This window comes from Schistocerca cancellata, chromosome 9, assembly GCF_023864275.1.
Source record: "Schistocerca cancellata isolate TAMUIC-IGC-003103 chromosome 9, iqSchCanc2.1, whole genome shotgun sequence".
Classification (NCBI taxonomy): domain Eukaryota; kingdom Metazoa; phylum Arthropoda; class Insecta; order Orthoptera; family Acrididae; genus Schistocerca; species Schistocerca cancellata.
The window spans coordinates 249383471-249627263 of record NC_064634.1 but is presented as its reverse complement, the minus strand read 5'-3'; the positions used below and the strand labels follow the sequence as shown (position 1 = coordinate 249627263).

The window sequence follows — 243793 nt, the reverse complement described above, 5'->3', positions numbered from 1 at the left end:
ACAGACAGCTTTTTAGTAATCATGTCCATATATAATGCAGCACAGTGGTTGCAGCAAGTTGGTAGATCACACGGCTGCTTCTACAGGTGATCCTGCCTTTGGTAAGGTAAGAAATGCCTCTGACAGGACTGGAGTTCATGGTTGTGGGAGAATGTATGGGACAGGGCTGTAATGTATGGGACCAGCACTGTAACAGAGAAATGATGATATTGCATAGGGTGAGTGGACAGCAAAATATTACTTTCGTGCAGGGCGGGAAAAATATTTCACATTTCAGGGCACAATGGGATGTAGTGGAAAGCATGGCAGAGAACATGATTCATTTGCTTCAGTTCTACATAGTAATGAGTCAAAAGAGAAGCACTCCTTTCTGGCTGGCCAGACGATATGTGGAGAAAGGTAGGAGATTGGAGACACAAGGTGCAGAAGATCATTTCTGGACAAAGTAGTATGGGTACTTTTGGTCTGTGATGACCTCAAGTCTATAGAAAAAACAACAGTCTGCCACCTAAAAACTGATCCTGATGTTATAATCCTATTTGTCAACAAAGACCCCATGACTGTGGTTATGAACCGCAGGATTACCTGGTTGAGTGATCCATCAGCTCTCTATTACATCCTCCTATAAGCCCTGCCACAGTGACACCATACCAAAAATTTAGCATGATCTAAAGTCTGTCCTCAAATCTCTAGGCCCATCCTAGTACCTCTCACCAGAATCAATCTTCCTCCCGACCTCCACCAATCCCCGAACTCCCATCTTCCACATACTTCCTAAAATACATAAACCCAACAACCCAGAATATGCAATTGTGGTTCGATATGACACCCCACACGAACAATCTCTGCTCTATCTTCAGCCCATTACTTAGAAACTAACATTCTATGTAAAAGACAGCAACCAACTCCACTAACAACTTTCGGAAGTTGCTGTTCCTTTACCCCGCATCTGGCATGTCACTGTTGATGCCACCTCTGTCAACACCAGCAACTCAAATCTCCATGGCCTTGCTGCCATGGAACACTACCCTTATCAACATCCAACTGACTCCAAACCTACAACTCACTTCCTCAGTGTCATGCCCAATTATATCCTCATCCACAATTTAAAGGCATCACCTACAAATAAATCTGCAGTAGTGCCATGGGCACCTGCATGGCAGCACCTTATGTCAACTTATTTGTGTGATGCCTCAAAAAATCTCCCTAGCCACCCAGAGTACCTTATCGCTCACCTGGTTCAGATTCACTGATGACGTCTTCAAGATCTGGATCATGGGTGAAGACTCTGTATCTATATTCCTTCAGAACCTTTTTCCCCATTCACTTCATCAGTAGTCCGCAGCCCAACAAGCTAATTTCCTTGATGTCGACCTCCATCTAGCGGATGGCTCCATTAGCATCTCAATCCATCACACCTACAAACCATCAACAATAACCGTATTTCAACAGCTGCCACCCATGGCCATCACATATGTAATGATGAGAAGTCCTTTTCTAAAGATGACGAGAGGTCACTGGGATTTTTGCCGACTGAAAGTATCTTCCCCATCCTGCCCAAAAACACATCTGTTGCCTTGTCTCCCCAGTCACTTACCATCCCCTACATAGCTACTTTTTGGCCATAAAGGAGCACTTCTCTCATGACTCTAAAGGGGAAGGCCTCAAATACAGCCAACCTCTTTGGTTCATATTTTGCACGTCACTTGTGCACAACCTAAAAAGAAAGACTCTTAAGATATTTTGGTTCAACCATCCACCTCTGTTTTTGGAGGGGAAGAAAAAAAGGGAAAAAAAAGAAAAGAAAAAAAAGACACTGCTGAGGTTTGTGAAACACAGCTGACTCAATATTGACAAGATCAATAGGTAACTGGAAACTAAGCAATTTCCATAGTCATAGTCCACAGGTACATATTTTTTTGAGAAGTCGATGAAAGAAACTTTGATAGCTTCTTATGTATCCAGATATATGAAGATGCCACTGGCTTAGTGATCAGGGCATTTGCCTGGGAAACAGAGAAGATTTGTTTGATTCCCAAGTGCATTCTTTTTCTTTTTTAATTTCTATTTTTTTCTGTTTCTCAATCAGTAGACTTAAGAGGGTTAATAAGGTGAGTAAAACAATAAGGAATAATAAGAAGGTAGATAAATAAATTTCTTGAATGACTTGGATTAGTAAGCCTTGTTGTATACCGTATTTACCAAATTGTAAGACCACCCTCATCCCTCATTTTTAAAACAGGCTCCTTGAGAAAAATTTTTGTTTTACATATTCTGACTAATCAAAACTACAAACTTTCTCTGCCTAAACAGTTAGTATACCACTATTCTAATCTTATGCAATTTACTGATTGTCTGTTGCAAAGAAATGGAGGAGAAATAAAACAGACAAAAAGAAACTGTTCATACTAATTTTTATCTTCACGGCGTTTTTTGCTTACTGAGACTGTCGTCTGAGGTATCACTATCTTTCATCATTGTCATCATCATCATCCTAACAGGACAGGTGCCATTAGCATTTGTCCATCTCTTCCGAAAATGTTGTTATTTCTGATGAAGTGATTCCAGTGGCACTTGAGAACACAGCCTCTTTTCCCCTGAAAACATAGCGAATTTCACTTCTATACTGATGAATGATGTTAGAATGCCTCACTTCTAAACATATTGTCTGCCCGCCACTCTCTCATTGGCTGTGTAGAACCAGCAGCTAACACATCCTCAATTGTTCCGCCATACCTCACCATGAGCATTGATAACATTGCTGCGCAAAACACGGAAGTACGCCACTGGCCCCAATCTAAACTTTTTAGTATCTCCTGCAGAAGTGTGTGCTATTGTTGAGTATTTGTTCAATTTTAAAGTTAATTAGATTCAGAGTGCAGAAGCATTCAGGCAAACCACGCGTTAAACGTGACAGATGTTCATAAAAAGCCAAAGCCTGCAGTATACATTCCCTTGGCTACCTACGGGACATTATTTCATTTCTGCGCACTCACCACACTCCTCCTCACACTCATGCTAGTTGACTGCAAAGCAGATGTAATAGTGCCCCATTCAATGTTCTGTAGTGCTGTTCTTGAGCAACAGTGAAACGTAGATGGCAATATCATCTGTGATGCAGGTCAGATGTAACAATAGCAGTTAATACATAAATAAAAATTCACAATCATGATTCAGTCCAATTCTCAAACTATTGCTCGTCCCGCGATCTAGTGACGTCTGTTCAAACTATCTCCAAAACGGGTCTTTCCGCTATAATGTGTTCTTGAGATAACAACTGCAGTCAGTTGAATGTGATTAACTTCGTTTTTTAGGCATTTAGTTCTGTATTAAGTTTCTTTCTTGTTTCATCTGAATGTTATCAGCTCATTTCAAAGCTGATTAAAAACTGCTAACATTTTTCCCCAGTATTCTAATACTTGAAAAGTGGCAGAAAGTTTCATTTGCAACACACTTGGCAAATCATTACAGTTTCTCATAAACAAAGAAAATATTGACTTGGGTTCAGAATCAAGAAATGGTTTTTGAAGGAGGCCTTTGAATGTTAGCTTTGCTTGAAAAGCAGCATAAATGTACTGTATGTAGTATACAGTATCGATATGTATGAGAACATCTATTACAAACCTGTTTAAATACAACAAAAGTTTTTAAGTTAATAGAATGTAAAGTTATTTCCTCAGACATTTCACAAAATCATCAACTTTTAATCAGAGCATTAGATTGTTGTAGTTACTAGTACGTAGTTTCACACTTCGCAAATCAAATGTCACGTGATTGGTCGAGCAAGGTTGATACTGTTTAAACAAGAGCACTGTTTGCTGATTGTAAGCCTTACTGTTCAGGAATGTCAAAAATAAATTCGTATGAAACCTCAATAGCCTAAGCTTCATCTGTAAATTAAGACTTCACTGTGTTCATGCATTAAATAATGTAAAAATGTCGACTTCAGCAGCAATTGCTTAATCCACAAATATAAGATGACCCCGCGGTTTTCGAATGATGAATTTGTGAAAAACCACCTCTTTTAGACTAATAGATATGGTAAAAACAATTCCCACTAAGACTGCTACAAAGACAAGCATTTGACGCACATTTTCGCATAAGGGAGAAAAACAAACCCTTGTCGCAGTTGGTAGTATACTTAAATACCGCATTCATACATGGCACAATCACAGTGTCAGGAGAATTGGTACCTAAAGTTTTCATGTCCTTGTAAGGAGCTAATGATTAATTTGGTCCTCAGGGTACAGAAGTCATCAATCGTTTAACTGGCCCATTGCCTTTTTTGTAGATCACATTTTCTGATGAATGTTTTGCCTGATACTGGATTTCCGGGATGAGCAAACTGTCATGTTTGATAGCATATTTATAGATGGTAACGGTCAACCGACTTGCATGGTAGAAGTAATACCACCAAACTGCATAAGCGTGTACCAGCCATGTGATTTTTCAGGCCATGTGTGCATCAAAATAAGTTCCAGAAAAAGAAACATTTTTAAATGTAAAATAAGACCATTTTCCACAAAATCTTCGAAAGGAATGATGTGATAGCATAAGACTGCATTCATCATACATTGTTGGTGCCATGAATGTTTATGTGACAAGCACCAGCCACCTAGTTGTTGCAAAGAAATGGAGAACATGCGAGTGAAAGAGTCACTGTAAAGCAAACTGGATTAAATTTTTAATTCTTTACTAATCCAAGCCATTTGAGAAATTTATTTGCCTACCTTGTTGTTATTCCTTATTGATTTACGTCTCTTATTAATCCTCCTGTTCCTACCAATTTCAAAATGGGGAGAAAAAAATTGAATGCACTTGAGAATTGAATACAAGTTCTCTGCTCCCTAGCCTAATGCTTTGGTCGCTATTACAGTGGCCCTTTTGTTGCACAATGTTTAGCATAATGCTACATAAGCAGCAATAAAGAAAGTTTCTTTCCTAAGTTTCTAGAAAAATGTGTATCTGGACACTACCTATGATGATGACAAATGCTCAGTTTTCAGTTATCTATGAGTTGTGTCAATTTTAAGTCCACAGTGAGTCATGAACTTTCAAGGTAGTTTTCTTTAAAACAATATGGTGCAGTGTTTAGCCAAAATATCAACGTCTTTCATTTTAGGTTGTACACAAGCAACCTCCCAGATTTGAGCTAAATTGGGTGACTCAGTCAGAAGCCTTTCTCTTGTCAGTACCACCCAGGACTGGAGCAACAGAATTACTTTCTCCGTCAGGGTTTTGACTGCCTCTCGTCCATGCCTTAAATGAGAATATCCTCCCCACCCCTCCCACAATGGTAATCCAGCAGCCACCTAACCTAAGCATTATCCTTGTCCACCACTGCTCCCAGACCATGACTTCACTAATAGAAAATCCAGGATGGAATATAACAATAGTGTTAAAAGGAAAGTTTCTACTCGCGAAATAGCAGAGATGGTCGGTTGGGTTAAAAGAGGGAGGGAAGGGACCAATATGTGAGTTCATTGGTCCCTTGTTCCCTGTAAAATAATTACACAAAGGAAGTACCAGAAGAATGACAGGAGGACAAGCAACACTACTATGGACAAAAACAGGAAAAGAAAACCATAAAGAGAAGCAAGAAACAGATAGAGGGGTAAAAACAAGACAGCAAATCACTATGACTGGCCAACCATGACAATAAAAAGGAAAAACCAGCTACTCTGCGACACATTAAAACATCCATCCTAAAAGCATTAGAGTGGAATACATGAAGGGACAAAGGACACATGCTAAAACGTACATAGAATGATAAAACCCACTGTCGTGTGTAACATGTAAAACTAAATTAGCCAATGAAGTGTTGTCAGCTAAAATTAACGGCAACAAGTCCAGTAACTGAAGAGTCCATCGCAGGGCAGTCAAAGGAGGACAGCTCATCAAGATATGGGAAATTGTCAGCCTGGCATCGCACCGACACTGAAGTGGGTTATCACGGCGCAGGAGGTAGCCGTATGTCACCCAAGTGTGGCCAATGCGGAGCCTGCAGAGAACCACAGAGTCTCTGTGAGAGGCCCGCATGGAGGACTGCCACACATTTGTAGATTCCTTAATGGCATGCAGTTTGTTGTGAGTGCTGAGGTTATGCCATTTTGTCTCTCAAAGTCGTAAAACCTTGCGGCGTAGTACTGAATGCATATGCTTGTGCCAGCCATGTGATTTTTCAGGCCACGTGTGCATCAAAATAAGTTCCAGAAAAAGAAACATTTTTAAATGTAAAATAATAATGTATTGCCTGTTTGGCCAGCCTGACAGCAAGTTCATTGACTGGGATTCCAATGTGACCTGGGGTCAAGAGAAACGCCACTGAATGACCAGACTGTTCCAGGGCATAGGTGGACACCTGGATGGCTGCTATCAAAGGATGACGATGGTAGCACTGGTCGAGAGCTTGTAGACTGCTCAAGGAGTCAGTACACAGAAGAAACGCCTCCCCAGGGCATGAATGGATGTGCTCAAGAGCACGAGACATAGCCACCAGCTTGGCAGTGAAAATACTGCAGCCTTCAGGCAAGGAATGCTGTTCAATATGTCCTCCATGGACATACGCAAAGCCGACGTGAGCATCAGCCATCGACCCGTCTGTGTAAACCACTTTGTGGCCTCGGTACTTGTCAAGAATTGAGAGGAAGTGGCAGCGGAGAGCCACTGGGTTAACTTAGTCCTTAGGGCCATGTGAAAGGTCCAGGCAAAGCTGCGGCCTAGGTGTACACCATGGAGGTGTACATGAATGGATCTCAAGTATAGGCGGTAAAGGAAAGGACTCCAGTTCAGAAAGAAGGGATCAGACACGAACTGCAATTGGAAGCCCTGACCTAGGCCGCCTATGTGGGATATGGAGCGCCATGGATGGGAAGAGGAGTCAGTGATTTGGGTGTGCAGGAGTACTACGAACATGAGCTACATAACTGGAAAGCAGTTGTGCATATGGAGCCAGTAGGCCACATGGTTCCAGGACCCAACCCAACTGCCGACACAACATACATTCCAGCAGCTTACAAACAATGTTGGTGAGGCTGATGGGCCGATAGCTATCCACATCAAGTGGGATTTTACTGGGTTTGAGCACTGGAATGATGATGCTTTCCACCATTGCGATGGAAAGACAACATCGCACCAGATCCGGTTGAAGATGACAAGGAGATGCCACTTGTAGTCAGATGAGAGATGTTTTAATCATCTGACTGTGGTCCAGGAGTTGTGTCGGGGCAATGCGCAAGGGCACTGAGGAGCTGCCACTCTGTAAATGGGGGATTATAGGAGTCACTGTGGCGTGTAGTAAACGAGAGAACTTTCACTTCCAGCCGCCATTTGAGAGTGCGAAAGGCTGGGGGATAATTCTCTGATGCAGAGGCTCCAACACAGTGCTCAGCAGTCACGTTTGCATCTGTAGATAACATGCCATTTAGGTTAACACCAGGAACACCCGTTGGGGGTCTGGTACCCGAAAACACATTTGATCTTTGCCCAGACCAACACTCCTGCTTCCGTCGTTTGATAAGTTGGCGAACGCGAACACGGAGCCGTTTAAAGCCTATAAGGTGCTCCAGGGAAGGGTGTCACTTATGCCGCTGTAGAGCTCACAAATGCTCCTTAATTGCTTCAGCGACTTCCAGCAACCGCCAAGGGACTGTCTTTCACTGGGTGCACCCTAAAGAGAGGGAGATGTTCCCGTGTGGGGGAGATTCAATTGTGACTGGAGGATGATGTCATCGTGAGACTGGAAAGCCATGGAACATTCAATGAGGCAGTTGACGCCTCAGGGTCACCTGCTGTCACCGACATTTTGCCTGAGCAGTTTATATCCAGTTTGTCTGAGGGTCCGGCAAGACCTAGGTCCTCAATGGATGCCAGAATCTCCACCTCATCCACAGATGCGGAACTTGGATGTAGTTGTGGTGTGGGCGCCACCACAATTCCCTTGGTCTTGGGGACCTTCTTTTTGGATTTCTCTCGCTGTTCCTTGGGTTTCCCTGGCTGGGAGGACTACACTGAATCAGTCTCCGGAACTGAGGATGAGTGTGAAGCCCTGTGACCAGCTGCTTTTGGGCTCTTCAGTCACTGACGGGTGTCATATTTCCCGCTGGGGAGGGCATGGCCCAAGGGACCCCTTCCTAGCGAGAACAGCTGAAGAAGTTGTACACTTCTCCAGCTTAGAAGTGGTGATGGGTGTCCCCGATAGTTGGGGGGGGGGGGGGGGGGGGGGAGGGGGCGTTGCTCCTGAAGAAGGTGGTGCAAGAACAACAGGGAGGGAAGTGCCCCCCCCCCCCCATCATCAAGGGGGCAGGTGTACTCTGGCTCTGAGAGGGGACTGGGATTGGCGGAGCTGATGGGACTAGAACTGTAGTAGCGGCAGTGTAAGATGATGTCATGCGTACAGGATGTAGGCGTTCCTCTTAGCCTCAGTGTAGGTCAGTCGGTCCAGGGTCTTGTACTCCATGATATTCCTTTATTTCTGGAGAATCCTGCAGTCTGGCGAGCAAGGCAAATGGTGCTCTCCACAGTTGACACAGATGGGAGGTGGGGCACATGGAGTATTGGGATGTGATGGACATCCGCAATTGCGACATGTGACACTGGAAAGACATATGACCGAACTTCCAACATTTAAAGCACCACATCACCTTGACCTTCTTGGGTCACCCTCAAGGCCAAGATTAAGGCACCGGTGGCAACCTGATTATCCCTTGGATCCCGATGGACACGCCAAACAAACCGTACACCTCGCTGTTCTTAATTGGCGTGCAGCTCATCGTCAGACTGCAAAAGAAGGTCCCTGTGAAATATGATACCCTGGACCACATTTAAGCTCTTATGGGGCGTGATGGTTACAGAAACATCCCCCAGCTTGTCACAAGCGAGTGACGCCTGCGACTGGGCAGAGGATGCTGTTTTGATCAAGAATGACCCAGCTCTCATTTTGGACAAGCCCTCCATCTCCCCAAACTTGTCCTCTAAATGCGCAACAAAAAACTGAGGCTTCATCGGCATGAAAGATTCCCTATCAGCTCTCGAACATACATGGTACCGGGGCAAATAAGAACTGCTGCCATCCTTAGCCTGATGTTCCTTCCAAGGTGTGGCCTGGGAGGGGAACGATTTGGGGTCGTACTTCTGTGCATTGAATTAAGCCCGTGAACATTTAAGAGTCTGCTGGTGTTTCACCACCAGCAAGAGATCATGTACTTTGCTTCATCGTGTGTCATCCACCCTGATGCCACCCACTCCAACCAGGGGCCCTTCCCACGGGCACCACCCCGCCGCAGCAAAGGCCACCTGGCAGGATGGCCATTACCGGGAGAGTCCTGATGCCCCAGGGGGATGGGCATCTACTCCTTGGCATACATGGGGAGTTAACAGCACAGGCATCAGCAGAGCGATCTCTGTGTGGTCAGGGGGCTACAGCCAACAGGGTACATGGTGGCTCCACCACAATGGACTGGCTACCGCACTGGATATGAGGTGCAACCAAGTAAACAAGTCTATTATCATCGTCAGTGTAGAAAACGATACTGCACAGTTGATGGAAAAATGTGCACCAAGGAGGGTGACCTCTCCCAACAGTTGGACAATGAGCAGAAGTGCAGATCTACGTCAATGAAGGATGCAATAGGTCTCAGCGCATGATGGACACGATGCACCATGTAAGGCACCTTTCCCCAATTGGCTCGCTCTTCAGGAAAAGTTTGAAAAATGGATATCAAACCCTACAGGGGACCATCATAAATGCCAAAACGTGTGTGACTCCTTTTAGTCCCCTCTTACGACAGGCAGGAATACCTCGGTCCTATTCTAACCCCCGGACCCACAGGGGAGTAGCAGAGATGCTGATTCACAGATAGGCACAATAGAAGGACTGTCACAAATAATAGCTTTCAGCCAGTGAGGCCTTCGTCAAGGTTAGACAACACACACACACACACACACACACACACACACACACACACACACACCCCTCACCCAAAAGCAACTTGCACCGACAACTGCAGTCTCAAGCAATTGAGGCCTTACTGGCTGAAAGCTATTATTTGTGACAGTTGTTTTGTTGTGCTTATCTGCGACTCAGCATCCCCACTATATGGTGAGTAGCAACTTTCCCTTTCAAAATATTATCACTATAATAGAGCTAGATGCAACACAAGTCCCACACGGCTTCCAACTGACACCTAGTACAGTACTGTCATGGGCATCTCCTACTCTATCAAAGGCAGGACCACCTACAAAAGCAGCCATGTGGTTGATGAGCTTAGCTGTAAACATTGTGTGGCATTCTACATGTCAAGGACTACTAAAGAGATTCCTGTCCACTTCAATGTTCACCACCAAAATGTGGTCAAAAGAAAGCTGGACCAACTTCTTATCAATACTACCACCCCACATGATGCACTCGACAACTCCAACTACTTCACAGCCATGCGATCTGGATTCTTCCACAAAAATTAAAGTGCTTGTCTGCTGCTCAAATCACATCTATATGGTCAGCAGCAATAATACTGTTCATATCTATAATATTAGGAAAAGGGTAGATTGTTTACTCACTGTAAAGGTGACCTTTTTAGTCGCAGACAAGCAAAACAAAAAGACTGTTACACACTAAAGCTATTGGCAAAAGCCTTCTGCAGCAAAGAAAACATGCAGAAACAAACAATGGCAACTCCAGGCAGGAATATCAACAATGTACGAAAAGATAGATTGCCACTTACCATAATGAAGACACATTAAGTTGCAGACAGCCACAATTAAAAGACACTTGCATAAATCTTTTGGCCACAGCATTCATCAGCAAAATAAGAACAAACACCATTCATACACATAAGCAAACACACCTCATGCACACATAAACACCATCTCTGGCATCCCAAGTGGTGTGCGTATTTCTCTTTCACTAACAAAGGCTGTGTCAGAAAGTTTTATGTAAGTGTCTTAATTGTGCCTCTCTGCGAGTAAGTATAACAAGCCAGATAATGACGTGTCACCACTGAAAGCTGCAGGAAAATCAGTAAAACAATAGACAGTTGCAGTAAACAAAGGGGCAGAGGAAGGCTAAATATCTATTATGTAAACATTCAAACAAAAAAAATTGTTACTCATTTGAAACAGAATTTATTTTTTATCATACAAATATTTATGTAGACTTCAACATTTTAGTGGATAGTGTGTAATGAAATATCATCAAATTAAAAAAAAATATATTCATTTCCACAGGTAGCAAATAACAATATCGTGGATTTTTTCTGATGTTATTTTGCAGTTCGAGGTGATTCTGGACCCAGAGGTTCCATCAAACTTTTCAAGAAACTGTTTCCATTTATAAGTTTTGTGGTTGCTACAACAAACTCCACCATAGCTAAAATAAATAAATAAATACATAAATAATACAGTACAATTAAACATCACTGCAATCATAGGAATTATAAAAAGGATAAGTAATCACTTACAATCTTCTTGCTGTGAAAGAAACCGTAGTGCTGATATCTCAGCAAAAGTGCAGCCGCCAATGAAGAATACGAGAACTACTTTTGGATAACCCTCATGAGGCCCACCTGTAAACAGAATGCTTGCACTTGATGTGTCAATTTAATATTGTTTAATGCACAATGAGTTACACAAAATCAAGTTAAATGCGCAGTACAAAAACAAAGCCCCTCCCCCTCCTCAAAAGGTGTAAATAATTAATGTTTTTTCAGACTAAAGCTTACCCCAGTTAAAGAGTGTTTTTCACCAGTTGGGTTTCTCTTTTGTTTATAAAGCATCTTCTGTAGTCATTCTGGAAATATGGATTTATAGTATGTGTCTACTATTGGTATTTACAGATTACAAACAGTATTTTCTTATAACATTGATGTACAATTTACTTACAGTGTCTTTGCCTCTTGTTTCATATTCTAAAAACCCTTGCTTTTTCCTTTGTTGTTAGTTTAAGGTGAGGCAAAAGGAACTTAGTTGCACAATCACTTTTGGCAATTTTTTGCTTTTTTGGACCCCCGTTTTCTTATGCTCCATTAGTGTTTTTTTTCCATTTCACCTTGTTTTTGTAAAAATTCTCCTCAGAGGAAGTAGTACTGTAGTTCCACATATGTCACACTCAGTACAGTTTTTTTGTTTATTCTAACCATGGACCTTGCCATTGGTGGGGAGGCTTGCGTGCCTCAGCGATAAAGATAGCCGTACCGTAGGTACAACCACAACGGAGGGGTATCTGTTGAGAGGCCAGACAAACATGTGGTTCCTGAAGAGGGGCAGCAGCCTTTTCAGTAGTTTCAAGGGCAACAGTCTGGATGATTGACTGATCTGGCCTTGCAACAATAACCAAAACGGCCTTGCTGTGCTGGTACTGCGAACGGCTGAAAGCAAGGGGAAACTACGGCCGTAATTTTTCCCGAGGGCATGCAGCATTACTGTATGATTAAATGATGATGGCGTCCTCTTGGGTAAAATATTCCGGAGGTAAAATAGTCCCCCATTCGGATCTCCGGGCGGGGACTACTCAAGAGGATGTCGTTATCAGGAGAAAGAAAACTGGCGTTCTACGGATCGGAGCGTGGAATGTCACATCCCTTAATCGGGCAGGTAGGTTAGAAAATTTAAAAAGGGAAATGGATAGGTTAAAGTTAGATATAGTGGGAATTAGTGAAGTTCAGTGGCAGGAGGAACAAGACTTCTGGTCAGGTGACTACAGGGTTATAAACACAAAGTCAAATAGGGGTAATGCAGGAGTAGGTTTAATAATGAATAGGAAAATAGGAATGCGGGTAAGCTACTACAAACAGCATAGTGAACACATTATTGTGGCCAAGATAGATACGAAGCCCACACCTACTACAGTAGTACAAGTTTATATGCCAACTAGCTCTGCAGATGACGAAGAAATTGAAGAAATGTATGATGATATAAAAGAAATTATTCAGATAGTGAAGGGAGACGAAAATTTAATAGTCATGGGTGACTGGAATTCGAGTGTAGGAAAAGGGAGAGAAGGAAACATAGTAGGTGAATATGGATTGGGGCTAAGAAATGAAAGAGGAAGCCGCCTGGTAGAATTTTGCACAGAGCACAACTTAATCATAGCTAACACTTGGTTTAAGAGTCATGATAGAAGGTTGTATACATGGAAGAACCCTGGAGATACTAAAAGGTATCAGATAGATTATATAATGGTAAGACAGAGATTTAGGAACCAGGTTTTAAATTGTAAGACATTTCCAGGGGCAGATGTGGACTCTGACCACAATCTATTGGTTATGACCTGTAGATTAAAACTGAAGAAACTGCAAAAAGGTGGGAATTTAAGGAGATGGGACCTGGATAAACTGAAAGAACCAGAGGTTGTAGAGAGTTTCAGGGAGAGCATAAGGGAACAATTGACAGGAATGGGGGAAAGAAATACAGTAGAAGAAGAATGGTTAGCTCTGAGGGATGAAGTAGTGAAGGCAGCAGAGGATCAAGTAGGTAAAAAGACGAGGGCTAGTAGAAATCCTTGGGTAACAGAAGAAATATTGAATTTAATTGATGAAAGGAGAAAATATAAAAATGCAGTAAATGAAGCAGACAAAAAGGAATACAAACGTCTCAAAAATGAGATCGACAGGAAGTGTAGAATGGCTACGCAGGGATGGCTAGAGGACAAATGTAAGGATGTAGAGGCTTATTTCACTAGGGGTAAGATAGATACTGCCTACAGGAAAATTAAAGAGACCTTTGGAGATAAGAGAACCACTTGTATGAACATCAAGAGCTCAGATGGAAATCCAGTTCTAAGCAAAGAAGGGAAAGCAGAAAGGTGGAAGGAGTATATAGAGGGTCTATACAAGGGCGATGTACTTGAGGACAATATTATGGAAATGGAAGAGGATGTAGATGAAGATGAAATGGGAGATAAGATACTGCGTGAAGAGTTTGACAGAGCACTGAAAGACCTGAGTCGAAACAAGGCCCCCGGAGTAGACAACATTCCAGTAGAACTACTGACGGCCTTGGGAGAGCCAGTCCCGACAAAACTCTACCATCTGGTGAGCAAGATGTATGAAACAGGCGAAATACCATCAGACTTCAAGAAGAATATAATCATTCCAGTCCCAAAGAAAGCAGGTGTTGACAGATGTGAAAATTACCGAACTATCAGTTTAATAAGCCACAGCTGCAAAATACCAACATGAATTCTTTACAGACGAATGGAAAAACTGGTAGAAGCTGACCTCGGGGAAGATCAGTTTGGATTCCGTAGAAATACTGGAACACGTGAGGCAATACTGACCTTACGACTTATCTTAGAAGAAAGATTAAGGAAAGGCAAACCTACGTTTCTAGCATTTGTAGACTTAGAGAAAGCTTTTGACAATGTTGACTGGAATACTCTCTTTCAAATTCTAAAGGTGGCAGGGGTAAAATACAGGGAGCGAAAGGCTATTTACAATTTGTACAGAAACCAGATGGCAGTTATAAGAGTCGAGGGGCATGAGAGGGAAGCAGCGGTTGGGAAGGGAGTGAGACAGGGTTGTAGCCTCTCCCCAATGTTATTCAATCTGTATATTGAGCAAGCAGTAAAGGAAACAAAAGAAAAATTTGGAGTAGGTATTAAAATCCATGGAGAAGAAATAAAAACTTTGAGGTTCACCGATGACATTGTAATTCTGTCAGAGACAGCAAAGGACTTGGAAGAGCAGTTGAACGGAATGGATGGTGTCTTGAAGGGAGGATATAAGATGAACATCAACAAAAGCAAAACGAGGATAATGGAATGTAGTCGAATTAAGTCGGGTGATGCTGAGGGTATTAGATTAGGAAATGAGACACTTAAAGTAGTAAAGGAGTTTTGCTATTTGGGGAGCAAAATAACTGATGATGGTCGAAGTAGAGAGGATATAAAATGTAGACTGGGAATGGCAAGGAAAGCGTTTCTCAAGAAGAGAAATTTGTTAACATCGAGTATAGATTTAAGTGTCAAGAAGTCATTTCTGAAAGTATTTGTATGGAGTGTAGCCATGTATGGAAGTGAAACCTGGACGGTAAATAGTTTGGACAAGAAGAGAATAGAAGCTTTTGAAATGTGGTGCTACAGAAGAATGCTGAAGATTATATGGGTAGATCACATAACTAATGAGGAAGTATTGAATAGGATTGGGGAGAAGAGAAGTTTGTGGCACTACTTGACCAGAAGAAGGGATCAGTTGGTAGGACATGTTCTGAGGCATCAAGGGATCACCAATTTAGTTTTGGAAGGCAGCGTGGAGGGTAAAAATTGTAGGGGGAGACCAAGAGATGAATACACTAAGCAGATTCAGAAGGATGTAGGTTGCAGTTGGTACTGGGAGATGAAGAAGCTTGCACAGGATAGAGTAGCATGGAGAGCTGCATCAAACCGGTCTCAGGACTGAAGACAACAACAACATCAACGGTCTTAAGAAAGTGATATTTTTCTAGCAGATTGAGAAGGTGTTTTATGTTGCTTACCCTTACGATTTCCATGTGTGTGTCTGGTGGTTAGTTTGTGTTGGTGTGGAAAAATCTGAATGATTTGTATCTGGTGTCAAATGTTTTCCTGGATTGACTCATATCTTCCATCACACCCCTACATACGCATCCCACTCTCTATCCCCCACCCCCAGCCCCTCTCACAGTTCCCATTCACCATTACCATCTCCTCCCAGTTAACTTTCCCTATAACCACCATCCCCATGTGTCCCCCCTCCCCTCTCCTGCTCCCACTTTTTCTCTGCCTGTCCTCAGTCTAATACTCAGACCCCCCCCCCCCCCCAAATTCCATTCACAGGTTGCAAACACACACAACCTACTCAGAAAGCTAATGGATAGACATAAACACTGTGCTGAGTGTGAAACATGTCAGAATGGTAAACTGTGTAGGAAGGGATTCAGATCAAATTTGCCAACTTGTACTTGTACCTTGTATAATTTGTTTATGCTGCTGTACATGAAAAGATATAACACACATCATTATGGAATCAAGTATTTGTGTTTTATAAATATAATTGTACTACATATAGTTTATTTTGTTAAGTCAAAAGTGTTGTTACTTCTGTATCCTTAAAATTTCAACAGTTGGTGGAAAGACAGACAGGGAATAGACTTAAAGTTAAGAGACATGACAATGGGCCACAGTTTGTTAATGATTTCAAGAAGACTGGCAGCATCCATGAAACCAGTTCACCATATACAGCAGAGCAGAGTGGTAAAGCTGACTGTGATGTCAAATTGTTCACTGTATACTTCCACTTGTAAAAAGATACCTTATAGGAAATGGTTTGAGAAGAAAACATCATTGAAGTGTATGAGGAAGTTTTGGTATAGAGGGGGGCCGAGTGGGGGGTGGGATGAGAGGGGGGCCGAGTGGGGGGTGGGATGAGAGGGGGGCCGAGTGGGGGGTGGGATGAGAGGGGGTCCGAGTGGGGGGTGGGATGAGAGGGGGGCCGAGTGGGGGGTGGGATGAGAGGGGGGCCGAGTGGGGGGTGGGATGAGAGGGGGGCCGAGTGGGGGGTGGGATGAGAGGGGGGCCGAGTGGGGGGTGGGATGAGAAGGGGCCGATTGGGGGGTGGGAAGAGAGGGGGGCCGAGTCGGGGGTGGGCTGAGGGGGGGCCGAGTCGGGGGTGGGCTGAGGGGGGGCCGAGTCGGGGGTGGGCTGAGAGGGGGCCGAGTCGGGGGTGGGCTGAGAAGGGGGCCGATGAAGGGTGGGCTGGGGGGGGCGAGTGAGGGGTGGGCTGAGGGGGGGGCCGAGTGGAGGGGGGCCGAGTGGAGGGGGGGCCGAGTCAAGGGGGGGCCGAGTGGAGGGGGGCCGAGTGGAGGGGGGGCCGAGTCAAGGGGGGGCCGAGTGGAGGGGGGCCGAGTGGAGGGGGGCCGAGTGGGCGGGGCCGAGTGAGGGGTGGGCTGAGGGGGGGCCGAGTGGAGGGGGGGCCGAGTGGAGGGGGGGCCGAGTGGAGGGGGGGCGAGTGGGGGGGCCGAGTGGGGGGGCCGAGTGGGGGGGCCGAGTGGGGGGGCCGAGTGGGGGGGCCGAGTGGGGGGGCCGAGTGGGGGGGCCGAGTGGGGGGGCCGAGTGGGGGGGCCGAGTGGGGGGGCCGAGTGGGGGTGCCGAGTGGGCGTGCCGAGTGGGGGTGCCGAGGGGGGGGCCGAGGGGGGGGCCGAGTGGGCGGTGGGATGAGAGGGGGGCCGAGTGGGGGGTGGGAAGAGAGGGGGGCCGAGTGGGGGGTGGGATGAGAGGGGGGCCGAGTGGGGGGTGGGATGAGAGGGGGGCGAGTGGGGTTGGGCAGAGAGGGGGGTGGGCTGAGAGAGGTGGGCGGATTGTGTGGGGGGTGGGCTGAGAGAGGTGGGCGGATTGTGTGGGGGGTGGGCTGAGAGAGGTGGGCGGATTGTGTGGGGGGTGGGCTGAGAGAGGTGGGCGGATTGTGTGGGGGGTGGGCTGAGAGAGGCGGGCGGATTGTGTGGGGGGTGGGCTGAGAGAGGCGGGCGGTTTGTGTGGGGGGTGGGCTGAGAGAGGCGGGCAGATTGTGTGGGGGGTGGGCTGAGAGAGGTGGGCGGATTGTGTGGGGGGTGGGCTGAGAGAGGTGGGCGGATTGTGTGGGGGGTGCTGAGAGAGGTGGGCGGAGTGTGGGGGGGCTGAGAGAGGTGGGCGGTTTGTGTGGGGGGTGGGCTGAGAGAGGTGGGCGGATTGTGTGGGGGGTGGGCTGAGAGAGGTGGGCGGATTGTCTGGGGGGTGGGCTGAGAGAGGTGGGCGGATTGTGTGGGGGGGGTGGGCTGAGAGAGGTGGGCGGATTGTGTGGGGGGTGCTGAGAGAGGTGGGCGGAGTGTGGGGGGGCTGAGAGAGGTGGGCGGAGTGTGGGGGGGCTGAGAGAGACGGGCGGTGTGGGGGGGCTGAGAGAGACGGGCGGTGTGGGGGTGGGGCTGAGAGAGACGGGCGGTGTGGGGGGGTGCTGAGAAAGACAGGCAGTGGGGGGGGGAGAGAGACAGGCGTTGTCGGGGGAAGAGACAGGCGTTGTCTGGGGGAGAGAGACAGGCGGTGGGGGGGGGGCGAGAGACAGGCGGTGGGGGGGGCGAGGGACAGGCGGTGGGGGGGGCGAGGGACAGGCGGTGGGGGGGGGCGAGGGACAGGCGGTGGGGGGGGCGAGGGACAGGCGGTGGGGGGGCGAGGGACAGGCGGTGGGGGGGGAGAGGGACAGGCGGTGGGGGGGGAGAGGGACAGGCGGTGGGGGAGAGGGACAGGCGGTGGGGGAGAGGGACAGGCGGTGGGGGAGAGGGACAGGCGGTGGGGGAGAGGGACAGGCGGTGGGGGAGAGGGACAGGCGGTGGGGGAGAGGGACAGGCGGTGGGGGAGAGGGACAGGCGGTGGGGGAGAGGGACAGGCGGTGGGGGAGAGGGACAGGCGGTGGGGGAGAGGGACAGGCGGTGGGGAATTGGGACAGGCGGTGGGGGAGAGGGACAGGCGGTGGGGGAGAGGGACAGGCGGTGGGGGAGAGGGACAGGCGGTGGGGGAGAGGGACAGGCGGTGGGGGAGAGAGACAGGCGGTGGGGGAGAGAGAAAGGTGGTGGGGGAGAGAGACGGGTGGTGGGGGAGATGGGGGGAGGAGGAGGAGGAGGAGGAGCTGGAGAGAGAGGGGGAGGAGCTGGAGAGAGACGTGGGCAATGGACAAAGAATGGAGTAGGAGGCGGAGGAGGAGGAGGAGGAGGAGGAGGAGCTGGACAGGGGAGGGGGCCAAAAAGTTCAGTAGGTACATCCCATACCAATACATATTAACCATTTCTGAATTATCGCTGGTTTTGCTAGCGAGGTATAAATCTAGATTATATTATGGAGAAACATTATAACCTGCTGATAAGTAGGAATCAATTCTTACGCATTTATCTTTGGCTGGAGTTTATGATATGGACATGAAACAATTTGATGTGAAACTGCCTTTTTGAATGGCAATTTACAAGAAGATATTTTAATGAAATAGCCTACCTCACATGTATTCAGATTCTTATTTTGCTGGAGATACAGGCAGTCATCATTCAACAGTGGGTTACGTCAGCACAGGAACTAGTGGATTTGTTAACCTGGATTTCTTGCAGGGACAAATGTGTTGCCAGATCTACAAAAGGAAGTGGACTATGTTGCAGCGTCCAACACAATTGCTGAAATTTGTGACTTCCAACATTCTTGCAGGAGCTCAGCTTCAACATGGAACAACCAACCCCACTCTTTGTGGACAATCATAGTGCATTTGAATTGTTTAAAAAAAAAATGAGCATTACAAAAGTAACAAACACATAGACAAAGTTTCATTACATTTGTGAAAAGATAAATTATTGTTCTATTCTTGTATCCTATATCAAGTCACAATATCAGTTGTTTACAAAAGATCTTTCCAAAGATAGTTATACACTAATTGTAGATCATTATCAAATGTGTCTTCAACAAGATTAAGAGCATAACTTAAGGGGGCTTCTTGTGCTTATTATCTTGTGATGTCTGTTTGCAGATGGACAATATATTATTAGTGCACCTGATATTTTAATACCTTTGTCATTTCCAACTGAAACAATCTTTTATTCCTTTGCATACTTTTTTTGTCCTGTTGCCATCGTTAATGGAACTTATTCTGTGTCGTGTTTGAAGTGCCTTTTGCTTTTTATTCAACTAATAAAACGTATTCATCATCAACTGTCCAACGTCTTACAGATCCAGCAAAATGTGTTCATTAACTGGGATATCATCACTTTCCCTTTTTTTCCCCCTTTTTTTTTTTTCTTTTCATGTCACTCAAGTCTTTGAAGAGAGCTGTAACATTTGGAAAAAATCATTTTTTGTGCCAACAGGAATACAATTTATAAATAAAATTGGACAGATATTGACACAAAAAAAATGATTTTTTCCAAATATTTACAGTTATGGATAACCACTTGAGGAAAGCTTTATTAGAGTTCAATTCACCGAAGAAGGTAAAACATGGACTGAACAAATCCCACCATCTGATGACCAGTACCTAAAAATTATGGCTCTTAGAAAACTGAGAAACATGCAAAAGAATTGAACACTGCATTTTTGGAGGCAACACGAAGGGCTGTGTCGGCCCAGACAAGAAGCAAGCATCTGCACACAAACTATTTGGCCTCTAGGCATCCAGTACAACAACAGTACAAATCCCAAAGTAATGTGGAGCACAAAGAAGGTGGGCAACAAAACACCTGGAATGGAACCTAGATTAATGGGGTATTTTTCTATCCTACACCCTGTAGGTAGAAACGCAGTTCATGATTACTCGCTCTGATGGTAATGAGGAGACTGGCGGAATGCAACAGGTGGGTCTGGTGATGACTGACATCAGAGATCACGAGGTGTATTAATGCCCAACAAGTCCAGTTTAGGTGAGTGTCTAAGCATAGACAGCCCATGCGGGTACACAGCTGTTGCCTGGAGCTCACATTATCTCTGACATGGTCTCTCTATCGATCCCCACACCAGGTAGGGAATCTGAATCACCCACAGATACTAAACATATGGTTCTCTTCAACAATGAGTGCACCATCTGTATGATTCCTGATATTATCATAGAAGGGGATGCAACAGCCAGCTACCAGTTTATGTCTCAAGCATGCTTCAGTAGTGAGGAGAGTCAGTCATGTTTTAGGTGTATCACGTACAGGTGTCAGATGACTCTCATGGCCATTGATGGTAATTTGAGAGCTATGCAGCACCAAGACAAAATTCTCCATGCTGTTCTCCATTCCTACAGTCAACATTTTGACAATGTGTTAATCTTTCAAGGTGACACTGCTCCAGCACACAATGTCCATATTGTAAAAACTGTCCTCCAGGAAGCAGGAATGAATCAAATGGAATGACCTGTCGAATCTGAAAATATGAACTCTAATAGACCTGCTTGGTCCAGTTGAAATTGCAGTGCAATGTTGCAGGAAACATTTTCACTCAAAGGATCATGCAAGGATGGCAGTCACTGAAGAGCAGGACAGGCATGAAAAGTATGTCTCAATTAACTTGTAGACAGTATGCCGAGGAGCTACAACTGGATACAGTGCAGAGCAACGCAGTATTGAATGTTAACCGGCAGCAGACAAGGTTTCACAGAGTTTCCATTCTCAACAGACTTGTTTTACATTAATTATTACTTTTTTCCATAGTAACATATTTTTCTTCTTTTTTAGTTTCATGAAGTTTATTGTTTGGTTTCCTGAACCTGAAGCAAGTCCTCACATTTTTGCAGATTTGCTGGTGGCATAAAAAAAACTTTGTGCAATTTGTTTTGTTTATGTTTTTTTAGTTCCTTTTCCTATATTTAATTTTACTTTGTTTTGGAATCAACTGTCCTTTCATCTCCATAAGCTTCTACTTTACCCCCGTCTCAATTTCTCTCTCTCACTATGATGTTACAGCTATTCAGACAATCTTCCACAGGCTATCATGACTCTCACAGTAAAAGCCTTCTCAAGGTCAATAAAGGCCATATGGCTTTCTGTGTTGTTCTATGATGTTTTTAATCACAAACCCTTGTCAGTGGAAGAACAAACTAATCTAAATCCATTTTTTTCTTCAGAAGTAATGGCTTCTGTGATAGTCTTCATGTGGTTATTGATTGTCTTCAAGTAAAGTTTTTAGCCAGTGTTTAGAAGACTAAAACCACAATAGTTTTTACAGTCATTAAGTATCCCTTTTTGGGAAAAGGGGATTACTTTTGCTGTATACCGATGGTCTGAGATCTTGCCATTTATCAACATTCATACACTCTATATTACATTAGTTCAGTATTCTCTCTTCTACATTAGTTTTAATTTATTCATGTCATTTTTACAGACTCAGAGATGGGGTTGAAACCCCACAATTGTGTTCCTGTCAAACAATTGACTGTTAACCAAGACTCTAGTAAAAAGAACTGCTTCTACACCATGCTAACTGTACCACATGCCTCATAAAATCATTGGAAACTGTACTTGTAAGGTTGCTAAAAAAAAGAATGGAATAGGAAACCTCAAATCAACTGTAAACAAACCTTTGCCTTCCTCTAACGTAGGTCCTGGAAGTAGGGCCAACACATCTTGAATGCCTCGCCAACCTGATGGTCTCACAAGATGTTGTGCAAGACGAACACTCAGAGGTGCATAAACGCTATGCACATAGCTCACATCAGTCGGTGATGTTTCACTGCCATTATCTACTGTTAATTGGAGTGTCTTGCGCAACACAGCATATTGCCTTGGACCTTGCTGTCATTAAACAGAAAATAACAATACATAAAAATCTTGTTAAAAATTATACATGTTGCTATATGTGTGACATTCACTGACTCTTAGTTCCATGACACAAAGAACACAGTTCTTAATACTTTTGACCATACATATTTTGATGTCTTACCGAACTGAAATCTTATCACTAATTAGACCCAATAATACATGAGAACTGTTGAATATATAAGGTCACAGACCACTAAAAAGAGATATAGCAAAAACCTATTAATTAAATGGTAGCAGACAGAGCCATAAACGAAGTGTCACTCAGACTCAGTTTCACAACTAGGTGCCACCTCAAATGATAAAAGTGAGTATAGTGTTCAAGGAAATGACACTCTTTGGGAATTAAGTACTCCACTGACCAGACAAACAGATCTAGAGGAAAATAAACAATAAAAATTTTACAAGCTATATCAGAAAAGCTCTGAAGATCATCTTCATGTAAAGGGAAGAAAATTGAGGTGAGCACATGACAAAAATTGACACCAATAGTAAGAGAAAATAAGCACATGATAGAAAATAGAGTTAAGAATTTCGAAAGGCGCGCTTAAGATTGTTGCGTCAGTGGGCGCGTGGGGCACTCAGTGCCGCATACATTTAAATACATAAAAAAGCAGTTTTTTTAAAAATTTTTGGTGGAATTATTTATTGTTTATAACATCATTCTTAACAGCAACTTTTAATATGATATGTATACATATATCCAAGGTGCATGGGAAAATTAAAATTGTTACAGAATATCTGACATATGTTTCAAGGATATTTCCTAAGCACTACTTTAATAACAAATTCTAAATAAATTATAACCACAGATAAGATTCTATTGTTTACCATTGTTAAAGCAAGTTTTACAAAAATGTGCAATATGTATAAAAACTTTGTAGTAATAATAAAGAATAAGGCAGTCAGTAAATACATATCAAGAATCATACACTTTCTTCCTCTGGAGAAGTTCTGCAATCATTACATGTGACAGCATTGTGGCAATGTTGCTTGCAAATGAATCTTTTGCAGCTATTGCAAGTGACAGTAGTTTTATTATTTTGTTTACCACCACAAAGATGGCACCTCCCACACCTTATTACAGTCTCATCGTGACTGGTGGGAACTGATTTATGAGGTCACAGAAATCCTTTAATATCTCATGGTAGAGTAGAGAGCTGAGCCCTTTCTTTCAAATGGCAGTCCATCAGAGCCAAGGCCAGGTTAGTTAGGTAGGTTCTTCTTCTGAATCTTTTCTTTGGATTGTTTGCAAAAAAACAAGACCTGGGAATTTATCCCAGCGATATCAAGATAACAAAAAAACAATGCTAAGGGCCATCTTCTTGTGGTCCTTTGTGTAGAGTAGGATGTACACGTATAATCCACAGTATTGACTCCACTTTTTGTTGCATTGTAGTCCAAATTTACAACAGACTTGCCTGTAGCAGTGTCGATTTCAGCAGTTTTATGCATTGATGACAGGAAAAGCACAGCCTTGTTCCTTTTTGTTTGGCACGAAACAAGACAGAAGTCGTCTTGAAATCCGAAAAGACAGTTTCCAATTTCTCGCGATCTGTTGGGCAAAAGTTCCAGAGGAATTTCCTTCTTGTTCTTTTTCAATGTTCCAATGAACATTAGCCCATTTTCTAAAAGATGCTGGGCTACAGGGTAACTACTGTAGTTGTTGTCTGTAGTTACATTCCTGTGAGTTCCCCTGATTGGGTCAACCAATCTCTTCACAATATCCTTTGGCTGGTTAGATGCAACATATGGTCCAGGATTCTGTCTGCCGCAGTATACTTCAAAATTAAAAGTATAAAAGTCTTGCTATTGCACAATGCATACAACTTCAATCCATACTCAGTGGGCTTATTGGGCATGTAGTGAACTAAACCACAACATCCGCGAAATGGGACAAGCATTTTGTCTATGGATGTGAACTCCCCTGGACTGCCGCCACGCGCCCGCCACAGGTTTAAAAAAAATAGTACTTTATGCAGGACCAGGACTCAAATGCAATCTGGTTCATAGTTTCAATCTGCCACATCGATTCACAATAGTGCCCTCACCACTGCAGAGTGAAAGGTACGCAATGGTAAATGATAGCAAAAATCAAGGTCTGTGGGAGTTCAAGGTGAAGATAGGCAATAAAATAAACAATTGAACAATTTGAGTAAGATGAGACCATCTGGGTGATTGGACTCAAGCACAGGCAGAACATCACAGTTACTGCTTGCTAAGTCTTGTCGCAATGCTTTTCATAAGAATAACATATCATACCGTAAACTAAACATTATGAACATGACTTCCATTGCAGAGCAATGTAGATATTGTCAGTCTGCATTTTATATCCTCTTTACTTCTGCCACCATCAATTATTTTGCTGCCCAAAGAGCAAAACTGGTGTACTTCTCTTAATGTCTCACTTTGTAATCAAAGTCTCTCACCCACAGCTGATTTAATTTGAGTACACCCTATTACCTCGGTTTCACTTTTGTTGTAAATCATCTTCCACCCTCTCTTCAAGGTGTTACCCATTATATTCAATTGATCTGCTCCTTTTGCAAGTTAGACAGAATTACACTGCCATCGTCAAACCTCCAATTATTGCTTCTTCTTCTCCTTGGACTTCAATTCCTTTTCAAAATTTGCCCACAGTTTCCTTTACTGTTTGATATATGTCTAGACTGAATAACAGGGAGGATAAGGTTCAACTTTGTCTTACTCCATTCTTAATTATAACCTCTTTTTCTGATCATCTGACTGTGTAACTGCAATCAGGTTTCTGTATAACCTATACATAACCTTTCACACTATGTATTTTATCCGTTATGACTTCGGAACCCAGGTCCCACACGGAAAAGGGTCAGTTGTAAACTGCATTATTGGTAATACAAAAGTCACAAGAGCCTCTCTCCAAACTCACACACTAGTGGGAGGAATCTGGGTCCTGGCTGATGGCAGCTGCGAATCAAGTGGATCTGGGCAAAATTTCCTTAGTTGGACAGGAGTTTTGTTCTTTACAGCATTACAAGAGCACTTCTCATCTTTCTTTCAAATCCTCATGATGCTCTCTGATGCATATGCTGATTTTGCAAAAAAATGACTGAGTTCAGTAACTGTTGCTACAATCTCTTCTTGCTTCTCTTAACTATACAATGCCATTTTGTTGTGGGGTTCTGAGCTACACTAGAATCACTGCTGATGTGTTTCTGCAGATGTGTGTGCATACTTCTGATTTTGTAATGGCTTTTGTCATTCCAACATGGAAAAGGCTATTTTCTAAGGAATCCTGAAAATATTGGCATGGATCCATCAGCTGTTGCTTCTGATAAAACCCTTTCTGTGGTGGCTGTAAATCCTTAGCACAAGTATGTCAGGTTGGTTAAATATGTCTCTTGAAGACACATTCATAAGAACTTCTTTTATGAAATTTCAGGAGAACTGTCAGATGTAACTACCTTGCTATCATAACATAAGGCACAGAGCCTTCAGGCCATCATCATGTGTATACTGCATACATATGAAGATGGCCAGCTGACCGAGACAAAATACCGTGGTATAAAGTTACTGACATCCAGAAAATTTACCCAAGCATATCTGAGCAAACACTGGCTTCCATTCTCATTATAAGAATAATCAAAATCCAAAAGACAGGCATTGCGTTAAACACTGCATTACCAGAACATGCTTCCAGACAGACACTATTACAACAGCCAATTTTGGCACAATTCCATAGCCAAAGACACACATACAAAATAACTGAATTACAAATTGCTTCTAAAGAACTACTAAACTGAACAGTTCTCTATGTAAACAAAGAGTGAACTTATTATTTGCATGATAAATGACTGGAGACATTTCTTTAATACCTCACCCTGAAAAGTGTATTGTGTGCAATCAATGTATGAAACGAACTCTGGCACGCATTTGGCAATGTATGTGACCTACATATGCCCACCAGAATTTCTGGAAGCCTCCATTGTCATATTAATTATTTATTATGTCAACATACAGTTTTCCTATCAGTGAAAATTTAGACAAAATTATTTGTTTTATAAACAGAAAAAATCTAAGAGCAAAAATGGTTACATTAAGTATTTTAAATAATCAAGAATTAAAAATAGAAGCTTCCAGAATACAACATGTCTGAGAGATTAAATTTTTAAGTGGTTTTAAGTGGTTTTTCATTACATAAAAAAGTGTTTGTCGAACCAATGACATTCTCATAAATAAAAAATATTGTTTAGACAATGAATAATAAACTCTTCTTAGAAACAGCCTAAACAAAATTTCATGATTTGTGCGACTTGTGTTACATTTCAAACAAATAAACTGATCGAAAATGACATTATTTTATGAAAGGATTTATCTTCAAAACTATTTTTCCAATCATTCCCTTTCATTACAAGGTGAAATTGATGGGATGGCAGTCTTTCTACGATTTTACGTTTGTGAGTTGCAACTTCCGAAAAGGTTTCCATCAATTTCAAACCAAACAAATAAGAAAAACATAATGGTTGAAAGTGCTTAAATGTATCAAGTGCTTCCACAAAAAACCATGTATCATGTATTTTACAACTAAAAAGGTATCCCAACCTCAAATTTAGAAGTGGTATCGAACAATTCATTTTGTCTAACTGGTTCAAATGTTGGTTCTTTACAGTGTTATATGGGAACATAAAAGATATTCTTGTCCTACCACCTAATGTACATAGGTCACACTATCAGTGTCTGCTGTTGCCACTGTACATCAGGGAATTAAAGAACAAAATGTACCTGGGATAGATTTTGCATTTCATTTTGGCTTAAGCATCCAGGGCAGCAGAAATGCTTCTCACTCTTTTTAATCATCATCATCATCATCATATTACCAGCTGCTACCTGACATTAACAGCTGTTATATTCCACATTTTTCCATGTGTTATGTTCTTCAGCTAAACACACTCACTTCACTCCTACACATTTTCTGTCATATTATCATTTAGGTCTTTTTTGTAACTCCTGAAAGACGAGTGCCCACAGAAATTTATCCAAAGGAGGACAAAATTCTAAAACTGTCATTTTGATATAACTGGCATGCCTCAAGCAATTCAATAATTTTAGGCTGACATAAATTAAAAATCTGAAATTTAAAATGATACTTTGTTAAAACCTGGCATTCAGAGCCTGTGGCTGGGTACAAAACGTAAACTGACTCTTACAGATAAGATAACAGCAACAAGTACTTTTAACAATGTTATTTATTTACTTAAATAGTGCCACTACTGGTTTCGAACTGACAGGTTCATCTTCAGGTAGCTAGTTATCATTAATCTTCAGGTACATCTTCAGATACATTTTACATTAGCTTTCACTTTTTGTTTTCCCAAATGATGAAAGTTCCGTGGGGGTGGGGGAGCTGTTGAAAAATCTGCACCATTACATTCCAGTGATGACTGCTTGTGGTCATGCAGCAGCAAAGACTGTATGATGCACTTTTTTATGTATATGTACACATATATTCTAAAGCACCACTGACACACAAAGAAGTTTCACACATGGAAGTATGTATACAAAGATAGCGATACTGCAAGCATAACAATTTCAGAACAATTGAGGAAATTCTGTTTAATATTTAAAAAAAAAAAAAAGAAAGAAAGAAAAGAAGCAACTTTCATAACAATGAAACAAAGAAACAGGGGAAAAGACACTTATTGTATTTTGATGATATCTTTAACACTTTGTTTGCATACAGCGACATTTTTAGGTTGGTTGGAAAAAGCATATCCCAGGGCTAGCATTTGGCTGGGTGATTGGGAGAAATATCCGAAAACCACCATCAAATCGGTCAACAGAATAGGCTTTTAGAAATTAGTATTTAACCTGGGCAGCCCTCGTCTCTTCAGTTTGTCATATTATCATGTAGTCAGGCCAAACGGACTGCCAAATAGGCAGCTCTATGGCTGCATTTAGCACTATGTTGTACCCCAAAGAGCTTGAGAAAGCCCCCAAATCCCTGGAGGGGACATATTTTTACCTTGAAATTTCACATTTCTTTTCTTCTCTTCTCTTTTACAGCAGAAAGTGCTGCATCTTTTTCTGACTGACATATTTAGTTACCAAAATATAGTATAAATGTAACATAAGTATACACACCTACAGTAGACCATGGCCATCTTCTTCAGAAAGCACTATAGTAACTGTGTCACGTAAATATGAGGAGGAGGAGGAGGAGGAGGAGATTGGTGTTTTAACATCCTGTCGACAACAAGGTCATTAGAGATGGAGCACAAGCGCAAATTAGGGAAAGATGTGGAAGGCAATCAGCTGTGCCCTTTCACAGGAACCATCCCAGCATTCACCTGAAGCGATTTAGGGAAATCACAGAAAACCTAAATCAGGAAGGCCAGATGCGGGTTTGAACCGTTGTTGTCCATAATGTGAGTCCAGTGTGCTAACCACAGCACCACCTCACTTGGTCACATAAATCTGAATGTACGTTCAGCAATCCATCACAGCTTTTCTTTGTCCACAGAAAACAGTAAATTAGTGTTATGATTCTGATATTAAGCAAATGAGAAGGCCTCCCTGTGGGACTTGAGGGATGGATGAGGGGGTACATAAACTGCTGCCAAGCTTATGTTATTTGAGATTGGTGTTGAAATTTGCACGCCAGATAATCTGCAGTTTGATAAGCACTGTATGAAGAAGTGACAAAACCTATTGACAACATTATTTCAGGTCAGCACTAAGTTTTGCAGCCATCTTGACTGTACAACAGCACCAAAATCACTGCCGCATCTAGAAATTGGTATAATTTCCCGTAAAAAATGTCACAACCAAAAACATCCAAGCTCTATAGTGACTGCTAAAGTCATAGTATTTTCTGTTGGGTTCAGCAATGTTAAACATACAGCTTAGCAGATTCACTGATAATCATTACAAGAAATGTGCGCGTTTTCTGTGGTAAATAAAAAAGGTTTTTGGAGGGAACATCTCCCCCCCCCCCCCCTCTCTCTCTCTCTCTCTCTCTCTCTCTGTGTGTGTGTGTGTGTGTGTGTGTGTGTGTGTGTGTGTGTGTGTGTGTGTTGGGGGGGGGGGGTTGCACATTATACAGCCAGATTCTTTTCTAACACAAATCTAAATTTCATCTGCAGTCTTACGGTAATTCCATCCATCACTTTTTTACATACTGAATAATGGCCTGTGTTCTTTAGAGTTTGTAGTTGAATTTTTTGCACATATTGCATATGATGTGGAAATCATGCTGTAGCACTATTTATCAATCCATCCTGCGTAACTTATGCTAGGGAAGAATTTCTCTCATTTCCACAAATTTCTGTATCTTAATTTGTATATTCAACTTAATTTTAAATTAAAAAAGGTCTATTGCTCCCCAACACTTTGATGTCTCATAAAAAAGCAGGAAATATTATAATACAAGACATGTAGGAAAGCTAAGTACTGTTTTGGAAAAACTCTCATAAAAACATTTTTCAGACCAAAATTTATTTTTACAAGAAAGGGCATTTCTTAAACTATTTTTCTACATAGCCGCCACCACTGTTCAGACATTTTCCATAGCAGGAAACCAACTTTTCTGTGCCCTATTAATACAAAGATTCTGCCAATGAAGATAGCCACTGCTACAGACAGTTGTTTTGCATTCTGCTTTTTGAGTTCCTTCCCAAAAGTGAAAACAAACAAAGTTTAAAACAAACGGGCAGAAATGCTCAGTCACGGCACTGTGTCACTTCATGACAAACACACATCCTCTCATTCTCCTGGAGTCGCTCAAAATTTTATTTAACAATTTGGTTGGGAGCAGTTTGATCGCACACCTTATAAGCACAATCTCATACCTTCTGACTAATTTCTGTTCCTAAAATTGAAGCACGATTTTGGAGGAAAGCGCTTTGACAGGATGACTACACACACACACACACACACACACACACACACACACACACACACAAAATGGTATTTAGCAATGGCTGTCTTCACTGGTGTCATCTTTCTATGAACAGTGCACAGAAAAGTTGGTTTCTCACCATGACAATTGTCTAAACAATGGAGGTAACTATGTAAAAAAATGTTTAAGAAATGGTCTTTCTTGTAAAAATAAATTTTGATTTGGATAAAATGTTCTTATGAGTTTGTTTCCAAAGCAGTACTTACTTTCTGGACATGTCTCCTAATTCTATTATGGACTCTACTGAGATGAATATTAGGCTATTATCTTACCTGCACACGTAACAGTCCTGCTTGTTCAAGGTTGCTAAGTGTCAGAATGTGCTGGAAACCATAGGTTTGAAGAATGTCTCTTTTGTAATGTTCCAAGACTTTCTGGCGTAAACCACTGTTGGTGACAGACTGCATGCATAGTAGCCTGAGTACCTGTGTTAACAGATATTAAAATATATTTATTTCATGAATATATACTGCTACACAAATTTATTAACTGGATACTACAGAAAAATCGATTTCCTTTGGGAGCAAGTGCATTATCTGATGAAAACATACATAGGCATTAACTATCATCACAAAACTAACTAATGCTATTACGTTTAGCGAATGTCCCAGAGGTGGTCTGCTATTACTGCACCTTAGTGTAACCTATGGTAGTGGCTAGGATGAATGTTATGCCTCACCCTTTGCATCGATGTATTTCAAAAAGTGTAGATGGGTGGGTGATTTCGTAGATCCACACAATACTTCAATTGACCTAGTTCTATCTGTCAGATACTGTGAGCAATCATGTTGGATGTGTTGACTGTATGAATGCCAACACAAATGAGAAATACTGTAGATGATTCATCACAATTTATACACCTGATTTTATATGGGTGTATGTTTCCTAGTGCCAGTGTTGTGTAAAATGACCATCCCCTCAACATTTTTGTGTGACTGATCAGATTGCCACCGAGCTGTTTCATAACATGAGTGCCAGAGTGCAAGCCTTCCTTACAATGAAGTTGGTTTAACAGACCACAACTTATTTTCCAACACTTGCAGCTCAACAGTGGGGAAGCCGCTGGCAGGGGGCAGCTTTTCTTTCTTTTTTATAGAGTACAGCCGACAAGCTTTCTTGGCTACAATGTCAGCTTCCTTATTTCCATGGATTCTGGCATACTCTGATAACAGCAGAATACCATTTCCTTTCTCTTGTCATGTAGATGCATAAGAGAGTCTTCAATCACCTGAAGTATTTTCTACGCGTGAAAACAGTTTAAGGCATCAAGAGAACTGGAGAAGACATCAAAACTTGTCCTCCATCACATCTCATATGATCCTGAACATTAATGATTGCATCCAATTCTGCACTGTAGATTCTAAATTTGTTTGGCATGTGGATTCTAATGATACAGTCAAGGAAAATAACTGAGCAACCAAATGGGTCCACTTCTTAAACCTATCACTGTACACTTCCACATATTTTGACACATGTGTAACACATTGCCCAAAGGATATTTTCAAACAATATTGGGCATGCAACCTTTTCTAAAAGCTATCATACCTAAAATAGCTCTGGGCCCCTTGGTGCAGAATATTAGTATTTGCCACACCACTTTCCAAAAGACAGCTCTTTGTACTATCAATCAAAATTGAAAGCACAAGCCATATTCTCCACTGATCTTGTAGTAGTAAAGCTTCTGGCCATCTTGGGAACCTGCTGATCATGGTCTGGTAATAGCGGAAGTTATTAGAAACAGTTAGTGGCCTGATGAGATCCAGAAATATGTCCGCTAAACGTTTGTTTAGAGTAACGAGTTTTTAAGCAGTGCCTGCACAAGTTGTATCACTGTTTACATATGGAAGGTGACAAATTCCTGGATTTATGAGTGGCAGTCTTCCTGCACAGCAGGTCATGCTAAGTGATGTGTCAGCAGCGGCTTGATACCATGTGTGCTTTCTGGATGACAGTCCATCCAAGGACTTGAATACACAGAAGTAGTGCTTGATTTATGAAAAAGGAGGCGCCAGTACTTTTACAACATTATTTGTTTCATCAGAGGTAATGGTACCATCACAAATCAAGCACAGCATGGGAGCCTAGTGACGGAGGTCTGCTCAGCTGTGACCAGCATTTGGCTTCATCACAGTACACTGCTACGTAGGTGCCGCAATTGAAGGGTCAGCATTCCTTGTAGCAAGTCTTTCAATTCTGTATTGTAGTTCAGTGTCATTGCTAGATCATTGAAATCTTTTGGCTGAGACATGATGCGATGCTGAACAGAGCATCAGCAACCACATTTTTGGTGGCACTGATGTGATCAATATGAGTTGTGAACTGGGCAATGAAATTCCAGTGGTTCAGGTGGACTGGTGGATAGTTGTTCCGGAGCTGCAAAATGTGATCAGTGGTCAATGGCTGATGTATATAGTGAAGATGTGACTATCAACAATAAACAAAAAAACATTTTTTGCTTTTATAGGCACGCAGGAAGAACATATAGTATGAAGGCAAAAAGCACCATTATTCTAACAGCTTTTTGGAGGGAAAAAAAAATCTTCCTTTTTTCAGGCTCTTGATGTACTGGTGCAGAACTGTATCCACAGAATAAGCTGAAGTGTCTGAAAGATAACCAAAGATCAGCAAGATGTGCACGTGGTGAAACCTGCTTGAGGCTTGCCTGGCATGCTTCAAAACTTCCTGTGGATCACTTTTTATGTGAGAGATTTGGAACCACACACTGTACGGACTGCAAGCTGTGGTGCCTGGACTTCAACAGCACAAGAATAAAGCAGTGACAGAAGTTTATCATGCCTAGATATCAGCCCAGTTCTTGTTGTGCTGTTGTTGGGACTGGATACTCTCTCAGGTTGGTGACCATTCGATAGTTGGTGTATGCCATGGCAGATTTATTTATTCTTTTTTTTTTTTTTTTTTTTTGGGGGGGGGGGGGGGGGGGATCTAGCTGTATGCCATGGTCATCAAAGCAGAAGAAAACTTCTTAAGGTGACATTCATGATTTTCTGAAAGTGAAACCAACACATCATCAGCATAACCATGACAGAAGTCTAGGGTGTTACATCCACTTCCCTTGTCTTATGGTTCACACATTTTAAAACAGAAAGTGCTCTGAGAGTGTGTTTTCACATCCCTACGATTTGGCAACTAGTTAAGTTGTTCATCAAACCTTGAAAATTTAAAATTTTATACCTCATTTTAACTAGCGTAAGATTACAAATATGACACAAACACACACACGCACGCACGCACGCACGCACGCACGCACGCACGCACACACACACACACACACACACACACACACACACACACACACACACAGAGAGAGAGAGAGAGAGAGAGAGAGAGAGAGAGAGAGAGAGAGAGAGAGAGATTTTTCAGTTGAAAATTATAGTCTGCTGTGTGTCTGCTGTGTAGTTTGCCTGTTTCCCCAGTCACTACGATTGCCAGTCTCTGTGACTGTAATGTGATGGCTGGTAGGCAGGAAGAAGGTCGGAAAACTACAAAGTCCTGCACAAGGAATACAGTATGGGGTTTCTTTTCAATGAAGTAGTTGGGACTTGCTCATGGCAAACTTTTTTAGTGTATTCAAACCACACAATATCACCCACAAGACACTAAATATCCTTTAACAAACTGTTGAATGCAAAGTACCCCAGTACTTTATGCAGACACTGTTATTATTATTATTATTATACCACCATCACTTTCCGTATCATGTGTTCCTCTATTTTTATTGATTTATTTATTTTTGTTTTTAAGAAGAGAGAAACAATTATAATTGACATTAGTAAGCACATATACGATTAAATGGAGTTTACTAAGTTTTTTTACAGAGGTCTCTGCAAGATGTTCTATGAACAACATAGGCTGTATCTCTCACAATACAGTTGTGTATTCTGAAAATGTGATAAAATTACAAAAAAATCTTTATTAATGGAAGAATATATGTAAAATGAACAAGTATCTTCATTTTATCAGTTACAATCATAATCACGTACACTACAAGCATAGTGGAATTAAAGTGAGGTAAATATTTTACAATTCAAATGCTGATCAATTTAGTTCCTCAAAAATGGACCAGTATCTGCCTACTTTATTTCAATGCTGCAATAAATAATATTTATAGATTCTTGTGTTCTATAATAAATAAAATCTATCTATCTATGTAGAACACATATTTACTTTGTCTGGCACTACACCTGATATAGAATCTGAATTCACAGAAGACATAGAGCTGAAAATTGCACATTATTTTCCTTAACCTCTACAATTTTAGTACTTTCTGCTGCAATGAAACTCTGCATATTAACTTCTTTTCCTTGACCGCTTTCATTCAAGTACTATCTTTACTTGATTTCTCCTCTTCTTAAGCTTGCAGTAATTTACCCCTTGATCAATACTCTGCTCTGCACATCTAGCTGCCCTCTCTTCATTTCTTTTCTGTCTTCTGTTTATAAAACTGGCAACCGGATTAACTAGACCGATGGAAGTTTGACCCAGTGCAGGAGCAGGTAAACCGGACAAAGTCCTGTCACCTCTTCTAACCTTCAATTGCTTATGTGCATTTGCTCTCAACTGAGATAATTGAACTGCTACAGCTCACAAAGTTCCCTCTAAAGTAATCCCATGTTTCCAACACAAACACTGTGAAATCTTTATCTAATACACAACAAACAAATAAACAACAGGAAAACAAAATAGGATGGCAAGGATACTTCAATGTAAGACTATCATAACTCTTTTTGCTGTAACCAAATTTCTCCACAAGAGTGTCTACTCATAGCTAACACTTTAAATGCTTCCAAACAATGGGTAATACCCCTTGCTCACAATAAGTTACATGCCAACACTAATTAGGCACACACTAGCATATGATCCTTTCATAATTCACTGGACATAACCTCAAATCATTGTCCAATCCTAATGACACAATCTGCAGACAAACACACAATTGAATATCAGGTAGAAGACCAACTGATTCACCAAGATACTTGGCTTGGAGGGGTGAGGGTGGGGGGTGGGGGGGTGGGGGGGGGGGGGTGGGGGGTGAGAACAGTCTGTTCACTCTACTGTGGTGATGACAATGTACACTGTGTGTTGACATTGTCCTCAGTCCATATGGCCACTTCTGGCACCAAATGTAGACAGAAGCATCTACCATTTCTCCATCCACTGACAGTGGTTGTCAATGTTGCAGTGGCAACTTCTTATATCGAATGTGGGCATCTATGGTGGGTGGTGGGGCCTTCTTTCTAGAGATCATGACCTTTACTTCTCCGTACAATGTCTGCTTGAAGCGAGGCAGTGGGTAAGGACCAGGAGGATGTGCAATATCCAGTCATAAAATCAGTAATTACATAAATACAATTATTTCACAAGAAAGATAGAACAGTCAGTGTTGTCAAGTGACGTTCAGCACACCCAAGACACATGCTACTCTTGGTTGGTGGAGGGTGCTTAGATCAGCAAGTGGCCTCGTCAGGGCCAGCATGCAGCACTGCCTCAGCCAGAGTAGGGCGTCTCCTCGCCCAGTAGGCAGTGAAGTTACATGGTCAGCACTCCAGTGGTGTAGCGTCACACCAGCTCCAAGGCAGCTGGTCAGCACTCCGTTATGACAGGTTCTGCAAAGTCAGCCATGTTAGTTGGACAGCTATGTGCCTCAGTGCAGGATGGACAAAAGAATGCAGAGTACAAAGCACAGTCCAATACTGTTTCTGAATGGCAGCATTTTTCTTCCCTAAACCACACCACAACCGAAGCGCAAGGCATGGTTGTTGGACAATCATGACATGTCTGCCTACTGTTCCAACCCTTCCGCTACACCAGTTGTATCACAGCCACGGCTGTGCTGTGATGGTGTCGCAACTTCGCTATTCAGAAGACATGGTTGATGACTTCTACAATGTCAGCATAGTCTCATCATGACTTCTTGTGCAAGAGTGCATACGGGCCCCCACAGCTACAGTTTTTTGTGTCACCCTGCCATGACGATTTTCTGCTAAGTCAGTCATGGGACACTTTTGCTAGGCTAAGAAAAGCAGTGGCACAACACTGGTAATCAAGTAATGACTCGAGGCATATTTTCTTACCGTATTTAATATGCAGACTGAGAACAATCCATAAAAATAGTCACAAACAAATTACCACTAAATACAGACCCACTTAATTTCCGACAACATTTTCAAAAACTTTTGATTAAACAGCTTACAACACAACACTGATTTACTTTTCATAGTATAACTTTTTACGTGCTTCTTAGTTTAGCTTTTGTAAATTACTATCTGTAGAGAAAGCAATTTGTGATCTCTGAAATGAAGTCCTGCCTGAGCTAAGAAACAGAAGCAATCCTATAGGTATTTCTACAATCTTGACAAGGCCTTTGTGTGGAGCATAGACGTCTAGTTAGTAAGACACAATGATATAACATTAAACACACCCTTTTTGCATAAAGTGAGTCTCACCTACCTATACTGTGTATGTTTCCTAAGAGTCATCAGGCACATTTTTCTCCAGTGCTTCCACAAACGCTTGCAATTTTGTTTTTGCAATGCATGCTGGAATCAGGCCCAGCAATTACTGCTCGTCACATCTTTCATGCGACAGTGTCGGTTTCCCATTACAGACAAGATTATTTTTCAAACGAAATTTCACATTCTGATTAGCCTAGTCTGATTTTCATTTTATCAATATGTATTAACAGGGACATTAAAACATGAACAAGAAATATTACAGGGTATTTTGTGTAGTGAGAATACCCCAAAAATGGACATGGGCATTAATTCACCACTTCATAAGAAAGAGTACAAATCACATATAAACAATTACAGAGGACTTTACTCATGTTCAGTCAGCTGTAACTCTGTTCTCAAGCCCTACTAAATAACTTGGAAAAATAAACAGACCATTTAGTCAAAATTAAATAATGGAAAGTCTAGGATGGAACAATAACTAAATGGAATATATAGTTGTAATTCCAAACAGCTCATTTAAAGAGTACCAGGTGGGTTTAAAAATGGATATCATTTGCAAAAACAAATTCTATAATTTAATATCAGTATCCACATTCACAAAAGTAAAAAAAAATGTAATAATTTTTGTTGATTTCATAAAGACATATTATTCTGTAGACAGGCATGTGCAGTTCTGTTTATTAGAGGAATTCCACACCGAAAAAAAAGGAACTTTTCAAACAAACTCTGAACAACACACCAAAAGTTAATTTTCTGGGAGGACTTTTTGAACTATTCAGAATCAAAACAGGAGGAGGGGATGTATTATTGCCAGAGAGAGAGAGGGACAGGAATAAGGAGAGGGAGGGGGGAGGGAGGGGGGAGGAGGAGGGAGGGAGGGGGGAGGGGAAAGGGAGGGGGAGTGGGAGAGGGAGAGGGAGTGGGAGTGGGAGTGGGAGTGGGAGAGGGAGAGGGAGAGGGAGAGGGAGAGGGAGAATGTGCCCGCTCATGGGGGGAGAGGACGGTAGAAGACAGTGCATGATCAGGATGGAGATGAAGCGATATAGACAGAAGAGTGAAGGGAATAGATATAGTGAGGTGGTGGGAACAGGACAGCAGAGGTAAATGTCAGGTGGATTCTGAGAGTGCTTGGTATGTTGGAGACAGAATTTCCATTCACATAGTTTAGAGAAACTTGTACTGGAAGGGAATACACAAATGGCCCACATAGTGAAGCAGCTGTTGAAGTCATTTGTGTAGTGGTCTACAGCATGTTTGGCAACTGGATATGAAGTCTGTGGTTTGCCACAGTTTGGCAGTGGCCATTCATGTGAATACACAGTTGGCCATTTGTCAGGCCCAAATAGAATGCTGTACAGTAATTGCACATAGTTGATATACACTATGTGATCAAAAATATCTGGACACCTGACTGAAAATTACTTTCAATTTCATGGTGCCCTCCATCGGTAATGCTGGAATTCAATATGGTGTTAGCCCACCCTTAGTCTTGATGACAGCTTCCACTCTCCCAGGCATTTGTCCAATCAGGTGCTGGAAGGTTTCTTGGGGAATGTCAGCCCATTCTTCACGGAGTGCTGCACTGAGGAGAGGTATCGATGTCAGTCAGTGAGGCCTGGCACAAAGTTGGCATTCCAAAACATCCTGAAGGTGTTCTATAAGATTCAGGTCAGGACTCTGTGCATGCCAGTCCATTACAGGGATGTTACTGTCGTGTAACCACTCCGCCACTGGCCACGCATTATGAACAGGTGCTCGATTGTGTTGAAAGATGCAGTCACCATCCCCGAATTGCTCTTCAACAGTAGGAAGCAAGAAGTTGCTCAAAACATCAATGTAGGCCTGTACCGTAATAGTGCAATGCAAACCAACAAGAGGTACAAGCTCCCTCCATGAAAAACGAGACCACACCATAACACCACCACCTCCTAACTTTCCTGTTGGCACTCTACACATGCTGGCAGATGATGTTCACCGGGCATTTGCCATACCCAAACCCTGCCATCAGATCGCCACATTGTGTACCATGATTCATCACTCTACACAACGTTTTTCCACTGTTCAGTCGTCCAATGTTTATGCTCCTTACACCAAGCGAGGCGTCATTTGACATTTAGCGATATGATGTGTGGCTTATGAGCAGCCACTCGAGCATGAAACACAAGTTTTCTCACCTCCCACCTAACTGCCATAGTACTTGCAGTGAAACCTAATGTAGTTTGGAATTCCTGTGTGATGGTCTGGATAGATGTCTGCCTATTACACATTACGGCCCTCTTCAACTATCGACAGTCTCTGTCAGTCAACAGACGAGGTCGGCCTGTATGCTTTTGTGCTGTACGTGTCCCTTCACATTTCCACTTCACTAGCACATCGGAAACAGTGGACCTAGGGATGTTTAGGAGTGTGGAAATCTCACATACAGATGTATGATACAAATGACACCCAATCACCTGACCATGTTCGAAGACCATGAATTCTGCCAAGTGTCCCATTCTGCTCTCTTCACGATGTCTAATGACTACTGAGGTCATTGATATGGAGTACCTGACAGTAGGTGGCAGCACAATGCACCTAATATGAAAAATGTATGTTTTGGGGGGTGTCTGGATACTATTGATCACATAGTGTATATCATGACTGCTTTCATACACTGTCCTACATTTTACTGGATAGGAGATGCCTGGAACTGAACTGTGTTCGGAGGTTGTGGGTAGATGTATGGGACAGGTCTTGCAACTGTGCTGACCATAAGGGAATGAACCATAACCCATGACCAACCGCCAACAGTACCTCTGCTTTGACGGCTGTCTTCCATTCCATGTCAAAAAGTCTCATCCTTACAATGTCACCACCTGTGGATGCTGCATCTGTCATGAAAAGCAGAACCTTCACTGTCAGACAAGATCCTACCCAGGTCATCCATAAACAGATCACCCCTGCCATCAATTCCTCTGACGCCACTATACATTTTAACTAGCACCAATCTAATCACCCATATAACACTGACCTTAAAAAGCTCAATCTCAAGCTCCTTCAGGGCTTCTGACTACCTACTGTCATGTCTTGAAATGAAGGATATCCTACTCACATCTGCCCAATTTAATGTTCTGCCATTTACATTACCTACAGAATGTCCTAGGCCATTTCTATTCCAATCCTGCACCCAACCCTGCAACCCAGGCGTCATTCCTTTGGCATCAGCCCAGATGCAGAAACTGCCTGTACAACCATCCACCATCTTCTACTGCAGTCCAGTCGTAGGTATATCCTATCCAATAGAAGATATGGCCATGTGTGAAAGTGGTCATGTTATACATCAGCTATACTGCAAATACTACACAGCATTCTACATAGGCATGACAGGGGTAACCAACTGTAACTCTTATGAACAGCCACTGTGAAACTGTGACAAACTGCAATGCGGAACATAATGCAAACCACAACACAAATGACAAGTGCTTCAGTGCACAGGCCATCTGCATACTCACTTCCAGCACAATTTTCTCTGAACTACACAGATCATAATTGTGTCTCAAACATCTCTTGCACTCACACAATCCCCTTGGCTCGAAACTCTGCTGCCCTTTTTCCACTGCCTCATCTTACCTTTTCCCTCCTCTCTTCTTCAAGATCATTCTTCTCCATCCAGATATTGCACTGTCTTCTCCCATCACTCTTCAACCTCCCATCACTCTTCAACCTCCCCCAGCCCCCCCCCCCCACTCTACTCTCCCTTTTCTCTGTCATCTTTAACTTTCTCTCTTTTTGTCCCCCTCCCACCCTTTTCCGGCTATCAACTCCTTGCGCCCTTACCAACCCTTTCTCAGCTCGATCAGTCCAGGCAATGGCTTTCAATAATAAGGTATCAATCATCAATCTTGTCATGGCCATGGGAGTGTGCATTTCGGTGTATGTGTATTCGTGCGTCTAAGTGTGTGCACTTCTGCTAGAAAAAGAACCAGTGCTCAAAAACTAGTGCTGTTTTCAGTTGTGTGTTTCTGTGCTCCACACATCAATCCACTACAGGTGAGTGGTTGCTTTTCTCTTATTTCACATACTGGTCCATCCCCGAATTTCCATTATTGTTACATATTCAGGGGTGTATCTTCCACAAAACCTGTCGACTATATGTTGGTCTGGCTGATGAGGACTGCCATGTCACCCAGAACCAATCAACGCTACTGCTTTACACATAAATGTCACCTTGCAGCTTACCCACCATTTCAGATGTCTTATAGTCAACAACTTGGCAGTGGAGGTTGTATTGCAATGGTTTACTCCTATAATTTAAATTTATTACAGTCTGCCCCACCCCTTCCCTGACCTCCAGAGGAAGACATACAAAGGATAAAGGAACAGAGGTTATCTCAAGTAGTCCCAAAATGCATCTTTGACCTTCCAAGCATACCATTCCCTTTGCAGACTATACAACAGCGGAAGGGGAATTTGTTCAAATTATTTTTGAAATAATGATGATTCCATTACCTTTCATGAAATGTGATCCAGAAAAATAAATATTGCCTTAGTTCCTAAGCTCTTTTTCACATTTTCATCACATGAAGTTGACAGGCAAAGATTTCTCCAAACATATTTATTGGAAAACTGACAACAAAATTCTGTAGCTCACATCCAGAATTGCTTTTTATATAAGATTACACGTATGCATGTAAAAAGTACTGTAGTCAGAACTACATCTTTTGAGTACTTGAACAAACACACAAAGAAAAAAAGGGGTCTGTAACACTGGGGATTTTGCTTGCACACACCACTCTAGCACACTGTGCTCAGGTATGGCACACCTGAGCAGGAATGCTTGGAGCTGGCAGGCTGCAGTCAAATGAGGCAACATGGGGAAGGGAGTACAGACACTGCCCAGTCTGGGTGTGCACTTCACTCTGCTGTTGTGACTGTTGTAGTTTGGTTGGTTGGGTTAAAAGAGGGGGAAAGGGCCCAAACTGCTAGGTCATCGGTCCCTCGTTCTGATTAAAATAACTCCACAAGGGTGGGAGTAAAACAAATGAGACACAAAAAACAATGCTGTAAGAAAGGAAAAACGACAAGAATGACATAAGGGCAAACACTAAAATGGACAAAACTGGACAAGAAAACCAGAGAGACACGCAAGAAACAGGTAGAAGGGATAAAAACAAGAGAGCAGATGACCGTGGCTGGTCACCCACAAGAATAAAAAGGATAAACCAGCCACTATGCGACACATTAAAACATCAAGCCTAAAAGCACTAGGGTGGAGAACAAAGAGAGACAAAGCACATCCGCTAAAAATGAGATAGAATGATAAAACCTACCCTCATGTATAGAACATAAAACTAAATTAGCTCATGAAGTGTTGTCGGCTAAAATTAATGATAACGAGACCGGTAGCTGAAGATTGCATTGCAGGGCAGCCAAAGGACAGCTCAACAATATATGGGCCACTGTCAGCCGGGCACTGCACTGACACTGAGGGGGGGTCTTTACGGTGCAGGAGGTATCTGTGGGTTGGCCAATGTGGAGCTGGCAGACAACCAGAGTCCCTTTAGAGGGTCGCATGGAGGACTTTCACACATTTGTAGTCTCCTTAATGACACGCAGATTGTTGTGCATACTGAGACTATGCCATTCCACCTCCCAAAGCCGAAAAACTTTGGGGCTTAAAAATAATGCAGGTAAGTTATGGGAATGCTGATCTCCGTAAGTGGGCTCCATGTAGCCTGTTTGGCCAGCCTGTCGGCAAGTTCACTGACTGGGATTCCAATGTGTCCTGGGGTCTAGACAAACACCACTGAACGACTGGACCATTCCAGTGTATAGATGGACTCCTGGATGGTCACTACCAAAGGGTGGTGGGAGTAGCACTGGTCGATAGCTTGTAGGCTACACAGAAGAAACGACTCCCCAGGGCATGAATGGATGTGCTCAAGAGCACAAGATAATAGCCACCAGCTCTGCAGTGAAAACACTGCAGCCATCAGGCAAGGAATGCTGTTCAATATGTCCTCCATGGACATACGCGAAGCTGACATGACCAACAGCCATCAAGCTGTCGGTGTAAACAATTTCGTTGCCTCGGTACATGTGAAGAATTGAGAGGAAGTGACAGCAGAGAGCTATGGGGTTAACTTAGTCCTTAGAGCCATGCAAAAGGTCCAGACGAAGCTGCGGCTGAGGCGTACACCATGGAGGCATACGTGAACGGACCGCAAGTAGAGGTGGGGAAGGGAAGGGAAGGGAAGGCCTCCAGTTCTGAGAAAATGGATCGCACGTGAAGTCCGATTGTTAGCCCCGATCTGGGCCGCCGATGCGGGTGATGGACTGCCACGGGTGGGAAAAGGAGATGGTAATTCAGATGCTCAGGGGAACTATGAATGTGTGCTGCATAACTGGCGAGCAGTTGTGCCTGTCTGATCTGCAGTGGAAGGACACCAGCCTCCACCAGCACACTGGTCACTGGACTCATTCTGAAAGCTCCTGTCACTAATCTAAGCCCACAGTAGTGCACAAAGCCAAGTAAATGCAATGCTGAGTGCCGTCGAACGATAAATCACACTCCCATAGCCAAGGCAGAATTGAACAAGAGCTCTGTAGAGCTGCAGCAGCGTAGAGCGATCTGCACTCCAGCTGGTGTTGCTCAGACAGCGGAGGGCATTGAGGTGCTGCCAGCACTTCCACTTAAGCTGACAAAGGTGAGGAAGCCAAATCAATCTGGTGTCAAAAACCAGTCCTAAGAATCAACATGTCGCCACTACAGTAAGTGGATCACCATTAGGGTAAAGTTCTGGTTCTGGATAAATGGTACGATGCCGACAGAAGTGCATAACACATGACTTTGTGGCCAAAAACTGGAAGCCATGGGCTAGTGCCCATGACTGCGCCTTGTGGATGGCTCCTTGTAGGCACCACTCAGCAACACCAGCACTGGTGGAGCAGTACGAAATGCAGAAGTCACCTGCATACAGAAAAGGTGAGATGGACGGCCCGACAGCTGCTGCTAGACCGTTAAAGTCCACTAAAAATAGAGATACACTCAATACAGTGCCCCGTGGGATCCCATTTCCTTGGATATAGGGGCAACTATGGGAGGTACCAACTTGGACAGGAGAGGAGGAGGAGATTAGTGTTTAACGTCCCGTCGACAACGAGGTCATTAGAGACGGAGCGCAAGCTCGGGGTAGGGAAGGATTGGGAAGGAAATCGGCCGTGCCCTTTCACAGGAACCATCCCGGCATTTGCCTGAAACGATTTAGGGAAATCACGGAAAACCTAAATCAGGATGGCCGGAGACGGGATTGAACCGTCGTCCTCCCGAATGCGAGTCCAGTGTGCTAACCACTGCGCCACCTCGCTCGGTCAACTTGGACACAGAAAGTATGAAGCAACATGAAATTTTGGATAAAAATCGGGAGTGGGTCTCAGAGAACTCACTCGTATAATGTGGCAAAGATATGATTTCGCCAAGTGGTGTCTTACGCTTTTCATAAATCAAAAAAAGTCAGCAACAAGGTGTTGGTGGCTGGAAAAGGCTAATCAGATGGCAGACTCGAGGGACACAAGATTATCAGTGGTAGAGCAACCCTGGTGGAAACCGCCCTGGCACGGAGCCAGTAGGCCACGTGACTCCAGGACCCAACACAACCACTGACACACCACACATTCCAGCAGCTTCCAAAGAACATTGGTGAGGCTGATGGGCCAATATGTGGTATGCACATCAAGTGGGCTTTTAATGGGTTAGAGCACTGGAATGATGGTGCTCTCCCGCCATTGTGATGGAAAGATGCCATGGCACCAGATCCGGTGAAGATGATGAGGAGATGTCGAGGAGATGTCGCTTGTAGTCAGACGAGAGATGTTTAATCATCTGACTGTGGATCCAGTCTGGCCCAGGAGCTGTATCCAAGCAATGTGCAAGGCTGCTGAGGAGATCCCACTCTGTAAATGGGGCATTATAGGGTTCACTGTGAATGAGAGGGCTTTCCTTTCTATCTGCCATCTGAGGGTGCGAAAGACTGGGGAGTAATTCTCCGACACCAAGGCTCAAGCATAGTGCTCAGCAAAGTGATCGGCAATCACGTTTGTGACGGTAGATAAGACGCCAGTGATGTTACTGTCAGGGTCACCTGTTGGGGTCTGGTACCCAAAAGCACGTTTGATCTCCGATCAGACTTGAGAAGGTGACATATTCCACCCAATGTTCGAGACGCATCTCTCCCCACACTCTTGTTTCCGTCTCTTTATAAGCTGTCAAATGCGGGCACGGAGCCATTTAAAAGCTATCAGTTAACCTTAGCTCCACCCCACAAAGGGTTATGGGCATTAAAATCACCCAGAAGGAGAAAAGATGGGGGAAGTTGTGAAATGACTGCAGCCAAAACATACGGTGGAGCTTCACCACCTGGAGGAAGGTAGACATTACAGATGGTAATTTCCTGTGTTGTCCTCACCCTGGCAGCCACAGCTTCTAAAGTTGTTCGAAGGGGCACAGGTTTACTACAGACAGAGGTAAGGATGAAAATACATACTCCACCTGACAGTCTGTCATACGCAGGGTGGTTTTTATAGTACCCCTGATGACCACGAAGGGTGGGGGTCCACGTTGCAGGAAACGAGGTCTCTTGAAGGACAATGCAAAAAGCTGGGATACTGCTTAAAAGTTGATGTAACTCAGCCAGGAGGGAGGAAAACCCACCGCAATTCCAGTGGCGAATGACACTTTCTGTCGTCCGGGGTGGCAGGGAGTGACCAAGGAGGCAAATTACGCCTCAGCATCACCTGTCATCACTGGGTGAGTGTTGGGATTCAGTACCATGGCATCCGAGGCATCGGCGAGGTCCAGGTCCTCAGGGGATGCCGGAATCTACACCTCATTCTCATACGCAGAGCTGTGGGGGAGTGCTGGCGTAAGGGCCACTGGAGGCTCCTGTTTCTTCGACAACTACTTCTTTTTAAATTTTGCCCTCTCGCTGCTCCTTAGGGGCTTGCTGGGAGGGCTTCTCAGAAGTCGCTTCAGGCACAGGGGAAGACCTTGAAGCCCCTTTGACCAGTAGCCAGTGGCTCTTTCAACCACTGGTTGGTATCCACCGGGGTGGGGGGTGGGGGGTGGGGGGGAGGTAGAGTCCCAAGGGCCTACTTCTGCATAAGATGAGCCGGAGAGGGCCTTTTCTTCTTCAGCTGGGGGGAGGGGACCAATGTCACCAGCACATTGGGGGTTGATGCTCCCAAAGTAGAAGTTTTGAGAGCAACAGAAGAAGACATGCCACCAGCCAACTGGAGGGGGTAGGAAGATGGGCGGCCCTGACGGCCTACTGGAGTAACCTCAGATGGTGGCCGTAACGGCATCATCAATGGCGACACCGTCATGGCGGCAGGATAAGAAGATTGCATGGGAACAGGGTTAAGTCTTTCATATTTGAGTTTAGCCTTGCGGTAAGACAACCTGTCCAGGGTCTTGTACTTTATAATTTTTTGTTCCTTTTGGAGCACTGGTCAGTCCAGCGAGCATGGGGAGTGATGCTGTCCACAGTTCACACAGATGGGAGGAGGCGTACATGGAGTATTCGGATGTAGCGAACGTCTGCAATCTCTACATGTGGAGTTAGAAGGACACAGAGAGGACATATGCCTGAATTTCCAACATTTTAAGCACCGTATAGGGGGAGGGACATAGGGTTTGATGTCACATCATTAAGCCATCACCTTGACCCTTTCAGGCAATGAATCACCCTCAAAGACCAAGATGAAGGCACCGGTGGCAACCGCATTGTCTTTGGGTTCCCTGTAAATGTGCCAGACGAAATAAACACCCCACCATTCTAAATTGGCATGAAGCTTGTCATCCGATTGTCACAGGAGGTCACGATGAAAAATAATTCCTTGGTCCATACTGAGGCTTTTGTGGGGAGTGATCAAAACATAATTATTACCCAGCTTGTCACAGGCGAGTAACGCTAGGGACTGGGTTGGTGATGCCATCTGAATGAAAACCGACATATTGTGCATTTTGGACAGCGCTGTTACTTCCCCAAACTTATCCTCTGAGTGCTCAACAAAAAACAGAGGCTTCGTTTCCAGAAAGGAGTACCCATGGGTTCTGCTGCACACTAAGTAACGTGGTGAATATGGATCTTGTCTCCCTGAAGCCCAACGTTCCTTCCAAGGTGTTGGTAGGGAGGAAAACAATTTAAGGTCATACTTGGTAGCATGGAAATCAACCTTTCCTTTCTTAGAGACTGCAGGGGCCATTTGATCCCCAGCAAAAGATGCCTTAGTCCACTTAATTGCAGGTCATCCGCCCTGACGCCACCCACTCCGATCAGGGGCTCTCACCACACGCGCCACGCAGCCACAGCAAAGGCCACCTGGCGTGATGGCCGTTGCAGGGAGTCTTGATGCCCCAGAAAGACAGGCATCTACTCTCTGGCATATGTGGGGAGTTTACAGCTCAGGCAACAGCAGTCTGATTCCTGTGTTGTCAGGGGGCTACCACCAAATGGGTACACGATGTCCCCACCACAATGGACTGGCTACAATGCTAGATATTGGGCGCAGAGAAATCCAATACTGTGATGGGGGGGGGGGGGGGGGCGCAAAGAGGACAGAAGACAACAGAAGAAGATGACATACCCGAGAAAGTGTCCTTGCCCAAACAGTTGAACTGCAGGTAGAGATGCAAACCCATGACGAGAAGAGGTTCAGGAGATCTAATCTAAGAGCACTATGGATAACTGGTGCACCACGTAAGGCATCCTTCCCCATATAGCCTGCACTTAGGTAGAATTTGGCAGGTCAAACCAGAAAATGGGACCTGAACTTATAGGGCCGAAAAGTGAGAGACTCCTTTTAGTTGCCTCTTATGACAGGCAGGAATACCTCAGGCTTATTCTAACCCCTGGACCCACAGGGGGAGACTGTTGTAAAAGCTTTGTGTGGACCTGTAGGCTAGTATTGATTCTGATGTGCTTCCACCGACTGATGGAACCAAACTCAGATCAATTTAATAACGCTATAGATTTATATTGCTGCATTGTAGCATTTGAACACAATATCATTATCACCCACATGCGAAAAAAGCTCGCTTTAAGCAACAACGAAAATTTGAAAATAGTTAGAAGTTTCTCAGGAAAACTAAGTAACTGCCAACTTTGTAATAATAACTGGTCTCAGAATGAAACATTGTATTGCTGTTTTTCTAACACCATCTGATTGATTGATTCAAACGTCTTACATGGATGTTACTACTAACAAATTACAAATCTAATGGAAATAAAACTCTCCCCTAATTATTCTCTGTTAGCTCTGTAATTACACTGAATTTGCCGTCTATCATCAACTCGTTTCAGATCCGGCCTACTTCGTCTGTCTGAGATATGGTTCCATGCTACACTAAAATTTCTTTTACGAGCCAAATTCCAGGGTGGAACACAAAATACTCTTTACACTAAAATAGCTGGCTTTGGAAAGAGACTACTGTTACACTTACAACGCTCAAACGAATCGTCGTCCTCACTGCCATCCCATTTGGGTTAAATACAGGTTAATCTCATAGGTGAACTGAGTATCCTGTAGCCCACAGCAATTACAGTGCACACGCACTGGGAGTAACTCACAGGGCTTCCAGTTGCCTGAATTCACGCAGCTTCATGTCAACAATCCAAACAAACTAATCCCACAGAGATTTATATCAGAATCATAGGACCTGCTTGTTGTATGCAATGGGCAATGAAAAATTCATAACTGTAATTTATAAACAAAGGTCATTATGGGAACAAATTGATGGAAAGAGTCACTGTCATAACCATCTTTGCACGGGTGGAGGTTTTCACAAAAATGAACCTAACTAGTAATTGTGTTTGATTACATTACCCTTTCCAGGGTGGTCATTAACAGGACTATGTTGAAAGTGATTTTAATTACACAGCAGCACATTGAAGACTCTGTATACCGTGCAGTGCTATCATACATTATCTGCAGAATGTGGAAGGTTGATACCATAAAGCGTTTATCGCAACACTTAAACCTAATCCCACACTTATCTTGATTATTACTTAGTTGTTCTGTTCTTTTGTACATCACATTTACTTATTTCTTCCTCATTTCCTGCCCTCTACACCTTTGCCTAATTGTCATAAAGATAGAAGTCCATTCTGTCAGCTACTAAACGTACAGTACAGCAGTCTGATGATTATGTCTGAAATGTTTCAGCTCAAGTTGTATGCCTCATGTTGTATAAAGTCATGTGACAGTTTGGTAGAATAACTTGCTTAAAATGTGCATGCAGGCTTAGATGGGAAGGTTGGGCCACTTGATCATGGGGCGTTTGAACAGAGGGTGAAACTACGTCGGATGCAGTTGATTTCCTTGTCCAAGGTGACTACATTGAGATCTTATGAACTGCATGCACCAAGCATGCACAAACATAAATGTCAGATGAAAAGAACCCCCCCCCCCCCCCACACACACACACACAAACACACACACACACACACACACACACACACACACACACACACACACACACACACACACACACAGAGAGAGAGAGAGAGAGAGAGAGAGAGAGAGAGAGAGAGAGAGAGAGATATTCGCTCATCTTATGGTTTGTCTGCTGAATTTACCTTAATAAGAGGCTCCTGTTGAGCAATACAATCCTCTATATATGGATGAACTTTATCTGTATCAATGCCATTCATGAATTCCTGTTCTGTTTGCAAGCATTCCAGGAAACTATCTGAATCTGTTACTTCTTTTATGAGCTCTGCTATAGTTGTATCTGGAATAACCACATTTTTTTTAGATATAACATAGCTGAACTAATAATGACACTTACTTATAATTCAATACTGTCAGTAAGCAATGTTTAAGAAACTGATGATAAAATTATAGTAGCTTTTTTCTATTTTGCATCATGTTTGCAGTACTCTTTCATGATTTGCTTTTAAAGAGTACTCACGATTAGCAAGTGAAGTCTTGGAAGCCAACATATGTGGAAGTCTGGCAACAAAGCGCTTCATTTCTTGCACAGAACGGTCACTTTGGCACTCTTCCAATTGAGATGAGATTTGTTTGGCTCTACGACTCAGTGCTGGGCCCACAGCATTGAAATTTTTATCCCTGGAAAACATATACAAAATTGTGATTCTTCAATTTCTCCACACGTATTTTATAATGAAATAAATCTCGGGTGAACAGCCTGGTATGAGTGTGCATAGGACACAATATTTCGGCAATTGACCATATTGCCATCATCAGGTGAACTGATATACTGACTGGCAGTGGGCCGGCGCCATGTATATATAGGACAATACCACTCCCGCTCCACCATCAGGCGCTTCCTATGAGTCAGTGTGGTTTGCACCCAGCACGCGGTCCAGGTACAGCATCCCTTCTCCCACCGTCTGGGCGCTGCATCCTAGGTTTTCTCGTTCAGGAGGGTCTGCTGGCACTGCTCTCGTTATTCTTCCCTCCTCCCCCGAAGTCGGTACACTCTGGGAAATATCCTTTTTCTTCTTAATCTGGGTGATCACGGGTTCCCATGCCTTGCTAAGGATGTAACCGCTGTCATGATTTAGTTGTGGCTCCCTTACTCTGATCTCTATGGCTTCTTTGATTACACAGTCCCAGTATTTGGAAGTCTGTGTCAGGACTTCGGTTTGGTCATAATCCATGCTGTGGAGTTCCGACAGGCAACGCTCAGCGAATGCCGACTTACTGGCTTGTTGCAGTCTAGTGTGCTGTTGATGTTCTCGGCATCGGTACTCAATGGTACGAATGGTCTGCCCTATGTATACACTACTGCATTGGCAAGGCATCTGATAAACCCCTGATTTACATAGACCAAGGTTGTCCTTGACACTACCAAGAATGCTCTTGGTTTTGCTTGGAGGACGAAAGATGGTTATCACTTGGTGTTTACATAAAATGCATCCAATTTTTCTGGATAAGGCCCCAAAAAATGGAATAATAGCCAAGGCCACCTCCTCCTGAGGTTCATCCTCAGTTTCCGCCGGTGCTGCAGGTATGGGATGTAGAGCCTTCCGAATCCACCCTTCCTTGTAACCGTTCCTCCGAAACACGGTCTTCAGATGATCCAATTCTTGTTGGAGATTGTCCCTGTCGAAGATGGTGTGAGCTCTGTGTACAAGAGTTTTGAGCATGCCATTCTTTAGTGCCGGGTGGTGGCAGCTATCCACATGTAGGTACAAATCGATGTGCGTCTTCTTCCTATACACACTGTGGCCCAAAGTGCCATCAGCTCGTCTTCTAATCAAAACATCTAGGAAAGGGAGCATCCCATTCGTTTCAATCTCCATGGTCAACTTAATATTCTCGGTTTTGGAGTTGAGATGTGTGAGGAAATCTGCCAGTTTATCTCTTCCATGTGGCCAGATAACAAAGGTATCATCCACATATCTAAAGAAACAGGTGGGCTTTAGATGTGCTGATTCAAGAGCTTCCTCCTCAAAATGTTCCATGTACATATTTGCGACAATGGGTGAGAGTGAACTCCCCATGGCTACTCCTTCTGTCTGCTCATAGTATTCACCATCAAATAAGAAGTAAGTTGATGTCAGAACATGTCTAAAAAGTTTGGTGGTGTCTTCGTCAAATTTCTGGCTGATGAATTCCAAGGATTCTTGTAACGGAACTTTAGTGAATAGAGATACCACGTCGAAGCTCACCAGTATGTCAGATTCCTTAAGTGCAAGGTTGTTGATGCATCCCAGGAAATCCACAGAGTCACGGATATGGTGTGTACATCCCCCAATGTAAGGACTACTCAGTTGTTTTAGGTGCTTGGCGAGAAGGTATGCTGGGGCACCAATATTGCTGATAACGGGACGTAACGGAATTGATTCCTTGTGCACCTTCGGCAGTCCATAAAGTATAGGAGGAACAGCAGCCCTCGGGCATAGCTTCTTAGCAATCTCGTCAGGGAAGCTGGAATCCTTGAGAAGTGCCAGAGTCTTCCTCTCGACCCTTTTGGTAGGATCGGTGTCCATCTTGCGGTAGGCGCTGTCACCAAGTAGGTCCCGCATCTTCTCAGCATAATCCTGTCGGAATAGGATCACTGTTGTGATACCCTTGTCTGCAGATAATATTACTATGTCTGGATCTTCTCTTTGCTCCTGTATGGTGGCCCTCTCCCTGTAGTAGATGTTTGCTTTCATCAGCTTTGTTTTGGTTAGAGCTCTGCAGGTTTCGCGACGAACTTCTTCAGCAGCTTCAGGTAGCAGTCGAGCAGCTGTTTGTTCCACTGTGCTAATGATGTCAGCAATGGGTACATCTTTAGGAGTTGGAGCGAAATTGTATTTTTTGTTAAAAACAGAAATAGCGTCATCATCCAGTTCCTTGTTAGTGAGATTGATGATGGTCTTTCCGCTGCCATCAGAAGGTTGTTTCTCCGATATACGTTCAAACTTTGTAGTCTGTCGTTCAGCTGACTTCCTCTGGGTTGAGACCGCCGACGCCCATGTGACACCATCAACCCAATCCCACGTCCAGGGGTTGAACCGGTGGGCCAGTTGTAGATGTAACTGTAGGAGTTCTTTGTTGGTAGTGTCCAAGCGCCACCGCGTGAAGCGAACTCACTCTCGTACCAAAGCTAGGCTGGCATGTTTCTTGATTCTTCTGGCCACCGCTAAGTTGATGTGATGCTTGACCTTAGCAAAATTCGGTACTACACGTTCTTCTTGGCACTTCATAAAAAAACAAAAGAACTCAGCAGACGACATCATCGATGACACAGCTTGTCGAACCCTTTCATGCTGCGATACATCTCCTCCCCGTAGAGGTATGTGATGTGATTCTTCAATTTCTCCAGGCATATTTTATGATGAAATAAATCTCGGGTGAACAGCCTGGTATGAGTGTGCATATGCCACAATATTTTGGCAATTGACCACGATGCCATCATCAGGTGCGCTGATGAACTGACCGGTGGTGGGCCGGCGCCATGTATATATAGGACAAACAGCTGCTCGACTTCCACCTGAAGCTGCTGAAGAAGTTCGACGCGAAACCTGCAGAGCTCTAACCAAAACAAAGCTGATGAAACCGAACATCTCCTACAGGGAAAGGGCCGCCATACGGGAGCTAAGAGAAGACCCAGACGTAGTAATATTACTTGTAGACAAGGGCAACACAACAGTGATCCTATCCTGACAGGATTATGCTGAGAAGATGCGGGACCTAAATGGTGACAGCGCATACAGCAAGATGGACACCGATTCTACCAAAAGGGTCGAGAGGAAGACTCTGGCACTTCTCAAGGATTCCAGTTTCCCTGACAAGATTGCTAAGAAGCTACACCCAAGGGCTGCTGTTCCTCCTATACTTTACGGACTGCCGAAGGTGCACAAGGAATCAATTCTGTTATGTCCCATTATCAGCAATAGTGGTGCCCCAACGTATCTTCTCACCAACCACCTCAAACAACTGCTTAGACCTTCGTTGGGAGATATACACACTATATCCGTAACTCTGTGGATTTCCTGGGATGCATCAACAACCTTGCACTTAAGGAATCTGACATACTGGTGAGCTTCAATGTGGTATCTCTATTCACTAAAGTTCTGTTACAAGAATCCTTGGAACTCATTAGCCAGAAATTTGACGAAGAGACCACCAACCTTTTCAGACATGTTCTGACATCAACTTACTTCTTATTTGACGGTGAATACTACGAGCAGATAGAAGGAGTAGCCATGGGGAGTTCACTCTCACCCATTGTCGCAAATATGTACATGGAACATTTTGAGGAGGAAGCTCTTGAATCAGCACATCTAAAGCCCACCTGTTTCTTTAGATATGTGGATGATACCTTCGTTATCTGGCCACATGGAAGAGATAAACTGACAGACTTCCTCACACATCTCAACTCCAAAACCGAGAATATTAAGTTGACCATGGAGATTGAAACGAATGGGATGCTCCCTTTCCTAGATGTTTTGATTAGAAGACGAGCTGATGGCACTTTGGGCCACAGCGTGTATAGGAAGAAGACGCACACTGATTTGTACCTACATGCGGATAGCTGCTACCACCCGGCACTAAAGAATGGCATGCTCAAAACTTTTTTACACAGAGCTCACACCATCTCCGACAGGGACAATCTCCAACAAGAATTGGACCATCTGAAGACCGTGTTTCGGAGGAACGGTTACAAGGAAGGGTGGATTCGGAAGGCTCTACATCCCATACCTGCAGCACCGGCGGAAACTGAGGATGAACCTCAGGAGGCGGCGGCCTTAGCTATTATTCCGTTTTGTGGGGCCTTATCCAGAAAAATTGGATGCATTTTACGTAAACCCCAAGTGAATACCATCTTCTGTCCTCCAAGCAAAACCAAGAGCCTTCTTGGTAGTGTCAAGGACAACCTTGTTCTATGTAAATCAGGGGTTTATCAGATGCCTTGCCAATGCGGTAGTGTATACATAGGGCAGACCATTCGTAACATTGAGTACCGATGCCGAGAACATCAACGGCACACTAGACTGCAACAGCCCAGTAAGTCTGCAACCACTGAGCATTGCCTGTTGGAACTCCACAGCATTGATTATGACCAAACCAAAGTCCTGACACAGACTTCCAAATACTGGGACTGTGTAATCAAAGAAGCCATAGAGATCAGAGTAAGGGAGCCACAACTAAATCATGACAGTGGTTACACCCTTAGCAAGGCGTGGGAACCCGCGATCACCCGAATTAAGAAGAAAAAGGATATTTCCCAGAGTGTACCGACTTCGGGGGAGGAGGGAAAAATAATAAGAGCAGTGCCGGTAGACCCACCTGAACGAAAAGAACTAGGACGCAGCGCCCAGACAGTGGAAGAACAGATGCTGTATCTGGACCACGCGCGGGGCGCGGACCGCACCGACTCATAGGAATTGCCTGACAGAGGAGCGGGAGGGGGATTGTCCTTTATATACATGGCACTCGCCCACCGCCGGTCAGTACATCAGCGCATCTGATGATAGCAACGTGGTGGATTGCCGAAATATTGTGTCCTATGCACATTCATACCAGGCCGTTCACCCGAGATTTATTTCGTCATATACAGTATTATCATACAGTTGATGGCACTAGGTCATACTTATTTTAATATTTCAGTTGTGATGGACAGCATGGTCTAGAGATTAATACCTTTGATTACTAACCCAAAGGCGATACCAGCCACTGCTTATTAGATTCTGCTCTGGTGATTATAGACTACTGGTATAAAGAACTATCCTCATCCTGCCAATGGCCTTGCCAAAAAAGGGATCATGGACAAAGTCATTGCACCCCCTAGACCTTGGGTTGAGAAACTACTACTGAACACATAACACTCAGCAATTATCAAAAACATCAGGATGCAAAAATCAATGGGAACTACAGCATTAAAGACAAAAATACACCCACCGGACATGCAGTATTCCAAAATAAGATCATGGTGACCACTTATTTGCAGATGTTTCCAAGGCAAACCCTATCCCCCACTCAGATCTATGGGTAGGGACTGTGAGGGGTTATCAGGAGAACAAAAAAGAATAAATTTAGTAATGAAGCAAGGAATATTCCCAAAATGTTTAAAGATGAGTAAAGTTGTGCCAGTATTCAAAGGAGGGGATAAAGGAGACCCCAGAAACTATAGGTCCATAATGATCACACCTGTTCTGTCTAAGATAGTAGATGCAGTGATTAAAGATAGATTTATAAACTTATAGAGAAGCATAACATCTTAAATGCGGCACAACATTGATTTAGAAAGGGAACATCCACCAAGACTGCTGTGACAAAATTCATAACACACATCAGTGAGGCATTGGATCAGTAAAAGAAAGTATCTAATGCTAAAGGCTATTTAGACTTTTCAAAAGATTTTGACTGTGTCTGCCATAACACTCTTCTACAGAAACTGGACTGCTATGACATAAGAGTAAAAGCTGCTGATATAAAAACCTTAGTTGAAAACAGACAACAGTGTGTTGAAATAAAACATAAATCTGGGAATACAGAGAGAAATGTCTACCCTGATTATCTGCAGGTAAAATATGGAGTAGCTCATGTTTCAGTACTAGGACCTCTGCTCTTTACCTTATATATAAATGATATGCCCACTGCTGGAAATGAAAAAGTGATCATGTATGCCAATGACAACTTTCTTAGTATGTAGTGACTCAGTGAAGGAGTTGGGGAAAAGAGCCAGTGAAACTTGCAAATGGCAGAAAGGTATTTTACAGAAAATAACTTATTGACTAACAGGAAGAAAACTATGTGTACAAATTTTGAAACAAACAGAACCAACAGAGCAGAGGAATTTAGATGAACTAAAAAAATTAGTCTTCAGTTCTTCCAAATATGTTATTTATTATTATTAGCAAAAAAATGGTTCAAATGGCTCTGAGCACTATGCGACTTAACTTCTGAGGTCATCAGTTGCCTAGAACTTAGAACTAATTAAACCTAACTAACCTAAGGACATCACAACATCCATGCCGGAGGCAGGATTTGAACCTGCGACCGTAGCGGTCGCGCGGTTCCAAACTGCAGCGCCTAGAACCGCATGGCCACTCCATCCGGCTATTATTAGCAGTATGAAAAAAATAGATCGTAGACTATCATATATCAATGAGTAAAAATATTGAAACTTCCTGGCAGATTTCTGCAAGGCTCGCAGGAGAGCTTCTGTAAAGTTTGGAAGGTAGGAGACGAGGTACTGGCAGAAGTAAAGCTGTGAGTACCGGGCGAGAGTCGTGCTTCGGTAGCTCAGTTGGTAGAGCACTTGCCCGCGAAAGGCAAAGGTCCCGAGTTCGAGTCTCGGTCGGGCACACAGTTTTAATCTGCCAGGAAGTTTCATAACAGCGCACACTCCGCTGCAGAGTGAAAATCTCATTTCAGTAAAAATATTATCAGTAAACATTACTAAAGATTTCATGCATCAAATGACACATTTCCAAGAAATTTGTTTATTTCTGTATAAATTTGCAACATAACATGTCAAAAATCATTGCAAAACTGATCAATGGACAAAATATAATTACAACTGTGCTAACATTCTACAAATAGGAGCATGTAATATTCAAAGCCTGAAAGTTCTAGTGAATGAGATGATGAAAAGAGGGATATGAGCAGGCCAATATAAATTTTGTTGGGATTAGTGAAGGTTGGGTTGGGTTCTTTGGGGAAGGAGACCAGACAGCGAGGTCATCGGTCTCATTGGATTAGGGAAGGATGGGGAAGGAAGTCGGCCGTGCCCTTTTAGAGGAACCATCCCGGCATTTGCCTGGAGTGATTTAGGGAAATCACGGAAAACCTAAATCAGAATGGCCGGACGCAGTCTACCGTATCTTCCTTCGCCGTCGGCGTTGTCGTTGTTACCGTGAGACACCGTTATACCAAGAGGAAAGGCGCGTCAATCTTAGAGCATGAGATATGATGACCTTAAGCCATTGACAACACACAACGGTCACGGTAGCTCCTGATTCCAGAATAGCTCCAGTAGCTAAGATCTACGAACTATCCCCTGTTGACCAGGTCCCCAAAACTTAACTCGTAACAAGATCCCTTCAAAGCAAATTGTCATAACGATCGTCTATAAAGGCTTCGCACAACGAGAAGAAATGTTACGGTTGATGGAATAATAACAGATACGACCAAACTGTCTTGTCTCTTCTGCTTTATTTAACATAACTTTGTTCACAGTTTCATTTCGCATTCACCACTCATTCACCGAAACCCTTTGATGAAGAGTTTTGGTTGCTTAACACCAACAGTCAATGATAATGATACAGCTTTTCTCCTTTTTATAAATTGAAGCCCGCCCTGCCGGCCGGAGTGGCCGAGCGGTTAAAGGCGCTACAGTCTGGAACCGCACGACCGCTACGGTCGCAGGTTCGAATCCTGCCTCGGGCATGGATGTGTGTGATGTCCTTAGGTTAGTTAGGTTTAATTAGTTCTAAGTTCTAGGGGACTTATGACCACAGCAGTTGAGTCCCATAGTGCTCAGAGCCATTTTGAAGCCCGCTCTCCGTGATATAATAAAAAAAAACGGTCTCAATACCGCGTCCCTCGTGAGATGCGAATAGACTTATCCCGGAATTGACCGCCCTGTAGGTGTACTCAATTTAATGACCACACTTCGCTGTCCGCTATTTCGCGTAACTGAATGTCCATTTGTTAGTCTGATTATATACTGTAGCTATTTAAAATTCACCCCTATATTTTTCACAACACACAATTAGCACTTCGTTACTTATTTTTTTTGTTTTCTAAGAGTAAACGGAAAAAAAAGACGCCGTATCATGGGCTTAGTCGACATAAAGCAAAACACCTTAATATGCCCAATTTCACCTCTTCTTATAGGATCATTAATTTACTACATATCATTAATTTACTACATATTGTTTCCAATAACACTAAACAGGTATTGCCGTTATATTTTAATTGTATTCAAAAGCATGTTACTACTATTATGACCAACCAAATCGTCACAAATCGCGCGGCGTGCGTTTTTAATGATAACTTTACGCTATTCAATTTCCATTACAGCTATCTTGACTCGTAATGTTACACGGCCCCCCAGACTGTGATGTCTTGAAGAGGGTTCCAGACAGAACAGGCTTATTTTTTTTGTGAACTGTGACAGGAGAGGGTATTTGTTTCGGCGAATACACTCACTCTCAGATTCACTCAACAAGTCAGTACATACATTCTACAATATTTAAGTTGAGTTAATGGGCCTAGACAAAATGCCCTTAACTAAATTCCACATTTGTTTATAGGTTGTCTTAGAAACACTTCGCACTAATCACTTCATATTCACACCACATTTTTTTTTTCTTGGATGAAGCCCTCAGTTCTTCAACCGACTGTGCAAGGCAGGGATCACAGCCGGGTTCGACGATTGGCATCCTAGGCCAAAACCCTTATTAGGCCACTTGTTTAACCAGAGAGGATTTGGTCCTTTTCTGTTCCTCTTAATTCCACTTTTAAATCATCCATCCTCAGCGTCGACATTGTTGCTGATACCAAGAAGGTATCTCATGGAAATCGTCGGTACATTCTTTAATTTTCTTTGTAAGTTAGTATAAGTACGTATTTATCCACTGGTGCTTTTATTTAGTCCACTGAGTGTAGTCTTGGTATCATTCAGTGTTTCTTGAATCTATATTTTGCTCCTTATTGATAACACTTCTTCAGGTCTATGTGAGGGAACAAGCCTTTAATTACATCAGTATCACAATCTGCCAGGAGGTAGCTCCCTTCATGAGGTATTTTATTATTTTGTATGGACCTGTATATAAATATTGCCATTTCTTATTCAGTCTTTTCCTGTTTGATGCTTTTGGGTGATTTCTCAATAAAATTTCTTCCCCTACATCATATGTGACTACTTTCTTCACATTTTTATCAAAACGGGTTTTTCTCAATTGTGCTTGATGCTTCAGGTTTTCGTAGACCTTCTTCACCATATCTTCTTTCTTGGTAATCTTTTGTTCTATCGCAGGTAATTTCTTCATCCATTCTGGCACAATACTTTCACCAAATACTATTTGGTTAGGTGAATAACCAGTCGATAAGTGTGGTAAGTCATTATACACTTTCTCAAATTCATAAATCCAATCGATCCATTTATAATGTTGTTTGGGTATGTATGTCCGTAAAAATCGGTTCAACTCTCGGAAGATTCTCTCAACCGGATTTCCACAAGGGTAAAATCTTGAGATGTAAATGTGCTGGATTCCTTGTTCTTTCATAGTGCCTCTCCATACTTTGCTTGTATAATACGCAGCGTTGTCTGTCAAGACCATTATAGGTTTGCCAAGCTCAGTTATATAGTTGTTGATAAATTTGCGTAACATGGGTTGAACATGGAGATTTTTCAAAGGATATAATTTCACATATTTTGAAAAGAGATCATAGAAAGCCAATATATATTTGAACCGTCCACATGTCATGGGACATGGTCCACAGACATCACATGACACCAACATTAAAGGTTGTTGTGGGATGATAGGATGTAATTCTATCTTCCGACAATAGTTTATGGGTTTCGCATTCTGACATATTTTGCACTTCTTAAGAATATTTGTACCTATACGTCCCAAATTTGGATGATAGCAGTACTGTGCTATTTTGGCTGTACATTTAGCGGCACCAAAATGACCCCAATTCAAGTGAGTGTACCATACTAGTGATTCTAAATATTTATTTGGAACACAAACTTTCCAAACATCTTCTTCATCCTTCTTTCGATACAGTATTCCGGATTTTAATTCATACTGTTCTTGAGAGTGACTTAGCATTTTGCTTTCAACAGCATGCCTAATGGCTTTCCACAACTTATCATCTTCTTGCAGTTGTGAAAGACTTCGACATAGCTGTGAAATCTGCCTCTCACAATATTGCCTTGATAAATTCATGACTTTAAAGTCAATAGTCCGTTCTTCACACTCGTCGTCATTCTTTCTTTTCGGTAGTCTTGAAAGAGCATCGGCTATGATGTTGTCTTTCCCTCTGATGTATTTGAGCGTAATATCATATTCTTGCAGTAGCAAGGCCCACCGGGTTAAACGTGAATGGAACATCCTTCCTGTTAAAATAAAAGATAAAGCTTTGTGGTCACAGAATACAATGATCTTCTTTCCATATACAAAATAGTGAAACTTTCTAAGGGACCAGACCACGGCCAGTACTTCCAATTCAGTAGTACAATATGCACGTTCACAGCTAGAGAGTGTCCTGCTGGCAAACCCAATTATTTTGATGGTACTGATATCTTCTGGATTGTCCATCTGGAAAAGAGTGGCACCCAATCCTGTTTCAGAAGCATCCGCAGCAATATAAAAATCTTGATCAAGTCTCGGATGATGTAACAGTGGAGCATTAGTCAAAGCATATCGGATGTTATCAAAAGCTTGCGTGCATTCAGAGTTCCACTCCCACATGACTTTTTTTTTAACAGCTGTAACAAACAGTGTTGGCTTCCTAATTGATTGGGTAAAAATCGTCGAAAAAATGAAACTAAGCCGATAAATGACTTTAATTCCGTCCTATTTTTTGGATAAGCACATCTGTTAATCGCATCCATCTTTTTAGGATTTGGTTTTATCCCTTCAGGAGTGATTATATGTCCAAGAAATTTCAATTGGTTATGAGCAAACTTGGATTTGCTCAAATTTACAGTAACTCCGTATTCCAAAAATTTTGCAAAAACTCTTCTTAATAAGTCCAAATGTTCCTCCCAAGTTTCAGAAGCAATTAGCAAATCATCCACATATAACGTAACTTCATTCAAAAGGTCTCTGCCCAGTACGGTATCTAATGCCGATATGAAAACACCACCGCTTATTTTCAACCCAAATGGCATGACGGTAAACTGGTAACTTCGGCCCAGAAAAATGAATGCAGTATATTTTCTAGATTCTTTTGATATTCTAGTTTGCCAATATGAACTACGCATATCCAAAGAAGTTAAGAAGCGGGCACCATAAAACTTTTGTACTAACTCTTCTAGGTTCTCCGGTCGCGTTTGTACAGGTATAATGATCTTATTGATCTCTCTGGCATCCAACACCAATCTCATGTCACCATTTGGTTTAATTACCGCCACAAGAGGGTTACAATATTCGGAATCTGAGGGCTCAATAATACCCCACATTCTAACATTTTATTGATTTCCTTTCTGACTACTTCTTTCTTTGTCCATGGGATAGAATAGGAAGTATGACAAAAGGGTTTATTTGCACACGTCTTTATATGGAATTCAAAGTCTTTTATTATACCCGGACGTTTACTAAAAATCAACTGATATGCTTCCAACAAGCAGTACAGTTCGTCCCTTTGGATAACAGATAAATATTCTGATTCTAGCACCTTTTCCTGCAATGACATTTTATCAATCATTTCTTCAGAACATTCAATAAGGCATATATCATACATATTTTCATCATCAATACTGACATATTTTACCATTAGATTCATACACAACTGATTTGGAATTACTCGGCCCGTTCTCAGGGTGGCTGTCAAAACATTACCATTGGAATTAAACATACATTCACCTTTCTCTAAATTAATGATTGCACCGGTCTCACATAAAAAATCCAAACCCCAGATACATGGTACTGTCATTTTAGGAACAACCAGGAATGTACTTTCTATTTGAGCCCCCCATATTGTAACGTCGACACGTACCTGTTTCACAACTTTTTGCATTTTTGCGCTGAACGCGCCAGACACGGTACATCCTGTGATAGGAAAAGTGGGTATTTTTACCCCTCGGCTTATCTGTTTTAAACAGTCCAGCGTCATGACACTAATAGTTGCTCCAGTATCAATTAATATTTCAACATCAACATTATTTATACTTGTTGGAATTATTGCCTGTAAAATTTGTCCACATTTATTAGAAACTTCAGGTTTTTCTTCAATTAATTCATTCCTTATATCCTGATCATTATTGTACCTTAATACTCTCAGTTCAAATTGATGCCTGCCTTCCTTCTCCTTTCCAGTCATCCTAGGAAGGCATTCGGTGACTGGTATTAGTTTAATCTATCTCGTTGAGTCATCGGTGGGGGTTCATGAACTTCCACAATCCGATCCGTACAGTATGATCTGTGTTATGGTATTCACCCCGTCGCACATTGGAGGCTCCTTCCCCCATTGGTATAACTCCTTGTGCTGGATGAGGACTCGAGGCATTTGTTCCATCCTGCCGATGAACAATATGCTTCGAATTATCTTCCCAAGGTCGAATACAATCGGGACCATCACTTGGGTACCTGTTACTCTTATTAATATCACTACTATGCACATTCGCGTCACCATATCGAGGTTTACCTCTAGCACAGTAAGTATCTCTTCTATATTTATTATAATCATTGTTTTCATTGCAACCATAGGATGAAGATTGTCCACACTCCTGTGATGCGGGTTTGACCTGGTTTTCGGTATTATTATTATCATACGTTAAATTATTATTATTATTATAATTATTCGTATTACTATGAGTGTGAGTCAACATTTGATTACCACTCATTTGTCTTGCGTCTTCCATAATCATATCTATAGAGTCAATCACCGACAAGAACTGTTCTACATTGTGGTCAGGAACATTTATTAACTTTTCACGTACATTTTTGGGCAACCTTCCCTTCAAAATTCTGATCACTTCCTTGTGAGAAATTGGATCACTCCAATAACGTGTCTTATTTACGTACTTTTCAAAATATTGCCTTAAAGTACTCCTTTTACTGTTAAAATACTCAGGTTGGTAAACCACTTTTCTTAATTTCTCTTGTTTACTCGGCGACCAGTATTTAGCCAAAAAAAGTTGTTCAAACTCAGCGCAAGTATGGCAACTTTCACTTACTTCGGCGGCCCATAATGCGGCTTCTCCGGTAATTTTGGATACTATAAATTGAAGTCGGCCGTGTTCTGACCAGCTACATGGAAATATTCTTTTGAAATTATTGATAAAGATTTTCGGATGCAAGTTGTTCTTTTCAGTGGAGAATGTTGGGAATTGTCTACTTTTAAAAATGCTGTTCTCCACCTTTAAAGAAGACAAATATCCTTGCTGACCAAAAGAATCATCATCTTTACCAACCGAATCTTCAACTTCCCAATGCAAATTTTCACCACAATTGTACTTCGTATTTTCACATGTTCGGTTGTTTTTCGACCTATTCTCCGAACATTCGTCCTCTGTCAACAAATTTTGTGATGACTTTCGTTCTAACTCCGCCAATTTATGATTGGTTTCCTTTTGCCATTTAAGTAACTCATCAACTATTTTCTCTTTTATTTTCTGAATTTCGCTAGTGAAGAGCTTAATTAATTCATCATTTCTACTTAGGTGCTCATTGATATTTTCATTTGGCTGGGATCCAATAGCAGTTTTAACCTTGTCTACAATTTCATTTCCTTTCATTTCTATCCATTCAGATAGATCTTCGTCAAGTCTTTTAGTTTGATCTACTAAATACTTGTCAATCCCCTTATGAGCATCGGACTCAAACTCGACTATTTGTTTCGAAAGCTCTTCTATCTGTGCGCTAGCATTGAAACAGCTGCTTTCACACTTAACCATCCTATTGGACAGGCCATCATAACTCTTCGAAACTACCTCATATTTCTTTTCTACGTCATGAAGTTTTCCCATTAAATTATTATATTGCCTTTCTAAGGTGTTAGAAAACTCTACATCTAGTTCTCCAAATTTCGCATTTAATTGAGTCTCCCAGTCTGCCTTTAATTCTTTCTTAGTATTTTCCAGTTTATAATCAAAGGTGTTCAGTTTGCTTTCCAAAGAATCCATTTTAACTTCTAATGAACCAAATTTGGCCTCAAATTTTTCGTTTAACTTTTGATTGTCCTCTTTTAATTGCTTATTATCTTTTTCTAGTGAACCAGGTCTTCCATTCATTACACCCATTTGAGTATTTATTGATACCAGCATATCAAACATTTTTTGATTAATATTTCCATTTTGAGGATCAACTTGCTGATCTACTTCCGAAACCTCAAGATCTTTATGTTCTCCCATGCTGCTTACCTTACTTATCATTGTATTTGAATCTCCTAACGGCTCTAAATCAATAACTGTATTATTATCTGTACATGTCTCCTGTCCCAGATTGAGCTCATGGGATGCATCATCCATATCCTCTTCACTTTCCTCTCTCTCTCTATCATTACTCTATCATTACTCTACTCAACTGCACATTATCATGTATTCTTTTCGTTTGTTTTGACATGATTATTCACTACCAAGACACACACTTATTTTCACTATGTATTTATATATATTTATCTACCGAAATCACAAGTCTCAACTTCTTTTTTTTTTTTTTTTTATATAATTATACAGTTATTTTAATCATACCTGGTAGTATCGTTCACTTTTAGCGATTATTGAAGAATACCTCTTTCATTGGACAGACTCACTGGCTGCTACTATATTTTCCAACTCTAGGGTTCGTGAATCCGGATGACACTCGACTCGATGCAGCAATCCTCCTCGATCGAGCTGCACGTTGTGGCGCCACTTCTACCGTATCTTCCTTCGCCGTCGGCGTTGTCGTTGTTACCGTGAGACACCGTTATACCAAGAGGAAAGGCGCGTCGATCTTAGAGCATGAGATATGATGACCTTAAGCCATTGACAACACACAACGGTCACGGTAGCTCCTGATTCCAGAATAGCTCCAGTAGCTAAGATCTACGAACTATCCCCTGTTGACCAGGTCCCCAAAACTTAACTCGTAACAAGATCCCTTCAAAGCAAATTGTCATAACGATTGTCTATAAAGGCTTCGCACAACGAGAAGAAATGTTACGGTTGATGGAATAATAACAGATACGACCAAACTGTCTTGTCTCTTCTGCTTTATTTAACATAACTTTGTTCACAGTTTCATTTCGCATTCACCACTCATTCACCGAAACCCTTTGATGAAGAGTTTTGGTTGCTTAACACCAACAGTCAATGATAATGATACAGCTTTTCTCCTTTTTATAAATTGAAGCCCGCTCTCCGTGATATAATAAAAAAACCGGTCTCAATACCGCGTCCCTCGTGAGATGCGAATAGACTTATCCCGGAATTGACCGCCCTGTAGGTGTACTCAATTTAATGACCACACTTCGCTGTCCGCTATTTCGCGTAACTGAATGTCCATTTGTTAGTCTGATTATACACTGTAGCTATTTAAAATTCGCCCCTATATTTTTCACAACACACAATTAGCACTTCGTTACTTATTTTTTTTGTTTTCTAAGAGTAAACGGAAAAAAAAGACGCCGTATCATGGGCTTAGTCGACATAAAGCAAAACACCTTAATATGCCCAATTTCACCTCTTCTTATAGGATCATTAATTTACTACATATCATTAATTTACTACATATTGTTTCCAATAACACTAAACAGGTATCGCCGTTATATTTTAATTGTATTCAAAAGCATGTTACTACTATTATGACCAACCAAATCGTCACAAATCGCGCGGCGTGCGTTTTTAATGATAACTTTACGCTATTCAATTTCCGTTACAGCTATCTTGACTCGTAATGTTACAGCGGGATTGAACCGTCGTCCTCCCGAATACAAGTCCAGTGTCTAATCACTGCACCACCTCGCTCGGTATTAGTGAAGGTGAACTGGAAAGGAGACAGAGATATCTGGGTAGATGATTACAGGGTAATAACATCAGCATTAATGAATTAATAATATAATCAGTGTTGATACTGTCCTGAATTGGAAAGTAGGAAACTGTCAGCAATGCAGTGACAAAATTGTACTGATGGTTTAAACTAATCGAACACCAAACACCATTGTACAGGTTTATACACCACATAACATGGTGATTAGGAGGAAATAGAGATAATATATGACAAAATAGAAGAATTGATAAAATATGTGAAATGGAGATGAAAGTTTAAAGTCCTACGCAAAGGGGGGAGAATGGCAGGTACAGTTTTTCAGAGAGCACTCTTCAGCATTAGCCCTTTACTTAGCTTGCTTTTATCGTGAAACTTGCCAAGCACAAAATCTCAAGTGACTGGGAGGGAGGGGGGGGGGGGGGGGGGGTGCAGCAATGGATGATAGGTGACTCCAGCATATAAGATGCGTGAAAGAACGGATCCATTAACTTACATACCAATATCCTGAACATTGGTTTGCAGCAGAATTCTTGAGTATATCCTAAGTTTGAATACAACAAATTGCCTTGCGTCAGAAAAGCATCTGGCCAAAAATTAGCAAGGATTCAGAAACCATCACTCATGCAAAAATCAAGTTGCCCTCTTCTCATGCAATATCCTGGGAACCATGGACAAAAAGTAACAAGTGGATTCAATATTCCTAGTGACAGGACCATTCTTGCTTTGTATATACATAAATGATCTGATGGATCTGTGACTGCTGATGAAGCTGTAGTGTATGGGAAAGTATTGTATTTGAATGACTATAGAAGAATACACGGTGACTCAGAATTTCTGTTTGGTGTGATGTTAGTTCTAAATTCAGAGAAATGTAAGTTAATGTAGGTGAGTGCAAAAAACAAACCTCTAATGTTCAAATACAATATTGGTGGTACGCTGTTTGACACAGTCACAACGATTAAATATCTAGGCGTTATGTTGTTAAGAGATATGAAACTGAACAAGCATGTATAGTCGATAGTAGAGAAGGCAAACAGTAAACTTTGGTTTATTGAGAGAATTTGAGGAAAGTGTAGCTCATCTATAAAGAAAATTGTATGTACAACACTATTGTGGCCAATTCTTGAGTACTGCTTGAGTGTTTGGGATCCCAACCAGGTAGGATTAAATGAAGACATTGAAGCAATTCAGAGATGTGCTGCTTGATTTGTTACCAGCAAATTCAATCAACATGTGAATATTACAGAAAGACTTCATGAACTCACATGGGAATCCCTGGATGGAAAATTACATTATTCTCGAAACACTATCGAGAAAATGTAGAGACTCAGCATTTGCAGGTGACTGCTGAATGATTCTACTACCACCAATGTACATTTCATGTAAGTATTGCAAAGAAAGATAGGAGAAATTCGATCTCATACGGAGGCATATAGAAAGTCATTTCTGCTTCACTCTATTTGCAAGTGGAAACAGGAAAGGGGATGACCAGCAGTTGTAGCGAAGTACCCTCCATTATTCACTGTACAGTGGCTTGTAGAACATGTATGTATATTTAGATATAGATGTAAAACAACGAAAATAATCAATTATTTACAATATAACATAAACAGATAGATAAAAAAAACTATCCATCAAGTGGTGACGGGGGAAAACACACACACACACACACACACACACACACACACACACACACGAGGATTACACTATTACAAGCTTTTGGAGTCAGTGGCTCCTTCTTCTGGCAGAAGAGTTGAAGGGGAAAGAAGAGTTGAAGGGGAAGGAAGAGGGGCGAAGGAAAACAACTAGAGAGGTTTAGGGAAAGGGGTACAGTTCAGAAAGTCACCCAGAATCCTGGGTCAGGGGAGACATACAGGACAGGATGAGAAGGAAAGACTGATTGTTCAAATCTCATATGATGCAGTCCCCCAACAATCAGTCTTTTCTTCTCATACCGTCCAGTGTGTCTCCCCTGACCTGAGGTTCTGGGTGACTTTTCTGAACTGTGCTCCTTTTCCTAAACCTCTCCACTCTTTTTCCTTCACCCCTCTTTCTTCCCCTTCAACTCTTCCTCCAGAAGAAGGAGCCACTGGCTCCAATAGCTTGTTGGAGAGTATTGCTTAGGGAAAAGAGAGGTAGAACAGAGATGTTTCTAGACTATAGCCATAAGTTTCAACTAGATGTAGTGAATGCCCTCTTCCAGAATTACAACGAAAAAGGTGTACATTGGGGGAGGGGGGGGGGGGGGGAAGCATATGCAGGGAGATATCAACTGAATTACATCATGGTTAGACAAGGATTCAGAAATCAATCATGAACTACAAAGCACACCCAAATGGAAACAAACTAGTAATTATGAACAGCAAATTGAAATAAAAGCACAGAGAATGGACTAGTAGAGGAGGAGTAGAATATAATAAAGAAGGACGTAACTAAACACAAATGAAGAAGCCATCCTCGACTGTAAATAATCAAGCTTATTGATACAAGAAGAAAAGATATGAATCTTAAGAATAAGGTACAAAGGAAGCAGCATATGTTGCTTAAAAATTAAATTAAGTATTCTCCATGATAAATAAGAATGGATGAGAGGAACATTGTAAAGATACTGTGGAAGAAGATTTGACTATAGGAAAAATTCACACATGTAAAGGAAGATTAAAGTAACTTCAAAGAAGTAAACTCTAAAGGTGTTAACCCACTAAGTGCACATGGAAAACATTTATGTAGAAGAGATGGCTGACAAATGGTAGGAGCACATATCAAAGGCCTTTACGGTTGAGAGGGAGTACCACAAAGTATGACAAATGAGCTGGAAGTTATGTGGCAGAAATAGGTGAGATAATAATGTGGTCAGAGATTGACAGAACACTGAATGATTTGAGCATAAACAAGTCTGCAAGAACTTTTTATACCCATACCTCAGAAGTTACTGAGATCTGCAAGAGATGTAGCAACTACAGTTATTTGAATTAGAATGGTGGCTTACCATGATATTTCCATTAAGGCATTATCACCACATTAGTATCAACAGTATCTAAACACGCGGGGTTGGACAAAAACACGGGTATACCATGAGAAATGAATACTCGAATTATAAATGCAGATGTTTGTTAAGCTTGCTGTTTGCACTCTCGTATCTGACTACAAACAGTGTCCATGCAATGTCTCATTAAGTTGCAAGTGTCAGTTGTGGTCACAACAGTGTTCTGTGTAGTTGTGGGTGCATTATGTCAGAGATAAGAGAATTTGAATATGGGCAAATTTTTGGTGCTCATATGTTGGGTGTGCTTCCGCCCAAGCTAACCGAAGTGGTTGGTGCTTTAAAAGGCACCATATTGAAGATTTTACTGCATACAGGGAAAGCATAAAAACATAATCTGCTAAATCACAATGCAGACAAAAGAGTGTGTGTGTCTTCGTGCACGCGTGCGCGATCGTGAACATTGCTCACTGAAGAGGACTGTGATGAAAAATACAATAACAACAGCTGCAGAAGTCACTGCAGAACGGAATGTCACACTCATGAACCCCGTCAGCACCAAAACAAAAAGGGAGCTCCATAAGCAGAGAATTGCAGGCCACAATAAAATTCCAAAATCGCTCATCAGTGATGCAAAAATCCAGATAGGAAAATAAGATTCTGGAGTCATAAAACCTGGACTATGGAGCAACGAAAGGAATTGGTTTGTTAAGTCTTGTTACTCATTGTTTTCAAGTTGCATCCAAGTTTGTGTTCCAAAGGAAAGCATGGAAAGGGATCAGCAATGATTTGGGAAGCCTTATTGTAGGATTCCAGAGGCCCGTGGTTAATCTGAAAGGTCGCACTACTGCCAAGGATTATGTGACCATTTTAGCTGATTAAGTCCATAGTACAATGTTCGTTCCCAAATGGTGGTGCTGTATTCCAAAATGATAGGGCCCCTATACATCAAAATAGAAATTGAAGCTGCATGAGAAAGTGTTACAGCAAGACTCAGCTTCAGGAGTTGGCATGAAATGGTAATTGGATCCTTCTGTCAGCACCACACTCATCTACGGATGTAACTGAAAACTTCAGAGAAAACCACAGTTCAGTTGTATGTAAGTTCCCTAATTGTACTGCAATCATTGGTGGAAACTTTAATCATCCAACTACCAATTGGTAAAATTACAGTTTCGTTAGTGGTAGGTGTGACAAGCCATCCAGTGAAACATTACTAAATGCCTTCTCTGAAAACTAACTAGAACAGATAGTTCACAACCCCATTCATGATGGAAATATATTAGATCTAATGACAAAAAATATACCTTACCTCTTTGAGGATGTCCTGCTGAAACTGGTATCAGTGACCATGAGGCAGTTGTGGCAACAATGATTAACAAAGGACATACAAGTAGAAAAATATATATGTTCATTAAACCAGATAAATAAGCAGAAGAGTCATATATCAATGAGGAACTTGAAACTTTCAGCACAGGACAGGAGCATGTAGAATAACAATGGCTCAAGTTTAACAGAATAGTTGACCTTGCACTGGATAGATACATACCCATTAGAACAGTTCATAATGGGAGGGACACTCCATAGTACACAGTTATTGTAAGGAAATTTCTAAAGAAACGACTACTGCAAAACAGATGTGAAACAAAGAAGGGGGCTAGAGATACAGAGATGCTTGGCTGTCAAGAGTGCAATGTGTGAAGCTTTCAATGACTGCTGTAACAGAATACTGTCAAATGACCTTTCACAAAACCCAAAGAAATACTGGTCGTATGTAAAGGCTATTAGTGACACCAAAGTTAGTGTCCAGTCACTCGCAAATGAGATAGGGACTGAAATTGAGGTTAACAAATCAAAAGATGAAATGCTTGAGTCTGTTTTCAAATGTTCCTTAAAAAAAAAATCCAGGAGAACTGCCCCAATTAAATCCTTGTACCACTGAAAAGATGATTGCAAATTCAATCCTCCTACCACTTAAAAGACGAGTGAAATAAGTGTTAGCATCACTGGTGTTGAGAAACAACTGAAATCATTAAAACTGGACAAAGCTCCAGGGCCTGATTGAATCCCTATCAGATTCTATACTGAATTTGTGGCTGATTTAGCCCCTCTTTTAATTATAGTCTACTGTAGATTCCTCAAACAAACAAAAAAGTGCCTAGTAGTTGGAAAAAACACGTCACAGCCATCAATAAGAAGAGTAATAGAAGTGATCCACAAAACTACTGGCCAATATCCTTCATGTCAATTTGTTGTTGAATCTGTGAACATGTTTTGGGCTCAAACATAATCCAGTATCTTGAACAGAATGACCTCCTGCATACCATCCATAATGGATTCTGGAAACATCGTCCATGCTAAACCCAACTCACACTTTTCTCATAGGACATACTGAAAGCTTCGTATCAAAGACAGTCACGTACATGTAGTATTTCTCGATTTCCAAAAAACATTTGATTTAGTACCACACCTACGTTTATTGTCATAAGTGTGATCAAGTGAAATTTGTGACTGGATCGAAGCCTTTTAGGTAGGAAGGATGCATAAATTATCTTGAATGGAGAGTCATCAACAGGTATACAAATAACTTTGGATGTACCCCAGGGAAGTGTATTGGGATCCTTGCTGTTCAGGTTGTATATTAATGACCTAACAGATAATATTAATAGTAACATCAGGCATTCTGCAGATGATGCAGTTGTCTGCAATGAAGTACTATCTGAAAGAAGATGCATAAATATTCAGTCAGATCTTGATAAGATTTGAAACTGGCGAAAAGATTGACAACTTGTTTTAAATGTTCAGAAATGTAAAACTGGGCACTTCATGAAACAAAAAAAAATTGACTATAATATCAGTGAGTCACAGCTATAATTGACCAACTCATAGAAATACTCGGGTGTAACACTTGGTATGTACAAGGGCTGGATGCAAAGTAGTGGTAACACTGCTGTAACATCAGACTGGAGTCGACAAGCTGCAATTTGTGTTGACACAATGAAGGCCTGTGAGAAGAGATTGTACAGTGAGTTGGGGCAGTACTGTGTCAATCTATTGCAGCGAATAGACGATTTAACATCACAACAAGTCAAAAACCCTAATATAACATTTACAAAGATATAGCAATGTTCTAGGCTCAAAATTGAAGTGGCATGAGAGAGCATGCAAATATGTTTCCAGGGACTCCCAGCACTGCCATACATCACACTCACACCATGGGTTAAAGCATTCAGATTAGGCACAGATAATGTGAAGGATCCCCACATGTAGAGGACAACCCCACATGGTGGAGAATGCAGTTCAAATTACTGCTTCTTTGTAGGACATTGATCGCCACTGGATTGTGTGCGAGGCAGCGGCAGCAGCAGCAGCAGTTAGAGTATGCCACAAAACAGTGCTCCACATTCTGCATGAAGTTCTGGGGTACAGCAAAATTGTAATACACTGGATATCTCATGAAATGTCTGAGGTGCAACAACAGCACTGCTATGTCATCACACAGGATTTGTTGGGCCACTACCAAAGGGAAGGTACAGATTTTCTTCGACACTCCATCACTATCGGCAAAAACTGGGCACGCTCGTCCAAACCAAACTTGAAATGCCAATCTGATGAATGGAGGCATCCCGGTTCTCCTCATCCAATAAAAGTGTGCGCCACATCAAGCACTTTGAACGTGATGTTCACTGTGGCATATGGTGTGATGGGGCAAAATTGTATCATGCTGTGCCACCAAGGAAGATGGTAGTTGCTGCACACTACTGCATGTTCCTGCGCCACCACCTTCATCCAGCATTCAGGCGAAAGCAACGACATTTTGAGGAATAGTACCCCATCATTTTGTATGACAATGTATGATGCCACGCCACTGCTGGTATCCAGGACGTCTTGAACAGCTGGCAATGGGAGAGTCTGGAACATCTACTGCACTCAACCTACATGGGTTCTTGTGATTAGATCTCTTTGCCAAAGTACAAGAACCACTTTGAGGTATCCAATACAACACCAGAGATGATGATATCCATGCTATAGGGCAATCAATATGGGACATCAATAGGAAGAGACATGCAGATGGTATATGACACCTTCTGCACATTTGGTTCAAAATGGCTCTGAGCACTATGGGACTTAACATCTATGGTCATCAGTCCCCTAGAACTTAGAACTACTTAAACCTAACTAACTTAAGGACAGCACACAACATCCAGCCATCACGAGGCAGAGAAAATGCCTGACCCCGCCGGGAATCGAACCCGGGAACCCGGGCGTGGGAAGCGAGAACGCTACCGCACGACCACGAGATGCGGGCCAACTCTGCACATTTGGCAAAAGGTCATAAGTAATAGGGGCAATTATACTGAAGGTGTGTAACTAACTACTTCTTTCGATAAAGTCATTTCAGGGAAAAAATAATAGTTCTCTTTACTTTTTATCCAGCCCCTGAATATGCAATGGAATGATCATATAGGCTCAGTTGTGAGTAAAGCAGGTGGCAGACTTCGGTTTATTGGTTGAATACTGGTGAAATGCAATCAGTCTACAAAGGAGATTGCTTACAAACCGCTCATGTGACACACTATAATATAGCTCTTGTGTGTGGGGTCTGTATCATACAGAACTAACAAGGATATTTAAGTATACAGAGAAGGGCAGCATTAATCGTTGTTGAGCTTTGGGAGAGAGTCACAGAGATGGTGACGAAACTTGAACTGGCAGACCCTTGAAGATAAATATAAACTATCCCAAGAAAGCCTTTAAATATTACTGTATCTCATTGCTACCTATCAGAACCCCTCGGAGAGCATTAAAGATGAACACCAGACCAAATTGTCCATTAGATACAAAAATAACCACTATTTCAGTATACATAAAATTCGAAAACGATGCTTTGCTGAAACCATGTGTGTAAAAGCCACCATGTGCATTCTGAATGTGCCAAAAGCATTTAACATTGTTCTTATGTGAGAAACACAATATAAATGTAAAATTAATATTGTAACTAATCAAAAGAAATACACTCCTGGAAATTGAAATAAGAACACCGTGAATTCATTGTCCCAGGAAGGGGAAACTTTATTGACACATTCCTGGGGTCAGATACATCACATGATCACACTGACAGAACCACAGGCACATAGACACAGGCAACAGAGCATGCACAATGTCGGCACTAGTACAGTGTATATCCACCTTTCGCAGCAATGCAGGCTGCTATTCTCCCATGGAGACGATCGTAGAGATGCTGGATGTAGTCCTGTGGAACGGCTTGCCATGCCATTTCCACCTCGCGCCTCAGTTGGACCAGCGTTCGTGCTGGACGTGCAGACCGCGTGAGACGACGCTTCATCCAGTCCCAAACATGCTCAATGGGGGACAGATCCGGAGATCTTGCTGGCCAGGGTAGTTGACTTACACCTTCTAGAGCACGTTGGGTGGCACGGGATACATGCGGACGTGCATTGTCCTGTTGGAACAGCAAGTTCCCTTGCCGGTCTAGGAATGGTAGAACGATGGGTTCGATGACGGTTTGGATGTACCGTGCACTATTCAGTGTCCCCTCGACGATCACCAGTGGTGTACGGCCAGTGTAGGAGATCGCTCCCCACACCATGATGCCGGGTGTTGGCCCTGTGTGCCTCGGTCGTATGCAGTCCTGATTGTGGCGCTCACCTGCACGGCGCCAAACACGCATACGACCATCATTGGCACCAAGGCAGAAGCGACTCTCATTGCTGAAGACGACACGTCTCCATTTGTCCCTCCATTCATGCCTGTCGCGACACCACTGGAGGCGGGCTGCACGATGTTGGGGCGTGAGCGGAAGACGGCTTAACGGTGTGCAGGACCGTAGCCCAGCTTCATGGAGACGGTTGCGAATGGTCCTCGCCGATACCCCAGGAGCAACAGTGTCCCTAATTTGCTGGGAAGTGGCGGTGCAGTCCCCTACGGCACTGCGTAAGATCCTACGGTCTTGGCGTGCATCCGTGCGTCGCTGCGGTCCGGTCCCAGGTCGACGGGCACGTGCACCTTCCGCTGACCACTGGCGACAACATCGATGTACTGTGGAGACCTCACGCCCCACGTGTTGAGCAATTCGGCAGTACGTCCACCCGGCCTCTCGCATGCCCACTATACGCCCTCGCTCAAAGTCCGTCAACTGCACATACGGTTCACGTCCACGCTGTCGCGGCATGCTACCAGTGTTAAAGACTGCGATGGAGCTCCGTATGCCACGGCAAACTGGCTGACACTGACGGCGGTGGTGCACAAATGCTGCGCAGCTAGCGCCATTCGACGGCCAACACCGCAGTTCCTGGTGTGTCCGCTGTGCCGTGCGTGTGATCATTGCTTGTACAGCCCTCTCGCAGTGTCCGGAGCAAGTATGGTGGGTCTGACACACTGGTGTCAATGTGTTCTTTTTTCCATTTCCAGGAGTGTAGAGCACATGGTTAGGATGTACCAGTAAACCTATCATTATAAAATTACTACAGCAAATTAAATAGAACATATAAATAAAGCACGTTAATTGAATCTCCGATATATGTTAGCACTAAAATTCAGGCACTAGTTGATTTGTTATAAACAAATTTAGAAATGTAATTGTTACCTGTAACATAATTAGTAAGAAAATGTTATATTAACTCGTAACTAAGTTGGAAATACGTTCACCTTGTTCAGCACTGAGATTGTAAATTTTTAGCAATGTGTAGCTCATATTTGGTTTAACCTTTACTTGTAATTTTACATAAAATTGTAATTTGTAATGTAGGAAAGTTAACAAAAGTATAAATAGAGGTCACGCAGGCGACTTGGGGCACTCGTTTTTTGGCTATGGTTGCGAGCATAAGTATTGTAGGCTCACTCGTTTGTTGATTGTTGGGAACTCTGTGTCGTCTGATGTCAACTTTGGGTACATGTGATGTAACCGGTACAGTTCACCAGGCTCGGACACCAGAGTCCTGGAAATATATTGGTATTAAAACTGCACTGTACTTTGGAATTTATTTGGGAGTCTTCCGCAATCCTTTTCATAGGCTGCACAGCGACGAGACATGAATCCAGGAATTTTACAAAACCCCGAGAACTAAACAATTCTCAAAGTTGGTAGAATTGACGGGAAAACAACAGCGCATCAACTGGGCATTTCACTCAAAACATTTGCAACGTGGAGGTGGGAAAATATAAACATCTCAGCCTACTTACAAAGTTTAAAGGACTGGCCTTAAGTGATGACTCTAGGAATATAATATAACCCTCTACATATTGCCAGCATATGAACACTCATTCTTCCCACACACTGTATGTGAATGTAACGACGAGAAAACCTAATAACTGGTACAGTGGGATATAAACTCTGTCATGCACTTCAGAAAACTTTGCAAAGAATAGAGGAAGATGTAGATAATCACGTCATTCAAGAGTGGTTCTGTGTGCATGAAGATTAATTGTCACATCTGCCTTGGCCATGATGGTCATCAGATATCAATATTATTGAGGTTTCGTGGTCTAAGTTGGAGAGAAGGAAGCATGATCGCTATTCATCTCTATCATTGTTACCTGAACTCACTGTTACCTTGCAGGAAGTACAGCATAAGATTCCTTTGAAAACCATACAGGACCTGTATTAACCCATTCCACGATGGCTGGAAGCTGTTCTGGAATCCAACAGTTTTCGTACAATGTATAAGGCATGGTAATGCATTCTGTTTTAGGTGTTTCCACAATTTTGTCCACCACCTCTACATAAATACCATCTGACAACAAGTGTGCCAATTCGCATAAGAACTGAAAGTAATTCTGAGGATGTATTGCACAAAGATTAGTTTAATTTCAAGAAAGGAAAAGGCAGGAGAGAGTTCTCTCATTTCATTTAATTTTGAATGACTGGATACCTTCCAAGAATTAGCGGTCACAGAGGAAGCTTTTATAATGTAAGGTGGAATAAGGTATTCACAATCTTTATAAGAATGGGGCTAAAATGTAAAGATGGGTGAATAGTCCGCAATATCTACTGTAACAAAATCAGCAGCATTTTGTACTGTCAACCCCGACAGAGAGCAGAGGAGCAGAAGTGGGTTCACTAAAGGGGAGCAGGAACAAATTCAGCAATGCTCATGTTGTAGTCAGATATATTTACTTGTCTCAAACAGAATACAGGGATGCGATAGGCCCACACTGTAGGCAGGATAGATGTCAAACACATGGACATTGAAAGTGATACATTGTCAATTTCGGCCACAGCACAGTGTGGATTGGGGCAGAATGTTCTTTTTGGGCAGACAGCTCAGCAGAAGCTGACTTATGAATCAGTGCTGGCAATGCAGTCAAACCTCAAGGCCACTTAATGGATGGTTGCATTAAGACCCTGCTTGGCAGTGGTTTGAAGCGAAATTAATGTCACCCAGGAACTGGCCCTCGACATCTGGCTGGCAGCTTCAGTCGATGTCAGTATGGAATAGTAGGGTCCTAGTTGGACACTTGAGCCAGTTGGTGCCAGATGCAGGACCGTATGGCAAGCAGTCCCATTGAATGACACTGACCGATGTCTGTTTGCACCAGCAGACAGTGACTGAGCAAAGACGCCTCTATGAACCACACAATGGTAGTCTGCTCTACAGTAGTTGCCACCGCAATGTGTGTTGTCTTCTGGGCAGGCTGTATTTATACCACCTTACCCCAGCTTTTTGTAGTGTAGATGCCACAGGTGTCATGTAGTCACCACATCAGAATGCTAAACTGACATCTCGGATTTCTGTAACACCACTGGTTTCTGAATGTGGGTTGTACCAATGTACTGGGGCCTGATGGGAGAGGTAATGCTGAAACAGCTACTCGCAGCAATTTGCGGTGGATATGTGGTCATCCGACAGTGAGTTGGAAGATCTACAGAGTGGTGTTACAACACAAAATCTACAAGGGAGTAAGACAAGGCTGATTTAAAAGAACCAATATTAGGAATAAAGATGCTATTTTTCTCCCAAACAAATTTATTTGTTAATATATTGCTCTTTTAAGGGTACAAACTTTTACCAACATCACAGCCACGTTTTTAACACCTTCTAGCAATAGGAATTGTTAAGATCTCTAAAATACCTATCAGTCTCAATCATGACCTCCCCATTTGAGTGGTAATTTTTATCAGACTATGATTTTGTCATGTTTAGACATAAGAGACTGAAGTCATGTGAATATGATGGCTGAAGTAGCAATTCTAAAGGCACTAACATAATTCTGTGGTGAAAACTATAGATGAATGTTCTGGTACACTGTGGTGAAATAGGACCTTTTTTCTTTGCCAAATGAGCTATGTTCTATCCTAAAACACATTAAGTGTCCAATATCTTTTTGTAGTCTTCTCCAGTGATTGCTTTTTCTTCTTTCTTTCTTTCCTCCTTTTTCTGTTTATGGGTATCACATTCTTCATACACCGATAAACAACTTCATAACTTTTCCAGCTGATGGGACCATCTTTGCTTTCTTTGAAGCAGAAACCTATCAATTTTATTGTTGTCTGGTTCTAGGTTAAAACAACAAATCAGCACAAAAGATCTCTGGATCTCCCCAAAACAGGTTCAATGTGGAAAGCAACCTGCCTCAATGTTCACCATCAAGAATGGCAACATTTATTGGACCAACCATGTTTTCGTCATTTTTGCCCATCTAGCTGTCATCATTGATGGCTAAGTGTCACCAAGAAAAGCATCCAGTTTTGTATTAACTTATCACCAAATTTCCTTTGTTAAAGTGAAAATCAAATCATTGGATGATACTGCACTTTTTCCATTTCAGAGAAAACCATCAAAAACTTACTGAAAAAAAAGAAAAAAAAAGACCTGTTCAAAGGACTGGACTGCTTATTTAAAAAACAAAATGGTTTAAGGTTTAACAAAGCAAAGATGGAAGAAATGCAGAATACTGGCCTGATTAACATCAAAATTAGGAGCAATATAATAGTGAGAAGTAGATAGGCACAAGTGAAGAAAGTTTAATTCAATAAAAGAGCTCTGTTGTTGCATACACATATACACTGATATGGAAATGAGAATTAAGTTCCTGAAAGTCTACGCTTGAATCAGGGCATTGCAGGGAAGTGAATTGGGGGCCATCAGAAATCAGGAGGTGATGAAACAAGGAAACTAAAATCATTTGAAATGTGGTGCTATTGGAAATCCATTACTAGAAGAAGGGCATGTTAGCAGCACATCTGCCACAGTAATCAGGGATAATTATTCTGATAATGGAAGTAGTAGCAGTAGTAGTAGTATTAGTAGATAGACAAAACAGCAAAGGAAGACAAGGACTACAATATGCTAAAGAGCTTGTTAGATATAGCAGTTACACAGATATTATGACCAAAAGATAGGAAGAGATCAAGGACAGCATTAAACTAGTCAAGTGACTTTAAAAAATAAAAAGTTGTAGCTTTTCACTACATCCTTGGTAATATCACGCTACCTGATTTCTGCAAACAATTCTTCAGCAGAATTAAGAATAATATTTTTCTTTTCTCCAACAAGTCCGGGACCATCATCAGGCTTAGCAAATTTTTCAGCTGGCAGCTGCACAGTGCCTGCAACAAAATATAGCTTAAAGAAGTAGAAGATAACAAGTAACAAATTAGGAAGTGAGTTTCTTTCCTCAGAATGTGCGTATGCTGAGTTGGCTGAATATGCATCTGCAAATAAACTTGCAACTTACGCATGAATCTCATTCTATAAAATAAGGACAACACACACACACACACACACACACACACACACACACACACACACACTCACTTAAGATTATTTTCTCTTTTGAAATACACATCAAAGAAAATTTACTATTGTTTTTTTCCTCATAGTCAAGTGTATTAATTTACTGGGCAGTTTTTTAGCACTTTTGAAAACAAAACATTCACATTTTGGGCTGCAACACATTTAAATTAATTCCACTTTGACAGCCAAATGGTGGGGAAAATATGGTTCATTTAAGGATGAATGATGACCTTTTACATCAAGTGTCAAATCTAATGGCTGTAAATTTAAGCCGAGTATGGGATCCATTCATTATCTCAGTAATATATTCCAGTCCTGTCTGACCAGTAGTTTCCCAACTTTTTGCAGGTACCTTTGCCAGTTTGTAATGGAGCCAACCCCCCCCCCCCTTTTCTTCACAGTTTCACTGCAGTTGAATTTGGCCACGTATACAAACACTCTTATCACACATTTTATAATAATGAAGCTACTTTTTTGCAAATTTGATATTTTTAACAGATTAGCACCTCTTGTGAAAATTACCAAAATGGAATTTCAGCCAGTCAATAACTAAAAATAGATTTTGTGTGTGTGTGTGTGGGGGGGGGGGGGGGGGGGGGAGGAGGGGGAGGGGGAGGAGGGGGAGGAGGAAGTTTGTAAGCGGAAGCCAATTTTGGAAAGAAAGAATAATTTATGCTTAAATTACAACTGATTAAAATCGAAAAGGAAAATAGAAGATACATATTAATATTTAATGGTCATAATATTAATGTAAAATCCAAATACAATAAAATTGAAGTAAATGAAATAATAATAATGTTTATTACAATAATAATAGGAATCTGTTACTAGTAGCTCTCTTTTCCTGATAAGCAGATGCTGATATCCTGACACTGGACTCCATCTTCATTAACTGAAGTCTCAGGCTGCTCATCCCATATTCCTAATTTTACTATTTATAGAGACATGCCATCACTTCTGATGTCTGCAGGTCTCAAAATGCCTTTATCTTGGTTTCACTGACTACTCTAAGCTGGACAGCACAAGGAGATAAAGATTAGCACATCCTACCCACAGTACTCAATCTGTGGACCAATATTAGCAGACCTGGCATCTAAGACACTGCTGGAATTGTAGGAAGTGACTGATGAAACAGACGGAGTTGTGGCTTATGTTGATATAATGGTGATATAATGGGGACTCCAGACAGAATATCAGAAAAAGGAAACTATGTGCTCTCAAAGATGCAGAAGTGGAGCAGGAGTGACTAACAAAAGCCACAAACATACCTACATTTATGTGGTTTAAAAGCAGTATCATAGAAAGGGAAGAGGAAGAAGGTAAAGATGAGACGAGAGATCTGACACTGCGAGAAGAATCTGACAGAACACTGAAAGACCTAAGCTGACACAAAGTCCCCGGAGTAGAAGATACAACTGATGTATTTGGGCAAGCCTGTGTGCAGCTGGTGTACAAGATTTATGAGACAGGGAAAATATTCTCAGACTCCAAAAACAATATAACAATTACGATCCCAAGGACAAGAACTGCAGACAGGTGTGAATATTACTGAACAATTAGTTCAGAAAGTCATTGTTGCAAACTACTGACACAAATTATTTACAAAGCAAAACTGGTAGAAGCTGACTTAGGGGAAGATCAGTTTGGGTTCCCAAGAAATGTGGGAACACTCAAGGCAATACCAACCCTGCAACTTCTCTTAGAAGGTAGGTTAAGAAAAGGCAAAGCCATGTCTACAGCATTTGTAGATTTAGAGACAGCTTTGGGCAAGAGAGCTTTTGGCAATGTTGTCTGGAATGCACTCTTGGGAAATTTTGAGGACAGCAGGGGCAAAATACAGGGAGCTAAAGATTATTTACAATTTGTGTGCAAACTAGTTAGCACTTGTAAGAGTCAAAGAGCATGAAAGGGAAACAGTGGTTAAGAAGTGAGGCAGGATTGTAGCCCATCTCCAAAATTATTCAATCTGCGCACTGAACAAGCAGTAAAGGAAACCACAGAAAAATTTGGAGAAGAAATTAAAAGTTCAAAGAGAAGAAATAGAAACTTAGGAGGTTTGCTGATGACACTGTAATTCTGTCAGAGAGAGCAGTAGAATGGAATGGACAGTGTCTTGAAAGGAGGATATAAATGAACATTTACAAAAACAGAAAATGGATTATGGTATGTAATCAAACTAACGCTGAAGGAATTAGATTAGAAAATAAGGCACTAAAAGTAGCAGATGAGATTTCCTATTTGGACAACAAAATAACTGTCTATGGCCCAAATAGAGAGGATATAAAATGCAGACTGGCAATGGCAAGAAAAGCATTTCTGAAGAAGAGAAACTAGTTAATACTGAAATAAATTTAAGTGTTAGGATGTCTTTTTGAAAGTATTTGTCTGGAGTTAAGCCTTGTACAGAAATGAAAACTGGACAATAAACAGTTCAGACAAGAAGAGAACAGAACCTTTTGAAATATAGTGCAAGTAGTTACCAATGAATTAAGTTGCAGTAGATATCTGAGAGATGAAGAGGCTTGCACAAGATAGAATAATGTGCAGAGCTGTATTAAAATGGTCTTCAGACTGAAGACGATGATGATGTCACTGTGTTCAATAACCAGATAAAACCTCAATGACACATAGCACTGTATTTAAGAGTTTTCCTCAACAACAGAAAAGATCCTTCAGCACATGTAGAAACCACATGCCAAAAGGCAGTTACACAGCAAGGGCTGGCACTGCCAACCGCAACTTACCCCTGGGGGCTATAAAACACATAATGCAAGTGCTGGTATAAAACACAGCCACCCAAAAACATACAGACTGAAGGGTCGTTCTTTTAAGGACGATGGGAGAGTTCAGTATTATACCAGCATAGACACTCTAGATCATTGTGGAAATATGATTTGCTGACCCCACAACAAAATATTTTGCTGCAACATAAAAACTCCGATAAAGTACAAGAAATTACAAGTTCAAGAATAAACAATACATTACATATTTTTAACTGGCATCTTGACAAATGGCAGATGGACTGGGATAGTGCAGATACAGGATGCTGAGTACACAGTCTCCTCCCGAACATCAGAGAAAATACTTCAAACAAATCGCACCATTCCCAACAGAGGTGTGGGTCATTTTATACTAGGAACTCTCCACAGCCCCAGACCTTCTACATAATGGGAAACAGACCATCAACACTGTGTAACTGTGGTGCTTTTGGATCCTCTTAGCATGTGGTTATCAATATGCTCTCTCCAAGAGGAAGCTAGGAGAGATGAACAATCTCAGGGCAAAATATAACTGTTAATTAGGAATACTGATACATTTAACTTAATGAATATTGTTACAAATATATCTAGGAATGAACTAAACAAGTTCAAAATAGTTATTCAAAATAGAAACACAGGTCTGAGTAATGTTAAAAATTGGTTAAGGAGTAAGGAGATGTTTAAGATGCCAATGATGGAGACGGTGTGAATAATTGGCAGTAGTGCCACTGGTTAGTGAATGAACACTGTCAGATCAATTAAGTATTGTGTCTGTTGTATAATAAGATATGTAATTGCAATTTCATTTAGTATAACTACATTAGTAACTAGTTGTAGGATAGTATTTCATCTGAAAGGGTTAGCATTATGCTGGGTTATCAACAACTACACAATTAATTATAATTACAATATTAAATGGTATTTAAAGTAAAACTATCAAACAGATTGTGTACGAAATCCATATGGAGCTGTGCTGGCTCGACAAATATGAAGGCAAACAGTCAACAGAGGGCCACTGATACTACAGAATACAAACAGTGTATGTAACAACAATATTTACAGAAAATGCAGAGGTAACTATAAGTTACTAAATAAGCAGCAACCAGTCGCAAAATCATGTTTTCTTTATTTACTTTTGCAAATTGATTTCAACTGATTAACAGCCATCATCGCTGCTACAAATACAACAATAAAAATAAAAATAATTAATAACAGTGACCAAATGAATAAATGTACATAAAGCATATCTAAAAACAAAGATGATGTAACCAAACAAAATTGTTGGTATGTTGATAGAAACACTAACAAACACAAACACAAAATTCAAGCTTTCGCAACCCACGGTTGCTTCATCAGGAAAGAGGGAAGGAGAGGGAAAGACGAAAGGATGTGGATTTTAAGGGAGAGGGCAAGGAGTCATTCCAATCCCGGGAGCAGAAAGACTTACCTTAGGGGAAAAAAGGGACAGGTATACACTCGCGCGCGCGCGCACACGCGCATATCCATCCGCACATATATGGACACAAGCAGACATATGTAAAGGCGAAGAGTTTGGGCAGAGATATCAGTCGAGGCGGATGTACAGAGGCAAAGATGTTGTTGAATGACAGATGAGGTATGAGAGGCGGCAACTTGAAATTAGCGGAGGTTGAGGCCTGGTGGGTAACGGGAAGAGAGGATATATTGAAGGGCAAGTTCCCACCTTCAGAGTTCTGGTAGGTTGGTGTTAGTGGGAAGTATCTAGATAACCCGGATGGTTTAACACTGTGCCAAGATGTGCTGGCCATCACCAAGGCACGTTTAGCCACAGGGTGATCCTCATTACCAGCAAACACTGTCTGCCTGTGTCCATTCATGCGAATGGACAGTTTGTTGCTGGTCATTCCCACATAGAAAGCTTCACAGTGTAGGCAGGTCAGTTGGTAAATCACGTGGGTGCTATCACACGTGGCTCTGCCTTTGATCGTGTACACCTTCCGGGTTACAGGACTGGAGTAGGTGGTGGTAGGAGGGTGCATGGGACAGGTTTTACACCAGGGGCGGTTACAAGGGTAGGAGCCAGAGGGTAGGGAAGGTGGTTTGGGGATTTCCTAGGGATGAACTAAGAGGTTACGAAGGTTAGGTGGATGGCTGAAAGACACTCTTGGTGGAGTGGGGAGGATTTCATGAAGGATGGATCTCATTTCAGGGCAGGATTTGAGGAAGTCGTATCCCTGCTGGGGAGCCACATTCAGAGTCTGATCCAGTTCCGGAAAGTATCCCGTCACAAGCGGGGCACTTTTGGGGTTCTTCTGTGGGAGGTTCTGGGTTTGAGGGGATGAGGAAGTGGCTCTGATTATTTGCTTCTGTACCGGGTCGGGGGGTAGTTGCGGGATGCGAAAGCTGTTTTCAGGTTGCTGGTGTAATGGTTCAGGGATTCAGGACTGGAGCAGATTCGTTTGCCACAAAGACCTAGGCTGTAGGGAAGGGACCGTTTGATATGGAATGGGTGGCAGCTGTCATAATGGAGGTACTGTTGCTTGTTGGTTGGTTTGATGTGGGTGAATGTGTGAAGCTGGCCATTGGACAGATGGAGGTCTACGTCAAGGAAAGTGGAATGGGATTTGGAGTAGGACCAAGTGAATCTGATGGAACCAAAGGAGTTGAGGTAGAACCTCCCACCGAAGGACCCCAAAAGTGCCCCACTTGTGACAGGATACTTTCCGGCACTGGATCAGACTCTGAATGTGGCTCCCCAGCAGGGATACGACTTCCTCAAATCCTGCCCTGAAATGAGATCCATCCTTCATGAAATCCTCCCCACTCCACCAAGAGTGTCTTTCCGCCGTCCACCTAACCTTCGTAACCTCTTGGTTCATCCCTAGGAAATCCCCAAACCACCTTCCCTACCCTCTGGCTCCTACCCTTGTAACTGCCCCTGGTGTAAAACCTGTCCCATGCATCCTCATACCACCACCTACTCCAGTCCTGTAACCCGGAAGGTGTGCACGATCAAAGGCAGAGCCACGTGTGATAGCACCCACGTGATTTACCAACTGACCTGCCTACACTGTGAAGCTTTCTATGTGGGAATGACCAGCAACAAACTGTCCATTCGCATGAATGGACACAGGCAGACAGTGTTTGCTGGTAATGAGGATCACCCTGTGGCTAAACGTGCCTTGGTGATGGCCAGCACATCTTGGCACAGTGTTACACCATCCAGGTTATCTGGATACTTCCCACTAACACCAACCTATCAGAACTATGAAGGTGGGAACTTGCCCTTCAATATATCCTCTCTTCCCGTTACCCACCAGGCCTCAACCTCCGCTAATTTCAAGTTGCCGCCTCTCATACCTCATCTGTCATTCAACAACATCTTTGCCTCTGTACTTCGCCTCGACTGATATCTCTGCCCAAACTCTTTGCCTTTACATATGTCTGCTTATATGTGCGGATGGATGTGTGTGTGTGTGTGTGTGTGTGTGTGTGTGTGTGTGTGTGTGTGTGTGTGCGTGCGTGCGCGTTGCGTGTGCGTGTGTGTGTGTGTGTGTGTGTGTGTGTGTGTGCGGGTGCGAGCGAGTGTATACCTGTCCCTTTTTCCCCCCCTAAGGTAAGTCTTTCCGCTCTCGGGATTGGAATGACTCCTTGCCCTCTCCCTTAAAATCCACATCCTTTCATCTTTCCCTCTCCTTCCCTCTTTCCTGATGAAGCAACTGTGGGTTGCGAAAGCTTGAATTTTATGTTTGTGTTTGTTAGTGTCTCTATCAACATTCCAACGCTTTCGTTTGGTAAGTTACATCATCTTTGTTTTTAGACATATTTTTCCCACGTAGAATGTTTCCCTCTATTATATTCAAGGTACATAAAGCAACGTATAACCAATTAAATGTATACAGACGCATTAAACCGTTTAAAATACACATATAAATTTACCTTTCAACGAATATGAGTAGTAACACTGTCTTAGGCAGAGGTTAAACATAAAGTGATACATCGAGAATTGACTATGACAACGAGAAACTAAAAGGGGGTGCTGCAAAGCAAACCCGCCTTCTATGGAAAAAGGTACAGCTAAAATAAAAATGAGAAGAAGATACTACATACAAAGTGAGGTAAAATATAATGATAAAATACTGAAATATTTACAAAAAATGGATATATTGACAAAGATTTTGTCAACCACATAGTACAGTTCTATACGCCAAAAAGCGATTGTACAAACTGGTAAAAAAAGAACAAACATAGGTGAGAAGCATACCACAGAAAAAATTTTTAAAAACTTTTGAAAAACTTAAAATTATTATCGAAGACATAAAACGGTGTTGGCATCCATCTAGCGTACAGTTAATGATATTCAGGAAGATTCGTTGAAAGGTAAATTTGTATGTGCATTTTAAATGGTCTAATGTGTCTATATACATTTAATTTGTTTTATGTTGCTTTATGTACATTCATTCATTTGGTCACTGTTATTAATTATTTTTATTCTTGTTCTTGTATTTGTAGCACCGATGATGCTGTTAATTAGTTGAAATCGATTTGCAAAAGTAAATAAAGAAAACATGATTTTGTGACTGGTTGCTGCTTATTTGGTAATTTTATGGTTTACAGTCACTGCACAACTTGAGAACCACATGGAGCCCACCATTTGTAACTATAAGTGTACATTGTTCTCCTACTATATGTAGATAAAACGTCAAGATATAGCAAAGTACTTGCAAACTGAAAGATATCAAACTGAATTCATGAACACCACAATGATAAAATCCGCTACAGTTGTAAAAATTATTTATTTCTAAAAAAAAAAAAGGACACAGCCCAGATTCAGGACCTGTGTCCCATCTTAAGGTGCATCTGCATCAATAATTCTTAGGAAAAAAACATACATACATTAAAATGTGAATCCACAAAGGATGCATAACTGAGGTTAAAATACTTGTCTTTCTTCATGCGGATCCATGTGTGGCACACCCCTAAGCCTGGACTGATAAATTTGGTAACGGGGGATTTGGATTGTTGGCCCATTAACACTTCACATATTTAATTCCATTTAACAGTAGTTTCCACTCCTCTAATCAGGGACCTTTGTCCTTTTATGTAGGTCCTCCCCTGCAAGAGGCTTTCCGGCAGACCTAGGATTGAAGAGGATATTCTGCTGCATGCCATATATCAGGGATGCACTATTTTTAACAAATTTTGGCCTATTTTAAACTAAGTTATGTATTCTTTGTGGACTCACATTTTAATGTACATATAAGGGTTTTTTCTAAGAGTTTCTGTTTGTTCTGTTCAGCTTTGACTACTTTAACCATGTGAATAGATATTATTATTATCATACATAATTTTGCATATGCACCTGAAGATAGGACACATGTCCTGAAATTAGGTTGTGTATCCCTTTTTGAAATAACTAATTTTTACAACTGTAACAGATTTTATCATTGATGATGAACAACAGTTGTGGAGAGTCGGTCAAAGAGAAAAATTTGTCAAAACCCATGAAGTTGTTTTGTGTTGTGTCTGGCAGCTGAAGAGCCAGGCTGACTTCAGCTGGCCGAGACTGAGGTCACGCACGCTTGTGTGTGTGTGTGTGTGTGTGTGTGTGTGTGTGTGTGTGTTGTTTTGTGTTGTGTCTGGCAGCTGAAGAGCCAGGCTGACTTCAGCTGGCCGAGACTGAGGTCACGCACGCTTGTGTGTGTGTGTGTGTGTGTGTGTGTGTGTGTGTGTGTGTGTGGGCGCGCGGGCTCGCACGTGCGTGCGTTTGCTTGACAAAGGCTTTTTTGGCCGAAAGTTTATTTTGTAACAGTCTTTTTGTTATACTTATCTGCAACTCAGCATTTACGGTGAGTAGCAACTATACTTTTCATAATATTGTTACATACCATCCTGGATTTTCCATTGTTTAATTTTATCAAATAAATCTTTAAGATGGACAGTGCCAAAACAACACAGTTTGGCTATACCACAAATGCTTACATTATCAGATTGTAAAAACTCGCCTATTGTATCAAAACATCCATAGGAACCTCACACACACTTTCCACTACATAGGCACTTGACCTCAGTGTACAGGAGAATACATTCAAATTCTTCAACAATTTCTTGACAGAGATTGTGAAACAACACATGTTCAAAGAATGCACTTTTATCTTGTTCACTGCATTAATGATAAAGTGCAGAGATTCATTACCTCTTTCACTCACACTTTTGCAATGAGTGGCTGCAGATTTTAAATGTGTTATAAAACAGTGATAACAATCAGCCATGTATGCACCTCCATCTGTTGCTAATGGATTTTTTTGTTTCTTCCAAAGGTTTCTCGAATACATGTGCTATTAATGTAGGTTTGGCGTTTTTAACCTATTTACTAAGTCATAGAGTCAGTACTGCCAAGTTTGTTCCTACGTTTCTCAGGAGTCCTAACTGGTATTCACCAATGTCAGTCTCTAAAAGTTTTTCCATTCTTCTGCCAATAGCAACAGTCAATATTTTGCAGCCACAACTTATTAACTGACAGTTTGGTAGTATTCACTCCTGTTACAACTTGCTTTTTTTTTGGAACTGGGATTATTACAGATTTACTGAAGCCTGAGGGTATTTGTCCTATCTCATATCTTGTACACCAGATGGAATAGTTATTCCAAGGCTAACACACCCAAGGATCTCAATAATTCTGAGGGATCTGTTTCAGCTTAGCCTACCAATGTCCTGTCAAGTTCTTTTTATAGTGTCAAATCTCCCACCTTACCTTCATTTATTTCCTATTCCGTTTCTATAATACTGTCTTCATGTTCCTATCCCTTGTATAGCCCTTCTATATATTCCTTCCACCTTCCAGTTTTCCCATCTTTGTTCAGTACTTTGCTTGCCATCTGAGTTTTTGATATTCATACAGTTGCTTTCTCTTTTCTCCAAATGTGTCTTTAATTTTGCTATATTCATCATATATCTTTGCCGTAGTCATATGTGCTTCTAATGCTGTACAGTTATCCTCTAGCCATACCTAATTTACATTTCTACACTTCTTGTCAACATCATTTTCTAGATGTCTGTATTCCCTTTTGCTTTCTGAATTTTTATGTTTTCTCATTTTGACAATTACATTCAATATTTCATGTGTTGCCCAAGGATATCTACTGAGTTTTGTCTTTCTGCCTATTTGATACTCTGCTGCCCTTACAATTTAACCTCCAAAGCTACCCATTTATCTTTTATTCTATCCCTTTTCTGTTTTCACTCAACTGTTGCCCAACAGTCCCTTCGAAAGTCTCGGTAACCTTTGGTTCTTTCAGTTTATCCAGGTCCCATCTCCGTAATCTTGTACTTTCTGCAATTTCTTCAGTTTTAATTTGCTGTTCATAACAAACAAATTATGGTCAGAGCCCCATCTGCCTCTGGAATTGTTTTGCAGTTTAGAATCTGGTTTCAAAAACTCTGTTTTATGTGAGGTGTCTCATATTGGTGGCACATTATAGGAGTTTCAATTACCTAAACTTATTATGCATGAGCAACTGATCCGTGTCAATGTGGACTGAGGAGTGTAACTTTTTTATGTGTTTTTAAGTTATTATCGCTGTAATATGTATGAGGATATGGCTGTCTGATGACTGATGTTTACATTTCAAACAAAGCAGTGTGATGCATGCCAAAGAGAACACAGCTGGCAGCTATCACATTTCACAAAGGCGCATATGAAGAACACAAATATTGTTAACTCAGTTTAATGGTTCTGAATAAATTTATCGTGACTAAAGACAGAGCACCATTTTTAATGGGTCACAAATAAGATCACATAACTTCTTGTTAACTCGACAGGAGAGTTATTTGCTTTTTGGAGAAGTCGGTGTGTTAGTTCATGTTGGTTGACATTTGGCGCTATCACAGGAAGGATTTAAGCAGGGCCTAGTTCTTGTTAAATTAATGCCAAGGTTCCTACAGACAATACTGTTGGTTTTGTAAATGTTCGCAACTGACAGTATCATAACACGTAGTATATCTTGTTCAGTTTGGTTTCACGTCAGTGTTTATCTCAGGCTGTATGATCAGTGACCATGAATATTTCATATTTGTCATCATCATCATGAGGATGTTGTTTTGAGGAGGATTTTGATAGTCAGCAGACTTCCGGTACATTGCCGTAAGGAAATAATGACATAGTTGTGCAGAACCCTCTAATGAATTGAATGGTTTATTTTTTCTTGCTTATGTGGTTGAAAGTAGTGAGTCGACTCAACGGACTTTCTGTTGATTAGCAACCTACTTCCTTAATAATTTTGAAATATTATGGTTAGATAATTGGATACTAACTTAATAGTGAACAAGACACAAACCTCTGTGGGAAAAGGACGAAATAGTGAGTCCATGGTTGGAACCATTAACTGAAAAATGATAGTGTCATCATTTTCTCCAAAAAAAATGTGTCGAGAGGTCAAATTTTCCTATAATCTTAGTGGAGTTCAGTTAAATTGGAGCAAATGCCTGAAGTGATGAAGTTCTGTTGAAATATCTTCAGATACAAAGAAAGTAGCTGTGGCAATCTATGTATATTTGAATAGGAGAGATTGTTGGCAGTACTTTGTGGGGAATTCTGGCTCTTGCACACCATCAACATATGCAGGTTTTACCCCCAGTTACCTTAAGTAAAGAAAGAAAAATAAAAGCACATACAAAGAAACATTCTTACTTTAAAGAAAAAGAAATGTAAGAAAAATGATCTGTTATGGAGAAAAAGTAAAGTTTTATTAGTGATAAGTTTACAGTTAAATATTATTTAGATACGCTGGTGTTCAGAGATTCAAATTGACTTTGATAAAAAAAAAGACTTGACAGATTTATGGCAAGATACCTGCAACTATTTAGCTTTATGTTAAGGTAAGCAATGTTTGATACATAAAAGACCCTAAAAATAAAAGTTGATAACAGAAAGCAAATGGAAGAAAAATCATAAATAAAGAAATATTTTAATGCCATAAGTCACTGCTGTTAACAGTTATGTCACTCGTGCTACAGAATCTTTGTTAGATTAAACTGCTTAATAATTTCGCATGTGATCAACACAGGCTGAGAAATAATATTTTACTTGGATATAAATATGTCAAATTCTTACACGAAATAGGCAATATAGTAATTTATTTATCTGATCACGATATATAATTACATGGTGAGAGTATAACTGTGAGTTATTTTTCTTAATCCAGGCAGTGATATCAGCATTATCTGTGTCTTGAAGGCAGTATAATACTAAGGCAGTACATCCCCCAGGCTATAGCTAAGCCATGTCTCCCCAATATCCTTTCTTCCAGGAGTTGTAGTTCTGCAAGGTTCACAGAAGAGCTTCTGTGAAGTTTGGAAGGTAGGAGATGAGGTACTGGCAGAATTGAAGCTGTGAGGACAGGTCGCTGAGTCGTGCTTGGGCAGCTCAGATGGTAGAACACTAGCCCGCGAAAGGCAAAGGGCCCGAGTTCGAGTTTCGGTCCAGCACACAGTTTTAATCTGCCAGGAAGTTTCATATCAGCACACAGCCCCCAGGCTGTGGCTAAGCCATGTCTCTGCAATATCCTTTCTTCCAGGAGTGCTACTTCTCCCAGGTATGCAAAGTCCAGGCACCTCAGCTTGCATTTCTAGCTGTCCACATAGTGTGTGGTTCCAAATCTCTAACATAAAAAGTGATCCACAGGAGGTTTTGAAGTATGCCGGGCAAGCCTCAAGCAGGTTTCACCATGTGCACATCTTGTTGATCTTTGGTGATCTTTCAGACACTTCAACTTATTCTGTGCATACAATTCTGCACCAGTACATCAACAGAGCTACTTGTGTGCTTACAGAACAGTTAGCTGGATCTACATTATTGAATTACTTGTGCATTTCTCCATATATAGAGGGTATTTGACATCTTGCCCGTATTAAAAGCACAACTATCGGCTAGTCTCCCAGTCACTCACACTTACCATTATAAAATCTATCTAAAACCTTCCAATATCTTCAGATCTCTTCCTCATATACCACCCTCTCTCATTATTCTTAAACTAAAACAAGTGTTTGTCATGATTAAATTATGCTCTGTGCAAAACTGTACTTGGCAGCTTACCCTTTTATTCATCCCCCCCCCCATCCTTTCCTTAGTCTTCCTACCGCTGAATTCTAGTCACCCATCACAATTAAGTTTTCCTCTCCATTAAATGTTTGAATAATTTCTTTCATCTCATCATACATTCTTTCAATCTCATCACCATCTGCAGAGTAGAAGACATGTAAAGTTAAACTACTGTTGTGGGTGTTGGCTTTGTGTGTCTGTCTTTGCTATGATAATGCATTCACAATCCTGCTCATAGAAGCTTATGTTCATCCCCATTTCCTTATTGATTACATCTAATCCTGCATTACCCTAGACTGATTTTGTATTTGTAATCCCGTACTCACCTGACCATAAGTCCTGATCTACCAGCCACCACACTTCACTTATTCCCACTATAACTCCATCCTATCAATTTACCCTTATAAATTATGTAACCTATCTACCTCATTAAGGGAATCTAGGATTCCACACTCCCACCCAAAGACTGCCGGTTTTGTTTCTTCTAATGACGACATATTCCTGATTAGTGCTGAAGAGTGGGACTGCACGTGATAGGGTGAGTACTAGTAACAAAGGGCTGGGAGATCCAATGGATGCACTGCTTACTGGAAGAAATGCTTTTGTTCAAATAGTTCTCCTTGTGGGGCAGCTGCACCCGTAAAAGTGCCTGTAGTGATTCAGTTGCGGATGTGTTTACCACGGCAGTGCGTCGAGTCTGCTGTGTCTGGGATGCAACCTGCTGTCCTCTGGCAGGAGTCATAAGGAAGCTAGCTCGGATGTCAGCACTAGGTACCAGAAGGAATTCAGTGCTGCTGGCAGCTGACACAACCTGGACTCAAATCCCACTGCTGCTATTGGCAATGCCCAGTTGTCAAATGGTCTGGCATACCCCCGTGTCATGATGATGCTGCTGGACCCTGAAGTGACCACTTCAGAATTCAAACCAGTTTATATGACTCTGGCATGCATTCGTTACACCAAGACCTGGCACCAACCACATAGCCCATAAAAAAGAGTCTTGCCATGGTACAGTGACATTGACCCACTTGCTAAGGATGCAGTTTTCTACTGGTTGCAGCTAGCCTTAACCAACTTTGATTCCATAAGGAACTGTTGTGCTCAGTGACCGTAGACCATAAGGAAGGAGGCACCCAGCAATCTGTCGCAACCCCACTCATTTTCACTGTCCTTGCAAATCTTTTATTTGAGTTACAATCCAACAGACTCGCAGCAGTACATGTCACCACATGTTATGCTGCCTAGACACCTGTAAGAACATACGACATGTACTGCCACGAGTGTGTTGAATTTTAACACAATTGCACTGAAGACAGCTATTTATAGCCAAAATCTTGATTTGCAAGAATATTAAAAATGAATAGGTTTGAGACCGATTGCTTTGTGCCTCTCCTTCCTTGTGGCTAGCCTGTCCCTCAGCCCTTTTGTATACTTGTTATTCTAACCCCGATGTCGTACACTGTGGCTACTATGCCACAGCTGCTATCGTAATACATCCTGACAGCTTTCTTACCATTTCTTATTAATTTCACTAAAAACTAGGTAGTGACACTACACTGTCCACCCTCCACAAAGAAGATAAAGACCCGCATGTCTTGCTAAGACCAGGTTCTCCACCGTTATAGGATAAGTACATGCTACTCGACTGGCTATTCATAAATGCAACACAGTTGCTACATTAATCTTTAAAACTCCACAAACTTATTTCTCGTCTCTTGCTCATCTCGCTTAATTTCACAGCATTGCTCAAGAGTCCGTTTCCCTACTCATTAAATCAAATTCCACGAAACGTGTCTCACTGCTATGCCTCATGTCAAGCTTGCACACAAATAACTTTTAACCCTCCACTCCGCACCTACAAACTAAAAATGAAATTCTTTCTTAATAAATTTTATGTAACATATCAGCTTCAACAAAAAGTAGTCTGACTCCAATAAAGTCTTACACTTGGCACCCGCCTATTTGGTGGTTTTTTAACCCTTTGATTTTGAACAACTTTTGGAACTTTGTCCTTGCAACAACAGTTTACTCTACATTTTCCCAGCAAGTATACTCCACAAACTGTTCTCATGAGTAAATAACACACCCCATTACCGTTCACAACACTTCGGCAGGTAGTCCCACTTATTCCTTCAGCTGTAGCACTCATTAGAGACAGACTTCTCTTCAAAATGTTTGGTTTTCTGGTACTCCTGCTCACCCAAAACAACTTTCTGGTGCTTGGTGGCACTATATATCATGCAAATTACTCCTTAATGCATTTGTACATGGTTTAACTAGTTTTCTTGTACAACATGCACACCTCATGACATCTCTAGAATGACAACAACTTTCGTCTACTACAGTTAACTTTGTAATGTACATAAAAAATCTACTCCCCAAATGGCAGCAGTAGAATACACATATAAAAAAAGCTTTAAAGTATGCATGTTTCTGGAGCCAGTGTCTCTTTCTCCTGGCAAGAGTGTTGAAGGGGAAGAGAGATGGAGGAAAAGTACTGAAGATGTTTAGTAAAATTGATTGTGTTTGGAAAGGTCACACAGAACCCTGGATCAGTGGAGACTTACTGGACAGGAAGAGGAGGAAAGAGTTCTGTGTGACTTTTCCAAACTCTACCCATTTTCCTAAACCCGGGGTTCTGGGGACATTTCCAAACTCTACTCCTTTTCCTAAACCTTTCCAATCCTTTTTCTTCACTCCTCTTCTTTCCTCTTCAGTCCTCTTCAGTCCTATTGCCAGGGGCCACTGGCTCCAAAAGCTTGCATACATAAAACCTTTTTTTAAACGAGTTCTCCTGCAGCCACTTGCTGAGTAGATTTTTTTATACATCCAATTAAATTATATTGTCAAAAATTGATTATTTTCAATGTTATAGAAAGTTAACTTTGGCTTGATATTAAAGCAGGACGTATACTTCCACCCTCGCATTGCACCCTTCACCCTTCACCCTCTTCATACTTGTTGCATATGTCAGACTGTGGCTGTGCTGCAAACAGCATGCTGTCATGTCAGCTGCATGCCCTGCAAGGCTGTGACACAGTACCCACACTCGCACCATAGTATTCTGAACCTCTCGACAGATTCAGCCCTGTTGACTTGATCATACCCTCTACGAATTCATCTTCTCCTCCTTTTCCTCTGTTCACCCTGCTCTTGAGGAAACATATGTGCCTGTACCGTTTCCACCACAACATCTGTAACACAACTATTAACCACTTCTCGTGCACTCACTGCAATACCTAAAACAACCACTCCATCTGCAGTTTACCCTGCACTATGCAAACATCACTAGCACATGCACTTCCCTGTGCATCTGGCCCAGGCCCACCAGCCTCAATACAACATTCACTATCACCCAATTGGGCAGAACCTACTGCACTTAAGTTACCTATGTTGCTATCTGCACACTTCATCATTTTGGTACAGCCCACACTCACTCCTGCTACCTCAGCTTCCACAACTCTACTAGATATTGGAGTTGGTACTCCACATTCATCTCCCTAACTTCAATAATGCCATTACCCTGTACACTGCTTTAAGCCCCAGGAATTTGTATTACAGCACCATCGAAAACTAATTTATTCTTCCGAGGACTGACAGTTTCCACTACATTAACGGTACTCGGCCGTCCTGCAAGAACAGGTAAACTATCCACATGCATGCTCCTCCTCCTTCCTCCTCTCTGCTTCCCCATTCCCTCCTTCCAATAATCCACATATTTCTCACCTCCAGACCATTTTGGAACCTCCATTCATCATACTCTCTACGCATCACCTGTATTTACTCTGGAGATCTGAAATAAGCCCTTTCCTTCACCTCAGCAATGAGTCGTCCTAATCTCATAGACTGCTTTGCACTGTCCACTCACACCTAATCTACTTCATCTCTTAAAATTATCAATACCTCATCTGTGGTAATCCTTTGTGGTAAGAAAACCCTGCTCCCTGTGGTACTGATCATGACATGATTACTATAATGGATCATATTATTTTTTCTTTGTTCATTCTTTTCCTTTTACCCATATAAGCTATATACACACAAAGCCAAAGGTTAATTAACAAGTTGCTTTGTGGCAGAGATAATGTTTTGTTACAAAAAAGAAGAGATACGCTCTTCAACTGATTAATTTCTTTATCTTCAACTGTTTGTTTCTATAAGCGGTAGCGGGTAGACGTATGACGAGATCCGTCATACCAGTATTGTTTAAAAATGTGTATTTCAAGAGTACATTAAAATGGTTAGAAAAAGTTATTAGGAAAGTAAAGTATTATTCATAGATTCACATCGACCACACCTGTCTGTTCATCATTTCACCCATGCCAAGAATTCTGCATCAGCAGGTCCAGAGCAGACAAGAGCAATTTGCGTGAGCAGTGGAGGAGCAATCCTGCATCGGCATTGTTATAATCAGGACTATGCACAATGGAATTAATGTGAAGAAGCACGTAACTTAAATGATGAATGTTGACCTTAAATGTATTGACATTTAAGGTCTGTTGATATTAGTATCAGTTAAAGTTCACCCAGGATGTGTGTGCCTTCCAATTAATTTTTTTAATTATTCAAGCAACAAGTATTAATCAGTTTCCATTACTTATCCGCCCACTTATATGCCACTATTCATTACCTTTTATCAATTACACACAAATGTGAACGAAAAAATCCACTCCAACGTACCGCTGTCCTGACGCTTCTCACTAACCTAGATGCTCAAATACTGAGTCATATTCCTTGCCCTACAAAAACCAAAATCAGATTACACTACTTGAGCATAACACTATCATATTACTCCTTACCATAACTTAACTATGCTCGCCTGAATGGCTGCTCATATTATTATAAACCAAAACAATGACCCAAACTTAGCTTCACCTTCTGTATCACTACTCATGTTTAACAGCTCATAAACCACTACAAATTGAGCCACACTTCTAGTTTGTGACACTCATATTGCCCTTACTAACCAAGTGAAAACCAACACATATTTATGCCTCCTACAATTACTGTCTGTTTTCACCTGTCATCTACTGTACTTACACACACAACTCAAGCTGTGGCAAAATCCACATTTTACCCTGAGTCTGCAGTCACACAATAATGAGACAAAAAGACTGCACCCATCCCATCATGTGTCAACAAAACCGCACCCCTCCAGTAGTCGAATCACATCTTCAGCCACAGATGGCAATTGTAGGCATTGCTGATCTCTTTGCTGTTGCCAAATGGCACAGTGATGTGCTCGTATATCCACTGCTGACACCATTCTGAAGAATGCCACTGCACTCAACAGCATGAGTGGTGGTGATAATGGCCCAGGAGACCTAGTACATAAACTGCTGATCAAAAGAAATGCTTTTATTAAACTTTAATTACATAGTGCGTAGTTTGCTTGGTGAGGCAAACAGGCCTTACTCTGCTGACTCTAGCTGAAGCTTCGCTCATGGTCGGCTGCATCATTTTGGGCGAGGAAATGTCAATAAGCCATCGTCATGACATCAGCAATGCTGCATGTCCTGATGCAATGGTGTTCCTCAGAATAATGGCCTCTCCTTGGAACTCAGCCCCACATGCACTTACCACAGCAGAGCATTGTGGCTCCTGTGCATGGGAAATGACCCATTGCCCTCCAGCAAAAGTCAGACAGCAGGTCAGTGGTACTGAGGCACCAAGTCCTCCTAGGAACTCAGTGCTGGCTGCAACTGGCACAGCATGGCTGCTGCTGGTGAAACCCAGTTGTCTCATCATGGCTTTTTTTTTTTTTAGGGCCCAAAACTGCTATGGTCATTAGCGCCCGGTCTGTGACTTAGGAAAAGCTAAAAAACAAAACTGGAAACCAGCAGCAATGGGAGCAAGTGTGGAAACCAAAAACAGAAGGAAAGCTTAAAAAAACCACTATAGAAGGGGGGGTTGTTTGTCCCCAAAAAGAGCTTCAAATTGCTGACGTCATCTCACTGGCACTAATGAACTCGAGAACGCTACCAGCTGATCCCGTGTCATCTGCTAAAATGGAAGATATATCAGGCGACAGCTGTAGACGGGCACGTAACGGAGTAAAATAGGGGCACTCAAGTAAAAGGTGTCTCACCATCCACAGTTGAGAGCAGTGGGGACAGAGTGGGGGAGGATCGCCGCTTAAAAGATGTCGATGGCTAAAAAGACAGTGCCCTATCCGGAGTCTAGTTAAAATTACCTCCTCCCGACGACGAGTTCGGGAGGAAGAAGTCCAAGCACAGGGAAGAGCTTTCACGTCCCACAATTTATTATTGGGAAGTGTCGACCAATGTGCGTGCTATAGAAGAGCAACACGACGACATAAAACACTCCGCAGATCGGCGAAGGGAATCATGCGAATAGCTGGCCGAAGAAGAGAGATTGCAGCCTTGGCCGCTATATCGGCCGCCTCATTTCCACAGATACCAACATGTCCTGGGATCCAGAGGAACGCCACAGAGACACCCCCCAAAAGGAGCAAGTGGAGGCAGTCCTGAATCCGGTGGACCAGAGGGTGGACAGGGTAGAGAGCTTGGAGACTGAGGAGAGAGCTGAGAGAGTCTGAGCAGATAACATACTGTATCCACTGATGGCGGCAGATGTATTGGACAGCCTGGAGAACAGCGTAAAGCTACGCAGTATAAACCGAACACTGGTTGGGAAGCCGAAATCGATTTGGGGTGTCGCCAACAATATAGGCACTCCCAACACCTAACGATGTTTTTGAGCCATCAATGTAAATAAGTGTGGCATCCTTCATTTGTGTGCATAGAGCAGCAAATGCCCGACGATAAACAAGAGAAGGGGTACCATCCTTGGGAAACTGACAAAGGCCACGGAGTAGGCAGGTCCACGGACGGAGCCAAGGTGGTGCTGTACCCCAAGTTGTCAAGAAAGTTTTAGGAAAGTGGAAGGAAAGAGAATGGAGTAGTTGACGGAAGCGGACTCCCGGTGGTAGTAGGGAGGAAGGGCGGCCAGCATACCCTAAATCCAAGGAGGCATCGAAAAAAATTTTATGGTCCGGATTTGCAGGCATGGAAGACAGATGGCTAGCATAACGACTCAGGAGGACAGCTCGCCGATTGGACAGTGGAGATTCAGCAGTCTCAGCTTAAAGGCTTTCCACAGGGCTGGTGTAAAAAGCTCCAGACACTAAACGTAATCCACGGTGGTGGGTAGAGTCGAGACGCCGAAGAATAGACGGCCGAGCAGAGGAGTAAACTAGGCTTCCATAGTCCAATTTCAAGCGCACTAAGGTGCGATAGAGGAGGAGAAGGACCACTCGGTCCACTCCCCAGGAGGTGCAATTCAGGACACAGAGGGTGTTGAGGGATCGCAGACAGCGAGCCGAAAGATAGGAAACGTGGGAGGACCAGCACAGCTTTCTGTCAACCATAAGACCCAAGAATTAAGCGACTTCCGCGAACGGAAGGTTGACAGGGCCTAGATGTAAGGAAGACGGAAGAAACTCCGTTTGACGCCAAAAATTAACACAAACGGTCTTACTGGGAGAAAAGCGGAAGCCAGTTTCGATGATACAAGAGTGGCGGCGATCGAGAGATCCTTGAAGACGTTGTTCAAGAAGGCTGGACCGTTGAGAGCTGTAGTAGATCGCAAAAATCATCTACAAAGAGGGAGCCCGAGGCATCAGGAAGGAGACAATCCATAAGTGGATTTATGGCAATGGCAAACAGTACAACACTTAGCACAGAGCCCTGGGGTACCCCGTTTTCTTGGGAGAAGGTACGGGAGAGAGTAGTGTTCACCCGCACTTTAAATGTGTGCTCTGCCATAAATTCATGAAGAAAGAGGGGCAGCCGACCTCGAAAGCCCCAAGAGAACAGTGTGCGGACAACGTCTCTCCTCCAACAGGTATCGTATGCTCTCTCCAGATCAAAAAATATCGCTACTGTTTGGCGTTTCCGGAGAAAATTGTTCATGATGTACGTGGAGAGAGCAACAAGATGGTCAACTGCAGAACGATGCTTTGGAAAACCGCATTGCGCAGGTATTAAAAGACTTTGGGACTCCAGCCACCAGGCTAAACGGCAATTCACCATACGCTCCAAAACCTTACATACACTACTCATGAGAGAAATGGGGTGATAGCTAGAAGGGAGATGTTTGTCCTTTCCAGGTTTCGGAATAGGAACAACGATAGCCTGCCGCCATCGTCTGGGAAAAGTACTGTCGGTCCAAATTCGATTATAAAGGTGAAGTAGGTAACACAGACTATGGTATGATAAATGCAGCAACATTTGTATGTGGATACCATCCGGTCCTGGGGCGGAAGAGTGAGGAGAAGAGAGTGCATGTTGGAGTTCCTGCATGGAAAAAACAGTATTGTAGCTTTCGCGATTTTGAGAGGAGAAGGCAAGAGGTTGCACTTCCGCTGCACGTTTCTTCAGAAGAAACGCTGGGGGGTAATTTGAAGAGCTTGAAATCTCAGCAAAGTGTTGACCCAATGAGTTAGAAATTGCGACGGGGTCCACTAAGTTATCATGCACGACAGTGAGCCCAGAGCCCGGGTAGAAACTATCCGCGCTCCAGATAACCGCCGAATCCGACTCTAAACTTCCGAAGAGGGAGTGAAGGTGTTAAATGAGCTAGTGAAGAAGTCCCAGCTTGCCTTCTTGCTATCGCGGATGACGCGACGGTATCACGCACGGAACTGCTTATAGCGGATACAGTTGGCCAAAGTAGGATGGTGTCGGCAAACGAGAAGAGCACGAGCCGCTCACATATTGCGTCACGGCATGCCTCTTTCCACCAAGGAATTGGGGGGCGCCGGGGCAATTCGGAGGTGTGAGGTATTGAACGTTCCGCAGATGTAAGAATAGCTTCTGTAATATGAGCAACCTCATCGTCGACGCTAGGAAAGTGACAGTCATCGAATGTCACTAGGGACGAAAAAAGTGTCCAATCAGCTTGAGCAAACTTCCAGCGTCTCAAGTGCATATATGGCAGTTGTGGCTGCAATTTAAGGACACATGGAAAGTGGTCACTCGAGTGTGTATCAGCAAGAGAGAACCATTCAAAGTGCCAAGCTAGTGGAACAGTACCGACCGAAAGGTCCAAATGAGAGAAATTTGTCGTGGAGGCAGACAAAAACATAGGGTCCCCAGTGTTGAGGCAAACAAGATCTGCTTGGTGGAAGACATCTATCAATAGTGAGCCACGCGGACAAGGATGCGGAGATCCCCAAAGCGGGTGGTGGGCATTGAAGTCCCCAACCAGCAAATAGGGGGGAGGAAGCTGACCAAGAAGATGAAGGAGATCAGCTCTTGCCATTGGTGTGGATGATGGAACATAGACAGTACAAAGAGAGAAGGTGTCTCCAGAAAGGGAAAGATGGACAGCGACAGCTTGGAAGGAAGTGTTTAAGGGGATTGGGTGATAATGGAGAGTATCATGGAGAAGAATCATGAGTCCTTCATGTGCTGGAGTGCCTTCAACAGAGGGGAGATCAAATTGGACTGACTGAAAATGGGGGAAAACAAAGCAGTCGTGGGGACGCAGCTTTGTTTCCTGAAGACAGAAGATGACCGGCGAGAAGGATCGTAAGAGGATCGACAATTCATCCCGATTGGCTCGAATGCCGCAGATATTCCAATGGATAATGGACATAGGGTGGACAGAAAATGGAAGAATGTGACCAAAATTGCCCTCAACTCAACGACTGCTCAGAGCTCGCGACCGACAGCGTGCAACGGCATTCAGCCGATGGCAGAAGATCCTGATCCATAGGTTGTTCGGGAGCAGCTCCTGCCACCAGCGATTGGCCGGTTGATCGGCCGCCAGCAGTTCGCCTCGGTGACACAGAAGACAGCCGAGGGCCGTTACCGCCAGGCGGTGCTGTAGAGGAGAAACACCGTGGCGGAGAAGGAGAGGAACTGGGTTTCTTATTAGCCTTTTTGGAAACAGAACATTGAGATGAAGGAGGAACCGATGGTTGAGAAGTTGGGGTACGTTAAAAATCTTCACGAGTAGGCTCTTTTTTGGAAGTCCGGGTGTCTGATTTTGGGGCTCGAGATTTAGCAGAACCCAATGAAGGGTGAGCCATAGAGTGAGCAGGTGAGAGTGGGGAGGTTGAATGGGCGCTCTTTGCGCTGGCCGATCTGACGACCGTGGCACTAAAGGTGAGATCACAAGTCTGTGTGGCTGCCTCCTTTGTTGGCCGAGCAGAGGCAAGGACAGTGCTGTATTTACCTGTGTGAGGCACAGTGGGCTTTCGACTGGCGAATAACTTTCGAGCAGCAAAGGTCGACACCTTTTCCTTCACTCTGATTTCCTGAATGTGCCATTCATCTTTAAAAATGGGGCCATTTCTAGAGGAAGCAGCATGGTCACCCATACAGTTGATGCAACGAGGGGATGGAGGTAAACAAGCACCCTCATGGGCATCCTTGCCACACGTAACGCATTTGGCCGGATTGGAACAGGACTGGCTGGTGTGATTGAACCGCTTTGATGAATTAGCAACGTGTAGGGTTTGGGATGTAAGGGCGAACGGAAATTATCTCATAGCCCACTTTTATGTTCGATGGGAGTTGAACTCTGTCAAAAGTCAAGAAGACAGTACGGGTTGGAATGATGTTCATGTCAACCGTTTTCATGACTCTATGAACAGTCGTGACGCCCTGGTCAGACAGGTAGTTTCTAATTTCCTCGTCGGACAATCCGTCGAGGGAGCGTGTATAAACGACCCCATGTGATGAATTTAAAGTGCGGTGCGCTTCCACCCGGACAGGGAAGGTGTGTAGCAGTGAAATACACAGCAATTTTTGTGCCTGGAGGTCACTGACTGTTTCTAACAACAAGGTGCCATTTCGTAATCTGGAACAAGACTTTAAAGGACCTGCAATTGTGTCGACACCTTTCTGAATAATGAAAGGGTTGACTGTGGAGAAGTCGTGACCTTCGTCAGACTGAGAAACAACAAGGAACTGTGGCAACGATGGAAGAACTGTCTGTGGCTGAGACTCATTGAACTTACGCTTTTGAGCAGACAAAGTAGATGATGAGGAAACCATTGCGGAAGTATCCCCCATGATTACCGGCATCTCCGATGGTGCGCTCCTCCCTTGTGGGGGCCCTGTCTGAGGGCACTCCCGCCTTAGGTGATTGTTCACACCTCACGTCACACCTCCCAAGAAATGGACGGAGGGACCAATCGGCACTTTCGGAAGGTATCAGCTCGGGTAATCACCCCTCCTTGGGCCTGGCCGTTAACAGGGAGTACGTACATGTCCTACCTGTCTACCCGGGGCAGGGAATTACGCGTTACCCCGTCACCGGCTATGCATCGGAATGCATGGATTGGTCATCAGACACGCACAGGGAGGAAAAAAGAGAAAGACACTGTTTTACAGTTTCGAGCATCTGTCTCTGGACGTAGGCACAAAACATACTCCCAGAGGGGGAGAAAGGGAAGGAAAGAGGTAAAGGTGAGGGGGAGGGGGGGGGGGGAATGGGGGATGGGTAAGGATGCGGAAAAGGAAGGTATGCAGCCCGGAAAGGAAGGAGGGCCACATTAGCTCGGGGTCCCGTGCTCGCTACGCACGTATCCACAAAAGCGTTGTGGACCCCTTGGGGGGACGGGATGGCCTTGGTGTCATGGTGGTGGCCCCAGACCCCAAAGTGTGTGTGCCTCCAAATTCAAACCCATTTGTGTGCATTTGTAGGATCAAAACCTGGAACCCAGCCATGTGGCCCATAACAAGAGCATTTCCCTGGTGTGGTGACACAGCCCAACCGCTACAGCTATTACCACTGTGTGGTGCAGTTTTGCACTGTGGTTAGGCCATCTCACAGTCCTGTATGTTATCCCAACTCATATGTCGCCACAGCTGTGGTTACCAGCCCACGACTTTATAGTGCTTTCTTAACACTAAAAACTGGGTAGTGATACTACAGTCCCAGCTCAGAGATCAAAATAGGGGGCCACTTTACCTCTGGAATATTTTACTCAAAAGGATGCCATCATCATTAAGCCATACAGTACAGCTGCAGTCCTTTGGGTAAGACAGCAGATGTAGCTTGCATAGCAGGAGCATGTTGGCTGATGTCACAAGCCCAGATCAGTTAATCTTCCAGACTGTTGCGACTGCCACTACTGGAAAGGCTGCTGCCCCTGTACAGAAACCAAGTGGTAGCCTGACCTCTCCACATGTAAACCTCCATTGTGGTTGTACGGGTATCTGTATCACCGATGCACTCAAGCCACTCCACCTCGGCAAAGTCCATGGTTCATGGGGGAGGGATTTTCATGAACATTATTATCACATCAAGAAGAATGAAGTTACGTAATTAGTATCTGTTTGTTTGCAAGTACAGGGTCTGCAGCAATCTTCCACACTGAAATCCCTGCATCACAGTACAGCAGCACACTGCTAGAGGAGCCAAAGCAAAACGGTGCACCACACTGCAAAAGTGGTGTACTGTGCAGTAATTCATTTTCGGTAGCAATGAAAATGTTGCAGCTATGTCACGGCAACCAACATGAGTCCTTTAGCCAACCGTACCAATGTGACATAGTTTAAACATTTCTGCTGCTGCTGCTGCTAATACTGGAAACTAATCATCACATGATAGTCCACTTTATCAAAGGGCTATGCTTTTTTATTTGGCTCATTTAACAGTGTACTACAGTACTGTGGAGCAAGGATTTTAATGTTTGGTTGGTTGGTATGGGGTATAAAGGGCCCAAACTACAAAGTCATCAGTCCCTTCCTTTTTCCTGATGCAAGCAAGGCTCAAGGTACACAAACACCCAAAGTATGTTTGAGAAAGTAAAAGGGGGAATAAGAATTGGAAACCACACCTAGAAAGAGAGAGAATGGAACGAACAAAAAATAGGGAAAACATACACCACAAGGAAAAGTAGAAAAAGGTATTAAAATCATAGATCAGATGGTCTGGGGTGGCTGATCACAAAAATAAAAGAGGACGAACAGGCACTCTTCAACACATTAAAATGTCCACCCCAAAAAGACAAGGCGAGATGAACACATGTAGAGGAAAGACGACCACCAAGACAAACAAATGCAAAGAAAGGGCGACAAAGTTAAAATGGAGGGAGGGTGGCAGACTCCGAGAGAAGGCTAAACGCCCAGCCTTAGATGGTATGATTAAAAAAAAACCTCACGAATAAAACGTAAAACAAAATCTGCTGTTGAGGCATTGTAGCCAACACCAAACATAGGGTGTTAGGAAGGTTTAAAGTCCGCCACATGAGGCTAAATGTGGGCAGTCCAGCAAGATGTGGACGACAATCATATGTGAGCCACAGTGACACCGAGGTGAGTCCCCGCAATGGAGGAGGTGACAATCTGTTAGCCACATATGGCCAATGCAGAGCCGCCAGAGAACCACAGAGACCCTGCAAGACGCCCATATGGAGGACTTCCACACATTCGTAGTGTTCTTAATGGCATGCAGTTTGTTGCGCAGATTATGCCATTCCGTCTCCCAAAGGTGAAAAACCTTGTGGCATAATAATGATCGCAGGTCAATTACAGAGATGCCGATCTCCAGAAGCGGTTTCTGTGTAGCCTGTTTGGCCAGCCTGTCGGCAAGTTCATTTCCTGGGATTCTGACGTGGCCTGGGGTCCACACAAACACCTCGGAACAACTGGACTGTTCCAGGGCGTGGCACCGGTCGATAGCTCAAGGAGTCAGTTCAGAGAAGAAACGACTCACCAGGGCATGAACGGATGTGCTCAAGAGCACAAGATAATAGCCACCAGCTCTGCAGTAAAAACACTGCAGTCATCTGGCAAGGAGTGCTGTTCTATATGGCCTCCATGAACATACATGAAGCCAGTGTGACCATCAGCCATCGAGCAGCTGGTGTAAACCACTTCATGATGCCGGTACATATCAAGAACTGAGAGGAGGTGACAGTGGAGTGCCGCAGGGTTAACTGACTCCTTAGGGCCACGTGAAAGGTGGAGGCGAAGCTTCGGTCAGGTATACAGCTCTTCACACCATGGACATGCGCATGAATGGACCTCAAGTAAAGATAGGTGGTAAAGGCATGGACTCCACATCAGCCCTGACCTGGTCCGCCGAAACAGGAAATGAACCACTGTGGGTGGGAAAAGGAGACAGTAATTCGGATGCTCAGGAGAACTATGAACGCATGCAACGTAACACGTGAGCAGTTGTGCATGCCTAACATTCAATGGAGGGACTCCGGCCTCCACCAGGACACTGGTCACCAGACTCATCCTAAAAGCTCCTGTTGCCAGTCAAACGCCACAGTGGTGCAGTGTGTCAAGTTAATGCAACGCTGAGGGCGCCGCTGAACCATAAAACAGAGTCCCATAGTCAAGGCGGGATTGAACAAGGGCTCTGTAGAGCTGCAGCAGCGTAGAGTGATCTGCACCCCAGTTGATGATGTTCAGGCAGCCGACAGCATTGAAGTGCTGCCAGCACTTCCACTTCAGCTGACCAATATGAGGAAGCCACATCAATTGGGTGTCAAAAACCAGTCCTAAGAATTGATATGTCTCTACTACAGTGAGTGGATTGTTATTAAGCTAAAGTTCTGGTTCCAGATGAATGGTACGGCACTGACAGAAGTGCATGACACATGACTTCAGGGCTGAAAATTGGGAGCCGTGGGCTGGAGCCCATGACTGCACCTTGCAGATGGATCCCTGGAGGTGCCACTCAGCAACACCAGCACTGGAGGATCAGTATGAAATGCAGAAGTTGTCTGCATATAAAGAAGGTGAGACGGACGGCCCTACAGTGGATTTCAATGGATGCAATGACTGTAGATACGTACATTAAATATTACATAACTTAATTATTTTTTAGGTAACCAACCTGGACAATGTAAGCATGCAGATGCACAAGGGTATGTTTTTGTATCCTGCTAGCTCTGAAGAAGTATTTGTCGGAAATCTCAATTTTCTCAGTCTTGTTAATGTTCCTATTGATGAATCAACACCTCAACTATAGGATGACTTGTTAACTTTATTCCTTTCAACATTCATATTCCACTAAGGACTTTCTATTGGATATAGTAATTGCTATCTCATAACTTGATATCCTCCCAACAAAGACATTCACAATGCATGAAGAAAGATATCCTTACCGACCACACAACAGTAGTGTCACCAAGAGACAATTGGATTATATTTCAATTGCAACATTCACAACTGTAACTAAGAAGTGTTTGAGGGAGGTGCTTTATTACATTTGCTGACTGTTACCAAGGGACACTTCATTTTATACAAAATAAGAAAGTGAGATTAATCACAGAGACACATTGTTTTGAGCATTAACTTTGCTATGATTTACGAGCACGCAAACCACTCTCTTTAGGGTTGATAACCACACCTTGCTAAATAAATATCCCATTCCCCTTTTTTTAAAATCACATGGTTGTATTATAATACAGAACTCTGAGTTTTTCTAAACTAGTTTAGAATTGATATTGAGTCACTCAGATCACAAACATTTATTTTGTCGTTCATGAAAAAAATATGACCTGGGAATGTGATTTCCAGTTGATTCAGTTGTCATTTACATAGTGTATACAAGAGGTGGTAATGGCCACGTGACAAATTGCAAGTGTGGGTTTTATAGATAAACCAGCAAACCCCCAATTTTTTAAAATAATATAATTCCCAAGTACAAAACAGCTTCAAATGTTCGATTACTTTAAAAATGAGTTAAACATATGATAATACAGACCATTTTACTGTCAAATGCAACAATGATGTCCTTCAAAAAATATTCAGCATTACATTTCAAATTAAGCCTGAACTACAGTCTTTGTAGTCTCAATTTATAATTGTGGCATATTTATTCATTTACTAATGCTTCAACGCATACAATGTGAAATAAGAAAAATATCCTGTTACTTACAATTGGTTATCCCAAATATCTCATCAATCAATCCCTCATACGTAAGTTGTGTCGCAAGTGGAGAAAGCAGATCTATTGAACGGTCGATGAGCAGCAAATGATCAATCTGTGAAGATGCATGTTGCTGTTGCCGCCTCAGTCGTGAAGCAGATGGCATCTGTTCTCGACGTAACCTTAGAAGAGTGTCCCACACCTGGCAAGCTGCTGTACCCTTGGCTGAAACACGTGGTATAGGGCCAAAGAGTTGCTGCAGTGTCATCAGTGCCCTCGCACAACGGTACAGTACTGTAGGGTCATGTTCAACTTGGTACTCCTAGAAATAAAAATAAGCAGTACAAACAGTTAAAAATAATTGAAGGTGACCATCATGTTTATAGCTCTACATCTATATTATGACAAGGAGATTGCAGAATGGTATATACAAATTTTTTCCTTGGGACTGATCGTACAACCAACCAACGAATGTCACATTTAATCAGAAGAATGTAGAAAGTTGTACTCAGTAACTCAACCAACATAAGAAGGGTAGATTCTTCTGATGGGAGAAATCACTTATTTGGTTCCACAAGGCTCTATCTTGAAGTCCACTAGCGTTTCTCATAAATGTAAATGACCTTCCATCTAGTACACAACAAGAAAAATTGTTCTATTATTTTAATGATGGCTGTAATTTTCAGCAACCACAATGCTATTTTTTCAAGACAAAATTCAGTTCACAGTTGGAAATAGTTTTTGTTATGCATAATAAAAATTTATTTGCAAATGATGACTGAATTTTATCTTGGAAAAAGAATTAGTTTTTTTGCTGATGATCCAACCTATTGTAATCAATCCAAATCCTTGCATTGTAATCAATCCAAACATACAGCAACAGAAGAGATGGTAAATAATGTTCTTAAAACTTACTGAGTGGTTTTCTGTGAATGGTATCATTCCCAATTCCAAAAAGACAGAACATATTCAGTTTCGCAAATCTAGAGATACTACAGTAATGACTAAGTCTAACATATGGTGACAAAGTAATAACCAATGTGGAAACTCCAAAAAATTTAGGTGTCTTCATTGATGAGAATTTAAACTGGTAAAAACATATTTTGCAACTCCTAAAACAACTTCACCCATCTTTGCAGTGCGAATCATTGCAAATCTTGGAGAGAGAATAATCGGTAAGTTGGTTTATTTACTTACGTTCATTCAATAATGTCTATGGAATAATATTCTGCAGTAATTTATCTTTAAGAAAGAAAGTCTTCATTGCTCAGAAATGTGGTCTCAGAATAAGTGGTGCTCACCCAAATTCATCTTGCAGACATCTATTTGGGGACTCGACATGCTGACTACTGCTTCACAGCATATTTATACCCTCATGGAATTTGTTGTAAAGAATCCACAGCATTTCAAAAATAACAATATGTAAATAACTATAATACCAGAAGAAGAAATGGCATTCATTGCTCCACATGAAGGTTGTGGCATAAAGACTCTGTGGATATGGTGTGGAACATTACATGTACAATGGTCTGGCTACTACTGACAGAACTGCGGAGAGTAGGATTGCAGTGGAATTGTGATTAGTGGCATTGTTGCAGGCTGCCATCTTGAATAGGGAATGAAATTTGATTAATTGTGGTAAAATTTCATCTCATACAAGACGACAATGTATCCTGAAATGTAGGTATGAAGATCATTTATGAAAAAATACAATTTCATGATTGGAAAAGGAATGTTCAATTCTTTGGTTATTTTAACTTCTCACTTGCCTGTGGCTCAGAACAATATTTGGTGTGTCGTAACTTGTAGGTAACTTTGTATCCTGGGAAATCAGTAGAGCCTGCACCACAGTCTTTTATGCTCTTTTTTGAGAGATTAAATTTTAGACTTTATCGAAATTCATACAGAATGTGGAACTGATTTCCATGCTGCAGAATGAATACATCATAGCACTTGCCACAGTGATCACTGTAGAATGTAAGTACTAATACCAGTATTGCTGGCCCATGTTTAGATCACAACCAAGGCAGATTCTTCCTACATGTCGGTCAGGGGCCTGAAGATGGTGTAGTATAATGCTGAAACTGGTTGCCAAACAAAATAAGGTTGGAAATTTGACACCTGAAAGGTGTTTAATTTGATATAATATTTTTAAATATGGTCCTACAGAGGAATGCTGAAGATTAGATGGGTAGATAACGTAATTAATGAGGTGGTACTGAATAGAACTGGAGTGAAGAGAAATTTGTGGTACAACCTGAATAAAAGAAGGGATCAGTTGGTAAGACACATTCTGAGGCATCAAGGGATTTAGTACTGGAGTGAAGTGGGGTGGGGGGGGGGGGGGGGGTAAACTGTGGAGAAAGACCGAGAGATGAATACAGTAAACAAATTCAGAGCAATGTATGTTGAAGTGGTTGCTCTGAAATGAAGAGGCTTGCACAGGATCGAGTAGCATGGAGAGCTGCACCAAACCAGTCTTTGGACTGAACACCACAGTATCTGCAGTTGGTGCTCAATGTTGCACTGGACTGTTTTAATAGATTTTGGCTAACTGAGCTGAAGAAAAGCACAAGCGGCAATCAGTCACCCTCCCTTTGTGTAGTATATGCTCAGTTATGAGGGGGATAAATGGCAAGCTATTCTAACTTAGACTGGCTTAATCTTGAATAAATGCTGTAGCTCTGGACAGTATCTTGGCCCAGTCGATCTGCAGACGATGAGTTTATAAACATGCAGGTGTATGTGTGTGTGTGTGTGTGTGTGTGTGTGTGTGTGTGTGTGTGATTTTTTTTCCTATTAGCTCTGAAAAAGGATTTGTCGTAAAGCTCAGCAACATTCAGTCTTGTTTACATCCTTTAGTAAATTTCTTTAAAATAAAATGATAAGTAATATATCCCAGAACAGTGAAAATTTGAGCACTAATTTCACCTTGAATGCAGACTCCAACTCCATAGACATCAAATCGTTGTCAAAAGGGAAGAGGTCGCATGGAAATTCTTCAATCCAAGTGAAATTGCCAAAAACACCACGATTCTGCAAGTACAAGACTACATATAAGAGACGTAATTGTTATTAAAAATGTAGGTATAAATGTTTCACACAACTTACTTTTAACCATTTCTCACATAGTAAGCTTTTCTGAGGAACAAAAAACAAGTGGAATTCCTTTCTGTCGCCACCGCTATGTTCTTCACTGGAAATTAATGAAGAGGCCAGTATTAGTAGCTCATTCCTCCAAGGATCATTTTATAATGATATAGCATTCGTTAGTTTAATGCAATTGAAAACAATAAGCCATTTATGCAGACATAAGAATACATATACATGTGTTCAATGAGGAGATAGCAATTGGTTAGCAGCTGCCTTGCTGAAGAAGTCATATTGCGGCCACAGAAGTAACATATCCAGTAGCTTTACAATAAAAATTCAGATCAAATGCTTATGTGCATAATGTGCTTTTAGTCCTTACAGGATATTTTGTTCTTTTTTCTCATGAGTCAACAAAGTTTCTTCTTCCAAAACAAAACATGGACTATACTTTGTAAAGTCACAGTGTTCACACTCAGTAGTCGCTTCTTTAAGAGCTACATAGTATTTACTTTCACAATCCAGTAGCTTTATTCTTAAATAGATTGTACTGCTAATACTACAGGCCACTTTGAGGTTCACTGTGATAACTTGAGCATAATGCAAGATACAAAACTCAGAATGAAGTCCATATGGTATTAGATTATGGACAATGGGAAAGGAATGAAAGAGGAAGCCATCTGATAGCATTTTGCACAGAGTATCATTTAATCACTGCTAACACTTTCTTTAAAAATCTTGGAAGAAAGTTGTATATGAGAAAGAGAGCTGCAGACACTGAAAGGTTTCAGATTTATTATTTGATTATAAGACAGAGATTTTGGAACTAGATTTTAAACTGTAAGATATTTCCAGCATCTGAAGTGGATTCTGACCATAATTTATTGAGTATGAATTGTAGAATAAAATTGAAGAATTTCCAAAAAGGTATGAAATTAAGCATATGCCAGGTGGATAAGTTGAAAGCACAGGTTGTTGAGTGTTTCAAAGGGGGCATTAGATTGATTGATTGGTTGGTTGGTTTTGGGGAGGGGACCAAACAGTGAGGTCACCAGCCTCATCAGATTAGGGAAGGAAATTGGCCTTGCCCTTTCACAGGAAATATCCCTGCATTTGCCTGAAGTGATTTAAGGAGATCACAGAAATCCTAAATCAGGGTGGCCAGATACAGGTCTTAACCCTTGTCCTCCCAAGTGCACCACCTCACTCCGTGGACCATTAGGCAATGACTGATTGAAACGGGGAAAAGGAATAAAGTAGAAGATGAATGGGTAGCTTTGAATTGGTTTGCAGAAAGGACTGGGGTCATATGCGCCCAAGTCAAAACTATAGAAAACGAAGACGGAGAGGAGTTAAAAAATGACTATACATCAGTCCCAACTGACATAATACAAGACAGCTGAAAACAAGCAGGTCTAAAAAAGACAACATACAGAAACGGAGAACAATTGACAGGAATGGGGGAAAGAAATACAGTAGAAGAAGAATGGGTAGCTCTGAGGGATGAAATAGTGAAGGCAGCAGAGGATCAAATAGGTAAAAAGACGAGGGCTAGTAGAAACCCTTGGGTAACAGAAGAAATATTGAATTTAATTGATGAAAGGAGAAAATATCAAAATGCAGTACATGAAGCAGGCAAAAAGGAATACAAACGTCTCAAAAATGATATTGACAGGAAGTGCAAAATGGCTAAGCAGGGATGGCTAGAGGACAAATGTAAGGATGTAGAGAATTATCTCACTAGGGGTAAGATAGATACTGCCTACAGGAAAATTAAAGAGACCTTTGGAGAAAGGAGAACCACTTGCATGAATATCAAGAGCTTTGATGGAAACCCAGTTCTAAGCAAAGAAGGGAAAGCAGAAAGGTGGAAGGAGTATATAGAGGGCCTATACAAGGGCGATGTACTTGAGGACAATATTATGGAAATGGAAGAGGATGTAGATGAAGATGAAATGGGAGATATGATATTGCGTGAAGAGTTTGACAGAGCACTGAAAGACCTGAGTCGAAACAAGGCCCCCGGAGTAGACAACATTGCATTTGAACTACTGACAACCTTGGGAGAGCCAGTGCTCACAAAACTCTACCATCTGGTGAGCAAGATGTATGAGACAGGCAAAATACCCTCAGACTTCAAGAAGAATATAATAATCCCAACCCCAAAGAAAGCAGGTGTTGACAGATGTGAAAATTACCGAACTATCAGTTTAATAAGTCACAGCTGCAAAATACTAACGTGAATTCTTTACAGATGAATGGAAAAACTGATAGAAGCCGACCTCAGAGAAGATCAGTTTGGATTCCGTAGAAATGTTGGAACACGTGAGGCAATACTGACCCTACGACTTATCTTAGAAGAAAGATTAAGGAAAGGCAAACCTACGTTTCTAGTATTTGTAGACTTAGAGAAAGCTTTTGACAATGTTGATTGGAATACTCTCTTTCAAATTCTGAAGGTGGCAGGGGTAAAATACAGAGAGCGAAAGGCTATTTATAATTTCTACAGAAACCAGATGGCATTTATAAGAGTCGAGGGACATGAAAGGGAAGCAGTAGTTGGGAAGGGAGTGAGACAGGGTTGTAGCCTGTCCCCGATGTTATTCAATCTGTATATTGAGCAAGCAATAAAGAAAACAAAAGAAAAGTTCGGAGTAGGTATTAAAATCCATGGAGAAGAAATAAAAACTTTGAGGTTCGCCAATGACATTGTAATTCTGTCAGAGACAGCAAAGGACTTGGAAGAGCAGTTGAACGGAATGGACAGTGTCTTGAAAGGAGGGTATAAGATGAACATCAACAAAAGCAAAACGAGGATAATGGAATGTAGTTGAATTAAGTCAGGTGATGCTGAGGGAATTAGATTAGGAAATGAGACACTTAAAGTAGTAAAGGAGTTTTGCTATTTGGGGAGCAAAATAACTGATGATGGTCGAAGTAGAGAGGATATAAAATGTAGACTGGCAATGGCAAGGAAAGCATTTCTTAAGAAGAGAAATTAGTTAACATCGAGTATAGATTTAAGTGTCAGGAAGTCGTTTCTCAAAGTATTTGTATGGAGTGTAGCCATGTATGGAAGTGAAACGTGGACGATAAATAGCTTAGACAAGAAGAGAATAGAAGCTTTCAAAATGTGATGCTACAGAAGAATGCTGAAGATTAGATGGGTTGATCACATAACTAATGAGGAGGTATTGAATAGAATTGGGGAGAAGAGGAGCTTGTGGCACAACTTGACTAGAAGAAGGGATCGGTTGGTAGGACATGTTCTGAAACATCGAGGGATCACCAATTTAGTATTGGAGGGCAGCATGGAGGGTAAAAATCGTAGAAGAAGACCAAGAGATGAATACACTAAACAGATTCAGAAGGATGTAGGTTGCAGTAGGTACTGGGAGATGAAGAGGCTTGCACAGGATAGAGTAGCATGGAGAGCTGCATCAAACCAGTCTCAGGACTGAAGACCACCACCACCACAACTACAACAACAACAACAACAACAACAACAAAAACAGAGGTCCAAAATTAAAAATTAAATGGCCTTTGCCATATTGCTTTGGAGGATAAAAAACAAGACGCAGTAGACAGCCCGCGCGTCATTTGCTAAAATTGCCGAACACTCGGACAGCAAACCCAAACAGGTCCGTAAAAGGTTAAAAAATGGACATTCCATCAGGAAGTGGTGGACAATTAAAACTTGAGTACAATGTGTACAAAGTGGTAGGGTAGCGCCGCTTATCAAATGACGATAACTAAAAGGGCAGTGCCCAATAGGCAGCCAAAATAAAATAATCTCCTCCCGGCGGGAGGGCCGAGAGGAGGTCGAGGTCGACCAAGCCTATGGGAGAGGCTTAATAAGCCGGAGCTTATTCCCGTGACGGGAGGACCACTGGCAATGCTAAAGGGACACCACCTCCTGACAGACGGCAACACAGAGATCATCGGAGGGAATATAGGTACTCACAGGCTGAGGTACGAGGACTACAGTTTTGAAGGCAGCATCCGCAGCCTAATTTCCTGCCAGACTGACATGACCAAGAGCCCACAGAAACATCACACTGGCTCCACCAAATGTGAGCAGTTGACAGTTTTCCTGGACTCGCTGCACTGAGGGATGGGTGGTGTTCAGTGCACAAAGACTTTTCAGGGCACTGAGTGAGTGAGCAGAGGACACAATTGAAAAGGTTGTGTTGCCGGATGTACTCTGTGGCCTGACAAAAGGTGAAGAGCTTGGCTGTAAATACTGAGGAATGTGCCGGAAACCGATATCGAAAGACATTGGTGCCAATGATGAAGGCACACCCAACGCCATGGTCAGTCCTAAAGCCATCAGTGTATACGAAGGTACTAACGCGAGTTCCATGTGCATGTCGTGAAACTGAAGGTGATAGAACAAGGCTGGAGTAGTGTCCTTAGGAAGCAAATGAAGGCGAAGGTTAACATGGGCCACTTCACGAAGCCAAGGTGGTGAAGGGAGCAGTAAGTCCCAGGTTCGAGTCCCGGCCGAGGTACACATTTTTCAACTGTCTCCATGGATATTTATCAAAGCCTGTAAGCAGCTAAAGGTCTGGATTTTATTATAATTTCATCCACCGGTAAAGGTGCAGGTAGTGTGAAGTTAAGGTAACAGAGAGGAAGGACGAGCCCCATATTCACAATCAAAGCAATCATCTAAGAAAGAGGCATAGGATGGGTAGCCACACATGGTAGACAAACAGCACGCATACCTGCTGAGGAGAAAGTCACGCCGGTAGGACAGGGGTAGTTCATCAGCTTCAGCATACAGACTCGCAACTGGGCTGGTGCAAAAGGCGCCCATGGTCAAACGGATGTTACAATGGTGGATAGTGTTGAGACGGCGTAAGAGGGATGGATGGGAGTGCAGACACATGAACAAAGCACCCACAGTCAAGTTTCGAACAGACAAGGGACCAGTACAAACTGGGGAGGGTGGTCTGATTGGCACCCCAGGAAGTACCAATGAGGACACGTAGGACATTGAGGAACTGTGTACAGTGGGCTACCAGCTAAAATACAAGGGAAGATCCAAAAGAGTTTCCTATCAGCATGAGAATCAGGAATTTCGTAGTTGCAAAGAACTGAAGGGCAACAGGCCCAAGATGTAAAGATGGTGGGAGAAACAACTTGCATCGCGAGAAATTCATACAGATAGTTTTGTCAGTGGAAAAGTGAAAGCCACTGTCAATGCTCCAGGAGTAAAGACGATCAAGACACCACTGAAGATGCCGCTCAGTGAGACAGGTCCATGGAGAACTGCAATAGATGGCAAAATCATCAACAAAAAGGCAGGAGATGCCTGGTGGGAGACAGGCCATTGTACGGTTAATGGCAATAGCAAAGAGGATGACACTCAGGATGGAACCCTAAGGCACACCATTTTCATGGATAAAGGTGTCTGACAAGGCAGAAGCCACACGCATCTTGAAAACTCAATCTTGCAAAATGCCTTACAGATAACAGGAGAGGTGGCCATGGAAGACCCAAGTGTAAAGAGTATGGAGGATACCAGTTCTCCAGCACGTGTCATAGGCCTTCTCCAAATCGAAAAACATTGGCACAGTCTGGGATTTCAGCACAAAACCATTCATGACATGGGTGGACAAGGTAACAAGATGGTCAACTGCAGAACACCGTGCTCGAAATCCACAATGTGCATTCGTTAGTAAATGTCAAGACTTGAGCCGCCACAGCAGCCGGGCATTGATAATATGTTCCATCACCTTGCAAACGCAGCTCGTAATAGAGATGGGGCAGTAACTAGAAGGAAGGTTTTTGTCCTTACTGGGTTTAGGTATGGGTATGATGGGGGCTTCATGCCAGCTTCCAGGAAATGTGCCCTCTGCCCAGATGCAGTTGTACATGTTAAGCAGAAAGTGCTTGCCCAAAAGAGAAAGGTGCTGCAACGTCTGAATGTGGATGGCGTCCAGAACTGAGGCGGAGGATTGGGATGAACTGAGAGCATAGTAGAGTTCCCTCATAGTTAAAGCAGCAATGCAGCACTCACGATTCGGAGAAGAGAAGGGTATCGCCAGAGCCTCCTCCACTCATTTCCGATGGAGGAAGGCAGGGTGATAGTGCGATGAGCTTGAAACTTCCGCAAAATGGTGGCCCAAGGTGTTGGAGATAGCAATAGGGTCCATGATAACATCGTCTGCTATTGTGAGGCCGGAAACGGGGGAATGGATCTTGGTACAAGAGAGCCGTCGGAGGTTAGTCCACGTGACAGAGGAAGGTGTGGAACTGCTAAAAGGACTAGTGAATGAAATCCAGCTACCTTGTTTGCTATCCCAAAGAACACAATGACACTTTGCACACATCTGTTTATAATGAATGCAGTTTGCCATTGTAGGATGACAGTTAAAAACACGGAGAGCACGCCTCCATAGCCGAATTGCATCACAGCATGCCTCAGTCCATCAAGGGACTGGGACACGACGTGGTAAAGAAGAAGTGCGAGGAACGGAACGTTCTGCAGCCGTAAGGATGACATTGGTGAGATAGTCCACTAGGTCATCAGAACTGGGGAAATCCTGTTCTTCGAAGGTCGCCAGGGAGGAGAAATCTGTTAGTTAGCCTTAGTAAGCTGCTATTTGGGCATGCACACAGATGGGATAGGAGTCAGCAAATGGAAAGCACATGAAAAATGGTCATTCAAGACGCATTCAAGTAGGTGTCAGAAAGAACAGACCACTCAAGACGGGCAAGCTGGGCAGTGCAAAAGGATAGGTCCAAATGGGAATAGGTGTGCAAGGAGTCAGAAAGGAAAGTGGGTGCTCTAGTGTTAAGGCAGAAGAGGTTAAGTTGGTTAACAAGGTCAGCCAAGGGGTCACCTCTCTGACAGGTTCTCGGAGAACCCGAAAGAGGATGATGTGCATTAAAGTCAACGAATAGCAACAATCGGGGAATGATGGAGGGACATAAATAGTATAGAGGGAAAAAGTCAGGTGGGGAAGGAAAAGGCGAACTGCCACAGCTTGAAGACGGGTAGTCAGGGAGATGGGTTGACTATGGATGTCATCCCGTATGAGCAGCATGACGCTCCCATGAGAAGGAACGCCGACCTCAGGGGGAAGGTCAAAACGAATCGGTAAGAAATGTGAAAGCTCAAAGCAGTCGTGAGGGCACAATTTCGTTTCCTGAAGGCAGAGTACATGGGGATGCTACAATGCTAAAAGCAGCCGTAAATCCTCTTTGCAGGATCGAAGGCTGCGAACGTTCCATTGGGAGACAGTAATGAAGAGGAAGAGATGTAGAGGTGTCAACTCTGCAGCCGCCGAGTGACAGCCAGTGTAGTCATTACTATAGGGCACAGAAGCAGGAGGATCCTGCTCCATGGGGTCAACAGAAGCATCGGCTTGCTTGTGTGGTCGGTCCATTGAGTCCAAAACTGAAAAACAGTTGGTGTTGCACACCGGTGAGACAGAGGCTGGTGAACTAAGGTACCATGTGGTGACACCATCGAACAGGATCTTTGGTGGACTCCTTCGAGCCTTTCCAGTTAGAGGAAGACACTTGTGTTGCTTGGCTGGAGGGATGGAGGAAGTCTTCACGGAGTACTCCTTCTGTCCCTTACTGTCTACTGGTTGAGTAGCTGGTGGCTTCGCCCCTTGAGGCGAGAGTTTGACAATTTGTTGCACAGCGATTTTACAACCTCAGAGCTGAATTTGAGGTCACATGTCTGTGTGGCCACATCCTTCATGGAGCGAGGGGTAACAAGAACAAAACTATAGGTGACAGACGGGAGAACATAGAGTTTGCGGCGGTAGCTTTGAGAGATGAAATAATTAAGGCACCAGATGATCAACTAAGTAAAACAGCAAGGCCTAGCAGAAATTCTTGAATAATACAGGAGATGTTGAATTTAACTGAGCATGTAAATGGAAATACAAATTTCTACAAATTTTGACTGATGTTGTTGTTGTTGTAGTGGTCTTCAGTCCTGAGACTGGTTTGATGCAGCTCTCCATGCTACTCTATCCTGTGCAAGCTTCTTCATCTCCCAGTATCTACTGCAACCTACATCCTTCTGAATCTGCTTCGTGTATTCATCTCTTGGTCTCCCTCTACGATTTTTACCCTCCACACTGCCCTCCAATGCTAAATTTGTGATCCCTTGATGCCTCAAAACATGTCCTACCAACCGATCCCTTCTTCTAGTCAAGTTGTGCCACAAACTTCTCTTCTCCCCAATCCTATTCAATACCTCCTCATTAGTTACGTGATCTACCCACCTTATCTTCAGCATTCTTCTGTAGCACCACATTTCGAAAGCTTCTATTCTCTTCTTGTCCAAACTAGTTATCGTCCATGTTTCACTTCCATACATGGCTACACTCCATACAAATACTTTCAGAAACGACTTCCTGACGCTTAAATCTATACCCGATGTTAACAAATTCCTCTCCTTGAGAAACGCTTTCCTTGCCATTGCCAGTCTACATTTTATATCCTCTCTACTTCGACCATCATCGGTTATTTTACTCCCTAAATAGCAAAACTCCTTTACTACTTTAAGTGTATCATTTCCTAATCTAATTCCCTCAGCATCACCCGACTTAATTTGACTACATTCCATTATCCTCGTTTTGCTTTTGTTGATGTTCATCTTATATCCTCCTTTCAAGACACTGTCCATTCCGTTCAACTGTTCTTCCAAGTCCTTTGCTGTCTCTGACAGAATTACAATGTCATCGGCGAACCTCAAAGTTTTTCCTTCTTCTCCATGAATTTTAATACCTACTCTGAATTTTTCTTTTGTTTCCTTTACTGCTTGCTCAATATACAGATTGAATAGCATCGGGGAGAGGCTACAACCCTGTCTTACACCTTTCCCAACCACTGCTTCCCTTTCATGCCCCTCGACTCTTATAACTGCCATCTGGTTTCTGTACAAACTGTAAATAGCCTTTCGCTCCCTGTATTTTACCCCTACCACCTTCAGAATTTGAAAGAGAGTATTCCAGTTAACATTGTCAAAAGCTTTCTCTAAGTCTACAAATGCTAGAAACGTAGGTTTACCTTTTCTTAATCTTTCTTCTAAGATAAGTCGTAAGGTCAGTATTGCCTCACGTGTTCCAACATTTCTACGGAATCCAAACTGATCTTCCCCGAGGTCGGCTTCTACCAATTTTTCCATTCGTCTGTAAAGAATTTGCGTTAGTATTTTGCAGCTGTGACTTATTAAACTGATAGTTCGGTAATTTTCACATCTGTCAACACCTGCTTTCTTTGGGATTGGAATTATTATATTCTTCTTGAAGTCTGAGGGTATTTCGCCTGTCTCATACATCGTGCTCACCAGATGGTAGAGTTTTGTCATGACTGGCTCTCCCGAGGCCATCAGTAGTTCAAATGGAATGTTGTCTACTCCCGGGGCCTTGTTTCGACTCAGGTCTTTCAGTGCTCTGTCAAACTCTTTTCGCAGTATCTTATCTCCCATTTCGTCTTCATCTACATCCTCTTCCATTTCCATAATATTGTCCTCAAGTACATCGCCCTTGTATAAACCCTCTATATACTCCTTCCACCTTTCTGTCTTCCCTTCTTTGCTTAGAACTGGGTTGCCATCTGAGCTCTTGATATTCATACAAGTGGTTCTCTTCTCTCCAAAGGTCTCTTTAATTTTCCTGTAGGCAGTATCTATCTTACCCCTAGTGAGACAAACCTCTACATCCTTACATTTGTCCTCTAGCCATCCCTGCTTAGCCATTTTGCACTTCCTGTCAATATCATTTTTGAGACGTTTGTATTCCTTTTTGCCTGCTTCATTTACTGCATTTTTATATTTTCTCCTCTCATCAATTAAATTCAATATTTCTTCTGTTACCCAAGGATTTCTATTAGCCCTCGTCTTTTTACCTACTTGATCCTCTGCTGCCTTCACTACTTCATCCCTCAGAGCTACCCATTCTTCTTCTACTGTATTTCTTGCCCCCATTCCTGTCAATTGTTCCCTTATGCTCTCCCTGAAACTCTCTACAACCTCTGGTTCTTTCAGTTTATCCAGGTCCCATCTCCTTAAATTCCCACCTTTTTGCAGTTTCTTCAGTTTCAATCTGCAGTTCATAACCAATAGATTGTGGTCAGAATCCACATCTGCCCCAGGAAATGTCTTACAATTTAAAACCTGGTTCCTAAATCTCTGTCTTACCATTATATAATCTATCTGATACCTTTTAGTATCTCCAGGAGTCTTCCAGGTATACAACCTTCTTTTATGATTCTTGAACCAAGTGTTGGCTATGATTAAGTTATGCTCTGTGCAAAATTCTACAAGGCGGCTTCCTCTTTCATTCCTTCCCCCCAATCCATATTCACCTACTATGTTTCCTTCTCTCCCTTTTCCTACTGACGAATTCCAGTCACCCATGACTATTAAATTTACGTCTCCCTTCCCTACCTGAATAATTTCTTTTATCTCGTCATACATTTCATCTATTTCTTCATCATCTGCAGAGCTAGTTGGCATATAAACTTGTACTACTGTAGTAGGCATGGGCTTTGTGTCTATCTTGGCCACAATAATGCGTTCACTATGCTGTTTGTAGTAGCTAACCCGCACTCCTATTTTTTTATTCATTATTAAACCTACTCCTGCATTACCCCTATTTGATTTTGTATTTATAACCCTGTAATCACCTGACCAAAAGTCTTGTTCCTCCTGCCAACGAACTTCACTAATTCCCACTATATCTAACTTTAACCTATCCATTTCCCTTTTTAAATTTTCTAACCTACCTGCCCGATTAAGGGATCTGACATTCCACGCTCCGATCCGTAGAACGCCAGTTTTCTTTCTCCTGATAACGACGTCCTCCTGAGTAGTCCCCGCCCGGAGATCCGAATGGGGGACTATTTTACCTCCGGAATATTTTACCCAAGAGGACGCCATCATCATTTAATCATACAGTAGAGCTGCATGTCCTCGGGAAAAATTACGGCTGTAGTTTCCCCTTGCTTTCAGCCGTTCGCAGTACCAGCACAGCAAGGCCGTTTTGGTTAATGTTACAAGGCCAGATCAGTCAATCATCCAGACTGTTGCCCCTGCAACTACTGAAAAGGCTGCTGCCCCTCTTCAGGAACCACATGTTTGTCTGGCCTCTCAACAGATACCCCTCCGTTGTGGTTGCACCTACGGTACGGCCATCTGTATCGCTGAGGCACGCAAGCCTCCCCACCAACGGCAAGGTCCATGGTTCATGGGGGGAGGCTCGATAGGATGCACAAAATGGCTAAACACGAGAGAGTGAATGTAAGTCTATATAAGCACTTATGACAAGAGGAAAGATAGATACTGCCTACAGGAAAAATTAGAGGAGACTGGAGATATGATGCTGCAAGAAGAATTTGATGGAGCACTGAAGGACCTAAGCCAAAACAAGTACCTTGGAGTAGACGATACTTCCTTGAAACTACTGATAACCTTTGGTGAGCCAGTCATAACTAAACTATTCCATCTGGTATGGAAGATATACGAGACAGGAAAAATAGCCTCAGACTTCAAGAAGAATGTAATAATTCCAATTCCAAAGATGGCAGCTGCTAACAGATGTGAATATTACTGAATTATTAGTTTAGTAAGTCATCTTTCCAAACTACTGACATGAATTATTCACAGAAGAATGGAAAAACTGGTAGAATATGACCTCAGGGAAGATCAGTTTGCATTATGCTGAAATGTGGGAACATGCGAGGCAATACTGACCCTATGACTTCTCCTGGATATGTTAAGGAATGGAAAATCTATGTTTACAGCATTTGCAGACTAAGAGAAAGTTTGTAGCAGTGCTGAGTTTTTCTAAAAACTCTACAGTTCACATAAACTGCATTTTAAAATAAAAACTATTTTCAATATCGCCTGAATTAAAAGAGGTGTACGTGATGTACATGGCAAACTTTAGTTCTTCTGTAACTAAAACACTGGCCACCAAAAGTAAGTGGACTAGGAAGACAAAATGTTTTTATAGCACAACTAAAAATCCAAAAATACCACAACTTACCCATAAACATTGTCTGCAACTTTGTCCATCAAATGTAGATGTGGTCTTGTTATAAAGATGATATTCTTAATGTCCTTTTGTGTAGTTGAAGGCAGCTTACCAGCTCGTAATGGGAACATTTCAGGAACATCGTGTTCTTTTAGTAAACTGTATGTCGCTATAAGTCCTACAGGACCTGCTAAGGATTCATCCCATACTATTACCTGCAAACAATCATGTACAGTGACAAAAATTTACAATGAATTAAATCCCATCAAAATAGTATTGGCATTTTTGTCAGAACAGATAGAACTGAATATTCAGCACCTGTTAAGATGCAAAAACAGCTTTCTGGTTATGTAAAAACAGTACTGAAAAGACTCACAGGATTCATAACAAATGGCATGATATAATCTAATACACCCAGGACACCTTCAAGCTATTACGCTCATTTTTGGATTACATATGGTCTTAATGAACATTAATGCAACTTTAAGAATTTGTGATCCAACATACATTTTTGTGTTTCAAAGCTTCTGTGAATTCTGTAGACAGCATTAAGTTTTACTAGTGTCAATGGCCAATGATACCCTAGATCAATGAGCTGTTCAGTAGTTTGATAATATATGACAATGACTATAGTTACTGAACAGTCTTTCGCATGTTAGCCATTGCTGCTGGCTGAAAACTCAGTACAAAAAATAAATACATAAAATAAAATTGGCACTTTTTTCCTATCTGTCTCTTAATAAGATCCTCATCATTTGAAGGCAGGTTACAGTTTTGTATCCAATTAATGATGAATAACCTCTTTTTTACTGATTTAGTATCATATTTTACACATTCCTATTGTTATTACTATGTGACTATCCCAGAACCCAGTACCAACTGACTACTTACAGCTTCCAGAGGCAACAAAAATTTGATTTTTAATATTCTGCACAATTATTGACAGAATTTAAAATGATGTCATAGTCTACTCCTACTTTAAAAATTTAACACAATAAGACAAGTATTACAGTTTGAAAACAGTGGCAGCTCATGCACAATTTTAGAACTGTGCTACAATGTGGTGGCCTATAGGCTTCTGAATTATAAGGGTAGTAATCTTAACTAAACTGAATATGTTGATTTACATAGGCCCTATATAAATTGAGCTGTTTAAATATATTTTAAATTTTGTACTTGGTGTTTAACATTGCACATAAATAAATAAATAAACTAAAAAGGCAGAAGATCAACTGGGTAGTCAGCTGGAAGAATATCAGGGAGGCTTCAGGAAGTCCTGATCCTGTGCTGAACAGATCCTCAGCCTTAAAACTGTACTGGCATACTCCAGGATGAGAAACCATAATGTGATCGTCACCGTTGTTGATTTCAGGAAGGCCTGTGACTCCATTGATACAGAAACACTTAAAATATTACAGGAACCAGGACTAGACAACAAAACCCACAGACTCATTCTAGAAACCTTGACCAACACCCATTCCAAGGTCAAATTTAGAGGTGAGATCTCAGAAAGATTCGAGATAAAAACTGGAGTGAGACAATGGGACTGACTCTCCCACACTTCTCTTCAACTGTGTCCTTGAAAAGATTGTGAAAGAATGGCACAAGGAACTGACCAATTTAGGTGTTCAGAGTTGTCTCTACCTGGGCCGTAAGAACGAAGGATGGATTGTAGATTGCCTGGCTTTTGCAGATGACATGGCACTGATTGCTGATTCTCTTGAAACGGCAACAATGCAGGTAAACTGCCTCAGAAAACAGGCAGCCAAAGTGGGTCTTCAAGAATTGCTTGAGAAAACAGAGTTCTTCACTGACATCAAAGAAGCTAACCGAGAGATGTAACTAGACAAGGAAAACATCAAAAGGACTGAGAAGTTTAAGTATCTCAGTGAATGGATTGAACCCAACTTATCACAAAAAACATCATTATCCATGAGAGTCAACAAGTTGGAGCAAGCCTATCGACTGACACTATGAACGCCTACAACAAAAAATGCCTGTCACACAACCTGAAACTTAAGCACTACACATCAGTGTACGACCAGAAGCCCTGTATGCTATGGAATGTCTTTGCATGAACTGGAGAAGTCTGATGGAGAAATTGGAAGTCAGAGAGAAGAGATTCCTCAGGAAGATCCTAGGCCCACTAGAAGAGGATGGAAAATACAGAAGGCGACATAACCCTGAGTTCTATGAATGTATAAAGAGGCCCTCTGACTGCGGATGAAAAAGAGGGGTAGCTTTCTATAGCCATGTTGCGAGATTGCCCCCAAACAGATTGACCAACAACCTGTTCACCTTCTGGCAAAACAAGAAGGTTCACACCATTTGGCTGACAAAAACTGAAAAGGACATTAAAGAACTGGGAATACTGATCTCCTGAAGAGAGAGTCTGTGAAACTACACTGAAGGAAGTCCGGGGATTTCAGGAAAAGCCCCGAAGAAAGGGTACCCCCTGGACAGAAGAAAGGAAGGAGTTACATCAGCAGAGGACGCAACAGTACTGGGCAAATATCAAAGCCCACCAGTTGAACAAGTGTGGTCCAAAGTAGGCCCATTCAAAACAAGAAGAAGAAAAGAAATAAATAAATGCTAACAGCAGGAATCGAACCTGAGCCAACGAATTGACCACTGGGCTACTACACCAATATGTGAACTGCTGCTCAAAATTATCTCATGTTCTATGCATGAATCTTTGAGCGTGTGTTTTAACTTTTCCTATGCCCCACTCAGGCGAAACAGTTTAGGAACCTGAAAGGGTCATCTACTGGCCCCTACCCACACAGTTTGGACCCAATAGGTGAGACTCATCCCACGCCCTCCTGTTGGATTTACATTTAGTGCAAATGAATATAACTCTTTAAACCTCACTTTCTCCTCCAAAGATCTACTGGAAAAGGGCATATACTTGCTTCTTTTATCACCATCTACAGCCTTTTGACTTAAAAGGGTAGTAATCATAATTATACTTAATACATTAGTTTTATACATGTAAACTGAACTATTGAATATGTGTAAATTTTATAATTAGCTGTTTAACACTGTGAGGGAAAATAATTTTTTTGGCTACTCAGCCACGGTGTCATTAGGTCAACTTATTCTCAAAAATACCTCATGCTCCACACTTGCACAATAAGTTACACGCACTTTGAAAGAAAAACACTGACCTGGCTCTACTAGCAACACAGCACTCAGTGTCGGAAGGGATTATGCCACATCAGACCACGCACAGTCGAAAAAAAGTCAGCTGCATTCCCTCTCTGAGTTGATCATGAAGTGGCTGACCATCACTTCAGCACTTAACAATATTATGAATTGCTATTCATCATATAGTGGAGATGCGGAGTCGCAGATAGGCTCACAAATAGACTCAACAAAAACTCTCACAATTAAAGCTTTCGGCCATTAAGGCCTTCGTCAACAGTAAACAAACATACACGCCCACACGCACACATGCAAACGCAACTCTCACACACGACTGCAGTTTCAGGCAGCAGAGGCCACACTGTGAGAAGCAGCATCAGTGCATGATGGGAGTGGCAACTGGATTTGGGGGTGGGGGGAGGGGGGGTAAGGGGAAGGCTGGGGTGGGGAGGGATAGTACGGTGGGGGTGGCAGACAGTGAAGTGCTGCAGGTTAGATGGAGGGCAGGGTAGATGTGAGGAGGGGGATGGAGAGGGGGGGGGGGGGCGGGTGTAGCTGAAAAGAAGAGAAATAAAATGACTGGATGTGGTGGTGGAATGATGGCTGTGTAGTGCTAGAATGGGAACAGGGAAGGGACTGAATGGGCGAGGCCAGTGACTAATGAAGGTTGAGGCCAGAAGGCTTAGGGGAATGTAGGAAGTATTGCAGGGTAAGTCCCCACTTACACAATTCAGAAAAGCTGGTGTTAGTGGGATGGATCCTTCCCACCTCTGGACCTGAGTTGGTAACTCCCTGTCAGATTGTTTGAGCAGGAGAATGGTGTCCCTCAGGGCAGTGTTTTAAGTGTTACCCTTTCTGCCACAGCCATAAACAGTATCATGCCTACAGTAAGGAGTTCTGTACAGTGCTATTTATTTGTGGACAATTTTGTTGTTTTCTGTTCCTCCTCCTCCAGTGTTGCAACAGCAAGCCATCAGTTGCAACTTAAAGTGCAGAGTGCGGAGGAGGTTAGAGGAGTGGGCTGCAAAGGCGGGTTTTCAGATTCATTTTAATTGTTCTCATTGTATATGTAATTTGCCTGCCTTGCATATGGGGGACACCATCCTACATTCTAAAGACACAGTGCGGTTTCTGGACCTCATTTTTTACTCGAAATTGTTGTGGTTGGCACACCTCACCAGAGACCTGAAACCCAGAACGCTGAAGGTACTGAATCTCTAAAAATGCCTTAGCCACAGATCTTGGGGAGTGAACAGGATGTCTCTCCTCCAGTTTTATTGGGCTTAAGTGCAATCGTGGCTGGATTATCGGTGCATGGTGTATGAATCAGTTAAGGCCTTCTTATTTGCAGATCATTGATGCTATCCACCACGAGGGGATTCGGTTGGCCAAGAGTGCTTATAGGACCAATCCCATACCCAGCCTCTGTGCCGAGGCTGGGGAGCCGCCATATACCATCCGGCAGCAGCTCCTCATGGTGATTCAGGCATGTAAGATCTTTGCAGCTCTGATTACACCCGCACACCATACTGTTGCTCGTCTGCCTCTGGAACGCCTTTTCTCCAACCATCGATGGGACACAATGCCACTTGGGATCTGCGTGCAGCATGTACTGGAGTCATTTGGTGTGGAGCAAGTACAATCCCAAATCCAGGGTTTTAACCACCTGCCACCCTGGTTGCTGCAGAGGCCAAGCATCATTTTAGATTAAGTGCAGTACAGGAGAGATTACACTCCTCCTCCTGTTTTTAATTTGATGTTTTCAGACATTTTATATGAGCACCACAACTATGCAGGTGTCTTTACAAACGGGTCTAGGCAGGGGGACTGTTGGTTGCTCTGCTGTATTCCATTTTCCCTGATCATGTCCTCAAGGCCCGACTGCCTCGAGACTATACTGTCTTTGATGCAGAATTAATTACGTGTTCCATTCATCAATCTCACAGTAACTTACGATGTGGAACGTGTCAAGTGCATAAGAAATGCTCACATGAATAAAGGTTCCCTTATTCTTTTTGGTCAAAATTTTTATTACCCACCCCATTCCCTTCAATGGCACAAAATGTATATATTATACCTATAGATATATTTATTCCTATTCAAGAATTCATCTATGGTATAGAAGGAGTCGTCAAAGAAGTATGATTTAAATTTATTTTTGAAACTATTACGGCTGTCTGTCCGACATTTTATTTCATCTGATAATTTATCAAAAAGTTTTACAGCAGCATATTTTACCACTTGCTGTGCCAAAGAGAGCTTCAGTAGAGGATGGTGTAAGTTTGTCTTTCTTCTGATATTATAATCATGAATGTCACTGTTGCTTTTAAACTGGTCCATGTTGCTGAGAACAAATTTCATTGCTGATAAATGTACTGTGAGGTGGTTGTAAGAATTCATAACCTTTTAAACAGATGCCTACAAGATGTGTGACTATCAGCCCCACATATTATTCTAACCACCTTCTTTTGAGCAGTGAATACTTTTTGCTTAACTGTTGTGTTGCCCCAAAATATGATTCGTATGACATCAAAGAGTGAAGGTATGCAAAGTATGTTAGCTCATTAATTTTTACATCCTCAAAATTGGCAAGTATTCTAATTGCAAAAATTGCTGAACCTAGTCATTGTAGGAGATCCAAAATATGAATTTTCCAACTAAGATTCTCATCTACATGTACAACCAAAAACTTAGTACGCTGTACCTGTTGATATTGTGTTATATTTATTGAAGCAACTGCACTCCTTACAGCAGAAAATTGGACGTACTGTGTTTTTTCAAAGTTCAAAGCAAGCCTATTCGCAGAAAACCAATTAATAACTTTCCACAGAAATTATTTGTATCATTTTCTTTTGGAGTTTCTTTTACTGGATTAGTAAAGATGTTTGTACCATCAGCAAACAGCATCAGTTTAGCTTCTTGTTTCAGATAAGAAGGGATGTCATCTACATATATCAGGAACAGAAGGGGACCCATGATTGAACCCTGCGGAACACCTAATGTAATTTCACCGCAGTTCGATGAAGTGGGAAACTTCTTTAAAGCACTTAAGCCATATAAAGAAACTTTTTTGCTTTCTGTTCTGTAGATATGACAAACCACTCATATGCTGTTCCATTTATACCACCGAATTGTAGTTTCTGTAACAAAATGTCCTGGTTCACACAGTCAGATGCCTTGGATAAGTCACAGAAAATTCCTATTGGTGACATTTTACTATTTAAAGACTATTATGTGGGCAGTGAAATTGTATATTGCTTTTCAGTAGAACAGCACTTTTGAAATTTACTAAGTATCCCATTACTGGTGAGATGGTTAAGCACTCTTGAGTACATTACTTTCTCGACAATTTCTGAAAATGCTGTAAGCAGGTTTCACAAGAGTTCATCAGCCTCATGTGTGAATTATGTAATACAATGTAACAAATACTAGGACCAGCAAGAGTGCATAAAGCTGTGATTAGTAAAGGTGATTTTTAACATAAGCTTTATACTTGTCTGATGGATGAAATATCTGGGAAATATGGAAGCATCCGATCCCACCCGCTTTGACCCATGATGTCAGATATATGGTGAAACGACAAACCACGATTCCTATATGGCTCATATAAAGTCTGTACGTACACATTATGAGAATGAAATTACATCGAAAAACAAACACAATTTCCACAAAAAGTGTAATGATGCTAATGGGACAAGCGCGGGAAATGGGGTGTTTTGGGGTGGGGGGCAAACTAAATATAAACAAATTTAGACACCCACCCCCATACAAAACCACACAAAACGACGAAAAAACTGACATCACAAAACTCCCCAAATACCACTAAACACAGTATCATCTGGAATCGAACACTTCCCTTGACCTACATAGCTCAACAGCAGCTCCCGATCCCATAAATTAGGATCAAACACTTCCCTTGACCTACATAGGTCAACAGCAGCTCCCGATCCCATAAATTAGGATCAAACACTTCCCTTGGCCTATATAGCCCAAAAACATCTCCCGATACCAATATCAACATACACAGCCACACATTGGGATTGAACACTTCCCTTGACCTGCGCACCGTTAATTTTATCCGTCATATACATTCCTGAACAAAAACAATTGATTAATTTTACTAAAATTACCACACGATGTACAGTGAACAACACTAAATTAACCTTCACACAAAATCGTTAACTCACTGAAATGAATTCCACTAGAAACAGTCGACACTAACACAATTCTGGATAATGAGCAAAAGCAAACTGAGCCCATTACACCACACAAACGAAAACCCTAAACATACCACCAGAGAGCACAACAAACCGCAATACAATGTCATCTACAAACACACCACACTTACAAACCAAACTCCGCGCCGTCATGACGTCACACACGACAAAACCCTTACGTCACGGGTCAAAGCCAACACGTGGGATCGGACGCTTCTGTCGACCCAATATCTGTGCTTTTGAGGACAATGGCAAACAGTGAGAAGTGACACTGTCTGGCTTTTTCACTTTCCATGCCAATCACACATAACTGCTCTACAGGTTCCACCATGCTAGATGACAGACTCTTGAACTCACATTTGAGTGGTCAATGCTCCTGGTATGGCTGTCAAATATGTACTTATGAGTTGAAATAGTATGCCCACCCACTTAATTGTGTGTTGGTTCACCTTTGGAATACAATAGAGCAGAGACTGTGTGTGGTATGAATTCATGAAGTCCTAGGTGGGTACCCAATGGTATGTCCATATACTACGCTCATGACTACGCTCAGTTTCCACAAACTGTAGGCTCTTGGTTCATGAGTGCAGGGCTGATGGCAAATAGTGTCCTTGAATGTGTACCAAGCAAATGAATTTCTTACTTAAGACATAAACAAGAGTTCTCCATCATTCTCTTCAAGCAACTGTGGCAATCCAACCTTGTTGTACAAGCTTTTATCCTGCTGGAAGATGCCACTGCCAATAGGGGAGACAGTTACTGCCACAGGTCCCATGGAAGCCCAGTTGAATGTCCCCATAACATAACACTAAATCCCACCAGCCTATCTGTGGCATGGTGCATGTTTCGAGCAGCTGTTCACGTTGGTGATGCTCTATTTGTACACGACCATTAATGTGGTGTAACATGAAACTTTATCATCAGGCCAGGCATGTATTTACTGCAGGTCAAACATGTAAAAAAAGGAGATTAACTGCTTACATTAAGAGGCGTACATATACAAAAACATAGATACTCAAAGACTATCCAGTGATTGTGAAGCTGATTTCCATGAGACGTAAATAATACACACAATATTCAGGATGAAATCTAATAATTTTGAATTATTTATGGAACAACTTGATACTCAGTGTCCTTGACTTCAAGCAGAAGTGGAGATTTAAATTTAATTTTCTAGAGCATACCTTATATGGCTAAAGTGCATTTATGGCGTACCATGGCTCTTCCATTTCAAGTAGCTGTGGGCAAATCTTTGTTGTTTGTAGCCAATTGGTTTATAGTACGTAATAGCCTGTGAGAGTGCTGAATCTAATGGCTTGTTTCAGCAGAAGATAAAAATAGATTACTTTTGTTTTTGAACTGGACAGTGCAAGATTAATTATTATTGTTCTGTCTACTACGGATTATAAGATAAGTTAAATATTTTGCATATTTACCTCTTGTGCTTTGTTTCTTGGGATATAACATGATTTGTTGCGATATTGTTTTCCATTCGAGTGATATAGATCGGGTATGAGTTGGCGAAGTCAATCAATGTGACTGGATTTGGTGATGGATTGATCTGTAGCATAGCCTGAGGTTTAGGTTAGGTTGGAATGTTAAAATGTGTTTGAGAGTTGGCAAAGCCTACAAATGTGAGTAAGAAAACTGATTATGATGAACTGTTCTGTAGCATAACCTGAGGTGTGGGTTAGGTTGAAATATTAGTTTGGTATGGGGTGGCGAAGCCAACCACTGAGAGTGAGGGAAAACTGGTCATGGTGATGGACTGATCAGCAGCATAACCCAATGATTGTTTCAAAAACCTCGTGGGATATATTCTGTCCCAATTTCCACGGTGATGGTAAGGGTAACGTTTAAATTGTACAGAATATTCTGCTTTCTGCAACACTCTGTAGAATATAGTCCATTATGCTGCCTCTCAGTTTCATACACGAAATCATTATGACAAATTTAAAAGAGGCCAGCTGTTTCTGCCATTTAAAGGCTAGTGTTGTTTGACAAGTTGGTACCCTGACATGTTAGTACCTGAGTAATTCTTCTAGTAATGCTCCGATGATGAGTATGTTGTTGTCAAAATTAGATCTGCAATAAAATATGGGTTTTTGCAGCTGATTGCTGTCCTTTAAACCTGAATATTGAATACTTGCTGCTGAACATGATGCCCAACACGATGTGCTTCATTTCCATTGCTGCTGGGAAGTTTTCGGCCTCTGGATCCTTCCTACCAACATCATCTTTTTTGGATCCTTCCTGCCAACATCAGCTTTTTTTAGTTGTGCAGGTGGGAATTTTACCTATAACATACCCTTCATTGCCGCTACGTGTGAGAGAGGTGTGCCTGTGCCTCCGTGTGTGTGTGGGGGGGGGGGGGGGTTCTATTTCCCTTTAAAGCTTAAATGTTTAGTAGTCCTTTCATTGTGTCTGTCTACGACTCAACGCCTCCTCTATGAGGTGAGTAGCAATCTACCCTCTTCATAACATTGTTATTTTCATTATACTCATAATTAAGTCTTCTACTGCATTCTGTTCTGTATATCATTTGTTTGTTCTCATCTCGCTCTTACCGATTCCCAATATGCATCCTGTTATTGCTCATGAAGTGACCAAACTACAAAAACTCATCGACTATTTCTAAGGCTTCATTTCCAATTTGTACTATTTTATTTTTGATGTGGTGATTATATTTAATTTTACCCTTATCATAAGTGATTAACAGGTTTACTCTCCAATTTTCTCTATTAATATTATGCTAACGATATGAGATTCACTAGTTTGATTTTATAAACAACTGAAGGTTGACAGATCAACAACATTAATCATGTTTCCCTATGAAGTGCCTCCATTTGTCATTAAAATTTTATCTGCTCTAGAGGTAAGCTTTCCTGCTGACTTCATTATTCAAAGGAATGGGTGTGTATTGGTGTTCTACAGTGTGTACAGTCAGTAATGCATGCATTGCGAGAAAGTGGCACTTGATTAGAAAAAAGGAATTAATTGTGCAACATCTCCTGTTTGTGAAGTAGGAGGTGAGGAAAATAAGTATACTCCCTGCACAGACACTATGTTATTAACTAAAGTTGTTTTGAAATTGTATTCTGAATTTATAAGACCCTCCTTGAGCTGAAAAAAGATGCAGTCTTTGTAGGTAGCTGAAGGTCTTTCTCATGTGCTCAAATAATTTGGAGTTTGAGAATTTTTATTTATTTACAACAACATGGTGAGGTATCATCCTGATCATTTGAGATACAGAAACCGAATGAGGTGGCAATGGTTAGCACACTGGACTTGCATTCAGGAGAATGGTGGTTCAAACCCCCATACTCTCATCCAGACTTAGGTTTTCTGCAATCTCCGTAAATCATTCCAGGCAAATGCTGGGATGGTTCCTTTGAAAGGCCATGGCTGATTTCCTTCCCCATCCTTGACATCATCTGAGCTTGTGCTCCATCTCTATAACCTACATGTCAATCAGATGTTAAAGGCAATCTTCCTTCCTTCCCTGGGAGACAGAAATATTTATTTGCCAAGGTGACCCAGGTTGCATAGTCTGCTATGCATTTTTTAAATTTGTTCTTAACAGTAGAACCAGTTTAAAAATAACAGCGACATTCACAATCATATCATCATGGCAAGTTTAAAACCAACAGTGACAGGCATGATAATATCAGAAAAAGCGAAAGACTTACACTATCCTCTACTTAACCATGTTTGACAAATAAAGGGGTAAAATAGGCTGCTGTGAAACTATCTGATAAATTACAAGACAAAATAAAATGTCTGACAGACAGCACTCATAGGATCAAAAATTAATTGATATCTTATCTCCTTACCTACTCCTATATCATAGATGAATTCTTGAATAGGGATCAATATATTATATATATAATACATGCATTTTGTGCCATTTAAGGGATGGGATAGATAAATATTTTAAGCTTAAAAAACTTGACACATTCTGCATCATAATGGTTACCATGAGATTGATCGATCAAAGACATAATTAACTAACCTGAACAACTATTTCATCACAGCAAAGTTTTAAACACTAAAATCGCTCATGTTAAAAGGCATTTAAGAAATGGTTACCTCCATGTGAATGTGTGATCTAATGGGAAGAAGACACTGAAATACACTTCACATTGGATACCAGAAAAATGATGTAGGACTACATATAGAAGTCTACGTGAAAGACATTAAACATATATGACTATAATTATGGGTTTACAGAGACTAAAAATCTATAGACATCAGCCTTATATTCAACCCGTCCAACAACACGAAAACCGTGTACTGTAAACCATCCGTCTGCGCTTAGCGTCACACAACGTTTCACGCTGTATGAAAAGCAGTTAGGAGGAATCCACGCATTCCCAACAATGTGGAGGTTAATCGAAATATCAGAAACTAGGAAAGTGAATATGGTATTTAACTACTTCACTCACTGCTATTACAGGTGACGAAATATGGCACAATCGTCGTTAATAGATGAACTTCGGGCATATTTACAAAAATAGTTCTCTACAATAGCTAATAATTACAATGTAAATATAAATGCCGCAAAACACTTCCAGCAACTAAATACAAATAGGCTAAACGATAAAACTCTTCACGTAAACTTATTTTTTTAATTAAATACCTTTCGTCCCTGACACTTTTCCAATAACTGTACCAACTGTTTTCGGGCTAATTCTTGAACCTGAGCAACATTCACCCTACCCCCGGCCAAATGTGAAGCCATGGTAGACATTAAGCTTTGAGTTGCTACGCAAACCAAATTCTCTCTCCTAACACACGTAAGGTCTAAGCGTGTAACCTTTCATGAGGATAACGTGATATACCATTTTTTTTCACATTGTTTACAATCACATGACAGTTCACCATACGCTCCAACGCTTTCACCTCTACGCCGATCAAAGATGTTGCGGAAGTAAGCACAGGCAGACGTCACCTCCACACGATCATGTTAAAGGGCCCATGGAAGTGATCCTAGTCACCCCGTTTATATGGGCTCCCAGAACTGGATTTCGTAAACCGATTTCTCAGTACTGCTTCTGGGTGCTCATGTAAGCACTTCAAAATCTTTCCAATTCAGCTATAGATGTTCGCTCCCATGTAATGACACATCCGATTTTGAAACGTGCTTGGGCTGTCAGGTTTCGTCTTGTTTTTAAAAGTTTTCGGCTAATATTGGCGGAGTGGCTTTTTGTACGTTGAAAGATAAGTAGAAATACTAGACTGAATCTGTTTACGCCTCGTCTACGAGAGTAGAAAAGACTGTGCTGACTAAACCATAAACTGTAATAGCTTGTCGGGTACAGCTAAACTGGTGGCTGTCCGACCTTTGCTTAACGTGATTCGGAAGAATGAAGACCTTCAGTTGAGTAACAATAACTTTATTGCGAACGCGTATCTTGCGACGCCCGGCATGTATGGACAGATCGGAGCTATAAAATTTGCTTCCGGCCTAAGCAGAGTATCCTTAATCCTCGGAAAACTTCCGTAATTAGGAGAGGAAACAGTACTCGTCCACACAAGTCAGGAGGCAAGGAACTACTCATAACTCAATAAAACAAGGAATAATAACAATAAACCGAACGTATATAAAAGATAGAAAACACAGCGCCTCTAGAGGCTGGGCGCGGAACTACACCAACGTCGCGTAGAGTAATTGCTACAGCACCACTGCACTGACACACGCGCACAGCACACACACACACGGCGAGCTTGAATTAGCGCGCTGCAGCGTCGCTACATCAGCCCCCCGGGCGGAAGCGGAGCGTCGGCGTCGAGATACCGCGCCGGAAAGTGCACCCGACGTCCAGAACGGGTCGTCCTCGTCGGAGGAGGAGGAGGAACAACGTCAGGAGGTGGATGTTGTGCTGCGTTGGGCGGCGGATGTTGAAGAGCCGGCGCCGGAGATGTGGCGTCAGTGTCTGGAACAGCGGTAGGTGAATGCCTGCGACGAGGTGCCGCTAGTGGGGTGTCAGGAAAAACATACGCAGGTTTAACCCGATTCAACGCGACATTCGTAGCTTTGCCGTTCACTAGGATATCCATGGTGTGGGCACCGCGCCGTAGCACTTCATATGGACCAGAATAAGGAGCTTGTAGAGGCGGTTTGACGCCCTCAGTGCGGAGCATGACGTGACGACATTGTTCCAGGTCCTGGTGCACGAAAGTGGGCGGCTTGCCATGACGTGTGGCTTTCGGAGGGCGAATCTTTGATACATGGTCCCTCAATCGTCGCAAGAAATCCGGCTGGCCAGTAGACACTGTCTCTGTGGCATCAGCGTCTACAAAGTCACCAGGAAGGCGCAGTGTTTCTCCATAAACCAGTTCTGCCGCTGACGACCCCAGGTCTGGTTTGAAAGTCGTCCGTAAGCCTAACAAGACCACCGGTAGTGCGGTTGTCCAGGTTTCTTCGTGGCACATCAGCGCGGCCTTCAAACAACGGTGCCCGCGTTCGATCATTCCGTTGCTTGCTGGGTGATAACTTGTGGTCTTATGGTGGGTGTAACCACAAAACTTGGCCAGCTGTGAGAACAGGTCTGATTCAAATTGCCGTCCGCGGTCAGTGGTAATATGTAGTGGGCATCCAAATCTTGCCAACCAAGTCATTGCAAAAGCGGAAGCTAATGTGTCTGCTGTGATATTATCCACCGGCACTGCTTCCGGCCAACGTGTAAAACGGTCGATCATTGTAAACAGATATCTTTGCCCGTTCGAAGGTGGAAGTGGTCCGACTACATCTAAATGAACGTGGGCAAAGCGGGCGGTGGTATCCGGAAAATCGCCGATCGGTGCGTGTACATGGCGGTTAATCTTGCAGCGTTGGCACTGAAGACAAGATTGGACCCACTCGCGGCAGTCTTTTTGCATGCCTGGCCACACAAAACGTTGCGATACTAGGCGGAATGTCGGGCGTACCCCGGGATGGCACAATCCATGTACTATATCAAAGGCTTGTCTTCTAAAAGCCGGCGTCAGAAAGGGACGAGGTCGGCCGCGAGAAACGTCGCAGTATAGCTGTGTATCTTCCCCCGGAACATCAACGAGTTTCAGTTGCACTGCGGAAGCCGTGTCTTTGACATAGGCAAGGAGTTCTTCGTCGTCTCTCTGTGCCTGTGCCAGTGCAGGAAAGTCTATGGTACTGGAAACACTGCTGATCCGTGAAAGGCAATCCGCAGCAATGTTGTCGATCCCAGAAATATGTCTAATGTCGGTAGTAAACTGGGCCACGAACTCAAGGTGACGAAATTGACGGGGAGAGCAGTTGACACTATTCCGACGGAAGGCGAACGTGAGTGGCTTGTGGTCTGTATATATCGTGAAAGTTCGCGCTTCCACCTGGGGGCGAAAATATTTCACTGCCTGGTATACTGCCAGGAGCTCACGGTCATATGTGCTCCATTTTGTCTGTGCAGGCGAAAGCTTGTGGGAATAATACGCCAGTGGCTGCCATGCGTTGTCGGACCATTGTTGTAACGCGGCACCGATCGCCGTCTGGCTCGCATCTACAACAATTGCTAATGGCGCGTCGAGCCGTGGGTGTGCGAGAAGCGCCGCGTCGGCCATGCTCCTCTTTGTTGCCTCAAACGCAGAACACATGTCCTCTGTCCACTGTATCAGAGACTTGCTATTTACTTTAGGGCCCGATAATGCCGCCGTCAAAGGTTCCTGCAGCTCCGCAGCGTGAGGAAGGTGTCGTCGATAAAAATTGAGCATCCCCAAAAAACGACGTAATTCTTTGATCGTAGTTGGTCGGGGTAGCTGCAAGATAGCGTCCACCTTCTCGGACAGAGGAAGAGAGCCTTCAGCAGAAATCTTATGGCCAAGAAATGTCACCTCTGACTGCCCAAAAACACACTTGTCCACGTTCAAGACGACACCGTAACGCTCCAACCGCTCGAAAATCTCTCGCAGATGTTGTCGGTGTCGATCGTGGTCAGCAGAGAACACTAACACATCGTCCAGGTAGGCGAAACAGAACGGCAGCCCCTGGAGAACCGAGTCTATAAACCTTTGCCAGGTCTGAGCGGCATTGCGTAAACCGAAAGTCATAAATTTGCTTTCAAACAAACCGAAAGGCGTTATTATTGCAGTCTTTGGAATGTCGTCATTGGCCACCGGAATCTGTGTATACGCTTTAGCGCAGTCCAGAACTGTGAACACCGTGGCACCATGTAGAGCGTGATTATAATCCCTCAGTAACGGAACGGGATATCTGTCCGGCACTGTTCGCGCGTTAAGCGCACGGTAGTCACCGCATGGGCGCCAAGCTCCACCCTTCTTCGGAACAAGATGTAATGCGGAGGACCACGGGCTCTTAGATGGCCGCATTATGCCCTCGCGAATCATGGCGTCAAATTCTGCCTTCGCTATCTTCAATCGGTCCGGAGCGAGACGCCTAGGTCGGCATGCTACTGGGGGACCGTCCGTCGTTTGAATGTGATGCACCGTGTCATGTGGTATGAACCTGGGAGCGCCGGGCGGCCTGGTCAAGTTCGGATAGTTAAGCAGTAATTCAGTGTACTCACCCTCCGTAGCATGGACCAACTTGGCACTGTGCGTTGCGGTGTCGCGACGGAAACCCGTGACTGCTAAGCCAGTGACGCTGTCCACCAAGCGTGCGTTCGCGACGTCCGGCAGCAGGTGGTAGTGTGCGAGAAGATCAGCCCCGACGATCGCCTCCGTGACGTCAGCCACTGTAAAATTCCACCCGTACGCGTGACGTAGGCCGAGATTAAGCTCCATCCTCTGTGTGCCATATGTTGCGATGGAAGAATTGTTGGCAGCCGTCAGACGGAAGGCAGTTGGCGGCCGGCAACGATGTATGGCTGTTCGTGGTATGATACTCAGGTCCGACCCCGTGTCTATTAAAAACTTAACGCCGGAACTCCTATCGGTAACGAACAGGCGCTTGGAGGATAACTGGCAGCCGGTTGCGCCTATTGTCGACCGCCGGTGGCGTTTGGGTGCGAGCATGGCGATGTGCACTTCCTTGCCTGATCGCCGAATCGTCGGTGGTACCAGCACAACGGTACCTCGCCTTGCGGAGTGGTAGTACCGCCGGAAGATCTGCTTCTCGAACGCCGCCGTCTGTATCGGCTTCTTCTATTATTGTCGTCGTCACGTGCCAGCAGCGCACTGACCTGGGTGCACAAAAGCTCAACCTTGGCAGCGAGAGAATCATGGTCGGCTCGTGCTACAGACGCGGTACTGTTTGCACTGTTGTCCAACGCCGCGACTGCGCTGACCGGAGCCGGTGTGATCGCATCCTGTATCCGGTCTGCTAGCTGCGCCACGTCATCCAGCGGCATGTCCGTTTGTGAGGCGATTATGACTTTTATTTGCGGCGGCAACCTACTGCTCCACAGTGTTCTGAGCAGACTGTCTGGCACAGTAACGGTGTCAACTTTGCTGCGTAGATGTCGCAGGTATTGAGAAGGCTTCCTGTCGCCAATTTCTTCCTGTGTCAGAACCTGACGTATCCGGTCCTCTTGTGACGCGGCCACCCGTCGAATCATCTCTGATTTTAGCCTGGCATAAGCTCCAGCCTCGGGCGGTGCTGTGATTATGTCCTGCACCTCGGCTGCATAACGTTGGTCGAGTTGGCTCACAATCAGCGCAAATTTAGTTGCTTCGACCGTTATTCCAGCGCAGCTAAAACTTGCCTCTGCCTGCGCGAACCAGAGTACCGGATTGTCGGGCCAGAACGGCGGCAAACGGACTGCAATCCGGGAGACGGCCTGCTGTTCGGTCATTATGTGCTCGTTACTTACGTAGCTCACGGCTGCTTCTCCTTAATCACGTCGGTCTCTGCTTGAATCACGTCGGGGTCACCACTTGTCGGGTACAGCTAAACTGGTGGCTGTCCGACCTTTGCTTAACGTGATTCGGAAGAATGAAGACCTTCAGTTGAGTAACAATAACTTTATTGCGAACGCGTATCTTGCGACGCCCGGCATGTATGGACAGATCGGAGCTATAAAATTTGCTTCCGGCCTAAGCAGAGTATTCTTAATCCTCGGAAAACTTCCGTAATTAGGAGAGGAAACAGTACTCGTCCACACAAGTCAGGAGGCAAGGAACTACTCATAACTCAATAAAACAAGGAATAATAACAATAAACCGAACGTATATAAAAGATAGAAAACACAGCGCCTCTAGAGGCTGGGCGCGGAACTACACCAACGTCGCGTAGAGTAATTGCTACAGCACCACTGCACTGACACACGCGCACAGCACACACACACACGGCGAGCTTGAATTAGCGCGCTGCAGCGTCGCTACAAGCTGTTTTCCAGGCGCCATAGTTAACTGGGCTAGCAAATCCGCTTCAGACCTTAACTTGTAAACATGAGAGCGAGAAACTGTTTCCGAAATTCGGTTTTCGTCTTTAGAAAGATGAGTAGCATGTAAACGTGATGACTGGTTCGCTGTATGAACGAGGAAAGTTAAATAGCGTTAACATAATGACTTGAAGCCACCATTTTACATAGACAACGAAAACTTACACAAGCAACCAACCACTATTGCACTCGGAGACCGTTTATTTCTGTATTTACATTTTTTGCGTGTAGGCCATCAAGCTGATGACTTTTGCAAACTTCATTCATAGGTTGAGTAGATTAGTATTGATAAAATGTTCAGTAGTGGTGTATACATTCGTCTTCATGTTCTAACTATATTACATGTTACAGCAGAGGGCAAGAAGATTAGATTTCACTGAGTGAATATAAACATATATTTACTAAGACGTCTTTTAACTCCCAGTGGAGCAGCTTTGGTTCACAAGATTTCAGACTTTTGGCAGCTTGTAGGACCAAATCTGTCCATTGATATAAGGACTATTGGCAGTTAATTTTAATTTTGTCCTCTGCCTGAAGTAGCTACACTTACTTCTAGTATCATAACTACGTGTATCATTGAACTTATTCACTTTATTTTTAGTATTCAGAAAAAATATAATAAGTTTATACAAATACAAGGAATATACTGTTTCTCCTGGGCAAAGTTTTCACACCAGGATTCTCTGGATTTAGACCATGCATTAACGAAATGGTTTTTTCTGTAATACTAATATTCAATTCAGGTGCATATCTGCTGCACAACCACATAGTTCACTACAACACTTAAGAAATGGATAAACTGTTCTATTGTAAACAATTTTTAGTGTTTGACTTGGAACTATTTTTGCCAGCTGACTTATCAGGTACAAGCTACTGATTTTCTCACATACAGAAGTAATGTGGTTTACCCAATGGGGACTTTTGTCCAAGTGAATACCAAGAAATTTAATGTTATCTGCTTCTGCTGATGTAATACCACAAATATTGTGTATTTCAACATCATGAGAATTAATTGTTTTAAATGTTAGTAGCCGAGATTTACTGATGTTAGTGTTTACACCCTGATGTAGAAAATATGTGGTTACTTCCGTCATGCGCTTAGTTGCAGCTGAGTGTAATGTTTCCAAGTATTTTTCACAAAATAAAAGGGAGGTGTCACCAACATAGGTTACTAGGTGTGAGTTGAAGAGTTGCGTCACATCATTGACATAAACCACAGTACACCCTGGATTGCTGTATCTTTAGAAGACTGGAAATCTATTATCTTATTATCTGTTTTACATGAAAGTTTAGTACACTGTTTGCTGTTTGTCAAGTATATGGTCAATAATTGCGTAGGTGAGTCCTTGATGTTATAAGTCTTCAACTTCTTAATGAGCAGTCCATGGTTGACTGAGTCGCAGTATTTGGAAACATCAAAGAATATGCCTGTTGTCTTCATACCTGGGCCTATGATGATGTACACTTCATGGAGAAATTCAGCAACTGCAGTAGTTGTGCACTGATCTTTCCTACAACAGAGAGCTGAGAAAAGTTAAACATTTCAAAAACGTTATTAAAGGTCGGGATCAATAATATTGGGCGATAGTCTGAGACCTCTTTTGTACTCCTCGTCTTATGCACTGGTTTAGAAATGATTATTTTTATACTACTAGGACAAGTGCATTTTCTAATACTACAGTTAGTGGTTTAACAATTTCGTTTATGCAATTCGTAACTACTGCACTACTACAGCCGAGTAATGTTCTTTAATGTGAGGATTATCTTTCTTATATATCACCAACCAAATTGATCATGTAATTATTGATGCCAGGCATACCTCACACTTACTAGACACTTATCAAGGAGTTAACGTAGATTCAGACCACTACCTTGTAATTGCGAAATTAAGAGCTCAAATATCCAGTGCAAGAAAAGTCAAAGGATCACCTCAAAGTAAGTATATGGCATCGAAGCTAAAAAATGAAGAAATCTCTAAATTGTACTCTGAGGAGGTTGCTGAGAATCTTGCATTACACTCCCCTGGTTTAAGTGATAATCTGGATCGGGAATGGAACACTTGCAGGGATGCAGCCATTAAGGTAGCAGAAGAAGTCTTAGGGAAAGAAGGAAAACAACTGAGGAATTCCTGGGTTGGTGATGAATGTAAGAGAATAAGACAGGAGAAAAATCTGGCATGCAGGAAAATGCTTGAGAAGTCATATACTCGTCTAGTGGCGAGAAATTATCAAGATAAAAGGAAACAAGAGAAGAAACTGCATCAGAGAAAGAAAAGGGAATGGGGAAGAAAGCAGGTTGAAGAACTGGAGACAATTGGAAAAACAAATAATGTCAGAAAATATTATCAGAAAATAAATAGCGAAAGAAGAGCATTTAAGCCACACATCTACCTGTGTAAAAGTAAAAATGGGACACTACTAACCGATGATCGAGAGGTATTGGAGCATTGGGTAGAGTATTTCAGTGAATCCCCTATTGAAGATATCGCAGTCCCTCTAGAAAGTTATGCCATAGTACTCCCCCCTTCCAAGGAGAAGTGAACAAAGCAATTGCCCAATTGAAGAACAATAAAGCTCCAGGGACTGACAATGTAACATCTGAACTATTCAAAGCTGGAGGTGTGGAGCTAAGTCTTAGAATCTACAAGATTATGTGGCTGGAAAAGGAAGAGTTGCCAGAAGAACAGAATGTAGGGATAGTGCATCTGGTGTATAAGAAAGGAGATCTATTTGAATGCAGCAACTACAGAAGCATAACACTCTTAAATATTATATATAAAGTACTACCAAATATCCTGTTTAATAGACTTCCACCTATAGCAGAAGACATTATTGGATGCTATCAATGCAGGTTCAGACCAGGAAAGTCAACTGTAAACCAGGTATCTAGTCTCTGACAAATAGTAGAAAAGACCAAAGAATTCAATGAAGATGTGCACCATCATTTCATTGCCTTTAAATTTGCATATGACACAATAAACTGGGCCAAACTTTATGAGGCAACGCGGGAATTTTGTGTGCCTGGAAAACTGATGCGTTTAATAGAGGCCACCCTAAAGTACCCCCAGTGTACCAGTCCAGCCTATCACTTCAGTTTCCCACTTGAAATGGGCTAAGGCAAGGAGATAAGCTTTCCTGCCTACTTTTCAACATGGCACTTGAAAAAGTGGTATGCGAATTGGGCATTCAGACAAGAGGTACTATCTACTATAAGTCTGTACAGCTCTAAAACTGAGTGCAGAAAATATGGGTCTGAGAATTAATGAAGGAAAGACGAATTAAATGTATAATGGCACTAATCAACATTTACAACCCACAATAACCCTTGATGGAATGACATTTGAGTGAGTGGAATGTTTGACCTATCTGGACTCAAAGATAGATGAAAATGGCACCACCTTTACTGAAATTATGGCTCACATAAGTGCTCCTAAATGATGCTACTTTGGAATGCTGCTGCGACATATTAAATCCTAGCTTCTATCACGAGGGACTAAGTACCGACTTTACAAAACGCTGATACGCCCAGTACTTATTTATGGCTCAGCAACATGGACAATTACAACCCAGGATGAAAACAAACTGAGGTCACATGAAAGAAGTATATTGAGGAGTATTTTTGGACCTGTATATGAAAATGGGACCTGGAGAAGGCGAAGGGATGACCAACTTTATGATTGCTATAATGAAGATGATGTGGTCAAGTTCATAAAACTCTGTAGACTGAGATGGGTTGGACCCAAAAACAAACTTAAAGAACATAATAATAATAACTGTTCTTACAATTATTCGTATAAGTCTTGGTCGATTTAATGAGCGCTGGGACAGGCCTAAGCCTTGTGACACCAGAACAGGTAATGCAATTTGATGAGACAGATCCCGCAATGAAAGCCTGCTGCAGTGAACCTGGAGGAAGAAGAGCAAGAGGACGACCTAGGTTGAGATGCAGGCATGAAATTGGAAAGGATACTGCCTGAGTCTGTTGCCATAACTGGAAATCCACGGCGAAATCCAGAGAGGCATGGTAGAAAATTATTAAGAAGGCTAAGTCCCACCCCGGGAGGTAGTACCAACGGAAGAAAAAGAAGATAGCATTTTATTTACTCTCATTAAATTCTAAAGTCACTGCTTGAGGTATGTGATTCGGAATGTCTTGGTACATTTCTAAAGCGTGTGGTGGATTTTCTGTTGGTGATATGAAATGCTTATGAAAAAGGTTACATAATGCTTTGGGATCTTTTTCTATTATTACCATCTCATATAATACATAAGGGTTTGCTGTCCAAAGCTGTGGAGGTTTTGCGATACTTATTGATCAGTTTCCAAGACAACTTGCGTCAGTTTGTAGATTGTGAGATTTCATTACTTGTTTTCCAAGGTTGGGAGATTAAGTTTTAAAGGTTTTCTTAGCTGTGTTATATTTTTATTTGAAAATGCAGTCTTGTTGATTTGTACAGGATATCCAGGTCATAAATGTTTTGCCTGACTTTAATAAGGCTGGCTGGAAGTCTGAGTTTGTTATTTCCTCCACTCTGACTGTGTAATGGCACTGTCTGCATTTCTCTAATGGGACAATAGGAATCAAAGTGTCTCAATAGGATGTTATGAAACTCATCCCATTGATTATCTAATCCTTCCACATGGTATATTCTGTCTCACATATACTCAGCTAATTTAATTTTCAGAGAGTTGACGTTACTATTGCTCATGACTTGTTTCTTGTGAAAAGTTTTTGGTATTATTGTAGGAGCTGTGTTTCTATATTCTATCTGTTGTCCAAGGTGGTGTGTGTAATGAAAGTCCGTGTAACTATATTTAACAGCGTCTTTAGCAGTTTTGATGATTATTGTATGATCTGTCCTTGTAGGACTGTAATCTGAGATGTGGTATCCATGGTAACGATATTTCGAAGATTAAATTAAATTAACACATTTACAACTTTCATGATAGCGATGTTGTTGGAGTTTGCATTAATGTTAAGGTTTCCAAGAAAAGTAAAGTGATGAGGACCAGTTTGCCTAATTGTGGTATTGAAGCTGTTGAGAAAATGGATTGCATCTACACAAGGTGTTCTGTATATTCCTATTACTTTATATTTTACTACACTGACGCCATACTCTTCTAGTTGAATTACAATACCACTTACTTTTAATATCCTCTCTTCGCTATATTGCTTTTTTAGACTGAATATGTTGTCTCACAAAGATTACCACACCTCCAGCCATATGCTGTTTCCTACAATAACTGTTTACCAACTCATAACCATGTTTATAACAGTTTACATTTTAGGACATGTTCGGTTAATACTAACACTTTTACATTTGCCTCAGATGCGATTAGAATTTCTACTACAGTTCAATTTAAACTAGTTGTCATATGACAGATTCTATGCTCGATTGTTCCTATGAACTGTTCACCAATGAGGCCATGGTCTTGCCATATACCACATTGGTGCCACTTTCGCTGCGCTGTGGTACATAAAGCGCTAAACCAGCCAGTCCTCAGTGAGCCACTATAGGAAAAATTCAGGCAACATCTAGTTTTGTGAGCACTACAATGGGTGATGAAAATTGTTGAAAGAGGGGCAGACCAAGGCTACATACTCCTAGGCCATATTGAAAAAGAAGAGTCAGACACAGTGAAATTATACATACTGTAAACTGGGACTACTTTGGAAAGTTTTTATCTGTTCTTTTATATATGGCAAGAAAACAAAAGAACAGTGGCAGGGAGAAAATTTCAATGATTTTTCTAGTACTGTCAAAGACTTCAACCACAAATTAAGAAAAAGATTAAACATCTTGCCTCTCGGAAACAAATCAAATGCAGTGTGGTCTGTCACATAATCAGAACTGGGATTATACAGGGTGAGTCACCTAACGTTACCGCTGGATATATTTCGTAAACCACATCAAATACTGACGAATCGATTCCACAGACTGAACATGAAGAGAGGGGCTAGTGTAATTGGTTAATACAAACCATAAAAAAATGCACGGAAGTATGTTTTTTAACACAAACATACGTATTTTTAAATGGAACCCCGTTAGTTTTGTTAGCACAACTGAACATATAAACAAATACGTAATCAGTGCCGTTTGTTGCATTGTAAAATGTTAATTACATCCGGAGATATTGTAACCTAAAGTTGACGCTTGAGTACCACTCCTCCGCTGTTCGATCGTGTGTATCGGAGAACACCGAGTTACGTAGGGATCCAAAGGGAACGGTGATGGACCTTAGGCACAGAAGAGACTGGAACAGCACATTACGTCCACATGCTAACACCTTTTTATTGGTCTTTTTCACTGACGCACATGTACATTACCATGAGGGGTGAGGTACACGTACACACGTGGTTTCCATTTTCAATTACGGAGTGGAATAGAGTGTGTCCCGACATGTCAGGCCAATAGATGTTCAATGTGGTGGCCATCATTTGCTGCACACAATTGCAATCTCTGGCGTAATGAATGTTGTACACACCGCAGTACATCTGGTGTAGTGTCGCCGCAGGCTGCCACAATACGTTGTTTCGTATCCTCTGGGGTTGTAGGCACATCACGGTACACATTTTCCTTTAACGCACCCCACAGAAAGAAGTCCAGATGTGTAAGATCAGGAGAACGGGCTGGCCAATTTATGCGTCCTCCACGTCCTATGAAACGCCCGTCGAACATCCTGTCAAGGGTAAGCCTAGTTTTAATTGCGGAATGTGCAGGTGCACCATCATGTTCATACCACATACGTCGATGCGTTTCCAGTGGGACATTTTCGAGCAACGTTGGCAGATCATTCTGTAGAAACGCGATGTATGTTGCAGTGCTCTCCGATACACACGCTCGAACAGCGGAGGAGTGGTACTCAAGCATCAACTTTAGGTTACAATATCACTGGATCTAATTAACATTTTACAATGCAACAAACGGCACTCATTACGCATTTGTTTATATGCTCAGTTGTGCTAACAAAACTAACGGGGTTCCATTTAAGAAAACTTAGGTTTGTGTTAAAAAACCTTTTTCCGTGCATTTTTGTATGGTTTGTATTAACCAATTACACTAGCCCCTCTCCTCATGTTCGGTCTGTGAAATCGATTCGTCAGTATTTGATGTGGTTTACGAAATATATCCAGCGGTAATGTTAGGTGACTCACCCTGTATATTTCCAAAATTAAGGTGGAAAGTATAATTATAACCAATGCTGCTCAGAATCATTCAACTTCTTTTTATAAATGTAACAAAACTAGATGTACATGTAGATGCTTATACAAAAAATGTACATTTAAGTAAGAAGGCAGATGAAAATTTTACAAATTTAAGAAAATTACAGCCTGAAATGTAGAGCAAACTATATTAAAATAAGAGCCCACTGTAACAGTTACATCACCCTGGACAAAGAGATAAATTACAGCCCCTTAGTGTATATATATATATATATATATATATATATATATATATATATATATACACTCCTGGAAATGGAAAAAAGAACACATTGACACCGGTGTGTCAGACCCAGACCCACCATACTTGCTCCGGACACTGCGAGAGGGCTGTACAAGCAATGATCACACGCACGGCACAGCGGACACACCAGGAACCGCGGTGTTGGCCGTCGAATGGCGCTAGCTGCGCAGCATTTGTGCACCGCCGCCGTCAGTGTCAGCCAGTTTGCCGTGGCATACGGAGCTCCATCGCAGTCTTTAACACTGGTAGCATGCCGTGACAGTGTGGATGTGAACCGTATGTGCAGTTGACGGACTTTGAGCGAGGGCGTATAGTGGGCATGCGGGAGGCCGGGTGGACGTACCGCCAAATTGCTCAACACGTGGGGCGTGAGGTCTCCACAGTACATCGATGTTGTCGCCAGTGGTCGGCGGAAGGTGCACGTGCCCGTCGACCTGGGACCGGACCGCAGCGATGTACGGATGCACGCCAAGACCGTAGGATCCTACGCAGTGCCGTAGGGGACCGCACCGCCACTTCTCAGCAAATTAGGGACACTGTTGCTCCTGGGGTATCGGCGAGGACCATTCGCAACCGTCTCCATGAAGCTGGGCTATGGTCCCGCACACCGTTAGGCCGTCTTCCGCTCACGCCCCAACATCGTGCAACCCGCCTCCAGTGGTGTCGCCACAGGCGTGAATGGAGGGACGAATGGAGACGTGTCGTCTTCAGCGATGAGAGTCGCTTCTGCCTTGGTGCCAATGATGGTCGTATGCGTGTTTGGCGCCGTGCAGGTGAGCGCCACAATCAGGACTGCATACGACCGAGGCACACAGGGCCAACACCCGGCATCATGGTGTGGGGAGCGACCTCCTACACTGGCCGTACACCACTGGTGATCGTCGAGGGGACACTGAATAGTGCACGGTACATCCAAACCGTCATCGAACCCATCGTTCTACCATTCCTAGACTGGCAAGGGAACTTGCTGTTCCAACAGGACAATGCACGTCCGCATGTATCCCGTGCCACCCAACGTGCTCTAGAAGGTGTAAGTCAACTACCCTGGCCAGCAAGATCTCCGGATCTGTCCCCCATTGAGCATGTTTGGGACTGGATGAAGCGTCGTCTCACGCGGTCTGCACGTCCAGCACGAACGCTGGTCCAACTGAGGCGCCAGGTGGAAATGGCATGGCAAGCCATTCCACAGGACTACATCCAGCATCTCTACGATCGTCTCCATGGGAGAATAGCAGCCTGCATTGCTGCGAAAGGTGGATATACACTGTACTAGTGCCGACATTGTGCATGCTCTGTTGCCTCTGTCTATGTGCCTGTGGTTCTGTCAGTGTGATCATGTGATGTATCTGACCCCAGGAATGTGTCAATAAAGTTTCCCCTTCCTGGGACAATGAATTCACGGTGTTCGTATTTCAATTTCCAGGAGTGAATATATATATATATATATATATATATATATATATATATATATATACATATAATAGAAATAAAATAATTTTATTTAAATTTTAATAACAGTATATTTTTAGAAATAAACTAACAACATAAAAGAATATAAATAATCAAGCAGTACAAAATAGTAGAAATTAATTAAGAAATATCCGTAAGTAGCCACAAACTGTTAACCATATAATTTTTAAATTTTTATATGTCGTTATTTTGAAAATAAAACAAGCAGCATCAACTAATCCCAAAACATGCTTTTTCTTACTATCAGTTCTGCAACTTTCTTATTATATCTTTTAAATTTACTTGATCAGCAAATTTTATGTTCAACTGCCAAACCATTAAGATGAATTTCTTTAGTAGAAGTAAATGGTTTTTAATTGATGTTAACTTAGAGAAACACCTTTTGGCACTTGCTACAGTTATTGGCGTCGTTAACAATATTCTTAAAGGTCTAGTAAGATTTGGGGCAAATGTCAACTTTGTAACTAAACTCACTACATCGCTAACACTTTCATTTTTGCCCAGCAGCTGAGAAACTGCTCAAATTCCATCTGCTAGTTCCTCATCATTTATATGAACACACTCATCATCAGTTAAATTACATTCTAAATGCTTACAGTGTTTTAGAAGAATTTCTTTGGGCATGGTATTTAAATTGTGCAATTTTATATGAATTGAAAATAGTTACTTTGATTACTAAGTTGTTCAAATTGATCATCTAGTGCATTTACTGTTGATCAATTGTAAAATTTTAAAAGTATATTTTATTTGTTCTTTTGGGTCACCTTGCGCTTCATATGAGAAATTCCTTTTTGTTCTTATTGTTAATTCTGATGCGAATACGATATTGCAAAGTGTATATTGTTAAGAAGAATGATGCAGTGTTCATTGAAGCACAGTTGTGATGCTGGAACGACGACTTATGGAATCTTGGATGTGGCTGGTCAAAGCAGTTACACAACCACTCATGTAAAGTGAGAAATCCGTTTTCGCGTGCCAGTATGGGACAAATTTTCATTGCCGTCATTCCCTTATACAGGTGATGGATATTTGCATTCGCAATTATAAAGGCATTTAATGTATCTAATGCAAATGATGCATGGCTTCGGTTCGCCTTACTGCAAGCCACATAACAATAGGACACACAACTATGACCATGGTGTCTCAGAAAGAGTTCAGCAAGAGACATCATCATAAAAATGAAAATTTAGGTGACTGATGCAACAGAAACCACTTTCATTTACATTTTTCTTATACTGAATATTTTACACATAAATATTTTTGTCATACAGACAACCAAAATGGCACCCTTAAATTTTCGTGCCCTGGACAAATGACTGGTTTGCTCCCCCATAGAGGGGGCTCTGATTAGAACTAAAAACCAAAAAATCTCTGGGGTAGGATGGCATACCTATGGAAACAGTTAAATCAGTTGCCAGAATATATCCCACTATCTTTGCTCAATAATTAATAAATACTTGGAGAAGGCCATGTATCCAGATGCCCTAAGGAGTGCAGAGGTAAAATCTCTGTCTAAAAAAGGTTCAAGAGGAGATATGGGGAACTATCGTCAGTCTCCATTCTTCCAATATTTTTAAAAATATTTCAAAAAAGTAGTGGTAATGCATATTTCGAGATCTATCCAGAAGGTAACAGAGGTTTTGGATTGTAACAGTGGTGGGTGGGGCCACAGCCGCCGTCTTGGTGCCATAATGTTGCTAACAAAGACCATAAACTTCTATGGTCTATCTTTGCTACACTGAGTATGCATCCAGTGGTTGTTTGGTCCCCTCCCCCAAATCAACCAACCAACCATCCAGCGGCGGTAGCGTTTCATCTGTGACTCTGTTACTTTGCTTTTAGTGATTTGTTAAAATAAGTGCTGTAGCCGAAAGTTTCAGCCTTATGAGGTGCGTTCTGTGGTTAAGTTTTTGTTGGAAGGAATAAAAGCTGGGTGAGGGAATGATTCGCCCATTTGAAATCATACCGGTGTTTACAATGAGGAACGCAATGGGAGGCCTAGTCTTGTTACTGACGAACTGCTTATTAAAATCAACTACTAAATTCTTGAAAATCGTCATTACATGGTTATGGAACTTTCGCAATATTTTCTTCAAATTACACGGTGTTTGGTGCATGAAACTTTGACAGAGAAGCTTGGGTGCCACAAATTTTGTGTCAGATGGGTTCCCAAAATCATAATGGAAGACCACAAAAAAAGAGACTTGACCATAGCACTGATCTTCCTCGAAGATTACGAAAGGAATGGTAACAAAAATTACCGATGGTATCGTAACTGGGGAAGAGACTTGGCTGAATCATGTCAACTGTGAAACAAAACGGCAGTCGGTGGAATGGTGACACACAAATTCTCCCAGGAAACAACAAAGTGTTTGCAAACACAGTCAGTAAGAAAGATCGTGACTATTGTGTTTAGTGACTCTTACGGAGGGATTATGGTTGATATCTTGGAACGTGGCACAAATATTAACTCAGATAGATATTACCAAACGCTGAAAAACTTAAGGTGAACGATACAAAACAAGCGTCACCGAAAACTTAGCGCAATTTTTCTTCACAACAATTCATTGCCACACACCGCCAATCATGCCTGAGAGGTCCTGTGGGGTTTTGGTTGGTGAATTTTTGACCATCCACCACATAGCCTAGATTTGGCGTTGAGCGACTACCCCCTCTTGTCAACAATGAAGGTATGGCTCGCTACACAACACTTTGATACCGAACTGCATACCGGTATGAACCAGTGGTTGCAATTGCAGGTGGCAGATCTCTACAGAGACAGTACTGAAAAAACTGTGCCACAGTATAGGAAGTACCTCAATTTTAATGTCGGTTATTTAGAAAATAGCGGAATAGTATACTTTTAAAGTGTACATAATAAAATAAAGTGTCTGCATATTGTTAATTTTTTATTTCAAAAAGTCTGTTAGTTTCTGGACAGCCCTTGTAAAAAAAATCTAACATAATATAGTTTTCGAAAAGGCAAAAGCACAATAAAGGATATGAATTAGTTTGTGAAAAAATCAGTTCCGCCTTAGAAAACACAAGAAAAGTTGCAAGATTATTCTTTGATCTCTATATAACATGGAAAGATACAGAATTTGGGCTTGTGCTTTAGAATGTTTTAGGTCATATTTCATAAACAGAAAACAAACAGTAGATATGTTGTAAAGCAATGTAAATTCCTTAGCTGAATGAATGATTATTTATTTCATGTTCATATAAATAACTTGCCCCTAAACATAAATTCACACTGTTTTATTCACTGATGATACTTCTGCCATTGTCGAAAGTAATAACTTGGGACAAATACCCTCAAGCAAGTTCCAAGTTAGTGGATTGAAACCGAATATTGGAAAAAACACTTATACTGCAGTTTAAAACTAATAACTCTAACGTAAATGAGACCCACATCAATTAAAGAAATTAAGAACAGAAAGAAGAGAGCTATGATATATTTTTAGGAATGCATCTGGACCAAAATTTATCCAGATCTTCACATATAAAGCACTTAGCATATAAATAAACAGTCTGACCTTTGCAATGAAGATTCTGCCATATTCAAATAATCTGGATACAAGAAAACTAGTTTACCACTGCTATTTTGAGTCAGTTATAAGGTATGGCATTTTTTGTGGTAACACAAGGAAAATGATTAGAATGCGGAAAGTACAAAGACCACTTGTTAGAAATATGTGTAATGCAAAAGCCCACAGCTAAGAAATTTGAAAATATTAAATGCCCCCTGTTTGTACCTTTATGAAGTCATAATTTATGTACACAATAACCCACAGTTATTTATAGATGTTTTTTAAATATCAACACAGCTCTAAAGGAGGAGAGGAGATTACTGTTTAACGTCCCGTCGACAACGAGGTCATGAGAGACGGAGCACAAGCTCGGAGTAGGGAAGGAAATCGGCCGTGCCCTTTCTAAGGAACCATCCCGGCATTTGCCTAAAGCGATTTAGGGAAATCACGGAAAACCTAAATCAGGATAGCCGGACTCGGGATTGTACCATCGTCCTCCCGAATGCGAGTCCAGTGTTCTAACCACTGCGCCACCTCGCTAGGTTACAGCTCTAAAGACAAGGGGAAATTTCGAGATTACAGCTGGATAACATCGACTTCCTGTCACGATATTTCGGCTGTCAACCATTCAGCAATTTTTAGGTGAATGTTTTACACTGAAGAATTGCTAGCTGACATCGCTACCTTTATACCAAAAATTGGCGCAAAGACACATGCGCAAAGGCAATCGCTACATGTGCGACCTCGAGTTCTGTGTCCTCTTCGAGTGTTGCTCCATCTATGGTGGACAGACGCATGCGTAGCATGGGTAAATGTGCACCCAAGGAGTTAGAATTCGCATGTCAGGATTAACAAAATTAAATTTCTCTAGACATATCACTGGTCATAAAAAGTTTTCCTTCTGAAAAATTAAAGAAATCACTGGGTCTCCAGCCTCATCCAGCTGAACACTTCCATCAAGATTAATAAGATCTTATGCTAAACTTATTTCTACCAGTTCCTTAATAACTGAATCTCAGAAGAATCTCGTCGAGGCCAAGATTTCCATGGAAGAATAGTTAACAAATGTTATGTGAAAATACAATTTTCGACTATGGCTGATTTACTGAGCTGTGAAAGGCAAGTGTGGCGATCATGTTCATTTCATCTTTCATGCATTGTGTGCTTTGTATGATCAATGTAGGCTTTGCAACACTGGCAAGTATTCTGTAGATTCCAGCCTTCTGCAATCCCTGATCATCCTTTACCGAACCAAGAAGAGCATACCTTTTTTGTATGTGGGCAGAGGTTTACTTTGACATGAAGTTTCCTTAAGATTCTCCCTAATTTCGAGGAAATATTGCCGACTTATAGGAGAAATGCCCCGGACTTGAACTGCCCCTTCTCCTCTTCTTATTTCTGAAAGATGTGCTGATCTGATGTGGAGAGTATCCATTATCTTTGAATACTGATTGTAGCAAGGCTGTTTCCATTCACACATCGTGTGCCCAATGCATCCATGCGTGAAGGATGCCAGTAGTTTGTGATGGGTCGTGACAGGTAGTCGCTTGCAAATACAAGTATGTATGTGTGGGCTTACAGTAAATGTTCTATCCCAATTTACATCCACTTTTCGGCTGACCAAAAATAGTAAATTTAATATTCTCGTGGATAAATTTCAGATTCTGCGAAAAGCGTGACACTTCTTCACTGTGAGACCAAAAAGTATCATCCACAAATCGCCAGAAAAATTTTGATTTAATTTCTGTCGAATGAAGTGCCCTCTCTTCAAAGTCTTCCATAAAAAAAGTTTGCTACCAGAAGGGAGAGAGGACAACCAATTGGAAAAACAATGTCAATTTGCTCAAAACATTAACTGTTGAATAAAATGTAGATGAGGAAAGAGGACGGTGAAATAGCGCTGATATATCAAATTCGAACTCACTACTGAAGAGCAACAATGAATCCATGTGAGGACTCCAGTGACGAGAGAGACGACATCAAAGCTTACTAATAGATCCAACTCGCTGAGTTGAAGTGATTTTAGTCTTTTAATAAAGTCACCAGAGTTGCGAAAATGATGTGAACACTTTGCCACAAAATGCCTCAGTAAAGACACAAGATGTGTAGAAGAGTCATATGTTGGAGCGTAATGGCAGATCATATAAGCTTTGCAGAACAGAGGTGTAAGATCTTAATCTTTTCCCAGATGTGAATAAAAACTTAGTAACGCTATTGTTTTGTTTTTCTTCTCTCACTGTGGGGTCTTTATCAGTCTTCCGGTATGCTGGTTCACTCAACAAGTTGTAAGTCTTCTGATCGTAGGTCTCATGTGGCAACAGCACACTGGCATTGCCCTAATACGCTGGAAGCACCACTATGTGAGGAACATTTTGTAGTTTGAATAGTGTGGCCCTTTCCATGCAGGAAACATTAGTCTTTTGAGGTGGAGCCTTTGTACGTGCATGGCACATTTCATGTCTCCTTTCATCTGCAGCGTACTGGGAAGAGGTCTAACAGTTTCTTCAACAGAACTAATAAAATCAGTTAAAGTCTCCCCTCCAGAAGCAAACCTTTTAATGGAAGACTTTGAGGAGAGGGCACTTGATTCAACAGAACTGAAACCAAAAGTCTTCTGGAAATTTGTGAATGATACTTTGTGGCGTCACAGTGCAGAAGAACTGTCACACTTTTTGTAGAGTCTGAATTCTATCCACGAGAATATCAAATTTACGATGGAAGTAGATAAGGGTAGCTGTCTGCCATTTCTGGACGCCTTGGTGAGTCAGAAAGCCAATGGATCATTGGGACATTATGTTTACCGTCAACTCACACATAGGGACCTGTAATTGCAGGCGTCCAGTGTACAACCCATCACAAAATATGGGCATCCTTGAAACGTTGGCGCAATGGGCACATGTCATGTCTGATGGATACAGCTTTACAGAGAAGCTGGGTGACCTACAATCAATGGTATTCCCCACATCATATCGGCACAGCTTTAAGTGAGTAGAAACATGACTACCCACAAGACCAAGAAGAATAAATAATAATGGCGTGTGACGAGGGCCTCCTGTCGGGTAGACCGTTCACCTGGTGCAAGTCTTTCGGTTTGACGCCACTTCGGCGACTTGTGTGTCGATGGGGATGAAATGATGATGATTAGGACAACACAACACCCAACCCCTGAGCGAAGAAAATCTCCGACCCAGCCGGGAATCGAACCAGGGCGCTGACCACTCAGCTACTGGGAGTGGAGGACCAAGAAGAGAAGGAGCATTTCAAATCCAGGGCGTTCCTCCCGTATGTCAACAATATTTCCTCGAAATTAAGCAGAATCTTAAGGAAACATCATGTCAAAGTAATCCTCCGCCCACCTAAAAGAGGTATGCTCTTGTTGGTCCAGCAAAGGACGATCTGGGATTGCTGAAGGCTGGAATCTACAGAATACCTTGCCAGTGTGGCAAAGCCTACATTCGTCAGACAACACGTACAGTGCAGGAAAAATGCATTGAAAATGATCGCCACACTTGCCTCTCATAGCCCTGTAAGTCAGCCATAGCTGAGCAGTGTAGCTCCACAGAACATTCCATGGATTATTGTCTCATGTAAATCTTGATCTCGACGAGATTGTTCTCGGATTCAGTTATTAAGGTGGAAATACGTTTAGCGAAACATGGTATTATCATGATGGCAGCTTTCAACTGGATTCAAATAATACAAATAAATAATACAAAAGTTTTATTTCACCTTTGAGCATATTTGCATGCAATTATCATTGTAAAAGTTAACATGATAATAACAATAATAAAAATATAAACTTTAACAAATGTCATTAACTATAAGAAAATCCAAGGTAGATTTTTAAATAAACGCCAATAACAGCAAAAGTTTTCCACCAGAGCTATTACAAGATAAATGAGCTGCATAGTTTAATGAAAGACAAGGATACTAAGGAATCATGCTGATAATTAACAATAAGTATATGAAAGAGTAGTAAAATAGTTACACAGTGTAGCACATGAGAGGTCAGAAGTTAATTTATTTTCATTCTCATAAGAAATGTGGTTCATTTGACACACATTCAAGGAATTATTGAGCAGAGTAAATTACTTTACTTTTCACCCATCTCGAAAGACTAGTTTTATTCACTGGCACTATGTAGGCATTTTCAGGTAAGTTGTTGAAGTAGACAGCATCAAGATATTTGTAACTGTTATGAATCTCTGCAAGCCTAGCATATGACTCATTACTTGTTCGTCTACTTCTTGTGTTATGGTCATTTACTGCCATACTTACGTCAAATTTACTTAGATTCTCTTTAACAAAGCCAAGGTAGTTGTAAATATACAGGCTAGGCACTGTCATTACATTTAATTTCTTAAAATTATCTTGACATTATTCATTTGGGCTAAGCTCTACAATGCACCTTACTGTTTGCTTTTGCCATTTAAACAGTAATTCTGAGTCTACAGAATTACCCCTTAATAGTATCCCATAACTCAGGTGGGAATGGAAGAATGTAAAACATGCATCTAATAGTTCCTTACTGACTCTGCTCCTCAGCTTGTCCAACAGGTAGATGACACATGGTAGTCTGCCACATAATTTCCCCATTTGGATATCCCAGCTGAGATTTTGATCTATGTGAAATCCTAATAATTTCACTCTTTTGTTATCATGATTGGAAACGTTAAGACTGTATACAAGTCTTCAGTTTTATTATGATTCTCGTGCAGAACATTCACCTTAAACTAAGTAGTAGAACCCCCCATTGCCACTGCCATGCTTTGTTGCACATTTTCAAGGCAGGTACAATATGTGATAAGTGTTGTATCATCTGCATATAGCACTGCATCACATGGTACAACTGTGGGTAAATCATTTATGTAAATAATGAAAAGGAAAGGTCCAAGAACAGATCCCTGAGTACACCTTTTACTACTTCATGAGTGTCATGTAATATTTTGTCTAATGTAATATCTTGTATAGACGCCTTTTATTAACCTGACATGTTCCACATCATTACAAAGTGTCATATTCATGATCTATGGAACAAGTACTAATCTAATCTAATCTAATCTAATCTAAACTGACTGTTTGATTATTTACCTTAACTGTTTTGCATTGTCCAAGTAAGACCGCATTAGGCATTGAGCATAATCTCTCACTCTGTAGAGTTTTTTATGGGAATATTATGGGAAGCCATATCAAAAGATTTCCCAAGGTCCAACAGTGTTGCACAGATAAAATCTTTATTTTCAAAACAATAAAAGAGGTTCAAATGGCTCTGAGCACTAGGTCGATAGTTATCTGGAGGTGCTGTATCTCCTTTCTTATGTATTGATTTAATTGTAGATATTTTTAAACATTGAAACTTGATTCACTATTGTTGTCAATAACATTACAATTTCATTTCTGATGTAGCAAACAGGCCATAGTAATCCTCTGTTCTAGAATTGTGGAGCTTATCTATTGATCCATTGACCATCTTCTCAGTTACTCAAATCTAGTGAAAGATGTTTGCCTGCTAACTGTTCATTTCTGACAGCAGTGCCCATGCTTTACTCACATTCTCCATGATACTATTATATGACTGGGAACTGACAAAATGTACAATTAGAATATCAGATGAAATTGGTATCTAGTATACTTTGTCATCACAAATTATTTCTGTTTTAATTATTTCTCATGCAGCTATGCATTTGTTCATTTTTACATACATTCCCTTCACAGAATTACTGTGCTTGGACCTGTCACGATAGAGTAGTAACGTAATTCTGATTCTACTTGGATTCTATGGTTTGGTGCAGCGATTCTGCTTCAATATTTTCTTGTAGCGTCTATGACAAAATGCTTGAATATGTTCAATTAACAGTTCTACAGATTTGTTGGTAGATTCATTTGCATCTGCAGTGGTTATTGTTTTATCCCATTGTATTAAATCCAATTTACTTATCAAATTATTTAGCTTTGATTCATTAATTTTTCTATGCCTGGTGGATGTTTCAATTATTTTACTGTTAAGAGTTCGTCTGAGCCATAGTCCCACATGATCAGAAATGCATAGTTTGATTGTGCCAAATTCTGTTTTGTTTATATGATAATTACATATTCTGTTATCTAGAGACGCTTCTTGCCTTGTGGGTTTGTCATTTATATGCAACAGAAATTAAGGGATCTTAACATATTTAGCAAGTGATTAACTTTTCTTTTTGTAAGCCTAATGTCTATACTGAAATCTTTGTCTTTTAGTAGCAAGAGTATTAATTTCTCCAGAATCTCCACAAAGAAGTCTTCATAGAGCTTTGGTGGGTGGGGGGGGGGGCAGCATTATGGCTGCAGCTTCAAATTTTGCTTCTATGGATAGTCTACTTACATCAATAACTACATGGACTAGGTGTACACTATTTTGATCATATACAGATACACTACCATATTTAATGCTTGTTCGACTCTAGCTAATTTCCAGTTCGTATCCAAATGGGACACTTAATTTTAGTTCTTCTTTGCTAAGCCAGTGTTACTTTATTGAAATCACAGTGCAGTTAAAGTTTTCCGACCAGTACTGAAGTTCATAAAGTTTACTCGATATGTGAATTTTTAGGTATGAAAAAATAGTAAATGTGAAAGGAATTATATTGTCTAATGGAAACTTATGTTAAACTGACACATTCAACATCATTACAGAATGTATGTTCATGGTCTATGGAACATGTGTAATGTAATGTAAAATTCTTAAGAGACTGCACATCAATATGTAAAAATATTACACTTTTACTTATCTTACTGTGGTTTTCCTGTAGGCCACCAGTAAAAAATGATTGAAGTGGGGTGGAGCTGCTGCTTTCGTCTTCCTAAGCAGACGACCATTTGATGAGTTTTCAAATGATGACAGCTCCACTTTTCGCAAGACATCCACATTGCGCAACTTTTGGTGGGGCATCGACTTCTTCTGCAGCATTTTGTGAAGCATGGACTTGTTCTGCAGCTTTTAGTGAGGCATCCATTTGACATGCAGCTTCTCAAAAGACATTCACTTGTTCAGCAGCTTCTCCACCTGAAGTTATTTCTTGTTCTTTTTTTTTTTCCTTGGTCTTTACCAACACACAGAATTTACATTGCTTTTATGTCACAATGTTGGCTATTCTTTCGGCTCACAGTCTTTTGCCCATTTTATTTACATGTAAACCATGCCCATTATGAAATCTCCAGAAAATACAGTTTATGTCCATAATTTCAACGTTTCTGAATTCACTGGAAATGCCATTGATAATATTGTTTGCAGCTGTTACTTCCATGTTTACACAAGATAATTCTTGTAAACCATACCTATGTTATGTGTTGCAAACTACAACAACTGTATAGCTTAGGAAATTTTTTAAATTATTTGCAGCCACTAGCGTTTGATTTATGTATATGTCATTTGACCTATCTATTAGAATTATGTAATCGTTTTGATTAAATTAGTACAACAGGCAGATAGTAGATAGAGGGGCATTTAGCTTGATGCTGCTGATTGCTTTTAGCGTAGGTGACTGGTTCATTTGTTCAGATAATCCTCGCCCATAACTGTCTGACATTATTATTTTGTTGTTGTTACTCACTGCCTTTGTGTCATTGTCATTTGGAGATTTCTCCATGTTGTTTGTACTTTCATTAATGAGTTTCCCCAGTATTTCATATCTGCTAGTTTGGATAACTGGTTCTGTTCTTCCGCTTTTTCCCGCTGTACCCACATTAATGTGTGCTTTTTGCGCGTTATTTTTTCAGAATGCATTTTATGACCAACGAGATGTCTAGCGACATTTAACTTTATTAATTTTGACTTCTGAATTTTAACTACTGATGTGCGCTTTCCGGATGAGAGCTCGCATGTAGTATCAGGTTACACATGCGCACGCGCTCCATAGATGGAGCAATATACAAAGACGGCGCGAAACGCGACGCGAGATCTCTCTTGTAGCGGCTGCCTTTGCATATGCGTCTTCGCTCTAATTTTTGGTATAAAGGTAGCGATGTGAATTACAGTTGTTCAGTACAAAGCAATCACTTGAAGATGGCTGAATGGTTGTCATCCGAAACATAGTAGCAAGAAGTCGACATTATCTGGCTGCTGCCCCGAAACTTCGTGGAATACTCTTTAAACTGGGAAAATGTCAAGTAGAACAAGAAAGCAAATGCCTGACGCGATTTGTTAACTGAGCTTAACAGTTTTATGTAAAATAAACTATTGTATTAATTATGTTTTTTTATTAATGTTATTGTTATATATTGTTTCTTGAATACATTTGAAGTGTAATTACAGTTTTGACGAGTCTCCTGCATATTAAATCACTGTTTTAACTTTGTATGTTGTGGAACAATTAACTTCTGGTGTTACCTTGAAGATGGCAGTTTCTATATAGAAAGAAAAATCATTTAACTGATGTCATATATAAATCCAAAACCAAATGATAGTGCAATATAAGGTTTTGTTAACAAAACGGAAACAAAAGTACATTCCGAAATTTGTAGCACATGGAGCACAGGCACACAGGTAGTCATATGGTGGAATGTGACTCCTGATGAACAATGTAGACTTTACTCAAATTTGCGCAACGTCATCCGGCGGCAAACCCGCAAATATGTCAGCGAGTAAAATAGACCACTCGTGAGACTGATGAGGTAAATGAGGTACTACATAAAAATAAATGAAGAAAGATCACACAACATTACAATAGATAAAAGAAAAAAATAGTACAGCACCGTTCTGATCTGGCTATTAAAAAAGAGAGTTTCTTCAGATTCGAAAATACTATGGTATCTTGTGTTCTACCCTGGTAATCTAACCCACAACGACAGTGTAATGTTACAGTCGTAACTGTTCTGTTACCAAATAGACCATGAGTTGAGTACAGCATTTGACATGCAGTGGGCATGGTACCTAGAACGACACGGGACTTCGTCCGGGGAGTGACTCGACATCGATCCATCCCCTGTTGGTGCAAGTTGACAGTGGGAGGAAGACCGAAGCGATCTGTCAAAAATTGTAGCGGAACTTTAGTAGTCAATATTTCGGTTGATACAAAGTGACGTTGTAGTAATGGACGACGGTAATAAAAGGCCGTAATGAAATGTTACATTGTGTTTAAGAAATACAAGTTTGTCAGCGATGTAAATTGTTGAACTGTGGTGAAAAAATAGGTGTTTGATGTGAAGTGCTGATTATATAGTCTCGCCGAATAAAAGATTTTCCTATTTGGCTCTAAAATTTTCATCGCAGAAATGACAGCCATAGAAACAGGTAAGCGGAACGCCGTCAGTCTTGACCACCTGTTATAAAGCCCTCAAGCACTAACAGCGTTAGGTGTTAACACTTATTTGGTGAATTTCTGACAGTGAGATGACAGCACTATATCCTGTAGACAGTTGTGTACACTGGTTCATGAGTACAGTGTTAGATGTAATGCTTAAAGTTAATAATAGTTTGATTTTGTATATTGTGTGTATCGATAGGCTATGTAATAGAAAATTATGTAGACCAGTATGCAAATGAAAGTTAACTGCTACAAATGACACAAACAGAACAAATTATAGAAGTATATTGTCAAACTTTTTGTCTGCATAACAGTAAATTTTGTAAGTTTATTATCATTTTTTTATTAATTTCAGGGAAGCAGCACAAGGAAAGGCTAATATGGAATGTAAAGAGGGAGGTATGTGTGATCTTACAGAATTGTTGTTCTTTATGTAATACGTTTACAATTAAACTGAGCCAGTACTTGTTGTTGGTAATTAAGTTGTCATGCTTATACTCTCTTCATTTTTTTCAGGTAAAACAAATAATGGAAGAGGCTGTAACACGCAAGTTTGTTCATGAAGAAAGCAGCTCAATAACATCTCTATGTGGTAGGCCTGTTTCTTGATTTCTGCTTTTTTTAAAGCCACAATGTCATATCCAGTATGGTGTATGACCATTATTTCTTTGAAGTATGCTTTGATCTTGTTTGAAATGTTATTTTGTTTACAGTTCTGCTACTTCATATTCTGTTGTGCATTTTGAATTAATAATTGCAGCCGTGGTGTATCAGAGAGTGAGACAAATGCTACGTCGAACTGAGGAAGAGTTTCTATTTATCAACAGCTGTTATGACAATAAGAGTGCAATATGCAGAAATGTATGATAGGCGCTAGATGAACAAATGTTTATGTCATAGAGAAAAGTTTATGTAAGTGAACCCGTAACTCATCTCTCTCTCTCTCTCTCTCTCTCTCTCTCTCTCTCTCTCTCTCTCTCTTTTTTTGCCGACTTCTCCAATTGTTAAATGAATTTTCTCTCAGTGCAGGAAATTGCTCTTTCAGAAAATAATTTCAATTCATTTTTTGTTTGAATTTCCTTGGGCGTTGGCTCAGTTGTTCCACCACTACCAGTAAAAGTATACTCTCTGTCTTCATCGTACACACAGTCACATTCATGCATATTTATAGGATTAAGGCAGAACTGTTTCAAAGCTCAGTTGAATAATTTCATACTTTGGGCATCCTAGTTAACTTGTTTTACATTATGTTCAGATCATTGTGCTGTTGAATTTGGGTTAGATATTGTTACATAATCTCTGCCATGCAATTCACAGTGGTATGCAGAGTATAGAGTAGATTATGCACATGACAAACAGTGACAGCACGTACTACACTAATAAAAAATTGTTAAAAATGATAACAATAAATTTAAGTTACTGAACTGCAGCATAATGTGTGAGTCTTAGAAATTTTCTGTTTCGTGTATTTATTTATTTATATTTATTTATTTATTTATCTCTTGTTCCGGTGATCCATGTTGTGACACTATCACAGGATATGGAACGTGTCAATTTTACAAGCTTTTGGCCAGAATTTATGGTAATACATAAAACAAAACAAAAACAGTAAACAGTAACTTAGGTCCCACTACAAAAAAATACATTTTAGACATAGACAGAGATTACAAAACAAAAAACAAAAAACAGTAAACAGTAACTTAGGTCCCACTACAAAAATACATTTTAGAGAGAGTTAAAGATTACAAAATAATAAGTGTTACAGAGAAATAAATATTGCAAAATATATGTTTACAATAAAAATATTTGGTATTACAAATACAAATTTGGGCATACATTTGCAATTTACGATACAAGAGATGTTAAACACTGTAGTTCTGGAACTCTTCTAATGTATAAAATGATCCTTGCAATAGGAACTGCCGTAAGGTTTTTTTTTAAACAAGAGATCATCATCTACCAAACACTTAATTCTTGAAGGGAGGGCATTAAAAATCTTACAGCCACTGAAATGGACTCCTTTCTGCACCATACTTAGATTTGGCTGTTCATAGTGGATATCATGTTTCCTTCTATTATTGTGACTGTGATATGCACTATTCAGCTTAAAGATGGATTTTTCTTTCCTTATGAAGCACATCAACGAGAATATATATTGCGCAGTGGATGTAAGTATTTCAAGCTCCTTAAAAAGATTTCTGCATGTGGCTCTAGGATGGACTCTGTGGTGTCACCGCCAGACACCACACTTGCTAGGTGGTAGCCTTTAAATCGGCCGCGGTCTGCTAGTATACGACGGACCCGCGTGTCGCCACTGTCAGTGATTGCAGACCGAGCGCCGCCACACGGCAGGTCTAGAGAGACGTCCTAGCACTCGCCCCAGTTGTACAGCCAACTTTGCTAGCGAAGCTACACTGACAAATACACTCTCATTTGCCGAGATGATAGTTAGCATAGCCTTCAGCTACGTCATTTGCTACGACCTAGCAAGGCGCCATTACCAGTTTATATTGAGATTATATAATGTATCAACAAGAGTGATGTTCACCAATTGTGGATTAAAGTTAAGTATTACTTCAACTACGTACTTTGCTACTATAATTTCCCTTAACTGTTCCAGATCTCACGCCAGTCTGCGTGAGCTTAAGGCGTGCATTTCGGCCTCCTCTAGCAACACGGTGTTGGCTCTTCTGCCAACACAATAGACTCCACACATGATCCTTATGGCTCTTTTTTGTACACACAGTACTTTTTTAGCCAGTGGCTGATTTCCCCAAAATATAATTCCAAATGCCATAATTGCATGAAAGTAACCATAATACGCTGACTTCATGGTTTCCATATTTCTATACGAAGAAACAATGCGACAAGGTTGGGGTAGAAAATTGAGATTTTTTAAAAAGTATTTAGCTTATTTTATTATTCTGACAAGCAGGTTTTCTGGCCTAATTGTTTTTTCTGCTAATTATGAAGTTTTCCGAAATAGTAATTCCACACATTAGTAGTGATTGATTGCTGCCATGGTATGTAGTTACCACTGTTGCATGGCTGGAGTTTTGTGTGAGGATTCATTAACATGTGAGAGTGTATTTAGCATTCTGTTTAGGTTATTGAGGTGTATCTCACATTTCAGGTTTTCCTGAATATATGTATCTAAAAATTCTCACATAATGCTATAATGCTGAGACAGTTTTTGTGTCAGTTGAAAAAACAAGTTTTTCTGTGCAGTTAGGAAAATGATGAAAAGGCTTTTTAAGACTTTATAATAAGCTTGTTAATTCTGAATCACTGCATTTAATTTTGTATTGTAACAGCTATTTCATCACACGGTCTAACGAGGATATTGATATCATCTGCAAAAAGAACTGTGGTCCCGTTAGTTATTTTTTTCTGCTGTCATTAACATTAGGTATGAAGGGACTGGGCCCAAGAACTGACTCTTGAGGGACTCCATTTCTGACTTTCGAATTACTATATAAATTAGAATTTTTGTGTGTTTCTGCTGCTTTGTATTTTATGTGGGTGATTTGTTGGCAAACGTCAAGGAAATAATGGATGCATTTGTTTGATAGACCTCAAATTCCATTCCACAATTATTTAGCTTCTGCAACAGGATATCACGATCAATTACATCATCTCCCCTAGTGGGTTTTGTATCTCTTTTGTGAGTTCATGTTTAGCTGACATGGGGTCCCTGTCCTTGCAGCACTACTTCCATTACTGTGCTGCAGGTCTATACTTCCACAACTTTTTTGTCTTTGTGTGTGTGTGTGTGTGTGTGTGTGTGTGTGTGTGTGTGTTGCAAGGATCATATTATTGAATCCTGCACTTTAAAAGCTCATCATGGCAGGGCCAGAGGGACTCAGGGCAACAGTTATCCAGCCAGGTAGCCACTGCTGTGGCTGTGTCTTGCCCATGGGGAGAGCCATCGTTTGGAGTGGGTGCCACCGAGGCAGATGGCTGACAAATAAAGCAGCTCAAAGTTTCTTCCCCTGATGGTCGCACAGCCCCAACAGTCTCTTCTGAAGGAAATGATTACTACAATTTGGAGAGGTGTGATGCCACATTGTTTTCTTCCCTGGCTATGATGTGGGAGGCATGTAGTACTAAGAAACAAGGAGGGAATACTCCCCACAATACTTAGTTTGCTCGAGGACCAATGGTGATTCCTTTCTGGTCACGAAGCCATTATTCTTTGTTGAATAACTTGAGGACAGATTTGAGGAAGTAGCATTGATCGCAAGAGTGAAAAGTGGTTCAGCTGTGATTAAAATGGCATCCCCTGCTCTTACGGAAGCTGCTCACCTGTGACAAACTGGGTGACAGGGTATCATCTTCCACTGCTACCTACGTTTACTGACCAGTGAGGAGTTATGTGACAGTTTGGAGTGATGGGATGAGTGTTTTGCCCATTGTGTCCATCTGGGGCCAAGTGACTATAGGGTTGATACTGGGACCTTCATCTTGGCCTTGCAAGAAGACTTGTTGCCTTAAAAGGTCAAGGTGGTGGTATATCAAAGTGATGTGACACCTTGTTCCCCTTTCCATGAGGTGCTTCAGATGCTTGAGGTTTGAGGATGTCTTCAGATTATAATGCCAGCCCAGTGTGTAGGGATTGTAGCCCCATTTTTGTCAGCTGGGGAGAGAACCATTCCTCCTGTTCACCAGACTGTACAGTCTTCCAGAGAGTAAAGAAAATCTAAGAATAAAAGACTGATGACTGACTCGTGTATCAGGAGGCTAAGAATGTGTGTTATTGTTTACATCTTATATGTATAACAATGACTTTTTCTATGACTGTGACGATGTCGTTGCCTCTAGTGACAGTATCCTCTCCCTGTGTGGCTTCTATTTGAGCCCTCACACTGCTTGACTCCATTTGCTCCTTGCTTGCAAAGCAGCAGAAACACACATTTTCCCCACACCTGCTTTGGGAGCATTGTCTCCCTAACCACTAGGGATATTATCACCAACTCCATCTGGGAAGCAACACCCTCATCTGGCATATCACATCAGAAAGGGTAAGCTCTCACCCAGGATTCTACTGTGTGTATTGATGTGTACCAATGCTGTATCCTCACAACCAGTGGCAGCAAGTGACCATGGAGTATGACCTGCCTCCTTGGTCCCTTCAAGCCCTCACAGGATACTGATAGAATGATCTTCCATTGGAGCTGTAGCAAATGTTTCTGCCACCTGGTTGAGCTTTGACATCTTTTATGTGTTTCCTCTGCTTTCTGCAGTGCCCTCAAGGGAACTTGGTTCCTCGAATTCCGTGCCCCTATCCTCTGTGGCAATTCAGTCTATATTAAGAATTGAGCTGGCTATGACAGAATGATGGTCAGAGTTTGCACATGTCTTCTGGAATTTGTCCACAGTGAACATGTACCACTTCTTACAACTTTGGAGGTTGTATCTGTTTACGTGAGGACGTGTCTGGATTTTATGGTCATAATGTGTATCTCCCACTCAGTGGTGAAGTATTTTGGAACACGTCTACACTGATTTCTCAGCCTCCCCCATTCTTCCTCATTTTGAGTAACTTCAATGCCCTCAACCGTTCTTGGGGTGGCACTACCGCCACTGGCCATGGTAAAGCTATAGAAACTTCACTCAAAGGACTTGATCATTGCCTCTTGAATACCAATGCCCCCACACACTTCAGTGTGGCATATGGATCATATTCAGCCATTGAGCTTCCCCCTCCCTCCCCCCCTTCCCCATCCTGGGGTCTCGGTACTCATTGGTGAATTCCTGCTTGGCTATCACAGGTCTCCAGTCTTATCTATCTTCTAGCCATCTTTTTCCTTCCCTTGGGAACAGGTATTGGGCATTTTCCAGAATGCATTCTGAAATTTTGGTAGCCTGGCATCTGACAAAGTCCCTTGTCTGTTCTTTCCTTCTTCCTTCTTTCTTCATTTTCCATCTCCTCCCCTTCCTCTGCTTCAGCATTTGAGATCTCTCTTTGTTCCTTTTTCCTTCCTGTGTGCCCCTGAAGGCTGACCCAAGTGCTTGACACATAACAAGTGACTGGATAACATGTATTTCCCAGCCCCAGGCTGTGGGTTGGATTCGCACCTGCCCCCGTCCCAGGGAGGGGTCATTGCCTGAGCTGCTACCTTCCCAATTTCCAATTGGTCCCTTTGTCTGAAGTTCTGGGGGATGTGACATGAGGTGTGAACAATCATCTAGATAGAGTATCCCCCTCTGAGGAGGCCCCCAGTTAGGAGTGCACCATCAGAGACGTAGAAAATCATGGGGGATTTTTTTCACAATGAGCCAGTCTTCATCATCTCAGGCTACATCTACTAAACTTAAATGGATTGAGGCTAAAGATTCGACGACTCTCCCATCTGCATCTTGGTTCCTTGTGGTGTCATGTATCGAAGGGGTCAATGTTTTGCTACAGCTAATCTGTTTATTACTCAGAAAGGTGTTGATGCAATTTCAGGCTTTTGAAATCCTACTCATGCTTACGTAATGGGACTTTGCTTCTTGAGACCAATTGTGATTTTCAAGCTCAACAACTGATTACGGCTTTGTTCGTCCATGGCTATCCTGTTCGTGTAGAGATCCATCATACACTGAATTCTTCATGTGGTATTGTGTACACTTGGCTGCTTCATGGTCTGACCCAAGAGGAGATCCAACATTATTTCTATGACCAGGGCATCATTTCAGTCCATTGGGTATTGAAAAAGGTTGATGCAAACTTATTGCCTACATGCACTCTTTTTCTCACATTTGATTGAGTAGTGCTTGCATTGAAGATTAAGGCAGGCTGTGAAGTCATCGTGTTGCGACCGTATGTTCCAAACCTGATATGTTGCTACCAGTGTCAACATTATAATCACACTTGCATATACTGTCAAAACGTGGCTAAATGTGTTACTTGTGGTAGAGATGGTCATGAGGGCGATTGCCTGCCTCCTTCCTCCCCGCTGTATCAGTTATAATGGGATGATCAGGCCATCCAGGACATTTGGGTGAAGGAAAAAGTACCCTACCCTGTTGCTTGCAAATTGTTGGCTAGTCAAAACCCCTGCATTTTAGCATCTGACACTTATAGTACCATTCTTGTTGTACCTGGCTCCACGAAGGAACTGGTCACACAGACTTGTGACTTTCAATTCATTACTGCAGTTGTGAAATTGGCCAGTATCATGGTAGCATTCCTGTCTCCTTCTTCTACAAGCCGCCAAATTTTCACCTTTGATGGTGAAATCATCTGCTACCCCATCAGCAGGCTGTGAAGGACAAAAAGGAACGCTCTTGCAAAGACTTTTTACATCACAGCAGCCAACATATGTCTGCGTCTTCATCTGCCAACCATACAGGCTCTAAGAAATCGCACAAAGGGAAAAGGTCTTTTCCTTTCCCGACTTGAGGATCCTCTTCACTGGTGTCACTGAATGATACCTGCATTTGGCAGACCTCCATTTAATTGGTGCACACTGCCTACTACTTTTTTACCCTGAAATCTGCAGGCTGACCCAGGGAGAATGCTGACACCTCTGTAATTTCATGGATCAGGTTCCTACACTCTCTACACCATGTAGCAGTAAGTCTTTGACAGCTGGCACTTGGCAGCCACTTGAGTGACCGCCCTTTGTTTCCTCCTCCCCTTTCCCCATTATGACTCTTCTCCAGTGGAAGGTTCTTGGAATTAGATCCAAAAAGCAGGAATTATGGCTGCTCTTCGAATTTCAGTGTCGGATTGTTTTCTGCCCCCAGGAAACCTAATTACATCCTCTTGACTGCTTTGACCTCACACACTTCCTTGTGGGCTGCTTTGACATTCCCTCCTCAGCAGACAGCAATCTTTGCAATAGGAGAGTTGTGCTGCTCCTTCGGGATGATGTTCAAAGCCAAACCATGTCATTGAAACACCTGGCTGCAAGCTGTTGCAGTCCCTATTTTCCTTTCTCGTTTCACCTTTTCTCTTTGTAGTGTCTACATTCCTTCGTCGTTCACTGTCACCAGGGCAGACATACTCCGTGTTATTAGTGAGCTCCCTCACATCTTTTTTGCTGCTCAGCTACTTTAATACCCAACATCCCTCTTCGAGAACCTTTCTGAGAGGTTCCTTTTGGCTGACCTTCTTAGTCAACTGAACCTCATCTGTGTTCAACATTGGATCACTCACATTCATTCCAGACTCCATGCACACCTATTCCCATTTGGGCCTCTCGTTGTTCACTGCCCAGCTTGCCTATCATCTTGAGTGGTCTGTTCTCTCTGACACATACTCAAATGACCATTTCCCATGTGCTCTTCATCTGATGACTCCTACCCCAACTGCATGTAAACCCAGTTGGCAGCTTTCTGAGGCCGAATAGAGGATTTCTCGTTCCTGGTGACCTTCGCCAAACATTTTCCCAGTTGCGATGACCACAGAGTATCTTACGAATGTTATTCTTGCGCTGCAGAATGTCCCATACCTTGCACTACTTCTTTAACACACAGTGTCTCAGTCCCCTCGTAGACTGAGCTGTGTCACAACATGATTCACCTGTGCAAATGTGCTATCTGCATTTTTAAATATCATCCTACAGTGGCGAACTGTATTCATTATAGGAAGGTGTCCGCATAATCTCATGGCATTCTTCAGGACAACAAAACAGATCTCTGTATTTTCTTTACAAATTGTTTTAACAGTTTCACTCCCTCTTCTATCGTTTGGGGGCAACCTCCATCGTGACTCTGGGACAAACTTTCATTCTCAGATTTCTGGCCTGACTGTAGCAGATGATGCCATTGTGAACCCATTTGCTATCTCTAACACCTTGGGCCACTATTTTGTGGAGATTTTGGGCTCCACCCACTACGACTCCCATCTTTCTCCCCAAAATGAGTGGAGTTGGCTTGGGTGATATCCTTATGAATTTTACAATGCCACCTTTATCTTGAGATAGCTTGACCATGCTCTCACCTCAACCTGATCTTGTGCACATTCAGATGTTGCAGCAGTCTCTTGCGGGCAAGCACTTTCTCCACCGTACATATAATTGCAAGTGGATAGATAGCACATGTCCCAGATGCTAGCATGAAGCCATTGTCATATCCATCCATAAGCCCAGTAAGGACAAACATCTTCCTTCTAACTACTGCCCCATTTCTCTTACCATCTGTGTTTGCCAGGTGGTGGAACGTATGATTCATGGCCAGCTGATTAGGTGGTTACAGTCATGTTATCTACTAACCACTGCACAATGTGGATTTCATGCACGCCGTACTGCTGTTGACTATCTCATCACTTTGACAGCCTTGTTAAGAATTGTGTACTGTGGATATACCAGACTGTGGTCGTGTTTTTTGATTTGGAAAAAGCCTATGTTGCCTGCTGAAGGACTGGTATCCTCTGTCCCCTATACACTTGCAGCTTCCAAGGCTGCCTGACCCATTTCCTTTAGGAATTAAAAAAAAAAGTGTTCAAAGTACTTGTGGGTTCAACCTTGTGGACACGTCTATCCAGCAGAATGGGGTGCCTCAAGGCTCCGCCCTGAGTGTCATCCTCTTTGCTATAGCCATTTACCCTGTTGTGGACTGTCTCCTGCAAGTTATCTCTGGCTCCCTTTTCGTCGACAACTGTGGGAGCTACTGTGGTACACCATGGACTTGTCTCCCTGAGCAGTGTTTTCAACAATGTCTCGATTGTCTAGAGCATCGACAGTGGTTTTCACTTTTCCACTGATAAAACTGTTTGTATGAATTTATGGCAGCGCAACGAGTTTTTGGGGCTCATGCTTGACAGGAAACTTTGTGGTCCTCCCATGTGTCTCACCTAGCTGCATGCTGTACCTGGTTCCTGGATGTCCTACATGTCCTAAGCGATACTTCCTGGGGATCAGGCCATCCTTCTCACCAATCCCTTGTCCATTTGAAACTAGACTAAGAGTTTCATTTATTCATCTGCACATTCACCCATCTTATGCCATATTATGTTTGGCCACTGGTGCCTTTTACTCTAGCACAGTTGAGAGTCTCTCTGCAGAAGCTGCCGAACTGCCACTGTCATACCAGCATATCGGCTGTTTTAGTGAACGACACACAGACTGTTGATCTCATTTTACTTCTTATCTGTTGTAGCAATATGACAAAGGCCATTTAATCTGTGGTAGGGACATCCACTGTCTGTGCAGCATATTTTCTGGATCTTTCTTCAAGAGGAAGTCTTTGTTTTTAGCTCTGTTTTCTCCTGTTGATTAGGCTTGATGTAAACTTGCTTTCAAATTCTTATTGTTTTTGTGCCCAAAAAAAAAAATTGATCTTTCATTTGCAGCCATGGTCTCCTCCCCTCCATCCATTGAAGAATCCATGGTGACTTGGGCAACACTAACGACTTTTGGATCATCCTGTCCCTCCCTCTGAATCTCTCACTTGGATGTCCACTCAAATGGGCACTTAACAGTGCTGGCCGGAGTGCCTTTGCCTTTGCCTCTGCCTTTGCCTCTGCCGTTATCCTTAGCACCCCTCCACATGAAGGTATTAAATAAATGTCAAGATCACAACAGCAGCCATTGTATCGGCAGCAGACTTGTTGATCCCTATTCCTTGGGATCCCCCTCGGTGGAAGAACATACCTTGGTGGACCTCAGAAATCGCTGTAGCGATTTGTGGTTCTCGAAAACCATAAGTGACATCTATTGACAGAGCACCTAATAGCCTTTAAATGGCTCCGTGCCCAAGTCCGCTACATAATAAAATGACAGAAGCAAGAATGCTGGTAACAGTGTGTTACTACCATTGGACTGTGTACCCTGCCTTTGCAGCTTTGAGCAAAGGTTTGACACCTCTGGACACCAGCTCGCTACAGGTATACCTAGTGTCTCCCTGAATCGTGTGGTCTATACTGATCCTAATGCTGTTGCTGAACATTTAGCTTTACGTTACGTTTAAGCCACTGTGTCTGAGAATTATCAGCTTGCCTTTCGTATCGTTAAAAAGGCAGTGGAGCAAATTCATTCACTACACAACTCCTGGAGCTATATAATGCTTCATTCAGCGAGTGGGAATTCCTCAGTGCCCGAGCCTTTTGCCTCGACACAGCTCCAGAGCCAGACCACTTCCACAGCCAAATGCTCAAACACCTATTAGTTGATTGCCAACATCATGTCCGTGCTATTTTTAACTGTATCTGCAGCAAGCATGTGTTCCCATCTCAGTGGCAAGAAAGCAAGATTGTCCTGATACTGAAACTGGGGAACCACTCAATGAGATAACAGCTATTACCCAATTAGTCTCACTAATTTTCACTGCAAGTTACTTGAATGTATGATGAGCTGGTGGCTGTGTTGATTCCTTGAGTTTTGGGGTCACATGGCTCTGTCCCAGGGCAGTTTTCACCAGGACTGTTGTACTGCTGACAATTTGGTCAGCCTGGAGTCTGCTACCCAGTTGGCTTTTGCCCAGCATCAAGACCTTATCACTATCTTCTTTGACTTGCAAAAGGCTTACGACATCATATAGTGTCATTACATCCTTATTACACTCCATGAATAAGGTCTCTGGGGTCTGCTTCAGATTTTTCTCTGGAACTGCTTACCATACCATACTTTCTGGGTTCAGGTGGTTGCTTCCAACAGTGTACTTCTCCCCCCCCCCCCCCCCCCCCCCCCCACACACACACCAAACTGTATTCAGTGTGCCCCTTTATGTAGTGGCTATCAATGGTCTAGCTGCAGCTGCAGGCTCTGCAGTGTTTTACTTCCTGTATGCTGATGATTTTTGCATTTATTATTGCTCCTCCACTGCGGGTATTGCTGAACACCGGCTGCAGCATATCATATGAATGACACAGTTGTGGGCTCTCACCTTGGCTTCTGGCTTTCCACCACTAAGGCATTTCATGCTCTTCCGTCACCCTCGTACTGCTCTCTACCTTGATGACCAATTGCTCAGTGTGGTGGAATTAATCATAGTTTGCATATGGTGTCTCTGCTCTGAACTCGAACTTCTTCCACTGTCACCTGTCAGGGAGCAATTGCGCATACGCCCATGGAGTGTACTCCACCCACTGATCTATCTTGACCTATCCTTTGGCCTGAAACACTATTTTGACCCCATAGTTTTTTTGCCACCTGCTCCTAGCTGTCCTTGATCCATTTCCAGGTCTGGAAGTGGTATATACTAATGGTTCTATGGCATGCAAGGTGCAGTGAACTATGCTCCCCACCACACAAGTGCAATGTATTCACTGCAAAGTGGATGGTCATTGCTTGAGCTCTCAATTGCATTTGTTCTCGCATTTGCAAGATGTTAATAACTGGCAGTGACTCCGTGAGTAATCTTCAGGCTATCAACCAATGCTACCCTCAATACCATTGCTTTTGAGTATCCAGGATCTCCTTTCTAACCTCCATCAAGCTCAGCTGTCGATTGTTTACCAGATACTAACTTTGTGGATGGGGTAACAGAACCAAACCTTCGTTAGACTCTATGGTGTCACTTGTTCTAGGCTTGTAACACAGATTGGTGTGCCCTGGTGTCACCGAGTGAACTGTGAGCAATAAAGGAGCCTATGATCATGTGGCAGTCTTCCTGTCAAGCTTGTCAGCAGTACTCTACCATTGTGTAGATTTTGCATTGGCCACACTTGGCTAACAAATAGCAATGTTGTACAATGTGAGGATCCATCGTACCGTTGGCGTGGTACCCATCTGATGATGGCCCACAACTTACTGTACTGTCCCAATTTGGTTATCTTAAGGCAAAACCTTAAACTTGTTGACATGCTACCTCCAGTGCTAGTGGATGATAATGTATCTGATTTTAATTTTACATATGAAGGTGGTTTCTACTCATCTCTATGAGGTAGGGAGCATTAGCATCATTGGCCACTTGAGAGATTGGACAGGTGCCCCATTGCCTGCTGAGACCCACGGGGCTGATAGCTGCCCTTGCTCGGTGATCCGGCCTGGCCCCTGCTCTTCCCATCTTATTATTTCTTGCTTTTTAACATCTGTATTGGTTTACTGTCTTGTGGTCATTGTACTCTTTCCTGAGATCTTATCAGCTTGTCCACCTTGCTAGTTTTCTTGTGGTATTGTGGGGTGAGGAAACGCTGGCCGGAAGCAGAGGGTGTGTCTCCATTTGCAGTTTTCAGATTTCAGAATACACCACTCATGAATGATGAATTGTAAATACATTAGCAGTTCTGTGATAAATATAACACACACTTTGTTGATTGTAGCCAGAATCGCAGAATATTCATTGGGTAAACTTTTTAAAAATTGTGTGTAATTCCTCAGACGTTGTAGCAGGCATAATCTCAACAGCTCATTGCTCTGTGCAGTGAATGTGACATTTGCAGACACTTAATGTTATGCGTATCCAGTAACTACAAAATTGTACATCTGATTAACATGTTTGTCTTTATTATAATTTATTGTACATGCTGCTGTAAAGTTTGATAATTATGTAGTGGTAGAATTATTTTCATCAAGGTCACATGCATTTGACAATATTTATTAAAATAGCTGTTGATAAATATCTTTTTCTGATAATGTATCTTTAATTGCAATATTTATTTTCAGGAGCAGTAGAAGCTTGTCTTTCGCAAGGTTTAAAACGACGTGCTCTTGGGCTCTTCAAAACAAGCTCTACCACAGCACTTATTCACAAAGTTGGGAAGGTCTTTGAACCAGCTGCAGTTGTCTCACAACTTGTGATGCAAGCAGAGGCTGTGGATCCAAATCGGTTCGTACATGTTTGTATGATTTGTTACATACATAGTAATAGAATTCTATCTGCTGATCTACAAAATACTGAGTTAATGATATGTTGGTTAATAATTCGAAATAGTGCACAAGATGGTGAACTGCAATATTAAATTCTTAAGTTATCACATATATAACATGACTTAGAACTTTATCTTGAAAATAGCTGCAAAAAGTAGAACTGAAAGATGTCATAAATTGTGTTCACTTTCCATATAAAGGGGGGGGGGCAGGGGGGGGGGGGGGGGGAAAGAAACTTCCAAGAAAATGCTTGTCTGATGTGTCGTGAAATTTTTACAGGAAGGCAGTGACATGTAAATGTGATTACTGTGTTTAAGATGCTTAATACTCATGTATACTCTGTTGACAGAACTTGTATATTAAAAGGAATATCCAGGATAACTATCAATTCATGTGTGTTCGTATAAGGCAAAGTCTTCTGATAGACAATTTATGACCCAAAATGAAATTCTTGATGAAATACTGTTGGCAATAAAAGGATCTTTTTTCCAAATAAGAATTTGAAAATAAATTGTGCTTACCACTTGGAAGTGAATAAATGGAAGTAATCATAAACACAAATTTTTTGGTCAAATGTTTCTTTCTGCCTTTTCAACTGTCTACCAGACAAATGAGACCCTATATGTAAAAGCTGGTGCGCCCCCCCCCCCCCCCCCCCCCCCACACACACACACGCACACACACAGAGCTACAGCGTATCCATGGACTGCACAATACTGGGTAGGAGTTCTGCCTGTATACTGAGGTGAGGGGTTGTAGGATGGAGTGAGCAAGAGAAAAAATGAGGGGAAAGGTTTGCTGATGGGTTAGAGGGAGACAGTAGGTGTAAGTGATGGGAATGCGGAAGGGGAAGGCAGCACATGTGCGATATGGGAATGTGAAGTACTGGCACCACTACTGATGAGTTTGTGTAGTGCACAGTGACATGGAGTAGAATGTGGAAGGAGGGAGACTGGGGGAAGAGGGTGTGGTCACAGGATAAGTGGCTCTTGGGAAATGGTGGATGTGAGTGTTGGTGCAAGAGGTCATTGGAGATAGAGGCCAAGCAGATCATGAGAATGAAGGATGTGTAGCAGAGATGACTCCTATGTACATAGTTCAGAGAAGCTGGTGCTGAGAGGAGGATCCAGATGACATTGATTGTGAAGCAGCCATTGAAATTGTGTATTTTGTACTCAGCAGTGTTTACTGCCATTGGTTGATCAGCTCTTTCTCAGCCACAGTTTGGCAGTGGTCTTTTATTCAGCTTAATGGCCCAATCAAAATACTTTTCCCTCTCTATTATTTCTCATCTCTGACACCAATAATGCTTTGATTTTATCACCCCTGCTTAAATATCACAATCTGAATAAACTTCTGGCTGACGTTACTAACTCCAGATAAGACTATCTTGGGAACAAGTGACTGATGGCCTCATTCTTCAGTTATTTATCACACACCCCCCCCCCCCCCCCCCCCGCACTGCCTCAGCCATCAGGTAAGCAACATACCATTAATTACACATGTTGTAACACTGCAACTGAGCAAGTAAGTGATGGCATGCATGTGCATGTGTGTGCATGTGAGTGTTTGCATAGGCACAGGCGTGCCTGCATTTGTGTATGTGCATATGTTCTTTTTTTCTGTGGCCTTCATTCAAAACTTAAACTACTTTCTCAGTTTCTTTCTCAGGCAGTTGTTATGCTCTGAATGCCATTTGAAGTTATTATGGCATATACACAAGACGGTCCAGCATAGTAATAAATGGATGAAATTCACCAATATTGTTTCTCTGTGGTATCAGCAATAAATTATGGGCCGACTTTTTTTCTAAAAACTGTTGCGTCTCTTTAATCAGGATCTGTTTTACAGTGGTTTAACTGAAAAAGGTCTCAGAATAGTGATGTCTTTTGTGAAGGATCTAATTTGTTGCCATGTTAGCAAAACAAAAGTGCACACTGAACTCCAGTGTAGTATCCTGGAAGAAAGATATCATACTGAGTGAGATGGGCTGCTCTTAAAATTTCATAAACCTGGATACTATAGATTTAATGATAAAATTAGGGGGAGTATAGTGTAAGGAAACAAAGTTATTTCTACTTCCTTCACAACACCCGTGAATGAGGGAAAGGTGGCTAGTAAAATAGGTACTATGTGGCCTGTGCCATGGCTTACAGGTGATGAAAATTACCCAGTGTGTGTAGTGATCTGTAAAGCTAGCCACTTGGGGAGAATCACTACTCTAAACACATATGTGGCGTACACCGGCGCCCAAGCTATCACAGCACGTACTTGCTTTTCTGTGCTGCAGTCCCTCTTCTCTGACTATCCTTCCTTCTCTTACTCTTTCTCACGGTGGCAGCCTTTGATGTTGATCCAGGCACTCCCTAGGTTCTGCTCTCTGTTCTTGGAATATTCATACATCACTTTTTGGCTGAAGTAATTTTTGGTTTTGGTCCCCTTCTGGTATATATATATATATATATATATATATATATATATATATATATATATATATATATATATATATATATATATATATATATATATATATATATATATATATATTTTTTTTTTTGCAGTGGGACTGACTGGAGACCATCACCTTAAATAATGCCTAGTGCAAGCAAATGTTGAAGCTCATCTGTACACAATACCTGTGTAGGCTCTCACATTCCTCCAAAGCCAATACGATAGATAATCTGACATGGAGTTGCAATGTGTACCTTTTCAGTTGTTGAGTACTCTTGACAACACAGGGTCACACTGCTGGCGTCTGGACTGCTAGCTTTGTGGAACATGTTGCAGACAAATTTGGAGGAGTTGAGTCATTGAGAAAAGGTGCAATGGATCACTATTGTTTAAAACCTCCTCTGCCTTATAACCTTTTGGGGCATGTGAACATCTGGATGACATACCAGTGGCCATTGATCCACATTCTGCTTTGAACATGGTCCAAGGAATCATCTTCCACAGAGATCTATGTTTCAAACAGATGAGCTATAGGACAATCTTGAGTGCTGAGGCATACATTTTCTTAGATGCATCCAAAAAAAGGTCCCAAGGATAATTATGCAGATATAGGCAACTTGATCTTAGCCTTTGAAGGGAATGTCCTCCTAGAAAAAGGTACTCAAAGTGCACAGGTGTGACACGAAAGCTTATGTTCCACCACCTATGGGGTACTTACGATGCTTATACTTTGGTCATCTGTCATACCATTGCATGTTGGACCCAAAATGTGACAACTGTGGCCATTTAATCCATGAAGCTAGTCCTAGGGAACAACCAACTTTGTGTGAGAGTTGCATGGAACACCATCCTCACTATTCACCAGTTTTTCATTCTCGCCACTGCTGCATTTGTCAACGGATCTTTACCCGTTCGAACCCCCTTCCTATGGTGATAGGATCGTAATGCTGAACTAGCACATTCCCCATTCTGATAACACAGCTTCACTAAAAGCGCCTTTTCAGGTAACATCAACATGCTGCGACTGCTGGTGCATCTGATTATCCCTCTCATTACAGCTCCTTTTATACATGATTGTCATGCGCAGTCACTGACGTTTTGCTGTCCAGCGCCATCTGTCGGACACTTTGTGAACTTTGTGTGTTTTTTTTTTTTTGTTCTAATAAAACCACATGTCATTCCAAGTATGTGTGTCAATTTTTTACCTCTCTATCTACATTATTCCGTGGTTTATTAAGTTTTCAAATTTATACTGACTTTTTAATCACCTGGTATATCACTAGGCGTAAGATAGATACTGCATACAGGAAAATTAAAGAGACCTTTGGAGAAAAGAGAACCACCTTTATGAGTATCAAGAGCTCAGATGGAAAACCAGCCATAAGCAAAGATGGGAAAGTAGAAAAATGGAAGAAGTATATAGAGGGTCAGTACAAGGGCAATGTACTTGAGGACAATATTATGGAAACGGAAGAGGACAGATGAAGATGAGGTGGGAGATATGATACTGTGTGAAGAATTTGACAGATAACAGAAAGACCTAAGTCAAAAAAAGGCCCCAGGAATAGACAACATTCCATTAGAGCTACTGGTAGCCTCGGGAGAGCCAGCCATGACAAAACTATACCATCTGGTGAGCAAGATGTATGAGCCAAGCAAAATGTCCTCAGACTTCAAGAAGAATATAATAATTCCAATCACAAAGAGTGCAGTTGTCGACAGTTGTGAAAATTACTGAACTACCAGTTTAATAAGTCATGGCTGCAAAATACTAGCACGAATTCCTTACAGACGAGTGGAAAACCTGGTAGAACCTGAACTTGGGGAAGATCAGTTTGTATTCTGTAGAAGTCTTGGAACACATGAGACAATACAGACCCTACGACTCATCTTGGAAGATAAATTAGGGAAAGGCAAACCTACTTTTCTAGCATTTGTAGACTTGGAGTAAGCTTTTGAAAATGACTGGAATACTCTCTTTGAAATTCTGAAGGTGGTAGGGGTAAAATACAGGAAGCGAAAGGCTATTTACAATTTTTACAGAAACCAGATGGCAGTAATAAGAGTTGAGGGGCATGAAAGAGAACCACTGATTGGGAAGGAGGTGAGGTAGGGTTGTAGCCTATCCTCGATGTTATTCAATCTTTATATTGAGCAAGCAGTAAAGGAAGTAAAAGAAAAATTTGGAATAGGAATTAAAATCCATGGAGAAGAAATAACTGAGGTTATTGGAATTCTGTCAGAGACAACAAAGGACCTGGAAGGGCAGTTGAACGGAATGGACAGTGTCTTGAAAGGAGGATACAGGATGAACATAAATAAAAACAAAATGAGGATAATGGAGTGTAGTCAAATGAAGTAAGGTGATGTTGAGGGAATTAGGTTAGGAAATGAGACACTTCAGGTAGTATATGAGTTTTGTTACTTGGGGAACAAAATAACTGATGAGGGTCAAAGTAGAGAGGATATAAAACGTAGACTGGCAATAGCAAGGAAAGTGTTTCTAAAGAAGAGAAATTTGTTAACATTGAGTATAGATTTAACTGTCAGGAAGTTGTTTCTGAAAGTATTTGTATGGAGTGTAGCCATGTATTGAAGTGAAATATGGACGATAAATAGTTTAGATAAGGAGAGAATAGAAGCTTTCGAAATGTGGTGCTACAGGAGAATGCTGAAGATTTGATGGGTAGATCACGTAACTAAGGAGAAGCTACTGAATAGAATTGGGGAGAAGAGGAAATTGTGGCACAATATGACTAAAAGAAGGGACTGGTTAGTAGGACACATTCTTAGGCACCAAGGGATCACCAATTTAGTATTGGAGGGAATTGTGGAGGGTAAAAATCATTGAATACACTAAACAGAATCAGAAGGATGTAGGTTGCAATAGTTACTTGGAGATGAAGCAGCTTGCACAGGGTAGAATAGCATGGTGAGCTGCATCAAACCAGTCTCTGGACTGAAGACCACAGCAACAACAGTGGGTATCCAATCCTACCCAGCAGAATTTTATTTTTTAATGATAGTAGAATATTTTCCACATCCTTTATTGTGACTTTTTTAAAATCTGTAAGATAGTCAGCTTCTTGATGGAGTCCAAAGGGATTTACTTTACTCTGAAACTCTGCTACATCAGCATCTGACTTTGCTACGTTAATGAAGAATTCAGTTAAACTCTCTGATATTTGAGTTGGGTTTACAATATAGCTGTCCTCTACTTTAATTGTAGATATTTCATTACTACTAACTCTAACACCTAACTCTGATTTGACAATGGACCTCACTTCTTTTGTTTCACTTTTTTTGTTGTACAATGAACTTATTTGCCATTTGTTTGGCTGCCTTCACAAATTTTTTAAATATAGTTTTGTAATGATGAAGATAGTAAAACGTCTGTTTTTATTATTTTTTAGTTCACTGTGGAGTTTCTCTTCCTGGCACTAGAAATTTGTATACACTGAGTTATCCATTGAAGTTTATTAGTCTTTTGTTACATGTGGTTCTAAGTGGGAAAGTTTTATTAAATATTTCAAGAAAGCCACTTAAAAATTGTTAAAGTGACTATTACTTGAAATACAGCTGTTATAAGCCAAGTCAGCTCTCTTAACTTATTTCTAAATATAATTGACTTTTTTTTTGTTGAAGTTCCTTTTCATGTGGATTTTGTTACATGACATTTCTTTGTTAATTTTGGAAGTTTAATGAATAATGCAGAGTGGTCAGAGATTCCTAAATCTATGAAAAATTTATGAACATCTTCAAATACATAATTTGTTGACTATTATTAATACAGGTGTGCATTTACTCTAATGGGTTGCATGAAGTTGATTTTGGAGCTTTTTTTTTAAGCCAATGAATTTTGGACACGCCATTGCTTTCCACTTTGATATCCATATTGAAGTCAGCAGCTGTTGCTATCGTTTTCCTTTTTTTTGTAATTGAGCTTTTCAAGCAGGCAATGAAATTTCAGCAGAAAAGCTTCAATTGTAGCTTTCTCTGTAAATAGAAACAACAACAACATTTGGGTCCCTCAACTTGATACAGCAGCTTTCAAATATACACTCTTTATTCAAATGATTAAAATCATTCCTTATTTCATATTTTATATCAGAATGAGTAAGTATTCGAAGCCACCATTTGATTTCTCTCGTCTACAAAAACTGTTGGCTAAACTGAATTCTGGATTTTATTAAGAATTTTAGTATTGTCAGGTGTAAGTCAGTGTTCATTGAGTCAAATAACTCTGATATTTCTACATTCAAATTGAATAATTTGTAATTTGTCCCTTTTATGACTTTTGTTTGAAAAGTCAGCACTTGAAGCATTTATATTAAAGTCCTTATGTAGGGACATTCTTTCCTATTCATCTTCTCAAGCATACTCTTTCTTGCACACAATTTTGGTCTTGCCATTTTCATTACCAAACACTGTTTTTCTATCCCCATTACTTCTTATAAGTTCCCCTATTTTTCAGAATTTTACACGTATTGGTGTACATTGTACTATGAATTTTGGATCCTGACCTGTTTAAACAGAGACCATCTTTGCCCAAACACTTATTGCATAAGAACTTATTCAGAATTATGAACACAGCTCCTAGTCCATTACAGTTTTTGTTTATTCTCTTTATATATCGATCACTTACTGATGTCCTCTAGGTAATACTACCATCCATGATTCTAGATGTTTTTGAGAGGTTACTGGCAGATTGAATTAAATTTCTTGTTTCACTTATAATTTCCTCTTCAGTGTTGCTTGTAAAAGAATTCGTTGGAGATTCGACTCCTCCCTCGGGCATGGGTGTGCGTGTTGTTCTTAGCATAAGTTAATTTAAGTTAGTTTAAATAGTGTGGAAGTCTAGGGACCGATGACCTAAGCAGGTTGGTCCCTTAGGAATTTACACACATTTGAACATCTAAAAGAATTTGTACCTACATGGATGACAACTCCTTTGTAATTCTTCAGAGAGGCCTCTGCTGAACCATCCTGTGAGTTATGTCTGTTGCTAAAGTGTTTCTTTAACAGGTAGGTCTTGATTCCTGATGAATGTCTATTGTGGAATTTGGCAGTACTACATTTTTCACCAGAGAATCACCTATAACGAGGAATTCATTTTTTTCACCCTGCTTTTCATTACTGAGATGTTACAAATTCTTTTTACTGTACATTACACTTGTCCACTTGTATTTATTTTCAGGTCTTGGGTGCAGTGGCCTCATTGTTTGAGCTAATAACTGCATCATTCCACCCGTTTTTGATGTTATTTTCATCTATTTCCTCAACTGTTAAAAAAAAAAATCCTGTATTTCAGGTCAAAGTCTTCATGATTCTGCACTGATAGTTCTGCTTTTAAAGTGTCATTATCACTAAGAAGCACCTTAATAATTTCTTCCAGCAAACACCCTGCGGAAGCTATAGTTCAATTCTTTTATCTTAGCGGTTCGCGCATGCCCGCCCAGACGCGGGAGATTGCTGCATTGCCAGTTGCACAAGCCAAGCAAACTTACATTTAGGGGGGAGCATGCAGTTTATGAAGGAAAGCCACCACGGTCGTATTAACCCTTTCGCTCCTACAGAGATGTGCTCCCCGCATTCCACGCTGTGAGTGATTTGGTCATCACTGCACTGCTCGCCTGTGCAGACACATGGTGTTCCAACTGCTTTGACACACTTATCATTCGATTTCACAAAAACTATGTGGCCCAAAAATTTGATTTTTACACATCTCCTTGACTGATACCTTCCCCCCATAAATGACTTAATTTTGTTTCAATGTTCAACGCAGTTATTGTGGAGCATTAAATGTAGTAAACCACTGCACGAAATTTTGAAGAGTTTGCAGAGGTAAAAGTCCATAGCGTATACTTTCCGTATGGTTGACTTCAGTTGCCACTAGAAATTTCAAAAAATTACATTCAAACGAATAAAATTCATGAAGTAAGACACTTTGATATTGTTTTTAAATAAAGAAAAATTGAGCACTAAATGAGGTTTGAGCTCGGAACCTTTCGCATAGCAGCCAAATGCTGTAACCATTACGCTAACGCAGCTTGGCATTGAATATTACTCCTGGAGGACTTTAAATGAGGACACAAAATACCGACAAACACTGTTGGTATGACTATGAATTAGTCACGTTTCGTCGAAGTACAATAGGAAATAAACAATTACCGCTGTTCTTTATTGCAAAAAAGCTGTTAGTGAGAATGATAGAAACACCTTTCCTTGCTATCGCCTGAATTAGGAGGCTTATTGCTTGTTTGGTTTGATTAATTAATAGAATATGAAGCAATTGGTATAAAGAATGCTTTTTCCAAACTTTCTATAAAAGAAATTCTGCTATCAAGACGTTGCTTTCGTTCAGTTACTTTATTTGTTACTGAACTTTTCTAAAACTGAAGACACTCGTCCGAGCTCTGTACTACAGTCGAGCCCTGGCAACATTGTTCTCTGTTCATTGGCTGACTCTGTTTTGTGACGTCACATGCGCAGAACGAATTTAAACTCGGCCACTGTCATAAATGACACGCACTTTAGTTTTGTGTTTTCATCCTGCAAACAGTCAAGGCACGACTAGTGAATATCATTGCTAATAAATTTTAAGCATATTTTTTCACACAGTCTATGCAGCCACAAGTTGCACTTCACACACAGAATTCCTTTTACAACCTCTTTCTGACACTTTTTACACTATTAACTTTTGCCTATTTTCGAGCGTTGTCACTGCACTTTCCAATGGGCGCCATCTTGCTATTTTTTCCTGCCCCTCTGCAATTGGCATTGCTCTACAAGAAACATACTTCACTGACAACCATTCCTTAATGCTCTGTGGTTATTGCCCATTCTGTCAGAATGTGCTGGCTCTAGGAGAACATCTGAAGGGGTCTGTGCTTTGGTTCATACATAAGTTAACATTGAACAGATACCCATTCATACCACATTGGAAGCAATTGTGGTGCAGCTGCAAATGATCTCAACAATAATTATTTGCAACTTTTAGAAACCTCCAGGTGACTGATGACCTCAGCAATTTGGTCCCTTAAGACCTTACCAAACCTCCAGGTAGACCACTTACTTAAACTGAGTTAATGACCTTAATCCAACCCCCCCCCCCCCCCCCCCCACCCCCCACACACACATATCATATATACACACTTTACTTCTACTTGGGTTCTTCAGTGCACACCCCTCCCATCTGGTACACCTACAGAATTACTCTACTATTCACATTTAAGTAGATGGCAGAGGGTTCATTGAACCACTTCCAAAAGCTGTTTCCAGTCCTGAACAGTGCGTAGGCAAAACAAACACTTAAATCTTTTCACTCGAGCTCTGATTCCTCTTATTTTATTATGATGGTCATTTCTCCCTTTGTAGATGGGTGCTAACAAATTTCTTTCACATTCGGAGGAGAAAGTTGATCATTGAAATTTCGTGAATAGATCCAGCTGCAATAAAAATGCCACATATCATATCTGTGGCACTCCCTCCCCAATTTCTCAGTATTGTAAAAGGAGCTTCTTGGAACTTTTTCTGTATCCCTTGTACTTGACCAGCTTCTTGCTGACCATGATCTCTCTTTCTTTACTTAATAGTATTCTTATCCACTTTAGTGCTGTCGAACTAACAGTCTCTTCCCCCAATCATATGGCTTCACCCCATTGGTCACTTCATGATGGTCTTTGTTGCAGTGACCAAATTCTGGAGATCCTGTCACTTTCCTGCCGTTGCCAGTAGGACCAACTACCACACTGGGTGCATCAAACAGCCAACTGGCAATTATATGTATCTGCTGTTACCATATCCCTGTCAGATTGCATCTATGAGATTGGATGAGATGTCTCCGACACAGTCACCCATGCTGCTGTAAGAGCTGTCTCCATTTTTACACGTCCCCTCCATCGGCGGCTGGTGCCACAGTGGACCTAGGATGTAGCCATAACTGTTCAGCATCAGTGAAGTGCGCTGCAGTGTTTCATGCAACATCCTTCACAGATCCACCCTATCACTTTAAGTAATTTCATGCCAAGGCTCACTCTCTAATTAAATGCTGTTAGAAGGAATTCTGGCAGCACCATGCCTCTTCCTTGGGAATGTATACCTCTTTATCCCAGATACTGATGCCTAGCTCTAGTCTTCTGGACTACCAATGATCGACAACTGTTCCAGGTCTTGTCCTTCAGGTTGGTCTTTTTACTGATGTCAGTTCTTGTTGAACATCTTGAGACCCATTTGGTGACAGTATCAGTGTCCTCTTATCTGGCTACCTTTCTGCTGCAGAAATGACAAGTTGAAGATATCCTCCTGTGTTTAATCCCCTGCCAAGCAGAATCATATATTGAACTTTCCACTGAGTGGGAACTGCTTCAAGCTCATTCCTTCTCTCACAGTATGGCCCCAGGCCAATTCAATTCATAATCAGATGGTCTGACACCCGAATATTATTCAAAGGCTCTATCTCTTCAGGATCTTCAATCATATTTGGCTTGACGGTGTCTTCCTTTGCTGTGGCAAGAGAATCATTTTCCAAAACTTAAGCCAGACAAAAACCCAACATCTATCAACAGATATCCTCACCGGTGTGCTTTGCAGAGTGCATAAAAAAGATGGTTGCCCTCTGATTATGCTAGCTTCATGAATCTCAAGGCCTTTGTCCCCCTGTCAGTGTGGTTTCTGGGAAGTATGATCCACAACCAACCAAGTGGTTAGGTTGGAAACAGCAATCTGACAGGCTTTTTCTGAATGCCAACACCTCATTTCAGTCTTTTTTGATCCACACAAGGCGTATCATACCACCTGATGCCATCACATTTTACTCGCATTCCATGGCTGGGGCTTTTGGACTCCCTACCAATTTTCATCCATCAGTTGTTCAAAGTTGGTACTTCGTCCAGCTCTCTACAAATCCAAGAGAATATCATCCTGGAGGGCACTGTGCTAACGAGGGGAAGGCCTCAGACACAGCCAACCGATTTGGCTCAAATTTGGTAGGTCGCTTCTGTAAAACCTAAAACAAAGGACTCTAAGATATTTTGGGACAACACCCCTGTAATTTTGAGAAAATCATCCCTGAAAGTTATGATGAGCTATCGACTCAAAATTGGAGGGATTGATAGATAATTGTTAATAGAGCATTTTTCATCATCAGGTATGGGGTCTGCAAATGCAAACTTTTCCAGAAATCGAGGAAAGAAACTTTTACAACTGCCGCTTCTGTACCCACAAGGTAAATGCTTTTTGCCGATAGCGCAACGGCCAAGGTAACTGGCCGGGAATCGGAAAACCTGGGTTCGAATCTCGAAGAAACCTAGCGGATGTCATTCTTTTCGTTTGTATTTTTCCGTATCTCAATTGATAGGGATAGGAGGGTTAATAAGGTAAGTAAATCAATAAGGAATGATAATAATAAGGTAGGCAAACTAATTTCCCAAAATGCCATGAGTTAGTAAAGTATTTAACTTTTAAGTCTTGTCACATGAAAACAACTTCGAATAAGAGTTTTGCGAATTCCTCACGAGGGATCACAGATAGCCAACCGCGCGACACTTGTTTACAGCGAGGCACGGGACAGAATGCATGTGGGGAGAGTTATGTTGTCCCGGTTGCCTCTTCGTCATATCATAGTTGTGAACCTGGAAGAGTGAAGGTGTCCAGCATGAACCTTATAGAAGTCAATCTGAAAGAGTTGTTTTCTGTCATTAGGCTGCCACAAACCTTGCTGATACGTGTAGTGATTTTTCCATCATTAACGCGCCGAATGAAATACGTTTTGTGAATGAATACAGTGTTCTTCCATAAGTAACATATGACGAGTACTGTATGTAGTTTGTAGTAATTAGCTCGTCTGTTTATGCCGTAGTAACTAGTGCTTCATCTGTTCCCAATGAGTATTACGAACTGGTTACTAAACGATTGAACTACGGCGCTATACCCCTTGAAGTAAAAGTAAAGGGGGTAGCGCTAGCCAGGAATCATCCAAATTGGAACGTACAAACACTGCAAAAGAATGGAGCAACAATAGCCCTGAAAAGGAAGAAGGATTTGGAGTTGTGGGAAAGTGATATCGTTAAAGGAGGGACAAGATACAGCAAATACCAGGCGATAAATAAGTGGACATAGAACCGATTTGTTGAATCTCGTTGTCGTAACGAGAATGTAACAACGAGAATACTTCAGGAGTGGGCTGCAGGTGCAGTGCTTCAATATATGGCCAACAAGGATTTTAAGTTTGCTGCATCATTATCTTCAGGCAAGAAATTTCAAATCGGGAGTATAAAATTCATCAACCGCATGTCACTAAATATGTCTCTCATAAGGAGGTACAGAACATAGAAGTTATACTGAAAGTGGCATCTCTTTTCCGCACGCAAACGGCGTCACTTATGACCGGTTTTAATCACGATTACGTGATCAGCACCGATCAAACAGGATGCGAGTATCGGATGAACATTCGATGCACATTACCGCATAAGGGAGAAAAACGAACCCTTGTCTCAGTTGGTAGCAAAAACAAACTAACACATTCATTCACGGCGCAATATGGCATCACAGCCTCTGGAAAAGTGTTGCCTAAGGTTTTCCTTTGTTTACAGGAAACAAATGTTACATTTCGTCCTCGGGTTATAGAAGAGGTCAGTCGTTTAACCGACTCGTTGAAAAATGTTTACATTACCTGCTCCAAATCTGGGAAACTGATGAATGCGATTTACAGAACATTTCGCGAGAATGTTGTAAAACCATATGTTTCTGATAACAAGTTTTGTCTAATATTGGATTCCTGGAGTGGACAAATATAATACTATAATATATGACACAATGTTTATAGATGGCGAGGGTCAGCCGACGTGCACTGTAAAAGTAATACCACCAAACTACACACCTCTGTGCCAGCCGTGTGATGTCTATTTCAATCTCCAGGTTAAAAACTTTATTTCCAGGCTTCAGAATTGCAATGTGATTCTGGAAACCCAGCGGGAATTGCACAACCGCACGGATGCAATAACTATTCACAGCATAATTCATAACCAACTTTCAGCACCGATTTTTCAGGCAATGATATCGTATGCATGGTATGAAAAAGACATATTTTTAAAAGTAAACCAAGTTTGTTTTCTGCCGAATCTTCGGAAGGAACAGTGTAGCTGTCGGAACATTGCATTCATTAGATGTTCTTGGTGCCGTGAGTGTATTTGTTTCAGATGTTTGTATGACAAGTACCATTCATCTAATTGTTCGAAGAAAAGTGAGGACACATAACAGTGACTGGAAGAGCCATTGTAAAGTGACCTGGAGTAACATTTTAGTTGTTTACTATCCCAAGAGGTTTGAGAAATTTATTTGCCTACCTTATTATTATCATTTATTATTGATTTACTTACCTTACTAAACCCTCCTATCTCTGTCGATTGAGATATGGAAAAATACAAACGAAAAGAACAACATCTGCTAGGTTTCTTCAGGATTGAACCCGGGTTCTCCGATTCCCAGCCAGTTACCTTGGCCGTTGCGCTATCGGTGCTGTTGATGAAAAGCATTTACCATGTGGGTACAGAAGCGGCAGTTGTAAAAGTTTCTTACCTCGATTTCTGGAAAAGTATGTGTTTTTGGACCCCATACCTGATGATGAAAAATGCTCTATTTACAATTATATATCGATCCCACCAATTTTGAGTTGATTGCTTGTCATAACCTTTAGGGGTGATTTTCTCAAAATTGCGAGGATGTTGACCCAAAATATCTTAGTCCTTTGTTTTAGGTTGTACACAAGTGACCTGCCAAATTTGAGCCGAATTGGTTGGCTGTGTCTGAGGCCTTCCCCTTGTGTTACACTCTTCCTCATGTCCATCAATGGGCAGTGACCTCTATTATGTCACTGGTCACCCTGCACTGGTTGACGACTTCTGCATTTGGTACAGTACCCCCTCTGTAGCCTTGGATAAATGTCAGCTCCAAGGTGCCATTCAACAGGCCTCTGATTAGACCCTTTCCCTTGGTTTTCAGTTCTCTCCTGCAAAAGTTTGGGTCAAGAATTTTTGTCATTGTAACAAAGTCCACCAGACCCAGAACTCTACTTGCGTGTCCAGCACTTAGACAGTCTCGATTTTTGGGACTCATCTGTGACAAAAAGCTGACTTGGCTGCTCCAGATTCATCAGCTAAAGATTAGCTGCATGCAAAAGCTTAATGCTCCTACTTCTTTGCCCACACCTCTTGGGGTGCAGATTACGGTACTCTCCATCATATTTACTGGGCTGTAGTCCAATCCCACTTGAACTATGGTTGCTAGGTTTATGGCTCACTGGTGCCTTCACCTTTGAAACTGTTGGACCCAGTCCTTATTGTGGAGTTTGACTGGCCACTAGCACCTTCTTGACAAGTCCTGTAGACAGTGTCCTTGCCAAAGTGGGAATCTTCCCTCCTCCGTTCCAATAGTACCAACTCTTTCCCGCCTATGTAATCGCCATTTGACAATTTCCTGATCATCCAACATACCCTATTCCTGTTGCATATGAGGTACATTGATCCCCCGACATTTCCCCACTCAGGTGGGATTACCAGTTGGAATGCACCTCACAGCCCTCAGCCAGGAGCTCTTCATATCATCTTTAGAATGTACTCCCCAACTTTTCTTGTAAATTGTTTTCTGTAAATTGTTTTTCAGCTCTGGCACCAGTGTTGACATAGAGTGCCTTGCCATTAATACTGCTTCATACTTCTCTTATCTGAGCACATTTTTGATGGACATCACTACCTCTGGATGAACACACTCTTGACTGAGGGACTTTTTAGTCCCTTAACCCCAATCAAACAATCACCTGTGAAGATAGAAGTATAAAATTACATATTATTTTTTGTTTTGTATTCTCTCTGCTGTGTTAAAATTTAATTATGTCACAGGTTTAAGTCAGCTGCATCATGATAACAATGTCTTTAATTTTGTTTTTTAACTCAGGCGTTCCAGTTCAAGTGGCGACTCCTCAGCACTGCAGAAGAATGGTTCTCAGACTTCACCACCACCAGCACCTCCACGATACTTATGGATTCGCATAGCACTTTTTGAGAAATCTTTGGCCAAGATAATTGACTACTTGGTGCAAAACAGTAGGTGAGCTGTTTAGACTGTTGATCAGAAAGTAAGCATGTACCTGTATGATGTGTGATGAGGTGGTATATACCAGGTGTCCCCCCCCCCCCCCCCTCCCCACTCTAGTGTGCATACCTTCTAAACACTTATTTAACATATGGTTCATTGGCAGCACAGTTACATGTGATAGATTTAGGCTGAGCAACTTTAAATTTGTGTCTAATGTCCTAGCCTTACATATCACAGATAAGATTAGTGTCACTTAAAAATGTTTCAACCTGTTGCCTTCCTTGCTTCCTGACTTAGCAAGCAACTTTGCAAATGGATTGTTTCTTTGCTTGCTTTCTGACAAATTTCAAGTCAAACTATTTTCCACATTCCATAGATGAAATTTGCCATAGTGTAAGATTTTTTAAAAATATTTTGTCAATAAAAATAAACTGACTTTCCATTTCCTGTTATGTTACTTACAGGAAGAAAATTGGTATCTCATTTTGGCACATTAATAACACCTATTATTAAACTCCCATTTGACAGTATTCCTCCCCTGTCAGATAGTGTGTGTCATCCATGTGGTGTCAATGTTTGTGAAGATAATTCATTCTATATAAATATTTTCTCATCGTTGACGGTATCAATAAATAAAGTTCAGCATTCTTGTATATACGTTGATGTCTGTGTCTCTGTACCAGGCCAGTGGTTTGGTATTATCTAAGGCTGTGATCATTAATCCTTTCACTGCTACAGATATGCTCTCTCCATTCTGTGCTGAGCACATCTTTTCTGTGGCTGTGTTGTTCACCAGATGCTGCTTCATGTGCTGAGTGTTGGTGTTCCAGCCGCTGTGATGTACTTAATTTTGTAAACCCTCATCACCAGTTTTGTAAGCTCTTGTCACCAGTTTTGTAACAGTACCATTACTACTGCTGTGGAGACCAAGTTGCCACTGTTGTTACAGTAAGCCGAGTTTGTGAATTCCTGAAACGGCTTCTGGTGCAGTACACCGCTACGACAATTTCTCCCTGCCACTTTTACACAGCTGTGCCCCAGAGTCAGGTAACAGGATAGGAGAATGAAGGTTCTACAACACTCCAACAAATTAGCAACAAAGTCACACAAATGAGTTAAAAAGGTTTACTCATCTTTGTGACTTGTCGAATAATGAAGGTCTGTAAAACTGCATGTAATACAACATGAAAAAGACTGTCAGTGGCTAAGTGCAAATGATCATAGGTAAACTTCACGGTACATAGCAAATGCAAATTACAACAACTGTCTGTCCACTTCTAAGAGTTCACTAAACAATATTCCCTGCCTAAGTCAGTCCTGGATGATGATCTATAACCAAGTGGGCGAGAGCTGCTCTTCTGTCTTCTGAGTAGGCTTCTGACTGCTGTAGTCCGGTCATTGGCGGATTATATTTGGCCAGCAGTTGGCCAAGGCGAAGTCGATATCTTCATCCTCAGCTCTGCCCGTGGCGCTGGTGGAACTTGTGCGAGGGACCTGTCTCTATGACACTGCCATCAGCTTGCATCTTTGTGCCTGTGGTGCTTTTCCCTGCCTGTGTCTTGTTTGGATGACACGACACAATTTTTGAATATCTTACAGTCTTGTATCTTCATTCAATAAAGGACTGACTTTATTTTCATTATTCATCTTAGTTACTATGCTGCATCAAGTTCAGTAAAACATAGCACTAAATTTTAAATAAGAGGCAGAGGTAAAAACTCATTGCATGGACTCTGTGAATGATTGATTTTAGTTAATACATTGTGGTGTATGAAATGTAGATAAGATAGAGTAATTTTATTTAAAACTGAGAGCAGAATGATATTTTATTTCATTAGAGTTACTGACTTTTATATCTAATGGACAGTCATGTGATGCATCCATTCCCATCCCTCCTAATCATGAATTGCATGGTCATAACAAATGTTGTATTTCATAAATGGTTCAAGATATTGAAACACTTTTTTTTAAATGATAGCATGCAAAGAGGCACATATGTTGTTCTTTAATTGACCAAGATGTGGAAGTAACTCATTCCCAACAGAGTGATCAGTGGAACAGGACATGAAAACAGGTCAATAACATTTCAGGAAAGCCCAGAGGCTACTTTTAAATATGTCCTCAGCACTGGGTGGGTGGTGGAGCATGAGGAGTTAACTTGCCCACATCAGTTAAAGGGTTAATCATGCTGTGTCTGTCCCAAGTTTTATTTATGGCTTCCCATTTGTCTTGGTTCCTTTCTGACAGACCTTCACCAGGCAGATGTAGTATTATAGCTTGGCATCATTGTTATTTATGATGTGGTATGAATTTGCCAACTATGTGCTGTCTCAAAACAAAATACAAAACTTTAAGAACTTAAGATTATTTCTCATCACTGTTGTGCAAGTAATCACAATGTGCTTCAACATTTTACAGCCTCTTTATAGCTATTTACAAAATAATTCTCATTCTCGTTTATTGATTCAGTGGTATCTGACAAGCTGTATGGTCTGTTTCAGCAAATACTATGAGAAAGATGCCCTTGTCGCAGATCCTGACTATGGCTCAATCTTGAGCTCCCTTCTTGGTAAGTTACCTCAACCAAGCAAAACTGTAATTCAGGTTTCTAGTTAATTTTGAACACTTCACCTTTGTTATCTTTATCATCATGGATAATCTTTCAGTTGGCCCGTGTGCATTGGATTACTCTAAAACAAAGACACAGGACCATTTCTGGACTGATCCTCCAGCAGATGAATTAGTGCAAAGGCATCGTATATCAACAGGTCAGAGTACCCCTCCTCCTCGGCGCCGTACTGCCCTAAATGTGAGTAACAAACTATTTTGTCATCTAAAACTAGACTTTTCATTACGGTCTGTTCACATATTTTTGTCAGTGCCTTGCGGCTTTTATAGCTTGTGCGCTTTAACTCTGATTCCAGTCACTGTTTCTATTTGCCTGACATTATTTCTTGAGAACTTCAAGCCTCCAGCTTTTGTTGTGGTGTTCCTTTAGTATCTAAATTAATGTACACTTTATGCAGAGTCTAAAAATGTTGCATCATACTGTAGCTTCCTAGGAACGCCCTAATCGATTTAAAAGCCCATTTTCTTCCATGTACATTTTCACACCTTACTACATAAAGGAAACTACTGTTTGTCTAAAGCCTCTGTTTTTTTCTTTTTTCTGTGAAGTATTTATTTCAGCATATTCAAATCTTTATTTTTATCAGCATACTGTCCATTGTACAGTATGTTCTGCATTTTATTATCTTGTTGTTTTCAATCATGTGCATTTATAAACTAGATATGGAACTGTTGTCTTCAAACGGGTACTGAAATGGATAAGTTACAAACATACATATCACTGCCAAACACTTGTCTCCATGATGCCCATCATGGAAAGTGTTCAGTTAGGTGGATTAAGTAAAAGCATTCATTAACAGGCAGAAGTATCTATTGCATTCAACTTCTGTAAAGAACTAACAAAAAATTATGATTGGTGCTAGTTTACTCACGCTGATACTTATCAGAATGAGTTGAAAATCATGTCATTTATATTGTCAAGATTTGGTTATGACCCAGGTTATTAATGTTTTTATTAGTAAAGAACAATATTTTATTTTACTGTTTAATTTCAATGCTGTGTATACAGATGGAGGGAGGGTCCAAAAAATTGTCACTATTTGATAGTTCATATATTCTTAAAAATTGACCTACAATTATGTTTTTGCCATTGAGAGTGAGTTATATGTTTGGAATGAGTGCTGATTGCACTGAACTTCAAACCAAACCACCCATGTCAGTTTATCTGGCAAAGTGGCAGCACATGCCACTACAATTTTTTCACAGAGTTCATTGATTGTTGATAGTTTGAATCAATACACACCATCTTGATCATCTCCTACAGTTAGATGTCCAAAGGTATCAAATCAGGGAAGTGATGTGGGCACTTAATAGGTCCTCATTGATGTATCCATCGTCTGGGTGTAGTGTAGTCCATGAACACTGTGATATCTCGATGGTAGTGAAGTATGGCTCCATCTTGTTTCATATCAAAGTCTTAATCTTCATACAGGGTTTGAATGACAGGCAAAATCCCTGTCTTAAGACTATCAACATGTGTATTATTACTTACAGTACCATCGAAGAGCTGTGGACTAATCAAACCATGCAATGATAGATTACACCATGTCACACATTAAACAATGGTAGATTCACTGCCTTGTCCGCATGAGTGTAAGAATATTCAGCAGTCCAGAAGACACAGTTGTGTCAGTTCTTAGTATATTTTAGTTTAAGTTGGGCCTTATCAGACCACACTAATTTCCCAGCCAATTCCTCATCCTCATGAACCGTGTGCTCAGACCACGCACAGTATTCAGTCCTTTGATCAGAGTGGTTCTCATGCATTCCGTGAAACAATCTGAAAATGTACATGTTCCACTTTTCACTCATAAGAATGTTTTTTTACACTGATCGATTCTCCACACTTATATATGCTCCCTGTTTCACTTATTTTTGCTGTGATCTGATGAAAGGTTACAGCACTGGAGTAGCTCTTTGTGATCTATTCTGTTGCTTCATTTCAAACTTATTACAGATATGGATGGTTGTTCATTGTGTTGATGCCCATACTCCAAACTCTTTCTTCTACTGCCGATTTTATGCTGAGAGTGATCTTGTGCTCCAGTGTGATATCAGTGCAGCCTTACGTATCACAAGTGATAAGATTGCCTCTTCTACGCTGTCTTCCACTGTGTGTGTGTGTGTGTGTGTGTGTGTGTGTGTGTGTGTGTTTGTAGTGTTTTTGCTTGTTTGTTTCTTTGTTCAACACAACATATAAAAATTTCCCTCCGTTGAAGTGAAAGAGTAGTTGATTTTCTGCTAATATACATGGGATCCAAAAAGTTGAAGTCACTGTTTACAATTCAATAATTTCAAAACAAAATGACTTACAGTTAATAGTTTCATGCAGAAATGTAGTGTAACTATTAAATTCATCATTGGTAAGTGGCACTGGTCATTCATGTCGCACATGTGAGGGTGGTGGGGGTGGTTGGCAAGTCAATATAGTGGATGATGGTGCAGTAGTGTGTGTGTGTGTGTGTGTGTGTGTGTGTGTGTGTGTGTGTGTGAGAGAGAGAGAGAGAGAGAGAGAGAGAGAGAGAGAACAATCTATAAATTAATTGGATAGATAAAAAAATCTACTCACCAAGTGGCAGCAGAACACACATAAAAGGAGGTTATAAATTGGCAAGCTTTTGGAGCCAGTGGCGCCGTTTTCAGGCAGAAGGGTTGAAGGGTAAGGAAGACAGGTGAAGAAGAAGGAGTGGAGAGGTCTAGGAGAAGGAGAATATTTTGGGACAATCACCCAGAACCATGTGTCACGGGAGACTTATCAGACAGGATGAGAAGAAGACTGATTGTTGCGGACTACATTGGATGAGATTTGAAAACCTGAGAGCTTAAAGGTGGAAGACAGAGTAATATGCAAGACAGAGATTACTGCTTAAACATCATGCATGAGTTAGTAAGAGTGAAAAGCTAATTACATTGTATGTAACAGCAGTGGGAAGGAGGCGATGAAAAATAGATGGGTAAGAAAATGAAAATTGTAGAAAACTAAAATGGAGTGAAGAAAAGAGTAGTTACTGTGAAGAAATGCTGAGACAGAAGATACTAATATAAATTAAGGCCAGGTGGGTGGCAAGAACCAAGGACTTGTTGTAGCGCTATTTCCCACCTGTGGAGTTCTGAGAGACTTGTGTCTGGGGGCAAGAATCCAGATGGCACGTGTGGTGAAATGGGCACTGAGGTCACGATTATCATGTTTTAGAGCAGGATATTGCATGTTGCCAGTATACTCCGTGTGACTATGCCCATTCATCCTAATTGATAACTTGGTGGTAGTCATGTCAATGCTAAAGGCCGAGCAGTGTTTATAGTATATGACATGTCATTTCACAGGTGGCTCTCACTTTGATAGTGTGTGTTTTTCCAGTTAAAGGGCTGGTATAGATGATGATAGGGGGGTGCACAGGGCATACTGTGCAGTGGGTTTAGTCACAGGGGTAGGAGTCATAGCGCAGGGAGATGGGTCCAGAGGGAGCAAAGGGTCTGACAAGAATATTGTGGGGATTGGAATGGTGATGAAAAGCTATTCTTGTCAGACCCTATGCTTCTTCTGCACCCATCTCCCTACTGTATGGCTCCTACCCCTGTGACTGACCCTGCTGCAAGACTTGCCCTCCCCACCCATCTGGCCTTAATGTTTAATTTCTTCCATCTCACCATTTCATCACAGTAACCACTCTTTTTTCACTCCACTTTAGTTTTCTACATCTTTAATTCTCTTATCCGTCTGTTTTTCACCACCTCCCTCCTACCTCTGTTATGTACAATGCACTTAGCTTTTCACTCCTATTAACTCATGCACGATGTTTAAGCAGTAATCTCTGTCTTGTGGTCTGACCTAACCCACAGTTCAAGGTGACTTTCCCAAAAACTACCCCTTTTTCTAGACCTCTCCAGTCCTTTTCCTTCACCCATCTTCCTTACCTTTCAACCCTTCTGCATGGAGGAGGAGCCACTGGATCTGAAAGCATGCCAAATTATTACCTTCTTTTATGTGTGTGTTCTGCCACTGCTTGGTGAGTAGACTTTTTTTTATCTATACAATTTTTATATATTGATTAATGTAAATGTCATGTGATTAGGGCCTCCTGTTGTGTAGACTGTTCGCTGGGTGCAAGATTTTCGATTTGACGCCATATCGGTGACTTGCGCATAGATGGGGATGAAATGATGATGATTAGGACACCACAGCACCCAGTCCCTAGCGGAGAAAATCTGACCCAGCCGGGAATCGAACCCGGGCCCTTAGGATTGACATTCTGTCGCGCTGACCACTCAGCTACCGGGAACGGACATAGTGATTAATGGCTTAGTTAACAAAGACCCCATTTTTTGCAACCAAATGTTTTAGTTTGTATTTATCAAAAATGTTTCACCTATTCATGTTAGGAAGTATTAGTGGTCTATAACATAAAGAAAATTATTTAATTATATATGTTTTGATAGGAGCTCTGTAGTTTTTGCTGGCAGCTCATTTTAATTTTTTAAATGTATAGTGACACATTATTGTGTTTATTTACACTCGAATTCATTTGTATGTCATCTTGATGTGTCCACATGTTCTTATGTATGTACAAGATGCACAGTTGATAGATGGTATTTACACATTTCACTGTGCATAACCTGTACAGTTGTGCATTGGACGTGGTCTTGCCCACATTCTGTACAGCTGATTTCAGGGATAAAGGGAGCTGTGAAGTTGAGAGTAGTGCAGAGTGAGTGTAGAGTGGTGATGGAGAGAGGGTGGGTAGTGGGGTTGTGTGTGTGTGTGTGTGTGTGAGAGAGAGAGAGAGAGAGAGAGAGAGAGAGAGAGAGAGAGAGATATTTGGGGGTGGGGGAACAGGGGAAGGGCGTGAATGGGTGTATGGGGTGCACACACCCACGCACCTTGGGGAGGAAGGGCAGTGTTGGGTATTGGCTGGTTTTGTGGTAAGTTATCAATTAGTGAGAATATTGTTCTCTTGTTTTTTGTCATTTAGTGTATATTCATTTCTATTTAAGGCCATCTGTGTGAAATATTCTTTCTGTATAGTGAACATTCCCTTTATGTCATTGTTAAGCATAATATTGCCAAATCTGTTTTTATCTCAGTGAATTTTTTTAAATTAGATACTCTGCTTATTTGGAGTGGGTACATTCACTCATGAATGCCGTTTTATGAGGAATTTTTTTTCTAAAAAATCTCATAAAACAGCTTTTCTAACCAGACAAACTCTTTTACAAGAAAGAGAATTTCTTAATTTATTTTTCTCCATAGTTGCCATCATTGTTCAGACATTTGTCATAGCAGTAAACCAACTTTTCTGTGTTCTCTTCATAGATAGAGGCCACCAGTGAAGACATCCTTTGCTGAACACTGTTTTTTCTTCATTGTCATTGTCACATTTACATTTACATTTACATTTATACTCCGCAAGCCACCCAACGGTGTGTGGCGGAGGGCACTTTACGTGCCACTGTCATTACCTCCCTTTCCTGTTCCAGTCGCGTATGGTTCGTGGGAAGAACGACTGTCAGAAAGCCTCCGTGCGCGCTCTAATCTCTCTAATTTTACATTTGTGATCTCCTCGGGAGGTATAAGTAGGGGGAAGCAATATATTAGATACCTCATCCTGAAACGCACCCTCTCGAAACCTGGCGAGCAAGCTACACCACGATGCAGAGCGCCTCTCTTGCAGAGTCTGCCACTTGAGTTTGTTAAACATCTCTGTAACGCTATCACGGTTACCAAATAGCCCTGTGACGAAACGCGCCGCTCTTCTTTGGATCTTCTCTATCTCCTCTGTCAACCCGATCTGGTACGGATCCCACACTGATACGCAATACTCAAGTATAGGTCGAACGAGTGTTTTGTAAGCCACCTCCTTTGTTGATGGACTACATTTTCTAAGGACTCTCCCAATGAATCTCAACCTGGTACCCGCCTTACCAACAATTAATTTTATATGATCATTCCACTTCAGATCGTTCCGCACGCATACTCCCAGATATTTTACAGAAGTAACTGCTACCAGTGTTTGTTCTGCTATCATATAATCATACAATAAAGGATCCTTCTTTCTATGTATTCGCAATACATTACATTTGTCTATGTTAAGGGTCAGTTGCCACTCCCTGCACCAAGTGCCTATCCGCTGCAGATCTTCCTGCATTTTGCTGAAATTTTCTAATGCTGCAACTTCTCTGTATATTACAGCATCATCCGCGAAAAGCCGCATGGAACTTCAGACACTATCTACTAGGTCATTTATATATATTGTGAAAAGCAATGGTCCCATAACACTCCCCTGTGGCACGCCAGAGGTTACTTTAATGTCTGTAGACGTCTCTCCATTGATACCAACAGCACCTTCTTCCAAAATAAAATTTCAAGTTCAAGAAAAATTGGTACTCAGAAGGTTAGAGAACAAGGCTATATGGCGGTGATCGAACTGCTCCTAACCAAATCATTGAATAAGGTTTTGAGTGATACCAGCAGAATGGGTATGTACATTTTCATTAAGCAACATAATGCCTTGACTGTGCATTCCATGCCTTTTTCTTTAATTGCATGCAGAAATTTTCCTATTGTTTTGTGGTAGCATACTGCATTGATGGTTTTACCTCTGGGAAGGAACTCAACAAGCAGAATGCAAGAAACTGTTCAGCAGAGGCTGTCTTCACTGGTGGCATCTCTCTATGAAGAGGGAATAGAAAAGTTGGTTTCTTGCTATCACAAATGTCTGAACAATGGTGACAACAATGTAGAAAAATAGTTTAAGAAATGCTGTTCCTTGTAAAAATAAATTCTGGTTTGCAAAATGTTTTTATGGTATTTTTTTCCAAAACGGTACTTACTTTCTGGACCTGCCTCATATGATCTTTGTATCTGATGTTAAAATTCCTTGCAGCCATCCAGATACTACATGTTCTTTCACATATTCATGAGCTATTCTATTTATAATTCACTCTTGTCACAGTTTTTAATTTCTTTTGTACTGTGCTAGTTATTTTGAAGGATGTTACTAATCTTGAGTGTGTGTTGGATGTGTTCTATTATGATGTGCCATTTTGTTTTTATATTGCGAAAGGTTTTGTCTAGCTTGAATGTGCTTTGTGTGTTACTTTCATATGTTGATATATCTAGATTATTTTTAATTTTAATCACAATATTATGAAAAGTATAGATTCCCACTCTCCATGTAGAGAAGACGTTGAGATGCAGAGTGACACAACAAAAAGACTGCTATACTTTTGAGCTTTTGGCCAAAAGGCCTTCTACACACACACACACACACACACACACACACACACACACACACATGACTACTGTCTCTGGCAGCCAAGACCGGACTGTATACAGCAACTGTGTCTGAAAGGAGAAACAATCTGTGGGTAGTGGGGGGTTGGGAGGGGGGGGGGGGTGGCAAGGAGGAGGCTGGGATGGGGAGGGATGGGGATAACAGGGTAGCTGTGGCGAAAGCATAGTGCTGCTTGTAGGAGCGTGTGTGTGTGTGTGTGTGTGTGTGTGTGTGTGTGTGTGTGTGTGTGTGTGTGTGTGCGGGGGGGGGGGGGGGGGGAGAAAGCAGAGAAGTAGATAAAGAGACTAGTGGATGAGTTTGGTGAAATACAAAGCCGAGTAGTGCTGGAATGTGAGAGGGAAGGGGATAGGCAGGTGAAAAACAGGGACTAGTGAACGTTACGGGAATGTAGGGTATATTGCAGGGAGTGTACGCACCTGCACTATTCAGAAAAGCAGTTACTGGTGGGAAGCATACAGATGGTGCAGGCTATGAAGCAGTCATTCAAGTGAAGCACATTGTTTTTGGCAGTGTATTCTACAAGTGAGTGGTCCAACTGCCCATTGGCCAGTTTATCGGTGGGCATTTGGGCGGACAGATAGCTTGTTGGTTATCAAGCCCACTTAGAAAGCTGCGCAGTGGTTGCAGCTTAGTTTGTTGACCACATGACTGCTTTCACAGATAGTGCTGCCTTTTATGGGATAGGAGATGCCTGTGACCAGACATTCTGTGGGGCAGATCTGGCATTTACGTGTATAGCAGGGATATGAGTCATGAGGCAAGGAGGTGGTAGCATGGGTGGAATAGGGATTTAGAAGGATATTGCAAAGGTTGGTGGGTGGTATAATACCGCTGTGGAAAGAGTGGGAAGGATACTGGGTAGGAATTCCTCATTTCAGGGCATGACTAGAGGTATATGAAAACATTTAGCTTCTCCTGTGTTTTCTTAGCAGTATATTTCTTAAATTTCGTACATGTTTTTCTATTTCAGAGATTTAATCTCACATTTTTAACTGTAAGTGCAAATCCAGGCAGTCTGTAGTGCACTTTCCATTTCTTCTGAACAGCCAGCTACTCAGTTCATCAACGCATCAGTGTCCATTGTTGGCACATCAGTAGGGTGGCAAGTTGTGTATCTCGGTTTCTGTCAGCTTTTGTAGTTTACTACTTCAGTAGTCTTGCTAGCGTGGGTGGGACGTTTGCATGCTTTGTGCAGATGCAAGAGCAGCTGGGTGCAGTTCACTAACAGCTGAATGTGCTTTTGGCTAAGGTTAGCTGCCTTCAAGCTATTACCTTGGAGTGTAGTGGTGTTGGAGAATATGGCACACCACATGGAGCACTTCAGCTGTCCCTTGTTTCACCCATGACCTCTGCTGCTGAGGTACGTGCTAGTGTACTCGATGTGGTGGATGCTCCCCCACAGCATGGGGAGTGGTGGGTGGTAGTGCATTCACATCGCTCAAGGCAGAGGCCCAATATGGAGACTGGCTGTTTGGCTTTGCCTATTCCTTCTGTTAGTGAGCAGGTGGGTGTTCTGTAAGCAGGGTTTGCGCAGGCACACATGAGGAGGGGTTCCCTGTTATGATTAGGTCCAACGTTAGTCGTGTTATTGAGCCCCTTAGGGAGACTGAATTCAGGGGCAGAAAGAAAACGAATGTACACCAGGTATGTCTGCTGGGGGATATCGTCCAATATACGGAAGAGGCCTGATCTGCGGCTATCAAGTGCGCAGGGTGCAGTGCTCTGCAAGTTGTGGCTCAAACTGGCCCCAACGACACCTGTCGCTTGGGTTCCAAGGCCATCTTCAGTTCATACAGGCAGTTGATGGAGATGGAGAAGGCTGTTGGCCTTGCATGTGGAGTGCAAGCAGAGCTCGCAGTTTGTGTCACTGCTTCCAGAGTTGATTAGGGTCCTTTGGTTTGGAGCCAAAGGCTTCATTGACACTGTGATAACCTTGGTAGCAGATTTCTGGGCATGCATTATCGGATAAGAATTATAGAACTTGCTTTGATAGGTCAGGGGTGCACTACGCAAAGGAAGCAGTTACTCAGATAGCGGAGTACTTGAGGAGTGCACATTTAGTTTTTTAGGCTAGGTGGCAGTTTGAGGTACTCTGAACACTCGCCAGTCAGTATGCAGGTAGCAAAATCAGATTGCGCTTAGAGTAATGACACTACAACTATCAAGATTTTTTTCAGTAAATTGTCGAATTATTTGTAACAAATTTCCTGCACTCCAGGGAAGTTCTCAAGCTCAAAGTACTCTTGAGACCAAGAGCTGGCTGAAACCTGAAGTAGAGAGCTCAAAGATATTTAGCAAGTCATGGAAGTTATATCAGAAAGACAGATGAGATGCCATAGGAGGGGAGTGTTCATTGGAGTTGACAAAAATATTGTCTCTATTAAGGTCAACATTGAGTGTGACAGTGAAGTTATCTGGTCACGTATAACAGGTCTTGGTGAAACCAAGTCAACTGATGGATGTTTTTACCAGCAACCTGTGGCAGTTCTAGAGTCTTTCAAAGAAAGTCTATGATTAGTAGCATGTAAATACTCAGAGCATACAATACTAGTTGGAGGCAACTTTAACCTACAGAGTATAGACTGGGTTGTCTGTGGATGCTTTGCAGATGGTACTGACAAACAGTCTTGCAAAGGACTTTTGAGCACAGTTTTCCAAAAACTGTCTAGTGGCAGCTAATATGGCAAACCACACACAATCGAAACATCTTAGTCCTTGTAGCTACAAACATGTGGAACCTTATTGACAGCGTTAGTATAGAGGCGGGATTAGTGATCATGATGTCATAAAAGTGACTATGATTAGAAAAGTTAATAATTCGCTCAAAAAGGCTAGGAAAGTGTTTCTGCTAGAAAGAGCAGATAAGCAGTTATCACCAGCCCACTTGGACAACAAATTGATATCACTTAGTTCCAGTAAGATCAATGTATAGGAATTGGGGACAAAGTTTAAACAAGATGTATGTAAATCATGATCTGCAGAACTATGTGCATAGTAAGTGGATTAAGGATACGAATGCCTCCATCTTGGCCTTTGAGGGCGACACATTGCCTGAGAAGGTTAAGGTGATGGTCTACCGCTGTGACATCAAGCCATATATCCCTCCCTCAATGCTGTGCTTTAAGTGCTGGAAGTTCGGCCATATGTCTTCCCTCTGTACTTCAAGCCCCACCTGTTGAGATTGTGGACCTCCATCGCATCCCAATACTCCATGTACCCCGCCTCCCATCTGTGTCAACTGCAGAGAGCATCATTCAGCTTGCTTGCCAGACTGCAGGATTTTACAGAAAGAGAGGAAAATCGTGGAATATAAGACCCTGGACCGACTGACCTGCACTGAGGCTAAGAGTAAATTTGAGCACCTTCATCCTGTTGCTATGACCACCTCATATGCCATCGCCACAAGAACAGTTATTGCCCCATCAGTTCCTCAAAATCCTGTTGCCTCTCAGAACCGGGAGACTACACTTGCCCCCTTGATGGTGGGGGGAACTTTCCTCCCTGTTGCTCACACACCACCTACTTCGGGAGCAACACTCCCCCCCCCCCCCCCCCCCTCCTCACCCCCAACCATCAGGGATTTCAGTCCCCACTTCTGAGCCAGAGAAGCATAAGGCTTCTTCAGCTCCTCTCACTGGTAAGGGGTCACTTGATTCACTCCCTTCCCAGGTTTCTACTAGTGGGAAAGATGACGCTCACCAGCGGCTGAAGAGCCCAGAAGCAGCTGGTCATAGGGCTTCACACTCGTCCTCAGTCCCGGAGACTGATTCAGTGAAGGTCTCCCAGCCAGGGAAACCCAAGGAGCAACGCGAGAAATCGAAAAAGAAGACCGCTGAGAACAAGGAACTTCCAGTGGCACCCACATCACCACTACCTACAAGCTCTGTATCTGTGGATGGGGTGGAGATTCTGGCATCTGCTGAGGACGTGGATCTCACCATACCCTAAGACACAATGGATATAGACTGCTCAGGCAAAAAGTCGATGCCAAATGGTGACCCAAAAGTGTAAACTGCCTCATTGAATGTTCCATGCCTTCCCAGTCTCGTGATGATGTCGTCCTACAGTGGAATTACGGTGGTTTTTTCCATCAGCCTAGCTGAGCAACGGCAACTGTTAAGCTTTACACCTGCTTTCTGAATTGCCCTCCAGGAAACCTGGTTCCCGCCAATGCGGAACCCTACCCTCCACAGCTATAAGGGGTATTACAGGAACCGTAGCGACTATAATTGAGTGTCAAGTTGAGTTTGCGTTTATGTCCTAAACTTAGTCTGTAGTGAAACTGTGACCCTTCAAACCCCTCTTGAAGCTGTGGCTGCCAGAATACAGATGACACAGGAAATAACTGTATGCAATGTATATCTTCCTCCAGATGGTGCAGTACCCCTGAATGTATTACCTGTACTGATTGATCAACTCTCTAAACCTTTCCTACTTTTGGGAGATTTTAACACCCATAACCCCTTGTGGAGTGACACTATGATTACTGGCTGAAGCAAAGATTTCAAAACTTTACTGTCTCAGTTCGACCTCTGCCTCTTAAATACTGGGGCCGCCTCACATTTCAGTGTGGCTCGAGGTAGTTACTTGGCCATTGATTTATCAATTTGCAGCCCAGTTCTTCTCCCATCTACCCTCTGGAGAGCACATGATGACCTGTGTGGTAGTGACGACATCTCAATCTTCCTGTCACTGCCTCGGTGTCAGGCCGGAGTCCCTCCATTACAGATCTGATGTGTGCAACTGCTCACCAGTTACGTTCCACACGTTTGTAGTTCTCCTGAGCATCCGAATTACCATCTCCTTTTTCCACCCACGGCTGTTCATCTCCTGCATCCTTGGCCCAGGTCAGGGTTAACGATTGCGGCTCATGTGTGATCCCTTCTGTTTGAACTGAAGTCCTTCCCTTTACCACCTCCCATCTAGGTCTGCCTGCATACACCTCCATGGTGTACACCTAGGATGCCGATTCGTCTGGACCTTTCGCATGACCCTAATGACTCGGTTCCTGCCGCTCTCCGCTGTCACTCTCTGAAGTGGTTTACACTGACGGCTTGATGGCTGATGGTCATGTTGGCTTTGCCTAGATCCACAGAGGCCATTTTAACAGCATTCCTTGCCTGATGGCTGCAGTGTGTTCGCTGCAGATCTGGTGGCCATCTCTCGTGCACTTCAGTATATCCATTCATGCCCCGGGGAATCGTTTCTTCTGTGTAACGACTCCTTGAGCATCCTACAAGCTTCTGACCAGTGCTACCCTTGTCATCCTTTCGTAGTTTCCATCCAAGAGTCCACCTATGCCCTGGACCAGTCCTGTCATTCACTGGTGTTTGTGTGGACCCCAGGACACGTTGGCATCCCATGGACTTGCCGACAGGCTAGCCAAACAGGCTATGCGGAAACCGCTTCTGAAGATGGGCATCTCTGGACCTGACCTGCATTCTGACTTACACCGTAGGGTTTTTCGGCTTTGGGAGACAGAATGGAATAACAGTACACACAACAAACTGCGTGTCATTAAGGAGACTACAAATGTGTGGAAGTCTTTCACGCGGGCCTCTCACAGGGAATCAGTTGTCCTCTGCTGGCTCCGCATTGGCCATGCTTGGGTGACCCACGGTTGCCTCCTGCGCCTTGAAGACCTGCCTGAGTGTTGGTGTGGCACCCGGTTGAGAGTGGCCCATATTCTGGCGCACTGTCCCACTTTGACTGCCCAGTGACGAAATCTTGGCTTACCGGACTTGTTGCCACAATTTTATCTGACAATGCCTCATCGGCTGATTTAGTTTTAAGTTTTATTCGTGAGACTGGATTTTATCATTTGATCTAAGTTTTAGTGCATATCCTTTGTCCCTCTGTATCCTCCACACTAGTGCTTCTAGGGTGGAGGTTTTAATGTGTTGCAGAGTAGCTGCCTTCTCCTTTTTTATTCTCATGGTCAGCCAGCCATGGTAATCTGCTTTGTTGTTCTAATCTATTCATCCCGTTTCTTGTGTTTCTGTGATTTTCTTGTCCCCTTTTTTCTGTTTACATGTTTGTTGCAATTTTTCCTTTTATTCCATTTTGAGTTGTCAGTCTCGTTTATTTTATTCTCACACTTGTGCCATTGTTTTATTTGGAACAAGGGACTGATGACCTCATAGTTTGGTCCCTTTCCCCCTCTTTTAATCCACCCAACCAACAGTTCTGTAATCAAGAAAGAATGCCTTGCTGTTGTTTGGGCCATAAAAAGGTTCTGGCCATATTTATTGGGCAAGCCTTTCACATTTGTGACAGATTACCATTCTCTATGCTGGCTTATTAGTCGGATTGACAGGTGAGATGAGCACTGAGGCTTCAGGAATGCAACTTCACAGTGGTACATAAAAGTGGATGCAAACATAAGGACATCAACTGCTTTTCATGGATTCGTTTGGTAGAACATACCAGCATGAATGAAGTCTGTCATTGGTGCGTTATGTGACAGCTGCTGAACGGAGGCAAGATCCAGCATTGCTGAAAACCATGGAAGCCTTGAAGAAGCAGGAACTGACAGAAGGAGAGTTACATTTAATAAAATTGCATTGTATAATAGTAGGGTGTCCATTCATCCCATTTTTCCCGGGACAGTCCCAATTTTTTAGCAAAATGTCCCGCTGTCCTGAAAGTTTTTTTGGGAACGCTCAAATGTCATGTTTTTTTGTTTTTTTTCTTTTTAATATATGATTCCGCTTGGCTAGAGTATTTTATGCTACTGGTTGTTTAACTTGCTATTAACTGAGCAATTATTTACGCTAGGAAGCGTGTGACGACTTTCAGCATACCGCAAACATGTACCGAACTGTCAAAAATCGCAAGTAATTTTAAACTCACTATAGGTTACGAATAACGATGAAGATTCTTCTCTTCTAAATCGATCCACTGAATCTGTCCTTTCAGTTCAGAGATACTCTACACCACTGATACTTGCTCTCTGGCTTTCGTCACCACACTGCTAATGTTTTGCACTGTGCAATCGGTGTTTCATTATGCCAAAACGAAAGTGTAATTTTAACAGCAATATAAAAAGTGAATCTCTTTTTGTCACTGGTAGTGGAGAAACTGTAGAAGGTATGTTGTGCAGATCAAAATTTGCTATAGGTCATGGTGGAAGGTCTGACATTGTGAATCACATTAAGACGAAGAAACATCGCATGAGTGATCAAAGGAAAAGAGCAAATAAATGCGAGAGTGACTACTATGTAAACTTAAAATCAGTAACAGAAATGGATAGGCAGTTGGCAGCACAAGAAGCTATGTTTGCATACCACAGTGCAATGCATAACAATAGCTTTGAGTCAATGGACTGTACTACAGCAGTTGTTAAAAAACTTTTCAATCCTGAATTCACATGTGGACACGCAAAATGTAATGCAAGCATTTCAAATGTTATTGCACCGTATGCAGCTCAGCAGGTTTTAAATGAACTGAAAAGTGCTTAATTCATTTCTGTAATGATTGATACATTGAATCATCTGGATTTGAAGTTGATTCCTCTCCTTATCAGGTATTTTCATCCTGAAAATGGCATCACGGTGAAAGTGTTCAAATTGGTTAATTTAGCTGGAGAAACTTCAGATTTACTTCAGAATTATGTACTGGAGGTTTTAAAGAAATATGATCTTGAGGGAAAGTGATTGCAGTTTCTGCAGACAACACTGACACCAATTTTTGTGGTAAGCAGAGGAAAGGAAAAAACAATTTGTTCTATAAACTGCAACAGAACACAGTGAATAATATAGTAGGTGTTGGCTGTCCAGCACATGTGGTGCACAGTTCCTTACAAACTGGCTCAGATTGCCTACCCATCGACTGCTAATTAATTGTAAACAAAATCTACCAGCATTTCCACATATATACAGTAAGGGTTGAATCTCTGAAGTCACTCTGTAAGTTTACTGAAACTGAATACAAAACTGTACGTGGGCACAGAAAGGCAAGGTGGCTATCTCTGCTACCAGCATTGGAAAGAATTGTAGAGATATTTCCTGCTTTGAAGTCATATTTCATTTCCCTTGATAAGTGTCCTGTTATCCTTCAACAATTCTTTGATAACCCTGTGTCTATTGTTCTTCTACATTTTCTTGTTAGCCAGCTAAAACCTTTCTCCACAACAATTAAATGTATTGAGAAACAAGAAATCACAATAGTGGAAGTTTATCAAGAAATAAACAAATTATTGGGCAAATTACAGTGTAGAAAATCTGAAAGATTTCTCAGATCCTTTATACATGAGACTCTAAGAAAGCTGGAAGAAGAGGGTGAAATTACTGTAGAACAATTTCATATTTATGCTGACATCTTCTATGACTCTTGCATTGAGTATATTAAAGAATGGTGTTTACCATTTCTCACACCTTTTAAAGCATTTGACTGGATTAATACTGAAAAGGAGCAGCTACAGTGGAAGGATATTCAGGACTGTTATGTTTTTGTTAAAAGTATTGTACCAAATTTTCCTGTTGATGAAGATGAACTGTTCGATGAATTTTCATGTGCACAGAACTTGATAAAAAGTGAAGGAGACAAAAGAAAGTGTTAGTGCAACGTGGTGTAAAATATTTGCTTATTTCAAAAGTAAAAACATTAACATGAAAAACATTATTCATTTGGTGGAGTTTTGTCTGGCAATTCCTGGGTCAAATGCTGCTGTGGAACGTGTGTTTTCGTTAGTGAACTCTTTGTGGTCAGATGAAAAAAACAGAATGAAAGTTGAAACAGTGAGGGCCTTGTTCATTGTCAAAACATGCTTTAATGGTGTATCGTGTACTGTCTTTTATGATACAATTTCAAACGAAAATGCACTTCGTGATAAAGTACATAAAAGTGAAAAGTATGCTGGTAGTGCAGCAGAATAATTGTAAAAATGATTTGGGGTCATCTATTTTACTTATTTATTTCATGTTCTATAGATCCATATGGGAACATATCCCTGGATATAGAACGAGTCAAGGTTTTTTACAGATTATTGTTTTGTGCACAGATACATTGATTTTATGCTAAGAAATTCATCAATACTGTAACAAGATTCATCTAAAAGGAACTGCTTCAGATTTTCTTTAAACTTTGGCATGTTTCCAACCAGTTCTTTAATGTGCGGTGGGAGGGCATTAAAAATCTTGGTGCCACTGTATAAAACCCCCTTCTGGACCATGCTTTTCGTTTTTAGCTCATAATGGATATCCAGTTTCCTTCGGGTGTTATAACTGTGGTATGAGCTATTGATTTTGAATAAGTTGCTATTTTTTGAAACAAAGCACATAAGGGAAAAATATATTGGGCAGGTGTTGTAAGGATTTGTAGAGCTCTAAACAGATCCCTGCACGAGTGCCTAGGATGTACTCCACACATAATTCTTATTGCTCGCTTCTGTGCATGGAACACTTTTTTTGCTGTTGCTTGATTTCCCCAAAATGTTATACCATAGGCCATAAGTTGGTGAAAATAGCCAAAATATGCAGTTGTTATTGTGCTCATTTCCCTAGTGTCTGAAATTATTCTTAAGGCAAATGTTGCTGAGCTTAGCCTTTTGCACAGATCTTGAATATGGTGGTGCCACTTCATTTTGCTATCTATATGCAGACCCAAGAATTTGGAGGACTCAACCTTCAAAATCTCGTGCTCACCCATTTTTAGGTTCATTTCATTAGTAACATTTGTGTTAGAAGAGAAATGAATGTAATTCATCTTTTTTAGGTTGACAGTAAGGCCATTGGTTTCAAACCAGTTTGTCTAATCTGCAAAAGCTTTATTTGCAGGTCATTTGACACATTCCCTGAGAGATTATTAACCGATAAAGTGATGTCAGCAAACATGAGTATTTTCCCATATTGTATACATAGTGCTAAGTCATTTATAAATATTAGAAAGAGCAGTGGGCCCAATACTGAGCCTTGAGGTACTCCTGCAGTAATGAGCCCAATTCTGAAGATACCTGACCACCATGCAATCCTTCCACAATTACTGTCTGCTTTCTACCACACAGATAGGATTCAAGCCATGTGCCTACGGTTCCACCCATTCCTAGGGTCTTGGCTTTAATCAAGAGAATATGGTAACTTACACTGTCAAAAGCTTTTGACAGGTCACAAAATATTCCAACCGTCATCATATTATTATTTATGGCTTCCATAACATTGTCAACAAAGGCATGTATTGCATCCATGGTTGATACCCCTTTCCGAAAGCCAAACTGGTTATTGCTGAGGATGTTATATTTGCTAAGATGCTCAACCATTCTGCTATGCATAAATTTCTCTAGTATCTTGGAGAAAACTGAGTGTAATGAAATTGGTCAATAGTTTGTAGCCTCAGTTTTTTCTCCCTTTTTATAAATTGGTCGTATGAGCCCATATTTTAGCCTGTCGGGGAAAATACCTTCTTCCAATGACGTATTACTAATATGGCAGAGGACTGTACTTATTTCTTTACGTGCACGTTGTAAAGGTAAACTTGTATGTGTATTAAATTTAGTCAATACAATATTTATGTCCTGTTTTTTTTTCTTCATTGTCCCAGGTTTTTATCTACTTTATCTTAAATGTTCCCTTTTTCAATGAAAATGAAATGGACACCCTAATAACAGGGACTAGGATCCAGTGGGTTGGAAATGGTTGCGTGTCATCCCAGCTCATCTACAGCCAGCTATCCTCAAGTATTTCCACAATGCTCCAACATCTGGTCATGTGTGATTTGCTAATACTCTAGACAGAATCAGATGCAGGTCTCTAATGACACATTAAACACAGTGTTAGCTATTGTAAGAAATGATAATGATGGAAGCACGTGCTGCTGTTGCCTCTGGGGCATCTGATACCAATCGTGCCTGCAGCAATGCCATTCCACTGAATCAAAACTGTCTTCTTGAGGTGGATTCCAAAGTTGACAAATAGGAGTTGATTGCTAATAGTGTGCATTGGCTATGTCACCCACTATGCTGTCACAAAAGCTGTGCCTACCTCCAGAAATTATGAAGTTCTTGTAGAAGTCATCATTTTTAAGCACAGAGAACCGATGTGATGATCTCAGATCGTGGAAATGATTAAGAGTTGAGACTTGTATCAGAGGTAAATTCACACTGTGAGATCACTCACAGGATGATAACTGCCTACCACCCGCAAATGAGTGGACTCACAGAAAGGTTTAATAAGATGTTGACAAATATTCTCTCAGTGTGCACTGATATTGAACAGAGAGATTGGGATACAATACTTTCCATCATGGTATCCACATACAACACAGCGAAGCAAGACACTACGGGCTTTACAACATTCTTTTCGCTCTACGATCTTGAGGCTGGAATGACAGTGGATACATTGTTCTTGTTACAGCGGATACAGTATTCTTGTTTAAACAAGTCGATAGTCAAGATGACTACATGAAACACCTCACCACTACCACCAAAGAAGCAAGGCAGCTGGTTTGCATATGGACATCCAAGAGAGAGACTGGGAGCGCTCTGATGCCAAGCACTGGCTAGTGAGATACAGCCTGAGAGAAAGTGGGGCTATCAGAATAGTTACTGAAGTTCTACTTTGGGCCGTATTGTATACTTTGTCACTTGTTCTATGTCACACGTGAAGTGAAGCCTGATGACAAGCAATTTCTTGTAACTTAGTAATTATGATTTCTGGAAGGTTCTTAAAATATCTTATGTTATAATGTTTGTAAATTCTGGTATATTCAAAGTTCTATAAATACCAGCATTCTATAATATATGATGTTTGTGTAAATAGCTGCCCCACTCTGTCCAGAAGGTCAGTTCTGTTCTGGCTTTGTTGCTTGTTTCATTGATGGTGACCCTGCTTTTGGATTTGGACTTGAGTGTGGTTGACAGTTTGAATCAACATTTAATAGTTACAAATCTAAATATGTTGGAATGACTGTAAGAAATTTTAACATCATGTACAAAAAGCGTATAAGGGCATTGAAGAGTGAATTTACCCACTCCACATATGCAGAATATCTAATAAAAGTAGTTCATCATATCATTGGGGTCAAAACAGATTGGCAGTCTGAAGCCATAACAAGAAAAGAAATATTTGATTCTGTGGGAATAATTGTGTCACACTACCATGATGTAATCAGGGACAGAAAGATGGTTAGCATTGGTCGCAATAAAATGTGGATGATACTATGAACAATGCTGAACTTCTTTCTGTTCTGAACAAAAGAAATGGAATGCTCGCTTTACAGAAGAGATATTTCACATAAAAGGCCATAAATAGAAATGAACATATGCATAGGGTACATACAGAACACACAGATGAAAAGGATGTAAAAATGAACGTAAGTGTAAAAAAAAAAAACAAAAAAAAAACCATATATTTATAAATACTTAGATACAAGGTGCATCTTAAAAGTTTGATGAATGGTCTGAGAAGATAAAGGAAACGAGTTACAAACGAAATACCTTTTCTAGCATTTTTAAGTAATCATCATTAGCTACAACACACTGTTGACATTAATTGTGAAACTGTTTTAGGAAACTGTTGGCTGACACTTCTTGTTGAATCACTTGAAGCACTATGGTCATGTGTTGTTGGATATCGACAGCATCTGCATGCTTAACTTTCTCACTCAATGCAAGGTGACTGTTCTCCAGCACCCTGTCTATTCCCCGCATTTTTCACTGGCAAAATTATTTTTGATACCCCTCCATAAGCTAGCCCTGAAAGGCTTATGCTTCGCAGACACTGGGCATGACTACAGTGCTTTGAGTCCGTAGCTCGTGGTCTTGCCTTTGCGTTCTCGCTTCCCAAGCACGGCATCCTGGGTTCGATTCCTGGTGGGGTCAGGGATTTTCACCTGCCTCGAGATGACTGGGTGTTTGTGTTGTCCTCATCATTTCATCATCATTCATGCAAGTGGAAGATTGGACTGAGAAACGGTTGGGAACTTGTACGGGCGCTGATAACCGCGCAGTTGAGCGCCCCACAATCCAAACATCATCATCATACAGTGCTTTGAGTGATTCCATAGAAAGTGTTTGGTGTCAGTTTCTGGCAGCTTTACAACCAATGTCAAAAGTGTGTTGTAGCTAATTGTGATTACTTTGAAGCCCATAGATATATTTTGTTTTTAATCCTTCTTTCCTTTATTTTCTGACACAATTCACCGAACTTTTCAGGCATACCTTATGATTTAAGTGAGCTGCCAAGAGTCACTGGAGATCTTATACCAAAATATTTAATTTAATTTAATATTTAATTTAATTTAATATTTAATTTAATTTAATTTAATAGATAGCCCTTGTTAAAGCTATTAAATGTTTACATAGTTGATATTTTAAACAAAGTATAGATGATAGAAATAGTCAGAAATGCTTGAGAGAATTTCGTGACTTTACTTGTCAACAAAAAGCTGAGAATGTGAAGGTAATAAGTCATTTACTGAAATGATTTACAAAAGTGGAGTTAGGAGTAATGAGCAATATATTGTCCATAGATAGGTGTTTGGACATGATGAAACACCATGTTATTGAACAGAGGCACAGTAATAGTTACCTCAAGTCCAAGTCCAATACATGGAACTAAATCAAGGTGTACTAGGCAGTGAACAACAAGCAACCACCCAGGGAGCACTCTAATCCATCAAGAGGTCCATATAAAATGCTATATTTGTCATTGTTGATGCATTTGGAGCTTAGTGATGTAAGTCAAGTGAGGAAGAACATGAATCTGCTTGTGCTCCATTGTATGGGCTTGCTAGTGACAACCAGGAGACCACTGGCTAGTGCCACATGACTACTCAGAACAAAGATGTACAGACTGACTTGCTCTATGAAAGAAGAGTGAGAAGAGCCTTCTTGAGAATATTTTCTCATAATGAAGGACTTAAAGGAGAATGTAATAATTCCAATTCCAAAGAAAGCAGGTGCTGTTGTTATATGTTGTTGAACTATCAGCTTACTAAATCATGACTGCAAAATACTAACACAAATTCTTTACAGAAGACCAAAAAACTGATAGAAACCATCCTCAGGGAATATAAGTTCATATGGCTGTGTGGTTCTAGGCGCTACAGTCTGGAACCGCGAGACCGGTATGGTTGCAGGTTCGAATCCTGCCTCGGGCATGGATGTGTGTGATGTCCTTAGGTTAGTTAGGTTTAAGTAGTTCTAAGTTCTAGGGGAGTGATGAGTTGAGTCTCATAGTGCTCAGAGCCATTTGAACCATTTATAAGTTCATATTGTGGAGAAACGTAGGTACACATGGGGCAATACTGACTCTATGACTTCTCTTAGAAGATGGGTTAAGGAAAGGCAAACCTACCTCTATAGTATTTGTAGACTTAGAGAAAGTGTTTGACAGTGTTGACTGGAGTACTCTATTTGATAAACTGAAGGTAGCAGAGGTAAAATACAGGGAGCGGAAGGCTATTTACATGTACAGAAACCAGACAGCAGTTACAAGATTTGAGAAGCCTGAAAAGGAAGTGGTTGAGAAGGGAGTGAGACAAGGTTGTAGCCTATCCCCAGTGTTATTCTATCTGTTCATTGAGCAAGCAGTAAAGTAAACCAAAGAAAAATTTGGAAAAGGAATTTAAGTTCATTGAGAAGAAATAAAAACTTGTTTTACCTATGAAACTGTAGTTGTATCAGAGACAGCAAAGGACTAGGAAGAACAGTTGAATGGTATGGACAATATGTTGAAAGGAGAGTATAAGAGGAACATCAACAAAAGTGAAACAGGGATAATGTAATGTAGTCGAATTAAATCCAGTAATGCTGTGGGAATTAGATTAGGAAATGAGACACTAAAAGTAGTAGATGAGTTTTGTTATTTGGGCAGTAAAATAACTGACAGCCGAAGTAGAGAGGATATAAAATGGAAATTGGAGATGGCAAGAAAAGCACTTCTGAAGAAGAGAAATTTGTTAACTTCAAATATAGATGTAAGTTTTATAGGAAGTCCTTCCTGAAGTTAAGACAAGAAGAGAATAGAGGCTTTTGAAATATGGTGCGAGAGAAGAATGCTGAAGATTAGATGGGCAGAGTGTGTAACTTATGAGGAGGTACTGAATGGGATTGGGAAGAGAATAAATTTGTGGCACTACTTGACTGAAAGAAGGGATTGGCTGTTATGACACATTCTGAGACATCATGGGAGGAGGAGGAGGAGGAGGAGGAGATGATGAAAGAGATTGTTAACCAATGTGATATCGATGATTGGTTGTTAGAGTAATTGATTATGGGATAGATAGAGAGACAAGACTCCTCGTTTGACCAGGGAATGTGAAAAAGTTCAAAGAAAACATGAAGCATTACAAAAGCACATTGAATTCATTAAAAACAAAAGAAGAAGAAAAAATACGTGGATGGAAGTTCCAGTAATTGACATTCTAAAGACTTCAAGTAACGAAAGCGGTAAAAGCAAAGCTTGAGATCCAAACAGAAGTTGTTTCAGCTGTTGGGCCGATGGTCAAAGATCAAGTGACTGCAACCACTGTTAGCAAGGAAAGCAGCTGCTTCAACTGCAATGAGTATGGCCATTTGTCTTTTGACTGTACGAAGGAAAAGAAGAAAACTTGGAAGGTGACAATGAGTTGAGTTTAAACACTGTTGAGTTAAACCAGTAACGGCTGGAACATTTAAAATTGACTGAGAAGTCAAATTTAGATGTCTTGGCTGAATTGAAATTTTAATAAGCAACAGTGGAGTTACTGTCAGGAAGCCAGAAGTTGAAACATATCTCGTGTCTCTCCTTATAGCAAACAAACTAGAGTTAAATATTGAAAGCTCTGTTCATGACAAAACAATGGAATGTGTGTTAATTTGCAAAAAGACTTGTTCTGCCAGTGTCGAAGTGAAGATTGCTGTGAAAGAGCAGTAGTGCATATATACAGGTAGCACACTCAGAAATTTCACATTGGGAGAGAAAAAGAAATTGTCAAGAACCAGGATCAGGTGTGGTCTGACCAAGGAATTAATTCATTCGTCATTTAGATGAAGGAATTACTCAACTAAATTCATCTGAATAATATAGCCAGATCGTAGTTGTAAAAAAGAAATGTGGGAAGCATCATATCTGTATAAGATCATTTACATAAACTGCAGTCCATGCGCACATTAGATTTTACGAATAGATTATTTTGTATTGATGAGGAAGAAGTGAACTAGAAGTATACCTCACTCAGTGCATATTCAGGGCACTTCCAGGCCAAAAAAGTTCTATTTGGATTATGAAATTTGCCAATAGTATTCTCACAATTTATAAACACTTTTTTATTTACATTGGCTTGAAAGAACATAATTTATATACATGAATGATATTATTACACCACTGAAGAGTGTGGATAAAGCATCTCAGCAGCTTGAATGGAATTGTTGGGTATATTGGATATGCCATACTGAAATCTGTTACATCATTTCCTTAGGCTAAAAGGATACTTCAGGTGTTTGTCCCAAATTACTTTACAGCTGGGAAATCTTAAGTAATTTACTCTGGAGAAAATAACATACATACTCAGACATACTTTAATCAGACACAGTTTTAAAAATCTACAAGCAAAAAGTTTTAGGAGCCACGGTATTATACAAATATCCAGAAAAGTTACATCCATTCGTTTATGATGATGATATTCTGATTATGGTATTGTAAGCTGAAAACTAGTTAACAGATTAATATTGTAGATCATCCACATTCTTGTGCTTTATGGACAGAAGAACGCCTCAAGTTGAATATGCAGTAGTTATGAGCTCCAAGTCTTAGCCATCATTAACGCTGTAATGGGACACCCTTCTCTAACATTACCTTTTCATTTATATTAAAATAACCGATACCGTGTATACTGTTGATTCTTGTGTAGGTGAACATTCTTGGCTGTTTCACTGAAAGAATTTCATTTGGTTTTGTATTCTATGTATTATATTTCAGACTAAAACATATAAAAAGAAATTAATTTGTTACAGTAGATATGTACTAATGTTTAAAAATTATTCTTGTTTTAGAAATATTAGAAATTAGAAATTCTGGAATGCTTAAAATTCATCTTATTACTTGCACAATCTATTGCTGATTATTAAATTTATTTCTGGATTCATTTATAAAATAATAATGTGGCTTAGTGGAGATTTTTTTTCTTTTTTTTTTTTTCTTTTCAAGAAAGTATGTAAACTCATTTGCTTTGTAAACTCTTTTTTTTTATTTGTAAACTCTTTTTTTTTATTTGTAAACTCTTTTTTTGGATTTGTAAACTCTTTTTTTTGGCTGTGTAAACTCTTTTTTTTGGCTGTGTAAACTCTTTTTTGGCTGTGTAAACTCTTTTTTTGGCTGTGTAAACTCTTTTTTTGGCTGTGTAAACTCTTTTTTTGGCTGTGTAAACTCCTTTTTTGGCTGTGTAAACTCTTTTTTTGGCTGTGTAAACTCTTTTTTTGGCTGTGTAAACTCTTTTTTTGGCTGTGTAAACTCTTTTTTTGGCTGTGTAAACTCTTTTTTTGGCTGTGTAAACTCTTTTTTTGGCTGTGTAAACTCTTTTTTTGGCTGTGTAAACTCTTTTTTTGGCTGTGTAAACTCTTTTTTTGGCTGTGTAAACTCTTTTTTTTGGCTGTGTAAACTCTTTTTTTTGGCTGTGTAAACTCTTTTTTTTGGCTGTGTAAACTCTTTTTTTTTGGCTGTGAAAACTCTTTTTTTTGGCTGTGAAAACTCTTTTTTTTGGCTGTGAAAACTCTTTTTTTTGGCTGTGAAAACTCTTTTTTTTGGCTGTGTAAACTCCTTTTTTTGGCCGTGTAAACTCCTTTTTTTGGCCGTGTAAACTCCTTTTTTTGGCCGTGTAAACTCCTTTTTTTGGCCGTGTAAACTCCTTTTTTGGCTTTGTACACACTTTGGAATATTGCGAGTAGCGCAGAATATTAGTAGTAGTGGGCCTCCGATGGATACAGGTGTGTGTGTGTGTGTGTGTGTGTGTGTGTGTGTGATCGACACTAACAATGTAATTTGGAATATTAAGTGGAAATTGTAAAAATATTTAATAATGTGACAAAGAATAAAATTCAAGAAGTATACATGCAAATCTTCATCAATTATTTAGTCATCAGGAACCCACAATGTTAAATAAAAATTTCAGCTGCAAGAAATATAGAGCCAACAACAACAACAACAACAAAAAGTGAAAATGAAGAGAAGTAAAAAGTTTTTCTTTTGTTTATCTTACACCTTTCGAAGTTTTCGAAAATAATGAATAGACAGAGAATTTTAATAGTGATGTGTGGGAGGGTAAGATTACACATCTTACAGAAATTCTGGATGTATTTACTAGTAATACATTTTAAAATTTCAACAGACTGTGCTGCAGTCCAAAGGGTATAAATAAGAACAGTGTGTCACCAGGAGTAACAAGATGGGCTTTATTCTTAGAAGATTGTTCCTACTTCAGTGAACACCAGTCTGATTTTAGGATGAACCATGTAATTGTTTTAAGTCTTTGTGTGAATATACTGTTTTGTTTCATAAATAGCTTAATACCTGGAATCAGAGAAGTTCAAGAGAAAGATGATGATTTGGCAGTGATATTAAACCTGTATATAGAGGGACTATACAAGGGCGATGCACTTTGTGACATTTGCCTCCTTTGTCTCTTTGTTGATAGTCCTCAGTGTCGATGTACTGCATTGTTATAATGGCTGAAAAATGGGGGGTGGGGGTGGAAGTTCAACACTGACTACTGTTAATGATGTAGCCGACAGTTACTCAGTTGCATTTCACAGTTCTTTACTTTCAGTGTTCACAACCCCCCTGAAAATTACACAGTTATATGACCAATTCACTCTTGGTCAACTTTTGATAAGCCTCGTTAATAGTTTGCAGGCAAATGTCAACATACTGCGACAACAGTTTGCCAACCACATAATTTTTGCAGAATAATACGGTATGTGTGACACTATTGAACAGACACTGTCATTGTTTTAACACATGGCCAATTTGTGTTGCTCTAATCCCAATGTTAAGTTAATGCATTATTGTTATGCTAACTGATCCAGACTTCCTGTGTATTGACTGTGGACCGACTATCTTGGGACCAAACATCTGGCCTTTATATATTCTTACAATAATAGGTACTGAAACATTGTTCAATGTTTAATTTACAGAAATTACAATTAAAATATAACTTATTCAATGAACTGAATACATGGAGAAATTATTTCTTTTTAACAGTTTCCTCTACCGCAAAGGTTAGGCTGAGTTATTTGTTTAAATAATGAAATTAACAGATATAGTTATACAAACAATGCTTTTGACAGATCTGGTAATTATTTTGGAATTAAAGAAGGGCTTGCTTTGCTAATATGTATTCAAATAGAGCCAAATAAATAATGAGAGAATCCTAGTAGTTCTCTTCCAAATGTTTATAATTAGTACGGAATTTGTATTTGTTTATAAATCAGCAATAGAATTTAAGTCCCAAAACAATTATACATTTTATCCTATAACAAAAGATATTAACTAGGAATAGTCAAAATAAATTATGAAATTGATTACACACACACAAAACTAAGCACAAAATTAGATCTGGTGCTACATTTCTTAAGACTGAGGGCCAGCCTTTCTCTTTTATGGAAATGCATGTTATACGCATGTATGAAACTTTCTGACAAATTAAAACTCTGTGCCAGACCAAGACTTGAACTTGGGACCTTTGCCTTTCATGGGCAAGTGCTCTACCATCTGAGCTACCCAAGCACGACTCACGACCCGTCCTCACAGCTTCAATTCTGCCAGTACCTTGGCTCCTACCTTCCAAACTTCATAGAAGCTCTTCTGCGAACCTTGCAGAACTAGCACTCCTGGAAGAAAGGATACACATGTATATTAATGTCATCCCTGGCCTGGGATTCTTCGCAGCTTTTCTGTAACTCTTCCCATTCCCAAAATGTGACCAGTCCTTTTCCTTACTCCCTCTTCCTTTCCCTTCTGTGTCTCTGCCAGAAGAAGCCATTGGCACCAAATGATTGCACAACTTCATAAATTTCATGTGTATTGTCGCCTGCTGCCTCTAGGTAAGCAGATTGTTTTTATCTATTCAGTTTTATTATATTGTGTTACATCAGTTGTATCTCAAAAGTCCCATGGAGAGGAGTATGTAAAATGTCGAATAAAGTAAAGACTCTACATTTTTGAAGGACAACACAATTAAATGACTTAACATTATGGAATTTTATTGTATTACAATTATTAATTATAAATTGTCATAAAACATTGATTTTAGGAGCTGCTGGAATGATACTCTTCAGTGAAGTAAGAAGTGGTGTCTAACAGGACATTCTTTAAGCAAGTCTTAAACTCCAAACCATTACCCCTCTCTGAGCTTATGACAACCCTTTGAAGTCTTTGTAGAGATCATTTTTGGCACTAATATTATGGTAATGCTGAGTTTTAAAAGTCCAATTTAAAATGATGTAGTATTTGGTTACTGAGTGTGATCATACAAGACTTGGAAACAGAAAGAAAAATTGTGAACAGTTGTTAGAAATGTAAAGGCTTCGAGTATTTATATGTTAAGCAGCTGATTTGTGAGACTTGGTCTATTGAATTAATCAGAGACGAAGGGACATACAAGAAGTCATTGGTGCACATAAGAAAATATAAATATGTCGATGAAAGCATATGTACTAATTGAAGCATTTTTTTCTGTTTGATTATGTGCAGATGCTAACTAATATAGAGTGAAGAATAAGCCTTATGAAACAAATAAAAATAAAACAGTAATAACCAAAATTAAAGCAATCTTTTGAAAGTGTATCTGCAAAATTAAAATCGGCTGCTGGGTCACAGTCAACACTCTCTTGCTCTATCCCCTGCATTGCACTGTGTGTGGATCCTTCTTGGTGTGCAGCCTGTAAGGTGGTAGTGTTGCTACTGCTCAAGCCTACCCACAGTTAGCTCATGGGCCTCCCAAGATCTTCCAGCTAGTACAGGAGATGGGGTTTCTGTAATGATGCACTTCAAGTGTCAACTGGTTGGCTGTGACTCAGCCACAGCTGGCTGTGCAACTGCTTCCACAAAATCCTGCACCATTAAATACACTGTATGGCTCCAGATGGCATGGTAACATGGTGAGGATCTGATTGTGATGTCCAATAAAGTCTCCACCAACCATGTAATACAGATATTAGTTATGTTATTAAAATTTAGATATGTTGTTTATAATAAATTTACTTGTGGCTACATACTTCCCAGTAAACAGAAAAATATCATTATATAAAGTTTGTGCCAAGGCAAAGAGTTTCCCACAGTTACTTTCAAACATTGCCTCTGCTTAAATAGTTATGTAATTATCTTTCTTGTTTGTATGTTATTCTAGTAAAATAAAGTCGTGCAATTGTCATTTGACTCCAGCAATAAACTAAGAGCATAAAGAATTAAGCTGTGAATGTGCCTAGTTTCCATCAGTTAATGTTGACGGTGTGAAAAGTAGTATTTAAAAGACAGTTTCAGCTGCATATAGAATTAATCTGTTAATCTGTGTAATAATGAAATGTAAAATTAGCATAGAGGTCTGTATTATGTGCTTAATGTAAAACATGTTTAAGAACTGTAAATAATTTAAATTGTTTGTGTAGGAGGTAAATGCTGATATGGCTCAAGTAGTGGTAATATGAGAAAACAGTGCAGGTTCGCTGACTCGGTCAGTTTTCGTTGTGAGGATCAGAACTGCAGCCTATGAGCTGCTGGCGTTAGCATGTGATAATGTGCTCAGCAGTTTGGACTTACTCAGTCTTGATGCAACAGTTTGTAATTTTGAAGATGTGGCTGTTTGTTGAATTAACTTGAATAGATGTTGCTGATCTTTATATTAAACTGTGTGAATTAATTGAAATTGGCAAGCCTTTTCAAAAGTGAAAGATTACATGTGTAGGAATTGTATCCTTGCACTGCTTTACAAGAAAAATCATTTATTAACTGTGAATATTAGCCTCTGTACGGCCACCAATTAGAGGGATGTGATCTGACTGAAATAAAATTGAACTCAGAATTGGCAACCTATGCCGGGATACATCCTTGTACAAATGAATCATTCACAGATTACTTGATGTTTTACATAATTAAATCTGCTTTAAATTATTAATTGACTGTTCATAGGTTGGCATATTATTTATTGAATTACTGTAGGGCTCAAAGCAATGGTGTTCAACCAAACCACTGTATGGATGATCCATCTCACATGTTGTGCACTCACCATCAGGTAAGGTTGCAAGATTCATGTCAGCAGATACCACAAATCATTCCATTTGGTTTAGCACCATGTGCTCAGGCATATTTTCTTGAAAGATGAATCCATCGCTGAAATGTTGAGTCTAGGGTTGGACAACATGTTGGATGAGCTTGCTCCAGCATGGCAGAGCCCTCAAATTACCCTCAGTGTTTATAACTGATACTGGCTGAAAACACAACAGACCACCCCTCTGCTGTTTGAAACTGCATGCCTGAGACATTTATTGGTACCTAGCTGCATCTGAACTCTTCGGAGCCGATCATTAGGTCTCGCACAAAACCTTTACTCACTGGTAAACAGAACCACATGCCACTGATCTAAATTCCATTCGGGGTGCTCTGTTGTCCACCTCCTTTGCACACCTCAGTGGCAGGAGGGGGTTGGGGATTAGTACTATAATTTGTAACAAATGCCCAATGGTCAAATTGATCACGTGAAGGTAGTTGCTTACTGTCTGGGTCATCCACAGTACCATCCACAAAAGACAGCATGCAGTTCTATTGCATTATCTTGTTGCGAAATACAGGGTGTTATAAAAAGGTATGGCCAACCTTTCAGGAAACATTCCTCACACACAAATAAAGAAAATATGTTATGTGGACTTGTGTCTGGAAACACTTAATTTCCATGTTAGAGCTCATTTTAGTTTCGTCAGTATGTACTCTACTTCCTCGATTCACCGCCAGTTGGCCCAATTGAAGGAAGTTAATGTTGACTTTGGTGCTTGTGTTGACATGCGACTCATTGCTCTACAGTACTAGCATCAAGCACATCAGTACGTAGCATCAACAAGTTAGTGTTCATCACGAACGTGGTTTTGCAGTCAGTGCAATGTTTACAAATGCAGAGTTGGCAGATGCCCATTTGATGTATGGATTAGCACGGGGCAATAGCCGTGGCGCAGTACATTTGTATCGAGACAGATTTCCAGAACGAAGGCGTCCCGACAGGAAGACGTTCGAAGCAATTGATCGGCGTCTTAGGGAGCACGGAACATTCCAGCCTATGACTCGTGACTGGGGAAGACCTAGAACGATGAGGACACCTGCAATGGACAAGGCAATTCTTCGTGCAGTTGACGATAACCCTAATTTCAGCGTCTGAGAAGTTGCTGCTGTACAAGGTAACATTGACCACGTCACTGTATGGAGAGTGCTACGGGAGAACCAGTTGTTTCCGTACCATGTACAGCGTGTGCAGGCACTATCAGCAGCTGATTGGCCTCCACGGGTACACTTCTGCGAATGGTTCATCCAGCAATGTGTCAATCCTCATTTCAGTGCAAATGTTCTCTTTACAGATGAGGCTTCATTCCAACATGATCAAATTGTAAATTTTCACCATCAACATGTGTGGGCTGACGAGAATCCGCATGCAATTGTGCAGTCACGTCATCAACACAGATTTTCTGTGAATATTTGGGCAGGCATTGTTGGTGATGCCTTGATTGGGCCCCATGTTCTTCCACCTATGCTCAATGGAGCACGTTATCATGATTTCATATGGGATACTCTACCTGTGCTGCTAGAACATGTTCCTTTACAAGTACGACACAACATGTGGTTCATGCACGATGGAGCTCCTGCACATTTCAGTTGAAGTGTTCGTACGCTTCTCAACAACAGATTTGGTGACCGATGGATCGGTAGAGTCCGACCAATTCCATGGCCTCCACGCTCTCCTGACCTCAACCCTCTTGACTCATTTACGGGGGCATTTGAAAGCTCTTGTCTACGCAACCCCGGTACCAAATGTAGAGACTCTTCGTGCTCATATTGTGGATGGCTGTGATACAATATGCCAATCTCCAGGGCTGCATCAGCGCATCAGAAATTCCATGCGACGGAGGGTGGATGCATGTATCCTTGCTAACGGAGGACGTTTTGAACATTTCCTGTAACAAAGTGTTTGAAGTCACACTGGTACGTTCTGTTGCTGTGTGTTTCCATTCCATGATTAATGTGATTTGAAGAGAGGTAATAAAATGAGCTCTAACATGGAAAGTAAGTGTTTCCGGACACATGTCCAACATATTTTCTTTCTTTGTGTGTGAAGAATGTTTCCTGAAAGTTTGACCATACCTTTTTGTAACACCCTGTATATACTATTTTTAGGATGGATGGCTTGCTATCTGCTTTAGCAATCTGTTTAAAGTTGCTTTCCAATCTCTAAATATTTCCCTATGTTTGCTGATAATTAAAATTTATTGTTATTGTATGTTTAACAGTTTGGTCGAAGTTTACATGCGGTAGGGTCTGAGGAATGTGTACGGGCACTACCGCTCTCAGCAAAGGATTATGTTGAAAGCCTGCACCAGAACAGTCGAGCCACTCTACTTTATGGGAAAAATAATGTTCTTGTTCTTCCTGTAAGTATAATTAAAATTTTAAATTTGGTAAAAAAAACTAAAAGTTAACCTGTAGTTAATGATATAAGTAAACTGTACTCATGAAACTTTCAGTGTACTATAGTTTCAGCTTTTATTAGGAACTCCTTTTCTGATGTTCAACACATTCTTTAAAGTTGTGAAAACCACTATACAGAATCTGTGCAGGATGTAATGGCCAATGCGCAGTATTCAGTTTTCATCCTTAGTGCTGGGAGAATTCATTTGTTTGTTCGGAAGGGAAGGCTGACATTGTTTTCCCACTTGCAGCCAGTTGATGATGTGCTGTGATGACACAGAATCAAGGTGCATGCTTCAGTTTTTCTCAAAAGTTTTTATAGAAACTATTCAGTAAAAGAATTTCATTTTGGCCTTACTTAAAGCTTTCAGATGCCAGCTTCAGGATGAGCCCATCATTTTGTTAATGATTATAGTTATTGTGATATTTCCATTGAAATAAGACACCATCTCAGGTTGGAATGCATCTATCACGAGAGATCCAAGCAGCAATCTGGAGTGGGTGGGGAAGGGGAAGGGATAGTAGTGTATGCATGGGGAGAGAGACAAACACTGTCTGGTGGAGTGTGCAGAGACCTGCCTGCCAACAGGTGTAGTGGCAGGAGGTTGTGGGGCAGGTTACATGAGGAAAAAAGGAGCGAAAAAGGAGAGGAGTGGGGAAAGATATGAGGATGCATTGCAGAGGGCCGCAAATAAACAGAGTGGGTCTCAGACGGTGTTCAGGAAAGATAGATTAGGCAGAATTGGTGGTGGAGTGTTTGTGTCTGTCAGTAGTGGTTTATCTTGTAGTGAAATCGAAGTAGATACTCCGTGCGAATTGGTATGGGTGGAGGTTATACTTAACAGCTGAACTAAGTTAATAATTGGCTCCTTCTACCGACCTCCAGACTCCGATGATATAGTTGCTGAACAGTTCAGAGAAAATTTGAGTCTCGTAACAAATAAATACCCCACTCATACGGTTATAGTTGGTGGGGACTTCAACCTTCCCTCGATATGTTGGCAAAAATACTTGTTCAGAACTGGTGGTAGGCAGAAAACATCTTCCAAGATTGTCCTAAATGCTTTCTCCGAAAATTATTTCGAGCAGTTAGTCCACGAACCTCCGCGAATTGTAAATGGTTGCGAAAACACACTTGACCTCTTAGCCACAAACAATCCAGAGCTAATAGAGAGCATCATGACTGATACAGGGATTAATGATCACAAGGTCATTGTAGCTAGGCTAAATACCGTTTCTTCCAAATCCACCAGAAACAAATGCAAAATAATTTTATTTAGAAAAGCGGATCAAGTGTCACTAGAAGCCTTCCTAAGAAACAATCTCCATTCCTTCTGAGCTAACTATGCAAATGTAGACGAGATGTGGCTCAAATTCAAAGATATAGTAGCAACAGCAATTGAGAGATTCATACCTCATAAATTGGTAAGAGATGGAACTGATCCCCCATGGTACACAAAACCGGTCCGAACGCTGTTGCAGAGGCAACGGAAAAAGCATGCGAAGTTCAGAAGAACGAGAAATCCCAAAGATAAGCTAAAATTTACAGATGTGCGAAATTTGGCATGCACTTCAATGCAAGATGCCTTTAATGTTTCCACAACGAAACATTGTCTCGAAATTTGGTAGAAAATCCGAAGAAATTCTGGTCGTATGTAAAGTACACAAGTGGCAAGACGCAGTCAATACCTTCGCTGCGCAGTGCCAGTGGTACTGTTACCGATGACTGTGCCGCTAAAGTGGAGTTATTGAACGTTGTTTTCCGAAATTCCTTCACCAGGGAAGACGAATGGAATATTCCAGAAATTGAAACATGAACAGCTGCTAGCATGAGTTTCTTAGAAGTAGATACCTTAGGGGTTGCGAAGCAACTCAAATTGCTTGATACGGGCAAGTCTTCAGGTCCAGATTGTATACCGATTAGGTTCCTTTCAGATTACGCTGATACAATAGCTCCCTACTTAGCAGTCATATACAACCGCTCGCTCACTAATAGATCTGTACCTACAGATTGGAAAATTGCGCAGGTTGCACCAGTGTTTAAGAAGGGTAGTAGGAGTAATCCATCGAACTACAGACCTATATCATTGACGTCGGTTTGCAGTAGGGTTTTGGAGTATATACTGTATTCAAACATTATGAATCACCTCGAAGGGAATGATCTATTGATACGTAATCAGCATGGTTTCAGAAAACATCGTTCTTGTGCAATGCAGCTAGCTCTTTATTCGCACGAAGTAATGGCCACTGTCGACAGGGGATCTCAGGTTGATTCCGTATTTCTGGATTTCCGGAAAGCTTTTGACACCGTTCCTGACAAGCGACTTCTAATCGAGCTGCGGGCCTATGGGGTATTGTCTCAGTTGTGCGAATGGATTCGTGATTTCCTGTCAGGAAGGTCGCAGTTCGTAGTAATAGACTGCAAATCATCGAGTAAAACTGAAGTGATATCAGGTGTTCCCCAGGGAAGCGTCCTGGGACCTCTGCTGCTCCTGATCTATATAAATGACCTTGGGTGACAATCTGAGCAGTTCTCTTAGGTTGTTCGCAGATGATGCTGTAATTTACCATCTAGTAAGGTCATCCGAAGACCAACATCAGTTGCAAAACGATTTAGAAAAGATTGCTGTATGGTGTGGCAGGTGGCAGTTGACGCTAAATAACGAAAAGTGTGAGGTGATCGACATGAGTTCCAAAAGAAATCCGTTGGAATTCAATTACTCGATAAATAGTACAATTCTCAAGGCTGTCAATTCAACTAAGTACCTGGGTGTTAAAATCATGAACAACTTCAGTTAGAAAGACCACATAGATAATATTGTGGGGAAGGCGAGCCAAAGGTTGTGTTTCATTGGCAGGACACTTAGAAGATGCAACAAGTCCACTAAAGAGACAGCTTACACTACACTCGTTCGTTCTCTGTTAGAAATTGCTGCGCGGTGTGGGATCCTTACTAGGTAGGATTGATGGAAGACATAGAAAGGGTGCAAAAAAGGGCAGCTTGTTTTGTATTATCACGTAATAGGGGAGAGAGTGTGACAGATATGATACGCGAGTTGGGATGGAAGTCATTAAAGCAAAGACGTTTTTCGTCGCGGCGAGATCTATTTACGAAATTTCAGTCACCAACTTTCTCTTACGAATACGAAAATAATTTGTTGAGCCCAACCTACATAGGTAGGAATGATCATCAAAATAAAAAAGAGAAATCAGAGCTTGAACAGAAAGGTTTAGGTGTTCGCTTTTCCCGTGCGCTGTTCGGGAGTGGAGTGGTAGAGAGATAGTATGATTGTGGTTCGATGAACCCTCTGCCAAGCACTTAAATGTGAATTGCAGAGTAGTCATGTAGATGTAGATGTAGATGTAGATGATGAGAATGAGGAAGAGATGATAGGACAGAGGGGGTGGAAACTGTTGGGTGGAGGGTGTGGGGAAAGTATGTTACCGTAGGTTGAGGTCGGGATAATTATGGGAGTGGAGAACATGTTGTAAGGATAACTCCCATATGCGCAGTTCAGAAAAGCGGGTAGCGGAGGGAAGCATCCAGGTGGTTCGGGTAGTTAAGCAACCATTGAAATCAAATGTTTTATGCTCAGCTGCATGTTGTGCCACAGGGTGGTCTACTTTGCTCTTGGACGCAGTTTGGTGGTGGCCTTTCATCCTGGTGGACATCTGGTTGGTAGTCATACCAATATAAAAAGCTGTGCAGTGATTGCAGCAGAGCTGGTAAATGACATGGCTGCTTTCACATGTGATCCGGCTCCTGGTGGCGTAGGATAAACATGTGACAGGAAGTGGGTGGGTGAATAGGGCAGGTTTTGCTCCTGGGTCTGCCACAGGGATATAATCCTTGTGGCCAAGGGTTGACATTTGGAGCAGCATAGGGATGGACTAGGATGTTGTGGAGGTTGGGTGGGCTACAGAACATCACTTTAGGAAGGTAGGAGGGGTGAAATGTATCTCAGGTATAATGTCCCTCATTTCAGGGTGTGATGATAGGTAATCAGAGTCCTGGTGAAGGGTGTCATTCAGTTGTTCCAGTCTGGGCTGGTACTGGGCGATAAGGGGACACTCCTTTGTGGTTGATTCTTGGGGGTGATGGGAGGAGGATTGGGGGTGTGAGGGGAAAGGGCATGGGAGATCTGTTTGCAGACTATGTCTGGAGGATAATGCCTGTCTGTGAAGGCCTGATGCTCCCAGATTCTTTCCTCCAGTAGTTATATTTATTCCATTGATCCCACTTCATCCCTCATCCTGACTACTTCAGCATTTTTTTTTCTACACCTGCCTGAGCCACATGAACTTCTGATCCTTAACCTAACCCCACACCTCCTCGACCCCCTTCACTTATCGCAGTACACACACACACACACACACACACACACACACACACACACACACACACACACACACGTGCGTGCGCTCCCATACCTCATTGTTTCTTTTCGCTCACGTTTCTGTACGTTTTTAACATATTTGTGCATATTTTTATGTAGTTCATGCAGTTTCATGTATTTTTGCTCATTTTTATGTATTTGTCCATATCACTGCTTGTTTCTGCATATCTTAACGTAGTTGTACACATACTTACATATCTTACAACACATTTGCTGCTCCAGTAACTATCCCAGCCTCAACCTACATACTGTCCCCACACCCTCCACTGTCCATTCTCATCCCCCATCCTGTTTATTTGCAATGGTCTGCTAATGAATCTACCTTCTCCTTTGTTTGCTCCGTTTTTTCCCACCTCCGTGCCACACAACTTTGTGATTCTGCACCTGTTGGCAGTCTAGTCCCTGCACACTCCACAAGACAGCATTTGTCCCTTTCTCAGCCCTTACACTACTATCCCCCCCCTCCTCCCCCCCAAATTTAGATTGCTGCTTGCATCCCACGTGATAGTTGGATTCTGGGCTGAGATGCTAGAGTTGGCAGTCATGTGTGTGTGAAGTGTGCTTGCTTTTTGTGTGTGTGTGTGTGTGTGTGTGTGTGTGTGTGTGTGTGTGTGTGTGTTACTGATGGAAAGCTTTTTGCTTGCCTGCAACTTGATGTGTTTTCTTTATAGTAAGTAGCAATCTGTCTTTACATTCATTGTACATTGTTGATATTGAATTTTTCATCAGACATGGGTGGAGGTCTCAGTCTGCCACCAATCATGTTTGCGATTGAATGCACCAGTGATAAAGCCAGAAAGAAATATCAACAACATTCCTCATGTTTCATAAACCGTTTGAGATACTGAAATGAGATTTTGGCAAATGAAAGCACGCAAAGAGGAGAGTCTTTTGTCATATGTTTGTTAAGTAAAACTTCATTATCTACTGTGTTAGTCCACTAATGACAGAATTTTTCAACAAAAGAATGTAATTTTTACAGGCCATCAATAGCTGGTGAAATGAGAAATGCTATGGGTTTTGGAACAGTGTAAGTGAAGTCATTAAATGTTCATTTTTGTACCGAGGATATGCTTTTTCATAAGGTATTGACCTTACTTTTCCTCAGTTAATAAATCTAATAAACTATGGTTTCAGAATTCTCGTGCAGTTGTGCTTGCATAATTTATTAGTGAGGTGACATTGTGTGAAGCCTGCTGTGTCTTGGCAAATGAAGCAAATTTTAGCACTGCAGTTAGAGAAATGTAGATTTTACTCAAAATTTTCCACCCGTGGTGCTTCTCTGAAAGTTACAAATGGTTAAAAATCGAGGTGAAAATATATCACTGCTTTTGTTGCATTTGCAGTAGATTTTTTTTTAGATATTAAGCAAAGCAAATGTGACAGTAGATCTTTTTGGATGGTCACCATGCAGGTATGGGTGTGTAGGGGCTTCATTCAAAATTTACAAAAAATGTGTAGAATGACACTTTCCCTCCACCACTTGGCATTTCCCCTACAATGCCTGTCCACAGCCCCCACCACTACTGCTCTCTCTCTGCATGCCCTGCCTATTGCACATCTACCAGCCAAATTATTCTGTGTGGAGTCTACTAGCTGTTCTACTTTATCTTTAAACTTTCCAAAAGCACTGAGTTGTAAACTTTTTAATGATGAAGTCAAGATTTTAGTGCATATCTAAAATACTGCTGATGTCATTAACTGTTCAAATTGTTTATCCTCATAAAAAGAAATGTTAAATACACTTATGATGTAAACAATGGTGCCCTGACCCAATAAAGACATTATAAGGAATAGAGAAGCTGGCTACAAATGCACTCAGTATTGTGTAGTTCTTCTTATGTGTCAAAAAAATTAAATGATTTGGGTTTCCATCTCTTGGCCTCAGCTATGGATTTATTTGTTTGATTCCTTCACAAAAACACTCTTGCGACTAAGTGGTTGACAGTTGTTTACAGGACAGCTACCATAGCAATAACCAGGCAGAGAACAATCTTGGTCACACTTTCTGACCTCTCTTTTCATCCTTGTCAAATAATTCTGTGGCTGACAATTGTGGTTGTAACATGACTGTTGTGATTTGTTTTCATCATGTGCTTTGTTTCTCAGCTGATTTTCATTGTAAAACTGAGTGTATGAGGATACGAAGTGAAAAATTCTATAATTTTTGTATTATAAAGTAGAAGAATTAGACAAAAAATGTGATTGAAGCCTTTATTGCAGGATTTGTTCCACATTTGTTGCTATTACAAAACACCAAAAATCAGTAGATATCATTCAAACAATGGAAAATGTAACAATGTAACAATATTATGGAAATGATAGCTGCTACTCACCATATAGTGGAGAGCTGAGTCCCAGATAGGCACAACAAAAAGACTGCCAGAAAGTGGGATTTTGGCCAACAAGACCTGCATCAGAAACAGAAAACCCAGCATCTTTGGCCTATGTTTAATGATTTTTTTCTGATGTTTTGCCAGCACAATTAACTGGCAGTGTCGAAGATTCACCTTCCTTTACTGGTGGTGCAATATGTCAACAAGTGACCATATAGGTCTAAGCAGTTTTGTGAAAGTAATTTTGTTGCCATTTACTTGAGTGAAAAGTGATCTTATAACCCCACAAAAATGTGTTCTGGGTGTTGACAGGGACTCAAAATTGCAATGCCCAAATCTGTATTTGGCTCTGTTTCTTTGTTTGTTGTACAGGAAATTCTGATACCTCCCTAAATCACTTTCTCGAATTATGAGTAAATTATTGTCAAGTTTAATAACTCACCTTATTCTGAGATCTGAATATCAACACTGTACAAGCCTGTCAGGAAATCAAACTTTTTACAGATTATATAATATCTTATGGGCTAAAGATCTACTTGGACTAGCTCTCACAAGAATGTTAACAAACACAGAAGTGCAATAGTTGATATTATAATAAATTATGACCACATCATCTCAGCAGACTCTATAAATGGATGCCTCTCAGGTCATTTAAGTCAGACGTTAGTACTAAAATGTAGTATCAAATTGAAACCAAGAAAAATTTTCAGTACAAGAGTATATTGTCTGCAAACAACATTGTTATACTAAGACATGATTTAAGTCAGGAATCTTGGTAATTAGTTTTGACTACCACAGGGGTCAAAAATAAATGGAACATATTCTTAAATTTTCATGCCATTGGATGTGGAAACAGGAGCTGAAAGAAAAAATAGCAAAGGTGTAGCATGCAATGTCTGACCAACTCAGTGTTATATAAAGAACTCTACAAACAGTGCAAATACCAGTTTAGCAGGTAAGTCTGGAGATTAAAAGCAGAAAGAATTAGCCAACAGATAAAAAGCTCAGATAAGTTTCAAAGTCTTGTTGATCAGTTTTCAAGGGCACCATTATCGATACCCTTGTTAAAAATCAAAACCTATGTGACTAATATATCAGTTGCCTTCTAGTAGATGCCAGGCAGAGCAGTTTTGCACCAGTAATTGGACTGTACATGCTTGGGAGACATTTGGGAGGCATCAGTTGGTTTACAAGTGGCCTGTAGTGATTGTTGGACAATGCCCCAGAAGTGGAATAAGTTATTCTAATTGAGCTAATATTAGTTAAGTTGAAAATATGAGAAGTATTGTGAATAGAGGACGTGTTTATCTGCACATGGAAGTTTTTTTGAATTTTTAAGTGAAGCATCAAAAGTTAAAAGTAGTAAAAGAGGATCATGAAGTGATACATGAGTGGTAGTCATTAATGGCATATGGCAATTTGGATATTGTAAAGGTTACTGTTGACACAATTGTATACCACAAGAAGTTAAATTACTGAGGGAGCTAGAAAGACAGTTAAATCTTACTGAACAGAGATTACATGACAAATCTTTTAATTGTGGCTAGACAGAAAGAGAGATGTGAGACCGCATCATTTTAGTACTGTCATTTAGCATAGATATCCATCAAATATGGAGTGCCGCAGGGTTCGGTAATAGGGCCATTGTTATTTAATGTATTTGTTAATGATATAGGTGTTGAGGAGGAAGAAAAGAAAATATTGTATGCTGATGACATGACAATACGAAATAGTGACCAAAATATGGAACAGCTTGAGAGAAGAGCATACATATCTGCAAATGTCACAGCTCAGTGGCTGTTGGAAAATGAACTGGTTATAAATCTAAAAAAGACTATGTATGCAGTGTTTAAAAACAAGGAAAAGGCTGTAGACATTGATTTAGAGGTTGATGGAACAAGGCTGGAAGAAGTAGAATCTGCTAGATTCTTAGGTATTCTTGTGGATAATGAACTGAAATGAAATGGAAAAAACACATTAATAATGTCTGTAAGAAACTGAGCTCTGTCATATTCTTAATGATGCAGCTATCACAATATTCAGACAAGAACCTTCTGTGTACAGTGTATCATGGACTTTTCGAACCATACTTACAGTATGGAGTGACTGTGTGGGGAAACTCAAACAAACAAGAGACAAAACGAGTGCTCACATAAAAAAAAAAGAGCAGTTAGGACCATTTTAAGAAGAAAGACCTCTGAAACATGCAGAAACTGTTTCAAGAATTTAGGTATCTTAACTTTTTCATCGTTGTATATATACAAAACAATAATGTACATCACAAAAGGTAGTGAGGACTGGATTACAAATGCTAGTGTACACACCCACAATACGAGAAAGAAGAATGAAATACGGAGCATACCCCACCGACTGGCAATGCTAGAAAAAGGACCCCAGTACTCTGGTATCAGACTACTAAGAAGTCTGCCCAAAACCCTGCAAGATAGTGTACTTCACAATGACTTTCCAAAGAAACTTAAAGACTATCTCATTGAAAAAGAGTTTTACAGTGTTGCAGAATACTTATGCCATTAAATTTGTATATATTGTTACTCATTATCAGTGATGTAAAATGTAAGCTAAAGGTGTAGAAAAATAAGTGATAAAGAATGTTAATACTTTGACATGTCCTATATTACACGTACATTTACTCTACACAATGTAATCTTACAGAATCAAATAAAATTCAATTCAATTCAAGATCCATGTGTAAATAGGAAGCAGTGTGCAGGTCAGTTTAGGTGCATGGTAAAAGTCAATATACAGTCTTAAGATATTGACTGGAAGTACTTATAACACTTTATTTATGCTGTGGCTAATCAATAAATACTCATATAACTTTGATCGAACATGAACAATAACGTAAGCAACATTCTTGTCATAGTAACAAGTGTGGTACTAAATTGCATATGAAACTAGCTGTTAACTATGGAGTAAATTTTTGTCCTGCTGTATGAATTTAATAATTGTGGAATTCCACGATCTTGCAAAACAAATTCAGTACTATACTTTAGTGTCTAATATATAAAGAGCATTAATGCTGAATGGCACAGCTGTTGCTGCTGTGGTCATGTTAAGTGTTTAGATAATGGTAACAGACAGCATTGCAGTCTTCCATGCCTAACTGTCATTCACCTTCGCCTCTGTCCCAGGACCCGAACTTCACTCATCCTGCACCCACACCCTCTTCCCTGGAGTCCCATTTCTCCATCCTGTTTCCCCCTCCCAATCCACTCCTCCACGTCATTGTTATTCTGCACTGCATGAACTCAACAGTGCTGGTGCTCTTGTCACATTCCTGTCCCATGTGTGTGCTGCCTCTCCCTCACACATTCTTATCCTCTGCACCTGCCACCTCCTCCACCTCCTAGCCATCAGCCACTTTTCCCCAATTCTTCCTCTCCTACAGCAGCACATTGACACATTTGTAGAAGTATGGGAACAAGTTGGAGCTTAGGTAAGAACAAAAATGGTAAATGTGATAATAGGCTGTAAGATAGCAATGTTAGTGAAAGGGAGTGATAAGGAACAAGCAAGGTAGTTAATGCGTTTGGGACTGGTGGAAGAATATGAGAGAAATTAATGTAAAGTGTGAGGTGAAGGCAAACGGGTAGAACTGTGAAAATGTGTATGCTAGAATATAGAGGTGTGTGTGTGTGTTTGTGTGTATGTGTGTGTGTGTTGTGTAGTGTAAAATTTTTACTAGCACTCTAAAGTATTTGCCAAATGTGATATTTAGAAATATGATTATTTCAGTGTGTTTGCTTACTGCCATGACATTAGTTGTATTCCATGGATCTTGCATCGAGGTTTCTGTAGGATGTGGAAACAAATCAAAGATGCACATATTACTTAATTTAAGACCTGTGCAATGAAACACTTATCATTACGAAAGACAATAGCAATGGAGTGCCAATTGTAATTCTAAAATAACCTTAAACATTGAGAAATTTTGTGAAGATATTCGCCAGTGAAAGCGGAGGAGTTACCCAACAGAAAGTTCTTTAATTCTGTCTTAAACTCCGCCACATTATCTACATTCAGTATACTCTGGCAGGTTATTGAATACATGTGTACCCATGTATTTTACTCTTTGCTGTACTAATGTCGACTCTTTGAAATAGTTGTTTTAGGTCATAGTGTTTTCTTAATATTAGTTACAATAAGCGTATTTATGAGCTACACATTTGTTGCCTAGTTGTCAGTCATTGTGAAAGTGGTTGCATGAAGTAGGTTTAAAAATGAATGCGCTTTAAAGCTCCTTAGAGGTCATGATGACCTTATGGATCATTTTGATTTCCAGAAAGACCGGACTGAACCTCTGCCTGGATATTTGTCATTACATCAAACTGCAAGTTCTCTTACGATAAAATGGACCCCTAACCAGTTGATGAATGGGTATTCTGAATCAGACATTTCTGATAAAAGGTATGTCATCATCATCATCATCGTCATTTATTGGTGAATACTGATCCACTAACAAATTTTAGTTTACAAATAACAAAGAATCTAATGTACACGGTACAGATCAGGAAAGATCCACAGTTATGGTATTAGTAAAATTTACATGCATATGTTTGTGCTTTTACACCAGTATGCATCATGCTGCTGTGTCTCTTATATGTTTCTGCTCCATTGCTAGCTCACATTGTGAATGTAACTTAGATTCTTAGTTTTGAATTCAAGCAAAAACTTGGATCTGCGTGCACACATAGTACATAAGGCAGTTTGTCAGACAGGTTTGCCATGCACAATGTGTGTAACACTTCCTTTCAGAACCAATGCTTCATGTGACACAGTTGTAACAAGATGCATTAGTAGGTGCAATTCACTATTAAATACATTATAAAAAATCCTTTTCCTTCACACAGGTGAAAGTAAAGTGCAGGATTCAGACAGTTTTGGATCACAGTACTTTAAAAGTTAAAGCAGTTAAAAACGTGAAAATAGAATTTAAGTTGTTGGTAATTTAGGATCACTGATTATTTGAAAACTTGCTGGTTAAGTGAAGACCACTGTGAATACTGCTTGTTTAATTATAGCAAAAGACTGTACATTATTTTTCTGATTAGCAGTTGAATTTGTGTGTGTTGGTATTACATCAGACTTCTGAGAATGATGTTTTGCTCTGTTGTTATACTTCCAAGAAAGGCATTAGAGCTGCATCCAGTCTCATGTAAACTATTGTTGCCTGGTTCAACAAAATGCAGCTATTACAAAAACAACAACTATGCATGGTATTGTGACTGATGGATGTAGAGTTAAAATGGGAGTGTCACAGTACACTGTCTGTATTGTTTCAAGCAATTTCTAAAAGCAAATTTGTAAGCTTGAATGATTGCATGTGGTGGTTTGAAATTCTTCTTCAACACAGTTTTGCTTACTTGTTACTTCAGGGAATACAAGCATGAAAGTAACTGTCTGGAAGGTAAGGTGGTCTGTTGAGGAACACTGCAGCATTTAATACAACTCAGGTGCACACCAGGAAACCTTTTATTGGAGTGTGCTTGATAGCTTTAGGTTTGATTTATTGCAGTATTGGCTTTGGAGCTGTTACTGTTGGAGGAATATATCAATTTAATCCAGAAATGGCGTGGCTGTTGTACTCCCATAGCTTCCACAATAATCCTCAATCAAAAACAGTGAGGATTGTAAGGAATGTAGCACTCACCATTTTTCATTCAAGGGGCACTGGAAAATTTAGGATAGCTAGTGCTTCCTGCACAGCCACAGCCAACTGTGAGTGTCAACAAAAATTTGACAAAGAGGGGACAAGATTCTGAAATTGCCATTCTTGATATAACTGGCTCAGTGGGTCCCAAAAACATGTCTTGCTCCAAGAACTAAATTTGACAAGAAGTACATAAAAAAATATCTCAAACAACTGAAAGTTATCACCATACAATTTTTAAAACTTTGAATGAATGTTGAGGTAACAACGTGTTGTCACCCTCTACTGATGGCAGAAGCGTCAGAGTGCTGAATTGTTGGTACTCTGTTTAGTTTTGCTTAGCATACTTAGCATATAAAATTCACCACTAGATGGTACTAACATGCTCAGTATTGATGCTCAGTGTTTCAGTTTATGTGTACAGTGATAGTTATTGAATTTGGAGTGTCGTTGAAGTGAAATATTGACGACTGTTAACTCTGATACTGCATTGTTTGTTTGTTGACATCGTACTTAGTAATACTTATTTATATATTTTTTATTTTATCCTACATTATTGTTTTGTACAGTATTGTTATTTAATATTGTTTGTTCCATGTGTTTTTTTTAAATGAGTCCAATGCCTGGTCCAAATAAGAGGACTTACTTATGGTGAAATTCGAGTTATTGAAACTATCTGGTGATAAAATGTACTGTAGTGAAAATAGTACCACTTCAGAAAGTGGCAGTGATGCTCTTGTTAATATACAGAATGAAAATGAAGACAAAATGGAAGATGAACATTACACTGAAGAAGTGATTGCCCCTGAAACACTACAGTCAGTACAACTTCCATTTCATGAGGTGACATATGCTACCATTGGGACCTTCTGCAATTGAATATTTCAGTTTATTTTTCACTGCAATGTTACTTCAGCTGATTGTCACCAAACCAAATCGCTCATCCAAGTGATTTATATCTAATATGCAGCTACTTTGTCCAGCCCATATAAAAAAATGGAGGAATGTCACAACAACTGAGGCAAGAGGTTTTATAGCATACTTGCTGATAATGGAATTAAGTAAAGACCTACAGTGCTTTCTTACTGAAGAAATAAACTATCTTGGGCTTTCTGTGGTTTTGCAAAATGTATTCTGCTCAGTGATTTAGGCATCATACTAAACTCTGTTATCTTGTTGATAGCAAGAAGTGCCCAGGACCAGGTCATCCTGATTACAATCCATGTATCATACCAGGGAGGACCCAAAAAAACAAGACTGAGAGGGCACTGCCATTCGTTACAGATTTCTCCCACTAGAGAGAGTTAATAAAGACCTCCATGAAACAACTGTGCAGATGGCATCAGTGTGTAGATAAACATGTGAGTGTAGTGTTGTATTTCTGTGGCTGTTTTCAGTTTGATCTTGCAAAGTCATTATAGCAACTTTAAATAACAAAGAGAGTGTGTGAAATTTTGTTCTGTGCTTAAAAATCAGCTACAGAGACCCACTAAATGCTTTGAGAGGCTTTACAGGAGGATGCTATGAGCCACACACAAGTTTCTGACTGGTTGGGCACTTTTTATGTGGTGAGACGAGTGCTGAAGACCAACCTCATTCTGGATGTGCTGCAAAGTCACAAAGTGAGCAAAATGTTGAAAAAATCAGCCAAAAAGTCAATGAAGATCATCATTTGACAATTGGCCAAATTTCAACAGAGACGCCTGAGTTGGAGCTCGTGCCAGCAGATTTTGTGTGAGGATTTGCACATGAGATGTGTTGCTGCTAAATTTGTCAGTCCCCAACCTCCATATTAGCCAGACCTAGCCCCATGTGACTTTTTCCTATTCCAGTGAATGAAAAAAGTGCTAAAAGAGAAGTGTTATGATGATGTGGAAACAGTAAAAACAGCTTTTCAAATGGCAATTGTTGAGGGGGAGGGGAGGGGGGGACTTGTCAAATGCATCATTCAGTGGAGAGTACTTTGAAGGCATTTGAAGGAATTTTGTGAAAAGGTTCATGAATAAATTTTTATAACAAAAAATCTTTTTTTTTGTCCCGTCCCGCATACCAGCAATTGGTTGATTATGCTGATGAGCTGATGATATGTTCAGACATCATTACATATGAACAGCTTATCATTGATGGAAGTCCAGTTTGTACTAAATGTCACACTTGCAAAAAAAGAAACCACCACCACCACCACTGGGTACTTAAATTCTGGATGCTTTGTGACTCAGTAACATGCTGTTGCCTTGCATATTATCCTTACAAAGGTGCTAAAACCCAAGAAGATAAAAATGAAATTGCAAGAGGACGTAAGATACTGTGTTGATCAGAAATTCCTGCATGTGGGTAGTCATTTGAATAATGGTTATCACATTTTCATAATAGGCAACTTTATAAGTGTACCAGTCGTAAAAAGCCTATTCAAATTAGGTATCCACTTTACTGACACTGTAAGGAAAAACAGAATTTTTTTAAGACCAATTTAAAGAGAACTTTGGAGTTAGGGGAAAGATGTACATCATTTCAGGTACAGTACTAGTGTGTAAATACGAACAGAAAAAACTTCAGTGAACAGTTCTTATTGTCTAATAAAGTTTCTAACGTTTTGGACGACTTAGTGGTGAAAGATTTGTGTAAACTCCCACTTCTTTAACGATACAACTTACTTGAGATTGTCAGCTGACTTTCGTTGCTGGTTAGCTTGCTTCTGCAACCTCCTTTTCTCTTCTTCTCCAAAGTATATTTGCTAGGAACTGGAATTTCTCAAGACTCTTTCTACTTGTAACAAAAAATAAGCAGACATACACAGTTTCTTTTGCTTCACTTACTGATGTACTAGGGTCACTCCAAAAGACATGCACACTATTTTTGTAAAAATACAGTTTTCATTCTGCATGTGTGAAAGTTTTACAGTGTGTAGATACATCCTTCCCGCTTGTTTTCAAACTTAGTTCAACCTGTTCCCGTGAGTGGCACCATCACAGCATGTCTTCAAGATGGCTGCTACACTTGACGTTCATCAGAAGCAACGTGCTGTCATGGAATTCCTGTGCTGTGAAAACGAGACAGTGGGAAACATCCACAAGAGGTTGAAAAAGGTGTATGGAGATGCTGCTGTCGATCGCAGTACAGTTAGTCGGTGGGCAAGCAGGTTATGTGATGAAAGCAGGCACGGCAATATTGAGGAGTGTCCTCACAGCAACAAACCTCGTGCTGCACGCACTCCAGATAATGCGCAGAGAGTTAACAAATTGGTGACTGCTGACAGACGCATCACACTGAGCAAATTGTCATGCTGGAAAAGTTATGACTACGATGTTTTTCGATTCTGAAGGACTCTTGCTTGTGGACATCATGCCAATGGAACCACCATGAATTCTGATGCATATGTGACGACACTGAAGAAACTTCAAGTTCGACTGTGTCGTGTTCGAGCACATTGACAAAAGCAGGATGTTTTGCCATTACACGACAATGCATGGCCACATGTCAGTCAAAAAACCATGGAAGTGATCACAAAACTCAGATGGACAACACTGAAACACCCGCCTTACAGTCCTGATCTGGCTCCATGTGACTATCATCTCTTTGGGAAACTGAAAGACTCTCTTTGTGGAACAAGGTTTGAAGATGATGGCTCCCTTGTGCACGCTGCCAAACAGTGGCTCCAACAGGTTGGTCCAGAATTTTACCATGCTGGTATACAGGTGCTGGTTCCAAAATGGTGTAAGGCAGTTGCAAGGGGATGGAAGTTATGTGGAGAAATGAAAATATTGTTCCTAAAGGATGCATCTACACACTGTAAAACTTTCAAATATGTAGAATAAAAGATGGATTAAAAAAAAAAAATAGTATGCATTTCTTTTGGGGTGACCCTCGTATATTCAGACATCAAAACTTTTACAAATCTCATTCTCCACACAAACAAACACTGTCAAGTAAGTCTCCCTGTGTATCCAAAGGTTAGGAACAAAGTCCACTTACACATAAGAGAAAGTTGGCTTAAAAACCAAGTCCATTCTCATCCTGAATCTGAATACATGTCTTATCCTCTCCAAGTTTAAGACCAGCATCCATTTAATAATATTTCAACTGTTCTTCCTTTTTTTCACTACAATAGTCAAAGTTATAAAACAGTATGGAATAACCCAGAAGTTCCTCGAGTTTGCCGTGTTCTTTCATTAAACTTCCATGGTGCGACCAGCAAACACTTGTCGGTGCCATTTGATCACTGTGTCTACAGTCTTCTTACTACACACTTCGGACCTGCACACACAGTTAGGCAATGTGCAGTAAATAGGCTCTCTCACACTTACATTTAAAATATCGCGTGTTTGAGATGGTCGAAGGTTGAGTGGTTCTAGAATTTACATGGAATTCTCAAAACACTACATATCCCCCTCCTCAGATCGAACACGCGATATTTTATACATAATCATCATGTACGTTAATATCACACCTAATAAAAGTTCACATTTTAACAGAATACATTGAGTGATTCTTTGATATCAATACCTGAGTATTCATTAGTGATCCAGTGAGCCTTACTAGTATTTAGGAAATGTGAGACTTTATTTTTATTTTCAATTGTGAAGAACAGGTGTTTGTGACACTTGAGTAATTTATTTTCTGTTTTCATCTTCAATATTACCTTTCCTATGTATGTATTACTTCTAATATTTTATGTAGTTTAGAGGAAAGCTGGGTAACATGAAAGTGTTTCTTCTGACACTTGTAAACTTACATAGCACATAAT

The 243793-nt window shown here is 41.3% G+C and overlaps 2 protein-coding genes across 2 annotated transcripts in view; one reads left to right on the top strand and one right to left on the bottom strand.

Moving 5' to 3' along the window:
• Positions 1 to 11097: 11097 nt before the first annotated feature.
• On the bottom strand, positions 11098 to 135628 carry LOC126100713 (vacuolar protein sorting-associated protein 33A). Its single transcript, XM_049911332.1, has 12 exons — positions 135347 to 135628; positions 123359 to 123561; positions 111360 to 111444; positions 111180 to 111284; positions 108258 to 108570; positions 79246 to 79360; positions 49607 to 49767; positions 49272 to 49426; positions 30457 to 30609; positions 22011 to 22224; positions 11457 to 11561; positions 11098 to 11365 (listed from the first exon to the last, which is right to left on the bottom strand). Exons 1-12 carry the CDS (start codon positions 135455 to 135457, stop codon positions 11259 to 11261), a joined length of 1827 nt encoding a protein of 608 aa, XP_049767289.1. The 5' UTR covers positions 135458 to 135628; the 3' UTR covers positions 11098 to 11258.
• A 26872-nt stretch (positions 135629 to 162500) lies between these two features.
• The window catches only part of LOC126100186 (small G protein signaling modulator 1-like), a 292492-nt gene continuing 211199 nt past the window's right edge, over positions 162501 to 243793 (top strand). The window contains exons 1-9 of the mRNA XM_049910745.1: positions 162501 to 162795; positions 163164 to 163207; positions 163325 to 163400; positions 176344 to 176506; positions 191950 to 192102; positions 194592 to 194659; positions 194757 to 194899; positions 226468 to 226608; positions 237682 to 237806. Of these exons, the coding sequence (XP_049766702.1) occupies positions 162777 to 162795; positions 163164 to 163207; positions 163325 to 163400; positions 176344 to 176506; positions 191950 to 192102; positions 194592 to 194659; positions 194757 to 194899; positions 226468 to 226608; positions 237682 to 237806 (932 nt within the window). The 5' untranslated portion in view covers positions 162501 to 162776. The remainder of the gene's footprint in view (positions 162796 to 163163; positions 163208 to 163324; positions 163401 to 176343; positions 176507 to 191949; positions 192103 to 194591; positions 194660 to 194756; positions 194900 to 226467; positions 226609 to 237681; positions 237807 to 243793) is intronic.

Bases quoted from the DNA above. Each gene is read 5' to 3' on its own strand.
- LOC126100713 (XM_049911332.1), bottom strand. From the start codon at position 135,457: ATGTCTACCATGGCTTCACATTTGGCCGGGGGTAGGGTGAATGTTGCT. The intron at 111,445-123,358 runs GTAAGTTGTGGT...ATTAATTTCCAG, and splicing joins GTTGCAGACAATGTTTATGG to TGAAGAACATAGCGGTGGCG. The intron at 49,768-79,245 runs GTAGCGTGATAT...TATGTTTTCCAG, and splicing joins GAATTGTTTGCAGAAATCAG to GGATAAAAATTTCAATGCTG.